This window comes from Myotis myotis, unplaced genomic scaffold (genome assembly GCF_014108235.1).
Source record: "Myotis myotis isolate mMyoMyo1 unplaced genomic scaffold, mMyoMyo1.p scaffold_m19_p_12, whole genome shotgun sequence".
In the NCBI taxonomy this organism is placed as follows: Eukaryota; Metazoa; Chordata; class Mammalia; order Chiroptera; family Vespertilionidae; genus Myotis; species Myotis myotis.
Window position 1 is genome coordinate 34,356,397 of NW_023416316.1, and position 288,358 is coordinate 34,644,754.

The following is a 288,358-nucleotide window of genomic DNA, read 5'->3' on the forward strand; positions in this document are numbered from 1 at the left end:
ATAAGTTATTAGAGGTTTTAAAAAATGTTTCATTCTATTACTCTTCCATATTTTAAATCTAGGAATATAAATGAAAACTAAAAGATGTTAGCCATTTTAGTTCATTTTTTATACATATCAGCTCTGAATTTATATTGAGTGAACAGTAAAGAATCTAAATAAAGAATATAATTTGAAGACATTCAGGTACAAGTAATAAATCTTATTAGAAGATGAGTATCTGCATACTCAGAGGCAGCTATATAATTTACTATAAAGCTACTGCAATTCAAACAATATAGCATTGCTACATGAATGACATACACTGAGTGGCCAGATTATTATGACCACCTGATGTTTGTAGACAAATTAGCTATAATTTCACACTGAAGTTGCTAGAGGGCCAGACCATTATAAATAGGGAAGCAGGTTGTTTACCACGACAGAAGTGATTTTTTTTCTGAAGATATGGGTAAACAATGCAATTTAACAGCCTTTGAATGTGGGAGATATATATATGTATATATATATATATAAATTAAACAGAAAAGAATACCCACAAATAGTTCTAAGTATGTCTGGGACATCTGAACATGATTAAGTAAAATTATAATCTAAAGATTTAAAAATAATCTTTAAAATAGACACTAAGAAAACTGTATACCCATTTAAAAAACTGAATATGTGAGAGGCCAGTAGGACAGATATGTGTGTATGAGTGTGTTTCTTAATATTCTCTATGAGAAAAATAATAATGTTCTTACTGCTCTCAAATTTAATCCATTTAAACACCATGTGTGAATATGTGTTTACATAATGTTAGAATTGTATTATTTGTGCTATGTTTTCTCTTCTATTTACAGGACTATGTTGCCTTAAAAGTTTAACCTTTAATGTCAATTTTAAATAAGGCTGAACTTTCATACTGTAAGGTAAGAAAGTTCAAGAATTTCTCTCTCCAAATAGAATGGATACCCATTCCTACTACTTAATTTCTTTTTTGATGGATTTGCAAATGACAATCCAAGACTGTGGTGCCAGAGAACATGCAGGACAACCAAATCTGAGAAAGACTCTGGGACTCTTACAGTGTGTTTTCATGGTCTGCATCAGAATTCCACACAAGGCTTTTTGTAGAATTGGCAGTGAGTTGAGAATGGGAAGCTAGTGTGTCAGTTAATTGCAGCTTGATATTGTTTTCTTTTCTGTTATGTATTAAAATTGCAATAAAACTCAGAAGAGGAGTAGTTAAGAAAAAAATAACTTGTGTTGCGAAAGCCATTCTGCACATACATAGACTCGAAGGTGTATAAAACGTAAGAGCTGGGTTGTGAGGGCTAACCTGTTCCAACATCTCCATTTTAGGGAAACTTAGGGGCTCTCAAAGAGGCACGTGAATCTCTCAGGATCAGGGAGTAAGTCAGTGGTCAAAGTGAGACCTCTTGGCTTCTGTAGAGTGAGGGCTCTATGAACAAGGTATTAATGAAGCATTAAGTGTCCCTTTACCTAACAGTGTGAAGCTTAATTATTTGGGGTTCTTGCCTCTTCCTTTGTTTTGTTTTCTTTTTTACATCCTCATGGGCCACATTCTTTTAGTTGCTCCCCAGAACTGGATTTCCCGAAATTCACTTTCTTTAGCCTTTTTTTTTTATTTTTTATTTTTGGACTGCAAGTTGAATTTTTAAGAAGTCAGGAAAGAATAATGAACTATAGGAAGTTAACACATTTTTGATAAAAATAAAATTAAAATAATCATGATGCCTATTTTCCTGGATATTTCCTATATACTTCAGGAGTAAAAATAATACTTGTAAAGTGATTTTAAAATGCACAGGTATTACCTACAAAATATAACCTATTGTTTCAGAGCACTGAGTCTGAAATTACTTCGCCTGGGTCTTTTCCCCACCTCCACCACTACGAGACCTCAGGACTGTCACTAACCTCTTGTATCTCATTTCCTCATTTATACAGTAAGGGTAATAACGGCACCCATCTTATAGGGCTGTGGTGTGGGAAGAGTTAATGCGTGTAGCGTGATTAGAACTATGTGCCGTTCTAAGCCTTTCAAAATTAATTTTATGATTATTGTTGTTGTTACTATTATTATTCTCTTAGCTGTCCTTGAAAAAAGTTTCCCCACAGCACTGACTTGCTTTTCTTTCTGTTGTACCTCCTCTAGTGCATCTACTTATGACTTCTACCTAATCCTGTGAGGCTGGTTTTGAATATTGTCTACCTCTGTGTCTGTTTGTCATAAGTGAAAGGAGTTTGGGCTTACCTTGAGTCACCAACCAGGGCTTTGATTTCCCCCCATTCATACTACTGGTAAACTAATTTCTGACAATGACTGCAGGGGGCCTTCCGTGGGGCCCTAGAATCTAGGCTCTGTGTAACTCTGCAGTATCACTCACAGGGGCTGGTCCTTTAAGACCTAAACCATATCAATGAAGCTATCATTATCTTAGGAATATGGAGTATGCTTCTTGTTCACTAGTACTACAACTTTTTTGAGAAATAGTCACGGCTCTACGAAGTGGTTGACACACACTTTCCCCATCTGGGAACTTCTCTGTTAGGTCGGAGGGAAGTCCAGGAGCCGATGCATGCACCAGGTAGATGGTGATGCAGATACTGGTCCCTTCCTGGAACCCGCAACAGACCAGTGCATCAGACAGATGGCGACACAGATACTGATTCTTTCCTGGAACCTGTGACGGACCTGCCTGTGGCAGGAACTCCCACAGCTCATCCTTCCCCACCTTCACTGAAGAGCTGTATAAAAAAGTCCTCCGCTCCCTGTTGGCGTGACTTCACTGGCACTGCCGTTTGGGACCCGTGGAACTCGCCCGGGAGTGCAGATTAAAAGTACCTCCTTTGATTTGCCTGGCTCTTTAACTCTCTGACTTTGTCTCCTGCGCCGTGAACCTTACATTCTCGAGTCACCATAAATACATTTCTGAACAATAGCAATAATGCTGACAATACTGCTCAGTTCTCTATAGCATCAACTCCATTAAAGAGGATAAGTTAAAATATCTGTCTGATTGCTTTTGGCATAACCCCTAGATCTCTTTTCTTTCTATACTCCCTCAAATATGAAACATTATGAAAAATTATTTCTAAATAGTAACAGAAAATGTAGTGGTAAACGGCAGACAATCCAGGTGAATTTTACGGGAGCATTGTGCCAATTTTGTTACAAGCAGGCACACAAACCTAAAGGATGTAATTAGAGGAAACTCTGTCCTATTTTTTAGGAATTTGAACAAGAAACAAAAGGTGAGAGGACTGAGACAAGAAGTTCTGGATAAATCAAGGTTTTCTCCTAATTACAGCTGTAGAACAGGGACTAACTAACTCCCACGGAAGGCTGTGATCTATGTGAACACAGCTAGAAGAGTGACATGGTTAGTGTCTATATATATAATTATTCAAGCACAGACTCGTTGGTCATCTGTCAGGGATGCTACAGAGAGGAAAGTCTTGAACAAGGCCGCTTTCAGCTCTAAAACCTACCATTTTAATTTAATTACTACCTCCAGCCATTCTAATAATCCCAAATCTACGCATTCATTCATATATTCTCTACACACTCTATCAACCCACCTCTGGTGATTACTGTGTGCCGAACACTGTTCCACAGCTGGAACAGAACAGGAAATGAGAAAGGTAACAGGATCCCTGCCATTGTGGAGCTTGAGTTCTTGGGGGAAGAAGTCCATTTAAATACAAATAGACACAAAAGATAATTGTTATTTTTATTGTTATTCTTTTTTTTTTTTTTAAAATATATTTTATTGATTTTTCACAGAGAGGAAGGGAGAGAGATAGAGAGTTAGAGAGTTAGAAACATCGATGAGAGAGAATCATCGATCAGCCGCCTCCCGCACATCTCCCACTGGGGATATGCCCGCAACCCAGGCACATGCCCTTGACCGGAATCGAACCTGGGACCCTTCAGTCTGCAGGCCGACGCTCTATCCACTGAGCCAAACCGGTTTCGGCTATTGTTATTCTGTTACTGTTCTTGGAACACCGGGAAGTAACTGTGAAGGAAATAAGATAATATGATAAATTGTCATTAAGTTAGGCTAGTAGAATAATTGAGAGAAAAAAAATATCAATAAGAGGTGAGTGTCAAAGAATACAAAGGAGCCATTATGGAAAATTTTTCTTTAAATAATATTCCAGAAAAAAATGGGAATAGCAAATGCAAAGTCCTGGAGGCAAGATTAACCTTAACTACAATCAAGGGACAAAAATAAGCTAAAAGGTTAGGTAAGGAGGTAACCATACAAATTTACACCAGCTGGTCCTGAACCTCAATTATACATGGATATTTTCTTGCAATGAGATAGACATGTGTATCATCCAAAAACTACAGTTGACTTGACATTATGTTGTAAATTCTTTCTGAGACACTTGACAAAGCCACGAGCCTATTAGAGATCTCAGCCAACGTTTTCAAAAGCTCCACTCTGGCAATCATTTTCAGACATTTAACAGGGGTGTTTAATATCCTCCCTAAAATATTGGGCAGGGAAGAGAACATTCTAGCATGTCTGCAATGTGAACCTAGTGTTTCACAATTGAAAATTGGCTGGAGCTTACCCTGCCGACTGCTTTGCCAGCAGTCCAGCATTTAAAGCCTTGGATTTCTGTCCATTCATCTGTAGTTGTGTTTATGTCTCTCACTTAAGCAGTTTTCAACACACTTCTGTGGTTCTTTTGATATAGCGAGCGTGCAGGTGTATGTCTGACTATGCCAGGGACTGTGTCCAGATCTGGTCTTTATTGCTAAAACAGACATCTTAGAGTATTTGAATCACTGCATATGCCATATTTACTCTTGTGTAGGTAGGCCAATTTTCCTCCAGCTAAAGATATAATTTTAAATTATTTCTCCAGTGTACTCCTACACTTTTCCCCATTGCTTATGCTAAATAATTCAGTTCACTGCTCCAAAAGTGAATGTGAGTCACCCAACCCATCTACATTCTTTCAGGGTTAGAGAGAAGGTCAAAACATACAGGAAAAGGAGTCTACACCCAACAGACTTAGAGAAAAAAAAACTCTGGCCACATCTATCACAACATATCAAAATAATTACTTCAACTGGACCAAGATTATATTGAATTTCCTGAAAAAGAGACACAAGATAGAGAGAAGAATTAGGGGAGGGAGTGAAAAATTCATTGCAGCCAGCCTGCTTCTAAAGTCTCTGAAGCTCAGGTTTGGAAACTTGCACTTATGAATAGGAAACCCATGTGTTGCATAATGTATTTCTGGAAAGATGCCCAAGTGCTCTATGGAGGTCTAATACTAACATTAATCTAATGAATGATATAGAAAAATGATGTGTGTACATCCTAATGGAAAGCATATTTCCTGAGCAAGCTTGTGGATTAAAATGCAAAAAAATAACCCCATCCCCTAACCATAGCTTCCAGCTACCACCTCAACCAATAAGATGAGTTGGTGCACCCTCACTGAATGCTGAGTGATTGCTCTGCGTTCTGTTGCCCAGGGGGAAGCATTTCCCAAATCTCGCGCAGGTGTTGAAGAGAGACTAGCTAAAAGGAAAGAAATGGAATTCTCCTTTTCCAGCCCCTGGATGACTCTTTTCATATACAAGCTTATTTTTTTAAATACTAGTTTATTTTTCAAATGCAACAGAAACCAAGCCCTGTTTATCCCAGGGACTTAATTTGGTTAAACTTGATATATCACATTGTGACTGGCCTCATTTTTTACTCCAAAAGCTATATCATCTTTTATCTTTTATTTATAGTGATCTTCATATTCATTTCTCAACTGAGGCAGGTATTTCAGGGAGAGCTGGCATTGATCTCTAATCTTTTCTCTTTCTCTTTTTGTAATGCATACTTTTTGACCCTGAAGAAACAGCACTGATGGGAGGCTTTTTAAAAAAAAGGAAAAACAAGAATTTGAGATTTTTTTTTTCTTTTCTTTCTGTTTAACCTGCTGAAAAGAAAATCACCTTTTGTAACCCAGTAGGTGACTGGGCTTTAAATAAAATCAGCATCCCAATTTTTTTTTTAAGTGCATCTGTCTTCAGAAGAGATGGAGACCGAATTGAACGTTTCATGAAGCTGACTTCTGATGATTAACAGGTGAGAGTGAGGAGAGGCCTAAGAGATGCTTATATGTCTTAGGAGATGAGAAATTAAATCCTCTTTGCCAAGTACAAATGAATTCATGAGTAGAACCTAGAGTCAAGGCCAATAGATTCATAATTGCATTTTAAGGAATCTAAATCCCATTTAGCTGTCCTGAGAAGCAGCCAAAAGGAATTGCAAATCAAGGTGTACACAGAGCTCAGCTGTCTGGAAAACACAGCAGCCCCTTTTCTCATGTCAGGAGCTACCAGTGGGCACAGCGGAACTTGAGGGAGCCAGAGCCACTTTGGGTCTGAGCCATTCAGATTAACACACACCCAACATGCACCAGAGCAAGCAGCTGAATTTAGGCTTTTAGATTCAAACAAAATTAACTCATGGCTCTTCAACTTCTGCTCCCATTTCAAGGTCAAATTGCTCTCCTAAGGCCTATTTTCTCTACAAATGGTGCTTCCCCTAATACAACCAGCATTTTTTGCCTTTTCTTTTCCAATCTCCTTCTTGGGATCCGCATATTTTTTTAGTCCGATCACCTATTCCATTTCCTCATCCCCAGGAGAACATGGATAATGCCCCGCGATGCCTCAGAACCAGACGTGCTCTGTAAATGATACCTGTCAAATGTTATTACCATGCTGCACGGAGATCTTTGGCCTTGAGTGCATATGAAGCAATACCATCATCTTTTACCACTTTGGCATGATTCTCAATTAGCACTCTTCTAAGGAAAGCCCCAGAGAGCACAAAAATGAGAGTTTTGTTAAGCAACTTTGTGATAGGAAGTGGCTTGATAGAAAAGGATTGAACATTGGAACTGGGGTCCCTGAGCAGCTCTGTCCCCAGCTACTGCAAATATCTGAGCAAAGCACTTAGCTCTCTGATCCTCAGTTTCCTCATGCAAAATGAGTTGTCCTGGATAAACAATATCTGCAATCTCATCCACTCCTAAAACTCTATCACACGGACGAGAGAAGGAGCACGATTTTATTAGTGCTCCTGACTCTTTATCTCGCAAGAGAGCCCTATCACATACAGCATGAACTCTCCCCCAAACTGGATTTCCACAAGGGCGGCGGAAAGCCCTTACAGGGTTAAATTGCTTAGCTTTGGGTTTAGATTCCTCAGGCACATTGTGTCCAGCCTTAATATTTTACACTGTAAGCCATATCATCTTTTATCTTTTATTTATAGTGATCCTCATATTAATTTCTCAATAGCAGCTGGTGCAGCAGGAGGGACAAGTCATTGATCTTCCAATTTACCCGCTACTCTTACATATCCTTAGGTCGAGGCGGCCTGGAGAGATTGATGGAATGCTGGCACCCGCCCAGCAGCTGTGTGCTCCTCATGCATGAAAATCAACCACAGGAAACCGAAATTCGACAATTGGCAGCAATATCAACCACCTTGGTAATAAATATAACAGGGCGTTCTTTAATAATTGAATGGGTGTCTGGGATTCGGTCATGAAAAAGCTACCCTGTGAGAGTGCCAACACAGCTCTGGACGGATGGGGAGGTTTTGGGATGAGAATGGAGGTGGGGGAAGCTGTTTACAGACATTCTTATTTCTTGATTCTCAAGGAAGTCATAATACAGAGTAAAGTATAATTCCTTCATTTTCTGTAAAGCCAATTATTTTTTATGAAAAAAATTTCAAATATATTTTTATTGATTTCAGAGAGGCAGGGAGAGAGGGATAGAAACATCAATGATGAGAGAGAATCATTGATTGGCTGCCTCCTGCACGGCCCCACCCCCCTGGGGATAAAGCCCACAACCTGGGCATGTGCCTCCACTGGGAATCTAACTGTGACCTTCTGGTTCATAGGTCGATGTTCAACCACTGAGCCATACCACCCAGGCTGAAATTTTTTTTAATTCTGCAAGCAAAACAACAGATCCTCAGATCCTGTCATTGCCCAACAGTGTAAAAGGAATGGTCCTGGAGCTACATACACTGTGTTAGTCACAGATACCAGGCGAGGACAAACCACTAATTGATTCTTAAAGGTCTTCACTCCTTGTCATGGCCGAGCAATGGCCTCCAACAGGCCTAGCTGGAGTCTAAGTTAACTCAAGCCCCCCTGACGCTAGTTTAACCCTGAGCTCCTTGCATTTCTCAGGTGCCTGCTTCTCTGCTAACCGTTCCTGCTTAAGCTCAGGTGCTGCAGATTTATTGGATGGTAAGCTTTGTGTCTTTAAATCCCACCTGCTGAGGTTTAGTTCTCTTATCATCTGTAGCTAAGAAAACAAATGCTAAATGTGGAAGCAGAATTTCCCGTTAGGCCACATACATGATGCTGTGGTGGCAGGACAGCAAGAGAGCCCACAGGTGCAGCTGATGTGGAACTGCATGAAGCAAGGCTTCCCCATTACCAGCCTGTAAAAATATTTTGTCCCCTTGGTTATTACCCAGCATGCATACTCTACAGACACACTTATTATCTCTGCATTTTTTTTTTATAATGGAGTGACTAATAACACCCTCCAGGGATAAACTGGGGTGTCAAGCTGCTCAGAAATTTCAGGCACAGAATTGCCAGGAAACTATTTGCTTCTAACAAAACACGCTACGGAGATTTGGAGTGTACATGGGGTTTGAGCAATGTTATGATTTTCACAGACAGAGCTCACAAAGGGTTCTGCCCAGTGTGCACTCTGTCTTCCTCTGAGGAGCAGAGGCTGAGTCAATCCTTCTGAGTGTTGAAATCACAATACATATATCAAATGACTTAATATCATACAGGACCACTGTCTGATATAAATACACAGACAATAAAAATGTTTAATGCCTCCAACAGGATTGTGCAATTCACACATTTTTTAAATTTTGTTTTTCTCTGCTCCTTCAATTTAAACACTATTTCCCCCTTTTGTTCTCTAATCAGGCTTTATTACATAGTTATTTATAGGTACTAAAAAATAAAAAAAAATCAAGTTGAAATGCTCCTAGACAAAAAGAAAGACATATAAAATGTAATATCTTGTGCTAAGCAGATCAGACTCAGTGAAAATGATGAACGTGTTTTCTGGACAGCACTTTGCCCAGTGTTATTATTAGCAGTGTGGCAGAAATAAGAGTAAAAGTATCAGTAACAAACTACTAGTAACCATACTGTGTGTTTATAGAGCACATAACCAACTGTCTTCAAAATATTTGGAAGTGTATTGTTTCACTTGACCTTCAAAACAACCCTATATGGTAGGCAGGCGAGGTATTCTTATTCCCATTTTATAGATGAGCAAACTGAATTCCAGAGATAGTGATTCACCCAGCTAAGAAGCCAGAAAATCAGGTACTCTCAGCTTCCTCCCTACGAATTGATGAAGCATATTTTAAAGTAGCAATACTAATAACCAAGAAAGAAATCAAGAACATCTTCCCAGAACTCTCCTGGTAAGAGAAATTTGGAAGTAGCTATTGTTGCATGAAGATTATTAAAGACCAAACTAGAATTTTGGGGCTCAGTAAATGTGTCAGTCTGGATGGGAGAGAGGATAAGTATAGGTAATTTTAAAAATGGAATCTGTAAGATATAATACAACTTGACATTTGCCTGAAAATCAGTAAATTTTGGGGAAGTAAATGGCTGATATGTCTTGCAACTGTTTACAAACATATATTTCCTAAAGAAGCGTTCTGCAGTTCCATAACGGCAGAGTATATGTGAACTATTTCTTTCCCTGTTCACAAATAAATTACTACTTCCTATGAGATAGGAATGTTGCAACATATGACTATTTTATGGAAGCAGAGCTCTGGAGAATTTGGGGCCCATCCACAGACAAACCACTTAGCAATAAGCACATGAGGAATGACAATGTAGTACGGAGGGCTGGGATAATTGATGTCTGTTAACTGAATATTAAGGTGGGCTTTACCCCGGAAATGGGAGCTTTCCAGCAGTAACTCTGCCTGTCACCGGATCACTCTCACTGGGAATCTATGTGACTCTCCAGGGGCCTGCTCAACACTGGCTTCATGCAGTAGAAGTCGGGGGCCCTGACCTGCTTGGAGTCCTTAGAGGGCAACGTGGTGCTAAACTTGTGAGAACCTTCTCTCTGCCTTGAACATTGGGATTATCAGATGAATGATTTAGGCAGCCAGGATCCTACTCAGTAAAGTTCAATCATGTTAGCAAATCCTAGAAGAGTCACTAAAAAAACTATATAAAAGGGTTGGATGCAAGTGTCTAAGCAGCCTAAACTACTGCACACACAGTTATCTTTTGTTGAATGACATGCCCTTCCTTAGATGCAGTCTGATATTACCAAATGAACCAACCTTAAATATCCCAAAGTAAACCAAGTGGTTTAGAGGCATCAATAAAGGAGAAAGTGATAGTCTAAATTCAAATGATTAAAAACAAACTTGATATGTTTTTAAAATAGCCAAGAAGTCAAGAAGAAGAAGAAAAATGAAGAATGCTAAGGCAGAACAGCAAGAAAGAGTATTTACCACCACTAAGAATATAAGAACCTGCACCACTAGTTATTTAAGCATTCAGTAAATTTTCTTTGTTTTATCTGCACTAAAAGCCACCTAACATAAATCCCAGAACTGCTGAGAAACATGCTTGTCAAACCTTCGCAACAGCTTGGGACTTTGTTATATAAACTTTGGGAGACTATTAAACTTGAAGTAGAAAGCCCTTTGAAAATAGATGTTCTTATCTGTTTTGGCATATTCATCCCCTGTAGGAGAGTTGTGATTCATAGAACATCGATAATATTTCTTAAGCAGTTGAGAAAACATAGCACTTCCAAAGGCTTAAATCTGGAAGCATTTCAAATACAAGGTTTAGGATTACCAGTATGGTTTCCTAATCTAATTATTTGAGAATGAGGGCACTATTAGGTATATCTCTGTGTTTGGAATCACTAGAAATATCAATTAAACATACAGAATTAAGAGACACTCCCTGAAGATGTGAGAGCTTATATCCGATGGCCTTCTGCTAGTGGTTTACAATTTGTCTTTAATCAATCCAGAGAAGTTTCTTAAATCCAAGAAATTTGATGTCGATAATTGAGGGTTCATTTAAGCATCTGTATCCTACAATCATTAGAGCTGCACTTATCTGAATAATGATGATTTCTGTGTATAAGTCATATTTACCAAAATGATAGCAATGAAATCTCTCAAATTCCATAGAAATCTTCCAATTTTCTTCTCCTGCTCCTCTATGGTTGCCCAGTCTCCACAGTCTCCAACACTTGGTGTGGTCAGACTTTATAATTTTAGCCATTCAGTAGGTGTATGGTGGTATCTCCTGAGGTTTTAATTTTCATTTAGCTAATAACTGATTATTTTGAGCAACTTCATGTGTTCATTTGCCATCTATCTGCCTCCTTGGTAAAATCTCTTTGTAGCTATTTTCTCGTTTTTAATTTTTAAGAAATTTTCTAGTCACTAAGTTTTGAGATTCTTCATGTGTTTTAGGCACAAATCTTTTTCAGATATACAATTTGCAGATATTTTCTTCTGAACTGTGGCTTTCCTTTTATTATCTTAATAATGACTTTCAAAGAGCAGAAGATTTGATGAAACCAGCCTAGTGTATCATTTTTTCTTTTATGAATCTTGTTTATGGTGTCATTTCTAGGAAATTTTTGCCTAACACAAGATCACAAAGGTTTTGTCCCATGTTTTCTTTTTTTTCAATTATTAAATTTATTAGAATGACATTGGTTAACAACATTATATAATTTTCCCATGTTTTCATACAGAAGTTTTATAGATTTATGATGTATTTTTCAGTTCATTCTTTACATGATGTAAGGGTTAAAGTTCAGTCTTTTATATATGGCTATCTATGCATGATACCCATGCACTACAAGTTTCCAGCACAATTTGTCAAAAAGAAACCTAGCCTTTCTCCACTGAATTGGTTTAGCACCTTTGTTGAAAATCACTTGTCTCTGTATGTGTAGATCTAATTCTGGGATCTACCTTCTGTTCGATTAATCTACTATATCTGACTCTTGATTCTAATATATATTTCCCTGATTTTTTTTCAGTTGTTCATGTAAATAGACTTCCAGTAACATAGCTTCACCATTTTACTACACATACCTAGGAATATCTGAAATGTATTTTATAAATCAATGGAACTTAGACTCAAACTAAGGTTACTTCCAAAAGGCACGTTTAAAATGTTGAGATGTAAAACATTATGAGTTCCACATCCTTCTAAACACAATCAAATTCATGTTAATCTGTCCCCAAAGTTTGTTTTGTATGTGCATGGGTTATAGAGTGTGGGCAGTATGTAAGGGATATGTATAGTCTTTCCTAAAGGGTTATTATAGGAGGTAAAGGAAAAATGCAAATACTTAAATGCCAAATCCTATACAATAAAAGCCTAATATGTTATGTGTCTGGTCAACCGGTTGGCCATTCAACCAATCAAGGCAAAATATGCTAATGATATGCTAAGGCTGCTCAACTACTCACTATGATGTGCACTGACCACCAGGGGGCAGATGCTCCAACTGGTAGGTTAGCTTGCTGCTGGGTTCTGGCTGATTGGGACTGAGCGACATGGGCTGGACATGCCCTGGAACCCTCCCGCGGTCCTGCCCCGCTGACCAATCTCCTACATCCCTCCCCAGCCCTGATCATCCACTGGGGCGGGGGGTCCCTCGGCCTGGCCTGCACCCTCTCGCAATCCAGGATCCCTCAGGGGATGTCAGAGAGCCACGTTTAGCCCAATCCCGCAGGCCAGGCTGAGGGACCCCAGTGGTGCATGAATTTGTGCACCGGTCCTCTAGTGTTAAAATAAAAAACATATTTCTACAAATGTTTTTAAAAGTTCACAGTGAGATAAATAATCAAATTATTATAAAACAACATTTAGAGAATATTTAAAAATGCTTTTATTTCAAAACTCTTCTACATTAAATGATCTGAGATATCATAAGAATAATATAGAAGAGTTTTCTGGAACCATCTTGTCTTTTCTTTTTTATCCCCACTGGTTGACTGGTTGTATTTTATTCAGTGTATTGGACATGTGGGTGTGAATAAGATGAAACTTCTCTCAAAAAGAGAAATGAACAAAGAATATATGTTGTCAACTTGTCTAAAACATTTTTCATGTTCTGACTCATTTTTCTTTATATTGACATTTCAAGAAACTTCATGTGTTTTTTAATTTGACTATTATAAAACCCTTGATAACTTCACTAAAATCCCATGAAAATAATATAAACAACTGTAATGGAAAGTGAAAAGATGATAATAGCAATCAGCACTGTGATTGTTCTTGTCAGTGTTCTTATTACTTATAATAGTAAAAAATCCCATGTTAATTTGACTTTTTGACCTTTAGTCTTTACTCTGGTAGAAGAAGATCTTTTGAGAAGCAATTTCTTTTTCTTTGCTTATTATTTCTTTGCACTTAAAATTTTTAATGGCCATATTTTGATAGGCTCATCTTAGAATAGTGCAGAAGAAAGACAGTTATGCAAACAATTCATAGATCTATAGGTTCACCAACATTTAAAGGCTTGATGTTTCAATATTGTGGCATGTAGCTTCATTTCCTAGAGGGAAAGGGAAACATAAATGTACTGCTGTTGTTTAAAATAAATTGACACAGATGCATAGAAGGCATTCTATTCTAGACATGGTTAGATTCGTGGGCGGCAAGAACTGTAAGACAGCTCTTGGCTCTCAGAGGTGCACAATTTAGTTGGGGAGAGGGCACTATCAGTGACTCAGTGAGAATGAGTCTGATGGTCACACTTTGATAAAATTTGCTCTAGGACAGACCAGCCTATTTTCTTCTATTAAAATCCTTAATTCAGGGTCTAATAAATTTAAATATCAGGCTCAAAGTCTACTTTAGAAAACTTCCCTGGAGTGCTAACAACAAACAAACTGATATGATTTCTATACAGTAAACCAGAGTTCTTGAATTTGACAAGCATATTGGTCTCCTTTAAGAAAGTTCACCCTTGAAACCTTGCATGCCAAGTGCCAGAAGAATGAGGTGTAGGTAATAAATAACTATTCAATTTCAGATGTGGGAGAGAAAAGAGGCTCAGCTTAAGTAGAACAGTTTGTTGAATTCTCCAAAGTGGTAAACAGTAAAAAGCACACTACTCAGACTTCAAATGAGTTGAGACTTAAGAGGAAAGCCTAAAGATGAAGGTCAAAATGTCACCTAGATCTAAAGACACTAGGCTGAAAGTAAAATCATTGAAAAATCATATTCCAAAGAAAGAATAGGCAGGAGGGGTGGTGGTGGTGGTGGTGGTATACTTATACCACACAAAATATACTTGGGTAAAAAACTGTCACAAAAAAAAAATAATGGTTAAAGAATCAATTCATCAAGAAGATCTAGCAATAATAAATATACATGCACTCAATATCAGAGTACCCATATATATGAGGTATGCATTGACAGAATTGAGAGAGAAATAGACAGCAACACAATTATAGGAGTTTTTAATACCCCACTTCCAATAATATATTCATATGAACAGAAGATCAATAATGAAACAGACCACTTAAACAACACATGGACTAAATAGACCTAAAAGAACATTCCACCCAAAGCAGCAGAACACACATTCTTCTCAAGTGCGCATGGAACACATTCTCCAGAACAGATCACATGTTAGGTGACAGAACAAGTTCTAACAAATTGAAGAAGATTGAAATTATACCACGTTTCTTTTGCTGACCACAATGGAATGAATGTAGAAATCAATAGCAGAAGGAAAACTGGAAAATTCCTAGTGTGTGGAAATAAAACAGAACACTCTGAAAGAGCCAATAGTTCAAAAGTGTAACTGAAAAGTAAGTAAGGGTGGGCGCTGCCTGACACTTTCCTGCCCTATTCCTACATACTCTACAGTCAAGTGCCAGGTAAAGATCTCTGTAAACTAAAGGTCTTTCTGGTGACTTCTTCATTCAGCTCCAGTCATTTGCTCAGCCACCTGCAACCCCCAGAGGCCCCTTTTCTTTAAGCCAGACCTTAAGTGCATCTACAGAAACAGCTATTCTCCTGTGCTATAACTGCAGCTATCAGCCAAACACAAAGTATCATAGGCTGATGCAGTGGGTTGAATGGTGGCCCTCAAAAGGTTATGTCCAGGAAACTTTGAAAAACAACAACAAACTACACATTTACAATGTAAAACAAATCAGAAACTACTTTAACACTGATTTACTCTTAGCCCACTAATAGCTAAGAGTGATAAAACATCTTGATGAGCTGCTAATAAAACTCTTTGGAAACAGATCCCTACACATGCTTCAAAGGGAGGATGTAGATCCGTATGCTTCAGGATGCTCTCACCAAAAATCCACATAATTTCTTTACTGTTCCAGCCAAGTCTGGCCTGTGGTCCAGTTCTACCCTCATACCTACCTACTTTTCTTGGACTAGTCATAAAGATAGACAAAAATAAAGATGAAATATAAAGTAGGAATGTATAAAATAGTAAAAAAAAAATCATCACTAAAAGTGGAATCAACATTTATTAGAGGCGAACTTTCAGCACCAACAGTGTTTTTTTTCTGTTATATCTTTAAAGTGATAATGGAAATATGTACATAACTATTATAAATTTCTTCAAATCTCATTTGCATAGCTAACCACTGCATGACAAATAAAATGCCATGGAATCATCAAGAGATGAAAAAAGATATCCCAGGCCTCAAGGAATATTATCTGGGAGAAAACAGACATATGAAAAAAAAATACAATAACTCTAAAGTGTAGCAAGTGCAACAATCCAGCTTGCAAAAGTACAAAGTATAGATAATTTGGTATTGAAAACCTGAAATAACTGCTTTTCTATTTTGAGGAAATTTGTCTCATAATGATCATATTTCACCAGGAGCTCAACAGCCCCACCCGGACTCACTGAGCTTCTTTCTTATGTGAGAATATAAAAGCCTGACTGTACTCCTTAGGAAAAGGCTTATCTGGCAAAAATTTCAGATAATAAGGAGAAAACCTCAAAAGGTTCAGAACTTTAGTTCAGAGAAGCACCCAGAAGTTCAGATGATTATCTGGCATTAATACCACTTGCTTGACATGAAAGTAGAGCTGTAAATCTCAAAGATTAGATGATCTTTTAAGAATTTTAAAATCTCCTGCTATTAGTTGGAAATCTTATGAGAATAGCTCCCTTTAAAACATTGATAATATGCTTTAAAGCTTCATAGTCAGCAGCCTATGTTTTGGCTAAGTGATTCAGAAGCAAAGGAATGGAGAGGGGAAGGTGTTTAGTAACATCTAATTTGGAGCCTAACCTTCACAAGCAATGCCATTTCCATTGAGCTATTTAAAAACATAGTCTGGTTTTCAGAACAGTAAGCCAGAAAGCATTTTTTTTCATGTAAGCAATGTCATAAATAACTGTCAGATAAAATTGAAACAATAAATAAAATAATATTTTATAAATTTTAAATTTTACAAAGCATTTTCATATTCATTATCTAATTTAATCTTCAAGTCAACTGTATGAGATAGGTATTATTTTCTTATTAGAAATTGTCGTACCCTAAATCCTTGGTGACTGCTCAAGAAGAGTTGAAATCTTGAGTGTTATATCTGTTAATGCCAAGGTTGGGGTTTTTTTTATAGTAATGTTGGATGCTAAAGCAACAGGTATTTTCAGTTCAAGATGATAGACTAGGAAATATTTACTTTACGTTTCTTCTAAAACAATATTTAAATAAAAGTATAGACATATAAAATTAATAAACCAACAAAAGCCAAGAAAGTGTGGAAGAGATCAATCACATAGAGGTTTTGATACATTGCTAGAAAGATATAGATATACAGATATATAGATATATATATTGAGAGAGAGAGAGGAAAAGGGGGTTTCAAACAAGGAGACAAAATTTTATTAGGAAAAAATATTATTTTATGAGCTCCAGGGGTCACTCATTAACAGCCCTCATTAACTCTGTATAAAATACAATGGATTGATGTTGGTGAGCAAGACAAGACAATTGGAGTGAGTGTTCTACCACAGGTTGTCAGCTATGGTTTATTGTCACTACTAGAAATACCATACAATGATGTCCACTGCGAGGCTCATTTAATATGACTAGAGATTGGTGCTTTACAAATTGTTAAATTAGAAGTAATCTAATCAGGTAACTACAAACTGCTGTTATTATTAAAATACGAATTTGTGCACCAGTGGATTCCCTTGGCCTGGCCTATGGGATCGGGCTGAAACCAATTCTCCAATATCCCCTGATGGGTCCCGGATTGTGAGAGGGTGCAGGCCAGGCTGAGGGACCCCACCAGTGCATGATCAGACGGGGAGGGATGCGGGAGGTTGGCCAGCCGGGGAGGGACCACTGGAGGGCTCCAGGGTGTGTCCAGCCCATCTCACTCAGTCCCGATCAGCCAGACCCCAGCAGCAAGCTAATCTACTGGTTGGAGAGTCCGCCCCCTGGTGGTCAGTGCACATCATAACAAGCAGATGAGCATCTTTAGCATATCATTAGCATATTATGCTTTGATTGGTTGAATGGATGACTGGACACTTAGCATATTAGGCTTTTATTATATAGAATTTTTATTAACTATTAAATTAATTGTTTTAAAATACTTTTGCCTTGACAAATTCTGTCTCAACATGCTTGCTTCTGCCAAGCCAAATTATCTCAGAATAGCCACTGGCTACTAATATTATTTTATGTTATAAGAACAAGTAAGGTAAAAAAATAAACATATTGTTCATCTATTCCCATTTGATAGGAAAATCAAGAAGTGGACTTTTCTGGAACACCCTTGTTCAGATTTCCTAAATTGTTCTGAGGCCCTAAAATGAATCATATGTTTAATGAATTTTTTTCTCTTTGGGAAAAAAAGAGGGGAATAACATGACTGTAATTTATTGTTTTCAAATAAGTCTTACATTTGATCATCTTTTTCAGAGTTCCTATAAGAAATCTTTGTTCCAAATTTGTACCAACTTTCTATTTTTGTTCAAACAAAGAAAATCAAGAGATTGTTCCTTACTGAACTTCCCTCTAATGACATCAAAGAATTATGGTTAAATGTCATAACTGTAAATCATTTCTGCTCTGGAGAAGTTAGAAAGGGCTTATACCATTTCTCCTTTTCTCAAACAGAATTTGTATTCCAGCAAAACTTTTTGTGTCTTACCAACCTCACAGTTTTTAGGGGATGGAAGTCCAAATTTTCTCTGATATACTATCAAAGGAATCTCATGAGCAAAGGACTAAAACTAATTTTGTAATAGATGAATTATCTCCAGTGCTATTCTAAATATATTTTTAACCAAAAAAATTCAAATATTTTTACTGATCTACATGATTTTTAGTCCTGAAACTCCTGCATGTCACATTCATGATACACAATAGCAGTACCATAAAAGAGAAGACACTCCAAAGAAGTGAGCAAAAAAAAAAAAAAAAAAACCCAAAAACTCAACAAGATTCAAATTAGATAAAGGTATGTGCAGGTCAGAATTTTTCAGATTTTTTTTGTCATGCTGGTGCTTCCAGCTTCTGAATAATAATACATGTTTCCCTTATCCTGGACCCCAAAGGGTATGTCTCCTCTCTTGGGCATAAGAATATCTAGAATTACATTTAGGTGCCAATAATGTGTGCTGAAGAGTGGATCCAGCTGGCATGCTCACAATGCTCAAATTGTGTTGATCTTACTTTAATCCAATACATTGCTCCACTGTTAACTTGCAATGAATGAAGTATTTGCTTTCTAGACATGAATGAGATGCTTTACTAGACATATTCAAGGAAGGCCAGAGAAACTGGCTTCTAATCGATATGGAATAACACACTGGTGAATTTATTTCATGAAAAATTACAATTTTTCTAAAATACAACCATCCCATTGGCCCCCAAACCAGACCTCAGCCCACCAATGGTCAGCAGAAGAGAACCCCTCTCTCAGTGCTCCTCTTGCTACCCCTTATGACAGTGGCTCTCAACCTTCCTAATGCCGTGACCCTTTAATACAGTTCCTCATGTTGTGATGACTCCCAATTTCATTGTTACAAATTGAACATAATTAAAGCATAGTGATTAATCACAAAACAATATGTAATTATATATGTGTTTTCCAATGGTCTTAGGAGACCCCTGTGAAAGGGTCATTCGACCCCCAAAGGGGTCGCGACCCACAGGTTGAGAACCGCTGCCTTATGGGCTCTGCAGTCACCTATGCTCCAGTAGATAGCATCACTGCAACTTCAACCCTTCCATTGACACTGAGGCTATGGCCACTCCTCCTACTTCTCAGGCTGCCATTTTCCATCCCCCATCTCCCCCTGTGACCAGGGAGAACGACTCTCCATTGTCCATGCCACTTCCCAATTCTGAGAACACACTACCCAGTGCGAGCATTCCCTCAGTGGATGAATCCACCCATTTACCTAAAAAATTAGTCAGCAAAGGGACCCAAATTTCCAACCCTCCCTTGGACATAGATAGAAACTACCTCTCAGCCTACATCTGGGGCCAGTGATAGGACAGCAGCCTAAAAACTCTTTACTGTTGGAAAAAGTGATAGTAGCCCCAGCACAAGCTGTAGGTTTAACTTCTCCTGCAGCCCAGTCAGCCAGAGGCAGCATGATGCACTCAGGTAGTTCAGATTTGCAATTGCCAGGTTCCGCATTTAACACCACTGTCAACATCCAGCTGGCCTTTGGTGGCAACCCAGGTATTCTCCCCATTGACACGCCCACTATTGCTGGTGTTGGAGGTGCCACCTGGATGTCTAACACTGTATCTCCATTTGTGCTTATGGGATCTACAGCTCCCATGGATGGTGAAAGCTACAAGGTCAGTCTGTTCACCCCAGTCCCCACTCATTTAATCAGGCAGTGTGAACACTAGCACCTCCAATCATGGGAATGGTATTATCCCTTCCCATCACTACAGTATCTGTGATATGGACAGGTGGTCGGATTTAAGGGGGTGTATCCAAGCACCTACTGACTCCTGAAATCTTGTTTTGAGTGTAAGAGATGGTAATCCAGGAGGAAGTTAAGGTCCAGAGGAGGGAGAGATGGGGTGGCTCACTCTTGCCTCTTCGCTCTATACTTCTCTCTTCTCTCCCACCACTCTGACATCAGTGGAGGCTAGATAATCTCTGGTGTGTAATAGGAAACCACACGTAGTTTTAGTTTTTAAAATTTTTGTGTGTCTTTTTATTTAATTTAGACTTAGACCAATCATTCTCACACACTTTCCCTTCACCCAGTAAGGATGAATTTGGCACCTAGGTCTTTGAGTCTGGAGGAAAACAGTAAGAAAGAGCTCATGACTGCTCTGTGATTATTCAACATTTAAGTTGACTTAGAATTTATCATGCTGCTTAAATATATCAGAAAAAATCCTCTTTAATATCTTGCCTGGCTCCTACCTAAACTTCTAAAATATTAATTCATACAAGTTAAAATTGCACCCAGTTCTGGCTGACCCTAGAGTATATGGAGGATGAGATTGTGGAGAGAGCAGGGTTTCAGTTTAAACAGTGGACAGGATAAGCCTCACTGTGAAGGAGGGATCAGAACAGTCGGAGTGGTTCTCAACCTTCCTAATGCCACGACCCTTTAATACAGTTCCACATGTTGTGGTGACCTCCAACCATAAAATTATTTTTGTTGCTACTTCATAACTGTAATTTTGCTACTGTTATGAATCGTAATGTAAATATCTGATATGCAGGATGTATTTTCAGGGGTCTCGACCCACAGGTTGAGAACCGCTGGGAGGGAGGTGATTGAGTTATATATCTTAGGAGTATATAATGGGAATAATCACTGCAAAGACTCAGAGGAAGGGTGCCTGGTGTCCTTGGGGAGCAGTTAATAAACAAATGTGGCTGGAATAGAGTCAAGTAAGAGGGAGAAGAGGACAGAGAAAATGTGGGTGGAATTCTCTGCACCATCATTTATTGGCTGCATAATCACAGATGACTCAACCTCCATGTATCTTAGTGTTTTTTCTGTGGCCTATTTACATGGCAAGATTTTTAAAGGTTAAAATAAAAAAGTGTAGGAAAGTTATTTTTAAGCCATTTTGGTATTGTTCTATACATAAGAATAGATGGATAGATAGACAGATAATAAATAGGAGGTAGGTACATAAGTATATAAGTAGGTAGATAGAATTATACTTTGAATTTTTGTGTCACTCTCCCCCCGTCCCCCATAAAAGATTCAGATGTTGAAACCCTAAACCCCCGAAATTATGGTATTTGGAGATTGGGCCTTTGGGAAGTAATTATTTTAAGAAGAGATCTTGAGGGTGTAGCTGCCATGATGGAGTTAGTGCTGTTGAAAGAAGAAGAGACACAAGAACTTTCTCCCTCTGTCATGTGAGGTCATAGCAAGAAGGTAGCTATCTATAAGTCAGCGGAGGAACCTCACTAGGAGATGAATCTTCCTAAGCCTCTGGAATTGTGAGAAATAAATGTCTATTGTTTAAGCCCCCCAGTCTATGGTCTTATAGTAGTCTGAGCAGACTAAAACAGGTAGGTAGGTAGGTAGGTAGGTAGGTAGGTAGGTAGGTAGATAGATAATAGTACATTGATACCTCAATGATGGATGGAGATAGAGCATATACATGTATGTATGATTACTGAGTTCTCTAAGCACAGTTCTTTGGTTACTTTCACTAGGCAATTCAAATAGGTGATCCCCATTTTAATGGGAGCATAAAAGTGCTTGCTTCTATGAAGTAAATATATGGAAAACTATGATAACTGAGCCTAAGAGTGCACAGCACTGAGCCTAGAGCAACATTTATGAGATTAGCCCTGTAAAAACAAAGCACACCATCCTAGAGAGGATGTGGGCTGCTCCAGGCACCCTGCTGCTGAATCCTTTACTCGAAGTTGTTTATGACAGTGTCAGAGGATCAAAGCCCTGGCCTCCTGAGAATCCAGAATCGCCTGCCCTTTGTAGTCAGAACTGCTCCTCAGAAGCAGGGTTTGCTTCTCATAGTCCCGTACTCTGACTCTGCCATGCCTGACAATATGACCAGGGACACATTCTTTCTTTTCTTTTCTTTTTTTTAGGAAAGAAAGAGAATTTATTAAGGAAGGACAACAAGCATATTAAAAAAAAAAATACACAGTGGGCAACTCAGATGGTCTGAGCGCGCCACCTGGGGTTCGAGGGGTTTTATACCCATCTGTCAGGGACACATCCTTAAAACTCATACTTGACTTTTTTTTTTTTAAAAAAAGGCCTTCAAGCTAAAATAATGATCTTGATAAGGCAAATATTTAACACATGCATCAGATACATAAAGATGATTTTTTCATTTCATGTTCTGATGCACTTACCCACTTGAAGATATCTCTGAATAAATAGAAAGTCTTTTAATTTTATGAAAATAATACGTGCACATGATAGCAACTCAAATAATACTGAAATTCAACTCTTCTCACCCCAATCCCTTCTCAAGAGGACATGTTCACTACTACTGTGTTATGTCCATAATTCAAAACGTTATGCTTACCCTGCTGTGTCATGACACATCCACTTTAGACAACATGTGCCATGGGGAGGAAGATAAACTCACTCCCATTTCTTTTCCTCCCTCTTCCTTTCCAATATGTCACATTCACTTGATTATTTCTGCTGGCTTCATTGAAAGGGAAGTGGGAGCTTAGTGACTAAAAGTGCCGGTTTGCAGATGGACCACCTGGCTGGATCCGTGTTCTTTAGTTTATGAGCTCTGTGACCTTTCTGTGCCTCTGTTTCCTCATCTATAAGCCAGGGAAAAGGATAATGCCTGCCTTATGGCGTTGCTCATGATAATGCAAATAATAATAATAATGCATTTGCAGCTGTTAGTGGCCAACACACAACAGCTCTCAAGAAGTATTAGCTGTTATTATTTCTTTCTTGTTTTATCAAGTTGAACCCCAGTCTCATGATTCAGTCTATGCCCAAGACTGTTTGTGTCCCCACAGTTCCTCTGCCTTTCTGTTCCCCTTGTACAATTCAACTTCTGTCAATATGTGCTTGCTTTTGTTGGCGCTGTTAACATTTATATTTTGTCATGCCATTACAGGGAAGTACCTTCGTTTTAAACCTGTACTAAGTTTGAAATCAAAGCCTCCCATGTTTTAGATACAGGTTGGCACTAGTGTTGAAAACCAATAAATTGCATTGACCTTTTTAAGTATTGCTCGGCTGGGGGAAATAGTGTGAGGATTGCATTTTCTGCTTTGTAGGTTTAGTGCCTCTACTTCTTTCTGTCTTTCACATCAATTGGTTAGAATCATGCTATATTTTTTTTTTTGCTTTTTACTTCAGCTATTATTTTGTCACATAGATTTAATTGCTTTTCCTAAAATTTGAATTGCTTTCTTCCTTTTTTTCCTTGCACTATTTGCCTGGAATAAAGTTTTTGGGGTGTGTGTGTGTGTGTGTGTGTGTGTGTGTGTTTTCTCCAAACATAACATTGTTTACTTGGCTGTGATCCTTCCTCTTTCAGGATGCTTGCCCTTCTCTAGTCAGTTTGGAAGCTGTAAGACCAAATTAAGGATATGGTCTTAGAAGAAAGTGGGCCAAAGAGGCTACCCAAGCTGCGTTTAGACTAGGCCAGAAATGCTTACTAAGTTCCAGGTATAAAAAATGCCTAAGTCTGGCCCCATCATCCTAACTTCCTAGCTTTATGGTAGACATGGGAATCTGGAATCTGGAAATCTGGAACCAGAACCCTAGATAATTATGATACAGATCATCCACGTTCCATGCTGTGCCAAGTACTGGTCTAGACCTTAAGGGAGAGCACACCAGAAACCCATACAACTCACAAGACTAAAAATCCTATATTGGGCTACATCTCAGTTGGAAATAAGGAGGGGATTTTCTCTACCTATATTTCTCCAAATTAGAAGGTAGCTTGTGGAAAATGTGAGAATTTCAGACTCGTGGCTGCATTTTTTTCTTGCTTAACTTAATCCCATCTGCAAAATCCCTTTTGCCATTTAAAGTGACATTCCCAGGTTCTGGGGATTAGGACTTGGACATTTTGGGGCAAAGGTATTATTCAGCCTTCCACAAGATAGATTCTGTATCTTTCTCAGATGCAGGAAGTGAAGTTTAGAAAAGAAATTTGTCCCAGGCCTTACAATGTTTCAGAGTAGTGGTTTAAATTCTGGCAGTCTGACTTTTAGGACACGCTCTGAACCTGTGTTCTTAACCGCTGCACATCCTTGGTTAAGTGTCACACTTAAGTATCATGACCTTATTGGATAAAAGTCTATGTACTGTCTCCTCTTTCAGTTTCTTCAGCTAGTGTATTTATGAACCTTGCTCAGATTTGAAAAGTCCAGAACACTATTATGCAGACTTACTGAGAGAAAACATTTACTGTTTGTTTTGTGATTGGTAACAGAGGATTTTTAATCAACTATGCCACCAAGTAGCGTTATCACCACTTTATACATATTTACATATATAAAAGCCTAATCTGCAAAGTGTCCCCTCGGGAGTTCAACTGACCAGGAGTTTGATCATTCGCTATGATGTGTGCTGACCACCAGGGGGTGGCACGGAATGAAGGGAGGCCCTGACCGGCAGCTGGCAGCTGCTAGGGACCCTACCCGTGCACAGATTTTGTGCACTGGCCTCTAGTATATATTGCCAAACAACAACAAAAAGAAGTTATCAACTCAAAGATGTTGGGGACTTATCTGAAGCCATCCCAGAGGGCAGAAAAAGAGCTGGTGGCAGATGCCAGGTGCTCGGGCCTGAATCCATCCTATCTGCTCCTGATTAAGCACCTGTTCAGAGAGATTACAACTCATTGCCCAGCACCTGAGACTTTCTACCCAGGTTTCAAGATGAAAATTAACTGAGGGATCAAAGATACTTGTACTCATCACTAATCTATAAGCTACTACTCCCTCCCTTTGTGTGAGAGAACTTGGCTCTTTTACAATCCTTTCTGCTTGAGCAAGAGCAGAGCATCCTCTGCTCCTCAGGCTGTGACCTACTGTGCTTTGCAAAGGTGATTTGGCAAGTGCAGGTGCAAACCCATCTCCAATATCACACGTCGATGGAACATTCCAGTCAGGTTTTAGACCCAGTCACAGTACATTTTTCTGAGGATCAGTAATGATTTGCTGAGGATCAGTAATGCTCTCCGTATGCTGGCTGACAAGGGCATGATCTCTGTGCTTAGTATACTCCATTTGTCAGCATGTCTCTGAAACAGTTGTCTTAAGGAATATGTGAGGTATTTAGGCACAATTTCAGGAGCTGCTCCTGCCTGTATCCTCTCATTTCCTAATCAACATTTCCCAGTGAAGACTCTAAATAAGTCAACTTGGTGGGTTATCAGAGGCATTCTCCCTCTTCTGCTTCATTTGACTCTCTAAGTCCTTTAAGGTTCACATACGTGACATCAGATATTTCCCATTATGGTTATTTTCAGGAGTTGGGACTACAAAGGTAATTGGCAAGTTCATTACCCTTTCCATTTCTTTCCCTCTAGATTGTTTAAGAGTGATTTGCTAGCGACTGCGTGTTTCAATGTTTCGCAAAGCTCAGTGGTGCAGAGACAATATTGGAATTCTGCCCTGGAGAAACAGACCTTCTGTTAATTGTTCTCCTTTTCTTACAGACCAGATGATACCCATCTTTCTCACTGTTACCAAAGGTTTCTCTAAGTGCATTGCAAAGGATCTGGATGAGACTGGTAATTCTCCACCTTTTCTGTTGGAAGGTGCTTTGCATTTCATAAAAAGAAGTCCGCACTATAGGAGAAATTTAGCTTAGCCTCTCATTTATCGATTCATGACATTTGTCTCACTATTTCCTTCCTCATACTGTTGTGGGGAAGAAATTGTTGGCTGAATCCTTGGTCAGATGTTTATACTGTATTTCTTAGTTGTTTATCTTTTAATTCTGTTTAGATTTCCTTTTGCCATGTAAGGAATGGCAAAAGACTTGTCAAATCCACTGTCTTGTTCTGTATGATATCTCGGTTTCATATTCTGCTTAGGGAAAGACTTCTTCATAACAAGAATATGATTTATCATTGCATTTTACATTCTTCTAGGTATTTTTTACTTACATTGGAAAATTACCAAATGTAGGCAATCCCCACTCTGTACAGTTCTCCTGTGCATGAATTTCAGTTCCTATGATTTAGTAAATAATTGCAGTCTCCCCTCCCTGACAACACAAGTCAAATTTCAGTTACCATGGTTGACAAAAGGGGCCACATGCTGACCTGACAAGCTCAGGAGAGGCCTGCATGGCAGTTTTGCAAACTCGGAGACCTAAAGTAACCACAAAGGATGGTCTGGAATTAAACTTTAGCTAAAAGCAGTTATGGTGGGCAGTTTTGTCCTAGGCCAGTATCTTTCACTGATAAGGTCAACCTTTACCGTAACTGAGCCTATCTGTCTTTTTGCATCTATGATAACATGTCCTTGGGATGTCTGGGTAACTTGTGACTTCCCTTTTTATGGAGCCCCTGGGGTACAGCCAGGTGTGCTGGGCCCAGGACAGATACCACAGATTCCTTCATTTATCATGTTAACTGTTCCTGTCCATCATTTTACTTTTTGTCCAATCCCGGAGGTTTCCTCGCTTTGCTTTGTCCCTCCTCCTTAATCTATCACCAATGAATTTCATGTAACTCACCTATGTCCCTCCTTTGATTGCAATGTATAAATACAATTGTAACCCCGCCATTCTTCAGAGCACTATCTCAATTCATTGAGGTTCTGCTTCCCGGCATATGTCGACAGTTTGGCTCAAATAAACTCACAAAAATTCTTTACAGGTTTCAATGGGTTTTTTTACGTTAACACCATTCTGTATTAACTGTGAGAAATTGTCCAAACTTCACAATTAGTTCAGTCTACAAATTACCACACAAATAACAGACTTGCATGATAATCAGTGGACAATCAGACCACTTTCAAAGTCTGTTGGTCCTTGGTCACTGTGCATATTATTCAGTTCATGCACAGAGAGCAAAACATGTCATTGTCTGCCTCTTTGTTGCCTGGTGACCATGTTAGTGTATGTAGGTAGCTAGCTAGGCATTAACAAAAGAGAAAGAAACTAAACTAGCCAAGCCTTTTCAAGTCTGGGAACTACAGCTTCACAGGCACCCCAGGAAACAACTGCATCCTCAGGCAAATGGCAGGGAAAACCAGCTTTCCAAAATCTCCTTGGGGAACAACGGGCCCATTCACCTGGATTACCAGGGGGAGAGATGAACTGTGAGAGGGAGATTTCTTTGCTGGTTGCATGTGCAGTATAGGCCAAGATGGTGGTGTGTAGGGGGAGTCTTTCTACTAAGCACATATGCAGTAGAAGCTAGATGAAGAAGCAGAACTTTGGGGCATGTGCAGTTAGAAACAAAAATGGTGACTATTAGAGGTAGGAGTCTAGCCTGGGAAAATTTTGAAAATGGATGGGATAGGATAAGGGCACAAAAACCCCAGAAGATCCAGGAAAGATCCAGGAGTGCCCAGCACAGCCCCGGAAAGAATCAGGAAAGTGGTTGGAGAATTTGAAAGACAGCTTACATGGTTCCCCAAACCAAGAAAATATATGGAGGTAAGCAAGGACCTCAGGACACCTGCTACAAGAGGCTGGCGCCCTCTACATCCCTGAGGCCATATTATTTCTTTTCACCCCAATAAATCTTGCCACTACATTTAAACTTTTCCCACATACATGCCCCTGGAATTTTTTTTCTCATGACTCCACAAGGTCCTATTTCCTCTGGCAACAAATATTCACTACATGTCACAAAACTGGGTAATCGCAAGAGAGAACAAGAAGCAACAAAGATGAAAGTGCAGCAAATAGAAAAGCGTGATTAGGCTCGAAGTGAAACTAACAGAGTGCAAATGAAGTTGTAGGAAAGATAGCTCCCTGTGAGAATATTAAATTCGCAGACAACGGACACTAAATATACAGTCAAGGGAACTTAGTAGAGTCAATATCAACATAGCTGAGGAGAGTGATTGGAACAAAAGGATGAAGATATTCCAGAGTCAGTGACATCAATAAAAGACTTCACATGAAAGAAACTCTCAGATATATTTTGTGACTTCAAACACACACAGGATAAAATCTTGGCAGCGGACACAAACTAAGTAAGAAGTATGAGATTTTGCCAATGTATAAAAAGTTTCTTGGTCCTTCTTGTAAACTAAATGACAAGAGGAGGGCAAGCACTAATGCAAAGTACTCTTGATAAGTATTTTTCTTTTCCCCTTTAAAAATACTTCATTTTAGAGCTGTGGTCGGCAAACTGCGACTCGCAAGCCACATGTGGCTCTTTGGCTCCTTGAGTGTGGCTCTTCCACAAAATACCACGTTTGTTTGCCGACCACTGTTTTAGAGCAATTTTAGGTTCACAGCAAAATTTAGCAGAAAGTACAGAGATTTCCCACATATCCTGCTCCCACACACGTACAACCTCCCTACTGTCAACTTCTCACACTAGAGTTGTATATCTATTACAATTTATGAACCTACATTGACAAGTCATTATCACTCATAGCCAATAGTTCTTCTTAGAGAACACTCTTGGAGTAGTACATTGAATGGATTTTGACAAATTATATAATTACATGCATCTGCTGGTTTAGTATCATATACAGTAGTTTAACTGCCCTAAAATTCTCCTGTGCTCTGCCTATTCATCCCTCCCTTGCTCCTAATCTTTGGCTACCATTTTATAGTCTCCATACTTTTGCCTATTTCAGAATGTCATATAGTTGAAACTATGTAGTAGGTAGTCTTTTCATAGTGAAAGTGGCTACTTTCACTTTGCAATATACATTTAAGTTTATTCCTTTTTTTTTTTTAAGGCTTGACAGCTCATTTGATTTTAACACTGAAAAACATTCCAGTGTCAGATATATCAGTTATTTGTCTATTCACCTACTGAAAGATATATTAGTTACTAAAAAGTGTTAGCAATTAAAGCTGCTATAAAAATTCTTGTGCAGATTTTCATGTGCATAAAAATTTTCAACTCTTTTGAGTAAATACCAAGAAGCACATTGCTAGACTGTATGGGAAAGAGTATGTGAGTGTTATAAAAAGCCACCAAATATCTTCCAAAGTGATTGTACCATTTTGCATTCATATCAGAAATGACTGAGAGTTTGTGTTGCTCCACATTCTCATCAACATCAGTGCTGTCAGTGTTCTGAATACTGGCCATTCTAATAGGTGTGTAGCAATCTTCCTATAATTGTTTATTGGTTCCAGGAGGATTTTTCGTTGTCATTGATTCTTTCAAATTTTCTATATAGACAATTATGTTATCTGCAAATAAAGACAGTTTTATTTTTTCTTTCTAATCTGTACACTTTTATTTCCTTTTTGTTTCTGATTCCATTAGCTAGAATTTCCAGTACAATAGTGAAAGGAAGTGTTAGGAGAGGTTATTCTTGCCTTGTTTTTGATCTTAGCAAGAAATATTCTAGTTTCTCACCATTAAGTATAATATTAGGGTAATGATAGCCATATATATGAATGAGGTAGGGCATATACCCTCTGTGTCTATCCTCTGAAAGAACATTCTCTTATTCCTGACAAGGCCTGCCCTCAAGACAAACTGTTTAGGGCTAACCTATTGGGGTTTTGCCAGAGCTAACTGATTTAGGAGATGGCAAATACCCAACTTCAGTATCTTCCAGACATTATGTCCCACCTAAGGTGGGGAGAGGGGGACTGAGAGGCAATTGTGAAGCTCACCGAGACCTAATCATACATAGGACTATAGAATGCTTCCACTTCTCCTGCACCATAACAATACACACCAAAGGCCTAGTTACTGCAGTTACTTTCACCTAGTATATCATGTCTAGATTTTCAAGGGAGAAGAGATGGACTCATATAAAATGCTTGAGTAAAACCACAAATGGAAGAAAAAGAGTAGAATGTGAAAATAGTAACAAAGAACAATGGCAACAAACATAAGACACTAAGAAATATGGTAATTATTAATCCAACTTTATTAGTACACTCAAAATGTCAACAGTTAAAATATAGAAATTAAAAGGCAGAGATTATCAAAGAGGATCAAAAACAAAACCCAACTATAGGAAATTTACTTTAACTATAAAAACACATATAGATTAAAGTAAAGAAATGGTGAAAGATATACTGTGCTAACACTAATTTAAACAAAAAGACCGAGTAGCTATCTTAATTTCAGACTGTGCAGACTTCAGAGCAAGAAAAATGATCAGGTACGAAGAGGAGCATTACATAATAATAAAGGAGTCAATTCTCCAGGAAGGCATAACAATTCTTAATGTGCATGCTTTATTAGCAAAGCATGAAAATATGAGACAATAACTGATAGAACTTCAAGGAGAAAGAGAGGAATCTACTATCATAGTTGAGATTTCTATAACCCTCTATCATAAGCGGGTAGATCCAATGCTGGGGTCCAACCCCAGCAGGTCCAGGGGTCCCCAAAGGTGTGGACGGAGTTGGCGAAGAAGGAATGACACAGAGGCAGCGTTCAGTTGATCAGCATGGTTGGGTTCTCTTGCCTGGTTCTATTGCCAGTTTCTGTAGGTTCTCCAGCCAGGTTCTCCAGGTTCTCTAGCCAGGTTCTGTAGCCATGTTCCCTTGCTAGGTTTTTCAGCCAGGTTCTGTCCAGGTTCTCCAGGTTCTCTAGGTTCTCCAGCCAGGTTCAGTCTCCAGGTTCTAGTCAGGTTCTCTTGCCATGTTCTATCCAGGTTCTGTAGCCAGGTTCTGTCTCTAGGTTCTGTTGCCAGTTTCTGTCCAGGATCTTTCACCATGTTCTGTCTCTAGGTTCTTCTCTAGGTTCTGTGTCTAGGTTCTGTGTGGGTTCTGTGTCTAGGTTCTGTATCTAGGTGCTGTGGCCAGTTTCTGTCCAGGATCTTTTGCCATGTTCTCTCCAGCCAAGTTCTTCTGTCTCTAGGTTCTGTGTAGGCTCTGTGTCTAGGTTCTGTGTCTAGGTTCTGTGTCTAGGTTCTGTGTAGGTTCTGTGTCTAGGTTCTGTGTCCTGTTGTCTTGTTACATCTGTATTTATACCAGTTGATTCCAATCCTATCAATCTCTATTCCAAAGGTTAGGGCGTTTCTTATCTCCATTCCAGGGAGTAAAGATTATGTAGCGTAAGCATGATTGTTTGTAGTTAAAGTGATTAATTACCCACCTGGCACTTAGTTAAGGGGTTTTATTCCCTCCCTAACTTCAGGGGAAAATCCCTACCTGGGGAAACAACCTTTCTCAGAGAGGTGACCTTGGCTAAAACACATAGTGCCAAGAAGGTGAGCAAACATATTAAGAACAGCATGCCATATATGCCAGGTCCCTTGAAACAGCAAGGATGGACCGGCTCCCGGAAAAGTCCCCCTTTTTTATTTTTTAAAAGCAGGCATTACAAAGAAAAACCCCAAATGCTCTCTTGTATCCATTTTAAGAATAGGATTGGCGCTTTCCGCTATTACCTGAGTCCTGATCTATCACCCCAGGGAGAGCTTGCCAATCCTGCACTTTCCTGGGGTGGAAAGGCTGCAGTGGGGTTAAGGATAAGGCTCCTTGGGCCTACCTCCTCCCATGCCTTTACATTTACCTTTCCTTCCTCAGAAAAGCATGGACATACTTCTTGTATAAAACGTTCTGTCTGACTGGAAGTAACCTTAATTCCTCTGCTAGCAAGCATACGTGTTAAAAGATCAATACAGAGTCTTATTTCTTTAGACTCAGTATGGCACATCTTCTTAATCTAAAGATCAATACAGAGTCTTCTTTCTTTGGACTCAGTATGGCACATCTTCTCATTCTAATTTCTGTACTATCCACCTTCTTACCCTACTTATCCTCTATAGGGGGGTCTGCAGTACTCTGGTGGAGTCCTATCCATCCCGAGTGTGGGGTTCTCAATGGGGGGGCGCTTACCTAGGGGAATCCTGTTCCAGGGGTTCCCAAAGGTGTGGACAGAGTCGGCGAAAACTATCCATCCTCTTCCTATGGTGGAGTCCGATCTGTTCTGAGTGAGGGGCGCTTACCTAGGGGTCCCTGTTCGGGCGCCAGATGTTGGGGTCCAACCCCAGCAGGTCCAGGGGTTCCCAAAGGTGTGGACGGAGTCGGCAAAGAAGGAATGACATGGAGACAGCATTCAGTTGATCAGCAGCCTAGCCAGGATCTCCAGCCAAGTTCTGTTCAGGATCTCCAGCGAAGTTCTGGTTAGGATCTCCAGCCAGGTTCTGTGTCCATGTTAGGACTTAATTCAACGAAACCATCAATTAAATAGATGTAATAAACATCCAAAGGCTACTTCATCCAACAGCAAAAAAGTAGACTTTGTCTCAAGCTCACATGGAATATACACAAAACTAGACCACACTTGGGACTGGAAAACACACCTAAACAGAGGGAAAACAACAGAATTCATAGAATGTCTATTCTCAGAGCACAGTGGAACTAAACCAAAATCAATGACATAAAGCCAGAAAATCCCCCAAACACTTGGAGGGTAAGATACACACTGTAAATAATGTATGGGTCAAAGAAAAAAGTCTCAAGAGAAATATAAACATATTTTGAATCAAATTAGAATGAGCAGTGAGACTTAATGTTCCTTAGGGAACCATGGAGCTACGTTTACATTGTGGATGCTGTTATCTTTCTCTTGAGAAGACTTACTTTTGTGTGTGGCAGACAGTTGTTATAGGGACGGATAGCCGATTCCATTCTCAGTTTGAGCGAATTCAAAGCTGGTCTTCAGACTTTGTGAAGGTTGATCTATTTCTGGCCTATCTTTCTTCTAGGGGTGTGGCTCTTTGGGATTACCATTTGAAAGTCTGGATTCACCCTGTTTCCAAGTACCCTTTTCCTTGTTAGGCTATAAACTTAATGGTTCCCCCAACATGTGAGACTCTCTAGGGATCTGCTTAGCTTCTCAGCCTCCTAGTTGTTGCTTTTTGCTTGAGCTCTTGCCACTTGGCTTCTGTGCTTACAGTCTTTTCAACTCCTTGGCTTCTAAGCCCCTTGGCTGCAAGTTTTGAATCAGCAAATGCCCCAAAGAGAAGAAGTGTGCCAAATAGCCAGCCTGAGTCTGCGTTTCCTTTCTCTTGAAACTTGGCCCACATGTCTTTGCTTCTTTCTAACATTCTGGTGCCTTCAAACAGATGTTTTCTTACTTTATCCAGATTTTCTAATATTGCTCAGCCTTCACCTGATCCTATTTTATTATTGAATTATTATCTCAATTTTCCCTGGGAACAGAATGTGTCTTTTATTTCCAAAGTTATTTTTTATTTTCTGTATTAGCTTACTTTCTATAGGGACCTTTTAACTTGATTGTTCAATTTAGTTCCTGCACCACCAATAGGAGGTAGGTAACCTCCTATCAGTGTGGCTAAGTATATCTGGGAGAAATCACCAATGAATGATATATCTTGTTCTTTTGATTTTTTTCTCTCTTTGTTTGCTCTGGCAGCCTAAGTTAGCTTTTTTTTTTTCTTTAAGTTATTTGAGCCAATTGCCCAAACAAGAAACACACTATGGCAAAACCCTCACTTAACTCTAATGAACATCTGTATGTAAGAAACAGCTAGATGACATTCTCCATCCCCAGTTTTTCATTGTGAGAGTTGCAGCATTTCCCAGGGTCCTTTAATTTACCTCTTGCCAGCACTGCTCAGACTGTGAAGGTTTTCCACAATTCTGTATGTAAGACTTTGCATAACAGACCAGCTCTTCTCTCTTTCTTGAGCTTATTACTGGGATAGTGGCCCTTGGTTTTTCTCTTCCCCTATCTAACCATATTTGTTCATAAGTTCCAAAAGCCTTAAAATACCTTCTCCCTTTCTCTTTTTATCAGCACTGTTAAATATTAGTAATTGTTTTGCATATTTCTTTCTTAATTACAATGTAATATGAAAGGCCAAATCATTAAGTATAAGCCCCATTGACCCATGACTCACACAACACCTCTTCCCTGGGATATCCATTTGGCTTTCTTATGATATTGTCTATGTTTCTAAATGTATAAAGATTTAGCTAATTCCTGAGTTATCTATGTCATCAAAGGCCTGTGGTCATGACGCTGTTACAGTGTCATGACCAAACGAGCAGCCCCTCTCGCAGTGGGGCATGAGTTACTAGCGGTGGAGAGCTACTAGTGGCAGAGAGCTACAGGTGGTGATGTGTGGGGCGGCCAGCTGAGGCAAGAGGAAGCGAGCTACTCACACACAGTTTCATGTGTGCTGGGCCTCTAGTGTGATAATAAGAAAGCAGTCAAGCCCTGACCAGTTTGGCTCAGTGGATAGAGCGTAGGCCTGCGGACTAAAGGGTTTGATTCCGGTCAAGGGCATGTACCTTGGTTGCAGGCACATCCCCAGTAGGGAGTGTGCAGGAGGCAGCTGAATTGATGTTTCTACCTCTCTATCCCTCTCACTTCCTCTCTGTAAAAAATCAATAAAAAATAAATAAATAAATAAATAAATAAATAAATAAGTAAGTAAGTAAGTAAGTAAAAGCAGTCAATTAGCACCAGAGAAGTGCAGCTTAGACCCAGGGAACAGAATCAAGGACAGAAAATCTGTTAATCAATAAGTTTCATTTGTGCTTTATGTTAAATAAGTGATGAGGAGGTAAGAGAAAAGCAGTGTAATTTAATTTAGTATGGTAGATCTTTGCATTGAAATGAAAAAAAAAAATGCCATCATTTCTGGTTCATGTCATTATAATCTGCTTGTGTAAACAATAATAACATAAGGAAAATGAACACTCAGTGATGGAAACATGGATAATTAATTACCAGGTCAAGGAGCACAGATTAGATTTAGTATAGAATTTTATTAAAGAAGTATTCCAACAAGCACTGGCTTCTTCAGAGAAGACTTCTTAGAAGAAGTAGGATTTGAGTAGAGTCTTGAACAGATATGTAGGAAGGAGAACAGGGCACCTTCAAGGCAGGGAATAGGCAGTGTCAGGAAAGAACTCAGAGGGCATATGGAACAGGGAGCAGAACAGAGTGAGTGGTACACATCAGGAAATAGAGGGAGTCTGGCTGGCAGCAGTTGATTAAATAAAATATAATTAAATTGAAGAAAAATGGGTGGAAAGACAGCTGAGAAACCGTGAAAAGCCCCTGAATTTGTAGATCAATGTTATACTATGAAGAAATCACTGCTACTCTGGCACTATATGAATGTCTAGTTTTAAAATATCAGGGGTCATGATATACTTGATACTTGTATATCATGATATACATGATATACTTGAAACTACTGATATACTTGATGTGTGTCATAAGGCCAGACACAAAAGAATATACAATCTGTGCTTCCATGTATATGATATATGGTGATAGAGGTTAGTATAGGGATTGCCGCTAAGGAGTACAGAGTGAGAGAAGGTAACAGAAATATTTTAGGGTGCTAGAATGTTTTATATCTTGATCTAGTAATGAATACATAAATACATGAATACATAAATATCTCTTTATAAAGAGATAAAAAATCATGTCTGATCAGTGCACCTGATGTTTATTGACTATATGTATATCTTTTAAAAAAATCTATTAAGATAATTAAGCTGTCAGTTGTATAAAGAAAATTTTAGTCAAGAAATAGCCAAGGTATTAATGCAGTAATAATTTATAATGTGCTTACTGTGTACTAGAATGTGACTTTTGAAAATAAGGGGCAATATGGGTACATGAAAGAGGAATTTTGATGGTTAGATGAACTGGATAAATTAGATGACTCAATTTTCAACTTAAAAACTTTGGCTGTGTTTTTGAACAAAAAAAAAAGATAATAAATTTGAACAAAGAAAGAAATAATATACAATTTTATTGAGCATATGTTATGTGTCAATCCCTGAGCTATGTTTTTATACATTTAAACTTATTCAATATTGTATCTTGAAATTGAAGATAAGAGAGGTAGCTGGTTTTGACAGTAGAGGTTGAGAACACAATTAGCTCATATTCATAAGAAGTTTGCAGTTACAGAAAAGGAATCCAAAGGAAATAAGTGGTAAGTCCCAGGAGCCATGAAACATACTTGGGTGTTCCCAGCAACCACATGAGTGATGAAGCACCAGAATTGTTGAGCTTCTTAAGGGGCACAATGAATCAAGTAAAAGTAGAAGGTGAAAAACTGAGTCCTGCAAAGTGACAAATATTAGCCCATAAAATAGTGAAAGAGTTATAGGAAAAAATAATCAGATGCCTGTCCCAACATAAAAAATATCTCAAGCCCCCTCTCAGCATTTCTCAAATTGACATTCCACAAAAATACTGTTCCATCAGCCTATTTAAAGTTTGCTCTGATGAAAGGGTTCAGCTGTCAAGTAAAGTTGAATAAGACTGAATTAAACAAAATTAAATCAGTTCGTTTCTCCAAAACTTCCCAGTGTACAGTGCAACAACCAGTGTTCTGCAGGACCGAGATTGTGAAATGCTGCTCTCACTACGTAAAATCACATGCCATTTTCGAAATCCATTCTTTCTCCTTCTGTTTTTGCTCAGGTTGTTCCGGCTACCTGGAACACCTCTCCTAACCTCCACCTGTCAAAACCCTACCATCTTTTCAGATACAAGGGATAAAGAAAGGCTTACCTGACTAAAAAGGAAGGGAAAGAAATCCATTGATTTACTTTCCCTGCCTAGGAAACAAAGAACATCCTAAAACCATGCCCCACAGTGCCCTTAATTCTTTGAGTGTGACTACATTGTGTTACTTTGAGTACCATAATAGTCAAAGTGCTGTGATATATACGAATATGCATCTTTGATCTTCAATAAATTTTGCTGGTAACTTTCACGAATCAGATTAATTATGAAAGAAAACATTGTGTTTGGCTCAGCACTCACACCCAAGGAATATTAAAGTTGGAGGGGCCCCTGACCTAGCTGGTTTGCCTCAGTGGATAGAGCATTGGCCTGTGGACTGAAGGGTCTTGGGTTCAATTCCAGTCAAGGGCACATGCCCTGGTTGTAGGCTTGATCCTCAGTGGGGGGCGTGCAGGAGGCAGCCGACCAGTGATTCTCTCTCATCATTAATGTTTCTATCACTCTCCCCCTCTCTCTTCCTCTCTGAAATCAATAAAAATATTTTTTTTAAAAAAATTGGAGTGGCCCCTAGATATTAGCAGATCTATCACATCAGATCCCAGATGAGGAAACTGAAACCTTTATAGATTAAATAGATTTTATAAAAGACTAGAAAATAAGATAGATGCCGGAAGCCAAGTCCAGCATGTCAGCAGGGCTGAATCATCTGGAAATGGCTGAGGGCATTTCCCAAAACCTGAAAAGGATGCATAAAATGATTGCTTGCTGCTAGACAGCTGAGGGCATCTTAATCTACATGTTATTGCCTCCTACTGGCCAAACACCTGAACAGCCATAGGCAGTTTTTTCCACCAATCTGACAATGGACTCTGTAGACTAAACCCTAGCTTTTGATATGTATATCTACCTTGCCTTAGGACAAATTGGGTTAATAAAAGCAAGAGGATCATGAGACAAAGAGAACTTGGTTTCTTTAGCCAAGCACCTCTGGCTTCCCAAATGCCTTCCAAAATTATGTTTCCTCTCTGGACTCTTGATTAATTTACACACAGTGCTTCTCCAGATTCCTGAACCCTTCTAGATGCTGGATCAAGACCACCAGCAGATAATGGCAGTTATCTTTTAGATTAAGCTGAGAGTTTCTAGAATATCAGGACATTATCTCTGATGAAGTACATTGAGATAATGTGTTTCTTATTCATCCTTTCCTATTGCAGTGACTAGGAGAGGTGGTAGTCGGGAGTTTTTCAAAGGGAAAAGAAAACTTAGAAACCCCAAATTCATATATAAAGAGAAATTCAGTATATTTAATTAGGTTCAGTTTATCAGCTACATTGGAGAATGATGAAGTTAAGTTTACACAGGATCACCATGTAAGTTTGTTCCATGGGCTCCCAAAAATGTCAGGTTCAAGTCAGCTAATGGTTATTATAAAATTGGACTAAATATCTATCTATGGCATCTTTATTCTTCTTTGGTGACCTTGGGCAGAATTATATCTTTTACATTTAAAAAAATCCATATATTTAACTAGGGCAAAGATTTCACAAGTTCATTTGCTTGGATGTGGAAGTGAGGAAGATCAATGAGTTCAACTACTTCTGGATATAAGCATAGTCAGATTGAGGAAGAAAGTCTTATGTTTGAGGTGAAAGAAAGCTAACTGAAATTACCTATTTTTAAAATTCCCAACTACCTTTTATATGCTATGAAATAACCATGAAGTAATGGGTATGCTAGTTGGTGAGGGAGTCAACTAAAAATATTTTGTAAGAATAAGGAGATCAAGAACAGTGGAAACCACAAAGTGCCAAAAGAGGTTTTGCTTGGCCATAAAAATGGAAATAGAAAGAGAATTAAGATGATGAATGGCAGATCCAATGGGGGGAAAAAAGCAAGTATAGAGAAGCAAAAGGAAAAGTGAAAAAATGAGACAAGTTGGAGAAGAAAAGAAGGGAGAAAATTGGATTAAAGGAAGAAACAGAGAAGGGGGGAGAGTAGACCAGATGACACTCAAAAATTAACATGACATACTTTTGAGATGTGCCAACAATGGCCATGTCATTACCTTCAGGTAGTTTGCAGTATGTGTCTCAAAGACAAGTATAAATAGAAATTTTCATTAAAATGAGACATGTATCAGACAAAAGTATTCAGAAAATCATGTGGGAGAATAAAAATGGGGCATTTAGATTAAATCTTGCCTATGAGGATCAGGAAAACCTCCATAGGTGAGATCTTCAAAGCAGATAACTCTTGGGGAAAGAAGAAACACAAAACAATAAAAGTTAGGAAGAGAGAGCAGTAAAGGAAGAAAAGTTTAAAGAAGAGTGGGGAGCACAAAGAAAATATCACAAGATTGGCCTGTTATCACTAACTGAGTATAGAACATTCATATTTTGAGCATTGCTAAATCTATAGATGAAGACAGTAATTATTTTTCATTATAATATGCCAGTACTTCACATGTATTATCCCATTTTAAATCCTCCAAACAGCTCAATGAGGTAGATATGAATATTCTCTTTTTTCAAATGAGTACATTTATCTACAGAAAGACTGAATAACTGCTGGCCAGAGACAGGGCAGGGATTTAAAGGAATTAATTCTGATATTTAATCTATACTTTATTTACTACATTCTAGAGGAGAAAAAAAAACCCACATAAAACAAACAAGGCTGACAATTCATTAAAAAGAGAGCATAAAGAGAAGAAAAATAAAAAGAAAGGAAAACATTTAAAAAAGGACCTCTGGTTAATGCTAGCTGGAAATAATGTACCAACATCACAAGTAGATAAGAGTTGCAGGACTTTTAATCCATATTCCCTGGGATACACAACGAACCTGATCAAATGTGGACAGGTTCTGAGAGCCAGTTTTCTTGTGATTTATCCCTGATTTTTTCTGAACTCTGCTTCTTCTTAATTAGTAATGGCACAGAAACATCATTTCTTTAATGTGACCTATTCTTGTTTCTTTTCTTTTGACTCAAACTGACTTCATCCAGCACCCTGACTCACCTGCCTCCTTCTCCCTTGCACAATCACTGGCCTAATCATTAAACCCTCAGGACAACGAGATTCTGGTCAGCATCAAATAATCTTAGGAACAAAACCTCAGGTCTATTGACCCTAAAGCCAGAGTTTCAATCAAACTAGAGATAACATCTAGACCTCAGTTGTGTTTCAGCTCAAGAACAAACCCACCAACAGACCGAATCATCCCAAAAACAAAGTGATGCCATGTCTGACGTCAGGACCAGATGCACTGATCAACTACCCCCTAGTGCCAACCAATCAGTAGAGACCATGACCCTGACCGTGACCCTAACTCCCTTAGTCACTATGATTGATTATTTTCCCCCTGAATAACCCATCCCCTGGGAGCTATTGGGAAGCCAGGTCTCTGAGCATTAACTTACCTGTGACTCCAGGTATGGGCCACTTTTCTAAAAATTAACCCTTACTTTTTTTGCTGCAAACTCTTGTTTGTGTCTTCTTGGGCTCTGATGTGTGCAAACAGATCCCTTTAGTCTGATATCAATTTCAAAGCAAAATTATGGAGGAAATAAGAATTGACCAGTTGAGAATTGATTCTTTGTTATCTGTGAAGCTCACCATTCCAAAGAGGTGTTAATTAGATTATACTAGTATACTACGAAGGTCAAGTTGGTGTTTCTGTTTTTAAATGCTTGCCACAGTTTTTAAATGCACACACACCTCCCTAATTCTTATAATAATATTATGCATGTTAGTGCTAAAGTCCTGATTTTACAGATAGGGAAGCTAAACTTAGAGAAATTTCACAACTTGCTTACATCACACAACTGATAAGAGATAGTGTCGCTCTAAATATCCAGAACCCCATGGCATTCAGTTAGTTGCTCAATACTTTAGACTCTCCAGGACCTGAAAGTCCAGCAAGATAATACATGAGTCAAGTTTTCAGAGCTACAATTCAAAGTTTAAAATGCAATTATTCTGAGATGTCCCAAATAAGAGAGATTGGTAGGGTCAAGGAGTTTTGGAATAAATTGAAATAATTGGAAATGTTTGTAGGAGTTAGAACTTGACCTCTGTTTAGAGGAAAGACCAGCAAATGTTTTTGCCAAGTGAAGTAAGGCGTTATCTCAGGCAACTGTCAGAAAAAAAACATAAATCATTGGAGAGTCATCCTCACTACTCAGAAATAAAAGGTCTTCTTAGGCCAACCATCCATCCAAATTTCTAAGGTCCCTTTCAAAAGTGTTCATCCATAATTCTGAAATTGATGTTCCAAATCATGACTGACAACTGCTGTGGCCATTGCCCTTTGCCCTTAGGAACCACCACCAAAAGTTATAGAAGAAATGCATTGTTCTTACTGTTTACTATGTAGATTCCTAGCCCCTGGGTTTCAGAGATTTCATGGTTTTTCTCTAAATACAGCATAGGATGTAATGAGAAAAATAAACATACTTTGATTCTTCTTATGACACTGAACCATAAAAACTGAGGTAGCTACTATCAAAACTTGATGAACATCGTAATTGTCCAATCATTCAAACTTTTCCCAGATAATTATAAATGAATACTTGAAGACTAAAATATTATCCTACAGATTTTTTAGATTGGTAGATCAGTATGTATGGTAGATCAGTATGGTTAATTAAAACAATGTGGTTCAATGTTTTATTTTAGAATTTTTTTAAAAAAGTTAGTGTAAAGGTGATAGTGCTAGTAAGTTGCCCAATTATTTAGAATTTTGGACCTCTTTCACTTATAGGTTAGAGATTTTATATTATTAATCAAGGAATTTTCTGTAGGATATTAATTTTGGTCTGTGAAGGAAAAAATGGTGTTAGTACATGGTGGTGACAAGGAGATATCTCCCAAGGACTTGAAATGGAGAGATAATTAAGAGAACTTGTGAAATCAACACATTTTTTAACTAAGTAGAGAAAAACAAGTCACCTCTCTATACATTTTGAATGTACTAGTAATATGATTAATCAATGAAGTTATTTTATTACTATATATAAAAAAGAAGACATCACTCAAACATAGGGAGTTAGTCACCTATAAAAATGTAGGCAAGGTAGAGAACCAGAGGCAAAAGTTGGCAGTGCACATCTAAGCACTGGCTGGGAAGAGATAAATTATCCAGTCGAGTCAAGTTTTCTCATTTCTTTGGCCACACCATTTGGGCTATCATGGCGTAAAAGGTAAGTATTGATGACACTGAAAAATAAAAACTTTGGGGACTGTATTAAAAGTAAAAGATCATTCTGTGATTTCTGAGTTTAGTAACACCATTGAGCTGGTCCACGTCTCTGTGGAATGGATGTTTCTAACTATTAATCATCCTAACAAGAGATTAATTCTAGAATACAAAACTAAGACTTGGGGAAATTAGGCCTTAGGGGTCACTACTTGTGTCTGGAACTAGGAGGGAATTTGGCTTGAAGGTCCTACAGCAGATCTGGTATTAAGGGTTCAATTGTCTGTCCCTGGACAAATGGTGACAAGCTGGGAGCCAGGCCAGTAACTGTCCCGGAAAGAAGTCCTAGGGTAATTGGAGAGCATGTGATAGTTTGAAATATCTTGCATTACCCGTAAGCTTCAGTAAAGCCACGTTCAAATTTCCCAATCTCAGCTGTACTGAGAGAAACTATTATGCCTCTATCCCCATGTGGAACCAAGTGGGGCAGAGAGCATCCTCTCCCTGTGGCCAGGATCTGAGGTTACTAAGGCTGTCACTGGCAAGAGATGGGTGACACCAGAGGATTGATTTCACAAGCCGAGAAAGAACCAATGGCTGTGGTGTGGTGGCAGTGTCAACTGGCTGGGTGAAAGGAAGGAAGAAGAATTGTTCCTGGGCACAATAAGGAGGTACCTTGAGACTGTTTTTGAAATAAATGGGACCTATGTGACAGGCTCATTTCTATGATTGGCAGTAGGGGGTGGGATGGGTCATAGATTTATAAAAAGGAAGTAAAATTTGCTTTGAATCATAGAACACTCTCCTGATCACATACATACTGCAGCCACATAGAACATCTTCCAGGTCTGTTTCCTGGCATAGCCCCGTCACATGACTGGCTACTTTGTATCTTTCTTATCTCAACTGGGTCTGATCTCCTTATTGAAAATTTCCTTGAACTCATAAGCAGGTGCCCAAATGGAGATTATTTTCCATTTTATCATCCAGTTTGCTTTATCTTAATTTCTTTTGCATATGGTCACATTTGCTTTTATTTTGTCTTCATGAAACATATCTAATTCTCTCACTTTACATTACTCTGGGGACTATCATAGAGCCTGGCACCTCGTGTCCACACACAAGAAAATATTTGTTAAAACAATAAATAGGCTACAGTTTATATAGCGTGTCCCAAAAGTCACGCAAGATTTGCAATGGAATTGAATGGCAAATCTTGCTTGAATTTTGGGAGAGCCTATATTAGTCTGCTTTCATTAGACATCAGATTTCTCTTTTCCTGATTTCATGTTTACCTTCTCCCTTGGTTTGGGGAAATTTAATTGAGGCATAATATGAATGCAGAAAAATCACAAACCCTGATTACTTTTGACATCAAGATTAGCCCAGTTTAAAGGGAGAAAATGTACAGTTTAAAGAGAGTATTGTGATTTCTTTATCTTTTATTTATCTTCACACCCATAATGTAATGATATTCTAACATTCTGTTTTCATACATTATTTGTGTTTGCTGGTTTAATTGGGTCTTCTGAGAAAAGAAGTTGTATATAGCATCTTAAAAATTTCATGCTTCCAAGTCCCAAACTGAATGAAAGACCCCGGACCTTGGTAAATCCAGGCAACAGATATCAGCCTTCTTTTGTCCATATGCCCTTACACAACTCATCTGGCATTGATTTCTTATTTTGAACTCCTATAGAGAAGATAAGGTATTAATCAGAATTAACATAGGACAGCTCTGTAATAAATATATGTATTTCATGCCTATTAAATTTATTACATATATTACTAATAGAAAAGTATAATCAATAGGGCTGAAATTTCTCTTCTGTCTGAAAACTATATTTAAAAAGTTTGAGGGCATAAATCAGGTCTCACCATTCAATATGAAAAACTTCATAAACATAGATGATGATATAGTTCTTTCATATCTCTAGTACCTTCTTCATCCTCTGGTTCGTAAAACAATTACTGATAGTAATTCTGACAGCTTTAACTAAAGAGAAGGTACCTTTATTATGGAAACTATATATACCCCCCTGTTTTTCAGATTTATAGTTGTTTTTTATCCTCATGCCCTTATCTATAGAAATTAGAGTTCGTGTATTAGTAGTAATCAACTACATAGAATAGAAATAGAAATGAAAAGCTGAGAAAATACAGCAGGTTCTCATGTTGTAATGAGAACTGGTATTTCAGAACCTTAAGATGTTATACATCATAAGAGACACCTAAAGTCAGTTGAAGTCAAACCAGTCTTTCATCCATAGATAATTAAAATGACCCTATGTTTCAAGACATAAGTCAAGGATTTTCAGGAGTGCAGTAATCTTTAATGGCTAACCTTCAGGAAATTTTCTTCGCAACCTGGGAAAGGTACTGAAAAGAAGCTTATGGACCAAGAAGAGAATTTAATGGGCTCTTAACCCCTTTCAATTGAGGTACAAGATGTGGGATTAGGAAATGGAGCAACTATTTAAGTCTCTTCATTCCATTTTTCACTCGACTCAGAAAGAGTCTGGCTAGCAAAGCATCGTCACTCGAAATTGTATGTGCATCTTCATTCCTTTGAGTACTGAACTTTCACATTTATGAGAATCTTATATAGATATCTCCAGAAACTAAAGTTTCTATTTCCTACCTGTAAATTAGGGCATTATAGTGATAGCAAAAGGGTGGTTTTTAATGTTTTAAGAGTGTCAGAATACTACAGTGAAATGAATGAACATTTCTGCTGGCCTGAGAGTACTATAAAACGAAAATGTCCATTTTAAATTGTAAAAGGGTTAATTTCCTGACCTTGATTATGTTTAATTGTTGCTAATGTGTGTTATGCTAATTAAACATGCCTCCTCAATAATTATATGAAGAAGCTGCAAAGCTTTTAAGACTCTTGCTAATCCAGCACCCTCTGGTTGCTTGTTTCTAATTTGTTCATTTTAATGTACCAATTATACGATTTAGAGCAAATAAACATGTGAAAAATCTCTCTTCTGAGACTCTGACCTCCAAATGTTTTGAATCAGATGGAACAATTCCTGTTCTAGCTCAATTATTTCATTTTTAGAGTAGATTAAAGGATGAAAGGCTGATTTACTTAATTGTGAATAAGCAGATATATCTTGAGGTTTCATAATTTTCATTGTGAATCCTCAAGCACTAAGTATTGTCATCCTGATCAAATCCAAAGAGGATTAAAGTCAGGTAAATGCATAATGAATTACTATTCCAATTCTCATGAAAGCGCAATACAGAATTATATGTTAACCTTAGAAGAAAAAGAGTAGGACTCTTTTGCATGCACTCTTTGTTTATCGCAAGAATTATCATAGTATAGATGAAAGAAATATATTTTACTATATCTTTTTATACTAATAAACTTTTAACACATAGTCCTTTTACTTTTGTTGTTGTTTATTTTCATATGTTGCATAGTTCTCTCTGTTTAGACCTAACCCTTTTTTCAAGGCTGTATTCCCCACTGATGATATGAAGATGAATGTGTTTGAAAGTTTGCATAGTAGAACGGACAAACCCAGAGTTGCTGGATTTCCAGCCTTTACAGACAATGATCATTATGCCCACTTAATGAATTTAATGGTGCACCCCCTTGCCCAGTGCCCATTAACAAAAGGCTGACATGATTTTTTTTTTAACCTATGGGAAAATTAAACCTTTCCAGAGAGTAAAACTTTCTTTGCCCAATTACTGAATCAATATTTATGGGAAACTTATTTAATGTTTTTTTCCCTAAAAACATAGCATGTCCACTTACTCAGTGGTTGAGCATCCAGCAATGAACCAAGAGGTCACTGATTCAATTCCCAGTCAGGTCACATGCCCAGGTTGCAGGCTTGATCCTCAGTAGGGGGCATGCAGGCAGCAGCCTATCAGTGGTTCTCTCTCATCAATGTTTCTATCTCTCTATTCCTCTCCCTTCCTCTTTCTCTAAAATCAATAAATACATAATTTTTTAAAAACCCATAGCATGTCCAATGGAAAATTTATGAACTCCAAAAAGCAATAGTCACTTATAACTCCAACGCCCAAAGGATCCACTATACATATTTTAATGTCATTTCTACTCCCCCTAGCTTCTTTTGATTTTTGTAACATGTTTGAGATTATAATGTATGCAATTTGGTAACTAATTAATTTGTTTCCTTTAATATTATAACAAGCATTTTCTAATGTAACAAATAACATATGCATTATATAATAGCATTTATGATTTTAGAGCTCTACAAGAGTCTACTGTATATGATGATGTATAAATTGTTGTTAATTACACTGAGGCAAACCAGTTAGGGCTTGTTAATTTCTCTAATGCACAGTGAGATTGTTTCCTGTTTTCTGTGGTTGTATATGTCATTACTCTGAATACCAGTATATATAAATCTTTAGTAGAAAACAATGCAGTCTGATATTTTTGAATAGGGAATATCTTTATATGTGCAAATACTAGCCATTTGGTAAGTTTTCAGTAACTGTCTCAGGGGTCATTTTTCTGGAAACAGATAGATATTACTGAATAAAAATGTTATTCAATGTTTACTAGGTATCAGTGTAGTAGGCTTTAATGCCTAAATGAAATGCTAGCCACAATCCTCATGGTTTTCTTCTTGGAGGTACCTCTTATTTCAGAGGCTACTGGCAAAAATTCCTAAATCTCTCTCCCTCACCATGAATTCCTATTATTCTTGTTTCTGTACTGAACTCCTGATTACATGTTTATCTCCTCAGAATATATTTCCCCCTCTTCCTCACCTGTATCATCTAGTAATATGTAGTATTTTCCATAACCATTTAAGAAAAATCAAATTCTCCTCAAGGATTGCCAGAGTGAAGTTAATCTCTATAATAATAAATAATTTAATAATACTAAGTACTATTGACATAGACTGAACAATGGCTCCTGAATAATATCCACATCCTGTCCTAATCCCAGAAACCTATGAAAAGGGACTTTGCAGATGTGGGTCTTTGAGATAGAGAGTTTATCATGGGTTATCTATGGGCCAGATAATCCAGGTCAATCACAACAGTAACCACCAGAGTCCCTATAAAGGCTTGCAAGAGAATCAGAGTCAGAGAAGAAGGTGATAGATGATAGAAGCAGAGACTGAGTAGTGCTCTTCGAAAACAGAGACATACAGGTGGCCACTTGAAGTTAAAAAATTCAAGAAAACAGATTTTTCTTCAGAACCTCCAAAATCCTGAGGATGACATCTTGGTTTTAGCCAATGAAACTGATCCTGAACTTGTGACCTCCAGGACTATAAAATAATACATTTGTGTGTTTTTAAGTTTGTGGAAATTTGTTACAGCAGCAATAGAAACTAATACAAAGCCCATTTATGTTCATGACAGAAAATGCGGTAAAGAAGAAAATAGAAATAAACCACAAGCAAATCATCGTTAACATGTTGGTGTATTTTCTCCTAAATATATATCCTTATCAACATGTAGGTTTATCTGCACACACACACAAGCACAAAATGCACATATACACATAGACACACTCAATCATGCTTTATTATCTTGTATTATTCTCTCTTTATGTAATAAAATAATTTTATCATTTCAAAAAATTAATTGTACTACAGATATTCTGCCTATTTATATAGCACTAGAGGCCCAGTGCATGAAATTTGTGCCTGGGGTGGGGGTAGGGGGTGGTCCATTCAGCCCAGCCTGCACCCTCTCCAATCCAGGACCCCTCAAGGGATGTCCCAGGGATCATGCCTAAAACAGCAGTTGGACATCCCTCTCACAATCCTTGACCACTGGCTCCTAATCGCTCACCTGCCTGCCTGCCTGGTTGCCCCTAACTGTCCCCCCTGCCAGCCTGATCATCCCTTACTGCCTCTGCGTGCCAGCTTGATTGCCCCTAACAGTCCCCCCTTGCCAGCCTGGTTGCCCCTAACTGCCCCCCGCTGCCAGCCAGGTCACCCCCAACTGCCTCCTTTCTGGCAACCTGGTTGCTCCTAACTGCCCCCCCCCCCCAGTCAGCCTGGTCACCCCTAACTGTCCTCACCTGCTGGCCTGGTCACCCCCAACTGTCCCCCCCCCCCCGCTAGTCTAGTTTCCCCTCACTGCCCCTCCTGGCAGCCTAATCGCCCCCAACTACCAACCCCCCCCCCCCCACCACCAGCCTGGTCTCCCCACGCAGCCTGCTTGCTCAGTCATTTGGTTGTCCCTCACTAATTCTCCTGCTGGCTTGGTCATAGGCAGCCATCTTGTGAGGGTGTGAGGGTTAATTTGCACATTACCTCTTTATTATATAGGATAATTCAATTAACCAACTCCTCATTGTAAATCAAGGCTTGTTTTAAAAAAGAATTTCTATATTAAATACAGGGTGGGCAAAAATAGGTTTACAGTTGTGAGTATGAGAAACATTTATTCTTGTATTATTTTCCATACAAACAACTGCAAACTTGCTTTTGCCTTACCCTGTAAATATGTATGTTTATACTAGTATATCATGTAATATATTATTTTATCCCTATATTAAATAAGATTGAAATAAATGCCATCATAAATCTTTGTCCACATCTGATTATTTGCTAAGGTTGATTCCTAGCAGTGGAGATACTAGTTTAAAGACTGTGTATTTTTAATGTATTTGATACTAATTTTCCTTCAAAAATGTTTTCCAATTTACACACTGTCAAGCAGTGCATTAGACTATCTTTATTTTCCAACCATTCTAATTGTTTCTCATTTCAATATGTCATTTTGAAAAGAAAAAGGATTTACAATTACTACTGTTATTTTAATTTTATTGCTAGAAAGGTTGAACATTTCTTTCATCATATTGGTAGTTTGTATTTTTTAATGTGTGTGAAATCTATTCATAACCTATGCTTATTTTTGTATTTTTTATTGATTTGTAAGAGTGCTTCATGTAATTATAATAATGACAATTTTATGCAATATTATTGGAACATATTATGTACAATAAACTCTTGATTTGTAGTTGTCATAATTTTGAATGTATGCTGATTTTACACCTTTAATACCCAAAGGAAAATGTCCACTTTTTAATATAGTATAACATTGTTCACATTAAATTCTTAAAACCATTGAAATGTGTTTTTTATGTGTTCCATTTTCATTTATTTGACTGCCTTTTCAAGAAATATGGTCAGCCCTGGCCAGAGTGGCTCAGTTGGTTGAGCATTGTCCCATGCACCAAAAGGTTGCCTGTTTGACTCCCAACCAGGGCACATGCCCAGGTTGTGGATTATATCCCTGTTCACACTGCATAAAGGAGGCAACCAATTAATGTTTCTCTCTCACATTGATGCTTATCTCTCTCTCTCCCCCCGCCAAATCAATAAAAACATATTTTTAAAAATAAAAATGGTGTCATTTTTCTCTTCATCTTCCCTTTCTGAACAATTTAGGTTTAAAGATATTGATGGGATCAAGAATGGTATCTTCTGTAGAGTGAGGGTGTGGGGTGGAAGTCCCAGTGGCCTAAGCAGGGCGTCTGAGCGCAAGAAAAATGAGAATGGTAAGAGAGCTTCCAAGAACAGGGTGACAGAACCTAAGCAAGGTAAGGAGGCGATCTCTATCCTAGTGCAGAGCACCAGTAAGATGAAGAGAGTCACTGTGAAGATGAGTTACTATGGAGTGTGGAACCTTGTGTGAAGTTTCAGACAGTGAGAAGGGTGGGTAGCCAGGTGCAGAGAGTTAGAACTCTACTGGGTGGAGAGGATCTGCGGAGGAGGGGATGGCAGCAAGAATGGGAGATTTTTAACATTTATAAGAAGTTAAGCACATCAGTAAATTAAGAAAAGTGGAGGAGGTCACCTTCATTATCAATACAGGTGGTGTGCTGAAATTGGCCCCAGGACTACAGTTTGTCAATCCTGGCTTTATTTCAGATATTCTTTTTGTAATTGTTTAAAGAAAACTTTAAATGTAAAAGTTTTGCTCTTTTTCTTTAATCTTTAAAGTATATGGAGGAGGCATTTATTTTCCTCTGAGTGCAATGTTAGAAATATCTCATAAATTTTGACATGTAATCTTCTTACCAGACATTTTTCTACATATTTCGTCTTGCTCTAAGCATTATTTAGGAAAGTTGTCAGTTTAATTTTTAAGTGTTAAAAAATAAAAAATGGCTTTGAAGTAGGGCTATGGATAAAAACAAATAAATATATATATATAATTAAGGGACATTTTAGTACTAGCAATGGCACATGCCATTCAATGAAAGTGTGACAAGCTCAGAAATCCAACAACTTGTCTTGTGCTGCCAGAACTAGACCTATTTGGATACCTAGAAGACAGAAAGAATCACAGTATAGAGATTATTAGCCACATAAAAAATTACTGAATTATGTCAGTGGGATGCCACAGAGAACAGTTTTAGATTAAGAAATTCTCGGAAAGAATATAAAAAAAATACTTGTAAAGAAATAAAAGGGATAGTTATAACACAATCCTACAAAAGTCAGCGGAGGATCAAGTTATTGAGTAGTGTTCACTTTATTTTATTATTATTTCTTTCTTGTTTTATATTATGGTCAGAGAATGTATCCTCTACAATGGCTGTATTTTGCAAGGTTTTGGAGCTTTCATTGTAGCTCGGTGTATAATCATTTTTGACAAGTGTTTTATAAGTGTTGAGAAAAATGTGAAATCTCTGTAGGATTATTAATTAATTTATTCCTGTGTTCTTGATAGCACCAAGGCTGTAAAAATACATATTTTTATTTCATTAGTGCTGTATTCTTTTCAACTTCTCTTGGATTTTTATCAACTGCATATTTTCATGTTGGTTATTCTTATGCAAGGAATACAGGATTTCATATTTCTTTAAATATTGTACCCTTCATCAATAATACAGTATAAAATTTCTGTCTGAGATGATGAGTGGTAGACACTAGCACTCATGCAACCAGGTTACCTTGAAGTTAATTGAGAACCCATTTTTCTGCCATAAATTTGTGCAGGTTTTATGGACTTAATCATTTTTTTTAACTTATGAGTGACATTTCCCAGACAAAAATTTAATCACTGCTGTTTGATGAATCATTCCCAGCAAGATTTACAGATAGAAGCCTAATGGCTGGTCGCCAACGAGCCAGGTTTCTATTTTGTCTAATCGTTAGCATCTTCTTTGGCTAGATCATCAATAAGTAGGGATAGGGGTGAAAATAAGAGCACTGGATATGACTCTGCCCAAGGGCTTGAAAATGCTGGCCTCCTAGAGGCTCCCTTGATTTACATATGTTCCTGCTACATAGACCATGCAATGGGACAAGAAAAAAAATCAGATGTGTAAAGAAAAGCGAAAGATTTTCTTGATGACATACTCTAAAAACAAAAATTATCAAGACCCCAGGAGATAGTACGATAAAAGAAAGAAAACAAATCTATTTCTTTATCATTCAAATCAAACTAAAAAGAAATTGTTGGCGTTTTCCTCTCCACAAAATGTATTTTCACTTACTCAATTACATTCTCTAACAATGATTCAGACTCAGCCATCCTCTGGGGACTGACTACTGTCCTTCTGATTGGAAATTCACAAAGCAATCCCCCAAAAGGTTCGCTGTTATAAGCTTTATGGATGAGAACTGAGATGGGCTGTGGTTGTAAACGCTATAGCCACATCATCGATTTAGTGGCTCTATTCTCAAATTCTGTGCTAGCTGAATTATGGGCACTGAAGTTGTTCTGCCTCTGCCAGACCATATTACTCTAACCTTTCTGAACATGAAGATGTCTAGCTTCTAGATTACAATCTCAAGAGACTGTACTTTTTCCTAAGTGTGTACCTAATTCTTATAGGAGCTTAAAAGATACCAAAAAATGTGAGCAGAAATGGAACAATTTATAGCTATAGCCACAATTCAAAACAGAGAGAATTTGAAGGTTGTAGATTTACTATGTTCTTTTATGACTTTCTGCTATCAGGCTATTTCCATCATAAAAAAGGGTCCCAGATGCCTACAATGAATGTCACTAAGGCATACTCTCTCAAGGTACTATAGCACTGAAGAGCCATGGAATTCCTAAAGAGATAGGCCTTCAACAAAGGAATTGCACTGGGGGACGCAGTAAATTGCAACCTCCTGTTTTCCATTTTGGAAAGGGCATTGCAGTGAATGTTTCCTTGTTTATGAAAGAAAGAGGCAATCAACAGGAAGACTCCCAGACACTGACATTACAATCCTATTGTCATCATTAACCTCCCCAGTCAGTCTGGGGGTCTGGGGGTGGGGGGTGATCCACAAGTCCAATATGTACATAAACAGTAATGCAAGAGCAGTATCAATTTTTTTTGTCAGGCAATTAAACTTTATGCCAAGTTAATTCAATTTTGCTGCTGTTTTATTAAGTCCTATGAAAAAAAAAGAAATCTGTTTTCTCTGGTAAATCACAAGTTTCACAACATATTTCTTAATACAAGCTCCTTGTTCCGCTATTTTGATATATTAAATATCCAGCAATGAGTTTCTGGGGTCATAAATCTACAGTGATAAAATTAATCCTATTGCTGAAGACAAATAAATATTTTATTGCAGTTTTATGAGCTTTTGTTCCCTCTTCACTTGCAAGTAGATGTTGTTTAGTAGTATGGAGACATTGTGCTTCGGTAAAACGCATTAGAAACAATATGGCAGAAAGAGAATTCATATCTACAAAACTGTTGTACACCCTTAAGACTGAAAACTCAAACATATCTACCCACAAAAAATTTACAAAGAACAATTTTTCAACAAAAATACCAGCCATTGTATTCAACTCAACTTATATCCTGAAATCTCTTGCATATCAATTGTGGGCACTATTCTATTATGTGACTGAAAGGGCGAGGGCTACGCCCTCCATCTTGCCCCGGATCCTCCATTTTTGGGCAGCAGCCATTAGCCATGTGCTCAGCAAGGAGCTTCTTCCCGGAAGCCCAAGCCTCTGCTAGCCACACCTAGGATTTCTTTAAACTAACCAATGATAATCAAGGGAAGTGTGCGCCATAGACACAACCACATCCTGTGTAACAAGACTCAGACTTGCGCCTGGCCAATTGGCAGGGCCCACAGTCCTCTCTCCTCCCCTTACTCCAACCCCCCTATAAAACCCCTCTTCCCACAGGGCTCTCTCTCTCTGCCCCCTGCCGCTGCGTCGGCGAGTGTGGTGGACGGAGAGCTTGAGCTAGCTCAAATAAAGCCTCTTTTTGCTTTTGCATCAGACTCAGCTGGCTCCCTGGTGGTCTTTTGGGGACCCGGAAATCTGGGCATAACAGTGACACCCCCGCCCTTTTTTTTTTTTTTTTTTGGTATTAGCAAAAAATTTGAGTTGTAGGAGGGAAGAAAGTACAACACACCAAATACTCACCAAAATGTAATTCTTTTCATTCTCTACAGTGTACAAACCCTGGAGGTTATAGTGGAAGTTTTATATGGAAAATCCATTGTAAGCAGGGGTTGAAAGGATTGGGAGACAAGAAAGATCATGTAAAACGTGGCTCTCTTATGTTAGTAGAAACTTTAATTTGAGTCACCTAAACCAGAAAACTTCTCACTATTTTGTCTTATCATTAGCGTCTTCACACAGAAATTTAGTGTGTAAAAATCAAGTAGTTTATTTCCTCCTGCATATAAGAAAAGAAAACTGAGGTTTAGAGATAGAAGATTAATTACCTTAAAAGTATTTTCTGCCAGAAAATAAAGCCATTTATAACTAAGGCCAGATTGAATTATGTGACCATCACTCCCTTAAATTTAGTTCCTTATCTATCATAATGCATTAATTGCTAAATATTACACAAAATTTTGCTAATTTGGATCAGGCAAAAGTCCATAGGAGTACTCCAATCTAACCTGCTCATCAGGCACCTTTTCCTTGAGTCATTTTACAATACAGTCTTGGTGCGAACATTGCTTAGTGCTTTCCCGAGTCTCCACCTTCACTCCAGATGCATTGTCTTCTTAAACCACTTCCCATCTTCTCCAGGATCAAATTCTGAGGGCAGGGAGGCATAGTTAGACACAGGACTATGGAAAGAACTTTTGTCTCTGGCAGGATGTGTATATGTCAACTTCAGTCAGATCCTAGTAAATTGTAAAGATCTAATTTTTCAGTAAATTAGAAAAGTACCCACCAGGTAGATGAGAGATATGAGTTTAATGATGAATAGGGGGAAAAGTGAACAGGGTATGAAGCTTCCAGTGCCAACAAAGACAAAATACAGGGACCTAATGAACCCTTCCTACCTGGAACACACACACACACACACACACACACACACACACACACACACACACACGGTAAATGTAGGAAACAAATTTTTTGATACACTAGATATCAGTCAATGAAGGAAAATGATCCTTCAAGATGGTAAACAAACAAGGTGAACCTTTACAATTGCCCCAGCTTCCTGATGATATCGAATTTTTGGACTAGAACCCGGATTCTTTGTCAGCCGGAATCAAAGAATGAATCCACGGACAGAAAGTGGTATATGGTATAGCAAAGGTGGAAATTTATTGAAGAATAGATACAGATTCCCATGTGGGGAGAGGGAAGTGTCCCACAGAATGAACTCCCACATAGGGAGGGGAAAAGGGCCCCACTGGGTTCCTTTCCCTAAGGCTTATAAAGGCTGCAGATCCTGGTGCCTGATATCCCCTCTGATTGGTCAATATTCCCTTCAAGTTGGTTACTATAGTAACTCCTGGGCTCAAAGGTTGAACCTTACATGGGACTTATGAGGTTCTCCCCCTCTCCTTTCCCATTGTCCCCCTATTCTCTTTGGGCTTTCTTCTTTTCCATCTGAATGAAGGGCTTCCTTCTCTTTATTTTGTAAATATAGACCTTTCCTGGCTACTTCCAGTTCCCTTGTCTTATGTAAATGCAACTGTTGCTGCTTCCTTGTCTTATGGAGATGTAACTGCATTTGGCTTCCTTGTGTTATGGAAATGTACCTTCTCCCAGTCTGCAAGGCTGTGTTTTTTCCATGGATCCCAATTCTAAAAAATCCCTAAGCCTGCCTATATCCGCCCCCCACTCCCCCCCCCCAAATTCCTGCTTCACTGACTTGCAATGTAAGGAGGGGGAAGCCAGGCAGAGCCCAGGATAGTCCTCAAGTTGACAAGATGATGTTGAGAGTCTGGAGAGAAGATGGCTAGAGATCCCATAAATGAGTACTGGAGAGAAGAGAGTCCCACAAAAAAAGATCTCCTTAATATGAACACTTAATACGAAGGCTAATTTTTCTTTTATTGATTTCAGAGAGGAAGGGAGCGGGAGAGACAGATGGAGACACCACTGATGAGAAAGAATCATTGATCCACTGTCTCCTGCACACTCCCTACTGGGGAACCCACAACTCAGGCATTTGCCCTTAACCTGAATCAAACCCAGGACCCTTCAGTCCGCAGGCTGACTCTCTATCCACTGAGCCAAAGCAGCTAGGGGAAGAACCCTAATTTTTAATGATCAGACATATTGTCACCTGGCTAGAAACTGTGTTTGCTAGCCTCTGTCTTAGCTAAGTATGGTTATGTGGCTGTTTTGGCAAGTAAGATATAAGATATAAGAAAATGCTGTATGAGAAACTTAACAGAAAAAGGTAAAAATTTTTTCCTACTGGCTAGAAAGTAAGTGTGATAATTCTGTTGCTCCTGCAACATAATATTAGGGTATGGAAAATTCGATGAAGAGGTAGACGTGGTAGATAAAACAAAGCATTTTTATTCTTGGAAACGATAATCTCTTTAGAACCTACCTGGGCATCCTCTATGGGGATTTTCTGCCCTCCCATCCCACCTCTCTAGTAATCAGCCATTGAATATGGCACAGGGATCTGCTCTATGGACCCCAATAATGTTGAATTATCCTCTCTCACTTTCCTTTTTCTCAGAGTGGGAAGCAAGATAGTTTTGTTCTTAATAAAGTATGCTCCAAAACATTTTATCTATGCCTGAGCCCTTTCTGTTTTAAGGATCCAGATTTTTGAAAATCAGAAGTCAAAAAGAGACAACCCCACAACCCCAGTTGCTATTGTCTTTTTTTTTTTTTATTGCTTAAATTATTACAAAGGGTATTACATATGTGTCCTTTCCCGCCTCCCCCCCGCCCTTGACAGTCCCCTAGCCTCCCCTATCCCCAAGTCTTATGTCCATTGGTTATGCTTATATGCATCCATACAAGTCCTTTGGTTGATCTCTTGCCCCCCTCCCTCCTGCCCCCCAACCCTCCCCGGCCTTCCCGCTGCAGTTTGACAGTCTGTTTGAGGCAGCTCTGCCTCTGTAACTATTATTGTTCATAAGTTTATAATGGTCTCTATTATCCATGAATGAGTGAGATCATGTGGTATTTTTCCTTCATTGACTGGCTTATTTCACTTAGCATAATACTCTCCAGTTCCATCCATGACGTTGCAAATGGTAAGAGTTCCTTCCTTTTTAGAGCAGCATAGTATTCCATCGTGTAGATGTACCACAGTTTTCTAATCCATTCATCTACTGATGGGCACTTAGGCTGTTTCCAGATCTTAGCTATGGTGAATTGTGCTGCTATGAACATAGGGGTGCATATATCCTTTCTGATTGGTGTTTCTGGTTTCTTGGGATATATTCCTAGAAGTGGGATCACACGGTCAAATGGGAGTTCCATTTTCAGTTTTTTGAGGAAACTCCATACTGTCTTCCATAGTGGCTGCACCAGTCTGCATTTCCACCAGCAGTGCACAAGTGTTCCTTTTTCTCCACATCCTCTCCAGCACTTGTCGTTTGTTGATTTGTTGATGATAGCCAGTCTGACAGGTGTGAGATGGTACCTCATTGTTGTTTTGATTTGCATCTCTCAGATGATTAGTGACTTTGAGCATGTTTTCATATGTCTCTTGGCTTTCTGAATGTCCTCTTTTGAAAGGTGTCTATTTAGGTCCTTTGCCCATTTTTTGAATGGATTGTTTATCTTCCTTTTGCTAAGTTGTATGAGTTCCCTATAAATTTTGGAGATTAGGCCCTTATCAGATATGACATTGGCAAATATGTTTTCCCACACAGTGGGTTTTCTCCCAGTTGCTATTGTTAAATCCCTTCCTTGATTCACTGACCAGAGAAAGGGCTGACTGACTAAGCTTAAAAAAAAAATAAAATTAGAAATTTCAGGAGAAACTAAAAAGTAAAGATATAAAAATAGTACCTTACTATACCAGATTTAATAATCCTCAAGCTTTCCTCTTCATTTTTGAGCTGATGTTGAGAAGAGATGATTAACAATTTTGGTAACTTTCTCATTTCATTTCATATTTTTAAGAAAAGAAAAAAAAATCCCTTTTGTTTCCTAATAAACCAAAATAACTTGAAATTAGTTCATAGCTTCCTTTACAGTGAAGAGCTGCCTTTTTGCTTTGGTGGTGCTGACTTTCAGACAAACTGGAAAATGTGGCACGAAGCAATCAAGTAGAGGTCATGCGAAAAAGCAGAGAAGGGCAGTGCTCAGCTGAAGCCTATCCAACCAGGGTAAAACCACAATGTTCTGTGAATGCACGAAAGAGGAGCATAGCATGCCAAAAGCATTGAGGGAGCTTTGTAGGAATGGAAACTCTGAAAAGAGCTAAGAAAAAGCAGTTTTTACAAATCACTATTGTAAAAGAAAACACATGTAAATAAAGTGGTGCATTCCTTTATTCTTCCTCTTCCAAATTATATTCTGTTTTTATAGAAAAAAGGAACCAACTGAGATTTTACTAGCTGCTACCCTTTCTTCACCCTACCATTCCACAGTCCTCGTGCCCCCAAACAAAAAGACCATGCAATTTGCTGAATTCTAAAGTCTGAGTAGGAGAATATTTTGAAATGTTAATTGACATTTCTTTGTCCAAGTTGCCTGTGGCCCATTGCCTTCCCTGTCTCCAATGTTTGGGTAGTAGTGATAGCTTTCCATATGCCTACCCCTAAAGGGTAGGCAGGACTAAACAGCCACATTATTATTGTTGCATTATTGAAAACTTGCTGAAAAGACAATTTATTGAAAGTACAAATACCTGTGACTTTCTAACAGTTGTGATTTTTGAAAGAGAAAGTAACTGTGAGTTTAGGATTCAGAGCTTCTGGACTTACATAGTTTTCATTTAAAAATGGAATAAAACAAAATAAAAATGTTTAGTATGGAGGGTGCCGGTGGACGAGATAAGAGTTGTTTTCCAACCATAGAGTCAGGAGAGACACTAAAACACTTCTTGGACGGTAGCAATGAGCTTGAAGAAAATTAAAAATAGGGCTAGAAATTAAAAGTCAGTTTTGGGTCTCTAGTCTCTGTCTATGCCCACATTTACTACCTGTCAACACTGGTTGAAACCTCAATTAAGGATGGAAATAAGAAAGCAGGAAAGGCTTATGTCTCAATTCCCAACTGGCACTCTTGGAAGAGATGGCCTCTCAATATGAAGTGGTTATAAATTATGACATATGCTCTGTGATAATTTTTCTTGGTAAAATAACCAGAGATTTTTTTTAAAAAATACTTAACACCAGGTCAAAAGAATTTTTAGATTAGAAATGTGAGAAGCTCTGTGGATGCTCTCCCTAGTAAATAATAACTGGTGAAAAGTATATGGAAAAAAATTTTAAATCTCTGGAAGATGTCCTGAAGTCATACAGCAAATGGAGAAACACATTTTCAAGACAACCTACTAAACCTTGGTAAGAACAGAAAGAATCAGCAACACTTGAGCCATGACTTACTTTCTCCCCTTTCCAGGTCACAGTGATGGAAGCTCTACATAGACATGTTGAGCTAAGAAGATGCAGTTCTCTTCCACCATAACTTCAAGGCCAGGGTTATGGAGTCTCCCCAGGAGGGGCAGGCCACCAGTATTTCCCAGCCCTGCCTCCCCCAGCTCCATGTGGCAGAAGCTCTATTCTATTCAAAATCAGCAGAGAAGTTGCAGACTCTTTTCCCCCACCCACCATCCTGTCATAGGGAAGAAGTTCTATACCTGACATGTTAGACTGGAAATGCTGTGCTCTAATCATTCCTGTCCAAGTTCACGTGTTGAGCAAAGATTTCATGACAGGGGAAGAAAGCTGAGAAGACCAGAGGCTACCTTTTTCTAGAACTCTGCTCTTAGAACATGAGTGTCTCGGTAAGAGAAACAGAGTGCTGTCCTTACACCCAACTCTGGAATAGTAGCATTATGTTCTGCCCAAGGGGAAAGGAAGGCTAGAAGAACACAGGTCCCACAGTTCCCCTAACAGGGGTCTCTTTGTATGGAACATAATACGGAGAAGTTTAGGTTAAGGGCACTGGAGAACACAAAGAAGATTTTGGTGGTGAGCAATTAGGAGGGAGTTGGTAGCTCTGTAATGGCAATAAGAGAAAAGGCAAACCATCTTGAAGGTTAACAGAAATAGCAGAGGAAAGAAGCAGCTAAAAGGAACCTTCTTGGAACTGGAAGAAGCCTTAAGATTTAGCCTCAAATACAGGATTTAGCAAACAGGAGTCAGAATGCATCTGTTCGGTAGCATTAGGTCAGATTTCAGAGTAATTTATTTATGAGGTGTTGTCAAAAACAATTCAGCAAAGAGCTAGAAATGAACAGAAGCTAACTTTTGTGTCTGATACAACACAGGCAGACCAAACCAGCAGTTTAACAGGGAGTTCATGAAAAGAGACAATAAATATAACCTGAGTACCTATCCAATGGGGTAGGACAGTGGTCGGCAAACCGCAGCTCACGAGCCACATGCGGCTCTTTGGCCCCTTGAGTGTGGCTCTTCCACAAAATACCACGTGCGGGCGCGCACGTACAGTGTGATTGAAACTTCGTGGCCCATGCGCAGAAGTCGGTTTTCAGCCTGGGCGAGTATTTTGAAGAAGTGGCGTTAGAAGAAGTGGGGGGTGTCGGTCGGTTGGGCGATGGAGACACGGCGCAGGCGGGCCAAGGGATACGCAGCGCGGGGGAGGCACCAGTTGAGTGAGCCAGTCAGTCAGCAGTCTCATGTGCAGTGGTTAGTGCTAGTCGTGTCTGCAAATCGCGCGCAGGTGACAAAAGTAAAGTTTATTAAGTTAATTTTAGGAACGTTGTGGAGTGAAAGAAGATGTAGTGTCGAGGATTGAGAAAGGTATGTTGAGATGGTTTGGACATATAGAGAGGATGAACGAAAGGAGATAGACGAAACAAGTATACAAGACGAGTGTGGATGGGAGAGTTGGAAGGGGTCGACCTCAGCGAACATACCTCAATCAGACTGAGGGTCGTTTTAGCAAAGACCAGCTTAGGAGTACCCTAATTAAGTTAATAACAATGTACCTACCTATATAGTTTAAGTTTAAAAAATTTGGCTCTCAAAAGAAATTTCAGTCGTTGTACTGTTGATATTTGGCTCTGTTGACTAATGAGTTTGCCGACCACTGGGGTAGGAGAAGTCAGGGTAACTGTGTACATCGTCAAGGCTGAGCTGTCTGAGAAGCAGTATCAGAGGTTGCACATTCTGGGGAAAATAGTCTTCATTGAACTAGTTCAGGCAAGTAACTAAAAAAAAAATTAAAAAGTAGACTAGCAAACAACGACAGACCCTGAAGGCAGGTGATAGTATCAGAGTTGCTACAATATATTATCAAATATTTATTTTTAAATAAGAAGATGACAAATTATGAGACAAGCAAGTAAGAAGGTGCAACCCATATTCAGGATGTAAAAAAAAAAAAAAAAAAACAGGCAACAAAAGGTGCCTTTCAGAGAGCAAATATTGTATTTAGCAAACAAAGTGGCTAAATATGTTCGAATAACTAAATGGAGTGAAGCTTAAAGCATTAGAGGAAGGTATAATGATAATGTCTCATCTATTAGAGAATAGCAATAAAAAATAGAAATTAAAAAATGAACCCAAAGAAAATTCTGGAGTTTAAAAGTACAATAACCAAATTAAAAAATTTACTAGAGGGGCTCAATAATAGATAGAAGTCGGGAGAAGAACAAATCAGAAAACATGAAGATAGATTGACAGAGATCATATAATCTGAGAACAAAATGAAAAAAAGAATGAGGAAATATTTTCACCAGTTTCACTGGCCCAGTTTTCTCTTGAATGCACTGGTAACCTGGAGCCATACTCCTGAGAGTCTTGACCTTGATCACTGCCTGGAATTCCTGGCCACCCTGCCCAATTTACTTGATGAGATCCCCTTATATGTAAACACTTGCCTGAATGAAATTGAATTTATCATGACCTTTTTACAATGAGCAGTAGCAATTGGTTACTGCTCCTCTGTAGCCAGATTTATAACTCTCCCTCCAACTCTGTTTCCTTTGTCCATTGCTATTGCTATTGGGAGGTCATATAGCATACTCTCCAATTCAGCTTGCCAATATCTGATACCTGAAAAGTTTAATTCTATTGCAGCACATCATTTATAGCACTAAACTATCTAAGTAAAGGAAAGAAATATTTTTGAAATATTTTCTATAAGGTAAGTCCTTTCTTAGCAACTTCTACATATGTTATCTGATGGTATCTTCATTGCAGACATATAATGTAGATGTTGTGATATTCATTTTCTGGAGAAAGCACCTTTCTTAAGCTCATGTGTTTAACACTGAGCTGTGATTTCAGCAGGCTCTTTTGCCTTTCTTCCATCCAGTGCCACTTTTAATTAAACATCATGGCCTCTAAACCAACTCTCTTTTAATCAGAAAAGGATACTCAATCAAAAATATATTTCCATTTCAGCAGCTTCAGTGAACATAGAAGAATTAATGTTTTTCCCATCGGACCATTTTATGTCTCCTCAGATATTATATAAATTCATTGTCAAATGATTTTTATCATCTTTTAAATATTCTTTTATATTTGGTTACATTGGCCCTTTCTATTTGTTTGTTTTTCTTTTTATACCATATCAAATCTAGATCAAAGTTATAGGATGACTTTCTTCAAGTATGGAACATCCTAGATTATTTATCTTTGTATTTTAGTTACATGCTGTTTTCCCTAGGTCTGAAGCACAGCCAGCCTCTGCATTTTGGCAGCCAGGTGACCTATGAAGCCCTACAAATGGAACTTGCCATCTGTTTGATAGTGAAGGATTTCAAGCTTTGTTTGTCAAAATAGATATTTAATCTGGATTGATGATTATAGATTTATATGATCAATTTTAACTTTCATGAGTTGAGAGAATATCTCTGAATAGGCCTTTGCTCTCATCTTAGTCTTTTGAATTTAGATTGTTCCTGACTCTGCTAAATACAATTCAATGGGTATGGTGTCCTCCATCTAATATTCAGGGTGTGGCAAATTAGGTTTACAGGTGTTTCTATGGAAAATAATACAATAATTAATAAATAATAATACAAGAACTCTGTGCTGCGTGGACTCGCAACTATAAACCTACTTTTGTCACAACCTGTATGTACCTACTTTGAGGCACTTAGATTTGATGTGCGCTGTTTCTACTTTAAATTTTCTCATTAGTGTAAAAATTACTTTTCAAGTCTTCAGAATGATTTGTAGAATTTCTTTATTTTATTTTATTCTTCAATCTTTCATTCAATAGAAATGCATTAATGCCTAGAACGTGACAAACTGTTGCAGTCAAATGGATCATAGTGTTGAACAAAAGTAGCACGGTCCTTGCCATGTGTTTATGTTTTAGTGGAAGAAACACATCATAGAAGATTCAGGAAAGTGGAAGAAATTAAGCATTGGCCCTGAGTTAGAAAAACAAAAAGATATTTTCATGAACTAAATGGTCAACAATGTAACAGGACTGTAGTAAAATTAGGCATATTGTACTGGGTGATTCTGCTTAATGACGTCATAGACCTTTGTAGAAAATTCTGATTTTACACAAACTACAGAGTAAGTGACAGACTGGTTAATTTTATGGAATTAGTGTTCTCATTACTAAATGGAGAATAGTTTGAGAGTCACAGGGTGGATAAGAAGAGATTTAGGAGATTAGCAGAAAGTCATACTGTGGTCATGGGTGAGCCAGGCCCTGCTGATGATAGGGAGGTTAGTTAGTACCTTGTTTTCAGAATTCTATCATGCTTACTTCAGCTGAGGACTGCTTCTCAGTATACAAATCCCAAGATTCGACGCTCAGCAACAAACTCTGTGGTGTGCTCAGGCCTGGCTATTTTAGGGGAAAACAAATTTCACTTTTCATAGTGGAGGTGGGATTCAGTTATTCCCTAAATTAAACCCCCATTATAATCTAGTGTTTTCAATTTACACAAATCCCACCAGAAAACAGAATTTGAAGGGCACAGGAAATAGGCAAAGTCAAAAGTAGTTAGATAAAAACCATTATGAAGCTGAAAATTCTGTAATTAACAATGGAATGCTTCATCTCTTGCAGAAACACAAATAATTGAAAAGGACCAACCAAGGAGACAAAGATGGCATTGCACTGCCCCCTAGCAAGCATCACAGATTCCTCTCTACAACATGTCTTCTCTGTTATAAGTCTGGTTGAAACTATTTTGAAGCCATAGTCCAGACATTTCTTGTTCCTAATCACTATTGAAACAATTTGGCAAATTATTGAAAAATATGCTCTTGTCCATTTACAATTAGAACAGCAAATCAGGTTAATATTATTTGACTGCAATCTGCAACAATACACTCATGATTTTCCCCCCTTACTTCCATCTCTCCTTCCCTTTTTTTCTTTCTTCATCTAAAAACTAAAAATTACCTAGCCTATAATCTTGAACCTAAAGCACAATTAAAGTAAAAACAAAGCTAATATGATTTCAAAGCTGTTTTTCCTCTCTTTTGGCAATTCGCATGTGTTAACTGAGCTCATCATTCAATTCTGCTAAGCAGACTATTTTTATATAGGTCTAGCTGAATTTTACAGTCTATTTATCTTACACCTTTTAATTAAATGGCCTCTACCCGGCGCCTGGTGCCTGTTCTACTGTCTTACATAATGTATCTGTTCGCATTTTCCTTGTGATTAAGAATAAGAAATGATTACAGGGAGTGAAGTGGAAATATGTGAAAATCACAACAAGGCACGGCAATTTCATATTTCAACTTGGATATGTCCTGAGCTTTTCATTCAGGTCAGCTGAGCTTCTAAATGCTGTGAGTGATTTCTAATTCTCCTTGGTTTTCCCAATGAAGCTGAAGGTGAGGAGGGAGGGAGACATTTTATGACAACCAAAAGATGGATGGAAGCATGGAACAATGGCATTCAATTTTTAGAAAGTCAACAGAAATGTTAAAAAACTAGCTAACTCCTTTGGGTGTTAAGGAAAATTGTGGAAATAATAGGTGGATGACATATGATTAAATATTTAATTAAGCTAAATACACACAAGCCTCTTAATTTTGAATGTGTTCTGTAGAATGATATTCAACCAAAGTGAAGTAGAGGAAACATTTTTAAACAACTCTTTTTTTTTATTACATTTAATTGCTGACTTGATCAGGCCAAGCATGTCGCCCAACATTACTTTCACATTAAGTCACATTTCATATTGCTATTCCTTATTAGAACCAGTTTAGCAGACAGGATGATGCTCAGATTACAAATTTCCCCCTGCTTATTCCCAACTTATTAACATTTTGCCTTCTCGATTAATTGAAAGGGCTTTAGAGAGGTTTACCCTCTATCACCCAGGGACGAATATACTAGTAATTGCACTATAGGATACTCCTGCCAATGCTAAGGGTTTAAGAGTTTTCTTCTTAATGTTTAAGAATAAAATGCAAAAATGATGATGTTTTACTGGACAATGACAACTCAGGAAGAAGAGAGAACATCCATAATTAGAAATTGAAGCTCAGTGTATTGTGGTTATAGGAACTCCTGATTGCAGACCTAGTACCTTATCCCATTAAAAGATGCCTAAGTAGGAAAAACATCTTATAAGGTCTCAAAATAAGAACCTGAAACTTTTGCATATACATTTGTAAGCACATAAATTCAGGTATAGAAAGTTGCCCCATGGTTGTCATAGTGTTTCCTTTCCTATATCTGTCACAACCTGTTATGCTTTAGTAATCATATGTTTATTCCTTCTACTACTCTATGAATCCTTCAGAATGGAATCTGCATTATAGTCAAGTTGTATTGCAAGTGGTGTACTTGGCACAATGTAATTGGTACAAAGTTATTTATTGAATTGGATTGGATTTAATTAATACTAGTAAATGTCACTAACCAATCAGTCAGCAAGGACTGGAGGCTTGTACTAGGCAAAGCTAACACACCGGCTGGCCCTTTGGCTTGGTATTCTCTAAAAATAAGTTGGTTATGTGGTCTTGATTAAAGCTGCTGTTGGATTTTTCTAAGCATAGTAAATGAGTAGTTAACTGATTCCACATTTCCCCTTAACCTCAAAGGGAACTGGGTACCTATTATGCCGTCATTTTCAACATTCCAATACCATAGCATAAAAGAATTTATTCCTACAGAGAACAATTATGAATATACTTTGTTTTAAAATCACATCTATCTTGCAAATCAATGTTACAGGTGCTGTATTTTAGAGAGCCCTTGACCTCTAAATATTTCCAGAGCACTTGACACTCAGCAGCCCCTTCCTTAGTGCCATAGCATGTGGTGCACTAAAAAAAAAATCATAATTGCAAGGTTAAAGCATAATCAAACAAACAAGAATGCTAGCGCAATCAAGATAATGAAATAAAGGCACTTAACAAAAGAATTAGGAAGAAATCTTGTGAGGCAGATGAAGTGGTCTGTGTCGTGATTAAGAGGTGGGCTCAAAGCTGGACCTTGAATCAGGAGACAGGATTGAAATTAGGCCCTTTGTCTACTGATGTGGGGGGACTCACCCCTGTGGCTGTTGCTCTGAGCAATATGCCAGAAGTGGGCTGGAGGGACCTGAGCAAACCATGTGCCACTTAGAATGAGAACAAAGAGGAAGAAAGTAGAAATGCTGCAGATGTGCTGTCAGTGTAAACTAGTAAAACCTCAAAAGACAGGAGCCACTGGACCGGTTTAATGACACAGAGAGAGAGTTTCCTCTGCTAGCCATTGCCCAAAAATAAACAACGCTATGGAGTGGAACATAATTCATCCCTAAGTCCTAGGGATCAGAAGCATCAACAGTAATCCTTGGAGTATAGGAAAGTTGTGTGATTCTTGTCACTTTTCCCCCTTTCCCGTCTTCCACTGCATACAATATACACACAAAATCACACACACACACACACACACACACACACACACACACACACACACACACAGTTTCACTCAAGGCTAGTTTGATATTATGAATTAAAATACATCAGTATTTGGATTTTAATCACCTTAGTCATTATTATTCACTCAATTAACTCTGGCAAATCGCTTAAAATCTGAACAATATACAACCTTCTGGGCAGATGCCATACATTCAAATCCTATAAATTCTTCACTCAATTTCTTGTGATAGAAAAAAATCCTTCCTTTTTAAAAAATGAAATAAAGATACGACCAGGATCATTTTCTTAGGCAAATGAAGGATATTTTGTCTCAAAATCATTAATATGATAGCATAAAAATGATCTCACCTTCATGTTTAAATGACATCAATGTCATGACTGATAGAAGGAGAAGAAATAAAAAGAAATGCAAAGTGTTAGGACAGAGCAGGTTTGAACAAAGTTTGTGTTGTTGAATTATATGTTTATATGAATGTTCAAATTCCCCTCCCCACTGACGGTATTTCATTGGATTGTCAATTGCAGCTTAATTGTAGGAGAGATCCCTACCTGCTATCATTCTTTACATCTATCTCTCAGTCTTCCTCCAGCAATTTTATATTACTCTTGCTCAAAGCAGTATAGAGCAGTATTTTTCAAATCTAGATATCTTGTTAAAAATGCAGATGCTGAGCCAATAAGTCTCAGATGAGACTGAGACCATATTTTTAATAAATTCCCAGGTAAAGCCCTTAGTGTTAGTCTAACGGCCACACTCTGAGTAACTGTAGGAACCACAGCAATAGGTACATATAAGCCGGTGCCAGATTTCTAGGACTTTAGGCAGAAGTAGTTGGGAATTGACTGAAATGTCTGCAGGTTATTTCAGGTCTTTCCTACAATGGGCTTGATCTCTGGCTGGAAGATGTAGATACCAGAGTCTCTGTCTGGTTTACGTAAGATGGAACAGAGAAACGGGCCTTATAGAGTATATCCTATACCACTTTAATGTCCTTGCTGTAAGGTCAAGAACCAGAGCCTTTTTTTAAAAAATTCATCTATAAATCTACACTCTCTGAAACAAAATCTTACTCTAAGTAAGAGTTTAATAAATGTTTGTTGAATTGGATTTCTGGCCTTGTATTTCTAGTTGTTATATTGGTTAAAAGTGATATATGGGCTGCTTCTTTAAGAGTGTAATTGCTGGAATCATGTTTTCAGATTCTTTCTGTTCATACAGATAAGAAGTATCTCAATATTTCTGTCAAGCTGAATTCAGCAGCATTGAAATGAAACTCATTTTCTTATCAAATCTGAAGAGGGGATTGTTGGGAACCTCCAATATTTTGCCAAGTTGGACAGAAGGTGTGGGTCACCTAAGACTCCTACTTGTGATTGATGTCTGAAGTAGGGAGGCAGTCTTGTGGGATGTCACCTGTAACCTGCAGGGTTTGCACTAACTCTGGTTAGTGTCCAAATTCAATTGCAGGACAGCAGCTGGTATTGAAGAATCAGTCAGTGTGGGGAAAATCCCACACATCTAGCGTCAGAAACATGTGAGTGTGAGTAAAGGCAAAACACAGTGAATTTTCCCCTCAACACCCACATATCAAGTAAAAATCATCACAACCTACTTTTAGAATCTTAGGTCAAAAAATAAATAATCTTATGAATCTGTTGTCTGAAGGGTCAACAGATTCATAAATGTAAAAAGTATACCAAACTCTTGGTACAAGAGTCAGGGTTTGTTTTTACTTTTAACTTCTAGAGCACCTTCACATTCCTTATTCTATTTGAATTTCCCTAAGAGCATTTTGTAGTGGCAATGTAAGGGGAGGGGCATTATGTTATATAAGAATATATATATATTAAACTCTAAAAGCTCAAATCTAAGGGCAGAGGAATCTTCTTTGGGAATGATTAACATATCATATTGGTGTCTTTTCAAAGAGGTAATGCCTTGTTGTTGTTTTTTTCACAGCCTAATTATTTTATTTTTTTAAATGCCTTTCTAGTGTGCCTAATGTCTAAGGTTAGTAAATAAAGAAACCACTATGTTCTAAAAAGAAATTCTCATTCAGACAAAAATTGCTTGTCAATGTGTTTTCTGTCATTGCTATCTACTGACAGGCATTATGTCAGTGATTTATTGACACGCGATGTGTCAATGGTTAATGTTGGTGATTTGATGTCATTTCAAACCTGCAGCCTTACAGTCTCACACCCACATAAGTAGACATTATATTCACACAAATGAAATCTGCTTAACTGCTTTCAGATGTGAAATAATAGCACCTGTAATAATGATAACACTACAATTTAATTAATTGCAAAACAATTTATTTAAAACATTTTCTGAAAAGCCCAAATTTTGAAATGTTCATGTAAGAATGAAATCTTTTAGGGACCCCTTCTCCTGTAAAATTTTGGCCTGTAGATTTTACTAATTCTTGCAGAAAATATGCTAAAGTGAAGAAATCATAACCATATTTCATAGAAATGTTTGTATATATGGCATTCTAGCATATCAAATAAAAAAACTATTTTGTAGCAATAAGTAATGGCCTTATAACTCAAGATATGCTGATTGGTCATTTCTGATCAACCATGTAATATTTAATATTTTGATCATATGAATGGTATCAGACCATTGCTATTTCTCTTACAATGGAAAGTAAAACAAGTTATTATGCATGCCTCCTTCCTATTGCTGTGTAATATATCCTTTGCATATATTGTGGAGCAAAAACCTGACATGAAAGTTTATGGCAGAGTGAGATTGTAAAAATGAATTTTTTATTTGAGACAATTTTGCTATAAAAGCATATTTCAGTCCTTTAAAATAACAGTCAACAAGATTTACTGTATCAAATGTAAGTTTCACACCTCATTCGGTGGCAGATTTCAAACAAACCCCAGCAGCTGAGCTGAAATTGGCTTTTAAAATCTTTAAGTTAGTTTGTTCCCAGATGAACATCATTTTTTTTAACTTGAAAAATCACACTTATCATGCAGCCCACAGATTCTTTGGTTTGCATCTATCCAGTTTGTTACCCTTTTCTTATTGACAGAGACAGGAGCCAGCCAAGTCAGCACTACATTAATCCAAAAACTAGAAGTAAGTAGGCAACGTTGTGAATATTAATGCAAGATGGCAGCTCTCATTTTTTGAAGCAATTTGTACCAAATGTATTTAAAAAATCAGAAACTTAAAGACAACCAATTTTCAACTCATTGACCTATACATTTGCCTTTGATTGTAGTGCACTTCTGCTGGAGCAGGGAGAATAGGAGTGGGTGCTTGACATTGCAGATTCCTTGGGGAGGGTGTAATCACATGCTGAAAAATGCACCCGGGTATTTTAATGTCCAGGGTGGAAACTGGAGGACAGATAGCCATTTATGAGTCCCGAGAGAGGGGAGAAATCGATGTCGATAGCCATAACACCTCACTCTGTGGGGAGCCTGTGTAGTTCTTGGCAAGAATTTCAAGCTTAATGTTTCCTGGATAGCTTTCTCTTCTGTGTCTCTTTCACTCTCTTGTCTAAGTAAATAAACATAGACATAAAAGGAGAGAGAAGGGGTGGGGGGAAGAGAGAGAGAGAGAGAGAGAGAGAGAGAGAGAGAGAGAGAGAGAGAGAGAGAGAGAAAGTAAATGAGGAAAACTTTGACAGAATATTTGGCCTTAATATCCATGTACTTTGCAAGTTAATCCCTACTAATGACCAATATTTGTATAATGCTTTTAGAATTCCCAAGGGCTTTCATGTATATAATATTTGCATGTAAAACATTTTTTGAGGCAGGAATATCACTTCTGTAATATAGATTGCAAAGCTGAGCCTTAAAGAAATTATCTAAACAAAATCCTTTGGTAGAAATTAATATCCACTTTTCCAGAACTCAAAATCCAATGATTTTTTATCTATACTAAATTGATATTTTCATCTTTGAAATGTAAAGAAATTTAAAATAAGGCTGTTTTAGGAAATTGAAAAGGTAGATTTAGATAGAGTATCTAAGTAATAAAGTTACTGAAGTAGTTCCCTGTACATGTGAACAAAGCAGACAGCACACTGATGTCAAATGCCTTTTGATAGCCTCCTTTCCCATAAGAATAGGTCTACAGAAATGTGAAGAATTGGGATATAGATGAAGATGACAAGCATGAGACACTTTCTCTTAGGTCTTATTTCTGTGCCCTTTGGTTTTGTCATTTGTGTGCTCTTTTGGCAAAATGTGGGACTCAAACTGCTGCTGCTGATTCCTAATAGACCCAAAGCGGAAAATACCAAATGACTATGAGCAATATAATGGAATAAAATATATTGTGATTTATACAAACAATAACAACATACACGCATAAAAGAACAATCTTCAACTCCATAAGAATATGAATTTCTTAAATAAAATATTTAGTTAAAAAAGCAAGACAGCCCTGGCTGGTGTGGCTCAATGATCAGAGTGTTGGCCTGAGTGCCAGTGGGTAATGAGTTTGATTCCCAGTCAAGGCCATGTATCTGGTTGCATGTTCAGAAGGTCCCTGGTACTGGTCGGGATGCATGTGGGAGGCAACCATTTAATGTCTCTCTCACATTAATCTTTCTCTCTCTCTCTCTCTCTCTCTCTCTCTCTCTCTCTCTCTCTCTCTCTCTCTCTCTCTCTCTCTCTCTCTCTCCCCCCCCTCCCTCCCTCCCTTCTTCCCTTCATCCCTCTTACCCTTCCACTCTCTCTAAATATCAGTGGAAAAAATATTTTCGGGTGAGAATTAACAAACAAACAAAAAGCAAGACATAACTTACAAACTTATTAAATTTATATATTATACAGTGCAGTTAAACTAATCTACAGGTTAAAAGAGGATAGAACTGGACATTCTGGAGTTGAATTAGTAAATGGGAATGTGGAGGAGAATGTCTTTATCTGGGCACTGATTACATATTTGTGCATAATTTGTGAAAACCTTACAAGCCAAACACTTATGATATATGTACTTTTCTGTACATACACTTAAATAAAACTTTAAAGGAAAACTGCGGCTGGACCTTAAGATTTTATTTGCAGCCATCATGGATATATTGGAGTGACTAACTGTAGGCTTTATCACGCACAATAGCATTGGTAAAGCCTACACATTATATTGAGGTGCTTGAGCTGGAAGTCTTCACTGTGATGCTTACTATCAGTGTGACCTAAGGGATGTTTCCTAAGCCTCAGTTTCTCTAGTAAAATTCTTATGAATTTTCCCCCTCAACTGCCTCATAGGCTTTTGTAAAGCACAATTGCAAACACTGGAAATTGAGAGACCATAAACAAATTTACAGCATTACTCTTTAGCAGCCCTTAGATCTCTGAGCCAGTGCTATATCAACAAAAAAAGTCAAATTCTGTATTAGGAAGGTTAAGTAATATTTCAGTATGGCCACCAACCCTCATCATTCAGCAGCTTCACACAATAGATACTATTTCTGACTCATGTGAAGTCCAGTTGGTATTCCTGGTTTAAGGCCTTTAAGGTTGCTGTCCTTGTCTAGGTCTTCGGGTTCCTTACCATTTAATTTGTATTTGGGGTAAAAACAACATATAGGGAAACTACATATGTTTCTTAACTGCTTTGCTTCTGAAGAGGTTTGCAACATCCCCATTTACATTCACTCGGGGGCAGTAGCCACATGGCCCCATCTATTCACAAACAACCTAAGAAAGTAGAAATCGTTACTGGTCCATTACCTGTGTCTGCCACATTGCCCTTTATTTCTTTTCCACAAGCCACAAATCAATTTTTGAGGCTCTTTCAGTTGAGCATTTCACACAGAAATTCATAGAAACACAGAGATCATTTGATCTACAAACACATGTAACCCTCTGGAACATATCTTCTGAGCAGCTGACTTTAAACTCAATCTGAATACCAGGGATTTGCTCACCACTTCTGAGAGATCACTTACATTCATGAACAAACACTAGTTATACGTAAGTCTCAATACCTCGGTGTCAGTTCATATCAATCTGAACTGAACATGCTCTACTTTTTTGAAATTCTAGGTGAGAGACATCTTGGTACAGTAGAAAGTACCCAGTACATGCTAATAAATGGGGTTATGATCTACCTTCTGAATTTATAATCAAAGGTAAATACTTTAAACTAGAGAAAGTTCTTATGTAGGACTGTTTTAACCTTCGTAAATTTAATTTACCAAAAACTCATTGTTAAATTTGTTTTAAAGAACTTTGGAAATGAAAGCTTTACTTTTATCATAGAAGGCTTACATCAATATGTGACCTATCCCAAATCACAAAAGTGGGTAAGGTACCCTAATGATCAAATTTAAGAAAAGATGTAACAGATCTGGTGAACTTGTTTACTGGTTAAATGACTCTGTTCCCTGTTAGTTGACCCAACTTGTAGCAGGAACTGTATCAATCATCACCTTAAATTGTATTTATTCCTCATTCTTCAATTTTTTTGTACTTGCAGACTTAAGATTGCAGAACATAAGGCAAAAGTTATCACTTTGGAGAATTTTCATCATATAGCCTTTTTGCTCCAGGAAGTCATTATTTAATTTTAATAGTCACATACCTGAAATGCATTTTCAAGACTCAATGCCTTTATGCTAAGTATTCAGCACTCCAAAAACTACTGCCTCTGAAAGTGTGTATAGGCCAGGAAAGAAGTGTTCTATTATTACAAAGAGATGCATATTCCCTATTAAAAAGTAAAGCTTTCATTTCCAATGTTGTAAAGGACAGATTTTCAGTTTTGGTGAATTAATTTAGGAAGCTAAAGAAGCCCCCTATAAGAATTTCCTCTAGTCTGTGTTTACATTTGATTATAAATTTGAACATTTTTAAGATCCAATACTTGACTCTGGGTATTTGAGTCAAATAAATATTGGTAGCTGATAGTTAAATGAGCACTTTTTGTTATACTATTTTCGATTAAATTTGATATCATAGCTATTTGTACAATTTCAGGTATTGGCTATTAAAACGTATTGCTGTTCTTTTTCATTTTTCTCTATCTCAATGAAATTGTTTTAGTCTCCTTTCTATCTTAATGTAAAAAGCAGGATGGACACATGATAACAAGAGGAGATATTTTAGGGTAGAAATAAGATGAGAAGAATTGTGCCTGTCTCATCCAGTTTTAAATAGTGTTTCTAAGTCTACTCATCAAGTGAGAATAGATGACTATTATGCAACTTAGGGCCCAGGGTCTTCAGTATTTCTCTGATAAGTCTGTAGACTTCCTGGTGACATTTAAGTATAAAGCTCCATACATCATCTTTATTAACCACTGCACACCTATCAACTAGCACTATGCCTAGCACATAATAGGTAATTAAAAATTAATGAAGTATGAGTGATTTTAACTCCTCTAATTTTTGGCTAGTCCTGACCTGTAACATTGTACACCTCTCTCAATATTATAGTAAAGCCTAGTAGGCAATCACCCTGAAAGTTATTTAAATGTCCAAGAAAACTACTAATGACCCAAACTATACTTTTTCATCTGAAATTTCACTTTTAAATTTCACTTATTTAGCTAAAAATGTTATTCTTTTTAAAGTGCAAAACAAACAAATATAAGCCCAGAGGGTCAATAACATTTAAAGCCATTTTAAATTATTTACACTTATGACAAGTATCAGATTTTTCCCCCCAGTGGAGTTGGTTGGGAGGAGAAAGTTATTCTATGATCTCTGGATATCTGAAATAGGTTGATAAAAACATAAGTCAGTAAAACTGAGTTCAGATGAGTGAGAAACATGAAGACAACCTCTGCCTATCTCATACTGCTGCCTATGGGAGACATAATACTATAAGCATAGAGATGATCTTGTTATTGCCAGCACTTGTGCATAAGGAAATGGAATCCATGGATGTGAACTAGTGAAACAGCTAATCACCAGTAGAGCCAAGGTTAGTTTTTGGGAGATTTCTGATGTGGTGCCTTTCCCTTCAGAACTTTGATTTTTAATTTTTTTTTATTTACAAAGGCTAATCCTACTTCAAAGTAAATTAGATCTTATAAAATATTTTGGAAATTCAAAAGTATCTTTTTGTCTCTGTAATTTTGTACAGCTGATATAAACAACGATGGAGGCTTCCTTAGGGTAATTTAATTTGTCAAACATGTAAACTATAACTGATTAAATGGGAAGGTTAATAATTATACAGTTAGGAGTTGGTTTAAAATATTCTCCATCATTTCCAGGATATGGTATTTTACTAATCAGCTCATTCAAATAATCATTGAGATCTACAATTATGGTGAAAAATGTGTACTGCTATAAATATAAAGAATTTAGGCTTATATAAAAAACTATGCATGCCATGTGCTGTAGTGATGTGTACTAAACTTGATTGGGATAAGATTAAGTGTATCAGGCAGTGTGTTAGAGAAACAGAACCAATAAGACGTATATGTGCATATATAATTTACAAATCATATATATACAAATCCTATATAAGTCATATACATATGTAAATCATTCATATATATGTATATATCTATAATAATAAAAGCATAATATGCTAATTAGACCGGACATCCTTCCAGATGAAGCCGGGCTGTGAGGGAAGCCCGAGTCCCTGCTGCCAGAGGGAAGCCAGTGCCAGCAGCCGGGGAAGGAAGGCCTACTCTTGCATGAATTTCTTGCATTGGGCCTCACGTATATGTACACTGAGTGGCCAGATTATTATGACCACCTGATGTTCGTAGGCAAATTAGCTATGATTTCATGCTGAAGTTGCTAGAGGGCCAGACCATTATAAAGAGGGAAGCAGGTGTTTACCACGACAGTAGAAGTGATTTTTTTCTGAAGATATGGGTAAACAATGAGATTTAATAGCCTTTGAACATGGGATATATATATATTTTAGAGGCTTGGTGCACTACATTTGTGCACTGGGGGTAGTGGGGGTCCCTCAGCCCGACCTGCACCCTCTCCAATCTGGGAGCCCTCAGGAGATCCCTCTCCAATCCAGGAGTTTCTGTCTGTCTTTGCAATCATATGAGCGAATTGTCTGAGACCGCAACTCAGTTTGGTTTGTTGCTCACAGAATAATAGAGGCTTTTTTCTTTTCTTTGCTTCATTGGTGGAGATTTCCTGGAAGTTTTAGGATACCTTCTCTTTAATTTTTCCTAGACACTCTGATTTTACTATGTCTTTCACGTTTGCTTTCCCTCCATCCCCCACCACAACAGTAACTTGCTCCAGGCTCACTTTGCTCTAGTGTCTAGGAGATCCGTCTGTCACCAGAACTATGATTTCCAGCATTCCTGGTGCTCGCCGCACTTTGGGCTCCCACTTCCGGTCCTGGGGCTGCCACCAAAACTACTATTCCCAGAATTCCTGGTGCTCCCTGTGATCTTGGTTTTCCCTTCCTGCTCTGTCTCCGTCCTATGGTCTCCCACTCTGCCAAGTTCTCCAAGCTGCCAGCTCTCCCTATCTGCTCCCCGTCTGGTGGCTTGGGGAGCCAATTTCCCCAAGCCGCTCCACTCTCCACCAGCTCTCCCGCTCTGCTCTACCCCCCCCTCCCATGCCTGCCATCTTTGTTGGGTTAATTTGTATACTCACTCCTGATTGGCTGGTGAGTGTAACAAAGGGAAGTCAATTTGCATGTTTCCCTTTTATTATATATACACTGAGTGGCCAGATTATTATGACCACCTCATCAGTACTTCGTTGTGTCACCTTTTGCCTTCAATACTGCAGCAATCTTTCTTGGCATTGACTCCATGAGATGTTGAAAGGTGATGCGAGGAATCTGATACCATGCCTGATGAATAGCACTGTCCAGTTCTGTGAGATTTGATGGTTGTGGAACCAGCTGCCTGATGGCTCTTTTAACTTTGTCCCACAAATGCTCAATTGGATTGAGATCTGGTAATTGTGGGGGCCACCTAAGCAAGGTAAAGTCTCCCTCATGTTCTTGAAACCACTCCTGCACAATACGAGCACCGTGGCATGGCGCATTGTCCTGCTGGAAGAAGCCATCTCCATTGGGATATGCCAACAACATGATAGGATGAACTTGATCAGCGTCGATACTTAGGTATGTTGTACTATTCAGATGTTGTTCCACATGAATTAAAGGGCCCAAATCATGCCAGGAAAACATGCCCCAAACCATAACATTGCCCCACCAGCTTGAAGGGTTGTACTCATGTATGTGGGGTGCATGCTTTCATGCTGTTTCCACCAAATTTTCACTCTGCCATCTGCATGCTGCAACTGGAAACGTGATTCATCGGACCACATGACTTTTTTCCAATGCTCAACTGTCCAATCCTTGTGTTCCTATGCGAATTGAAGATGTTTTATCTTGGTAACTGCAGGCAGCAAAGGTATTCGAACAGGCCTTTGGCTTCCATATCCCACTGTCATGGTAAACAACCTGCTTCCCTATTTATAATGGTCTGGCCCTCTAGCAACTTCAGTGGGAAATTATAGCTAATTTGTCTACAAATGTCAGGTGGTCATAATAATCTGGCCACTCAATATATATATATATTATATACACTTATACACAGAAAGGAAGAGAGAGAGGAGGGAGAGAGAGAATAAAGAATTGGGTCACACAACTATAGAGGTGAGCAAGTCCCAAGATCTGCAGGGTGATCAGCAAGCTGGAGACCCAGGAGAGCCGATAGTTTAGTTCTAGTCTGGTTCCAAAGGCCCGACACCAGGAAAGCCAATGATGTTCCAGTCTAAAGGTCAGCGGGCTTAAGATCCAGAAAAAGCGAGTGTTTCATTCAAGTCCAAAGGCAAGGAAAAAGTCAATGTCTCCGTTTGAAGGCTATCAGGCAGGGGCAATCCCTTTTACTCAGATTTTCTGTTCTAGTCAGGTCTTCAACTGATTAGATGGGCCTACCCACATTATACTGGGCAATCTAACTTACTTAGTCTACAGATTTAAATTTTAAGTCACTATGGAAAACAGTATAAAGGTTTCTCAAAAAATTAAGACTGGAGCTATCATCTGACCCAGCAATTCCTCTTTTGGGTATCTACCCCCAAAATTTGGAAAAACATATTCATAAAGATATACATATCCTTATTTTCACTGCAGCATTAATCACAATAGCCTAAACATGGAAACAATCTACATGTCCCTTGATGAATGATTCTAAAAAGAAATTGGGGTAAATATATACAATGGAATACTACTCCGCCATGTAAAGTGATGAACTATTGCCACTTGCAACATTATAGATGGATCTTTAGAGTATCATGCTAAGTGAAATAATTCAGACGGAAAGGGATATGTACCATAAGATTTCACTCACATCTGGGATATAAAATAAAAAGCAACAAATGAACAAACAAAACAAACAAACAAGCAAGCTCATAAATACAGACACAGAATGGTGGTTGCTACAAGGAAGTGGGGGAGTAAGATGATGATAAAGGAGGTCAAATTGCATGGTTTTGGGAGGAGACTAGACTTCCGTTGGTGAGCACACAGGGGAGTATATGAATGTCATATTAAGTTGAAAACCTGAAATTTATATAATGTTATTAACCAATGTTACCCCAATAAATTTAATCAAAAGATGTTTAATGTTAATCTCATCCAAAAGTACCCTTAGAGCAATATCTGGTCTCTTAAACCATTCAGGCTGCTATAACAAAATACCACAGACTGGTTTTCCTACAAACAACAGAAATTTCTTTCTCACAGTTCTGGAGGTGGAAAGTCCAAGATCAGGGTGCAACATTGCCCAGTGAAGTTGACACATAAAATTATCCATCATAGGCAGCAAGGTTTACTATGTACAGTGCCCTGCTCTTCTTGAATATCTTATAGTGTCACATGTTTTTAAAATAGAGGCAGGTGAATTTCTTAGAAAAATAAATTAAAACAATTCTACAATTGTGATTAAGACATATATAAACATATGTGGCAACTGAACATTCTGAAGAGATGATAGAAGCAGACTTTCAAGGTGATAGATAGTGCTGCTAAGAAAGACATACCCTAAATGCAGACTAAGCCAAGCAACAAAACCTATATCATTGGAGAGAAGTGTCTTACCAGACACAAAGCTTAATGACCATATCACAAAATGGCCTTTACCCAACCATCCTTGGTCTAGTATGTTCCAGAGAATAGAAGTACTATATATGAAACCAAAGCAGTCGTCCCATTAAATCTGTTCAATTCCAAAACCAAGCAACTTGACTCTAGGACATCTTTAACAGAACACAATAAAGAGGAAAGAACTAACTTTGAAGATGATTCCCAAGGCCCATAAAATTGAGAAAACATAGGACAGCCAGCAGAATCAGAGGGTACCAGAGGACAGTGGGAACAGAAATTCTGAGCATAGGAACGAATCTAAAAGCAGCTATGTCATCGGGAGCTGCCATCCACATTAACTAAGGAATACAATAAGTGAGCCCCTTGGGACATCCTGAAATAGTTGGAGGGAGTGGGAGTATTTCCTCATGGTTCAATTATTTAGTGAATACTTTTATATAGCAAAATAGTATATTAATAAATTTTCTGTTTGTGTTTTACTGCTCTAGACCCATAAAAACATATAAAACAAGCTTCCCTATAATCTTCCATTCCCAGCTCCCTTCTATACAGGGATATAGCCAGACTCATTTCCCCCTCGTTTTTAGCTCTTCATTTAACAAGGGACACAGTAAACAGTCCACTTTTGCATTTTTTCTCTTGTTCACTATGATTTATATTCTCAAACATTCTTGAAAAACATAACAAATGTTTTTCAAATAACAAATCCATATCTACACTAATAAAAGAGAAACATGGTAATTGGCGTACGACTGCTACCCTTCCCATTGGCTAATCAGTGAGATATGCAAATTAACTGTCAGCCAAGATGGCGGCCAGCAGCCAGGCAGCTGAGAACAGGAGGCTTGGTTGCCCCAGCCATGGAGGAAGCCAAGGTTCCCCGTCTGCAGCTGCGGAGCTCTGAGCTCCTGAAGCAACAACTCAAAAAGGTACAATGTTTCAATTATAGAAGCTAAAAGATGGCAGTTAATTTGCATACTCAGGCTCCAAGCAGAGTGAAGCCAAACAGCCCTGAAGCGGCAGGGCAGAGAGGCCTCAGGGACCCGGGATCAGTGGAGCTTCGAGGCCTCCCGGCCCCCGGATCAGTGGAGCCGAGAGACAACCCAGCCCCGTGATCAGCGGAGCCAAGAGGCCTCAGGACCCTGGGATCAGCAGAGCCAAGAGGCCTCAGTACCCTGGGATCAGCGGAGCAGCAAGGCCTCCCAGCACCGGGATCAGCGTGACAGGGGGCAGCGACCAAAACCCTGATCGCCCTGCGGGCTCTGGGTGTGACAGGGTGCGGAGCCCCAACCCTCTGATTGGCCCTGCTCTGTGTGTGACAGGGGGGAGCTCCCCAACCCCCTGATGGGCCTTGCTCTGTGTGTGACAGGGTATGGAGCCCCAACCCCCCTGATGGGCCCTGCTCTGTGCGTGACAGGGGGTGGCGCAGCAACCTCCCTATCGACCCTGCCTTGAGTGTGACAGGGGGCGGTGCCCCAACCCCCCAATCAGCCCTACCCTGAGCGTGACTGAGGGTGGCATCACAACCTCCAGATCCGCCCTGCTCTGTGCATGACAGGGGCCGGTGCCCCAACTCCCCAATCGGCCCTGCTCTGAGCCCAACCAGTGGCTGCACCTAGGGATTGGGCCTGCCCTCTGCCACCCAGGAGCCGGCCTAAGCCAGCAGGTCGTTATCTCCCAAGGGGTCCCAGACTGCGAGAGGGCACAGGCCGGGCTGAGGGACCTCCTCTCCCCACCCCGAGTGCACAAATTTTTGTGCACCGGGCCTCTAGTGTGTATATATATATATATATATACAAATATCCATATATATATATATATATATATATATATATATATATATATATATATATATATATATATATCACAGATCTTCTTCTGAAGGGGCCGGTTGCCATTCAAGAAGATCATACAGAACCAGGAGGGGCACCAGAATCCCTTTTTTTTTTTTTCTGGAAATTGCCAGCCACTGATCACTCCCATAGCTGCTGTCATCTATGCTGCAGACAAAGATGTGGCAATGGCCTTGACTTCCTATAATTCCAGGCCAAAGTCCAGATCCATGAGGTCAGAAACTCTCCTGCAGATCTCAGGGAAGTGCTCCCTGTACCTTTTGTGAACTATCTCCAGCATGTCTGCCTTTTTAATGAGCTCCTTCATTTTATACTTATACAGCAGGAACTCCATCAAATCACCTTCCAAGTTCGGAGATCTTGGCCAGAGCTCTCCATGGAAGCTGAGCCCTGGGAGGAAGTCTTACTTTTCTGAAAGTGGCTTCGGATCTTTTGCATGAAACACCTGCAGCACTGGTGGCGGCTGGGACACACAGAAGCACCTGGTGAGTGCCCAGGGAGCATCCCCCAAAGCACAAGAGGAGGAGGTAGTGGCCTCTTCTTCCTTTGCTGTGGCGGCCTGAGCACTCTTAAGACCTTGAGTCTCAGCTCTGTCAGGTGGTGTATCTCAAGAGCACAAAGCTACTCTTCTGACCATAAGGCACAATGCCTATGGTCCAGGACAGCAGACCAGAGCGTGGGCCAAGGGCCAGGTAGCTTCGGGCACCTTAATTCCAGGCCAGCTCAGGACTGACAAATCCCTAAAATCCAGAATTCCTGCAACTACATCCATATTTATACCTCTATCTCCATCTCTGTCTCTATCTCTATACTGTACCTGTTTCTCTTTATATAGATAAATTGTTAGATTTTCCCCAATGCCCATGAATGTTATGTCAAGAAGAATACCTTTTTTTCTTTCCCAAATATATTATCTGAATGAATACTTAATTATAATCACTGAATTAGACATTTATATACTTCTAATTCTTGATAACTGTTCAAATGTTATTTAGCTTCCTAAATGAGTACAAGATTGCCCAAATATTGAGAGCCTATTACTGATCCAAGAGACTCTTACTTTCCATTATTCTAAAGCTATCTGCCCTCATACTGTGAGAGGTACTACAAAATGGAAAGTTGGATTGATTTGCCTGTTAACCCACTCTTTTCACCTTGCCATCCTTCAGATATGCTGCAAAACATGAAATGGCCAAAAAGGCAAGAAGAAGAAGAAAGCTAAAGAACAAGAATACTCCACGAACTAGTTGAACTGTGCTGAATGATTGAGAGCTGGCTCTCTTTGTAAAGTGCTTTTATCATCCCACATGTTATCCCTGCATTCCACAAAATAGCTTGTAACATGTCAACAGCATTATTGCTACTTCTCTGCCATATCCTCTTTCTACCACCACAAAAATAAGAGCCTATCAGAAAATGCATATTAGCCATGACTTAATTTTATCCTTCTTAAAGTTACTTCCGTTTTATGCAGATCTTCGTCATAAAGCGATTCTTAGAGTCCTCTGGGTTCAGAAACTTGAACTAAGGAAATCAACCTTGTTTCCTTCCTGACACATTATTTCTTCAGGAGCGTGTCCTGCTGCTTACACAGACAAACAGAGTTCTTTCAAAGCAGAAAAGCCAACTATTTTGTTTGCTTTCCATGTGCTGTCTATACACTATAGTTAATCACTTTAAGCCAGCGGTCCTCAACCTGTGGGTCGCAACCCCTTTCACAGAGGTCGCCTAAGACCATATGAAAACACATATATAGTTACATATTGTTTTTGTGATTAATCACTATGCTTTAATTATGTTCAATTTATAACAATGAAAATACATCCTGCATATCAGATATTTACATTATGATTCATAACAGTAGCAAAATTACAGTTATGAAATAGCAATGAAAATAATTTTATGGTTGGGGGTCACCACAACACGAGGAACTGTATTAAAGGGTCGCGGCATTAGGAAGGTTGAGAACCACTGCTTTAAGCAAATGTATTCTAGGTAATTGGAAACTCAAAAATACCAACAAGCCTTATAGTATTCAAATAACCCTTTAACTAATTTCAAAAATAATCTTGCTTTAAAAGTTAAAGTTTAAAAAAATCAAAATAATCAGGCAAACTCTCCCAACAGATTCTCCAGTGTTTATCAGAACAGAATTTTCAAACTAAATCCTGGTTTACAAGTAAAAGACAAGTCAACATTAAAGTCAATGGTAGGTGACAATGTTTCTTCTCAGGGTGCCTGCTTTGGACCCTTATTTCTGCTGACCACTGAATGTTTTCCTCTTTGAGTATTTTATGATATATTAGAGCCAAAAATAAGGGACTTTGTGCTGGAAGGAACTGCCAATGGTCTGTAATTCAATTCACATATTCTTTCTGCACCAGACTCTCTAAGATCATCATTGAGTTAGTCTAAGAATTTTGAAGCTGTAAAATTCAGGCAGTACATTACAATATGCCAATATTACTGTTCTCCTGCTCTGACATTCTCCATTGATTGACAGATGAAGGAGAAGGAAGGGCAGTCACCATTAACTGAGAGTAAATGAAACAGGAATATTAAAATTCAGGATTATTTGAATGACTGAATTGGCTGGCAGAGTGTTCTCTAGTTAAGGGCAGGGAAAGATTAATTCTGCACATGACACCACTAGTACATTTATACCAGTCTACTGGGACAATTGTTTGCCTTGAATTGTTTTCTTCATTCATTTCAAGCAGACAGTGTGTTGACTGATTTTTCTTTTTGATGTATGGAATGACTGTTTGACTGAATTTACCATTTAATTTTCACTAATGCACTGTAAAAACAATACATTAGTCAAATTAGATTGGCAGGTATGAAAAATTTTACCCTACAACTAAAGAGAAATTTAATATTATCTTCTATAGATATATGTCATATGCCCTGAGTTTTGAAGATTGTACCAGTTTCATCCCACATGCCTTGGATTTAGTTGAAAAAAATGTAGGATCACTAATCCTATAGGAAAAATAAGATCTGCCAAGTCCAGATAAAAATAATTTTTTGTGTGTGAATGTGAGAATCATATGACAGAATCAGAAAAAATATTATGAGATAAATTTTATGAGTTTCTTATTTTTCAGGAGTTGTTACTATATTAAAATTTTGAGTATTATTCTAGAAATTATTTAGGGACAAATATTTCAAATATATTCATAGAAAACTCTCTTTATTTACTGTTTTATTCTTCCAATATTTATAGTTACTACGACAGGACATTTCTCCATGCCCCTTCCCATGATTCTGTTCTTACGAGACATTTTATTTATGTATTGAAATGCTAAGTAATTTGAATATATAAATCCACTACAAATTGTTCATAGAGTCAGTACAATCTAAATCAGAATTCTAACCAGGCTTTATTGTGGATATTTGTAATTGATTGCTGGTGACAGAAATCCAAAATGCGTATGGAAGTGTAGACTGGGCAATCTTAAAGAACATTTTTAAAATTATAAGACTTGCATTACTAGGTAACAAAACTTACTATGAGGCTACTGTGTTTAAGACAGTGAGGTTTGGGTTCAATAATAGACAGATCAGGGAAATAAAACAGAGAGAGTTTATCAACACACTAAATACTTGTAGTTATTTGATTTATGACAGGTGGCATGCAGCACAATGGGGAAAAGGTCATTTTTGCTATGAAGCATGCTGGGGCCAATTGTATGTCCACATGGGAAAACAATTAATCTACTTCAATACATAAAAATCAGTCTAGATAAATTATAGGTCTAAATGTAAAAGGTAGAGTAATAAACCTTCTAGAAGATGACCTATGACCTGGAGGTAGGTAACTACTGTACTGTACCCAGTGGTACAAGGCAGATCTAGGAACTGCAGGGGGCCAGCAGCAAGCAAGTACAAAAGAGTAGCTTCCAAACGAGGCCAGCTGAGAGCACTGTGAACATCAAGGCCAGCAGCAGTCTCCAAGGAAGAGCTTATAATGTGTAAAGAAATTGAGAAACCAAATATATACATATATTTTTTCACATCTTTATTTAATTTTATTGATTTCAGAGAGGAAGGGAGAGGGAGATAGAAACATCAATGATGAGAGAGAATCATTGATTGGCTGCCTCCTGCATGCCCCCTACTGGAGATAAAGCCTGAAACCTGGGAATCGAATTATAACCTCCGGGTTCAAAGGTTGGCACTCAACCATTGAGCCACACCAGCCAGGCTATTATTTTATTATTATTTCTTTAATCTTTATTATTGAGAGTATTATATATACACCCCCTCTTCTTCCCCCTTTCCTCCTCACCTGGGTCCCTCCCTGCCCCAGGCCTTCACCACTCTATCATCTGTTTATGGGTAATGCAGAAAACCCAAAATATATTTAAGAGCGTAAGTCTTAAGAATGACTTACATTCCTGGGGAAAAAAATAAGAAATGCTTAATATAGAAGGTGAACCTCTATATAATTCCCAGGAAGGTCTCAGTATGAGGAACATGCAATAAAGAAGAAGCTGAAGTCCTGTGGGTAATCCAGCAAAGATAGGATGAGAAATAGAGATGGGAAGGGAGGGAGGAAGAGAAAAAAAAAAGGAATGTTTATTCAGGGTGGTGCTGCTACAGACCAAAGTCCAGGTCTGCCCTCATTTCTAAATTTTAAGTAAAAGCCACCATGTTCCTAAGTTTTTTCAGTGCTTGGAATTTCTCTTTAGAACCTGAAAATGGGTCAAATTTCCTGCCTGAGTTACTGCAGCACCGAATAGAGGAAGAGTGTTTGCCAGAAGTTCCCCATCTGGCTGAGGAGGCCTTGAAGCTGGGATCCGCCTGCTGGGAACCAGCTGGGCAGGAAGGATTCTTCAGCAGATAGAAGCTACTGGGTGGCCTTTCAGGAGTTAAATCCCATCATGAATATTTATCTTCAAACCCATTTCCCTCTCTGCCCAGCCTTTCCCCACTCCCATTGGGACCTGAAGGGATTAAATGAGCCCTCTTTGACTTGTTCTTGGGATTCCCAGAGACTTGGCTTATACTTGGGGACTGGGATGAATAGTCTGCCTTCCATCTACTGGCTTCAGGATCTTGGTCTTTCTGCTCCAGATTAGTTATCTCAAGCTCTCAAGCTGCATTTTCCATTTCTACCAATAATCCCTTCCCACAACCCCCAAACACACACACCTACTTAATCATTCTCTGGGGCAGGAGAAAGAGAATTATTAGGGCAATTTTTATTTCTAGAAAGAAAGTTGATCACATGACTTCTGGTATTCATCTCTTTTGATTGTTCAATCTTTTTTTAAAAAAAAAAAATTATTTATTTATTTATTTATTTCATAGAGGAAAGGAGAAAGAGAGATAGAAATATCAATGATGAGAGAAAATCATTGATTGGCTGCCTCCTACATACCCCACACTGGGGATTGAGCCCACAACCCAGGCATGTGCCCTGACTGGGAATTGAACCGTGCCCTCCTGGACATTCAACCACTGAGCCTTGCCAGCTGGGCTGATTGTTCGAAACTTTCCCTAGTTTAATCATGGTATTTGTGCACCCCACCCCCAACTCAAGGAGGTTTTAGAAACACTGTTCCTACCTCAGCATCAAGTCTCTCTCCATTCTCCTTCACCCTTTCTCTTTATCCATCTTTATCCACATGACTCACAGGTTTTCTGGACCTATGCGGAAGATAAGCCCTTCACAGTACCTCTGCTACAGGACCAAACATATTAAAATGACTTTTTATGAAGATATTGAAACAACAGAAAAAGAATACATGAGGATTGTTTCTCCTGAGGGTTCAATTATTTTGAGGGCCTATAGCAAACTTTGATTGATAAATCTAACCTTTTCTTCCTTTGCAATAGTTGAGCACACTGTGATGAAAACAAGTTAGAGAATGGAAAAATAATATTTGGATTTCAACGAAATAATGAAAATGCAGAGACTGTCTTTGACTTTTGCAAGGTGAGAAAAGATTTCACATATTGATTGCATAATGGCAGAAATTCCTTTTAAAACTGGACACAGTCTGCATGATGCATTTAAAAATCAACCTTTTCAAATATGGCATCACCCCCACAAGATTCCTTGATTTCCATCACTTTTCTGAGTGGTGCCCTGTATACAAAAGTGATAAACATAATTGGAAGCACAGCAGTGGCTAAAAATATGGAGCTGGCAGCCGCTTGTTGAAATGTTTTCAGCTACTAAATTCATTGCATAAAATTCTAAATGTCCAAATGTAGGCAGGTAGGTGTTGCCAACCATCAGGAGCTTTAACCTTGTTAACAGGCTAAGTGTTTATTATTAAATGCTACTTAGGCAGTTCCAGAAGCTACTGGGTTTCTTTAATGTTTCAGTTATTTCCTTTGTGTCTTTCTGTATTTCTTTAAATATAGTTGCATGATCTTGGGGGAGTTAAATTATGTCCTTGGGCCTAGGTTGCCTTTTCTTCCACTATCTAGTTATATCTTTAGTACTGCCCAACATAACTTTCTGTGATAATGTATATGCTCTATATCTGTATTGTCCAATGAAGTAACCATTACCCACAAATAGCTAATAAACACTTTTGAAATATGGCTAATAAAAGTCAGAAACTAGCCCTGACTGATTTGGCTCAGTGGATAGAGCATCAGCCTGTGGACTGAAGGGGTCCCGGGTTCAATTCCAGTCAAGGGCATGTGCCTTGGTTGCAGGCACATCCCCAGTGGGGGTTGTGCAGGAGGCAGTTGATTGATGTTTCTCTCTCATTGATGTTTCTAACTCTCTATCCCTCTCCCTTCCTCTCTGTAAAAAAATCAATAAAATATATTTTTTAAAAAATCAGAAACTATGCCCTAACCGGTTTGGCTCAGTGGATAGAGCATCAGCCTGTGAACTCAAGGGTCCCAGGTTCAATTCTGGTCAAGGTCATGTACCTTGGTTGCAGGCACATCCCCAGTGGGGAGTGTGCAGGAGGCAGCTGATCAATGTTTCCCTCTCATCGATGTTTCTAACTCTCTATTCCTCTCCCTTCCTCTCTGTAAAAAAATCAATAAAATATATTTTTTAAAAATCAGAGACTAAATTTTTAATTTTAAAAATTTATTTAAATATAAAGAGCCCCATGTAGCTAGTGTCCATCTCATTTGACAGTACAAATCTGGTGAATTTTCAGGATACTCTCAAATATATGACTCAACCTAAATATTTTTGCCCTTTGGCAAGCAGAAAATAATTTAGGCTTTGCTGGAAATTATTTCTCAAGACCTTTATCAGTTTGGGGATATTATACTCTTAAAATTTTCTTTGCTTTATGAAACGTTAATAATATTGGAGTTTCCTGCCCATGGCACCACCTTTGTGATTCTGGGAAATACTGTGGATGAACAGGATCATTTCAAAAGATCATGAAAAGAAACCTCTTTCTGGATTTAATTTCATTATGAGAATGCTCAGAATGTCAGAATGCTAAATTGCCTAAAGTAAAACCCATACTTCTTTTACACTATATTATTTTCTACATGTAGGTGAAAAAAGATAAACTTTAAAATGTGCACATCTATTTTTAAAAAATATATTTTTATTGATTTCAGAGAGGAAGGGAGGAGATAAAAACATCAGTGATGAGAGAGAATCATTGATTGGCTGCCTCCTGCACTCCCCCCACTAGGGATTGAGACTGCAACCCAACTTCTAACATGCATAGAGTAGGGCATGGTGTCAGGTACTAATTTTCTACTGAATTCCTCTCCATTTATAGTAGGTTTTCTTATCTTCCCTACTCTAGAATGTTCCACTCCTCCCATCTTCATCCTCTAACATACATTCATACTCTCTGTGATCTTAGTTATTCATTTATTAAATAATTAAGCATCACACTTGGAATTATGGAGTAAAATAAAAATATTGGAGTCCCTTAGAGGATTTACACAGTACCACCACTAAATACAAGGCAGGATTTAAAGAATCTGCACTGGACACACCTTTGTCCAAACTCTTTCTCCAAAAGTATCTGAGATAAACCTAAATTCAGAATTAGTCAACCGGGCCCACGCTCAGGCTGACTGGCATTTATTGCTCATGCCCCCGAGGGGCCTTTGGCACTTTCCGAAGATGGGCGGCCTTTGCTGGGCTCCACTGGGCCCGCTGTCTGTCTGAATCCCACATTGAGGGCCAGATGCCATACTTCCCAGCCTGTGTTTCAGCGTCTGAATTTCTCAAACTGAGTTCCCACAGACTGTCTTTCAGTTTGAAACCTTATCTTCAACCCCTTTCCCTGACTGGGATGGTCACCTTCCTACTTTAGGCTTCACCTGCTTTAGCTATAAAATTATATATATTCTAAAGTCTTTTTCCTAAAATTGTGAAATGCAATGGCTCCCTGAAAATGTTGTTTTTGCTTGTTTTAACTTTTGAGAGAATTTACGGCACAGTTACTCTAAAAGATATTAAGTTCTATTAGATAAGTAAAGTTTGCTTTTATAGTTAGATTTACAGAAATGAAAGATGATTTATTATGTTTTAAGATACTAATAATACATTCTTGTGAGAGTAATGAGAGGAAAGAGAAGAGAGTTAACAAATTCTAAATTATTCTGAAAAATTAAATTAGGCAAGGTGTAACTGATTAGTCAATATTTGATAAGCTTCACATTTCCTTTCCAAGTTTTCCTTTATTTTTCTAAGAAGTGATCCCAGTGAACTGAGTCCTCTGCTCAGTAACAATACATTCAGTGGTTTAGTCTTTAAAAACAGTTACTGTTACTGGAAGAAGAAATATTCCCTGTCAGTCCTAATTGATGTTGGATATCAAGCACATTTGAAATAAATTTATTACTTTTGCCTGGTCTCAGTTTCATACATTCTAAAGGGGGTGGGGGAACACAAGAATTTATAGAGTCTCAGTTCTCCCACAATAAAGTGTGTGATAAATTACAATATTATTTGCCATGAAATTAACAAGCCATGGAAACCACACCATTAGAAAGGTATACAGTGGTAAACAGCAGGCGATGGTCATGATGTAAAACAAAATAGACTGTGTGTGTTGGTATAGCTGCCAAAATAGGAACAATGAAAAACTTTCATATGCATCTTCGGCAGGTAAGTTCTTTGGGGCAATTGCTATGAATTCTACATGCCTGTCAAGATAGTATAGACAACTTCGTATGGCCTTTATTCAAGGAACCTGAGAAAGGGTAACTGTGGGTAAATTCAGATCTTTCTTCAATATGGAAGTTGGTTAACATGCCTTCTGAACAGTTAAATTTCCAGTTAACTTTTCACACTGCTTTCTATCTTCCCGTTACTAAATGCCACCTCAACAAATGTAGAATGAGGTATGGTGCATTAAAATAAGTCAGGAAAGAAGGGAGGGGAAAGGGAAAGGAAGGAAAAGAGGGAGCAAAGAAGGAAGAAAACAGATTTATATCAAATACTTCAACATTTATATAAAGAGTGGACCTAAAACCAACCAGAGGTTACCCTAAATTATTAGCATATGCCACAGAAGCATAAATGAAAACAGTAAGCTGAACTCAAAAGGATTCTTTGTTTTTTTAACTTTACTGATTATACACATTTATCTTAAATAATCTATATATTTTTAACTAATAGAGGATCATTGTTTTGCAAATCTCCGGGTTCTCTCTACGGGCATGTAAAGGTTGGATGACTCAACTTTAGCGGAAGAATTAGGTCTCAGGTGAATAACTGATTCTTGCAGGTTGTGACCCTTTGAATTTTCCAGAAATGCTCCCCCAAAATGAAAACTACAAGAGTAGTAGGACAGCTGCCTTTAGAAATTTAGTATCACCAAGGGTTTTGTGGGAAGAATATCCTCCTGGATTATCAACACCATAACAAGCAGGTCAGTTTGTGCTGGGGAAATTATACAACAAAAACCACAGTACCACCATTATACGGACAACAGTTTTCCTTGCTTCAGCCTTGTGCTTCTTAGTAAGTTTTACTGTAAAATATTAAGCCAAAAGGCTCAGATGCCAGAGGCTCAGATGTTCCTATAGAAGCCTTCAGACAAAGTCAGCCCCCCAGGCTGAAGTCCTGGTTAAAAACATCCCTATATAAATGAATCTTAAAGACAATACACTGAGCAAATGAAGCCAGATACAAAAAGCCATCTATTGTATTCAATTTACATAAAATTGTAGACTAGGCAAAATTAATCTATAATTATAGAAAATAGATCAGTGGTTGCCTGGGAAAGGAGATGGGACAATTTTTGGAAAAGGCTAGGAGGGGACTTTCTAGGGCTTTAGAATTGATCTCTATTTTTATGGGGGTAATGGCCATATAAATGTACTGTATATATTGGTTAAAACTCACTGACTGCTTACTAAAAATATATGTATTTTATTATATGTAAATGATACTGCAATGAGGTTGATTAAAAACAACAACAACAACTATTAATTAAACTATTGTCTCCATTGAAATTTGGAAAAGAAACATTTTGAAATGAAGAGTTGAGATTTGACATTTTTGTTTTCTGTGGTTCTCTCCTCCCTACGGGAGAAGTGATAGGTGTGAAAGTGAGCAGGAATGAGAAACATATAAAGTAAAAACACCATCTTGTTGCATTGGCAAGCAAATAATTTATATGAGGCCCCTTTCAACAATAATCTATTGTCAGAATCAATAGAATATACTCTCCATGAAAGCCAGGATATTTGTCTCTTTTGTTTTGTTAATGTTATTTTTCATGGATGAATCCTCAGTGCCTGGAACAGTACCTGGTAGGAGAAAGTGATCAATGAATGTCTGTTGAATAACTAAATTAATAATAAATTCTGGTGGTCAGAATGCATGTCAAATTATCATTGAGCTGTGCTTTCTACAACAGAGCTTGGAAGGGAATCTTTAAGGTGTTTGTAGTCAAGGATTATCATAATCAATTGATCATTTCCCTGAAATGTTCCTACAACTCCAAATAGATTGTTTCCCCTAACTTTGTGGATATTTCCAATAGGAAAGCCATTCCTTTCATCAGGTTACAAAAGAAACCATATTGTGGATATACTTCTTAAAGGTCTTTTTAAATATTATAACAGTTGATCTTTCCTCAGGCCTCTTCGCCTTCACTTAAACCTTGTTTTTCACTAAGGATCTCAGATTCCCTGCTTACTCACTCTGCTGTGGGCCAACTCCCACTTCACCCTGGAATGAACAGCACAATCAACACCTTCCTCCTCTTTAATGATACCTCTGGGTCATTACTATACTGTGATTGTCCTGAAGCATGGCCAAACAATTGTTATATCAGAGACATTTGAGAGCTAATTTTTACTGCTCTAAAAGTTAGCTAAGATGCAGCATCTGTTGAAAATATACTGATTTAAGATTATGGTAATACAGCAGCGAAGACTGTAAAGTAATTTGTGAGAATCAGTGGGAAGCACCCTCCTTCTGGCAGATTCAGTGTTAGCTCCATGATATTCTTTCCCCGTGTAATAAGGAAGCGTGGCAATGGACAAGGTTGCCTTTTGTGGAAAGAAATACTTGGTTTCAAGAAGGTTTGAAGCTCATGCGTTTTTCTTGAATTAGAGTCCTCATTAATAACTCTGCCCACAAAGAGGTAGTTATCATCAGAATTGATGTAAACAATTAAGAAGATGCTACTCAATGTTCTTTCTGCTTGTTGACTTTCCTTCTTTTTTGATCCCATTTGGCTATCTGAAACAATTAAAAATATATAGGTCTTTCTATTTTTTTACAGAATTGTGTGCGTTTCCATATGATGAAAACATCATTAAGATAAAATATTATAAATAGATTTTTAGGAAGCAGAGTCTATTTTAAGTCCTAGAAAATGTGAAAGCATTAATATTCATTGACAACTTCACATTCTAAAATTTGCCCCAAATTTGGTCGATCTCTATTTTACTTGGGAAATTTTCAAATTTTATACAATGATCATTTGTTGGTTTTATAATTAGATAATAGATAAAGAGTAAATCATATCATCTTCTATTATCCATTGCAGTTTCTAAACTAATGCTCGCTTTGTCTTGGGCAGACGTTGCATCATATATTAGTACACAAGTAAAGACTTCCAATGAAACAGTACTTAATAGTAACAAGAGCTTTGCTGAACTATCTCTAGTCTAAGACAATGGACTATAAAACCACAGTATATAACTCCTAAGTAATCCAAAGTCACAAACACATATCAAAACTCAAAAAAGGATACCACATAACAATAAACCTATAAAAGTTAATAAGTAAGCCACAACATAACCTGCTGCACATAATGCACTGATTATAATGTCTTGAGTCTCTCCTATCCTTCAGGTAGCCGGAAATTATTACAAAATAATACTTTTCACCTTTGGGAACCATACCATCTCTCATACCAATCACCTCTTTGCTTCTTTAGACAGAACAGGAAATTAACCTGAATATCATGCAAAAAAAAAAAAAAAATAGGATTACTGATGTAGACTATCTGCCTAAAGACAATAGCAGAGGGAATGTTACCATTGCAGGCTTTAGATAACCTCTGTATTTCTCAGATTTTATGCTAAATCATGAAATGTCATGTTGTGTCTGAAGCTATTTTTGTAATAATCCATTTTAAATCAAAGCAATAAATACTGAGGAATATTTTAGTCCCAAGACCCTACAGCCTTCTGATTATGCCTGGATGATCATGGGGACACCCTTGGAGCCACCAAAAGATGGGCCAAACTACCAGTGGCCTGGCCACTTTATAAATTATACAGAATCTACTGGTTTGTTGTTTTTTTTTTTTTTTGCTAATTAATGCCTCTGAGGCCTTTGTGATGTCAATATAAAGTCCTATGATTAGAATCTTCACCTATAAGATGGGAACAATACCAACCAACTTCATAACTACTTTCACAATCACAATCTGATGCCGAAATTCCACTGTGGGGTATAGACTAGAGGATAGGATATCACAGACATCCACTCATTTGGACAATCAACAAATGTTTTTCTTAAGTCTACTCTATGCCAATAATATGCTGCGCCCTAAGAGTACACAACTGAAACAGACATAATCAGCAAGTGACCAATGATGCAGACTGCTTTCTAAACCAGCCTCACGCACGTTGTCACTTTCATTATTTTTGCTTTCCTTCGAGGGGAATAATCCAATGGTCAGTTTCTCTCACTGAGTTGAGGTTTGAGGACAATTGACCTAGTGAACAATTTATTGTGTCCTCAATCTTGTGCCACACTCCCCTCCATGCTTGCAAACTAAGGAGACCTTGATAAAAGTCACTTGCTCTACTCCTGTGATTTTAAAAAAACAGTTGCTTCTGCTTTGAGGATTTCTACTGGACCATAGGGTGGCAAAGCAGCACTAAAGCAGAAGCAGGTCAATTTCAAAATGACAGCTCTAAAAATATCCACGCTCCTTTTGTTCTCCTTCCCTCCCTTGCTCTGAACACCTCTGCCTTGACTCATTGCCATTACCCTTCTATGGTTACAGCTCCAAAAGGTTTTCCAGGAGCTGGGAGTATTTATGGTTTCATTTCCTCCTGAGTCCTTGGTGGGAAAGGATTGTCCCTGATTCTTATTAATTCCACACTCATGTCCTTAACACAAAAATCATATTATTACTTTTATATTTTCCTCAGCTTCATATTTCTTCTCTTTCCTTTTTTCTGGGCCAACACTTAAAGGATATTTTTAAAGAAACAATATTCTTTCCCCGTTGCCCTTCTGAGTTTCATGTTCATATCTGTAATCTCATTTCTAACCCCTATTAAAGGGTGGATCACAAAAATATAAGAAAGTTCTTTGTGCTTTTACTGTGCTGGCCAATTATTCTAATTGGTTCTGTCTCTAAAGAATGAAATGAGAAATCAACACAAAGTCCGATTATGCGATCTGTTCCAAGGAAAAGATCTGAGAGTCATGTATTACTAATGAAACTCAGTGTGTTTTAAGGGATGACAGAAGCAATCGTCAGGAATTTTTATCCCTTAAATTAGTGTTAGCCACCAGGTGCACATCTTTCATTTGGGATAATAGATTCTTTACGTTCAGGATACAGCTATACAAAAAGAAAAGATAACAAAAGTAACCAACAGAACACTTTTAAGTAATAATTCAGTAATAGAACTATCACCCTTCTCTGGGGAATTCAGCCTACATTATGGACATAATTTAGTAGAAACTCGCAAGAAAGCTCACAAAGCCCCAAACCACTTCACAACAGCCTGGAGAGGTAAAGGTCAAAAATGATGATTGCCAGGGCCAGGAGACAGTGATATGTGGAAATTTTGAATCATATTTCTAGTGAAATATAAGATACGTTGGCCACTCTAGAAATAGTTTGACAGTCTCTTTTAAAACTAAAATTGATTCATTTTACAACCCAGCAATTGCACTCTTGAGTATCCAAAGAAATACAAATTTAAGTTCAAGCAGAAACTTATAAATAAGCGCTTATAGTAGTTTTATTTATAATAGCCTAATCCTGGAAACTACCTAAATGTCCTTTAAAGGGTGAATGTTAAACAAATTGTGATACACTTTTACCATAGATTTCTACTTAGCAATAACAAGAGATGAATCATTGATGCATGCAAAATTGAGATGAACTTTTCAAAATGGAGATGAACTTCAAGGGAATGATGTTGAGTTAAAACAAAACAAAAAGCCAATCTCAAAAGATTAAGTAATTCATGATTATGCTTATGTATCATTCTTAAAGTAACAAAATTGGGGAGTTGGAGAACAGATGAGAAGTTGTAATAGGTCAGAGATGAGGGAGAAGGTGGTATGGCTTTACAATGGTTAGCAGAGAGGAACTCTATGGTGATGATACAATTCTACATCTTGATTGTGTTATGGTTCCATGAATTTACACATACAATAAAATTGGGTAAAACTATATATATGCCCACAGAATATGAATGCACATGTAACTAATGAAATGTGTGAAAGCTCTATGGATGGTACTAATGTTAACTTCCCCGCATTACTACCATATTATATTTATGTACGATATCAACTTTGGGGGAGGCTGGATAAAAAGTGCATTTTTCTGTCACCTCTTATAAATCCATAATATTTCAAAATAACTTTTTTTTTTTTAAAGTTTTTTTTTTTTTTTAATATATTTTATTGATTTTTTTACAGAGAGGAAGGGAGAGAGAGATAGAGAGTTAGAAACATCGATGGGAGAGAAACATCGATCAGCCGCCTCCTGCACATCTCCCACTGGGGACGTGCCCGCAACCCAGGTACATGCCCTTGACCGGAATCGAACCCGGGACCTTTCAGTCCGCAGGCCGACGCTCTATCCACTGAGCCAAACCGGTCTCGGCTCAAAATAACTTTTAAAGACGTGCATCCAGCTTAAGATAGTAGAAATGAGTATAGAAAGGTTAAATTCATGTCAGAGAGACTAATTAAACTGCTGAATAATCTGGGGCGAGGGACAGGGTTGGGCTAGAAGGGGTCAATGAGGAATGAAGGGGGACATATATAAAACTTTCAACAATAAAGATTTTTTTTTTAAAAAAAGTGAAGGTTTGACAGCAGGAGGTTTTAATGGTCCTGGCATAAATAATGCAGTAATTTTGATTTCAAGTCCTAAAGATTTTTTAAAACAATTCCTATAAAGAAATGCCCAGATACTTAGCAATGGCAGCAGCTTAGAAGTATGGCTTTCCAAAATGACAAAAGAAACCATACTAATTCAATGTATACATTGAAAGAATTATCACAATACTTAAATGGTACATATCTTAACCAAATTATTTGGATATCCAGTCATAGATATCCAGGTTTTGCTGTGCATTCACTGGCATACTAAGACAAGACACACACACACACACACACACACACACACACACACACACACACACACACACACACCATAAACCTCAGCTATAGCTAAATCTCCTCCTAGGAAGACCAGGTTAAAAGAAATGGCAGCAGTTTAAACGCTTAAGCAGTGTTTCCTGAATCATGCCCAGGATGCAAGCCAGACAGAAAAATCAGAATCTCTGAGAGCAAGTTCAAATATCTGTCATTTTAAAGCTCCTCAGATGATTCCAATACCCAGCCCAAACTGAGAACCAATGGACTAAGTGCAAGGGGATACTACTAAGACAAAGATCTCTTAATAATAAGGCCTTTCACCTAAACAGACTTACCTTTCCCAAAATGGATAAAGAAGGCTAGATTTTGTCCACACTGGCTTAATTTTAATCAGAACTTGTGATTTACCCCAAACCTGAATCATTTCCCCCCTAAATTTCATGTTATTGTCTAAGCTTTTCAAAACCAGGGTTTAGGGATTCCCCAGAACGTGAGATTTGTAAGTGCTCACACAGGGGGAGTCCCTGGCAAACCAGGACAGCTGGCCACTCTGTTGAAATGTAAGACATCCTAAATACTCCTGCCTCTGCCTTCAGATACCAGCCTCTGCCTACCAATGGAGACAGGGCATTCTCCATTACTTACCAGGGGAAATGCTGGGTACTTGTCTTGGTTAGTCCGAATCTTTTCTGAGTGATACTCCTCTTCCCCCAGGAGGGCACTATCCTAAGGACAACATGGCTATCTAGCAGGGCAGATGTTCTCAAACTTTAAATGCATGACACTCAGGTGGAGGAACTATTAACACAGAGATTGCTGGGTCTCACCAGAGTTGCTGATTCCCTAGGTCTGGGGCGCAGCTCAATAACTTGAGCATCTAACACATTATTAGGTGATGCTGATAAAGCCTGTTAGGTGACCATATTTTGAGAACTACTGTTCTAGGGGCTTGAAATGTTAAGGCAGTAACAGAGGAATCCCTTCCCAGATCCAGATTCTAGTATCACCAACTTTTTTTTTTTTGGGGGGGGGAGGGAGGAGGTGAGAGGAAGGGAGAGGTAAGTTTTGTCCATGGTCGTAATTCTTGTTCATTTATATCTCAGTCTATTTGAAACACAACAGAATGAAGAGAAGATTATGTACATATAATCTTGCCATATGAATTTCTCCCACTTCATGTGTGTAAACTAATTTGTTCCCCAATTGGACTGGTTCTCAAACTTTGCTGCTAATTTGAATTTCCTAAAGACCTTTTAAAAAACACTGGTGTGTAGGTCCTACTCCAGAGATTTTGATTTAATTGGTCTAGGGAGGAGCCTGGGCGTAGGGATTTTTTTCTGGGGTTTTTCAGAATTCCCCAGGTAATGCTAATGTGCAGCAAATTTGCGAACTGCCTTTTGGCTTCAATCCAGCTAGTGATTGGACATAAATCTAAGACACATGGGCTATTGTTTGAGCTCCGTTGCTAAGTATATTCCATTTTCTTCCTCCTGGCAGATTTGTACTATGGAAAATGACTGACAGTTGTGTTAATTCTCTGAAATGGATTGAAATATCCAATTAGCTTGAACAAGGGAGGGAGAAGGGGTGAATGCAATAATGTGTATCATTTACTTATTGCCCTATGCATTTAGCTAGAAGCTTTTGCAATCGAGGTCTGCTCTCCTCTTCACCCTAATGGTAATGCTTATCCTAATGGCAACTCTAAACTTTATAAGCCCATAAGCAGACAACATCACAAAGTATTTACCCCCTCCCCATCTGGCCCTCCCGAAAGCCCCACTCCCCTGCTCCAACACACATATGTACATTGATGCACTTGAAAGCAAAATAAACATATTGACCTTCAATTTTTCTCTTTTTCAGCTTCTCTCTTCTCAGGAGATGTCAGCATTTAGTGCAAGGACAAATGCTTGCTTAGGTTAATAATGTAGACAAAGCCTTCAAGAGACAAACAGCCTTTGAGTAAAGGGGTGGGAGGGATGTCTTTCAAAAGGTTGATGCTCAGAGAAGGTATTTTCAGTCACCTCAGCTTAGAGGTCAAATATCCCAAATAAAAAAGTTAAAGAAAAAGGAAGGAAGAAAGGGAGGAAGAAGGGGAAGGAAGGAAGGAAGGAAGGAAGGAAGGAAGGAAGGAAGGAAGGAAGGAAGGAAGGAAGGAAGGAAGGAAGGAGGAAAGAAGGAAGGAAGGAAGGAAGGAAGGAAGGAAGGAAGGAAGGAAGGAAGGAAGGAAGGAAGGAAGGGAGGGAGGGAGGAAGGAAGGGAGGGAGGGAGGGAGGGAGGGAAACTTTTCTCTTATTTAAATAAGGCAATTTTCTTTAAAAAAGAAAAAGAAAAAAAAACAACTGTAAACATTAAATTATCTTCCCTTCTTTAAGCTATTCCTCTTATTTCCTACATTATTCTTAATATTTAATTCTTGAAATAGCACAAGACTGGAAACAGAAGCTAATCTCTGCCCAGTGGAACTAACTCATTTCCCAAGGCCCACCTTCAATGTACAATGTTGGGCTTGCCAACGTCATTATTTTCTGTTTGAAATAAGTCGCAGTGTTTTGCCATTTCCATATAGTTAATACAACTATAGCAAACATGTTGCGAGGCCACTATGGTGATTTTATTTACCCATGTAATTTTGATTTTGACAATATATTTTTTTTAAAATTTTAATGGGATGAATAATACCTTTGCAAAGATAGAAAAAAAACACATCCGTAACATTCATGTGTGTTTTGCCCGTGGGATGGATTGTCATAATGGGGGGGTGGATATTTGAGCTTCTTCCCAAGTCATTAAAAATGCCTCCAGCAAGCAGCCCCTGGTCCTGATCATGGGGCGGGGGGAAAAGATCTTTAATCATAATAATCCTGGGGAGAAAAAAATCTCGGAAGTAAGACATCTGCTTCTGTGCCTTCTTGTTTTGCAGGATAGCGATTGCTTTAGCAGCTTTTATTGCCATATGTGTACAATAAGTAAATGAACATAAAATTGAACGAACACATAAAAGAAGGATAAACCCACTCAGCTTAACAAATCCACTCTCACACATGCTGTGCCCTGAAACATGAAAAAAAAGAAATCATTGGATCATAAGGATTAGTAAAATAGCAGTCCCTGTTAACAACATTGACAAGAAGTGTAAGGATAATTTGTCTGATGTGGGGAATAACTGTCTAACTGCTTAATTCTTAATACTGCCCTCTTTCACCACTTTTCTCCTAAGTTAGATCGGTAAATAGATAGATAACGAATATATTTTCAACAGGAGAAAAATGCGTTATTTTTGACTGAGCATTGATAAGAACTGAAACTTTTACCTACATTTTACATATCTAAGGATTAAAATAATTTTGCACAGAACATCTTCTGGTTTCATACTTTTCAATTTCTTCTTCCTTTTCTAACTATAATGCTTTCAGAGCTGTGAATTATAGGACACGGCCATGTTGTAAAATTGCCTTTGTCCTTATGCCTCTGCGTCACACTGCTAGTTAAGTTAGTAGTCAGTGGGGTGATTTCTGGAAGTCAGCCCCATGATGGGACAGTATACGGTCAATAATACATAGTAGTGTCTGAAAATCATATAGCAGGCTCAGCTCAAATTTCCCCTTAGCCAGATCCTACAAAGCCTGTGGCCATTTTAACATAATGTAATAAAATGGGAACAACACAAGGGGAATACAATGCAGGGAAAATTGGGTGGGGGTGCGGGGGGGAACTGAAGTTACATATCTCACTTTTGAAAATTTTGCAAAAATATATGATTCCATGAAGTAATCTCTAGGGCTCCTCCTAGGACTTAAAAAAGGTATCCATAAAGGTATGGAGCCCTGAACCTTAAGATGCATTAGCTTCTAAGTAAATCTACCTTTGCCTTGTATGTGTGGTGGTTGAGAGGAGGTAAGGAAGAAAAGGTTGTCAAAGGCATGATGAGTCATTAGAAGATAGCTTTTTAACAGAAAACTAAAGAAAGTATAGCTGCATGGAGGGACTTATATGACACTGAAGAAGAAAGATATTAAAGGATATTTTAAAATTGCAAAGGAAAGTCTACTGGGAAAGATATAATTGTGTCAGGTAACGCCTTTTGATTACTTACTAAATGACTGGTCCTATACTAAGTGATTTAAATTATGCTTTCATTTAACCCTTATTATATATGTGAAGCTGGTGATTATTATGCGTATTATTTGATAAAAGAGGAAATGAAGGCCTACATAGGTTAAGTAACTTGCCCAACATCACATAGTTGTTAAGTGGTAGCTTGAACCTGGGTCTGTTGGGGTTCATTGTGCTTATAACCACCATGTTAGAGTAGAAACATGAGAAGCTAATAGCCAGGGAAACTGAGGATATTACTTACATTTTAGAATGACCACCAATATATGAAAATTCTATTTATTTTTCATATTTAATCATCACCGTGCATATAAAAATATTTTACTCCCAGTCTTATTTCGCTGAATCCAAAATGAGACTTATGTTATCAATAGTGTGATTTTTTTGTAGCAGTGAGAATTAATAAACAGTTATTCATTGACAAATATATACTGAGGACTTTTAATAATACCTAGTTTTGAAATAAGAAATGTAATGAGGAGAAATTAGCTAATGTTTTCAGAGATTTTGAAATATTAAAAAGGATCTCTGCCCTATCTTGTTTTGCTCAATGGATAGAGCGTCAGCCTGTGGACTGAAGGGTCCTGGGTTCAATTCCCATCAAGGGCACATGCCCGGGTTGCAGGCTTGATCAACAGTAGGGGGCGTGCAGGAGGCAGCTGATCAATGATTCTCTTTCATCATTGCTGTTTCCATCTCTCTCTACCTCCCTCTCCTCTCTGAAATCAGTAAAAATATATTTTTTAAAAAAGAATCTCTAAGATGTTAGCATTATACATAATATTGGTTAATTGTGTTTTGGGAAGACCAATTTTAAATTTCCTGATATTACTGCATTAAAATTCACAAGCATAATATTTTACACATTGACTATATAATAATAAAGTTGAAAGTACACCAGGAAGATATTAAAATGTTTACTGAATATAGGCACTCAGTAAGTTAGTATCAACATATATAAAGCAAGTATTTACAAAACTAAAACACAAATAGGTGTATCAATAATCTTAATAGAATTTAATACAGTTCTCTCAATAACTGATAAACAGGCAAAAGATAAGTTAATATATCAAAGACCTGAATAAAAAAACTTTAGAAAATTAACCTAATTATCTACATTAATAAAAGAGAAAGATGCAAATTGACTGTACCTTCACAACGCCCACCAGCCAATCAGGAGTGAGTATGCAAATTAACCCAACACAGCTGGCAGGTTAATTTGCATACACAGGCGCCGAGTGGCTGGGGGCGGAGCGGGATGCTTGTGTCATCACCATGGCTACAACACGGGCGTTCCACACTGCCCCAGCCGCTCTGCACCACCCCAGCCGCTCTGGGCCTCTGGGCAGAGTGGGAAGGCAGAAAGGTGGCTCCGGGCCAGAGCGAAGGCAGTACCAACAGCCAGGGGAAGGAAGGCCCATTCTTGCATGAATCTTCGTGCATTGGGCCTCTAGTGTTAATATAAAACAGTGTAGACAACATCTATACAATACACATTCTTTACAAGTGCATATAGACCTTTAACAAATTTATACCACATAGTTTCAGGAATGAATTCTCAAGAAATATTAAATGGTTGAAATCCATCACAGTATAAACTTAAGATAGAAATCAATGAGTCAAAGTAAAGATAACAAAAATAACAGGAAGATTGCGAATCAAATGAAAAAGATAGAACTTATCAAAATTTATATTGATTTCAGTTTGAACTTAGAGACAAATTCACTTGGAAAACATGATGGACTAAAAATCAGGAATCTAAGTTCTCCAGCTAAAGAAGATAGAAAAAGAACAGAAATCAAACCAGAAGAAAGGATCATTAGAGAACCTGTCTGATTTTAAGTCTATGGAAATCTATGAAACAGTTGTCAGTCACTGAAACAATAGATAGCATAAAACCGTCCTCTCAGAGAGAAAGGAAACGAACCAAAAGAATCTTTTGATTGCATGCCTTACTGCCTGGGTTTAGTTTCCAGATTGTTCTACAGAGAGAGGAGACCTAAACAAATTCTGAAGGAATTGCTGAATACAGAGAGATCTTAAATCAGGAAAGCCAGAGTAGACAGAAATTGTGGGGTTAGCTACAGGAAAGGAGGGAGCTGTAGTAACAATGATCTCTGAAGATCTGTAGTAAAGAGAACCTGAAGCATCTGTAAGTAAACAAAAGCACTAACTGTTACTATTAACCCAGTAACTTCTTTAATATTTATAGAGCACTATATCCAATAAATGCAAAGTGCACATTCTTTTCAAATGTAAATAGACTACTGGCCAACATAAATCTTATGCTGACCAATAAGGGATAGGAAGCAGGAAGACTCCTTCAGATAAACTTATGGCCCCTCCTTCTCCCAGGGGACTGTTCCAACATGTTTTGGTTCCATAAGATTCTCCTTTGAAGATATTCCTTGTGACAGAGTACTGGTTGTGTTTCCTTATGAAACTTGCAATGTATCAACTGTTGTTGCTTTCCCTTCATTCCTGCCTCACTTCACTTTCTTGTCACCCTGGGCTTGTATCTCCATGTAAACTTTGCCTCAGGCTCAGAGAACTGGAACAAAGACAGTGTAAAGAGTAGCAGCAGCTGCCATTTCTAAGTATATACTCTATGCCAGACATTGGTTAGTCTATGGCAGCCGTGAGCAAACTATGGCCCGCGGGCCGGATCCAGCCTGTTTGAAATGAATAAAACTAAAAAAAAAAAGACCGTACCCTTTTATGTAATGATGTTTACTTTGAATTTATATTAGTTCACACAAACACTCCATCCGTGCTTTTGTTCCGGCCCTCCAGTCCAGTTTAAGAACCCATTGTGGCCCTCGAGTCAAAAAGTTTGCCCACCCCTGGTCTATGGGGTAAAGAATGAAAAAAACATGGTTATTTACTTTGAAAATTCATAATCTAATAAGACACACCTAAAATCACAAAACTGCCTAACTACTGACTATGGCTACAACCTGAAAATTCATCAATACTGATTTACAAAGATCAATATTTTCACTGTGACATTTTAAGTGCATCAGTAATTTTTATTTCATACTTCTCACTGAGATTCCGATTCTTTTTCCACTAGAGGCCGGATGCATGAAGATTCGTGCAAGAATGGGCCTTCCTTCCCTTAGCTGCCAGCACAGCCTTCACTCCAGCCAGAGCCGCCTTTCTGCCTTTGCTCTGGCCTGGAGCTGCTTTTCTGCCTTCCCATGCTGCCCAGAGGCCTGGAGCAGCTGGGGCGATATGGAACACCTGTGTAGTTTCCATGGTGACAACACAAGCGTCTCGCCCTACCCCGGCTGCTAAGTGCCTGCATATGCAAATTAACCCACCATCTTTGTCAGGTTTATTTGCACACTCACACCTGATTGGCTGGTGAGCATCACAAAGGTATGGTCAATTTGCATCTTTCTCTTTTATTAGTGTAGATACCCAGCTTTGGAAAGCCAAAATGTATTACTGATAATTAGTATTGGAGAGGCTTCCTAGCTGGGAAGCGATTATCTCATCAATATCCTAAGCCAAGACACTGGTCATAGACTGGTAAACATTGGGTTTTTGTGGCATTTGAATAGGGAGCAGGGAGACCTCAGGGCTCTGTGCAGTGTTTCCCTTCTTTATAAAACCTTTTCATTTCTTTGAGTGAGCCAAAGCAGATCAGACTGTAGCTATGCTCTCTGCCAATGTGGTCACTGACCAACAGTATTTAAGTCATTAATCTGTAAAGTGCTTTGGAATACATAGAATACAGAAGTATTTGATTTTACATACTGCCTCTTATATCCTGGGTTTCCCCCAGCACTCTGCAAAGTAACTAATTTAATTAAATTACTGGGCATATAATGACTTTGTAAGAAAATGGACAGCAGCATGCACTTAGTAGTTTACATAAAGATTTATTCCTGGGAACACTATCAGATCCGCATATTTGATAAATATTTGTTGAAATCAAACTATGTTCCAGGCATTATTTTAGGCACTAGAGGCAGAAAATAATTTGTTGGGGGAATCAAGAAAGGGCTCCATGTGAATGTACATTTGCTCTGAGACCTGAATGAGTCTACCCACAAATATCTTGGGGGAGTATTTTAGGCAGAAGGAACTACTGTGGTGTTTCTCAAACTAGCTTCACTGTTTATTGCAACATGGACATCTCCCACGTCTAAAAAGGGAGCAAAGTTTATCTTTACATCAAGTGCCCCTGAGAGGCAGAAACATGGCCATCTATGACTATCAGGCATCCTGAGATCTATCTCTGATTGATTCTGTGTAAGCAAGTTACTGGTTATTTCTCCATTATGGAAAAAAGAAAAGATATCAACTTCCTTTTCACTATTTTGTGTGATCAATAAAATGTAGGTTGAAAATTGTCCTGGACAAGAAGATAACAATTGCCATCCTAGCATACTGATCAAATAAAATATACCATATATTAGTGGACTTGACCCTCAATGAATGAGCTAATAGTAAACTATTGACTTCAGTCAAAAACCATTTTAGTTCTTAGAAATCATAATCTCAAAATACCTGAAAATATTTAGCATATGTTCTTTTCTAGACAATGGACCGGTTGCCAGATGGACTATAAAGGTAAACCATACCTGCTCCTTGCTCTTAAAATTGCTCCAAGTCTAATGGAGGAGACAGGCACAACAAATAAATGATTATAGTGTAATGTTGCCGAGAATGTGCAATGAGAGCACAGAAGGAAAACATACTAATGCGCCCAGCAGGAGAAAGAAAGGCAACATATTTGATGAACATCAAAGGATAAGGACAAGTTAATCAGTTGTGGAGAACAGCTAAAAGATTTATGTGATTTGTTAATGAGTTTGGATTTTTTTGTGGGGAGAAAGGCTATCAGAGACAATAGAATATGTATATACATATGCACACATACATACATACACTGTAAGACAATTCTGGTGGCAGCCTTGGGTATTATATAGAATAAAGGAAAGGACTGAAGACCATCCAGGATACTTAAGGATAAAGCCCTAGTTATGGCAGTGACAGTGACAGTAACAGTGGCTGTGAGAGTGAAGGGAAATAGTCACAATATTTAAGCCATATTTTGTCAGTGCAAGTCTAAGATCTAATTAATGTCTGCTTGCATAGAGGGAATGGATAAAAGGAGAGGGAGAAGTCAAAGTTACCTTGGAGGTTCTAATGCAAAGGAGGGGACTCAAAGAAAAGGTCATGCCCAAAGGAAAAGATAATTGGTGAGAAAATAGCAACTTCCAGTCTCTCATCTCCTTATGCCAGCTTCGTTTTCCTAATTATACACTTAGCAACACTGGCTGTTTGGAAATCTCAGTCATATTTATAAGCAGAAAAGCTTTGACCATTAAAAGTGAAAGATAGCCCTAGCTGATTTGGCTCAGTGGATAGAGCATCAGCCTGTGGACAAAAGGGTTCCAGATTAGATTTTGGTCAAGGGCATGTACTTCAGTTGCAGGATCTCCCCCTAGACCCTCCTCAGAGCTCATGTGGGAAGCAACCAATCACATGGATGTTTCTATCTGTCTCTACCTCTCCCTTCCACTCTCACTAAAAATCAATGGAAAAATATTCTCTGTTGAGGATTAACAACAAGAACAAAATGAAAGATGGATGGAGAAGAAGAGAAGCTTTGCAAATAGATTTATCTGGATTTAATTCTCACTTCTAACACTTATTAGCTTGATAACCTTGGGCAAGTCCACACCTCCCTGAAATTTACTTATTTCAGTATATAAAATGGGCATAATAACATATCACAGCATTCTTTTAGGAATTTTAAATGTTATTAAAATGAAAGTACACAATGTGTAGGAAATGATGGGCTCCTCAATAGGTGTTTGAACTTTCATTTTCTCTACTACCCCCATCCCCCATCAAAGAAAGAAAAATTATTTTTTGTCTTTTTCTTCACAACAAATATTTTATTGTCTAAAGTTAAAGCTAATAATTTGATTGGTCAAATTAAAAAACATAGTGCAAGCTACATTTACAGTGGGTAGTTCTTCCACATTGTAGAATAGCATGCTTACAATCTCCCTCCTCATACACCTCTGAAAGCACTGGCCATTCCTCCTAAGTTTCTTGTTGCAAAAGCATTTATCTATTATTATTTTACTATTTTTATTAGAAATGAATAGTGAATTGTATTTGTTTTGAAGATGTTTCAAATGATTGTATAGCTTTTCTCTCTTTTGACTTTGTTATATGGTAAATTATATTTTGTTACATTACATTGTTATTTATTATATATTATACCATGTTAACTATATTATACTTATAATTAGAGTGGCATTTTGGTTCAGAAGTAGACAAGCCAATCAGTGGAACAGGAAACATCTTAAATTAAAATTAGACTCAAGAGCATAGGGATTTTAAATTATAATAAAATTGACATTTTGGAACAGTAGCAAAAATTAGTCAACAAAAGTGGGAATACATGGCTAATCATTAATACATTCTACATATGTAAACAATTTGAAAATAAAAAATAAAAATATAAAAGTATCAGGGGAAACCAGGGAGACTTGAAAAAATTATTCATGAGAAATAGTTAAGTTCAAAAGGAAAAAATGATACATTTAATTATATAAGAATTAAAATGTTCTCCATGGCAAAACATACTAAAAAGGTCAGAAAAAGAGGCAAAATAAGTTGGGAAATGATTTTAGAAATATATGTGCTTTCTCTCTCTACATCTTTTGAGAGAAGCACATGGACCGTTTCCTTTAATCTATAATATGAGTGTCAATCTATATTGTAAGTGTAGGTTCTTTTTCTTTCATCTAGAATGTTAAGTGTCAATTTGGGGCACTGGTTCTGAGCACAGACTCCAGAGTTCTTCCCCTCATTTCACCACTGACCATACACACAATCTTGTGAATATTACTTCACCATTCTAGAGGTTGGAGTCTCAATTGAAAAATGAAAGCAAAAGTAGGACCTTCTCCCAGGAACAGTAGGAGGTTTAAAAGAGTAAATATGCCCTAACCGGTTTGGCTCAGTGGATAGAGCGTGGGCCTGCAGACTGAAGGGTCCCTGGTTTGATTCTGGTCAAGGGCATGTACCTTGGTTGCGGGCGCATCCCCAGTAGGGGGTGTACAGGAGGCAGCTGATGGATGTTTCTCTCTCATCGATGTTCCTAATTCTCTATCCCTCTCCATTCCTCTCTTTAAAAAATCAATAAAATATATTTTTTAAAAAAGAATAAATATATAAACCACTTAGGACAGTGCCTAGGAAAAGAGAGCTCAATAGAGTGTTAAGTAAATTAAAAAACAAACGAATGGAAGAAATAAATGTGGTGAATTAAATTTACATATTCCTGACATTAAATCACCTTTTATATCTACAGGATGACCCAGGTTGGCCATGCTTTTGCTCATTCTGGTGAACTTAGGTAGCTAATATAATAGTTTAAAATTTTTAGTTTTATGTTCACAACTAAATTTGACCAGTAAATTACTTTTTCCTCGTGATCCTTATTTATTTTCAGGATCAATAGTACATACACTTTATAAGATGAATAAAAGAGCATTTTTCCCATACTCTCTAGAATTTTTCTTTATTAAGATTGGTATTATCTATTTATAGAAGTTTGGTAGAATTAACCTACTAAATAATATGTCTATTATTTTCTTGGTAGAAGATTGTAAACTATTGATTTAATTTATTTACTGGTTAAAGAGCTCTTCTACATATATATTTTCTTTTGTGTCATTTTTGAGAAACTTTAGTTGCTAGAAAATTGTCCATTTTACATTCATGTTCAGATTTACTGGCAATTCAAATGTTTACAATCTTTGCTATAACACTGGTCCCATTCTTTCAGTGTACTATTTTTTTATATCTTCATTTTTCTTAATCAAAGTGCTTGTCTGTCTTTTTAAAATATATTCTTATTGATTTCAGAAAGAAAGGGAGAGGGAGAGAGAGAGAGAGAGAAACATCAATGATGAGACAAAATCATTGATCAGCTGCATGCTCCCTACTAGGGATTGAGCCTGCAACCCGGGCATGTGCCCTTGACCAGAATTGAATCTGGGACCCTTCTGTCCTCAGACCCTGACTGGGAATTGAACAGTGACCTCCTGGTTCATAGGAAGAGGTATACTCAACCACTGAGCCACATCAGCCAGCCTGTCTTCAAGTCTTTTAAAAGAATACCATTCTGACCAAACGGATCACCTGAGTTTTATACTTTTTCTTTTTTTATTAATTTCTACTTATATTTTTATTATCTATTTCCTTCTATGCTCTCTGGGTTTATTGCTTTGCTTTTCTAATGTCAGTTCAAACAGTTGGTCATTAATTTTAATAAATCTTTTTAGTTATAAATGTTTAAATCCTTTTGAAGATTTAGGGTTAATGTAAACATGTAAGGGTCGGCTCCTCCACGGTGTTGCTGGCCCAAGGCTTAATTCACTCCATAGCAATAAATATTTTGGCAGACTACCCTGTCTTTTCTACCTCTCACTTTTCTTTGGAGAGATGCTCTTTTAAACATCCTCTACTTACTGTAGGACCAATAACTCAATTAAAAAAAAAAATGTGTAATTTTTTTTTCAGAATCAATCTACTTATATAATTAGGCAGAAAACCTGATCTGCCATGTTGCTAACAGCAGCATTACTTCACTCTTTCCCTTCATGTCTAATCTGCTGTTTTACACAACCATTACGTGTTCAACTTTATGAATGAAATGTATTTTTTAGATTTAAAAAAGATTTTGCCCAGCCTTCTAAAATATTCTGATTCCTTGCGCAAGTTCTAATTTATATATTTACTTTCTATCTTGCCCTGATATTTTCAAGGTCTTATGGCCTTGGGAATCTAATCATGATAATGATTGTTTTTTGCGGATTTCCTCATTATTGTGTAAATTTAGATCATGGGCTCAAGTTTAGCTAAACTTTATCTGTGAGAATCCTATAAGCCAAAGTTGCAAAAATTTATTTTAAAGCCTTTTAAACAAAGATTCAGGAGATTTTTTTTTTTTTGTAGCATAAATGAGTCAGAAAAAAAAAACTGTCTAAAGCACATTTGAAATGATTCCAATTATTCTTAATAAGAGAATGAGAGTATAGGTTACTCATTTCTAATGTGGATTGCCTCTCAAAATACTGTTTATGATTCCATACACCACTATCAAATTATATTTCTTGAGAGTCAGGCAGCTTAATTCCTGCATATTTCTTTTTAAAATTCTTCTACTGAATTTATTGATACAATCTAAGCAAGAGATGTTGATGTTTAAGTGCAGTTCAAATATCAGATCAAAGTAAGGAAAAATGTCCCATATCTCTCGCCAAAACATTGTCAGTCCTGGGGTGGTTTATGAACTGAAAGGCATTTTTATTAAGTGGATGAAGGTTGTTTAAAAAGAATAAGAGTGAAGCAATTTTAGTACTTGTATGTGTTAAGAACAATGCTAGGCTATCTTATACTCTATGTTAACCTAGCATCACCATTTTACCTATGTGAAAAGCAAGGTTCGAAGTGTTTTTAGTAATTTACTAAGCAGTAAACTCAAGCAACAATTCAATGTCAAACCTGTCACACCAAAGTTTGAGCTTGAGGTTGATAGAAATAGCACTAAATGAAAAGTGTAGAGACACTTTTTAAATTTCATATACTTTCACTGACTCTCTTTGACTGGAGATCAATCATTTCATCTATATTGGCCTAATTTTCAGAATTACGAAATTGGAAACTTGAGTAGAAGATCTCTCTACATGGTTGGTCTTCCTATTCTAAAATATTTTCTTAAATTGGCTTCATACAAGAACTGTCCTTGCAATATATGTATACTGCCACCAAGTGACAGTAGAGAGTACTAGTTCCTTTTTTCCCCCCTTTTGAGTGGGGAATATAGTTGACATAAGACTTATCCATCAAAAGTACAGCCTAGTAATGTAACAGTAAAATGATAATATGATCAATTAGTATATACTTTAAAGCAGAGGCTTTACACTGTGGTATCACATTAGAAGCACCTGTGGACATTTTTAAACATAGGGGAAATCCAGAACCCGTTGAGAATCTTCAGAGATGGGACTCAGGCATCTGGATTTTGTTTTTTCTTTTATAGGTGATTCTGATATGTAGTCAGTTTTAGGATAAATGAAAAGAAAGCATAATAGCTCCTCCCACTAACTGTTGAAATTTTATATCTAATCTTTAGTCAATTACATATATCTACCAAAAATGTCTACCTTCAGACTACTGATGAGTAAGAAAGGGCTAAAAGGGAAAGGAACTATTGATTGACCAATCTTTCTCTTTCCTCCCATGTTAACACTTTCAGTCTAAATTGTTGGCTAATAAAGAGAAGTAACATGAATAAGAAAAGAATCTGATAGTGTTTCTCGGTCAATCATGTTTCTTAGAACATTAATGCTTCCTTTCTGTGTTTAAAGTAAGCTCTGGTTCAAATGGAAAGGATGGCCTCTCAGGGCTATCAGTACCCCCACTTAGTCACAGACCTAACATGCATACCTGTATTTGCGTTGAGTCTCACTGAATTCCCATGCATCATGGATCCACTGAATTCTGTGCTCATGGGCACTATGAATGCTGGCGTGCAAACAGGGTGGCGAGGCACAGTGATAAGCCTGCATACTGCATGTATGTCCTTTGCTTACATGTATGCTCCACTGTCGTATTAAATTTCACTTTTGAAACACACATTCAAAGATGTAATTATTAAGACTATTCACACATCAATAGCAGAACATTCAACTAAGTGCAGGTCCCTGTGACTGCACAATTACATGACAAAGAAGCCTATCCTTAGCCCACCTCACTTCTCTTCCCTGCCCTGACTCCATCCTGTATTCCTTCATGAATACTTCAGCCCAGACATGCAAACTACACCCATCCCCTGCAAACAGCTATGTGCTGGCCATCTACGCTCATGAGTACAGGCCAAGGGAAGAGGTCTCCGCAGGCAATGAGAGCAGGCTTGAGGCTTCAGAGTGCGAAACTACCAGCATCAAGGGATCTGATCCATTTGGGCACATCCCCTGAATCCCATAATCTCTTCACTCCAAGAGGTAGATCAGAGTGGGACCTGCTAAAAGCACAAGGTCCATGGTAGGGACTACATTTGTGTGGGTCTTAAAAATTTTAATCATCAAATGCCATCTTTGTGTGTGTTTTTCTTCATTTTCATCATAACTCATATTATTGTAAATTTATCATAAGTCCCATCTGATGCTGAGTTTTAGCTTTATTAGTATAATTTCCCTGTGGTCACATGCCTCTCTTTTCATCTTTTACATATGTCCTTTCTTAAATCAATCTTATTGGAGAGATACTTGAACAGCCACAAAAGGCTCTGTAGACAACGCCTCAGTTTCTCCCACACTTACAGCATTAATGACAGTATTGTCAGAATTTCATTTTCCGACATTACTGTGAATTGATACAGCTAAGTGAAAGATCTAGAATAAGAAAATTGTAGAAATTTTTAGTCTTATGAGATCTGGGGCTGAAGTAGTTATTAAGAGGTTTTTTGATTTTTTTTCCTAAGTGGAACAGGTAATTGGATGCATAACAAATCACAAGTCTCGGACCTACCCACTCTCAGTAAAATGCTCTGTACTATATTGCTGCAAAAGAGAATTAGCCTGTAATATCTCAATACTTTGACCTGTGAGTAATGCCAAGAAATAAAAATATAAGAAAAAAATAGCATGCCTTGCCCTAACTGGTTTGGCTCAGTGGATAGAGCATCGGCCTGCAGGCTAGAAGGTCCCAGGTTCGATTCCGGTCAAGGGCATATACCTTGGTTAAGGGCACATCCTCAATAGGAGGTGTGCAGGAGGCAGCTGATTGATATTTCTCTCCCATCAATGTTTCTCTCTATCCCTCTCCCTTCCTCTCTGTAAAAAATCAATAAAATATATTTAAAAAATAGCATGCCTTTAAAAATTGCTAAATAAAACCAAATGTTACAGTTTCTCACTTTATCGTGAATATTAGCATTTTTTATTTAATATTTATTTATGTAAGAAAGTTTCTGTACATAAAAAATCCTAATAAGATTTATTGGTTTGGGACAGTTCATTTTTCTTTAACTAAAGAACTCCTAACTTTTATATTTTAAACAACTGATGAAACACAACTCTGGATTGGAGGATCTAAAAGAAAAATCAGACCCAGTATTAGAACTCAGATAGGTAGATGAAAATATGGAGTATGTATGCCTACGGGAGCCTTGGTTAATCAAAGTCCTCTTGGAGCTTCATTATTTTATCTTATTTGGAAACATTAATTACTAAAATAGGTTTATGTATGCCCTGTTTATTATAAATAAACTAAAGATATTGGTTCCATTAGTAAACAAGTCTTATGCCACATTAAACAAAATGTACAATGAAGAAATATATTTTTAAAAGCTATTAAATGTGTTCATAAGTATATCAATCCAAAGAACACTAACTGCTTACTTTTTAGTTGTCATTAGAAATTGAGGCTCCTAAGAGTTAAAATTTCTAATTAAGATAGAAAGGAACTGTATGTTTTTTAGTAACAGAAGATATAAGGTATGGGAATACATTTTTGAAGGTATTAAAAGAACAAGGTTTATCTTAAAATAAGGTTGGTCATTTCTGAATGAGTAAGAAGAGGCAAACTAAGAGGGACTAAGAAAGTTGTAGAAGGTCTATGAAGAAAAATCTTGAGAAAATTGTGTATATAGTTAAGCTGAATAAGATTGAAATGTAATTAAGTAAATGAATTTAAATATCAAAAGTAAGTTAATGCAGAGTAAGAGTTTGATTCTTTTTCAAGTTGTTAAAAGTCTTTTTTTGAAATAAGTCAGGCAGAAAAAGCTAAGAACCATATGATTTTACTCAGATGTGGGATATAAACTGAAACCAATGGACACAAATAGCAGTGTGGTAGTTGCCTGAGGGAAGGGGAGGGCAGTTAGGGGATGAAGAGGGCCTAATAGGAAGATGATATGACTTTGGGTGGGCACATGGTGCAATATACAAATCTTATAACATAGAAATCCATACCTGAAACCTATATATGATCCTATTAACCAATATCAACCTAATAAACTCAAAGAAAAACAAAAAATAAAACAAAACAAAAAAACTCTAAGTAGTGGTTTCCCCTGTGGAGGGAGGCAGGGCACAGGGTGGGGAGGGGCCCAGAGGGCTAAGAGACTTGCTAGCAATGTCGTTCTCTGGTTGGGTAGGGGGTTCGTAAACATTTGTTTATTTATTATGTGTGATACTAGAATAAACAAAAAAATAAAAAGTCAAAGAAAATTGATACAAAAATTAAAAATAAAAGACCTTTTTATTGTAACTATGGGTAAATGAATAATTAAATAGTTTCATAATGATATATAATCTTTTTGGTCAAGTGTGTTTGACAAACTTCCCAATGTTTAAATTTTTTTAAATATATTTTTATTGATTTCAGAGAGGAAGGGAGAAGGAGAGGGAGAGGGAGAGGGAGAGGGAGAGGGAGAGGGAGAGGGAGAGGGAGAGGGAGAGGGAGAGGGAGAGGGAGAGGGAGGGAGGGAGAGAGAGAGAGAGAGAGAGAGAGAGAGAGAGAGAGAGAGAGAAACATCAATAATGAAAATGAATCTATAGATTGCTTTGGGTAGTATGGACATTTTGATGATGTTGATTCTACCAATCCATAAACATGGTATGTGCTTCCATCTCTTTATGTCTTCCTCTATCTCTTTTTTCAGTGTCCTGTAGTTTTTCGCATATAAGTCTTTTACCTCCTTAGTTAAGTTTATTCCTAGGTATCTTAATTTTTTTGGTGCAATGGTAAATAGGATTGCTTTTTTAGTCTCTCTTTCTGTAAGTTCACTATTGGTGTAAAGAAATGACATAGATTTCTTGGCATTAATTTTGTATCCTGCTACATTTCCGAATTCATTTATTAAGTGACAACAAGCTCTCAAGTCTAATAATTTTTAATGGAATCTTTAGCGTTTTCTATATACAGTATCATGTCATCTGTGAATAAGGACAGTTTTACTTCTTCTTTTCCAATTTGGATGCCTTTTATTTCTTCTTCTTGTCTGATCGCAATGGCTAGTACTTCCAGAACTATGTCGAACAGGAGTGGTGAGAGAGGGCATGGATTGGTAGAATCAACATCATCAAGATGTCCATACTACCCAAAGCAATCTATAGATTCAATGCACTCCCCATTAAAATACCAATGGCATATTTCACAGACCTAGAATGAACTCTCCAAAAATTCATCTGGAATAAAAAAAGACCCCGAATAGCGGCAACAATCCTGAGAAAAAAGAACAAAGTATGTGGGATCTCAATACCAGATATCAAACTGTATTACAAAGCCACTGTTCTTAAAACAGCCTGGTACTGGCATAAGAACAGACATATAGACCAATGGAATAGAATAGAGAACCCAGAAATTGACCCAAACCACTATGCCCAATTAATATTCGACAAAGGAGGCATGAATATACAATGGAGTCAAGAGAGTCTCTTCAATAAATGGTGTTAGGAAAATTGAACAGATACATGCAAAAAAAATGAAACTAGACCACCAACTTACACCATACACAAAAATAAACTCAAAATGGATAAAGGACTTAAACATAAGATGGGAAAACCATAAAAATACTAGAGGAATCCACAAGCAGTGAAATCTCAGACATATGCCAAAGCAATTGTTTCACTTATACTGCTCCTAGGGCAATGGAAACTAAAGAGAAAATAAACAAATGGGACTACATCAAAATAAAAAGCTTCTGCACAGCAAAAGAAACCATCAACAAAACAACAAGAAAGCCCACTGCATGGGAGAACATATTTGCCAATGTTATCACCAATAAGGGTTTACTCTCCAACATTTACAGGAAACTCATACAACTTAACAAAAGGAAGATAAACAATCCAATTAAAAAAATGGACAACAAACCTAAATAGACACTTTTCAAAAGAAGACAGAAAGAAGGCCAAGAGACATATGAAAACATGGTCAAAGTCACTAATTATCTGAGAGATGCAAATCAAAACGACAATGCGGTACCATCTCACACCTGTCAGAATGGCTATCATCAACAAATCAACAAATGACAAGTGTTAGCGAGGATGTGGAGAAAAAGGAAACCTTTTGCACTGTTGGTGGGAATGCAGACTGGTGCAGCCACTGTGGAGAACAGTATGAAATTTCCTAAAAAAACTAAAAATGGAACTCCCATTTGACCCTGTGATCCAACTTCTAGGAATATATCCCAAGAAGCCAGAAACACCTATCAGAAAGGATATATGCACCCCTATGTTCATAGCAGCACAATTCACCATAGCTAAGATTTGGAAACAGCCTAAGTCAGGGGTAGGCAACCTTTTTGTGAGTGCGTACCAAAACCAGCAAAATCTCTGACTCAAAATTCTTCTGTGTGCCAACCCTAATTTTTTGAGAACATGTTACGCCTACTTGATATCTCTTAAGGTGTACGTGTGTGAAGAACCTTGAAGAAATAATAAAATTCATTCGAGCGACAAAAACACAGTATATGATGATGAAAAATACATTTATTTTTTAATGTATACATGTACACTGATAGTCCGACAGAAAACTTTATGACTCCGCTTGATATTATCAGGGGGGCTTTTGCTGCTGCATCACTGATGACAGAGATTTTACATCAGGTTTATATTTCGTGACCTTCAGAGATATGCACGAGCTACTACTTTCATCCGTCAGGCTGCTCCTATTACGAGACTTAACAAAATTCATCACTGAGAACAAAGATTCACAAGCGTATGTGGATGAAACCAAAACACTGGTCGTATCTAGGAAGGCAGGGAGAGTTAAGGCAGAGGCATAGATATTGCTCTTCCCCTCTCTCATCAATCCATGTCTATGGTCTTTAAGATAACTTGTTATGTAAAATTATTTATTTATCTAAGATGCACCTACACTGAATTTATCTGAAAAATAAAAAAGTCAATATAAGGAAAAAATTGTAAATGGAAGATTATAAGAGAGGGTTTCATGTGCCAGCAAAAGTCACTGGCATGCCATGTTTGGCACACGTGCCAGGGGTTGCCCACCCCTGCTCTAAGGAATTAACATGGACTTTAGAGTCTAAAGAATCCCCTTGGGGCCCTGGCCAAGTAGCTCAGTTGGTTGGAGCAAGCATGGTCTCCACGCATGAAGGTTGGAGGTTTTATCCCAGTCAGGGCACATGTGGGAGTCAACCAATGAATGCATGGGTGGGTGGAGCAGCAAATCTCTCTCTCTCTCTCTCTCTCTCTCTCTTTTTCTCTCTCTCTCTCATTAAAATCTGTTTTTTAAGCCCCTTGGAAGAACAGCCTGGTACCTTGCTTAGGTGGCTCATGGCAAGGAATGAAAGTAAGGAATGAAGGTTGCTTTCAGGGGAGATGGTAAAAGAACCTCAAGACATTTGGGGGAACCTAAAAACCCTAGGAATTCACCCACATTGTTAGGTATTATAGGTATTCAATATCACTAATCGTCATGGAAATGCAAATCAAAACCACATTGAGATATCGCCTCATAGTGCTTAGGACGGCTATTATAAAAAACCTAAAGATAACAAGTAGTAGTGAGAATGTGGAAAAATTGGAACCCTTATACACTGTAGATGGGAATGTAAAATGGCACAGAAGCTATGGAAAATAGTATGGAGGCTCCCAACAAATTTAAAATAGAACTACCTTATGATCCAAACATCTCGCTCTAGATATAGAGCCAAAAGAATTGGAATCAGGATCTCAAAGAGATACCTGCATTTCCATGTTCATCTCAGCATGATTCACAATTGCCAAGAGATGGAAACAACCTAAATGTCCATCACAGATAAATGGATAAAGAAAATGTGATATATACATAACATGGAATATTATTCAGCCTTAAAAAGGGAAATCCTGCCATCTGCAACATGAATGTGCCTGGAAAACATTATGCTAAGTGATATTAGCCAGTCACAGAAGGACAAATACTGTATGATATATGAGGTATCTAAAATGGTGAAACCCTTAGAGAGTAGAATGGTGGTTACCAGGGTTGAGGGAGGGGAGATGTTTAACAGGCACAAAGTTTCAGTTATGCAAAATGAATAAGTTCTAGAAATCTTCTGTACAACATAGCGCCCACAGTTCAGTATTATACACTTACAAATGAAGAGGATAGATCTCATGTGCAGTGTTCTTATCACAAAAAACAAATACACGAACAACACGGCAGGAGGAGACTTTTGGAGGTGAAGGATTTGTTTCTTACCTTGATGCTGGTGCTGGCTTCATGGACAGAGGCATATCTCTAAACTTACTAAGTTGTATTCATTAAATATGCCCATTTTTGTGTATCAATTACACCTCAATAAAACTGTCTAAAAATATTACGTGTATTGCTTTAATTAGACAGATGTAAGATGCTGATAAATTTGAAGTTTGGTTAGTATGTAGTTTTTGGTACCTACTTTAAAATATTGCTTATATTAAATTGAATGAAATCAATAAAAGGAAAAAAGTTCCACGCCTTTTATGTAATAGGGTTTCCAGTTCAAGCCCAGGCCAATTACCCCTCTGACACCTGCAACTGGCATTTTAAATGATCAGAAAAAATAGCTGCTAGCAATGGTTTTTCAAAGCCAGCGTGGCTGCACACCATGTCATGATTTCTCTAGAAAAGCATCTCAGGGAGAATTAGATTAATTTTTAAAGGCTCTTTACCCTTGGGTTTACTGTAAGAATTCATCACTTTAACGCCTCATGTTTATTAAATAACGCCATGTTTTATATATGATGTTTATAGAATCTGGTTGTGTGAGGGGTTTATCTTTGACTCACTCCATGGTTCCATGAGATAATCAGGTGCAAGAAGACGTTAACAAGTTAATAAATAGAGCCCTGATCTTAATGGCTTAAGAGAGACTTAGCTCTATGCTATATATAATTGTGTCCAAATATTTTAAAAAATTAATGAAAGTAAGGCATTTAATTTTAGAATCTGTAATTACAGGGAGTTTTTACATCAACATGAGATACACCTCCAGAGAGTGGGCATTACAGCTTAATATCTCACCTTACAAAAAAAAAGTCTTTCTTGATTTTTCCAGTTGAATGTATCAACAGCCTTACTCTTTGTGAAACCATGACTATTCATATTTCTATTGGTGCTGCTCCTGATGTCTATCTTATATCAGAGAATAATGTACAATTTCTATACCATGTAACTTTCCAGCAACCCTAAAAGAGTTATAAAGCAGGTGGCCCTGTACTCATTCTACGGAAAAGGAAACTGAGGCTCAGAACATAACTGTCTGATGAAAGCAATACACATAGTATTTTTAGACAGTTTGAAACTTCGCTGAGGAACATACAGAGTGAACAGAAGAGGTGGGATTTGAGTGGAAGCTTGTGACTGAGGCCCAGGGCTTCTGCAGCCACATCACTTCCATATTCTCACAGACTGTGCTGTCAGTCGCGTTCCCCGAGACGGTACTAGAAGATGCTACCGAACTGAACAGGACCACAGGTGGCCAGCACGACAGAACCGTGGCCACATTTTTCCATGTTAGAGGTATAACCGTGGGCAATGCAAGAACAATCCAGCAGGACGCACAAGTATATCCTCCAAAATACACAGTCTCATTGTTTTTGACCTTCACCTTCTCAATGGCTCCAGTTCTTTGGCTTCAGCAATGAGCTGCTTTCCCTGTCAGTGAGCCAAGGGCCAGAGACAATGCAGCAGGAGGTCTCTTCCCTCTCTCCCTGCTCCACAGAGAGCTCTTTGCTTGGGAGGTGAACGATAACAATAACGCTGAGTGAGGGGAGGGGACAACAGAGAGACTTGTAAAAAACAAGGTATTTTCTGGCTTGAAATTGGCTTGTGTGTGTGTGTGTGTGTGTGTGTGTGTGTGTGGCGGGGGGGGGGGGGGGGGTAATTGACCTTAAAGGGTCCAACAAAGAAAAGCAGTTATAAATTGACATTAACGATTAGGCATCAAAATTGTTTCTCAGTTAATTCTCAATGATAAAGATTAAGAGCCGATAACTTACCTATAACCCCCTATTAATTTGGCAGATGGCAAGCTGTATTAGACTTTCCAATTTTTCCATGATTAATATCTAATGGGGCTATTTTCTACCCATTAGGACATTTCTCCTTGTTACATAAAGTTAATTAATTATGAATCCTTACAATTAAAATTTTAATGTTTAGTTATTTGACACACTAGTGATGAGATTAAACATTTAAGAAGAATGAAAGCCTCGTGTGGATTGCATTATGGAGAGCAAGTCTTGCATCGGCCAAATGTTTCTAATAAGGGAAGGCTTTCCATTTCATTGACAGGAAGTAGAGGACACCTCAGCGACCTCCAGATGAGAAACACTCAGAGGTACATCAGAGAACAAATTGCCTCCTTTGCTGCTGCCTAATTTTAGTTTTCCAAATGAGATGTCATTTATTACTTTTCAAGAAATTATTTTCCAAGAAAAAGATTGTCTTGTTTATTTTGTTTTACACAATTAAAAAAAGAAAGAAAGGAAGAAAGAAAAGGAAGGAAAGAAAAGGAAGAAAAGAAAGAAAGAAAGAAAGAAAGAAAGAAAGAAAGAAAGAAAGAAAGAAAGAAAGAAAGAAAGAAAGAAAAAAAGAAAAACACTAGACCTACAAGAGAGTGAAATCCAATTAGTAAGAATAATACAAAGTTGGAGCTGGAGCATAACCTTGCAGAAGACATGAGAAAAAATTCTGGTACATTCATTTTTTAAATCTTCACCTGAAGATATTTTTTCTATTAATTTTTTAAGAGAGAGTGGAAGATAAGGGGAGAGACAAAAAGACAGAGAGAGAGAGAGATATAGAAAGAGAGAGAGAGAGAGAGAGAGAGAGAGAGAGAATGAATATGAGAGAGCAATTTGTTGCCTCCCAGAGATCAAAACTGCAACCCAGGTACTTGCCCTTGACTGGGAATCAAACCCATGACCCTTTGGTCTGCAGGCTGACACTCTAACCACTGAGCAAACCAGCCAGGGCCAGGTACATTCTACAAATGCTAATCCAGAGTGTGGTACATAATGCCTTTTATGTTTGTTAAACATGTATATATGCATAGTGGGAAATATAATGATTCTTTGGTATTCAGAGACAGAAATCAAAGGAGGGCAATCATCCATCCGTCCCTTCATTCAATAATATTTGAGTGAGCACATACTATGTGCTGAGTGAGCACTGACAGATATGACACGGAGAAGCTACAACTTCGATAACACTAACAAACCCATTTCCTCTTTCAAACTAAGTAATTTTAAACAATGCAAACAGCTGATAGATTGAAGGGTTATGTTGTTTATTTCCTTAATAGAAGCAAGTGTGAGATTCTGCCTTCTCCCAAGTTTCAGGAATTGAAATTTGTTGTTCACGGTATAAAATAAAAACAACAGTATTTGCATCCTGTTACCACTGGGGGACTGAAACACAGTGGCCTTTAGCTGTGGCTCGGGCCACAATGTTGCTTTGTCTTTCAGCCATTTATAATAATGAGCAGTACCGCTTTGGAATTCGGAGCTGTAAGAGCAGGAAGACCATGTTAGAGTTAGTACATTAAAGCAAATTTCTAATTCTACGTAACTAGCATGCATTTACTTCATTAACTAGCAGTTACATTTTCCACGCCTTCAATTAACACTGGCTTCATTTTACATGCTATCAGTTCAGACAAGATGTGATAAGAAAACATCATTGCCAGGCAAGCGTTCCTCAAACACAGCTGATTTATCTCTTTGGCAATTCATTAAAATGCAAACTATATTGAAATTGATTTTCAGCACTTTCAGGCAGGAATGTTTCTAATAATGTCAATTTGCAAATTTCCTCTGCTGCTGCTGCTGCTGCTTCTTTTTTTTTTTAATTCTCTGTGCTGCAGTCGCCATGTTCAGCCGGAGGCTATTTGTATTGTGCAGACAGAAAATGAACAGCGAACATTTATTTCTCATATCTTTCTGAGGAACCTGAGGCGCATGAAGATATTTGTGCTGTAACAGGCATAGTCAATCCCCTGCACTCCCTTTAGTCGCTATATATCACCCACAAACTCCCAGCTAGTCCTGCTGTAGCAATTAACCTGCCAGAGCTCTCTCCTGTCAAGCTCAGTCATAATAAACTCCTCCCCCCACCACTCCCCAGAGAGACAGAGCTATAGATTCTGGCTCTGCAGCCTCCATAGCGGCTGAATTATTCAGAATCAGCATGATTAAGAAGATGACATGGTATTAGTTAAAAAGACATACGCACCTCTTTTTTTTTCTTTTCTTTTTTTCTCCCTGACTGAGGTTTAAACCTATTAAGGTGGAGGCAACTAATCTTTCCCCCTTTGGTGCACAGTTCCTAAAATAGGGCTTCCTGAAAGACTATTTACAATACCCTGTCAATTTCCAAGTTTATGAATAAAAGTGTAAATACCAGGAGGGATGTGTCAGCCTCAAAATGTACAGCTCACGGAAACCTAGGAACTGGCTAAAAATAGTTTTACCCCAAAGAGACAAAGGGAGCTGGTTCCTTTTGAGTAATTGGTCATGTTTCAATTGTTATTCTTAAAAGCACAGAAAAAAATCCCCATGTTTGCGGGTTTTGTGTTTTTTTGGGGGTCAGTTTCAAGTGGACCAAATTGTGATGAATTATAAATGAAAAATCCGGATATACACTCTGTCAGATAGCAAGTTGTTAGACGCTGGAAATAGCATATCCCTAGCAATAAACCTTGTCTTTATGAGGATGGCAGTATTATAAATGTCATAATGGATTGCAAATGAACCAGCTGTTTATATTCTACTCTAGTATATGAATGAGAGAAGAGCAAGCCAGAAAATAAAAGGAGATTGAGGAAAATTTACTAGGACCACGTCACGGGGAAAGGAGCCCAAGGAACTCAATTTTTACGCATTCCCATCCAATTTACCCTTGCTGGTGACTTTTGGAGGCGGGGCGGGGGGGGGGGTGTAGCTTTTGAAACCAATTGTATTATTCCACTTTAAGGTGCCTTCTAGTATATTCAATAGACCCATCACAGTTCTATGTTCCTGTTTCAGTCTCAAGCTGCCCTCACCATATGAGATTGGTTACTGTCAGAGGACTTTCTGAGAAGGATTTGAATGCAATTTCAAAGGCCAGACAGAGCAGCTTTCAAAACACTGCCAGCTTAGGAAAGCAGGGTTAGGAGCCCAGGAGGGGCGAGAGTCTGGCTTTCTGTTTCTCATTTCATTCATTTCACTTCAAGCCAAGCACCTTTTGATCCCAGCCCGGTGAAATTGAGGCAGCATGGCCATGCTAAGTGAGCGACCCCACCCACCTAAAGCTCTGCAAAATGGCAATTATCCGTCCCTGCATTATCGCCAGCATCATCCCCAGTAGCCCGTGGCGACAGGCGATTCCCTTATGAGAACAGAAACACTTTGCTCTTCTATGTAAGATTAAATCTAGGTCCACCCATGAGATTGCAACAAATGGCCAGGCCACTCATGGAGGCTTGTTAGCAGATGGCCATTTTCTGCACATCAGGTATGAATCCTATGTGTTCGTTATGCAAAGATCTCATTTCAAATCTCTTGTCCTCTTTTCTCAGCCAGACCTGAAATTCGGCAAAGGGATCAGAGGAGAGGCACAAGCCGACTTTACAAACTGAGTGTTGCTTTATGGGGCATTCCAGCTCCTCTATTTACAAAGCCAATCCCAGAAGATAACCTTACCCCTTGTTATGTTTGCATTTTCACATAAGATACCTCACCCTTGGCTGCAGGTCTCTTATCTCTATAATATTCATGGAGTGCTAGCTTTTAATTAAATCATCCACAACTCTATGTATGTATTTTTACTGCTGCAGGAACCAGTAGTTAAGGAAAAGTCTATATTTTAAACATAGTTTTAAAGCCTGAAGAGTTTTATTGCCAATGATGTCATCATGAACAGTGCTGTCCTACCAAGATGAGTCGGTTTTGTGTTTCAACAGACACGCTGATCATATCAGGGGCCCCAAAAGTTCAGAGGCTCTTGACTTTCGCAAATATAATGTTCAGGGACTTGACTGTCAGAAACCCTTGGAGGTCTGTGATATGTAATCAGCTGTCATTTTCCTAAAGCACAATTTCATTCCCATGCATGGTGGATCCGGAATGCAGAGGCCAGTCACGAAGTCCCTGATGCCACCAAAATGACCATCTATCTTTTTCAAGTATAATACACCATAACTTCCCTGACATTTTCTCAGACCCTTTTCTGGGGTTCTGTTTGTTCCCATCCTTTAAATGTTGAGGTCCAAGTCTACTAATTTATTCCTCACACTCTCCTTAGGCCATCCCATTCCATCTAGAACCTCAAGTTCTACGTGTGTGGTGAGGACTCCCAAATAAAAGTCATTCGCCCAGATCTTGCTCCTGAAATTCAAAAGCACATATGCAAACTGCTTTCTAGCACACTGGCTATCCCAGTGGCACTGAAATTCAACATATCCAAAAATGCCGGCATTATTATAGATTCCTTTGCATCGGGACTTAAAGTTTACACTCATCATCTTTACAGAAAGTCTGTCAGTAGGAGACTATCATAATCCCAAATTTTCCAGTAAGAAAAGTGGCGTTTGAAGAGGTTAATTGTCAAGGTCATATACTGGTAGTTATAAGGAACTATGATTTAGATCTAAGTCCATCTGACCAGAGCCTATGGTTTTAATCCCCATCCCATGCTTCCCAGCTTGGGTTTCTTATTTCATTTACATATTTCATCCTAATGGTCCTTTCCTGTTCCAGCGGTACAATTACTTTTTCGGAGATGCTTTTTCTGATCCTACAAAGTAATTTGGGTTCCAGAACTAGAATTCTACAAATATAAAATACCTTCTTTTAATCCTAACCTAAGGATATTTTTTCCATTGAAACTTAAACATAAAGCCACTAGTTACAAAATGATTAATATTGAATTTATAAACTCTTCCCAATACTTCACAACGGTTTTGCTCCCTCTTAATGCCATAACAACAGTTTTGTTTTGTTTTAAGCAGCTCAAATGTATGAAGTCTGTTCTGAGTGTTTAACTCAGCTTTCATAGAAACAAAAACTCCTGTCTCTTCACATTCACAAGGGGCCTGGGATTTTTATAATATATAATTAAATTTCATAATGACAGGTGTAATTATACCTGGGATAAATACATGGGGAGAAAGGCAGCTGATGTTGGTAAATATAACTCGGTTGGAGAAGCAGAAGTGATTGTACTCAACAGAGGGACGCCTATTGGTGACAGGCAGGCAGCATGCAGTGCACATCCATCCCTGGGTTTTGCAGAGGGAATGAAGATTGTCCATTAATCTGAGAAACCAGTTGAGTGGAAGTTTTTAAAGAAAATTTCTCCTCTCCTACAAACAATAGAGTAGTAAGTACTGAAGTGGGTCTTGCAGGTAAAGGTCTTCATTGGGTAACTATTCTGTCAATCACAAATATTTGCATACTAATATTTGCATACTATTTCCCTTACTTCTTTTAATAAATTCCTAGACATGAATTGTTGAATTAATTGTGTACAAATTTCTCAATTTTTATATATAACTATACCAAAATAGCCTCCTGAAATATAGTTACCAATTTCACTCCTAACTACAATATATGATGATACCCATTTTCTTAACAAACTTTCTAAGACTCCTTACCATTTTGATACTGCCAATTAAGTTACCTAAACAAAAATAGAGTATCTGAGGCCTGACTGGGTAGGTCAGTTGTTTAAAGCATCATCCTGACACCCCCAGGTTGCAGGTTTAATCTACAGTCAGGGTACATACAAGAAGCAACCAATGAATGCACAATAAGTGGAACAACAAATCTCTCTCTTCTCACTTTCTCTCTCTCTCTCACATCAATAAATAAAAATAAATTTTAAAAAAGTATCTGAAATTATTCTTTTTGTTTGAATTTTTGTAATTTCTTTTGAGAATGTTTTCATGTGGCATTATATTAACCATTTGAGTTCCTCTGTATGACAATTGCTTACCCCATTTTCATTGACACATTTATAGTTTTCTCATTGATTTACAAGAATTTGAAATATTAAGGCCTTTGTCTTTTATGTCCTTAATTTTTGTGATTCAACTTTTTCTTTCTATGTTATATATGAGTCCTAAAGATAACCTTGAAAGACAATTCCCAAATTTCCTCTGTCCTCTGTGGGGGGAAAAAATCAGTTTTAAAACACCATCTACATGAGACTTCCTGTGGCTAGTAAATTTCCTAATAACATTAGCATGTGCATTTCAGTATTCACCAACTGAATCCCTAAAAATTACTTGACTTTTTAGGAAACTATATTTTCAGAAAAGTTGTCCCTTCTTTACATTCTTCTCACATCTTAGGTACCAAACCAACTTGCACTTGTCCTCGCTGACTTGTTTTCACCAATCAATTGCTATTCTTTTTTAAAAAAGTTTGCATATTTCACTAGGCTCGTCTTTATTTAGCAACGGTTACCTTAAAACTTATTATTATAGCACCTCAGTCTGGTAAATAACATCAACATCCTTCCTGTCACCTCAGCACTTCTGATCCCCCTCCTCACAGCCCCCTCCCCGAATGAAAAGCAACGCGTTTTTCAAAAAAACATTGGAAGCTTTGAATGTATAATTCATTTGGAAAAAACGCCCGTGTTGTGCATGTTCAGGAGATGGAGCACTTCTCTTGTCAGTCACAATGGCTTGGGTAGAGCTAAGTGCTGTTCAGTGTGCGCTTGGAGTGCGCTGCTGACGGCGGGCTGCTGAGATTGCCCACTGTGTTAATCCCGGCCATCCTTCTTTGTCTCCTGTGAAAGGAAGATTAAGATGCAGGGCTGTGTTCCGTTGGTGCAGTTAGACTGTATTTCACTTGGTTGTTTCAAGCCTTCTTTTAAATTACCGACACAGTCTCATCGGTCCCCCAAGCCCCGTGAAACTCTGACCCAGAGTGATGGTCTCCTGGGCAGTGGTAGAGAGGAGAGAGAATGCCTTTCTTTCACCCCAGAGACGCTTGGGTTTGAGTTCTACATCAGCCACTTATAAACTTGGTAGTTTGGGCAAGTTACATGACCCTGATGAACCTGAATTGGCTTAGTTGGAATATAGGAGTATTGCTGCAACCCAGATAATGTGCATGTGTGGATGTGTTCATTCTATAAGGAACTACTTTATGGAAGCGCCCAAGTGAGCCTTATGCCTGGAGGATGACAGGTTTCTGGTTATTGTTCATTCCTTTTAATTAATTCTGTTTAACCACTGCCTCTATCGTCTTCTTAACTTTCTCTACTCTGCTAAACTACAAAACACTGCATGAGTTTATCATGGTTCTGCCTAACAACATTCAATTCTTCTCTATTTTCATGAGATAAAGTCCACTCTCCCCAGCATGATCCCCATGGCTACCCCCTCCCCATCTACCTGATGTGCCCAGTGGACTCTCTGCCTGGAAATATTCTTCACTTTCCCCAAATAATTTCATGTTACTTCAGTCTCTAGGCCCAGCAGCTCCTGCTCCTTGCTTGGGTACCAAACCATTTTGCTGTAGCAAAAATCACAGTCCTCCTTTAAGATACAGCAACATATAATACACTAGAGGCCCAGTGCACAAATTAGTGCAGCAGTGGGGTCCCTCGGCCTGTCCTGCAGGATGGAGACAAAATCGGCTCTCCAACATCCCCCGAGGGGTCCCGGATTGGGAGAGGGTGCAGGCCAGGCCAAGGGACTCCACTGGTGCATGATCAGGACCAGGGAGGGACACAGGAGGTTAGCCAGCTGGGGAGGGTCTGCGTGAGGGACTACTGGGAGGAGCATTTGCCCCCTGGTGGTCAATGCACGTCAAAGCAACTGGTCGACTGGTCAACTGTCTGCACCCTGGTAGTCAGTGCACATCATAGGGAGTGGTTGAGCTGCCTTAGCATATCATTAGCATATTATGCTTTGATTGGTTGAACGGACAACTGGACAGCTGGACACTTAGCATATTAGGCTTTTATTATATAGGATGTCCTCTAAATTCTTCCCAGACCTCCATTAGAGTCTTTGGCCCCACCTTCACCTCCATGCTCCCAAAAACCATGCACCCACCTTCACTCTCCTCCTTATCTCATCATTGGATAATTATGTGGCCATGTCTCACCTCCCAATTAGACTGTAAGCTCTAAGGGGCATCAATATGCCTTAATGACTCTTTGTTTGGCTTATAGAAAGTGCCTCAAGGAATTTTGGTAAATGAATGAATGAATGAAGTACTGAATATTTGGGGTACAATACCAGAGACATTAGAAAATAAAGAAAATCATTATGTCTCAATGACATGGTAACAGGAACACCAGAAAATACCTGTTGCATACCTTTAATCTAACATCTGTAGAACTAGCTTTCAAAACATGTTGATAAATGAAAAGTACATTGTTCTTATTATTTACATGCACATCTTCCCTCCCCACCCCACCTCCCTGATTGCTTTCTCCACTCTTCCTCTCTTCCTTCTGCCTTTTGAAGAAAGTAGAATTAAGAGGGATTATTTGGTGATCTCTCCAGAGGCTGGTAACCTCAGCTGTGAAATCTGGAATCTGGCCTGTTTTATTTGCTGGGTCTATAAGACATCCTCACAAATGTTAACTGGTAACTAATCTCAGCTCTGTTAACACTCTCCTTCCTGACTTAATGGTGGTGGCTGTGTTCTGCATCTTGTGTTGGAACTTGCATTCATTTTCTTTCCTAAAGGGCATGTTTTGCCTTAATTGGTGCTGGCTAAAACTGCTAGGCAGCAAGCCACATATCATAAAGGCCTTAAGGGATTTTTCTCCTGCAGCTTCTACATGATGCCCATTGATTTTTTCAGGAAGTGCCCCAGCACTATTTCTGTCTCCCTTGAGAAAAAATCCAAAGTACTAGCACAGAATATATGGTCTGATCAACCATTTCATGCCAATTCTGAACATATGGATGGAGTCTGACACAAGAAAGCCTATGCCCTCACCAGAAGAACTCAAAACTAATGATGCCAATATCTGCTTAGAGGAAAATAACCTAGGAACCCACTTAAGAAAAACATTGTTTCATTTTATGTTGTTCTTTTTAAAAAATTAGGTTAATACTAAAGGGAAATGCTATCCCTGGCTGGGTAGTTCAGTTGGTTAGAGCCATGGTCCGGCAAACTGTGGCTCGCGAGCCACATGCGGCTCTTTGGCCCTTTGAGTGTGGCTCTTCCTAAGCCTTAGGAGTACCCTAATTAAGTTAATAACAATGTACCTACCTATATAGTTTAAGTTTAAAAAATTTGGCTCTCAAAAGAAATTTCAATTGTTGTACTGTCGATATTTGGCTCTGTTGACTAATGAGTTTGCTGACCACCGGGTTAGAGCAACCTCTGGAAATGCCAAGGTTGCAGGTTCAATCCCTGGTTAAGGCACATTAAAGAATCAATCAATTAATGCATAAATAAGTGGAACAACAAGTTAATGTTTCACACTCTCTCTCCCTCTCTTTCTCTCTCTCCCTCCCTCCCTCCTTTCCTAAAATCAATTTATAAAAAGGCTAAAGGGAAATGCTATTTGAAATTAATTACATTGGTCGCACCTTTCACTTATGGTCACTATGCATACAACTATGAGTTTGAGTGTGTGTGTGTGTGTGTGTGTGTGTGTGTGTGTGTGTTTCATATTTGTCACTACAAAACTTATGAAAGGGAGGCTCAGTATTCTAATGAAGGGGATGAATATAGATTGTTTGATTTTATTTTTAGTTTTACCAGTGATGATAGCAACAATGACAACTACCACTACATATTTTTCACACTTTGCATGCAATATCTTATTTAATCAGCAAAATAACCTGCAAAATAGGAACCATTATCTCTATTTGACACATGCTAAAGCTACATGCAGCTTGTTGATGCCACACAGTAAGAGGAAAAGGAGAGAATCAAACCATCTGACTCCAAACTCCAACCTTCACCACTGTACAATACTGCCTTTCATCAGTTCCACAATATTCTACTTCTACAGCTTACTTTCCCAAGATTACTTAAAATATAATGCTATTATAGCATAACTAATCAATGAGAATAATGACTCACGGCTTTCATAGCTCAGGAAAATCACTCTTTTTAGTCAAACTGGATTTTATTGAAAAAGCAGAACCCTGAAACCCACCAGAGACCTATGGGGTCAGGGTGCCTAGAGGCGGGACTCTATAATCTCTGTTAAAACATCTCCCAGTCAATTCTCATGCAGCCTGCCTGGCACTGCTTTGCTAGCAGGTGGCTGTGAACCATGTCTTAGAGTCTAAACATTTGGCCAAGGACCATGTCTATCACAAAAGGCCTGGCACAGAATAGCCATTCAACAAATTGTTGAACTGAGTTGTTGAACATCAATCTCTAGAGTAATATTCCCCACATTAGAATAATGATGAGCACCATTTTTCCTCTATATTTTAGAAGGGGAAATCCACTCAGCCTCACATTATAGCTCAACTTTTAAGGGTTGGGGGAGGCAGTCAGGCAGTGGCCACTGAGTGTCTCTCAGCAGAATTCTGCATTAAGCAGAAAGGTGACACTCAAGGAAGACATTTCCTTCCTTGGACAATATGGGCATCTATCACGAAGGTTTATAGTAGTTGTATATGTCATTACTCTTACTGGTTTTCTTCTGCGTCCTCGGGAGAATCAAGCAGAATGCCTTTAAAATACAATTAGCTCCTAAGAGAAAGATGTTCTCTAAAGGTACAGTATTACATACTATAAATTTCAACCACTTCCCCCTGCCTGAAAATACTCTCCTGGTGAGAATGAGCACTTAGCAGTCCTTGGTTCATTTCCTAAGCTGGTAGGAAACTTTACCCCCAGGCCTGGTGAAAGTGGAAGAATGGGGTTGCTGAGGCATAGGGAGGGAAAATAGCTAACAAAGTAACAATAATCTATTTTCCAAATCAACCTTTGGAAATGGCACAATTTGATCATAAGACATATATGTTTCATGGATTTACATTATATTTATGTACATATTTACATAAATATTATAAATAATATAAACTATTTAAAATGCTCAAATATGCCTGATGCATTTATATTCTTTATGTTTTTCTGACTTTGTCCTATTCCATAAATTCTGTGCTGACAGCTTCCAGACCACCCTCCTGTCTCCTCATTACAATAAAAATCTTCCTTCTCTACATTTCTTACATGACTAATGGACATTTCAAAACTAAATTCTTCATGCTCCTTGCTAAACCTGCCCCTCCTACAGTTTTCCCCATTTCAAATGAGAATCCCATTCAACCATTTGCCCAAGTCAAAAATCCAGCATTATGGTTTACTCTTCCCTTTTTCTCACAGCAACAGACATTCCGTTATCTGTATCTTCAACATAGAACAGGAATCTTCTAGACACACCTGATCACTTCCATCAACCCCATTCCTCAAAGCCACTGAGGGTAGAAGAAAGGGCTGACTGGAGTTACCTATTATGCATCCACCTTCAGGTGCATGTATCTGAAAGCCTTGGGAAAGGATGAGATCACCTACAGAGGGAGTGAGGAGAGAGAAAAAAACAAAAACCAAGAAAAAGCTGAGAGGAACTTTAACATGTAGAGTTCAGATACAGAGGGAGAAAGACTAAAAAGAGAAAGCAGAGACCAAAAAGAGTTAGAAGGACATCCCAGGTCCATGTTTTGTTAGAGGTGAGACCATTTGAGATTAGTATTGGAGACAAAGCTGGGTATGTCCTGGGAGAGGGGAGAGCATCTGCATAACCCGTAGGCTGTTCCAAACTTTCCTGTCATACAATGGATGGTTGAGACTAGGATCACTGTGAGAGAAGACTTGAGCCTCACCCACAGAAAGCAGTTCAGCCCTATTATTACCCTAGATTCACTAGGGCCACCTCATGTCTCATGTTTTTTGTTTGGTTTGGTGTGTGTGTGTGTGAGAGAGAGAGAGAGAGAGAATAACAAAAGGAAAAGAAAGAGGCCCTCACCAAGCTGGCTCCAGTCTCAGAAGGCTGTGGAGAAACTTCAAACCATGAGCTGCACAGCCTTTTCAGTCCTATGGCAGGGGAGCAGCCCCCTGGGCCACCACATGACCAGGTTCCTGTTGATTGGGCCAGACTGCCACCCAAGAAGCTGCATTGAAAGGAAATACAATGGAGTTCCTGGGAGAAAAACACTGTGAGTGATGTCACAGGATGAGGCTGGGCTAGACTTGGAGCTACCATCCCCCAAGCCTCAATCCTGTAACACCTGGATGCTCTAGGACAGTAGTCAACAGAGCCAAATATCAACAGTACAACGATTGAAATTTCTTTTGAGAGCCAAATTTTTTAAACTTAAACTATATAGGTAGGTACATCGTTATTAACTTAATGAGGGTACTCCTCAGCTGGCCTTTGCTAAAAACATCCTCAATCTGATTGAGATACGTTTGCTGAGGTCCACCCCTTCCAACTCTCCCATCCACACTCGTCTTGTATACTTGTTTCATCTATCTCCTTTCGTTCATCCTCTCTATATGTCCATGCCCCCCCACTTCTAACACCACTTCTTCAAAATAGACTTGCCCAGGCCAAAAACTGACTTCTGCGCATGGGCCACGAAGTTTCAATCACACTTTACGTGTATGCCCGCACGTAGTATTTTGTGGAAGAGCCACACTCAAGGGGCCAAAGAGCCGCACGTGGCTCGCAAGCCACGGTTTGCCAACTACTGCTCTAAGACATCCTCTAGGAAGGAAAATCTGCAACATTAATTTAAAAGCTCCTGAGAAAACTCCTTCTGAAGGTACTGATGGATGAAGGAGGAAGAGGACCACAAAGGGACACGGCCTATAAGCAGCTGCGTGAAGGCAGCCAATGAACAGGAAGGGAGCACAAGGGTTGGTCACCAGCCCCCCAGAGCAGAGGGAATGGGAGCGATAGAAAACAATCCTTTCTACTCTTCCATCTCCCACCCCTGTCACATCAGCGATCCCTAGAGGGAATAATTTAAGAAAAGAGTCCTAAAAAAACTGGATTTCCTCTCATCAAAAGGGTAAAAGGCTCTGAGGCCCATTTAGACTTGAAATATTCTTATAAGTCCTGGTATCTATCTATCACATTTATTATCTACATTGTCTTAAATAAGCATGAACCTCTTTTATTATTTTTTAAATCACCAACAATAAGTTAAAAATAAATGACCATTTCTTTTGCAATTATGTTTTTTCTCTATGTTTCTGAAAGATTTACTTATGTTCTTATTACAAGTCTCAGGTAGGCAGCTGGCAAACATCCCATTTCATTGAAAAAATGGAGCACTGGAGAGATTAATGAACTCCCTAAAGCTTAAAACTCTAAATACTAAGTCCTGTGGGTGACTTTTCTCTAAACACAAATTCCCTGTCTCAACATGCTCAAGCAGTTGCCAAATTATAATTTTTGCATTTGTCCTGGATTCTAAATTGGTAAGAGCTGTGCCAGCTGATTTCAGACTAATTATTCAGATATTTAAAATGACATCTGGCTTTCTTTCAGTGAAAATGTAGTTGAGTGTGATTATTTTTCTTTATTTTGCCTAAAGGCTTCTCTCTACCTCATGTTCAGTTAGTTTTTTCTTGATAACAGAAAGAACTTGAAATCTCTGTTTTCCTAATTTCTTTGAGTGGGAACATTTTTGTTTGTCAACAAATATTTTATAGGCCTAAAAGTAAATACTTTAAATATATAGGTGGAAGATCACCCATATATTATTGAATGCCTGGCTCAAGGGTAAAGATTATACTGCTCTGTACAGTAAATTTGTAAATTTCTATACACTGTGTTGTGAAAAATCCAATGATGACTTTAATTTAAAAAACTAGAAAATTTTACTAATATAAAGATTCATCTACTTTATCTTTAGTTGAATATTTTATTTTGGTGAGGTTATATATTTTAAAATACTGTTTAGCATCTATGACCATATATAATATTAGCTTTGAAAAGATATAGCTTCTGAAATACCACAGCAATCGCTTTCCTTCTTAAACAGAATAATAAATGCTTAGTTGTGATATGTTAAAAAACATATTTCATAACATCGATGACACATTTTATAAAAAAAATCACAGATGCTAGTGCCACTGGGGTTTCATTTACATAAATAACATATATCCATTTTGCTTAAATTTCATGTTTGACATGAAACTTATATTAGTAAATATTGCTAAAATATCAATGTTTTTGTTTTTAATTGACTTTCTATTTTCCTGCCAAGTCTAATGAAGGGGGTAGGGTCAGGCAGGTAGAAAACAAAAGGAAAAACGGATCTCAAACATCAAATATCAAACTGTCAGTTGCTTCAGAGTTTTATGATAGTACCAGAAAAAAGTATGTAATTTTACAATTTTTTTCTTTCTTCTCCTTTTTTTTTTTTTAAGGTAAATCCACCATATGCCAGTAATTTCTCTTGTAGGATAAATCTGAGAAACGAAATTGTGCTATTAAGAGCCAGGAAGCAAGAAATGAAGAAATGTTTTTAAGAAAACATTTAAGTGAATACGGTTTCTTATTGAGTTATGGGTTTGCCAGGTAAATGACTCTTTTGACCAATTTTCCCGTGTAAGCCTGAACAAGTGAAAAGCTCTGGCTTAGAAAAAAATACAGACAATCTCCTGTCTATTGTTCCATGATGAGTACATGCACAAATGGTCTTCACTTAATTAGTCTGGGGGAGAGGCCGAGGAAGGAAGGGCCAGTCACTAGTATGGAAGAGCAAGTAGATAGTAACTTGATAGGAGAGGAAAGGCCTGCTTTGTTGTTTTATAGCGAGAGGGGTCAATGAGGCTAGGGCGGCAGGTCTGCCAAAAACAGAAGAATCAAAGTCTAATAAGCTTTTCATATTGAAGGAAGACGTGGTGGCTGTTTAACCTATGTCAGCAGTTAAGAATTTCATGTCTGGAAAAGTGATGAGACTTGCCAAAGATCAGACGATCTTTGGTACGTGGGAAAGCCTGGCTTTGTACCAAGAGACTTTACTCTCCATTTAAGAGTTCTTCCTACTGTTCTCCCAACTGCGTCTTTTCAAGGTGAAACCAGATGGCAATGACATCTATCTGGGGTCTAGTTTATTTTGCTTTAACATGGGAATTAATACAAATATTTCGGAAGGATGGTGGAGACACTGATGACAAGAAGGGAATAAAACTGTGGCTTAGGCAGAAATAGGTTTGATGATATGATATGCTCCATTACCAGATCAAACTAAGGTGGGTGGGGAGCGTGGGAAAGGCAGGAGCTGGACACTCATACAGAAACAAAGCGAAGGGTTGAACATCCCTTTGTGATGGTTATTTGTGGACAAAGTCTAAAAGAAGGTCTAGAGTCAATAGCTTTGCATGTCAGGCGCATCTATGTATGGTCCGTAGGTTGTGAGGGAGAGGGTGGGTTTCATTACCAAGGTTCACTGGTCTCTGTCATGTGGGCATGTGGGGACTTCCCCAGCACATTTACCTGGGAAGTTTCCCACCTCTACTGGGTCTTAAAAGTACCCTGTGTTCTGAACAGGGCTTTCCACTGCGGCCCAACATTTTTGTTTCGTTATCAGAAGGCGACAGTCAACACATTCAAACCACCATAGAGGAAAGCAGGTTTAATTACAACTGTCTGGACATATGAGGGCTTCTCCTTTCTCCTATCCTTAGCAGCAAACCATTTCTACCTATAACTTTTATTAGGTTCTAAGTTTCTTCAGCCAGCGTCTCTTTTTAAAATGTTTTGGTCAATTAATAATGAGTTTCTGTCATGTAGCTGATTTGATTTAATCAACGAGGACACCAGAAACAATGGATCCAACATTGTTCATTAAAATTGCCACCATTTAAACCTCTAATAGTTTCTAAAAATGCCAGATGGCAGCAACCAAAGTAATGCTCACTAGTGGCAACATGACCCCATGTGGCTTGGCCACACTTTGGCCTTCAAGGTGAAGTTCAATGACATCAATTAAAGCTCACAATTTCTTTCTTTTTTTTCTTTATTGATTAAGGTTTTACATATGTGTCCTTATCCCCCCCATTGCCCCTCCCAACCCCCACTCATGCCCTCCCCCCCTGGTGTCTGTGTCCATTGGTTAGACTTATATGTATGCATATAAGTCCTTTGGTAGATCTCTCCCCTTTACCCCCCCACCTCCCCTACCTTCCCTCTGAGGTTTGATGGTCTGATCGATACTTCTCTGTCTCCGGATCTGTTTTTGTTCATCAATTTATGTTGTTCATTATATTCCACAAATGAGTGACATCATGTGATATTTATCTTTCTCTGACTATAAAGCTCACAGTTTCAATGAGAAGCATGGGCATAACATTTTCACAGAAACAGAACCCAGTTCGAATCAGACAATGTGGCCTTCCAACCCCATGTGTTTTCCCAGCTTCTAGAAAAGAGAATCCCACTTGAGTGATGTGCTTAAATCTTTGGTGCCAATGGCCCTGATTCATTGGGTTCTTCCTAAACTGTAACTCATTACAATTGTGTTTTTCTACAGGAAAAGAAGACTAGATATTTAATTTTGTTAGTGAATTGGAAAAGGCTTTTACATAATCTTGCATGCTGTGAAGTGTCACTTTAGTACAATTCCATTACTTTTACCCACCATTATTAAATACAGAAACCCCAAATATCAATTTTTTTTAATTAGCAGCATATTTCTTCAATGGTGATCCTAACTTGAACTGATATGATACTACTTGGAATCTATTTATCTCACTTAATGTGAATATCTATGCCTTTCATTGTGAAAACCTTAATGTGTCTGATTAGGGATTGCTGCTCTAGACCCCATCAAGGGTCATTATATAATATATGTGTGTATGCACTGTATTACTTTTATAAAACCTGAAAACAAAATCTGAATTCCAGAATTCTTTTCTTTTTCTTCACAGCTATTTTTTTTAAACCTCACCCATGGATGTTTGTTTGTTTTCTTAATTGATTTTTTTTTTTGAGAGAGAGAGGGGAAGGCAGAGTAAAAAACAACAACAACCCATCAATATGAGAGATAAATATCAATCAGTTGCCTCCCATACTCACCCTGACCAGGGATCAAACCCACAACCTAGGTATGTGTCCTGGCTGGGAATCAATCCCACCATCTTTTGGTGTATTGGACAATGCTCCAACCAACTGAGCCACCCAGCCAGAGCTACATCTTTTTTTGTTAGTGCCTGTTTTTTATTTTATTTTTCAATTGCACTTTGCATTCAAAATTATTTTGTATTGCCCTAACCGGTTTGGCTCAGTGGATAGAGCGTCGGCCTGTGGACTGAAAGGTCCCAAGTTCGATTCCAGTCAAGGGCATGTACCTTGGTTGCGAACACATCTCCAATAGGAGGTGTGCAGGAAGCAGCTGATCGATGTTTCTCTCTTGTCAATGTTTCTAACTCTCTATCCCTCTCTCTTCCTCTCTGTAAAAAAATCAATAAAATATATTTTTTTAAAAATCTCAGTTCTTTAAAAAAATTATTTTGTATTAGTTTCAGTTGTACAAATGTCAGGCAATTGTATACTTTACAAAATGTTCCCCTCAAGGCATGAGCAGGGGGGGTAGGGGGTAATGTGGGGATAAGAACACATATGTAATATCTCAATCAATATATATATAATGTTCCCCTCAATATTAGAAGTACCCACCTGAGTTCAGTTGACAAATTAGTTTCAAATAAGGGATTATGAAGCTGTAAATATAAAATCCTGGCATTTTCTAAGGCTATAGAAAGTTATTTGAAAATTGCTTCTGTTTAAATAAGCAAATCTTATAGTGTGGCCCATATAGTCATTTTCCCCACTAGTAGATTTTGATTTGTATTCATGTTACTTTTATATTTTACTTTATTTTGCTTTTTAATTTGTGTACTCATGAATAACCAGCCGAGAACCCTAGAGACATTCACACAACAAATCCACAGTGAACACTGACCATGCAGCCTTTCTGATGCTGTTAGCACAGTGCCTCGCTGTCTGCCTGGCTACTTTTTGTGATGAGAGATATTTATTCAAAGAATATTGAGTATTTGGCCTCTTTGCTGAGACTTTCAGCAAAGGACCTAGTTATAAAATGAAATGCTGTTGGCCCTAGCCACGTAGCTCAATTGGTTAGAGAGTCATCCTGATATGCCAAGATTTTGAGTTCTATCCCTGGTCCGGGGCACATACAAGAATCAATGTAAAACAACCAATTTCTCTCTCTCTCTCTCTCTCTCTCTCTCTCTCTCTCTCTCTCTCTCTCTCTCTCTCCATTAAATAAATAAAGAAATGTTATTTATTTGACCCATGATCAATGCACAACCCACCTTGTTTCTCATTCATTCCCACTGCAATCACAAAATTATGCATAAATCTTACCCACTCTTAAACACTTAAAGAAAAAGGGGGGAAAGCAGTCTCATATCTCCCAAAGTGTGTTCTAACAATTCAGTCTTTTTTACTTTCAGTGTACTGCTTTACTTTTCACAGTTTAGGTTTAAACCAGAACTCTATTTAAAATCTACACATTAGTTTTTGGTTGCCTTTCACAAGAACAATGGTTTCATTTTTGTGGAAATCGATATCAAATTTTATATGTTAGGTTTCTGGACAAAGAAAGTTAAGTAGATATGATCCCTTATTGATTCTGAATTCCAAAAGGGAGAGAGAACAGGAGCACACCTATAACATCAAAAGGCCCTGTTTTGGCAAGAGAGTTTTTAAAATATTCATTATGTACATGATTTCCTGTTCATGGAGCTTATCCTTTCATGTATAACTTTCAGTTAGAATGAGGAACAGAATGAGAGGTAGTTCTGTGGCCTAAGAATATTCAACTCAACTTTTATTCAACAAGACTAGAGGGCCTTGGAATATAAAATCCGAACCCACTGGCTTCTATTGTCCTTCCTGAAAACAGAAAAGAAAGCAGAATTTGGATTCAGTATAATTTTAGGTTATAGACTGGAAACCAACTGAAGTTAATTTATAAGTCGACACTGAAAGGAAAACAAGTAGGAGGCATGCAACCCACATATGTGCATCTGGGTGCACTTGAAGTGCATCTCATTCAAAAGAGCACTCTTTAGAAATCCACCAGCAATGAATATTTCTTGCATATAGTCATGAGCTTTCCACAAACCACTGGTTCTTATGAGCTCAGTGGAAACCTCAGTGGGGAGGAAAGCAGAAACCACGAAGCCACAGGGATGTTACAACTCCCACGAGTGAGTGCTACTTCAGAAAAACAACCACCAGCCTTTAAACAGCTTAAGTAAAATGTCAAGTAAATCAAGTACCTACCATATGCCAAGTGTAAGTTATTAAAATGTTAACAAATAGCTATGTGTTATTACAGTGAAGAAAAGAAAACATACTGTAACTGATGGCAGCTGGGAAAATTATTAAACACCTGTATAAACCAAACATAAAAACAATTTGGCAATATGGGAGAGAATTTCATAAATCTTCCTTTTAGAGTCCCCCAATTTTTAGGAGTATTTCTATTAGTCCTTTAGTGATAATTGTGTTTTTTTAACCCAATGTATGCAATTGGCATGAATCACAAGAAAAGTGGGCTGGCTAGGAAGATATATTAAACATATTGACTGCTCAAAGATATTTGTGAAACATCCTATGTCTGAATTTGAAAATGACATGCATCTTGGATTCTCATCTGTCTATTCATTTTTTGTGTAATTTCCTTTTCACATATTTAACCTAAGTGGGGTTTTTTCCTACTTGTCTTAGAGAGATATCAACTTAAAGGCCTATAGAACTCAAATATCCATGCTGGCATGATATACTTTACTCATACTTAAATAGATTTTCGTAAGATAATTAAAGTAGGAAACATACATGCAAAATAACAGAACAGGTAAAGAGTAAAAATAATTATCTTGCCCATCCCCTTGTCCACGGGAAATTCTGTTTAAAGGTTTTTATGTGTAGCCTTGGCCAGTTGGTTGGAGCATTGTCCCAATATATCATGGTTGCAGGTTTGATCCCTAGTCAGGGCACATACAAGAATCAACCAATCAAAGCATGAATGGATAGAACAACAAATAAATTTCTCTCTCTTCCTTTCTCTCTCTTTAAAATCACACTTTAAAAGGGTTCTTGTGTATATTCTCTGTCATTTCCTATGCAGATTACTGTGTACTATGTTACCCTCTTCTACAGTTTTTTGCTCTCTTAGTATAGCTCAGAAAGAGTTCTATAGCAGTATATTAGTATATAGGGAGGTGGCTTATTTTTAAATAGCTGCAAGGTAATCCATTATATGAACATACAATAATTTAGTCAATCAGCTTCCTATTAGTAGGCATTTTAGAGTATTTCTAGACTCGTATTATTGGTAATAATGGACACATATCTTCCATACAAGTGTTGGGAATAACCATAGTATAGCTCCTTAGAAATGGAATTGCCAGGTCAAATAGTATCTGAATTAAAAAATTTGAAAGATATTTTTAACTTTTGCTTCCAAGAGATTCTACCAGCATACATTCTTATTAACATCACTTGAGATTGTTAATTTCCCCACATTTTCATTGCTGATGTATGTTGTCAATTTTTTTTTCTAATATGAAAGTAAAGGAGGCATTTGTTTTAACTGTTAATATTAAATGATGCAGGAAATATGTTCCTATATTATTAGAATTTTTTTCTTCATCTGAGGATGTGCTTTTTACTGCTTTTTAAAGAAATGAAAGAAGAGGGAGGAAGAAGAGGGAGGAGAGAGAAACATTGATCAGTTGCCTTCCCCACGCACCCTGAACAGGGACTGAACCCCAACCTGGGTATGTGCCCTGACCAGGACTTGAATCTGAGACCTTTTGGTGTGCGGGAGGACACTCCAGCCAACTGAGCCACACTGGCCAGGACTGTATTTTCTTTTTTAAATCAAGCTATTTATTCATGTCCTTTACCTTTTTTCCTATGGCTATCCTTTCCTTTCCTCATTGATTTAAATTATACAAATGTTAAACCTAAATACAATCATATGTGTTCTAATCATTTTTTCTTTTGTTTTTTAAATGACTGTTTTCACCCTAAGATATTTTTAGATAGTGAGGTTTATAGAATTTCCACCTGCATCAGTGTTTAATTGCTTTTTATAAAAGATTAATTTTTGCAAAGAAACAAATTACTATGTTATTTTAAATAACAATAAAATCAGAACAAAATTTTATCTTTCTTTTAATAATAAATACTTTTAGGAGGTTTTTCATTTTAAAATACTGAATTATAATTATTTCCATTTATAATATGTAAGTAACCCGTAGTTTTTATTTTTGAGAGGATTAATATAAGACTTTGCAGTGGGGAATTGGTTTCTACTGGTTTCCTTCTAGACTGAAATGCAGCAGTCACCTCAAGAATCTTTAGGGTCCCTGGTATTTGGGAAGATTAAGTAACACACAGAGTCTTTTATCTAAGAGCCCTATGGATTCTAGTTTGCCCAGCAATGGGGATCTAGTAGAATCAATAAAGCCAATATACTAAGTCATGAGGCAGCCTCTCTCATAGCTCTGAACTTGCCCTTTGCATCTTAACAAGTTGTCTTACAGCTTCCTACTCCCCTCTGACAACTTGATTGCCTGGGCCACCCTGGGAGGTTCCTGGCTTCGTTCTGATATGGACTACTTAGGCAAAACCCCTGCTGGTGCTAGGATTTAACTTCTTAAAAGTGTCTAAATAGAAAACACAAAATTGTAAAATAGTAATATGAGGATATTCCAACAACAAAAGAAAACATGACTTAAGCCAATGTAATGCTAGTAAGTTATAGCTGACAACATTAGTAGTGGAAGACATAGAAACTTTCATTGTCATTTGAAGAAAAATATATGTGGATTCATGACTATAATAACAGATATCCCACCTCCACTTGGCAAATTTGATATAGATTCCTGTTCCAAGTTGCCTTTTATCCATAAATGTTTGCTGTTTAAAATTAAAACCTCTGTGAACATTAAAAAGTAAATTTCTATTGCCTAAATGTTTCCCTAAACTCATCCTGCCATTTGGCATCACTCCCATTTGCACCGACAGTGCTCTGCTCATATTATAGGTGCTACTTTAGGGCCAACGATGTTCACGAGAGCCTTAAAGGGTGGGCCATGTTATGTAGTTCATCTTCCCATTGTGCCCCATGAACTGCTGGTAAACAGACCTCATCATCATTGATCAGTTTGCACTTGAACTAAACACACACTCACATGACTGGGATCTAGAAAGCCAGCATCTCAACAAAAGCTTTTAAAGGTGTATCAGCGTGACACGATGCAAATATGGCATAAGTTCAGAAAATTAATCACCTTTATTTTCAGGTCCAAAGAAATCCGTTACCAGGGTTTTTTGGGTCCTGGCAAGGTAAACTGCTAGCAAGTGCTGGTGGCATTTCTCAGCAGCATGTGGGATAAGCCTATGTACAAATTACCATCAAAGGCACAACAGGGAAGCAGACACAGGAAGATTCATTTTCCTCTATTTGACTAGTTCAAATGAGTTTCTCTGCACAAAGAAATATGTGTGGTTCTCCGGCAAAAATGAAAAAGTGTGAATGCCACCATCTTCATCACAGTTCAAGGGAGGTAGCAGACCCTGTACTGCTTTCTGCGTGTATGTGTGTATGCTTCTATGCATACACACACAGGTGTGTATATGTGTGTACCCCAATTCAGAGAAATAACTCTATTTATATTCTGCAAGCTCCGGGCTACAAGCTACTTATTCTTAGAGATTTTTCCTGAAAGCATATAAAAATTTCCCTGGCCGAGGCTAAATGTTGCCTCCATTTTTCAGGCCTTCTTGGCATTGCCGCTTTAATCTGCGATCTGGGTGTCTGGAGTTCTGGGTACATGAGGATTTAACCCCCTAGGGGCCAGACTCCTCATCTGTATTACCGAGCTCTTACTACTCTTCCTGTTCTATTCTGTTCCTGAGATCATGCAGAGATCCTGGTCCGGGGACCTGTGTCTAGAATGTGGCTGTGAGCTCTCAGAGTGAGATGAAAAGCAAGGGCCCCATTTTCCCTGCTGGACTCAGGCCTCTAATCAGCAGGGAAATCCTGGACGAAGTATTCTATCTCTGAGCCTCAAACTCCTAATTTACAAAATGAGGGCTAATATAAGTGGGGATTAAATGAGATAATCAATTTGCTGTGTTTAGAGTAATGCCTGGCACATAGTAAGTCCTCCATAATTGTAGATATTGTTCTCTATTTCCCTCCTTTAGTGTGCAGATGCGCATCAGGTCAAAAGTGACATGGCATGGTTCTGGTGATTCCCTCCAGGGAACTGGTCCGTCAACTAGGTAGGGGCTGGGTGACACCTGGGACCAATCTCTAGTTGACAAAGCCTAAAATTGCAGCATCACAGTTATAAACATCAACAGTGAAGTCATGAAGTGCGTCTTTTTTTTTAACCAAGAATGAAGGAGTTAATAAGATAAGAGGCTTCCCTAAGAAACTCTCATTGAGGTAGACTAGAAAAGAGAGGAAAGATGTTGGCAGCTAGTTGGGAATACAGGGTAGATTCATTTTTAGAAAGTAGAATAAGGACTTAGAATAGCTAAGGAGAGTTACTACAATGTCATCAGGAAACTATTAAAGGAACCCATGATGGGTAAGGTCCATGAGGAAGTAGTGCTAAGCCCTCTAAAACCAGGGTTGGCAAACTTATTCGGAAAAGAGCCAGATAGGAAATATTTTCAGTTTTGTAGGCCGTGCAGTCTATGTTCCAACTATTGAACTGCCAGTGTGATGTGAAATCATGCATGCAAGCAGATGGGCATGGCTATGTTCCAATACAAATTTATTTACAAGACCAGGCAGCCACCAAATTTGACTGACAATAATTTGCTGGCTCCTCCTCTAGAACAACAGCAGTAATCATAATAGTCATTGTTAATGTTACTAAATCTTTACTCTGTGCCAAGAACTGTGCTAACCTCTTCCTATTTTTAACTTATTTTCTAACACCACTATGAAGACTAGGCCATTACTACCTATATTTTTCAGATGGAAAAGAGGCTCAGAGAGTTTACCTACCACGTGGTCACACAGGCCAGCCAGAATTTACACCCAGGAATTTGGCTCCAGAAACTGAATACTCTTAATCATGGCACTGTATCACCTCTTGGCTAAGTGTGGGGTGGGATGGGGGAGAGGTTATTCTAATTACCTATTCATTCCCATCTTGTCCTAACAAGGGCCACCATTCTAACAGTGGCAAGGTTTTGCTGGATCCTGACTTAACTTTTTCTGATAAGTGTCCACGTGGCTCTTATTTGCTTGTGCTGCTGGGTGTGTGCTCAAAGAGACAACTCCTTAATGGCCCTTACTTCCCCACTGGATCGGGACCTGGCCTAGCAAGTGGGTTGTGTACTCTCTCTGAAGTCCAGCTCACCCATCTTCCTTTACATGGAAGAGTCAATTCTGCTTATTGCCTTAGGTATTTGCACACGATGTTTCCTCTGGCCAGATTATTCTTCCTCTCCTCTTCCTTAATTGACTTACCTCTGATCAAACCAAAGTTTAATCACCCTATCTTCACAGAAGCCTTCTCTGACTCTGTGTTCTTATAGCAGTGTTTGGTTTTCTTTTATAGGCTACTGCAAAGTTCATAATTGTATATTCACTTTTGGGACCATTTGACAAATATTTTTTTTCTTACACTAAAACAGTTTCTCAACCCCATCACAATGGGCATTTCAGGCTAACCAATTCTGTGTGTGTGTGTGTGTGTGTGTGTGTGTGTGTGTGTGTGTAGTCTTGCACATCATATGATGTTTACCAGCATCCCTGGCCTCTACCCACAAGATACTAATAACGCCTGTCCCCTCTGTCATGATAATTTTTAAAGTGCCACCAAACTAAATGTCTTCTGAGGGAGCAAAATCTGCCCTGTTGAAAGCCACTGCCCTAAAATGAAGAGGAGAAGAACTCTGCTGGGTTGTCTTCCACATGCCGTTCACCCCATCCCCCATCCAACCTTCAACCTTCTTCTCTCTGCCCCAAAGACTGACCCATGTAGACTGTATCAGCAGGCACCTTTGTCTTCTCATTTCCAGTTGGGTATGGCCAATGGAAAGAATTCTCAAGGGACAGAAGGACAGGAAGGGAGTGAGATGGAGTTTTTATCCTGTTTATACCAGGTCATCAAAGTTTGACTGCATACTCATACCATTGTTCCTATCAAATAGCCCTCTCAGGGTAGCCACCCCCTCCCCTTGAGGTACTAACAGTTTTCCCAGTGTTACCAGCCTTGAAGTCCAGTGTTGTCACTTGTTGATTTTCGTAAACACTGCTCAAATTATGTAAATAATTCATTTAGTAAGCTCTCTTCAAATTTTGCTGAGACTCTGACTGCTACAAAGCCTATGCAGATATTTCTTACTGTTGAATATGCAGTGCCAATTGCAAATAGCCTCCAGTAAAAATGTGTAATATTAGCAAATGAAGTAGCTTCTGTTGTTCCTCCTTTCTTTGACCTTCTACATTTATCGGTTTCAATATTCACTGGACCCAAATGCAAGAGTCCTCACTTGCTTTAATACATGGGTTCCAAATCAACAGAGGGCTTGTAAGACATTCTCAGAAATCCTACTCCTAACCTCATCACTATCTCTAATTCCTGGTATAACACATTACCTGTACTCTTTTTTTTTGTTTGGAATCTTTCCTGCTGGTAGGCAAAATCCTTTGCTGAGTTTTGCTACTCATCTAGCCTAATGCCAACCATGTAAATGCCTTGAGAATGTTCCGTATTGAAATAAAAATATTTAATTACTATATCTATAAATTAATAATAAAAAACCTGCTTTCAGACTATTTTCCCTCCAGAAATTATGAAGACAAAGCCATTCATAACTCTTGCTCCATTTCAGAGTACAACTGGTTCAACAGATATTGTGACAATATTATTTGATCTGAAATATTTCCAACCCAAGCAACACTTCACACATATTCCACAAACCCAGCTGTCCATCTCTGGAATAAATAACATTTGTTTTTGAGAAAAAAAGCAAATACAGACAAGAAGCTAAGTAATTAAGAATTTATCATAAGGGTTTAGATCTCTCCAAGACAAACGCTCAATCCCCAAGCCTTTTTTGTGCCCTCTCAACTGAAAAATTCTGATCAGCACCTTCAACTCTCCTTCTCTTGGAAAATCAACAACACAAATCATCACAACATTTTATTAAAGAGGATATACAGTTTTTTTATGTTACAATGGGAGGCTATTTTATTCATTCTCTTTAGATTCAATGGCTGAAAAACTGTTAATTTTATCAAAACATTTAAAACAAACCTTACATTTGCTACATAGTCACAGGCTTACAATTACAAACTCTTTTATTTCTGTAGCCTTTCTAGGAACTGTAGAAAAGTGAGAGTAAGAAAGACAAGTACTCCTAGATCTCCCACAGGGAAGGGGAAAGAAGCTGTCAGTTCCTGGAAAGTGAAGTCTGCACAACACATTGCTTGATTTTCCTGTTTCCTAGCCTCTCTTACCCTACAAATCAAGAGGTCACTCCAGTGTGATATACATAAGTAAATATTATGTATAGCAAGTCAAGTTCTAAATCAGAAATTATGTAAAAATTAATAAAATAATGAAATGAACCAATTGGAATGTGAAAAAAATGAACACAACTAACAGCATGAAAGTTTTATGGGTAATAGCTTTCATTTGAAGATTTAACATTTTAACAATAAGTTAAAGGGAAGAGTATAAGAAATCTCATCTGTAGATTTTAAATTCATTGTGGATTCAATTGATCCTGTAGCCCTTGAAACTGGCTTATGGCAAGCTCTCAAAAGCCATTTTGTGAATGATGACATGGGGAGTAGAATCATTTGAACCATCAGAAACAAAGTCAACAAAAACAATAACTTCAACTCCTTTGGATTACTGGATATTTTTGTGTGTTCTACAAGATAACTCAATAACTAGCCAAAATTTTTAAAATGAAAACATTAACTTCCTTAAAAAATGTTTTTGAATAAATTAACTGAGATACTCTTTGAAACCTTCCGGATATTGTGATTAAATAAAGGAGCTGCCCTAAAGAGATGCATTAACTTGGATAAAATGTGGACTAAAAGTTCATAACCTCTCATCATGCAATCATGGAAACATCAATAAATGTCTGAGGAAGAAGAAGGGTCCTCTCTAGGGCATGACTTAAAGTGAGTCCACGATTTCTCCCTTTGTTCTATGGCAGTGAAAAAGGAGTTCCGGGTTTGAGGAAACAGTGTAATGCAAGACTTTAATGCCAAATATATTATTACTAGGGGCCCGGTGCACGAAATTCGTGCACTGGGTGGGGTGGGGGGAGTGTCCCTCAGCCCAGCCTGCCCCCTCTCACATACTGGGAGCCCTCAGGCGTTGACCCCCTTCACCCTCCAATAGCAGGATCGGCCCCTTGCCCAGGCCTGAGGCCTCCGACAGAGGTGTCAGGCCTGGGCAGGGGACCCCCAGCTCCCCACAGTTGCAGGCTCCACCCCTGCCCAGGCCTAATACCTCTGGCCAAGGCATTAGGCCTGGGCAGGGAACTCCCAGCTCCCCAAGATCTCCCGCTCTGCCCCGCACATGCTTCATCGCACATTTAATGGCACATGCAGCACGGAACATGGATAAACACGCGGGTACATGTCACAGTCACCCACGCCATGGCCACACGCTGGCACCCAGACGGGCTCACGGCACTATTTCCACTGTTTCCGGGGCCACCAGAAGCTGCCAAGCGGCCTGCAGTGGCTGAGCCCTCCTGGCCTAGCTCGGGGTGTTGCTGGATTGAAAATGCATCGATGGGGGGTGTCCGAGCCGGTGATTGGGGGTGTGGGGCCCGGGGCCTGAGCTTAGGTGGTGGACTGTGCAGGGCGAGGCCCCCGCCGCCAGGACGTGGTCCTGACAACTTTATCCAAAGTCGTCTGGGACCCCTCCCCACTCAGGGCCCAGGAGCGGCTCTGCAAACAGGACGCAGACCTGGCTCGGCCCCGGCTCCGAGAACAGCGCTCACCCGCCTCGGCAAGTCCTAAACTCACTCATGAGGTCTCCTCCGTCCTGGGCACCTCAGCCTGGCCCGGGTGACAGTGGGACCAACCGGCACCTGGCGAGTGCCCCAGACCCGACAAAGGCTTTCCAAGACAGGTGAGCGCCTGCCACTCCTGTAGGTGGGGGTCACCTGCAGGCGGCTCCTCCTTCCTGGGAGGCCCTGACCTGGAGCATCTCCCACAGGACCCCCTGGGGGCGGGGCCCTTTCTTCCCTCAGCTCTCACGGGTTGAGGGCGTGAGTGCGGTCAGATGCCACAGCCGCCCCGCCGGCCTGCGTCCGGGTCTGCCAGCGGGATCGGGTCTCGGGCGACTGCTGGCACTCACACCCCAACCCGCTCTCGGATGGCGCTGTACCATCCTGCCTGCAATATGCAAATTAGCCGCCATCTTTGTTGGCGGTTAACTGCCATCTTAGTTGGCAGTTAATTTGCATATCTCGCTGATTAGCCAATGAAAAGGGTATCGGTCGTACGCCAATTACCATTTTTCTCTTTTATTAGTATAGATATAAATCTTCAAATGTACAGCAAAGTTAAAAATTTTACAGAGACTATCCATATACCTTCCACCTAGATTCTATCATTAACTTTTTCACTACACTTACTCTACTAAATATTTGTCTATCCAACAATGCCTCTACCAATCCAACAATTCAAATTAGAGCTTAATGCAAGTCAAAGGTCAGCATGCATAGCTTCAACAAGAGTTCAATTAATCTTTCAATAGTATTCTCCCTTTTGAGGTAAAATTTACACAGTGTAATGCAAAGACCTTAAGTGTATATCCACTGAGTTTTGACAAATGCATGTATACTTGACAAATGCATATATAAAATGCGTAAGGTATTTTAAACCCCAACAAAATATAAAACATTAACGCATTCCAGGAAGTTTTCTCACCCTTTTTCTAAATAAGTACTCACCCCCTCTAACCCGAAGACAAACACTACTCTAATTTTCTCTCATCATAAATTTGCACTTTTTCTACAAATTTTGGCTTTTCTAAATATTTGTATTAATGGAATCATAAAATAGGCTCTTGGCTCTGTATGATCTCTTGCATTCACCATGATGTTTTTGAAATTCTCCATGTAGATGTATATTTTTCCCTTTTTATTGTTGAGTACTATATTCCATTAGATGAATGCACAGTTTATTTACCCATTCTTCTATTGACAAACATCCTAGCCATTCCTAGTTTGGGGCTATTATGAATAATAATGCTATGAACAATCATGTATAACTCATTTGTGAACATAGGTCTCATCTGTCTTGGGTAAAAATGGAATTGCTTGGACACTGGATGGATGGCTCAGTTGGTTGCAGTTTCATCCTGTACACCAAAAGGTTGGCCATTTGAATCCCAGTCAGGGCATATAGCTAGGTTGTGGGTTCTATCACAGGGCAGAGTATGTGCAGGAGACAACTGGTTGATGTTTCATCTATTTCTCTCTCTCTCTCTCTCTCTCTCTCTCTCTCTCTCTCTCTCTCTCTCCCTTTCTCTTTCTAAAATCAATTTAAAAATACCCTCAGCTGGAGATTTTAAAAAATCAAATTACTTGGTAAAATGTTAAATTTTATGGGAAACTGCTAGATATTTAATTGATTCTCCCACTTTGTATTCTCACCAATAATGTATAGAAGTTCCATTTGTTTCATATTCTCACCTACATTTGGTGTTGCTAATCTTTTTAATTTTAAATTAAACATCTCCATACATAAAAAGATTAGATTAAATCAACTATTTTCAACCAGTGCTCCGAGGCAAGCACACTGGTGTGCCACAAGAATTTTTAGATCATGCAATACCTGACTATTTAGTTAGGAGCACTGACCTCTTTTACCTTAGATCATCAAATAAAAAATCACAACAACCAACACAACAATAGCTGTTTGGTGTGAATGAATCAAAATAATACCTCTTTTTTGTCAAATCAACAAAAAATATAATATATTGTTTGGTGTGCCACAGAATTTTAGTAATTAGTTTATGTGTGCCATGAGGTGAAAAAGATTGAAAATTGCTGATTTAGACCCTTATTTCACACTAGATGCAATTCGCTCAAAATAGACTACAAACCTACATCTTAGAACTAATATTATAAGACTTATAAAAGAAAACATGGGAAAACACTTAGAGTTAGGCAAAGATGTCTTACATACAACATCAAAAACATGATTTTAAAATAATAATAATTAATTGGACTACATCAAAAACACTCATGTTTCAATAGATATCATTAAGTAAATGAATGGGTAAGATTTAGAGAAAATATTTGCAAAGCATATGTCTGATAAAGGACTTGTATCCAGAATATATAAAGAGCACTGACATCTCAATAAGGCAAGTGGCTCAATTTAAAAATGAACAATGGGCTTGAATAGATATTGCTCCAAAGAAGATAAACAAAGGGCCAACAAGCACATGAAAAGATGCTCAATGCCATGAGTCAGGAGGTAAAAACAAATAAAAAGCAACCAGATACCACTTCAAACCCACTATACGGCAATAATAAAAAAGACATATAATAATTATTGTTGAAGATGTGGAGAAACTAGAATATTTTTTGTATGAATGTCAAATGGTGCAACCACTTTAGAAAAAACAGTTTGGTGATTTCTTAAAATATATTAAACATAATTTTACCATACAAACAAGAAATCCAACTCCTAGAAATGAAAACATATGTGTACACAGACTTGCATGTAAATGTTTAAAACTGCATTATTAGAAATAGCCAAAATGTAGAAATACCCAATGTTCATCAGCTGGTGAGTAGATAAACATGTAAGGTATATCCTCATTAAGGATTACTACTCAGAAAATTACAGACATAGCAACAACATAGATGAGCCTCAAAAAATATTATGTTAAGTAAAAGAAAGAAGCTAACCACAGAAGGCCATATATTGTATGATTCCATTTACAACAAATGACCAGAAAAGGCAACTCTATAGAGACAGAAAGATTACTGGTTGCCTGAAACTAAAGGGTGAGAATAAAAATGACTACAAATTGGCAAGAGGGATATTTTTAAAGTGATTAAAATATTCTAAAACTGGGTTTTTATGATGGCTGTAAAACTCTGTAAATTTACTGAAGTTTACACTTAAAATGAGTGAATGTTATGGTATGTAAATTATACTTCAATAAAGCTGTTTTAAAAATGTTTCTACAAAGAAAACTGCAGGCCCAGATGGCTTCCCTGTGAATTCTACCAGATTTTGGGGGGGGGGGGGGGGGGAATTACCAAATATTATAAAAACTCTTTCAAAGAATAGAAACATAGGAAATACTTCTCAAAAATTTTTTGTAGATCTTCAGAACTTTTACACAAAACCTGAAAATGGTTTGTTATAAAATAAACATAGGAAAATTATAGGCTGATTTTTTTCATAAACATGGATACAAAATTCCTAAACCAAATATCAGCAAACTGATTCTAACATTATGTAAAAATTAAAATATATCACAATCTAGATGGGTTCAGGTTGGATGATAACTGAAAATCATTTTGTATTTCTAAGGATGCAAAAAATAATAATAAAATTTGACCTTTTTTACATGATAAAGCAAGAAAGATCTCTTAGCAAACTGGTAATAAAACAAAGTTTTCTTAATCCATTAAAGGGTATCTATAAATATCTTACAGCAAACATGATATTTTATATTGAAATATTGAAAGCTAAGCACCTGAAATAAGGAATGAAATAAAGACGATCGGTATAACCATTTCTATTACTGTTGCTCTAGAGGTTGTAGCTGATGATATTAAGCAAGAAAAGAAATTAAAGATATAACTAAAGATATAAACAAAGAAATATTAGAAAGCTGTCATTATTTACAAGTGACTGTATATGTAGAAAACCCAAGAATGTATAATTAGAGAATTAGAATTAACTCATTACTTTAGCAAAAACACTGGATAAAAATATGTTTTATAAAAAGCATCAGTTATATTTCTATACACTAGTAACTAACAATTAGAAAAAATAATGTATAAAAGATACCATTTCTAATAGCAATAGGAAGCAATCAAGTATGAAAATGAGAATAAATGGCAGAGAGCAGGATCAAATTTAGAATTTCAGATATCATCATTATCAAATAGAACTATAAAATAATTGCATTTCTATATTTTAAAAATACAAAATGACTTTAGATATAAGCAAGAAAAAAGGACTGCAAAAAAATGACTAAGGAGATATGAAAAAGAAACATGGTAGTCATTTCTTAACCACAATTTTATTTTCAGTTACCTGCTATCAACCATGGTCTGGATATATTAAATGGAAAATTCCAGAATTAAACCTTTCATACATTTAAATTGCATGCCATTCTGAATAGAGTGATGAAATCTTATGCTATTTGTTCTGCTTGGGATGTGAATCATCCCTTTAGCATATCTATGCTAACTCACATAACTTTTAGTATAGTGCTATAATTGTTCAATTTTTATTATTAGCTATCATTGTCAATCTCTTAGTGTGCCCAAGTTAAAAATTAAACTTTATCATAGTGTAATAGTTTTTAGTAGCTTAATAGCTTTACCCTATTTATAGTTTCCATATGTACAGAAAACACAGAGTATATGTAGGGTTTGGTTCTATTCGCAGTTTCAGGTGTGCACTCGGGTCTTGGAATGTTGTCCCTGCAGATACGGGGACTACTGTATTATTCTAGAAATTTGAAAATGAATATAAAACTTTAAAAGGATAAATTAACAAGAAGATTGAATAGCTGAAGAGAGATTTCGTGTGTTAGAAAATTAATATATTGTGTGTTTTTAATGTAACATAAAGAAATAAAATGATGAAAATGTATTAAAAAGAAATGAAAAGACATGGAGACAGGATGATGAAGAATTGAAGAATGGGTAATGTAACTTATGAAAAGATAATACCACAAGAATTTTTCGGAACACTGGAAAGACACCAATATTCAGATATGAACATGGATTAAATATAAAAATACTAGAGGCCCAATGCATGAAATTCGTGCAAGGGGCTTGGCCCTCGCAGCCCCTCACAGCCCTGGTTTCATCCGGAAGGTTCTCTGGACAGTTGTTCTGCTGTTCAGTCTAATTAGCATATTAGCTCATTATTATATAGGTTTTAAGTGAAAGAAAAAAGATCAAATCATAAACTTCAAAAACATACAAAATTGAGTTTAGGGACTCTGTCAGAAATTATAAAACTATTATGAAAAACAAAAGAATAGTGGGCTCCATTCAGGGTGGTCATTGCCTTTGAGTGATGAGAAGGAGGGGGGACCCATTCACAAGGATATTTTGGGGCATCAATATTATTTATCATTATTATTATCATTGTGAAGCTAAGTTGTGTTTACATGGGTATTTGCATTGTTATTTATTCTTATATTCTTCCCAAATATAAGAGGAGATTCAGGCAGTTCACAATAAAATAAATTAAATTGCTTTTTAAAAATATGAATGCATAACCAATATAATTCAATGTATACAATTTTAAATTTTTAAAAAATGAGCAAGCACTTTTTAACTTATTGCATTTTGATAAAAAAAATTTAAATGTGATCATGTAGAGTTAAACAAAGTTTAGGGGAACAGATATATACATTGTTGTCCAAAGTGCAAGTTGGTTCAAGCACTTCATAAAATATGTGATAGTATCCTATATAACAAAAGGCTAATATGCAAATCGACCAAATGGAGGGACAACTGGTTGTTATGATGTGCACTGACCAGCAGGGGGCAGACGCTCAACACAGGAGCTGCCCCCTGGTGGTCAGTGTGCTCCCACAGGGGAGCGCCACTCAGCCACAAACCAAGCTCATGGCTGGCGAGCGCAGCAGTGGTGGCGGGCAGTAAGTAGTGAGGGGTCCCAGACTGTGAGAGGGTGCACAAATCTCATGCACCAGGCCTCTAGTTATTTATAATTCCACAAAGCTTGCAACTCATAAATGTCCCTCGGTAGGTACTGACTAAGGCACATCCAAATAATCCAACACTATATCATCACTAAAAATCATTAAGTAGTTCCATATGTGCTGTTAGAGTGACCTCCAAGAAATACTGTTTAATGAAAATGGCAAGATACAGAATAGTATGAATTTTTAGAATGCTGTTACTCATGTAAAAAGATAAGGATATGTGTTGTATATTCAGAGAGGCTTGAAGTATTGCTAGGAGAGCTACTCAAACAAAAGAAAAACCTGGCAAAAACGGTTAATCTGAGGAGTAGTGAAACAATGGTACTAGGTTGTCAGGTGTACTTTCTTTCAACTATCAGCTCTTGTTTTACCTTCTGCATTTTTATCAGATGCAAAAATTACTTTTTAATGGAAATAAATGTCATTTGTAAGCAAAGATTCACATGTGCAGGGATGTGACATGGTCATAATATGGGAAACAGAGGCGTTATTGAAGTCACTATAATAATACCCTCTACATACGTAATTTCTTTGTAACCAAAGCAATAATGCAAATCTCTTAACAAAAGTGATTTTTTGTTTTATTTTCCAGAACTTGAATGTTATCATCAGGAAGAAAAACCAACTGCAGGAAATTTCTAGTGCTGCCTGGGTTTATCTTGCTCAGAAATAATGGGGTGGGGGGTGGGGAATGCTGTTTCAAACATTAAAAAAGAAAGGTTTGCTGAATCTCTCCTTTGAAATGTATAAATATAAAAGCAAACAATAGAAATAATTGTAAGATAGCTATTTTGGGATCCCTACTCCAAAATCAGGTATGTTATTTAATTTCCCTTTTTATCCGTTGTTCATTCGGGGTCAAACTCTGCAGTTCCATAATAGAACTTGCCACTCTATTTTCAGAGGCGCAGATGGCCGAAAACCGTTTCACAAGTAAGCCATTTTATTTGAGTGGAACTGAATTAGCTTTCCCAACCCACAATTTCCAAATACGATCTCAGAAATGAAATACACCCTTCGACATCCTAGTGGTGTGGCTCTGGGAAAATCACGGCATCTCTCAGACATGCGATTGCCTTCTGTGCGGAGTGAGACTCCCCAAGGCCTTTGTTGTAGTGTCATGAGATTAAATCCCATGACACAGACCTTTGAATGTACCCCCAGCCCGAGCTGCAGTCCCCATCACTGAACAGTGAAAATACTGAAAATACTAATCCCTGGCCCCACCGGAAGCTAATTAAGTCAACTTCTCTGGCGGTGGGCCCAAGCATCTGCATTTTGCAAAGCTCCCTGGATGATTCTCCTGCGCAGTTAGAGTTGAGAACCCCAGACTAATTCTGGACCAGTGCCTATCGTGTCTTCCAGCTGTTAAAAACACCGACGCTTTTATTGATAAAACACCAATGAAGTTGTGAGGCTCCACAAGCAAACAAGCCGCGCAGTAATTCGCTTGTGGTGGCATATGTGATCCTCATGCATTTTGATTCAAGAAACAAGAACTGCCTACGCTAACCTGCTCGGATGTCGCCAGCCACTTTATCAGCTTCTAGCTGTGTGGCAGGTAGAAGTGACATTTTCGGAGAAGAGTAGGAAGAGGAGTAGGAGGGAAGGAACTTGTGTCTTAAAAGCAGAAAATCTTCTGTTGTTTTGATATAGCAAAGAAAGACACGTAACAAAGGAGTCTGCCACAGGTATCCAGGTCAGAATCCAGCCTACCCTGATATATTTCCTTCCAAGTCAGTGATGGTCACTTTTTAGAATTACTATTTGTCCTCTCTCCCATCCTCACTTAGAACTCTCAAAGCCCGCTTTACTGGCTATTTTTTACACAATACTTTACTACATTGTTTTTATTTGACTGCATATTTGCATTAGAACATGAGCTCCATGAGAGATGTCCTAATATCCCAGTTAGTTCTTACACAATTGAATTTTCGTCCTGAATTTCTCCCAAACAAGAGACCTACCCCTAAGGCAATACCCTTTTTTTCTATAAAAAGATATTAAGGTATGTATCAAAGTTCAGCACAGTAGCAAAAAGCACAAACTAGAGGGAAGTGAAGTGTTTTGAATCAATAACTTAAAAAAGAAAAAAAAGTGCTCTCCTCAATAAAAGCGTTCTCTGCGCATGAGGCATTCTTTCCCATGTGTTGTCTTCGTTTGATTAAAAAGCTTGTTTCCAATTCTGCTGGATCTTCCAAAACCTTTCCTCTGGCCGTTCCTTGGAGATCACTGTTACTCTAACTGGTCTCTAATTCTCTGGTCGGGCTCCCGGCCCTTTCTTTAATAATTGGATTCTGCCGTCTGTTTGCTGGCCTTTGGCGCTTCCTCCAAAACTAAGTGAACTTGTAACAATATAAGATAAAGCTTTTCCTTCTTTTATCTTTAGTTTCTTTAGAGTGTTACCAAAAATCTTGTTTACTCCTGGGGGCTACAATAAATTGTTCTTTCCCCGTTGTTTACAGGATAAATCACATATGTGTGTTGTGTAACTTTAAACAGTTCAACATGGCATTCAGTTAGTAAAGGGAGAGTCTGTCCTTCCTCCAAAAACCCTTGTGTTCATTTCAGTGTTTTCATGAGTGTTTCACCTGCTAAACTGTGTGTACAACTTTGCCCCCCCCCCAAAATTTCACCCGCATGGACCTTCTAAATCTCGTTATAAAATGCTAGTCAAAATCCTGTCACATTTTCCCCCTATAGTTCATGATCGATATATATAAAAGCCTAAGAATCATCCAACAGTTCAACCATCTGATCAGTAGCTATGGTGTTCAATGACCACCAGGGGGCAGACACTCAATGCAGGAGCTGCAGTGACTTGGCAGCTGCGCTTCTTGGGTGATGCACCCGGAACCAGAGAAGAGGGAGCCCGATTCTGGGTTGTGTCACCCGAGAACCACCCTTTCACAATCTGGGACCCATCAGGGGATGTTGGAGAGCTGGTTTCAGCCTGAGCCCTGCAGGCCAGGCCGAGCCCCACTGGTGCATGAATCCGTGCACCAGGCCTCTAGTTGTTATATAACAATACATTTTAAAATGTAAATTATTTAGTAAGCATCCTGAACTTGGTAGGGTACAATCAGCAATAACTTTAATTTTTTCCCCACCGATGCTATGAAACACTTGGTAGGAATTTTCCCTTCTCCAGACATTTCCAACAAGCCCAATAGATTTTAAAAGGCTTGTTTTCTGTACTAAAAAGTCTACCTCAGTCTACACCTAAACTTTAATATCATAGCTAGTAGAGAGCTCCTTCCCTGATCCCCAAGTTCAAGTCTGATCTGGGGTTGGAGAGTAATCCTGAGAAAGGAGAAACCAAACCTACTTTTTACCGGATCCCAGACAGGAATCCTTTCTGGTTGGTCAGTCCACACACCCCACCAATCGTAAAATATTTTGAATATCACCCCTGGCTTTTTCACTCGGCTTTGCCTCCCACCTCCTCTGCTGCTTCTGGCCAGAGCTCTCTGTACTTTCTCGAACAGCAAATGTCTTCTGTCTCTCGCAGTAAATATCCAAATGATGGCTCTGCTGCGCAGCACAGAAATTGGTTTTTGGAGATGTCCATGCACTCTTCTTAGTCAAGGTCCTATCCAGACGTTTGAATCCTGGCTACCTCTCACCGTGTCCTCAGGGAGGGAAACATATATACTCGCTCTTCCAACTTGGGGGAGTGCAGCTGCACCCACCTCTCCTTTCTGAAGTCACCTCATGCAGCCTGAATCCTTCAGACTTTTCCAAGTGAGAGGCAGACACTGGGCTCTATGCCCTTCTAAGATGTCAGGGGACACATTTCCAACTCTCTCAAGAACTATTGGCTTCCATTCCAGAAGCAGCTTTGGGGAGCCTAAGTGTCTCAGGACTCCTTAAGCCAGTGTGAGTCACCAGTCTCCCTCTTGCAGACATCATCATATTGAACCCCACTCACTTGGCAAAGAAGGAAGAAATACCCCCTCATCTCCCTAAAGGAGAGAAGAGAGAGCTGTAGGTTTCCTCCATGAGAAATTTCCTTCACCTAATCTACCCTTGAATGGGTGATCTTCTCTTACCTGGGCTGTTGGAATGATGGTAGTTGATTAGGGTTTCCCCCTCCAAAAACCCTGTGGGGTTACATTTAGTCCTTTTCTTTAGTGTGTTAGAAAACATCTTCACCCTTTATATCTCCTCATTACTTTAGAACTTTACTGAAATCCCAAGTTAACAGAAAAGTGTCATTCCCATTCTATTTCATAATCTTTTCTCTTGCATGTAATTTTTTTAATCCTTAAAGGATACTTAGGACCTTAGAATTGCTAATTTTATCATTGAGCAAATTCAGGAAAATGCTTATTCTAAGTCTCAGTATATTATATGCAAAATGAGCTACTAAGAAATTACCTGACATGATAATTATGAGATCAAATGAGATAATCTGTGGGAATTCTAGGCAAACTTTTTAGTGCTATCCAAAGATTAGTTACCATGTTAAATATAACCAGCATAAAGTAGAAATTAAAGGCAGTTATTAAAGTAGTTTGGGCTTAAAAAATGTCTACCCGTAGGTAATGTAGCTAAAGATACACACCCGAATGCAGTGTGAGGCATATTAATAGCACTATATAGTTCAACCCAAATTTTTACATGAATCCAAAAATATTTTTAAATGATACATAGCATATTCTCAAGAAGAAGGAGAAGGAAGTGGGAGAGCGAGGGAAGGGAAGGAGGAAAATAATTATTAAACAAATGAAAAAAATACTATAAAATGCTCATTAGAACTACACACACACACACACACACACACACACACACACACACACACACACCTTCTCTTGGTATATGATAACAGCGCCAGTCAACATTTCTTAAACATCTTTCAAATCTTATCATCTAGCTTCCTTCCTACCCTAGCATATCTAAATATTTCTTTCCAAAATGCTAAAACTGCCATACATGTAACTTGCAGTTTTTCAGCTATTTCATGCATGTGGGGGTTTTCTGTCTCTCCAATTACAAATAAAATTTTGAGATGGAAACTGGTCTTTATATATTGCAATGTATGATAGATGGTTAAGTCGATTGGTGGCAATGAATATTTGCTTTCATTCAATAAAAATGTGACACAAACCTTTCTGTAGCAAATTTGATCAATTCTATAAGACATGTTAAGATGCTCAAAAACAAAACTCTACAGATTGAATAAATATCTATATATATAAAAAGCCAGTGACTGGACCGCCAGAATGACTGTATGCTATGATGTCCACTGTGGCCAGTGAACCAGCCAGATCAGGGGGGTGGGGCCGACCAGCTGACCTCCTGAGGCCCCTCAACCCAGCCAGCCCACCCCACCCCAATCAGCCACAGCCCCTCCCCCCAGCCAGCCCCGCCCCTGATCACCCCACCCATCCCAATAGGGGGCAGGGCCAGCTGGCCAATCGCCTGCGGCCCTCCCCTGATGAGCCCCCACCACCCCATTGGCTTGAGGCCACCCAGCCAGCTCTGCCCCTGATCAGCAACCCATTCCGATCAGGGGCAGGGCCGGCTGGCCAACTGCCCACAGCCCCTCCCCCTGGTTGGCCCCAATGCCATCAGCCCCCCCACACCAATTGGGGGTAGGGCCAGCTGGCCAACCATCCATGACCCCATCCCCCAGCCACTGGCCCCTGATCAGCCACTCCCCACCCCATTTGGGGGCTGGGCCCACCGGCCCACGTCCACAGCCCCTTCCCACAGACAACCCCACTCCTGATCAGCCCCCACCACCCTGATCAGCCTGCAGCCCCTTCCCCCAGCCAGCTCCAACCTCGATCGCCCCCCTCCCCACACCAATCAGGGATGGGCCAGCTGGCCCACCACCCACAGGCCCTCCCCATGGCTGGCCCCACCCCCAATTGGCTCCCCAACCCCAATTGGGGGTGGGGTCCACCAGCCAATCATCTACAGCCCCTCCCCACAGCCAGCCCAGCACTGATCAGGCCCCAGACCAGGCTGGCCGCACCCCACCCATGCACAAATTCATACACTGGGCCTCTAGTCTAATATAAATAGGCACAGCCAAGTAGAAGATTCTTGGTGCTTCCAGTAAGAGTGAAAATACCGTTTGATATTTTTGTACTTCTGTTTTTGTATCAGCACTTCTTAGGAAATAAAGTATATTATTTATACACACACAAATATCTACCAAATGCAGGTAGCTATGTTACTATTTATATTAAGAATTATCTTTTAAAACCAGAAAAACTTGCTTTCAGGTGTAATCTTGATTTGTATCACTCACTTCATTCTTGCCTACTTTAAATCACAGATTATATTATTTCTGTTGGTTAAGTGTGAATTCCTTAATGCACAGAGGGATAAACCAGTTGTTGTTTTTTTTTTAAAAAAAAAGGAAGTTAAACCAAAATAAGCGCATAAGAAATAACGGTGAATCAAGGACTATGTTATCAGTTTAAAATCACAATAGCACTGCAAAATAGCCACAATCGATCTTGAGAAAATAGGTTCAGAGAAAGTAAAGAATTTGCTTTAGAAGGTAAATAATTTGCACAGATCTGATTGCCGAGTCTATTTTTTAGATCACTATTCCATTTTGCATCCCCAAACTCGCTTCGCCAGGGCAGGTGAGTGTTGGCCATTAATATTCTGCTTCTGAGTGAGAGAGAAAAAATCAGAGTGGGATAGTGAATAAAGCTAAGAAATAATGAATTCCCAACTAGACTGAATCTGCCTCTTAGTTTCATTTGATCTGCCCTCCCACATACTATTCAGATTATTTGTTTTTATTTTTCCCAGACCATGTGGCGATTCCATCCTCAGAGCCTATCAAATTGCCAGCTCAAAAATCTAGCCTCTATCCCAGGAAGAGAATCACATCATAGAGAAAGTACTTGGTATCTCAGGTTGAGTGAAATGGGGATGTAAGGAGAGAAGGATGAAAAAACAGAGTTCTAAAGAATAAAGAAGAGTTGAAAGGTGGCAAACCAACTAATTCACACTTTCTAATCAGTGATGAGACTTAGATACCCACATACGACACGCTTTCCTCATTCCCCACCCCTCAGAAAGATGTTCACCCACTGACCTTGTTCCCAGTTCTCCCATCTCACTCCTCATCTCTGTCCTCTCCAAATGTCCATGTGACTTTTCCTTTTCTCCTCCTCATTCTCTATGGCTGTCTTTTTCTTTGTCTCTTTATCTGTAACCTCCTCAATCCTAACTTTTCTTCATTTTCTGCTTTCTCTACACCTGGTCATCTTCTCCTGGCCACAAAATGGAATTCAATATTAATTATAACTGCTGCTCCTATCACCAACATTTATCAGGAAGCTACCAAGCCCCAAACATTTTCCAAGCATATCTTTACCTTCCATAACTCTGAATTAGAGATATGACTATTCATGTTTTTCAAATCAGGGAGCTCATCCCACCAAAGTCATCCATCTAAAATGTTGATTGTCACAATGTGCACCTACTTTTGTGTTTTTTTAAACATTTTTTTGAGATGTAATTCACCCACCACACAATTCATTCATTTAACCTGTACAGTCCATGGCTTTTAGTATATCCCTAGAGTTAGGCAGCCATCATCATAATCACTTTTAGAACATTTTCAGCACCACAAAAGAAACCCTGTACCTCTTAGTCACCACCTCCCAATTCCCCCATCCCTCCAGCTCTAGGCAATCACTAATCTGCTGTCTCCATATATTTGCTTATTCCAGACATTTCATATAACAGAATCAGACAGTATGTTGCCTTTGTGACTTCTTTCAATTGGTGTAATGTTGTCAAGGTTCATCCATGTGACCTATATCAGTACCTCATTTCTTTCCCTGGCAGAGTAATATTTGATTGTACAGATATGCCCCATTTTGCTTATTCCTTTATCAGTTGGTGGATGTTTGAGTTGTTTTCAAATTTGGGGTATTATGAAGAATGCTGCTATGAATATTCATGTACAAGTTTTTGTGTAGACATATGTTTTCATTTCTCTTGGGTCTGTACCCAGGAGTGAGATTTCTGGGTCATATGGTAACTCTATTTTTAACATTTTGAGAACTGCCAGACTATTTTCTAAAGTGGCTGTATAATTTTATATTCCCACCAACAATTTGTAGGAGGCTTCCAATTTCCCCACATCCTCACCTACACTTGTTATTGTCTGACTTTTTTATTTCAGTCATCGTAGTAAAGTAAGCAGTAGTATCACATTTTGGTCTTTACTTGCATTTTCCTGGTAGTTAATCCTAGGCTTTTCTTTAATTGCATCTTAAAATATTTGTTACAGTTACTCAATTGAAAGTTAAAATCCTTGCTCTGGAAATAGTTTAAAATCAGTGAAAAAAGGGATGGACATATCCAATTAAGCTGTTATGAATGAGTGTGCATGTGTGAGTGTGCATGCATATTTGCTTGCCTTGCATACATGTGTGCATGTACATGTAAACATGTATGTCTCAGAACTGTTGAAAACATGGGCTCTCAAGTTGAACCACTTGAGGTCATATTCAGGCACTACCACATAGTACCTGAGCAAGTCTATTAATTTCTCCAAGTTCATTTTCTCTACCTAAAAGTAGGGAAAATAAAAATAGTATATGCAACTTGTACTATATAGCATAGTGCCTCCTAGAGAGTTTATTCATAAAGATTAGCTCAACACTTCAGTATGCATTGACTCTTTTACAATTAGGAGGTGTTTTGTGTTCTGTGCAATTAAAAAAATTGAGTTGTACATTTTATATTTGCACACTTTTTTCTAAACATTTCCAGCCAATATTCTAGTTTTAGCCTTTAATGGATTTCTGGCCATGGATCAGTGTCCCTCCATACCTAATTTCTCACCCTATCCTCAGAATACAACTAAAAATTCTTTATACAAAATGAAAATAATAAGTTTATTTATTGCAAAACAGCACCATTAGGTCTCATAGAAAAGTGTTTCCCATTTTGAAACAGCTCCAAAAGATGTGCCAGTGCCACCAAAAGACGAGGAAGCCACTCAGGGCCCGTGACAGCACATGCCCTTGAAGGCAGTGAAACTCTCCTTCCAGAGCCATCCGATTTAGCCCTTACATTCCCCACTCGTCAAACCCGGGGAGCAGTAGCAACAAGCAGCACAAATTGGCGGATAATGCACCTTATTTCCATGTAGAAGCAGGTGCATTTTCCTCGGGATAAGCGGTGCTCTGACACTGATCCGCTCTGACAGGCCAGCTGATCTGAAATTACTCAGCACACATTGCCACTGGCTTGGGAAGCTGCTCCCAAGAGCTTGTTCTGAAACTCTTCAATCCCCCGGGTGCTAATTAAAATTTACTGGGTAATATTTGCAAAGCTCAATGGCCCTAGTTACAGCAATTATCAGTTACTAAATGTTAGTGCAGGAGATGTCACCTGATGATTGGCTTTTTTATTCAAGAGGATTGTCCCTCTTCCCCCACCCTTCATTCTCTCCTTTCACTTCTTCAAGAAACCAAATGAGCTAAATGTCTCAATTGGCTTTAGAGAGGGAAAAACATCACCATCCTACACTTACAGTAAGTCTTTTCTCATTGGGCCACTAATTACTGGGGGTTCCGGATTTTAAATATAAGCTCCTCATCCCACTATGGAAGTGAGGGGCCAAACTGGAGATCCACCTCTGAGCCCCCACCGAGGGAAAAGGGCCCCCACCTTGCTCATCCATTTGCCACAGTGGCTGCCTCAGCAAGTAGACCAAAGGCCCTGGCAAAGGCCTGCTAATCTTATCGTGCTATTGCACATGATTGCTCTTGAAATAGGAGGTGGTATTTCAAAACACAAAAACATCCAACCAATTTATGGATTTGGCCACCAAACAAGCCATAGGCAAAGGACTCACCTGCTTGATAGCATGTTCTGACCCTATTACCATAGGCCACAGAAGGAGAGAATTACTGCATCTGTTGTGTTTCAGTTCATAACAGACTTGATGGCCTTCATTAAGCCAATGATCTGTGGCAAGAAATAAGATATTCAGGATTCTCTTTAAGTAAATGATCTTAAAATTAATAGTCAAACTCCTTTAAGTTCTATATCAGGAAAGACATCGGATACAAGAGCGGTAGAACTAAACCCCTTTTGTGGGTCAGTAGCAGTTTTTGCTCTTTGCTCATATACCACTGGCAGATTTTTAATAAGACACAATCTTCTCAATTGTTTGTTTGCTTTTAGAAAAGAAAAACTTTTTACAGAGTTCTCATCCAAGAGAACTAATATTTACAGGATACCTACTATTTGTCAGACATTAATGTTTGGCACTTTAAACAAAGAGATTTATCTTTCTCTGTTATGGCCCAACTTTAATGTCCACTCTTCATTTTCCTTTTTAAATAAATCTATTTTCAGAAGCAGAGGAAAAGATGACAGTCCAATTTTTGGTAATCAATAATATGTGCAGCAGCAACATAAAACATGGAAGAAAGGCCAAACTTCTGACAAAACCGAGGTTATTTTAAGACTCTTCCCCTTTCAATCTCCGTGGCCTTCCGCAAGGCATTTAACATTCTGAGTCTCTGTGTATGTGCCTCGCTGGGTCAAGATTACATAATGTATGTAAAGGAGCTCAGAGAGAAGTGAGACACTGTACAAGGGAAATGGAGAAGGACTTTTACTCCAATCAGGATGTCAGCAGAAGTAAAATATTCAAGAGCCTCACAAACACAGGTAATGCTCATTGAGATCAAATGGAAAGGTTACCAAGTTACAAAGGTATAGCTGTGTACATCCTGTGGCAAATAATGATCATCAATAGTTTAGATGTTGGGGGGCAGGCTAGCAGGGGGTCAATGGGGGGGGGAAGGGGGACATATGTAATATTTTCAACATAAAGATTTTTTTTAAATAAAAAATAAAATGATTTAAATGTTTTCTGCTCCTGATTTCATAAAGTTTTCTTCAGAACTAGGCAGGTTAAAGTCAACTTGCAACAACAATTAATACTCTAACCCTTCAATTTCTTTCACTTCTTACTTTACTTGCATATGCTGTACAATATTACATTGCTACAAACTCTGAATCTTTCAAAATTTTGTAGGAAATATATTGGGGGCTTAATAAGGAAAATGTAAATGTTTGTACATATATATAGGCAATTTCCTCTTTAAGACCCCAATATAGCTCCTATAAATTTCAAAAGAATGCAATATATCCTTTAAGTGCTAATAAGGGCTTGAGGTCAAACTTACTTGATATTCCATTAGGTTAAGATAATTTTTGCAAGTCTGTCCAATCTAATAACCCAAATAATGAAAAACACACATGTGTACAAGGCAGCAAATCATCTGTACATTCAATAGCTCTTGCCTTGGGCTAAATTGCTGACGAAGCAATTTGCATGGTGTCACTCTCCTCAGCCACAAAACCTTTACTTAATGTCAACTATTTGTTGGTAACTTCTTGGTACTGATCCACAAATCATTTCAAATACATGGCAACTTGAGGGATGGTAAGGAGGAACTTAGCCAGATGAAGAGGGTGAGGAAGAACAGCTCAGGCAAAGGAAACATCACCCCACACTCCCACACCCACACCCCTGTCATGGCTGGAAGACACAGTGTAATGTGGTCAAGGAAGGCAAAAGAGAGGTTAGGTCATGCAGGACCTGTCCATCAAGGTCCTAGTAGAAAACAAAACTCTCTCAGATGGTTTAATAAAGAGATTTCAATAAAAGAGGTACTTACAGATGTGTTGGCCATACTCAGGGAACAAACAAGGGTCAGGCAGAAGCTGTCACCATGCAAGGAGTCAGGCAGGAAATACTGGAGGCTTGTGTGAGCTGAAGCTGAGGAGGTGAGGCGATTCATACCTGCAGACAGAGAAGTAAATACTAGTTGAAAGTGGGAGGCTGCAGGAAAGACATACTGCTGACTCCTGAACAACACTAGAATTAGGGGTCTCCACTTGCGAACAGTTGAAAACCCACATATAACTTTGGACTCCACCGTGAGCACTTTGCATCCCTTGATTCAACCAACCCCATAGAAAACAGTATATATTCCATCGTGGCTGGGCATCTGTGGTTGGGAATGCAAAAATACTGTTTCCATGGAGGTTGGTTGAACCCACAAATGAGAAACTCCTGGATATGAAGGAAAAAATGGCAAACAGAGAATAGGCAGCATATTGGAGTTTTTATTCCATCCAAAGGAAAATGGGAAGCCTTTCAATTATTTTAAAGGTCTTTTCTGTTACAGGTTTTGTGAAAATGACCACAGCATTTAAATGCACATTTTCTTTCCTATTGCCATTCATTGGGGGATGGGGGCGAGGGGGTGGAGAAAGAGAGAGAAGGAAAGAAGAAAAAGGAAAAAAGTGTGAGATGTTTCATTTTTGTTAAGAATATCAAGACTAAAGGCAAAGGCAAATTTGGATACCCCAAGGATAACAACATGGGCATTGTGAAAATCTGTGGGTGATTCCTAGGGCTTAGTTAAAGAATGACAAGGAGCTCAGTGAATGAATAATCATGTTGAAGATGATTTAGTTTTATGTTCCCTTTTTGAGGAGTTAGTTTTGCAAATTTTCATCAAAGGATTTGCTAGAGCTCAGATGTTTCCTGTTTTTGTAAACTTGCAATGACAGTTTCAAAACTGGTCTTTTTTGAGGGTTTTATTTTTCTTTGGCAGTATTTCTAACATTTGTTGAAAGGGGCGGGGGTGGCGGGAGGAAAGAGACCCTTGGGCCATTTAGGTTCCATGGAGATAGGTTTATTTCTGCTGTAATTTTTGTGCCCAGTTTTTAAAATTATTTTATTGATTGATTTTTAGAGAGAGAGGAAGAGAGAGAGAGAGAAACATCGATTTTGTTGTTCCACTTATTTATGCAGTCATTGGTTGATACTTCTATGTGCCCTGACCAGAGATCAAACCTGTAACCTTGGTCTATAAGGACAGTGCTCTAATCAACTGAGCTACTTGGCCAGGGTCTGTGCCCCATTTTCTTAAAATTGGGATCTGGATGCATTTTGAGGGAAATTCTAGGCCTCTCTAATAATAAAAAGAATACATATGCTGCATATTCTATAAATGAAGGGACTGTGAAGAATCCGGAGAATTTTCTAAATCTGTGATTCTGATCAATCTCTATAGGCCATGTATCATCTAAGGAGATTTTTAACACCCTATATTCCCAAGGCCTCTGAAAACCAACTGAAATGAAATATCTGAAACCCAGGACTTCTTATTATTTAAAACTAGAGGCCCGGTGCACAAAACTCTTGCATTTTTTTTTTTTTTTGGTGGGAGGTCTCCTCAGCCCAGCCTGTACCCTCTCCAGGGATTGGGACAAAACCGGCAGCTGGACATCCCCCTCACAATCCTGGACTGCTGGCTCCTAATCACCTGCATGCATGCCTGGTCTCATCTAACTGCCCCCCCCCCCCCCCGCTGCCAACCTGATCGCCCCTCACTGCCTCTGTGTGCCAGCCTGATCGCCCCTAACTGCCTCCCCCCACTGGCCTGGTCGCCCCTAACTGCCCCCTGCTGTTGGCCAGGTTGCCCCCAACTGCCCACCCCCCCCCCCGCCGGCCTGGTCGCCCTCAACTGTTCCCCCCTGCCAGTCTGGTCACCCCTCATGCCCCCCCCCCCCGCCCTGCCAGCCTAGTTGCCCCACGCAGCCTGCTGTTCAGTTGTTTGGTCGTCCCTCACTAACCCCCCTGCTGGCCTGGCTGTAGGCAGCCATCTTGTGAGGGCAGGTAAATTTGCATATTACCTCTTTATTATATAGGATGCCCCCTGGGTGATTCTGACCTGCAGCCAACTTTGTCATCACAATAGATGTAATTTAAGCCCCAAACCATGCTTATTCAAAAATTCCAAATAATTAAAATGCTGGTGATAGTAAACTAAGAAGTTTCTAGGTCCTTCCACTTACAACATTATATCATTTTTTATATCAGTTTCAAAATTAAGTGCATAAGAATGATTCAAACTTTTAAAATTCCTCAAATTGAATTGACCTCATTGCATTCCCTTCACATTGTACAATGCGAGTGTGCACTTTTGGTAATGAGCTTTTTTTTTTTTTTTTTTAAAATATATTTTTATTGATTTTTTACAGAGAGGAAGGGAGAGAGACAGAGAGTCAGAAACATCGATGAGAGAGAAACATTGATCAGCCGCCTTCTGCACATCCCCCACCGGGGATGTGCCCGCAACCCAGGCACTTGCCCTTGACCGGAATCGAACCCGGGACCCTTGAGTCTGCAGGCCAACGCTCTATCCACTGAGCGAAACCAGTTCTGGCGGTAATGAGCTTTTTAAAGTAGCATTAATCTCTGATTTTACATGTGTTGGAATTTTGTCTTTTTTTATGAATATATTTTTAATGGCTTCTGAAGTTCTCCAAATCTGAGGCTGGAGGTGGATCCATTGAGGGAGTTCAAAAAACAAAATGATTATTATTTACATACTAGAGGCCTGGTGCACAAAAATTTGTGCACTCGCAGGGAAGAGGGGGTCCCTCAGCCCGGCCTGTGCCCTCTCGCAGTCTGGGGCCCCTCGGGAGATAACGACCTGCTGGCTTAGGCCTGCTCCCAGGTGGCAGAGGGCAGGCCCAAACCCTAGGTGCAGCCCCCTGTCATGCACAGAGCAGGGCAGATTGGGAGGTTGCGATGCCATCCCTAGTCACGCTCAGGGTGCGGCTGATTGGGGGGTTGGGGCACTGTCCTCTGTCACACTTGAGGCAGGGTCGATAGGGAAGTTGCGGCGCCACCCCCTGTCACGCACAGAGAAGGGCGGATCAGGGGGTTGGGGCGCTGCCCCCTGTCACACACAGAGCAGGGCCGATCAGGGGATTGAGGAGCTCCCCACTGTCACTCACAGAGCAGGGCCCATCAGGGGGTTTGGGGCACCACCCCCCGTCACACACAGAGCAGGGCGGATCAGGGGGTTGGGGCGCCACCCTCTATCACCCACAGAGCAGGGCCGATCAGGGTGTTGGGGCGCTGCACCCTGTCACACACAGAGCAGGGCCAATCAGAGGGTTAGGGCACTGCACCCTGTCACACACAGAGCCGCAGGGTGATCAGGGGGTTTGGGCGCTGCCCCGTCACGCTGATCCCGGTGCCGGGAGGCATATTACCCTTTTACTATATAGAATAGAGGCCTGGTGCATGGGTGGGGGCTGTCTGGTTTGCCCTGAAGGGTGTCCTGGATCAGGGTGGGAGTCCCCACTGGGGTGCCTGGCCAGTCTGGCTGAGGGGCTGAGGGCCGTTTTCAGGCTGACGGGTGACTGAAGCTCCCAACCGCTCCTTTTTTTCTTTTTTTTTTTATTCTGGGCCAGCTTTAGCTCTGAGGCCTCAGCTGCTAAAAACAGGTTTCTGGCCGTTGTTTACCGTCTGTATTTGATACAATGTTGCGGTCCGGCTGGCTGAAGCCCGGCTGAGTAAAGCAGGTTTCTGGGGTTTTGTTTAGCTTCTATATTTGCAACATAGTTGCTTAGAGTTGCAGCTGAGAGGCCGGCAAATCAGGCGGGGAACGTTGGAGTCCTCAGTCACTGAAGCAAGCAAGCCTCCCTGTTCGCATCAGCTGCCTGGCTGCCGGCCGCCATCTTGGCTGGCAGTTAATTTGCATATCTCCCTGATTAGCCAATGGGAAGGGTAGCGGAGTGACACCAATTTGCATGTTTCTCTTTTATTAGTGTAGATAATAGAAAAGTTTTGGCCTAGTGCTTTAGTTCTGTTGTAATTGCAATCTCTTCCTACGAAAGCTGCAATGAAATGTCAATCATTTCTAATAAACAATATCTTGAAATCAACACAAATCCTGATTATCAATGTGGTTACTATTTTCAAAACTCTTTACTATCAACAAATATTATCTGTGTGCTGTGCTTTGGGAAGAGGTTTTGTCTTAAGACTTCCTTGACTCATTCTGAAACATTCCTCTAATTTGGATTCTAGCTCATTTTTTATTGGCTCTCTCCTTATTTGGCTAGCCAAGGTATAAAGATGCAATACCCAATTTGGAATGCAAATCAATCTCTGGAAATCTCCTGCATATCTTCTTACACCCACACTCTCACTACAATAGCAACCCCAAAAGTAGACATGAACCATCACCCTGTGTTTCTCTGTGAACTTCCTCTGGAGTTTTTGCTCTACAATTTATGCCCCTGCAACATTATACTTTGCATTGCAAAGCTATTAAAGCAGAATGGACTGAGCTTCAGCAACCACTTTCATTTCAAGACCCCAAATCCTTTTAAACAAGCAGTCTATTTAAAATATTTTATAATGTATCAGTAAACAAAAGTGATTACATTAGGTGAACAAAAATTTTGATGCATTTCTGAAGAACAGAAAGCCAATAGAAATGAAAGAGTAACTGAAGTGTATATAAAATTGTAATAAAATGCACAAATACAGAGTAAATAAATGGTGTTGAGATCAGAGTGGTTTTGAGTGATGATAATCTGGGTCAAAGGATACAAGAGGTGATAATAAAACTTCATGTCATTAACTATCACTTTGTGCAAATATCTTGAGAGGAAATATCTTGAGAGTAGATCACTAAAGCCAGAAGATTGCAGGTAACTGGAGGCACAGAAGAAGATGGAGGGAGTAACTTCAACACAAAAACACAGGCTGCCAGCATATTATGTTCTGACATATCACTCCATAGACTAGCTTCTATAGTCAAAACATGCATCCACAAACAGGCAAGCAGGAAACGTTTCTGAGAAATATGAGCAGATAAACTAAGGATCAGCAAATATCTGAGGAAAACCAAAACTGCAAAAGAAGGAGCCTCAATTCTGTATGTAGAAAATGAACAGATGGCAAAATATTTAATGGAGCAAGCAGACTAAGTCCATAATGCTATAATATGGATATGTTTTATCATTTCTATAAAACTAGGAAAGTATTTTATGAAAAATAATCTGGAGAATATAAAAATAAAAATGAATTTAAAAGGTGAGATGAACAGCAAAATGAATCAGGCTGAAGAGTAAATAGTGAGCTAGGCCATCACACCAAAGGATTTCATAGAATATGGCATATATATATATATATATATATATATATATATATATATATGACGGTATATGAAATTAAGAGGTGCAGAGAATAGATCCATTAGACCCAAAATCTATTTAATAAGAGCATCAGGAAAAAAAACCAAAGATGATAAAGAAATATATATAATCAATGAAATAACAGAAAAATTTTACAGAGCAAAGGACATAAAGGTGTCCACCTGGAGAATGAGTACAAATCCATCACTAAATGTATCAAATTGTCATTCTACAAGCCAAGACTAAAAAAATAACACTTCTAAACTATTCCAAAGAGAAAAAACAGCTTCCCTACAAAAGAAAAATAATCATATTAGCATCAGACTTCTCCTTAATAGGAATGCATACTGAAAGATAATAAAGCAAAAAATGACAAATTTCTAAGAAAACCATCCATCTCAAATGTGTTTGGTTTTTATCTATTTTAAAAAATGATAGGTAAAATAAAAGTAACCTCAACATTAATAAGTAGTAGAGAATCAATGTTATGAAATATTACTTTATGACTTGATAAGGAGACAACAATAAGCATTTGGGCCACCATCACGTCTCCCTTGAAGTATTGCAATGGTTTGTCTCCCTGTTCCCTCCTCCACCTGCTCTCTATTGCTAGCACAGGACCCAGAGTGATCATGTTGTTATCTGCTCAAATTGTTTAGTTTGCATAAAAGGCAAAATTTTACAATAATCTATAACGCCCTACACAATTGAGTCTTCTATCTTCCTACTGGCCATCACCTGTCTCTGCCCTTGGGACTTTATTTCTAAATTTCCCTGTCTTTACTCCACTCTAAGCCACTAGACTGCTTTACTGTTCTTTGAACATAATAGTCATGATCCCAATGTAGGGCCTTTGCACCTGCACCTGCTGTTTCCTGTGTCTAGAAGTCTCTCCCCTAGATGTCTACGTGCTGGCACCTGTGACACCTTTAAGTCATTGCTCAGATGTTGCCTTCTCATTGACATCTTCTTTGACAAATTCATATAAAATTATGTAATGCCCACCTCTCAATATTCTCTATACTTGACTTATTCTTTTTTTCAAATTTGCCATATAACTTATTTTAAAGTTCTTTATTGTCTGTTTCCCTTCCAAAAAGTATTCAGGATCTATGAAAGCGGGTATTTCGGCTTGACATGTAGTAAATGCTCAATAAATATTTGTGGAATGAAAAAAGAATCAGAAGACTTCTCTACTCAAATTGATGGAAAACTAGCTGTGTGACCCTATGCATATTTGATCACTCTGGGCCTCAGGCTGTCCGGCTGTAGAAATGAGATTAGATGAGTACTACTCAAATTTCAGTGTGCATAGAATGAAATTTACCTGGGGATACTTCTGAAAAGTCTGTTAGAATTCAGCTGGTCTGATGTGCTGTCTGAGATTCTGCATTTCTAATACTCTCCAGATGATGTCAATGCTGAGCACCCATGAACCATACTTTGAGTAACAAGGAGTGTTAATGAAGATTTCTTTCTTCTCTTTAACTCTATAGCAGAGGGTGGCAAACCGCAACTGGGTATCTGCTTTCTGTTTTTGTAAACAAAGTCTTCTTGGAACACAGCCATGCTCAATCATTTACATATTATCTATGATTATTCACACTGCAACAGCAGAGTAGAGAAGTTGTGACAGAGGCCATATGTGCCTATAAAATAAAAGATATGCGCTATTTGTCCTTTTACAGAAAAAGTTTGCTGACCCCTGCTCTATATCAATGGAGTTGCTTCTGGCAATTATTTTGGAATTTGAAGTCATTGTGGTTTGTTCTACTTTTTCTTCATTTTTTTTCTTGCTTACTTTTGTGTCTTTAACCAAGTTTTAATGTCCTCTAAGCCATTTGCTTCTTTGATGTCTATGAGAGCATATTATTGAAAAAAATTTTTAAACTGAAAACAGTTAGGGACAGCTAATCTAACTCCACACTTCACAGATGGAGCCTAGGAAGGGAAGTGATTTTCAATCTCATCTAACTAAGAGTTAAAACAGGCCGAGGGGAACCCAGGGCTTTAGACTCAGACCTCACATTCTTTTTTGTTTTGTTTTGTTCATCCTCACCTGAGGATATTTTTTCCCAGTGATTTTTAGAGAGAGTGGAAAGGAGGGGGAGAGACACAGAGAGAGAAACATTGATGTGAGAGAGACACATGAATTGGTTGCCTCTGCCATGCGCCCTGACCGGGATTGGGGATTGAGCCTGCAGTCAAGGTACTTGCCCTTGACTGGGATTGAAACCCCTACCATTCAGTCTGTGTGCCAATGCTCTAACCTCTGAGTCAACCTGGCTAGGGCAGGCCTCATTTTCTTTGTGTCATACAAACTTCTTACCTTACTTTCCAGGACTTAAATGAAACATATTCTCATTTTGCTTAAATCAGTGTTCCCAGGATGAGTATTAGCAATCCTTTAACTAAGGACTCAAAGGAGACTAAAGAGAAAGCTTGGTAGGAGTTTAAGGATCTTCTCAGTATATAATTCAGCCTAAGGAACAGTGTAGGGCCAAGATCAACAAAGTCTCTAGGGGAAGGGAGAGGCAGAGAGATTAAATGTGCACTGGCCAGATCTTCCTTTAAGACCAAGGTACTTATTCCCCCAGTGGCACATTGTTGGCTGCAGACCACCCAGCTGAATCTTTGGGATGAGCGCTTGGCTGAATAGGACCACCTTATTCAGGTTATGTCCCCTCTTTGGCATATCTCACATCCAATATCTGAATTATATAGAGGTACAAATCCTGGCCCCTTGCCTCAATTATGGGCAACACTGAAGGGCTGGCCCAGCTCCAGATGTGCCCATGGAGGAGGCCTCTGCTGTAACTACAGGACAGTTTTCTCTCTCCCTTTGCCCAATCCTGCTGCCTCACTTCCTCACAGGTGTTTACTGTACTTCTGCCCCTCTTGGTAGAAATCCAATCTGGCTTCCTTATCTCCCCTCCATAAGCAATATTCCTGCCTGTACTCCCCATGCACAGCCTGCACACAAATCCCCTTCTGAGTCTGTTTCTGGAGAACCTGAGCCAGGGCAGGAAGAGTTACTCAGACTTTCCTCTGACTCAGTCACTGTGGATTCATGAGAACAGCTTCAATGTGGGGAGTAGCAGTAACGAGGGAGTAGAAACCAAAAGATCAGTTCCATCAATGTCACCATGGCATTGAATTTGCTTTGAGTTCAAGAAGGAACCAATTGGATTAAGAGCACTGGTGCCAGGCATTTGAGCAGTAACGAGAGACTCTCTGTGGCATTGCAGGCAACAGGGCCAGCGCCAGCGGCATCATAGTGGCAATGATGCTCTTAATATTTGACCTCAGGGACTGGCTCGGTAGCTGACAGCCTCTCCTGATAGACTTCCCCACAGTGAGCAGAAGGGGAGGAGGAGAACCCCAGATTTGGTGGCCAAGGGGACGGTGTTCAAAACTATAGAAGGCATCCCTGAGGTCTCCTAGAAACAGTTGGTCAGGGGAGGGGAGGGGGGAGGAGAAAAAAGAGGATATAGTTTCTGCAGTTTTAGATCAGACTGAGCCAGAGAAATATGATTTGGGTAAGTGCATGATCTTATTTATATTCCTCGAATGGTGTGGCCTGGGGAGACATTGGCTAAGACTCATGGCTTCTTTCATTATACCCCATTGCTCTATTAAATTCTATTCCCTGCACCTTCAGAGCAAATAATTCCACATAACACTGTCTGCTTTCTTTGATCCATGTGACTGGAAGGATGAATGTCAGCTCCCCTCCCCCACCAACCCTGCCATAGCCCAAGGCACAATCAATTTCAATATGCAGGGGAAATAGACCACACAGGATCTACGGCCTCCCAACAGGGACCTGACATATTAACTGTTGTAATGCCTCTAATTCAGTCTATTTACTTGGGGATAGGCCTGTCTCTCCTGCTCATCACTTTAACCCATACATTGGTTGTGTCTCGACTATTTAGAGTGATGGGGGTGATCCTCAGGGCACAGTCATGAGAAGCCTGATGAGGGAACAGCTACAGGGAGCCCATCTCCCTTCAGGGTAATGATGACTAATTCCATTCACAGCCCTCACCCCTGCCTGGAAATCTTCTCTTGCCTTTTAAATTGACGTCTGTCAGAGGGAATGAGACTCTGCCCGTGTCACCGCTTGATGCATTGGCCCGGTGGAGGCACTCCTTCTTGTCATGAAGGGAGACGAGTGAGAGAAGTGAAGAATCGCAGAGGAGCAGAGACTGGGTTGGGGGGAGGAGGCTCCAGGGAGATGAAAAATGAGCAGGGAGAGACGGGGAAACATCTTCAACCAAATGCCATTATTTTGATTTGAACAGTTTTGCAGCTTATGTGACAGAGAAGCAGACTATTGAGATGATCTCACCCCGTGTATGTCACAGCCCTAAATAGCTCAAGTTGGTGTGTTTTTCGGAAAGTATCTCTATGAGAAGCAAGTAAACAGGGGCTACACTGAGGCAGGTGATTCCATACAGGCAAATCCTTCTCTTTAAACTGCTTAAATGTGCAACAGGATATTGACCCTTGATGCATTCTTAATTAGCTAGGGCGGACGACAACCCTTCAAATCAATATATCTCTAGATCATCAATGTGGAGTTGATAGTGACGGATGTAGTGCACTGACTTTTGTAATAAATGAACGGGGCAGGCTTGAGGTCAGGCTTCAAAACAGAAAAAACAAACCAAAAAGGGGTCTGCCATGTGACATTGTGTCTCAATTATTCTCTATTATTAGAGAGCGTTTCTTTACTTTCCCTTTTGTTTTTGTTTAAGCTGTGCACGCTTGTAGGTTTTAGAAGACAAGCAGATTCAAGCTCTAGTTGGGCAGAATCTTCTGCCCTCAGATAACATGGTAAAATGCCATTAATTATTTTCGCTAATCTAGGAAAGTTTATGTTCTCCTTTTAAAATGAATGTTCAAACATTATAATTTTCTTATTACATGGACAAATCTCTCTATGATGTAAAAACATCATTCTATTACTTTTGATATAATAAGCCCACAAAAGAAAGCCATGGTTGAGAGAGCTGGCTAATGTTTGGGTGAGTCTCTATTCACATCTCCTCTTGGAACAGGTTCTGGCTCAAAACTGACTCCCCAGCAGGACCAGAAAAGGCCTGAGGGAGTCTGGCCCAGAGCCCAGGCATTTCGGTTGGGCGATTCTCAAAAGGCCAGGGTGTTCTTGAGGATAACCCAGGCAGCTCACAGCTGGCCAGGATGAGTTCTGAAATCGTGATCTGGAATCGTGCCCTGTCAGTCCTGGAGAAAACCCAAAGCCATAGATCTGCTTCAGAATGAGTCTGATCTCAGGCCAGAGGGACAGCTGAGGTCAAGGGCAAGCTTTTCAAGGTCTTTTTGTACTCAGAGATGCTCCCTCATTTCCTTCATCCCAGGCAGAGCTTATAAGCCAGTGGCAGGAAGGTGTAGATAAGCAACATTCCACCACTGCCTGACCTGCTTAGGTGGAGGCCTTGGGTTCATGCACCTGGCTTGTGCCTTTGGCACATCCAAGACAACAAATAATGACAGTAGTTATTACCATTTACTGAACAGCTTCTCTGCCAGGCACTGATTTAGCTTAATATAATACAGCTGAAGGTAAAAATTAGTGTACCTTTTCTTGTTGCTCTTTCCCGTCTGGACTGCAAACTCTTTGAGGAAGGGGCATTTTTTTTTTAATATATTTTATTGATTTTTTACAGAGAGGAGGGGAGAGGGATAGAGAGTTAGAAACATTGATGAGAGAGAAACATCGATCAGCTGCCTCCTGCACACCCCCTACTGGGGATGTGCCCGCAACCAAGGTACATGACCTTGACCGGAATCAAACCTGGGACCCTTCAGTCCGCAGGCCGACGCTCTATCCACTGAGCCAAACCGGTCAGGGCAGAAGGGGCATTTTTTAATACCGCTCTTCTCTAATCAGAGTGCCTGGTAGTAGCAGGAACTTAATGAAGATTTCATAGACTCATGCATAACCCATGGACACAGACAATAGTGCGGTGAAAGCCTGGGAAGTGGTGGGAGTGGGGTAGAGGGGGCCAATGGAGGGGAGGGGACATCTGAAATACTTTCAACAATAAAGACACAATTTTCTTACAAAAATGAATTACATCCTTCATAAAAAAGATTTAATAAGCTCAAAAGGGTCACATAAGATACCCAAATTCACACAACCTTCAGAGCAGGGTCAAGGTTCAAAGCTAATGGGATGGAAAGTAGGAGGCAGCCCCATACTACACTCCTATCCTGCCTCTGCCCTCTATGGAGTTGAACAGACCATTCTGATTTAGGTGCACCATCCTTGAGGCAGTAACAACCTTGAGAAAGGTAAAAAGGAGTGAGCTCACAATGATAACAATTCTGATGTCATTGGTACTTCTACCAGGCGGAATGGAGCTGCAGAATTGTAATTCATCAAAACGTTGTGACGCTGCTTCTTTCTACAAATATGGGCATCAGAGTGGAAGAGATAAGTTGTCTGCCAGCAAAGTCATTCCACTTGGATTTTTGGTTCCTCTTGAACACTAATAGTCAGGGGGATAATTTATTAACATAGTCACTTCGTACTTATTTCTTACTACTTCAATAAAATGATAAGAAGTGAGACTGAGTCATTTCCATGAGCCTATAATAATAACAATGATGAAAATATTATGGTTTTACTCTTCATAATTTATCAAATAATTCTACATATGGGTTATTTTTTAGAATCAAAACTATACACAACCCGATCTTCATAGCTCAGTGGTTGAGCATCAACCTATGAACCAGGAAGTCATGGTTCAATTCCCAGTCAGGGCATATGCCTGGCTTGTGGGCTCTGTCCCCAGTAAGGGGTGTGCAGGAGGCAGCCGATCAATGATTCTCTCTCATCATTGATGTTTCTATTTCTCTCTCCCTCTCCCTTTCTCTCTGAAATCAATAAAAAATATATTAAAAAAATACTATGCACAGATCTAGGCTGGGAGAGTATTATTATTTCTATCTTCTGAATAAGAAAACCAAACTCTAGAGAGAGAGTGTATATGATTTGTTTAAAGTCACATAGCTAATAAAAAGATATAGGATCAAAATTCAGATTCTGCTGCTAATTTACTATTCTTGTTCATTTCGCCAGTGGTTCCCAACCCTGGCTGAATATTAGAATGATTCAGAAATTCTTATTTAATTGGCCTTGGATCAGGCTCATTCAACAGTATTTTTAAAATGAACCCAGTTACTTGTGCAGCCAGGACTGGGAAGAGACCACATTTCCGTCTGTTAATGATCAGCACACTTGGCCAGGTATAAAATGATACCTACTATTTTGTCACTCAATCAGAAGCACCTTGATGGTGACCTAATATTTGCAGAATTATTGATGTACGATACTAGTTCACAAGGGCTATTGATTTTTATAAGATACCTTATAGGCAGATTGCCATTCCTTGGCATTTGTAGAAAATTTAATTACCAAGTTCATGATCATTCTCTCCATTACTAACCACACACAGAAAAATTTCCTGAGGCTAGAAACCATGTCTAATTAACCTAAGGGTTATTTAGACTGAAAAAAAAAAGAGGACTGAAAGCAACTTAATGAGTCCAATTATTTCCTTCAAGACCAGAAAGGGCATTAGTAACATATTTCCCTTGAACATGAAGCAGACAGACCTCCCCCTCAGCCTCCTTGCAGTCTCTTCCCCAACAAACTGAGACTTAGCTCCAGAGAGAGTGATGTGATAACTACTAATGGTGGTGGTGGTTGTTTTTTACATAATTTCTAAAAAAGTAAAAAGGATATGCAGGGTTAGTGTCATTTAATGCAGAGAAGAGTCAAGGTTAGTCAAGATGAGTCTTACAGTATTGTTGGTTGAATTAGTCAAGGTAACTAGGCTATGCTACAGTAGCAACAACATAAACTCCTAAATGCTTTAATTATATATCTCAGGCTACACTCTATAACCCGTGTTGGTGAAGGAGTAGAGGGGCTCTGCCTCAGTCACGCTGTCACACAGAGGGCCACCTTCTTATGATCGGCCATCAGGAACATGCAGCCTTCTTAGTTGCCATGGAACGGGAAGAAAGAGAGTAGAAATTATTCATGGACTTTACACTCCTCTCTGCAATTGACATACATGTATTCACATTTTCCTGCTACAAACTAGGCAAAGTACTCTTTCCTAACTGCAAACAGACTAGGAAATAGAAGGCAAGTATGCAGAATTTAGTGGGCAGTACTCTCTAGGCCACACGCCTCTAAGAACCATTTATGCCTCTTCCCCATATTTTGATCTAGGCTCCCTAGGAACCCCAGAAGTGGATTTTTCTGCCTTTTTGAGAAACAAGGGAAAGTTCCTCACCAATTATTTATCCTGAAGGTAGAAATCATAGAAGAGTTGTTAATAAGCTATTTGTTTCTACAAATAATAAGGTAAGTAATGAAATACTTGTGCTATTGGAAAAGGTGACTTAGTGGTCCTGGTGCCTTTCACATCTATTCATTCATTTCTTTCCTCATTTGTCATGGATTATTTCCTAGAATTTAAAAAATAGAGTAGGCTTGCATTGCATGACTTAGGCACAGTCATGCCTGGATTTGGTAGTCTCTTGATTACCCTTCCAAATCCACTAAAGCAGCAATTTTTAACCAGTGCTGCACACTGAGGCACAAAGAGACAAAACAAGAGGGACCTACAGAGGTCCATACAAAGACACATCATAATTAAAATGCCAAGGGTTAAAGACAAAGAGAGAATCTTAAAAGCAGCAGAGAAAAGCAGTACCTACAGAAGAGCACCCTTATAACTGTCAGTTGATTTTTCAACAGAAACTCTACAGGACAGAAGGAAGTGGCAAGAAATATTCAAAGTGATGAATAGCAAGGACCAACAATCAAGGTCACTCTACCCAACAAAGCTATCATTTAGAATGGAAGGTCAGATAAAGAGTTTCACAGATAAGAAAAAGTTGAAGGAGTTCATCACCACCAAACCAGTACTACATGAAATGTTGAAGGGTATTCTTTATGAGGAAGAAGAACAAGAAGAAGGAGTGGAATAATAATAATAATAAAATAATAATAATAATAAGAAGAAGAAGAAGAAGAAGAAGAAGAAGAAGAAGAAGAAACAATAACTACATATCTATCAACAATTAAATCTAAAAATCAAAATAAATGAACAAGGAATCTAATGAACAAAATAAACACATGAATAAAATGGAACCAGAGGCATGGAAACATGGCACAGACTGACAAATCTCAGAGGGAAGAGGAAAGGGGGAAGGGGGGCAGGAAGAGATTTATAAAGATCTTATATGCATACTAGAGGCCCAGTGCATGAATTTGTGCACAGGTGGGGTCTGGCTGGCCTGGCTCCAATCAGGGTGGATTGGGGCCAGGCCTGTCAGGAGGAGGAGATAGCAGGAGGTTGGCTGGCTGGCCCGCCCAAATCAGGGCCCGATCAAGACCGAACTGGCTGAGGGGAGGGGCCATGGTTGATTGGCCGGCGGGCTCTGCCCCTGATTGGGGGGGAGGGGCCAATCCGGGGCCAGTGGCCTGGGGGAGGGGCCATGAGTGGTTTGCCAACGGGCCCTTCCCCTGATCAGAGTTGGGGGGGGGGGGGGCGCGATCAGTGGCGGAGCTGGCTGGGAGGAAGGGCTGTGGGCCAATTGGGGTGGGGGTGGGCCAGTCAGGAGTGGGGCTGGCTGGGGGGAAGGGCCACCAGGGGGTTGGCCGGCCACCCTGGCCCCGATCAGGCAGGTTTGCTGGCCACAGTGGGCATCATAGTGACTGGTCGTTCTGGTCGTTATGGCATTCAGGTCGCTGGCTTTTTATATATAGACTAGAGGCCCGGTGCACAAAAATTTGTGCACTCGGGGGAGGGGGGTCCCTCAGCCCCGCCTGTGCCCTCTCGCAGTCTGGGACCCCTCGGGAGATAACGACCTGCTGGCTTAGGCCTGCTCCCGGGTGGCAGAGGGCAGGCCTAATCCCTAGGTGCAGCCCCTGGTCGGGTTCAGAGCAGGGCTGATTGGGGGGTTGGGGCACCGCCCCCGTCACACTCAAGGCAGGGTCAATGGGGAGGTTGCAGCGCCACCCCCTGTCACGCACAGAGCAGGGCCAATCAGGGGGTTGGGGCGCTTCCCCCTGTCACGCACAGAGCAGGGCCAATCAGGGGGTTGGGGAGCTCCCTCCTGTCATGCACAGAGCAGGGCCAATCAGGGGGTTGGGGAGCTCCCCCCTGTCATGCACAGAGCAGGGTCAATCAGGGGGTTGGGGAGCTCCCTCCTGTCATGCACAGAGCAGGGCCCATCAGGGGGTTGGGGAGCTCCCCCATGTCATGCACAGAGCAGGGCCCATCAGGGGGTTGGGGAGCTCCCCCCTGTCACTCACAGAGCAGGGCGGATCAGGGGGTTGGGGCACCACCCTCTATCACCCACAGAGCAGGGCCGATCAGAGGGTTGGGGCGCCGCCACTGTCACACTCAGGGCAGGGCCGATGGGGAGGTTATGGCTCTACCCCATCACACACAGAGCAGGGACCATGGCGGGAGGGGGTTGGGGCGCCGCCCTCTATCACCCACAGAGCAGGGCCAAACAGGGGGTTGGGGCGCCGCCCCTCTCACACTCAGGGCAGGGCCGATGGGGAGGTTATGGCTCTACCCCGTCACACACAGAGCAGGCCCCGTGGGGTGGGGGGGTTGGGGCGCCGCACCCTGTCACACACAGAGCAGGGCCCATGGGGGGGAGGGGGGGGGTTGGGGCGCGGCACCCTGTCACACACAGAGCCGCAGGGCGATCAGGGGGTTGGGGAGCTCCCCCCTATCAGGCACAGAGCAGGGCTGATCAGGGGGTTGGGGCACCTTCCCCTGTCAGGAACAGAGCAGGGCTGATAGGGAGGTTGTGGCCCCACCCCCTGTCACACACAGAGCTCCAGGGCGATCAGGGGGTTTGGGCGCTGCCCCCTGTCATGCTGATCCCGGTGCTGGGAGGCATATTACCCTTTTACTATATAGGATAGAGGCCTGGTGCACATGTGGGGGCCGGCTGGTTTGCCCTGAAGGGTGTCCTGGATCAGGGTGGGGGTCCCCACTGGGGTGCCTGGCCAGTCTGGGTGAGGGGCTGAGGGCTGTTTTCAGGCTGGGACTGAAGCTCCCAACTGCTCCTTTTTTTCTTTTTCTTTTTTTTATTCTGGGCCAGCTTTAGCTCTGAGGCTCCAGCTCTTAGGCCTCTGCTGCTGAAAGCAGGTATCTGGTTTGTTTGGGTTCTATAATCGAAACTCTGTATCAATTCCAGCTCTGAGATCCCGGCTCGCTGAAAGCAGGTTTCTGGGGTTTTGTTTAGCTTCTATATTTGTTACAATGTTTTTTATACTGCAGGCTCAGAGGCCGGCAAGGCAAGCGGGGAACGTTGGTTTCCTCCGTCACTGAAGCAAGCAAGCCTCATGTTAGTTTCAAGCTGCCTGGCTGCCAGCCTCCATCTTGGCTGGCAGTTAATTTGCATATCTTGCTGATTAGCCAATGGGAAGGGTAGCGGTCGTATGCCAATTACCATGTTTCTCTTTTATTAGATAGGACATGCATGATCCATGGACACAGATAATAGGGTGGTGAAGGCCTGGGGTGGGGCAGGAACCAGGTGGAGGGGGGCTACAGAGGGTGGGGGGGAAAGGGGGACTTCTGTAATACTCTCAACAATAAAGATTTTTTTTAAAATAAAATAAAAAGAATTTTTAAAACATGAAATGCCTGACCATTGAGTCTGGGGCACTGACCTCTTTTCCCTTTAGATTGTGAAATAAAAAAATGACAACAGCCAATATAATAACTGTCCTGTATGAATGGATCAAAATTACACCAATTTTTTGTTAGATCTGCAAAAAATATATATTTTGGTGTGCCACAAAATTTTAGTAATTAGTTTATGTGTGCCATGAGATTTAACAAAAAAAGTTGAAAATCACTGCACTACAGAATTGGAATTAGAAGATTTTTTAAAATGAGCCAGGTTTTGCACAGTTGAAGAAAATCCATAACAAGGAATAAATTCAACAATTTAAAAAAGAGCATTACATTAGTTTCTTCAGAAAGCTGAAGGCTGCATTCTCGGGAAGCTCTCTGCTTAATGAGGTGCCCTTAGGAGAAAATAAGAATCTTTTTCATAGTGTCTCCATTTGGAAACGCTGCTTCCAGCACCCAAGTTTCTCTTCATAGGAGTAATCGGGCCAACAGAAAGCAAGCAAGCCAATTTGATAACTCCAAGAGGTTTTTTAAAACATCCTACCACTACAATGAGCAAGCTCCAGACAGCTCTTCTTCCAAAGCCATTTATGGCAGCTCTTCCACTGTGACTATTAGGCCTAAAGCTCTTTCTTAAGGATAGAGAATTCCATACAAAGGGAAAAATAGAGTTGAAAAATTCAAATGACGTCAATCAATTTTTAGTTTTGAAGGAATATTACAACTTTTGTGTGTGTTTTTTAATCAATTCACCTTGAAAGATAGACAAAATCTGTACCTGTTGTAAATAGATGTTTTTGCTTTTAATTCTATCAATGTACTAATGAATGCTGTTGCATGTAGTACCTACAGGGACTGTCTTTGATTACAATCATTTATTTAAAACTAGTGGCCGGGTGCATGAAAATTGTGCATGGGGGGGGGGGGGATCCCTCAGCCCAGCCTTCACCCTTTCCAATCAGGGACCCCTTGGGGATGTCCGACTGCAATCTGGGACTGCTGGCTCCTAACCACTCACCTGCCTGCCTGATCACCCCTAACTGCCTCTGCCTGTCTGCCTAATTGCCCCTAACCCCTCTGCCTACCTGCCTGACTGCCCCTAACCCCTAACTGCCTCTGCCTGCCTGATCACTCCTAACTGCCCTCCCCTGCCAGCCTGATCTCACCCCCAATGGCCCTCCCCTGCCGGCCTGATCTCACCCCAACTGCCCTCCCTTGCTGGCTTGATCTCGCCTCTAACTGCTCTCCCCTGCCGGCCTGATCACCCCTCACGGCCTCTGCCTGCCTGATCACCCCCAACTTCCCTCCCCTTAGGCCTGATCTCACCCTTAATGGCCCCCCCTGCCGGCCTGGTCTCACTCCCAACTGCTTTCCCCTGCTGGCCTGATCACCCCTAACCACCTCTGCCTCGACCCCCACCACCGTGGCTTTGTCCAGAAGGATAACCGGAAGGATGTCTGGAAGATGTTTAGTCTAATTAGCATATTACCCTTTTATTAGTATAGATATTATTTGAAACAATCTTTCCAATGAAAACACTTGTTTGATTAAATATTTTAAATAAGTTGATCCATATCAATACTGAGAATACAGAAAATCTATGTAAGCCATTCCATCAAGCCATTTTTCTTTTAATCAGAAATAGGATGTTTTATACTTAAAAATCTCACCCACTCCCTCCCTGCCCCCGCCCCCTTCTGAGTTCTTATTGATAAGTAGTTAGAACAATGATTGTCATCCCTGGCTGCATATTAAAATCACTTAGGGAGCTTTTAAAAACTAGTGATGATTGAGCCCCACCCTGACCACGTGATTCAGAGTCTTTGGGAGTGAGGCCCAGACACTGATATTTTTTCAGTGCTCCCCTGATGAAGCTAATGTGCAATCAGGGTTGGCAACTGCTGATATAGAACGCTTTATCTCTCCAGCTGGCAGCAATAATATGTTCTCTAAACTTCCTGTTATTAGAAGTAGATGTGTACTTCCCACCTCTCATCCTTTAAAGAGGAAGTTCCTGGAAGGTAGATCCTACTAGTATGTCCAATTCACCTTCATGTACCCAGTGTAGCTAGCAAGGCACTGGCAAGCACCATACTGACTACATTTTATTGAGTGGCATACTGTCTGGTCATCTGAATAAATCTAATTGCAGATTTTTAATTTCATAAACTCTAAGGAGCTCCTTTCAATAGAAGAGCAAAGTAAGGATATATAAAGAAATAAAAAGTGATCATTTATAATTAGTTGCTTGGTGATTCTTATCCAGATAACACCTTGAATCTAATTTCAGGTGATTTTTCCTGACATGTATTTGGAGAGGAAGAAATGAATGCTATTATGGTTTTCTCGAAATACATTATGTATAGTGTGTTCTGCTATAACTACAGTTGTTCTAGCAATAATATCAATGAGTAGAAAGGAGGTATCTAGGAACTAGACAAAAACATTTTTTTCCCTTCAGGAGCTATAATAAAAGGTATTTAACATGTAGTTTTATTTTGCTATCATAATCAAAAGTAACAAATGAATTGACCAAAATGAATATAAATGTTAATATAAATGTTACCCTTCAATTTATACATCCAAGAAAGTGCTCTTTGTCATTACCACCTTTTATCTTGTCTCAGCAACTTGCAATGAAGCTCACAACTGGTGACTCTATTCAAATAGCACCTGGTGAGTCAGCTTCTTAACCAAGTCAGCTGTATATTCCTGCAGCAGGTGAGACTGCTCTTTCCTGCACAGTTACAGATGGACAGTCAGCAATATTCACTGCATTATAAATGCCAGTAGTTTTGTTGTGTAGTTGTTCACATTAAGTCATCCAAGCACCATAGTCAAGATTTTTGCCATATACTCACAACTCCCATCTATACTAATAAAAGGGTAATATGCTAATTAGAGAAGACATCTTCTGGACATCCTTCCAGACAAAGCCGCAGTGGCTGCCTGAGGCTCAGGCAAGCTGCTGATGGCGGCTGCCACTGCCAGGGCCTGCCCGAGGCTCAGGCAACGAGGGCCTGGCCGAGACTCAGGCAGCCGTGGCGGCCGGCAGTGGCTGCAGCAGAGGCGTGATAGAGGTGGTGCCTTCCCCTGATTGGCCAGTCGCCTCCCGCAGAGGGAGGCCAGACCGTGGGGATCAGGCATAAGCCATCAGCAGGACATCCCCTGAGGGCTCTTGGACTGTGTGAGGGGCAGGCCAGGCTGAGGGACTCCTGCATCTCCTGCATCTCCAGCATCTCCTGCCCTATGGCTGAGCCTACAGAGGGCGTGGCAGGCAGGACTGTACTGAGGCCGCCTTGTTAATTGATGGCCATGATAGAGGATCACCTCCACTCTGCTGTCTCCGCTGGATACCTGGGTGTGACCTGAAGCCCATGCAGGGCCTCAGATCCGCCTGTCCCCCCGGAGCTTGAACTAGTTTCACTGAAAGCTATTTAAAATACCAGGTGCTGCCCTGGCCGATTTTGCTCAGTGGATATAGCATCAGCCTGCGGACTGAAGGGTCCCGGGTTCGATTCCAGTCAAGGCCACATACCTCGGTTGCAGGCTCCTCTCTGGCCCAGGCCCTGGTCAAGGCACGTGCAGGAGGCAGCCAATTGATGTGTTTCTCTCACATCCATGTCTCTCTCTGTCTTTCCTTCTCTCTGTCACTCTTACTGAAAATCAATGGAAAAATATCCTCCAGTGAGGAGCAAAAAAAATAATAATAAAATAAAATACCCCGTAAAAAAAAAAAAAAAAAAAAATTTTCATGCACCGGGCCTCTAGTGATATTTATAATTCACTTAACATTTTTAAGACAAATCTACTGTCTTTTAGTTAAATGAATTGCAAAAAGAAATTTCAAATCACTATTATAAATAGAGGGTGCCTCTAATATGACATACTATTATATAAATATTAAAATAAAACATATCTGTTCATCCCACATACCACCACTAGTGTGAGAACCACCACACAATGGGAAACACCAGCATAAGCAGAATTACATTCTTTGATTATCTATTTTATTATATTTACATCATGTTACCGAAATCCATACCATTGTGAAAATGCTAAATTTGGAAACACCTTTAAATTTTAATACAGAGTAAACTTAAATGAATCAAGAAAAAGCATAACCCCCTGGCTACTTCCAGGCTCTGAGAAAGTGAGTATTAAATTTTAATAAATTTTATAAAAAGAAGGACCATAGAACTCCCAACATGCCCCTTTGGAGGCATTTTACTGATGACCAAGCTGGATTCATTATATTCAGACAGATAGATATCAGACTACAGAGCACCTTAACATGCATCAATTTGTAATCATTTATTTATGTGCCCATTTTTCTTTGTCCACTGGCTTACTAAGAGTTCCTAGACCACCACTCTAAGTTCTTTGAGAGCAGGGACCACAATCACTATTGGAGTCCCAGTGATAGGCACATAGTAATTACTAAATTAATGTTTGTTACATAAATAACTAAATATTCTCTTTCACCTTCTAAAAACCTCCACTGCCAAAGTGAAGGTGCTTTACTCACATTCTACTCTGACTTGACATATACAGCTTTAAACTGTACAAGGGACATTTTTATAAACCACCTGTAGGCCCAGTGCACAAAATTTGTGCATGGGTAGGGTCTCTAAGCCTGGCAGCAGATCAGGTTCCCCCACCTCCACTCCTCCTTGCTTCCCGCCTCCTCCTTCCCTCCCTCAGTGCCCTGCCGCTACTGCTGGTCACTCGCCATGTTCAACGCTGCCCCCTGGTGGTCAGTGCACATCATAGCGAGCGATCAAACTCCTGTTCTCCCAGTCGAATTCCTGAGGGGACACTTTGCATATTAGCCTTTTATATATATAGATAGATTACAGCAATCTCTAAACCTACACATTATTGCTCCCAACTCCCCATGGTCATCTTCTTCTCCACCTAAAAAATCCTCACCACCTAGCCCTCCATGGCTACTGACTTCTTTATTCAGGCAAGTATCTGTCAGAGCCTGGGGACCCAGACATCAGACTCTCAGGAGGTCATGCCATGGAAGGGATTGGCAACTATAAGACACATTTCGTCCTCTTACATTATAATCCAGAGCAGCACAAAGCACAGGATTGGTTTGACTTCCTGACGTCAAGAAATAAAAATGACAGAAGACTTGGCAGGTATTCTAAGGGACTTAGCAAGGAGCTTCCACTGCTGAAATAGTATCTTAAATATTTCTTCCCCTCCCTCCTTTCCATTCACTCTTGTTCTGTCATCACTAGCATCACCCTAACAAATAATCTAGGAAAACTAGGGCAAGGGAGAAGGAGAGAGAGAGAGAGAGAGAGAGAGAGAGAGAGAGAGAGAGAGAGAGAGAGAGAGAGAACAAAACAGAAGACAGAGATGGGGCAGGGGGGGGAGGGTGAGGAACACCCTGGTATCCAATACCCATAAAAATTTGTTTTTAATTCCCTGGCTATCACAGATAGAGGCTGCTGCTAGCATTTAAGATAAGATTAGTTGGTGTTGTGCTATCAGCACCTCCACATTTTCCCTGCAGGGATTCCTTCTGACAGGCTGAAGCCGGAGGCATGTCTCAGGATTAACACGAGCTAATGATTATACACTAAAGCTTTGGGACTGTTGGACTAATAGGATTAAGCAATAGCAGATGCAGGTCCCCGTTCAGGTTAAAAATGCACTTTTTACATTACAAAGTCAGACAGATCCCTTTGAACATGCAATGAATATGGATGTTTTCAATTATCACAGTCTTCCAGGGCTATACGACATGGTAAATTAATCCCTTTAGAACATCGGAAACAGGACAAAATAGGCTTCTTGAAGCTGAAATCCTTCGTTTTAGATTTTCTTTCATAGGGATAAGCAGCGGTGCACCTCACATAATTAATCTTATTACAAACAGAGAGAATGAGGAAAATATTTTAAAATGTGTAAAAATTGTTTAAATATTTGAGAAACTTAGAAAAAAGCACTTGAAAATCAACATCTCTTAATTAATTTCCAAACAGTCAAAAATACAAACATAAGTAATGACAAGCAAGTATCTGGGTGTGTGCTGTGGGTGTGGTTTGCATTTCTCTATGCCTCAGGCTGTTAGTGCAACAAGGAGGAAGAGGGGGAAAAATAAGGTCACCTAAAAAAATGAACAAAATAATAACTGCCAGGAGAAAGCACTATTTCTAAGATATTTGAGTTGATCTGATCTTACACTCTAGGTCCTGGGAGGAAAGGAGAAGGAAAAGGGCATAGTGAGATATTTGTATTTGGCTGCTGCATGAAACGAATTCTGCTTCCCAGTAGATAACACCAACCCTCAGAATGGCTCAAAAGTAAATCCCCATTATTGCAATTAAATAGGGCTTGATGTGGACATTAGAAGGGAGGGCGGTGAGCTTTAGGAGTTTCATGTGTTTGATTGACTGAAAGGGAAGGGAAGGAAAAAAAAGTATTTATTGGGATGACTTCTCAGAGAAAGCTATTTAGCTGCTAGCAGGGAATGGATATAGTTTTACAACAACCAGAATAAAGCAGACTTACCATCATGGGTTTGACTCTTTGAAAATTCTAAAGCCAATAATAAAAGCCTAATATGCTAAGTCTCTGGTCGGCCATTCAGCCGTTCAACCAAAGTGTAATATGCTAATGATATGCTAAGGCTGCTCAACTACTAGCTATGATGTGCACTAACCACTAGGGGGCAGACACTCTGATCCGTAGGTTAGCTTGCTGCTGGGGTCCCGCCAATCAAGACTGAGTGAGATGGGTTGAACATGCCTGGGAGCTCTCCCATGGTCCCTTCCAGGCTGGCCAATCTCCTGCATCCCTCCCCGGTCCCAATCATCCATCCATGGGGTCCTTTGGCCTGTCCTGTGTCCTCTTGCAATCCAGGACCCCTCGGGAGATGTTGGAGAGTTGGTTTCGGCCCAATGGTGGAACGACCAATCGCTATGACGCGTACTGACCCTAAAAATTAAGGTCAGATGCTCAACACAGGAGCTGCCCCCTGGTGGTCAGTGCGCTCCCACAGGGGAAGTGCTGCTCAGCCAGAAGGTGAGCGCAGCAGCAGTGGCAGGAGCCGCTCCCTCCTCAGCGGCAGCACTAAGGATGTCCGACTGATGGCTTAGGCCCAGGAAGCAGGCCTAAGCTTTCAGTCAGACCTCCCTTAAGAGCCCCCGGACTGCAAGAGGGCTCAGGCTGGGCTGAGGGACCCTCCCCCCCCCCCCCCCCCAGTGCACAAATTTCATGAACCAGGCCTCTAATATCTTTATATTGGGACTGAGCAATTGGTATTAATGCACATTAACAGGCCCAAGAACCATACTACCTAACATCACTCCCTACTTTACAGGGTGGACAAACTAATCACATGGGTAGTTTCTCCAACAAACAAAGAATCCCATCCTCCCCTTTTTTGAAAGCACAAAACGAAAGAGAAAAAGGAAAAAATTTTCTTCATTGAGTCTGTTCTCTGGTGTTGTTTGGTTTTTATTATGCATAAGATGGTTTGTTTCTAGGAAACTACATGGATACTTCTACCCAGGATGCAAATGAAATCTGAATGAAGCTGCCAATCATGACAACAGAAGAAAAACATGATAAACTATGGACCCATTCACTTGGGTTCCAGCATTACCAGTCAATCAAAAACATCCAGGTGTCAAACTACTTCAGTTTCCCAGATGACCCAATACAACTGGAGAACCCCTGACCAGGATTTTCTATGCCTCACAAGTCTAATTGTGGCTGCTCTATAAATACTGCTTGAACAGACTAAAATACATTAAAGATGCTAGCAAACTTCCATAAATATTCCTATTTTTTAAACTTTAAAAAAATATGTTTTTATTGATTTCAGAGAGGAAGGGAAAGGGAGAGACAGAAACATCAGTGACAAGAGAGAATCATCTATGGGCTGCCTCTTCACACCCCCTACTGGGGATTGAGCCCACAACCTAGGCATGTGCTCTGGCCAGGAATGGAACGGTGACCTCCTGGTTCTTGGGTTGATGTTCAACCACTGAGCACACTGGCCAGGCTTAAATTTATGATTGAAAAAGTCACTTCTTGACAGGATGAAATGAAAGAAATTACTTTAACTGGACTACTTGGTATTTTTTTTTTGTTTCTCTGTCAGTTGTACAATAAAGTCAAAAGATATAAACTGATTTCCAGATAAAAACTGCTGTCCCAGTAAAAGACATCAAGAAAGATGTGTTAAATATGTATTTATTTTCTTGAAAGAAAATGGCAATTTATTATTTTTCAAATGGGCATAATCTTCTATAATCATCATGCATATTTCAATGACATACATTAAGACAAGTGCTACTCAGGTTAATGTGCATGTGAGCCATCTGGGATTGTTGCTAAAATGAACCTCCTGATGCAAAGGTAGACCCATAGAGTTTGCATTTCCAACAAGTTCCCAGGTAATACATATGCTGATCATCCAGGAGACACACACAGATTCGTTGTGAAGGAAAGACACAAATATATGAGAGAGGACCTAGGATAACATATTTGACCATTATAATTTGCGAAGATTAGAAATTAGCGACACAGACAAAAGTCTGCATACTTTTTACTAACGTCGCACAAAGTTTAATATAAAATCAGAAATTAGTTATTACATTTCTTACAATAAACATGTAGCTATAATGACAATCAATGAACAGTGCACAAAAAAAAGGTTATGTCACAGAAAGTATTACTAGAGTCTTAATGTGAGTCCAGGCAACACAATTAGAAGAGCAACATTCAGCAACTTGAGACCCTGCAATTAGAATATGTTGCCTTGTCACAACCACTTGAAACACATGTGTTTTTTTAAACAAAGTTTTATTACTAACCAACGTGTCATATTCCATTTCCCTAATTGCCATTCCATTCAACTCTCACCCTTTCCTTCGCAATCTACTTTGGTTGTTGTCTTTTAACTACATTCCCTTTTGACATAAATTTTGTGAAGCTGGAAATGACCGAATCCTCTGTGATTTAAACCTTCTGAACCCTATCTTCTTTAGTGCCTAAATCACCCCTTAAGTGGCTGGCAGACATTTCTTTCCAATCCGAGGTGTCCATTAAACAAGCGATTAGAAATCATGGTAGATGTCACTAATTGTTGAAGGGCCAGGAAAGGGACATTAAATGCAACTTATCTCGGGCTCCCATTGATTGTTAGTAATGTGTTCAATGTTGCCCTGGTGTCTTGAACTAGTTCATGGTACTCAACTTGTGAGTGACTTTGACTCTGGGGAGAAACTAACTCGATATTGTTTTTCCACGAGGCTCAAAACCTTTACACAAAAGCCAGCCAAATGTTCCTAATTCTAGAGAACATGTTATTTTAGCCTTCGCGCTGATGACTCAACACCGAGCCTTGCTGCTTATGTAGGATTCCAGCGGAGATGACATTTTGCAATCCTAGCAGTAACATGTTCCCTGTCTGGAGGCAAACTGAGAAATAGTTCACTTCAAATGGGCCTCTAAACAGCTGTCAGGTCAGCATAACTTTAAGTCGTTACCTATCTGAGCCATGTTGAACCAGCGACTTTTAAGTGGTGAAAATCTCTGTATCATGTTACTCAGCTCACTGGCCAGCAGTGGCTGTGTCAACAACCAATATTCCCTCTTAGTAAGCAGGCAAAAATAATACACTGCCCATGATGTGGAAGTTAAAGGAACAGTTGAGAGGTTGAAAAGTTCAGGAAGTGAGGAAGTTGAAAATATGCCTCCTCAGAGCTCTGCCCCTGGAATGACTCATGACAGCCCTTAAATCACAATGTGCCACAAAAGAATTCACTCCAGCTTCTGGTCCGCTAATGTTTCTCCAGGCAGACCTTCCCCCACAAAGAGGCATAAGCTGCCTTCCTCTAGTCATCATTAGTTCTAGAGCTTGGACCCAATTTGTTGACCAAGCTGCAGCTCAAGGGGCTAGAATGAAAGAAATCAGGAGGAGCTGTAAGTCTCTAAGTATGATTACTTCTAAACCCTTCAAATCTAGATCCAAATAGCTTCCCCATAGTTTTGCTCAATTGATTATCTCTGACTGGTTTATCACTACACCATTCATTTACTTTAACAATCCACTAAAGCCTTAGATAAAATGCATTTCATGTCCCTTCTTGGGCTTTTCATAATTAGCTGTGTCTACCATGTCTTTTACTCTCTCACTTAATGAGTGCCTCCAATCTTTAATAATTTAAAAGGATATCAAGCCAAGTATCAATTAAAAAGAACTGTTTTAGGCAGCATGAACAGTAAGTGTTAAGTTGTTGGAGAAAAGCTCAGAGAGCTCTGTTGCTTTTCTACTTCAAGAACACTTGAAAACTATGGGATTATTTCAAAACATTATACTTCACTGCTATTTGTTTTAGTTAGCTTACAGGCAAAATTAAATATAAAAAATAAGCATGAAGCATTTTGTACAGATTCAACAGGGAATCATGCATGGCAATATCTAGGCTCTTATCTTTGAGTATATTACAACTGGCCCAGCTCGCCTCCACTGGCCAAGAACACTAGCTGTCTTCAGCTACAATTTCACTACTCTTTTTGATCTTTCCAATTTCCCGATCCATTTTAAAACCCTTTATTGTTCCACATAGCTAAGTCATGGAACTGGTTCATATTACCTCAAAGGACAAGGCTTCTACACTCATTAGTGAGTTTTATAAGAAATCAATATTGGGCCATTGGTATTTCCTTATTCTTGGAAGAGGATTAGAAGAAAGCTCCAAAGGATAGTTGTTGTTTATACTAGCCCTGAAAAGAACCGAGAATCACCAAACTAAACTGCAGTCACCTGAAGGACTCTTTGGTAGACTATTTACCAAAATAGAAACGATATTCCTCTTCTTATATCATAGTCTTTACAATGTGACTTTGCACTGTCTCCCATCTTGTGGTGGAGTCTCGACTCACGTCCCTTGAACTTGTGATTTTCTTTGGGGAATAACATATGGCAGAGGTACAGTCATGCCAGTTCTGAGCCCAGGCCTGAAGATGCCTCGCTCTTTCTGCTTGCTCTCTCAGAAACCTGCCCATCCACCCGTGAACCAGCCTGACCTCCTCTGCAAGAGAATGAGAAACTGTGGAGGACTTGACGGTGGCAGCTAAAGGCCCTCGCAGGCAGCCAACCTCAGCTCACCCAGCAGCTGATGATGAGAGCCCCAGCCCCAAGAGCAGAAGGAAGTAGGCCCAGTGGGGCCTACCATAAATTGCTGACCCACAAATCATGGGCCAAAAAAGTGGATGCTATCGTCTTAACTGTTTACATTTTAGAGTGGGCTGTTATCCAGTGAAAGCTGGTTGACTTAATGTCACAGATTTTTCTAGGTGGCCTGCTGGGAGTTTTCAAAGCCCCAAACCACACAGCACTAACAAAAACCAAACAGATTTTCAAAGCTAAACCCCAAATTGCCAACTTACTTCCCACTTAGGTAGGGGTCAGTCACTGTATCATTCACTTCCTTCAATAGTTTCTCAACTACCTGTGCATGTGATTACCATAGACATCTCTATATATCCCAAGATAGTCAGAATAATGATCCTGATAGCTATAATATCTGAAATGTTAACACTTCCCACTCATGACATTTCTTATATTAATCACAAGAATGTGTGTTAAGCATATATTTTTGATTAAAAAAATACCATCCTTATCAATCATGTTAATATTCCACACATGTTCAATTGGATATCTCTGTAGCAGTCAGAGGATGTTTCTGGTGCTCTCAAAACAACAGCCTTATTTGGGTACACAGGTGAATCACACCATCAATGTCTTTATAAGCAATCAATTTGCAAGATAATCAGAGAAGTAACTCATAAGCTTCTTCCTTAATATACCTAAGGAAGGAATAATTACCTTTGAGTTGGGACACATGCTGATGACATCAGGAGATAAGGCTGAACTGCTCAGGATGCAGCCACACCAGTGATGCCATCTGGCTTTTGATTGCTGGTGGAGATAACAATATGGAGATGCCAGTCTTGCTGTCTGTATCTCAGTTTGCTTAAGTACTGATATCCTTACACCTGAGTCAGAAAAGAAAAACGTGAAACAGGAGGTGGAGTTGAAAAAAAATCTGTTTCTTTGTTCCACACATTCCTATGAGTTCTGCTGAAGAAAGACTTGCTTCCCTTATCTCTGAGCCCATGAACTGGTCATGCTGCTGCTGCTGGTGGCTGAGGCAACCTGCCCCACAGGCCCTGGGACTCCTCTGCCTGTATCTTTTACTTTATCTGCATATCATGCAATCACTCCCAAAAGACGAATTCACACCTGCATTCATAAATTTTACTATAAGCCGTTTAGAATACAAATTTCTGATTCTGTCAAGAGTCTCTAAATACTGTTTTGCTTGGAAGACTTGTTGCTATTTAGAGAATCCAAACTATCAACCGCCTTTGAACACATTAAATTGCACAGTCCAACTTTGATTTGATTCTTTGTTATACAACATACATTCTAAGAAACAAATGCCAATGTTCTATATGTTTAGAAAATCAGGAACTCTTAACAGCTTGTTTTTTCTAAAACAGAATTAGTTGTCTTGATATTTCCACAGATTTTTTTAAAAAATAGCCATTGTTAATCACATTGTAAAGATAAGAACATAGAATGATGACCGCGTGTAAATGAGATAAGCTGTAATGCAGGTTTATTCTGAAATTCAGACCTAAAATAATCATCTATTCAAGATGAAACAGACATTATGGAGGGATAAGGCTGAAGCAGAATAGGGGAGAGGGTTATGGGAGAAATCAAGGAGCTGGAATCATTTAGGTGGAATAGGAAAATCAGCAGGATTTATGACAAAGGTAGTGTTAGGGAGACTGATAGTGAGCCAGGAGCTAAAAGATTTTTTGGGAAGGAAAATAATGTATTGATCTTCACATGGAGTGATAGATTCAAATTATTTTAAAGTTTGGGGGTCTTAGAATTCATTCTTGCACTTCCTTCTCACACCAAAGGTGAGTTCTAGTAAAATTAAAGTACTTCCACTACTAGTAATGTTGTACATTTTGATACCATTACTTTTTCACATGGAATTAAATCTATTATAAACCTTAGATCTGCTCCAAAATCACTTACATTGAAAATCTTAAAGCAACCACAGACAACATTTATTCTGAACTATAACCTAGACCGCTGCGGTTTGAAGTGTGGTCCAAAGACCAGCAGCACTGATATCACCTAGGAGCTTGCTAGAAATACAGAATCGAAGGCCCCACCCAGATATCCTGAATGAAAGTCTCCACAGGAACAGGATCCTTAGGTGATTCACTTGCAAATTAAAGGTTAACAAACATTACTCCAGAACAGAGTTGCAGAGCACGTCAGCAGCCATCTGCAATATTTTTCTGGCCACATCGGTAGGAGGGAGAGTATTTCTGTCAGAGAGTGTTTCCCTTCCACATTGGAACCAACCGAAGTGACACGATGTAAATAACTGCGAGGAGTGAAAACATACGAGTTTAATATTCGCCTGAGGTCAAATTTCAATAGTAAAACTAGAGCGCAGATACCAACGGGTTAAGTAGTCTTAAAGGGAAAGACTGCAGAGTCCCCCTGTCACTGAGTTTTCTGAGATCTCTAACACAAGGAGCCGGCCCTGTGTCAGTATATCCCCCCACACATACGTGCACACACAACTATGAAGTGGCATGTTCTTTCTCACACGAGTCATTCATTTTCCAGTTTTCTATAATTCATTCCTCTGCCCATGAACTTGGACATTTGCTGTTTATTTCTTGTTGTTGTGTGGTACCAGTAGATTTACAAGTTTCCAACCATGTGTACTGGAGAAATAAAATAGATCATGTACAAAGTTGAGGGAAAAAAAGTTGTTACATTGTACAGTTAGAGTGTTTGCCAAACAGGACATAGTGGTGGTACATGCAAAATATATTATGATAGTATAAGGACTACACATTTTCAAAAGGCATTCTTAGATAAGCAAACATTCAAGATCACTGAAACTTGAGCTCCTAAGGTCCAATCTTTCTCTATAGCTTAAAGTCTTAAAATACTTTACTTATGTATTGCTTAGCACACACATTTATTCCAAAAGTGAAGACCTGGATTTCTTTCATCTGTCATTCTAAACTGCTATATCACAGGTCTAATATGAACATTATCATTTAATGCATATATAGTTGTGTTTTAATGTCATAAAATTTGGAAGCACGTGTCTCAATAAATTTGGCTGAGAGCTTTTAAAATACAAAAAGAAAAAAAGAGAAATTACTCCCAAAAACTTGCTCCTTTAGTGTTCTCTTCATCAGCATGAATTTCATAGAGTACCTGATGACTGACTCTGCTAAGACAAGTTATTTATGGTTTACAGCCAGTCTGTTATAAAAAATGATATGAGGTAATAATGACAAATAATACATACATAGAAATATCATTAAAAGTGGGGCAGAATATCAAAAGACAGAAAACCTTGAGAAAGTTGGTATCTATATATATATAAAACCTTAATATGCAAATAGACCAAACAGCGGAACAACTGAACAACCGAACAACTGGTCGCTATGACATGTGCTGACCACCAGGGGGCGCACGCAGAACATGGTGGACATGAGCCACAGTGGGATGGTGGAACAGATGAGTGTGGGCACCAGACCAAGGTGAGGCACCAGTCGCTGTCAACAGGGTGAGCCTCTGGAGGTTACCGAAAATTCTATGCTCCTGCACACCACGATCCCACCCGGCACTCACACCTGCTGCCGGTGCTGGCCCCACTCACACCCACTGCCAGCGCTGGAGCTGCCACTCACACCCCCGATCACTTTACGCTGTCAGCAGGTGTGAGTAGCGGCTGCCGGCCCTGATCGCCCCCTCAGGGCTTCTCCACCTCCCCCTGTTCCTGAGGGGCGATCGGGGCCGGCAGCCTCCACTCGCACCCACTGCCGGCAACGGCCCTACTTGCACCCACAGCCGGCGCCACTTGTACCCGCTGCCTGCACCTGGCGCTGGCCCTGATCACCCCTGAGGGCTTCTCCATCTTCCCCTACTCTTGAGGGGCAATTGGGGCAGCAGCTGCTGCTCGCTCCTCCCGCTGCTGGCACCAGCTGCCAGCAAACAGGGGACTGGGGGCTGCGGCAGAAGGGGCTGGGCAGGGGGTGGGGAGGATGAGCCAAGACCCATCCCTGTGCCCACCACAGCCTCATGGCCCACAGTTCCTTTCAAGGTGCACAAATTCATGAACTGGTCCCCTAGTGTTAAAAATATAAACTCACATATTATTTAAGAGAGAATTAAATCTCATTTAGGGCATTCTGGCAACTGAAACATAATGGGAAACACAATGGACCAAATAGTGTTGTTGTGGTGTTGTTTTTAAATTTTCTTATACATGATCATTAAATCTTGCAATTTATTAATATTGTATATTATTTTTAAAATTTCTCTTATAATGAATACAAAGGGTGTGAAAAACTTTTTCATAGACTAGTGTTAAGATGGCATGCATGTTGGACTATTCATCCATCATTGTTAAAAGCAGACTATACCCCTAAGGCTTAATACACTTCAGGGTCATGCCTGCTCCTGGAAGGGTTCTTTGGAAAGAACATGTTTTGAGATAAAGTAAATAACATGCCAATATCAGTGAATAAGTTGGAGGACAACAATTTGAACAATGTATACAGAATAATGGCTGAGGCACAGTTGAAGTCTCTTGATGATGCTTTTCAGTTCATATAATAACATATATTTTGCATTTCAAAATGAATTTAATTTGGATCCTTGCCTTCATAATCATGGCAACAAAGGCACACCAATCTTTTATAGGCAGCTAAGACATATTGTCCCCTTTAATAGTCTTTTGGGAACTTGTATTTGTCTTACCCTCTACCTCCTGCCCAATTCTCTCCTGAAAACTAGCTCACGTACAGCTCCAGATGAAAAATATTAACTAATGTTAGACTAAACATCTAAACAGGTGATCCGATGCATAGCCAGGCTAGATTCCACTTCTCCACTTAAAACAAATAACCAAATGAGAGTAAGTAATTTTTCAATATTTAATCATTTGCTATTTTATGATTACATAAAATCCCTCAGGTGTGAGTACTGGGAGACATTTATTCCCATGGAGGCCCAATTAAGTTCTGGCTGGAAAGTCATGGAGACCACAAGAGGCAGTCTGTCTGCTTCTTGGCCTTTTTAGCAGCAAAAATGGATGCATTGCCCCACAGAGGAGAGAAATCATGCCCCCCCCCCCCCCCCCCGCCCCTCCTCAATCCTTTAGCTTCTCTAGGATGAGGGTGATCAGCATATATTCCTGGACCACAGGTGGACAGAAGCCACCATCATTCTCCACGTGACAACCACAGCCCAGAGCTCTTTGCTAGCCTCCAGGCTGACCACTATTCCAGAGGGGAATAGAATTCTGTGGGCCCATTCTCTCCCTTTTTGGCCTTCTCCCTCACTCACATGAGAGCTGAGGCATTCTCACAAACCTCAATTCTCCGCAAGCTGCTCAGATCAAGATTAGTTGTGGATTGGATTGGAGCTGGGACGGGAAGACTACACTGATTATGAATGAATTATCATCTCCCCACAATCACCCTCCAGCCATTGCCCCCAAAGCCAAATTTCCTCCAGAGAGCATGCTTTCCGATTCCCCAGCAATTGGTATGGATTTCAACTTACAGCTTCCTATATTTTGGTCAATTTTGCAACATTCTCCTCTCTGCAAAGTGTTATGTAGCACCTAGTGTGCTTTAAGGGACTTGGATTCCAGTGCAGCATATTGGAATGTAAAATAATCAGGATAGGGAATGAAAGGGTCAAAGAAGTAGACTTCAGCCCCCTGCTATCTTCTCAAACAAACAAAATGCCCACAATGTGAGGGTCCTAGACAGAGCTTCCCAGGGGTTAGAGAATCTAACTGATACCTCCCTATGACTTCTAACTGACTAGAATTACATTGGAGCTTCAATCACCATTTGGCAAATGGCTGTTTATTTCGGAATCTGATTTATTACACTCATTCCATATAGAAACCAGGAATTAACTACCTCATCCAAAAACTCCTCCACTCCCTCAACCCAACACTCACCGCAGGTAAGACCGCAAAGGCAGGAAGATAGAGATCACAATTACCTTCAACACTTTGAAAAATCTGTGGAAATTCAGAGTCAGTTTGCAGATCAGATTTTTCATCTGATTTTGAGAATCTTAAGTCACTCTTATTCAGAATTGATGTGGGAACAAAAACACTTTTTAACTTTCTAAACTTGAAAAAGCTTCCTCTGTTTTTTATAATCCCACCTGCTTGCAAGGGCCTAATTTACATAAATTCCCTCACCCCCACCTTTAATTCTAAACAAAGCAATCAGGCAGATGAGTCAGATGTGCTTATTGCATTGTTCTCAGGCGCGTTGAAGAAAGCTACTAGATCTCTCGTTATTTATTGGTGTCAAGAGGTACAATTTAACAATCCTGCTCTTTAATTTCTTTACGGTGACAGGCAGATTGCTTTCCTCTGCACCTCCTTGGAGCTTACTAAATATTTGAGCATTGAGAAACCCTAATTTTTCCTCCTAAAACTAACTAAAAAGATTTATTTTGATTTAACTTTTTAGACAAAGAGAAAGCTTTGAATAATTTTAGGTAAATTAGCTACTAAAATTACTGTTATTATGCTCATAAAAGCTTCTAAAAATAATTAGTTCATAGGGCAAAAGATTAACTACAGCATTTTCTTCCTCGCACAGATTTCAGAAATTTGGCCTAGAATAAAAATGAGAATTTTTTTAAAATATTGTAATATAATTAAATTACCAAGAAAATGACTATTATATCTGTAAATCTTTAACAGCACTGATATTTACATAAACTGGGCTTTCCAAACACTGAAAATGATTAATGCCCAAAGACATGTGAGCCATAGCGGTCTTTGTTTCCGATCCAACTCAAGAAATATTGGTAAGTAATAACAAATGCCAATTACAAGTTGCTTTCATTTTACTCTTACACATTGTTGCCTTCTTGAGCAGATGTGTCCCTCTCTGGATTGGATAGTGGCCATCCCCAATTCTTCGCTATCTTCTTTAGGGCAGCAGCTATTCAAACACGAGAAATAGAGCTCTTCCAAAAGACAAATCTTTGCTCATGTTTTCGAGCATGGAGGCAAACATTGGCAGCAAACATGAACAGCAATGAAAAAAAGTCATTTGGAATTTATTTTTTCCCCACTTACAATCAGCAAGATGCTGATTGGTGTAGTCACTACAGAGTTGCAACCACAGCAAGGAAGTGCTCCCTGATGGCACAAGCACAAGATCAGAGGTTGTCCTGGTCCATCCACATGCCCTGGGCTAGGGGTGGCCTATCGACTTTTCATTTACAAAACATCAGCTCTCTGCCTTTTCTTTTTAAATATGCAAAAAAATGAGAATATAAAATCTTGCTTTATAATTTATTCCAACATTTCCCAATCCAGAGATGGAAAAAACTCTAATTTTTAAAAAATATATATATTTGTATTAATTTCAGAGAGGAAGAGAGAGAGAGAGAGAGAGAGAGAGAGAGAGAGAGAGAGAGAGAGAGAGAGAGAAACATCAATGATGAGGGAGAATTATTGATTGGCTGCATCCTGCATGCCCCCTGTCCAGAATTGAGCCCAAAACCTGGGCGTGTGTCCTAACTGGGAATCAAACCATGACCTCCTGGTTCATAGGTCCACACTCAGCCATGACCACACCATCCGGGCAGAAACTCTTAATTTATTACCTAAATTCCATTTTTGTCTTTTCCTTCTGTCTACTGAATAAAAACATAAACTTGGTGATCTCTAACACTCTTAAATTATTTTAAAAGAACCACTCAACAGTATACTTACTTAAATGTGGTTTCTTTGAATTATTTTGCCTTATATTTGTATAACACTTTATAGCTTATATTATTTCATATACAATCTCATTTGACTCCACTAACAGCCTCCCATATAAGGCAGAAGATATATTGGCCCCAGGTGCAAATAAAAAACCTGAGTCTCTGAAAAGTTTAATAACTTGCCTCAAGAAAGTAACCATGTAAGTTCAGCATCAAGACTAGGATCGACTCATCTGAATCCTAGTGCAATGCTGTCCACTTCAGCAAATTGTCTTTCCTCCTAAGTCTCATTTGGTATTTATTTCCTTCGAACCTTGTCAACTATCTTTCACTTCAACTAGAAAAACTGGAGCAGAATATGGTGGTTTCATATCATGGCTTTATATAGAAGAATGTACATACTACTAAACAATGGCTTTATATTTTAGCACTGCAATGGTGAAGTGAATGCAGGTTGAAAACCACAATGCTTAAAGATATTTTTCTAACTTATCTACATAGTATTAGTCCTTGAGTGATCAAACATCCTCAAATTGTATTTGTTTTCTTCTCTTTACAATAAATAGCGTTGGTGTGAGTGTGAATGGCAGTTTCGGGAGGAGAATGAAAGAGCAGCTGCTTCGAGGACTAGTTTTGGTTCCGTTTTATCCTGTATGATCAGAAAGCATATATGTGAATAGAGATACCTTTCTTAAGGTATATGTTTTTACATACTCCCCTTGCAATGTCCTACACAGAGAAGGGATCCTTTAATGAAATGGAGATTCATCCTGTGCCTTCGTAGCTGCCTTTCCATTTGGTGTGCAGTCAACTGTGGATTTAATACAAATATTGCTTCAGGATTTCCAGAGCAGATAAGAAGGCTGCTGATGTTAGAATGCAGTGCAGAGAGAATCTGCACGCAGGTAGCCCACTGAAATTCAGCTTAGTGAATAATTACCATGATGATAATAATTAATAATTATCTTGTGCCAGTGGAGAATTGTACTAATTGGTAATCTCTTCTCTTAAAAGTCCTAATATTTTATTTCTGCTTATTGCTAACTATCAAGTGGAATGCTAATGGAAATTTGGATGACTGGTATTGTAATAATTATAACTATAACCATATTCAGCAGCTAACCTTTAATTAAAATAAATCAGATGATGTAGTGAATTGGCTACATACAGTTGTGTTTCCAATAATATATCTTATTGGGGAAAAATTATTTTCTCCCACAGAAAGCCTTTGAAGATCAGATTAAAAATTATGTGGATGTGTTATATTTCTAAGGAGATGTTTTCTGTGGTAATAAGTAGGTTAATTGCATATTCATCAGGTGATGGGATTTCAGGATAAACACAAGTTAGCATGCAATAAGTACCACTGTTTCTAATGGAATTATAATATTGTTATGTTGTAATTATATGCAGTTCATTCTTGGATATTCAGCTAGTAATGAATATATGTATATAAACCTGAAATTTCTTGAATGAACTCTGAAAATCAATCAGATAAAATTATCCGTGTTATTTTTTTAACATTGGGTTGTGTTATTAGATCATGGTAATTTTTATTTATAATTCTGAGCATTTTCCAAAATGATGTCTACAATTAACAAATATAAACACTTTATACATATGTAGGCATATGTGTGCATGTGTGTGTGTGTGTCATTCCACATATCATTCTGAGCAATCTTTAATCTCTAACCATCAAATAATGGCAAGAAAGCTGACAATAAAGGTATTTATTCCTATCTTTATGTGGATGGAAATAGAGGGCAAGGCAATCTCTTGAAATGACAAATCAGAGTAATAACTAAATTTAATATTTTAGAAACATTTTGTGCTGCTCCCTGATCTTGCATCTCCCTGCTTCACAGCCCACTTTTTATTTTTTATTATTTTTGGTCATCAAACTTCTTCTGTAAAGGGCCAGATCATAATATACATTTTAGGTTTTGTGGGCAACACCATCTCTATTGCAACTACTCAACTCTGCTGTTTTAGAGAAAGTATCCATTAATAATATGTAAAAAGTGGGTGTGGCTGTGTTCCAATAAATCTTTATAAAAACAGGTATTGAGTTAGATATGGCCCACAGGCCATAATTCACCAACCCTTGATATATTACAAAATATTTATGAGCATTTATATGTCAAGTGCTGTTCTAAGTACAGGAGATTGAGGGATGAATAAGAGAGATAAGACTCCCTTTCTCATCCAAATTCTTCTCTATTAAATGAGTACCTACTACATGCATGGCAGTATTCTAAGGGGATCTGATATTTTCCTTGCCTTCCAGAAGTTTAGAGTTTTGTGAAGGAGTTAGATTCATGCATCAATAATTGTGTGGTAATAGCATATGAGTTATAAAAGTGTCTAAAACGGCAAGATTTTATAAAGGTAGTATTCATTAGAAGATTTTTCAGCAGTAGTTATATCAAAGACAAAGAGCTGTAAAAGATCAGGGCATGGTTGAGTGTTCAAGAAGAACACAAATTATAGAAGAACTAATGGATGACTATGAGCCTGAAAGGAGTTTGGACTGGACTGTGGAGTTCCTCAAGTGTCATACCAAGGACTTCGGACTTTATCTGTGGTGACCGGTTGGGAGAAAGTGGAGGAGCACAGAATGTTTTAAAGGATTAAATGGCATGGAAAGATCTCAGTATCTGAAGAATGAGCGTGGGAACAGTAGATATAGAAAGTCGATTAGGGGAGGAGTGCTTTTTGGGACTCTAGGCTAAGACCACATATAGGATATGAGGGTCTGTGCCAGCTCTCTTTCCAGGGTTATGAAGAAAGAGATGGATTTTAGGGGCTCCTAGAAGTTGGCCTAAAGCAACTCATCATGATCTGATCATAGTCTATCTAATGCTCACATGTGAGTTCAGCTGTCATATCATACTTATTGTTAGATTTCAATGATAGAAAATTAGAAAAGAGGCAAACAGCCCTTAAAAGCAGGTGCAAAAACTTAACACACCTTTTTTCAAGTCTGATTGGGAACAGGTGAGAGGGTTACAAAAGCAGGTATATGCCATCCATTTTTAATATGTTTGCTTCCTTCCTAAATGTGCCTGAGTGCCTCTTTACTCCCTTCCCCTTTAAACACACACACACACACACACACCCTATTGATTCTTGCCAGTTGAGGAGAAAGGAAAGTTGCATGGTTTAGGGCTTTTGGATCTGAAAGTTGGCTTCATAAAGGACCCTGGCACCTGGACGTATAGACAGTCTGACTTTTAAATTTCTTTAGGCTATTAGTGGCTATTTAACTTTGGAAATATGATAATAATTAACTGACAAAATGTATCACTTCATAAAAGTAACCTAACTGCAATAATAAACCATGGAAAACTAGTTAAGAAAGTTACACAATATTTAATTTCAACAGATTTGAATTTGGATATTGTCCATGGATTGCATCTATTAACATCATCAGATTATTTTTATTTCCTCTCTTTGTTCTCTGGGAGCCAAAAAGCCCAAAATATTACATCAACATGCAAAATCAACCAAAATAAGTATAATCCATAATCTAAAAATATATGGGGGAAACTCCCATGTAGACACACATACATGAATGCTTAAACAAAACTTGTGTGTTTCTTTAAGAGAAAAACTGGAAACTACCTGAATTTTAATCAACAAGGGTCATCATTATATCTTACAGGGTTTTTATATTATGCTCTAAATTGCAGTCATAACCTACCATTCCACAAAGCCCTTCTTCCTCTCCAATCTACTTTCCATACTGTCCCTGCACTTATCTTCTGATACTCAGATCTCTTCATGCCACTTAATGCTTAGAAACATTCTATGGCCCCCCTCCACTTTCTCCCAACCAGTCACCACAGATGAAGTTCAAAGTCTTTAATATAGCACTGAAGACCTCCACCATGAAGTCCAAACTACCTATGCAGGCTTAATGCTATTAATTAAAAAATGGAATAATATACAGTAGTTAAAATAAATGAATCAAATATACTAGTATATCAACATGGAGAGACCTCAAAAACATAGCATTAAATATAAAAAGACAAATTACCCAATGGCATGTTTTATTTGCTACTATTTGAATAACTCTTTCAAAGCACAATAACAATATTCTATTATTGTCCAGAAATGTAGATAAAAATGTATGTAAATTATTTGAAATTTTTGAAAGTAATTGTCTTTGGAAGAAGGAAAGGGAACAAGATTGATGAGGACTTCAACTTTTTCAGTATTTTGTAACTTTAACAAGATTTGATGGAAATTTTTAAAAAATTAGAAGGTTTGTGTAAGGTGTTTTTTTTTTTATCACAGTCACAGTTTTGAGGCATTAAATAAATTCTCAACCATTTAAAAAGCTAGTGTCTCAGTGCATGGATTTGTGCACATTGAAAGGAAATTAATTAGAAGAAATATTTTAATATCACTATTCGTCCTTTCTCTATAATAGAAGTGTCAACCAAATTCATGATCAACAATGACAGATCAAAACACACATGTGCGATTGGCACCAGCAAGAGCTTTATATCCTGTCTAATAAAGAGGTAATATGCAAATTGACCATCACTCCAACACACAAGATAGCTGCCCCCATGTGGACACAAGATGGCCGCCACGAGATGGCCGGCAGGGGAGAGCAGTTGTGGGTGATCAGGCCAGCAGGGGAGAGCAGTTGTGGGTGATCAAGCCAGCAGGGGGGGGGCCAAGCCTGCAGGGGAGGGCAGTTGGGGGGGACCAGGCTGGCAGAGGAGGAAAGTTGGGGGCGACCGGGCCTGCAGGGGAGGGCAGTTAAGGCATTGATCAGGCTGGCAGGCAGAAGTGGTTAGGGGCAATCAGGCAGGCAGGCAGGCTAGCGGTTGGGAGCCAGCATTCCTGGATTGTGAGAGGGATGTCCGACTGCCACTTTAGGCCCAATCCCTGTGGCAGTTGGTCATCTCCCCAGGGGTCCCAGATTGGAGAGGTTGCAGGCTGGGCTGAGGGACACCCCCTAGTGCACTAATTTCATGCACCAGACCTCTAGTATATACATAAACTTGCTTAATTAGACTTGCTTTCTGATTTAGCTAAACTTTTTCCAGCCCAGTGAAGCACCCTAACTTCTCTTTTAGATAATTGTCAGTAATGCAGCAGTAAATATCAACATGAAGCAGATTATTATTGTAGATCATGCAGTGAGAAAAAAAAGGTAAAATATTTAACTGTAGCAGTGTTTAACTATATTCTGTGCAGTGAGAAAACCTGAAGTCATTTTCAAGTTCCACCATTTCTTACTTCTTTTCAGTCAGGTCAAGTTTCTAAACTTTCTAAATCTCCATTTTCCAGCTAATGAAAAGAAAATAGGATTCTACCAAGTCTCCTAGCTACCTACTCCAGGACTTCTGTGAGGATCAATTAGATGAGTCTCGTGAAAACATTTCACAAACATTTGGTTAAACTGTAAAATGTTTGCACCTGGCTATAAAGCAAGTTGGGTCCCTGGGCTGAAGAAACTCCAAGGAGGCTAGTCGCTAGGGAGAGAAAGCTGGGCATTGTTACATGACATCATTACCTGGCACCCACAGTGACCTCCTCCGGGCTGGGCTGGGCTGTGGGCCGCATTTTGCGCCATGGGGTCTTGGCAGCATTGGCTGCAATTTGGTGGGGTGTAGCTCTGGGGTGGTGGCGGGACCTGTGTCCCACTTGGGGGAAGCTGAGTGTTGGTTTGTCTGCACCAGATCCATGGTACAGTTTATTTTTAAATGGCCAGTGTGCATCATAGCAGCTCCTGCATTGAGCATCTACCCCCTGGTGGTCAGTGTGCATCATAGGTATGGGGTCGGACAGACTGATACTTAGCTAGCTAGCTAGATATGTTTTAAAGGCATGAAGGCTGATTTCAATCCAACTTTGAGCAACGTGTCCTCTAATTTCATATGTATTCAATTTGTCATTATATTTTACTTAAATATTATTGATTAAAATGCAATCCTCAACTAAATTACATTTCATTTTAACCTTTATCATCCCTTCTAAATTTCACATTTTCTGTTAAGTTACTGCTTCTGTATAATAAGAATCTTGTAAAGTCAATTTTTTGACCCAGAGTATTTACCTAGAAATTTACAGTTTGGCTCACTCATATGGATAGTGCTCTGCAACATATAGAGGTGGTGTTTTGCCAGTAGAATCAGGGTATATTTTGCTCTGAACTGAAAAACCCACCAAGAGAGCAAAATGGGCTGGGTGTACCTAAAGCATCAGCCAAATGAAAGCACTAGAGCAGTGACATCTGTGAAGAATTTTCTTTGTGTTTTTTAAATCATTATAATGAGGAGAATCAGAACAGTGTTGTGCTTCCAAATTCATATTTTACAATTAGCAGTTTGTTTGTTATTTAATTCCGAACCTTACATGGTTGGTTGTCCCTCAAATCTTTTCAGATTTGGGGCAGCTTAATCCTGTCCTGTGATGCCTTTTGTTTTTTCGGCTCCACTTGGGGAGAGACTCCCCTGGCCTTTTCCAGAGTTCTTTGAAAAATGTCCTCTTATCAGGGAACAACTAGCTCTGCCTTTTATCAGTTTGAATGTTCTGGAGTTCAAAGTCAGCACAGGATTGTGGAGCAGGCTGTGTCCACTGGCACTGCAGAAATGACCTCTACTTCACAGAGCTGAAGGCAGGTCTGCAGCCCAAAGCCAAGAGGACTTTGGGAATGACGCACACAGGCCAAATATCCAAGCAGATGCCAATCAAAGACTAAAAAGCTCTTCACCAAAAGATGCAACCTGAGAAAACAGAGAGACCCTTGAAAGGTCTGACTCCAGAACGTCTATTCACCACTTTGCCTGATGTCTCCTGGAGGCTGCTCTTTGTTTTTCCGTTGGAGATCATGCAGGAATCAACTGCCAAACATGCCTCACACCTCCATGCCATCTAATTATAGCCTGTAACACGCCAGAGTGCTGACAGTGCTGAGCTATTGACTCTTGACACTCTCTAAAGCTCTTAATTATCTTTTCACATAAGCCCCTTTCAGACCTGTCAACTTCTTTGTATTGTTTATGGAGGGGAAAAAAGTAGCATATTAAGATTTCAGGACTGTGCACTCAGAGGCAACTCGCAGTCACACTTGTTAATTCTTTTGAATGTCTGTGCACTCAGACACACCCAGACAACGAAGAGGGTTTCAGATTGTGGAATACAGCTGCAGGATGACAGCTCTGTGGCCAACTTGTAATAAGGGCAACTGAAGTGACCAGGCAAAATGAAATAACCCAAACTTGAATCAATCTGTCACTAAAGTCATTTTTAACCTTTCTCTCCCTTAGACTTCACATGTGTATGTTTATACTTGCACATATGACTAATCTTATAAATGATATTTAAACAAACTTTTACAAAATTCATTCAAATCCTTATTAATTTTAACACATTGTGTGATTTAGTAATTTCAAAGAGCTATCTATGCTTTACATTATTTTAAAAATCATTTTTATATCATTTAAATGTGTAAGTAGTAAAATCTACTGGGTACATCAGATTTGTGTAAGTACATTCTATGTTGTCCCCATAGATTGTTAATCAGCGCATAACTGTACTTAGCTCACAAGCTTGCTGCAAATGTGCAAATGTGCAGAAAGCGCCTGTAACACAAGGTTGGGCTGTGTTTATTATCATCTGTTTTCACCAAAAGCTGGGTTAAAAGGGAACAGGAATTCACAATAAAATGACCAAACTATTAAATGTATTAACTGCAATCTTATAATATAATTGCATTTAATATGCATTGAGAATAAAGATAATTCCATTGACATGATATAAACCACTATCATTCACACTATGCTATAATGTGATTAAGTTGTAAGAATTAGAAGAATAGAATCTATTTTTTAAAAAGGAAAAAAAGAATAGAATATAAAATTATAAGGTCATTTGTGTTGCTCACATATGAAAGGTGTCTTCTACGGAAAGAACAATCATATTTCAAGTCCAGTATCAGACTGAATAATCAATTTTCTCATTTGAAAAATGTTAGAGAATCAATTTTCAGACAATGCTTTATTTCTTGTTTGTCTTAAGAAACACAATGTCTTAGTATTAAAAGACCTTTCGGTTTATTAAAATTTTTCTTTTCTATTAAATTTATTGGGTTGCAACTGGTTGATAAGATTATATAGGGTTCAAGTGTACATTTCTATGACACATCATCTGTATATTGCATTGTGTGCCCACCACCCAAAATCAAATCATCTTCCATCATTGTGTATTTGAAACTTGACTTTAGTACCCTCCCTCACCCCCTTTTCTCTGGAATTTTAATTATAATACTAATTTTAAAATAATAATTATTTAATTTTAATCTTAAATCAAGCGAGTGACAGTTCTACCATATAAAGGCAAAAAGAGCCCAGGGGCGGGAATTCATGTTCATGTGCCTGAGCACCCGTGTGTGTATTTCTTAATCTCACCTTTCCTTCCTCGCAGGTTTCTCCTTCCTCTCAATACAGAGTGGACTTCAAAGCGGAGAGCCCTGCTCTAGCTCTACCTAGAAAACTTAACTCTGAGGTACAGTGTTTGATTCTGAGCGTGAAAGAAGAGGATGACTCCAGGTGGGAGTTAGTAGTGGAGGAGCAGCAAAGACCAAAGGAACAAATGGTTGGGTGGAGACCAAATGTATCAGTTAGGATAACGGTCAACATAGGCAAATGGTAGATACTTACTATTTATCTCACAAACAAGATGTGCTAAATAATATTTATGTAAATCAATGTTTCAAATTTAAAATTATTTTTCATGTAGAAACAAGATCATCAATAATGCTAATTTTTGAGACTCATCTCCACATATCTATTTTACCCACAGTCTGACATTATTTTGCAATGTACACAGAAGAGGATGCAGTATAGGAGAATAGGCTATGAGGATAGGTTTGGCTTACTACAAATGTTTTGTTAGAAATCACTACAGGAAAGCTAAGACTTGTTAAAATTTACATTTATACTTGTATAATTCATTGTATGTCAATTAAATTTCAATTATGCTATTTTTTTAGAGTTCCAAAACAGTAAAAGCAGCCCCATTTCTCCCCTACCTCCTCCAGTCTTAGATATCACATCATAGAAGGAAAGATAATAAATTTCAATTGGCCTTATTGGTGCCGAAGCTCAACTAACTCAGTAAAAGTTACAAAGGTCACTGTAAGCTGACCTCAGACCGAGTTAGAATTTAAATTGTCATCTTCATCTAAAAATTTGGTCTAATATACAAACAACATATTTGCCAATGAATCAGTCTTGCTCAGAATATGAAAATTGGCTGGAATTTTTTAGCAACAATAATCTCCTTTAATTTGTTTACTAATCTGTGTTCATTGTAGAACAATCAAAAAACAAAGGTGATGCAAGAAAAAATCACATTTAATCCTTCCTCTGGAGATCCTCTTATAATCGACTTTTGATGTTTTAAATTCCATTTAGAGAAGTCATATGAAAGCCAAAATAATCTATATTTGGTTTTGGAAATTCCCTCAGATTTGATTTTTTGAATATCAGAAAATCATTCACACATCAAATTACTGTTATCTTCCTGCCTTCAGAAAGTAGTTATTTCATAATGAAGGACTTCTTTTCTAGCTCCTTATGAACTAGAATAAATATAACTTTATGTCACCAATATTAATGCACATAAATAAAATACAATTTCAATATGATAATTTTCTCAAGTCAGAGTTTACGTACTATATGTATACTGATAGGCAACCCCACAATGTGCCTGGTGCAGTGCCTGGAACACAGTAGGCAACAAATAGTTGGGGTTCTGTCAGATTATCTCCTACAATGCCCACAAGTTATCTCACCTTTGTCATCTAAATATATTGTGCTCTTGCTGACTTACTGAACTAAAAGGGAAAAATGTTCATCTTCTTGACAATGATAATCAGGTAATAGTTTATGATGTTAAGAGTCACAGAAAGCTCTCTGTGCATACTTTTTCATAAACATGAGCAAGTCGTATTAAATAACTAAACCTATATTTCCTAAAGTGTGAGGACTAGGTACATCAGCATTATTGAGTGTTAGGTTCACATTAAAATTCAGAGTTCCAGGCCTTAATTGAGACGGACTCAGAATTTCTTGAAGAATGTGGTAAATCAGAAATTTGGAACTTGAACACACATTTCCACAGACTTTAATTTCCACTAAAGTTTATGAACTGCTGTCTATGAAGGTCACTCACTAAGAGTGGGTAATGAATTTAATTTGAAAGTTTCTCAGTGCACAAAGATTATCACTAAAAAAGGAGTTCAGCTTTAACATAAAGATAATCCTTGGCAAGAGTTCACAGAAGATCTTTTCATTATCCTCAGGTAGAATACAATGTTTTGATTTTCCAGGTAAAAGCAAACTAAGGCTAAAAGCAGTGAAGTAACATTTCCAAAACAGCAAAATGATATCCAAAATTATAAGGGAAAGAATTGGTATTCAGACCTTGGTCTTTAGACTTTAGATTTAGTGCACTTTCTCCCAAACCAATGTTCCCTTTGCACTCTTGACAGAAGCTCTTATAGCCACTTCTCCTGGACAGCAAAATCTACTCCACTTTGTTTGCCATCATGCAGATACAGTAGAGAGCACCCTATTTCTTGGTCTATTTGTAATTTGAGTAGAGAAACTAGGAAGTCGAGAGTTTCCCACTTCTGCTTCTGATGTACTCTTTCAAGTTTCCAATGTTGCCTTCAAAATCACTTGCTTTAATTTGAAGCCCCAGATCCCAAATTCTGACTCTCAAATTATATTAAACTTGCTTCTAACATTCTGATTCAAAACCTAGTTCATTTTACTTAACCAGGTTTCCCAAGCTAAAAGTACCAGTTTTTGAACCACTTTTCTCATGTAAAAGTTCAGAACAAATGTAAGCAACCAAGTTTGTTTTGCTGGGAACCAATAGAGTGACTATGGCTGCATTTGTTTCTTGATTCCTAGACTCAGAACATCTCTCAGTTTGTCACTAAATTTGCTCCTTCAATAAAACTTCTGCTGGCAAAGGATTAGATATGAGTTGGTTTGGTTCCACAGGCCTTTTCCTCTTAAGTCCAACAGACTTTCTCTGTAGGAGCTGCACTGACTTCTCAGCTGGCTCTAAGGCAATCCATCCCACTAGAACACCCAGTCTGCTTCTCAGTGTGACAGAGGCCCTGGCATGCCAGCACTGTCATGATAATCATTTACAGCCGAGGTTGCTGCATTCTCAGCCCTTTTAATTTGACTGTGTATACAAGTATAAATATGCCCAGAGGCAAGGGAAATATGTTCAATTATCTTATTGCATTATTTTACAATGTACATCATGTCTCCCCAGGCACTGGAAATAGACCACGTAAAACACACATAAAGATAACTCATGTGAACATCAAACAAAGACCAAACCAGAAATATGCCTTTGGTCTGTGGTTAAATAGGTTTGGGTAGAAGTTTATTGTCTTTTGCATCTTAAGCCTGTTTCTTTTGTATTTAAATTAATTACACATGGAAATATTTCTATAATGAGATATGGCAATGATTTCCTAAAAAGAAAGCTCAGTGGAAAAAACTACATTTATTAGGGTAGATATCTGATGCAAAATTGTGACACCTTTCATTTAGTTCTTACCCTGAAATCTAACAACAACAAAACATTGCATGTGGTAATTCTCACTGTCTTGTTTTCTCTTGTGGAAGAAAAGGAAGGAAGGAAGGAAGAAGGAAGGAAGGAAGGAAGGAAGGAAGGAAGGAAGGAAGGAAGGAAGGAAGGAAGGAAGGAAAGGAGGTCATTATAATCTATCTATATAAAAGGCTAATATGCTAAGTGTCCCTCTGCCCGTCTGACTGGTCGCTATGATGCACTCTGACCACCCGGGGGCAGATGCTAAACACAGGAGTTGCTGAGCTGCATTGACTTGGCAGCGGCAGTTCTCAGGTGACGCACTCTGAAACCAGAGAGGAGGGAGCCCAATTCTGTCACCAATGGATTCCATGTAACCCACTTATATCTCCTCCTTTGATGGTAATGTATAAAACAAGATGAACAACTGCCATTCTCCAGAGCACTATCTCAGTGCATTGAGATTCTGCTTCCTGGCAATTATCAACAGTTTGGCTCAAATAAACTCACAAAGATTCTTTACAGGTTTGAATGTTTTCTTTACATTAATATTATGAACAAAGATGCAGAGAAAAATGCAAGCTGTAGTTAGAGAACAGCAAATAAAGATCTTAACCCTATAGATTCAAGAATGAATTAGTAGAGATCAATCAAAGCACTTGCGTGCATATAAGCATAACCAATGGACACAGACAATGGGGAGGATGTGTAGGCCGGGACTGGGGGGGTTGGGGGGCGGGGCTGGGGATGGGAGCAGGCTGGGAGATGACAATGGGGAGGAAAGGGGTCATATGTAACACTTTCAACAATAAAAATTTTTTTAAAAAAGAATGAATTAGTGAAGGTCCTTTTGGAGTTTGAGGGAAATTATAAAAGTCAGATTATAAGCCTGAGGAACTGCATATTATTTTCCATATAATAAGAGATCATTGAAGGCTTTTGAGTCAAAAATAGACTTGGTTAATTTTAAGTTTGGAGAGGATAATCCTGGAAGCAATGTGGATTTTGAATTTGAAAGAGGGAAGAACTGGAGTGAGAGAGAATAAAAAGAAGGATATTTCAAGCATCTAGGAAAAATACCATGAAGAACTCAACTAGGGTAGTGGCAAAGAAAATGGGGATGTATGTGAGAGACTCCCACAATTATGTCTTCTCATTGGTTTTATAACTTGGGGAAATAGAAATATATTGAGCATGACCGTTGGCAAGATGGCATATAAAGTACACAAGGGGAAAAGTGTGAAATAATACTTTTTTATTCTGTAACCACTCCATCCTCAGGAAATCACCTTAGCAAGCCCCACTGTGGTCTTCTGTTAGTTCCTGTAATCCTGAGAATATAAACATCATCATGAACAGGGGCAGTGTCTGGGATGCTAAGAGGACTCTGCACAGGACTGAAGAAAATGGCAACAGTTTAACTAGAAAAGGTGGGAGGCTTGGAGAAAAGAGTTCAAATAATTGGGCTAGAAGAATCCTGGTTTTAGATCCTTTAATCCTTGCTAAGCCTCATTTTCCTCATCTGTAAACACTCTCTTCACCTCAGAGGCTATTTTAAACAAGATATTTTTTTAGAAAGTGCTCCATAAAGTAAAAATTAAACAGACTCATAAGTGGTTAGTTTCACTGCTGTAACAAGGGGTCATGAAGGTTTCTGAAAGATCTTGGTGTGGAAGAGATGTAGATATTTTCAGATCCTCTTAGAAGGCATAGGTGAAACCAGAAGTTCAAGCCCTACATTGGAACAACTATAGTGTGCCAAGACTTCTCAGAAGATGGCGTGGTTTGTTTCAGGTGATGGTTAGTGTCAGGTGTGGAGAGAGTAAAGCATGACAGTCTCTTGGCTGGAGGGATTGAAACCTCAGATGGGGAATTGGACTATGTATCTCTTAGACTCCACATTCCATAATTCTAAGAAATGTCTCTCTCTCATTATGACTAAGCAATGCTAGATGTCACTTTAAAATAAGATGGTCCATAGGTTTCAAACAAACTAAAAATTAATGCCAAACAGCTATTTTCTTAATAGTAAAACAAAATGAAACTTTATCTGTGAGAAGCTATAAGAAGAAGAAAGAAGTCTAGTTTCAATTCAAAGAACCTGAATGCCAGTCACTTCCTGATGAATGAGAGAGTAAATGAAAATAATGTCTCCCACCTTCTTCTAGGATAGTTTTCTCTAGAAAATACTATGATAAACATGCCACATCCCAGTTTCAAAGGCATCGTGAGATGCAGTAGATAGGGCCTGGCATCAGAATCTGCAAAGCTTCTCACTGGGTATGAGGCGCTAAACTAGTTTCTTAAACTCTTTAAGGCCAAGCTTCCTCAACTAAAACAACAACAACAAAAACCCAGGCAATAATGAATAATCTGTAGGCCTAGTGTGGCAAAGGGAGAAGTGTCCAGATTTGAGTCTTGGTGGTATTCAGCTTACCTGTCTAACAAAGAGTTGACTAAGCCTTTCCTAAGTACACTGGGGTAGAGGCTGAGGAGCTTCCTATGGAAGAACCCAAGCTCAGTTCATCACTCAGATACGCAGGGACATATGCAGTGAGCTGGAGATGCTTGGATAATCTAAATCTTTTTTGCAGAGAAACCAACTCTATTTCTTGGGAATAAAAAACTCATGCTAAATGAGAATGAAGCCAATAATCAAAATGGCCAAAAAAATAATGGCAAAAATAAATAGACAAGGTTTGTTAATACATCCATCATCTCACATAACTACCATTGTCTTTTATGAATGAAGAGAACATTTTAGATCTACTCTCTTAGCAACTTTCAAGTATATAATACAATACTGTTGACTAGAGTCACCATGTTGGATACTTGATCTCCAGAACTTAATCACCTTATCACTGGGAGTTTATGCCTTGTGACCAGCATTTCCTCATCCCTATTCCCTCCATCTTCTATACCCTAGCAACCACCCAACTTATACAATGTTATATGTCAATTATATCTCACAAAACAAACAAACAAACAAATAAATAAAATGCAACAAAACCTAAACCTCAGTTTATAGAATGTAAGAATGCGATAAGGACCCCAAAAACCTATCTGTAGCAGCAATTAAGAGCCTCTTGAGGGAAAAGTCACTTTAAGTGTCAATGGAACAAAGGATTATGAACTGACCCCTAGCCAAGCTTTAGTCTTCTGAATGATGTCTGATATCCAGAATGCCTCCTGACTCAACAAGAGAAGTAGTGGGAGGATTGAAAACTGAAATAACAATTTATTTTAAAACTCCATCGTATATCTGGCAAAGCAACCATGCTTTGTGCAGTTTTCAACACCATACAACCAAGAAAGAAGAAATACTTTGTTCTGCTTTGCTATGGATTGTCATGTAGCTTTATCTTCACAAGGATTCCGAGAATCAGCTTGGAGACTCCTACAGGAAGAGTGCTTGAGAGCACATTCAGTAGGGCAGGAAGATTCCTTAGCAGGTGCCCAGAAGTTGGAGAGTACAGTACTAAGAGGGCAGTGCCTAGCAGGGCCCAGGAGAGGAATGGAGTGCCAGGAAATGTACTTGACAGTGGCAGAATAGGGCAATGTCCTATAAGAAGTCTCTGTTTAAGGAAATGTTCTCTCAAATGCTTCATACATAATGGAGTCAGTATTTAGAAACCAAAATTAAAAAGTCACATATTGGAGATGAAAAACTACAAAATGTTCACCCATCATTTCTTAAAGAAATTTGAGATTTTACTAATGTACGTAGGAGGTGACTGACAGAACCAGATGTCCTCTCATAATTCAATGTTCCAAAGGAAGTTGGCCTGGTCACACAGAACCGACAGAACCAGAATAACTAACATGCTATGAAACCCCAGGGTTTCTGGTTCTTGTGTTTCATGTGACCTTCAAGTTTAACTTCAAGTTTCAGATTTATATGAACTTTAAAACAGGTTCATGAGTTTCATTTTTAAGTCACTGTGATTTTCATGGGTTTCTTAAAAAGATATTAACAAATCACCCAGGGCTCATTTTAATCACACCCCAGTCTTTTGATACCTCTGAAACCTAGAGAAGCAAGGGAAGTTTGGGGAATTGTGTTTTACTGTCTTTATATTTTTGTCTGAGACATAAAATGGACTGGGAGAAAGTAGTCAAGTTCATGATTATGCGACAACCATTTTAAAGGACTTTAGCTCTTATTACAGTCATGCAGGAGATTTATGGGTTGATAAGACTTCATTGATCAAAAGCATACTTTACTTTTAGTATTTAGTGTGAGAATTTTCAAATGAGCTCCAGATGTGTTAATGTGAGCCAGACACCATGGTAACCAGACTGTGAAATAAACTTGCTTAGGCAATGTCTAGGTGAGGCCACAACAATTGGTTGATTCAACAATTTCAATTATCAAAAAAAGACTTTTAAAAAAGCTATCAATTCGTTGCTAAATTTAGCTGGCCAATTTGGTAAAAAATATATATATATATATATATATTTTTTTACGCACAGCCTTTGAATTATAAAATTTCTAATAAGAAAAATAGTGGTATAATAGAATATTAAATTTCTTGGGTAGCCAGAGAATTGCCTACAATGCAGACACAGTTTTGAAGCAGAAAAATGTAAAATGCATAGCAATTTTCAGGAATGGCACCAACAATTTCAATCACTTCCAGAGAAGCAAACTAAATAAAAAGACATGAAAATGATGTAGGTAAAATCTGAAAACTACATGGAGCAGTCCTTGACTAAAATAGCCTTCCAGAGCACAGGGCCAACAAGAAAACGCATTGTTCTAACACCAGATATCTCTCCCAGTCCTAACTCTGGAGATTTAATAGATGGAAGAAGATATTCACCGTAGAAGAAGAAAATTTCCTTCAGCGGACTCTCCATTCATTTATAGGAGATTCTTCACTCCTTTGATAATGTGTTTCATGGTGTGCTTGATCTTGGTAGCCAGAGGAGCTCTTTAGCACATCTATACACATCTGCTGTGACCTTTGACCTGCATGCTGAATAAGAACCAGGTGTGTGTGTCCCCAGACCTATTTCAGATAGTTGTTTTTTGTTTTGTTTTTTTTTAAAAAAAGTGAAATATGAGGACAATAAAAGAATTGTCATTTCAAAGAAAAGTTGACTTCTTAGCCAAAAAAAGTCAATAAAAGTTAAGTTACTAAAAAAAGTTATCACATTAAATGTGAGGAATAAAATAGTAAGGATTCCTCTTTTAAATTGCTTTGCAAGTATTTTACAATCTCATTAATCTTTAAATAAGCTCAATATGGAGAATGTATCTACTGGATTATGAGTCTGGTTTCCAAAACACACAGAAAATTCTAACTGATGATGGCAAATTCCAATCATTGCAATAAAAGAAGTTTGATTGATGTCAAATAAGAACTTCCAAAACTCTCTTTATAGATATTTTACATTAAATAAAATATGTTAAATATGTGTGTACAATGCAAGATAAGATATATGTAAACATATAAATCATAGTGCTTGAATACTCACTTGATTGAAACTTCGGCTTAGCTGGTTAAATAGTGAGGGCAATAATTTATAATAAGAGGACTCCTACAGGATAATTAGGCACCCTATTAAACTATCAGCCTAAAATTGATAGAAATTAAACAAACTCTTCAGTGATTCAAGTGATTTTTTTTTTCCATTTAAACAAAAAAGTTGCATAGGAAAGTACAGCTTTATCCAGCCTTGTACTAACACATTGTAGAGTAGAACTGTCTACAAAAGTTAAAAAGAATGTATTTGGTTTTGAGAAAATTGAAAGATCAAAAAGAAAATGTGAACATAATAATACTAAAGGAATTGAAGTACAGTTAACTGAATGCATAGGCAAAATCTCAGAGTCCAAGAACAGAATTTGAGTATCAAATCTCATATATCTAATATTTATCTTCATATAGTGTTTCTGTGTGTGTATGTATATGTACATTATAGTAAAGATGATGTAGAATTCTAATTTGTTATAAATGTATATTATATAACTTGTATTATATGATACAATAGGCCTGGTGCACCAATTCATGCACCTGTGGGGTCCCTCAGCCTGGCCTGCACCCTCTCCCAATCTGGGACCCCTCAGGAGTTATTGGACTGCCGGTTTTAGCCCGTTCCCCACAGGCCAGGCCAAGGGACCCACCGCGATTCTAGTATGCATATAAGATCTTTGGCTAATCTCTTCCCGCCCTACCCTCAACCCCCTTCCCTATGAGATTCATCAGTCTGTTCCATGTTTCCATGCCTGTGCATTGAGCATCTGCCCCCTGGTGGTCATTGTGTGTCATAGCTACCGGTCAAATGGTCAAACAGTCGAATGGTCAGTCGGTCACTTAGGCTTTTATATAAGTAGATGGTATATATTATCAGTATTAAATAAACATATGTTAATATTAATATTAAATATATAATATAAGTATATAAAATATGTAATATGTCTGTGTGTTAAGTTTCTTCTACAATCCTAAAGCCCCAGGCCCACAAAGATATATTGTCCAAGATGATGCAGTCTTTAAAGAGCACTGTGTATTACTTACTTGAAGAAGCTTTACCTTAGAGTGGGATACTTAAAGAGCTTAGAAGTCACCCACATCAGAGTCTCATAAAGATTTTATCCTTCTACAATGAATAGGAGCACTAAAACACATTTTGTGTCCAAAAGGGGAAAACCTTGAATTTCGCTTATTTTATTGAATTACTATTTACCAAAAATTGATAATGCTTTGTACATAATTTTTAAATGCCTGTTAGATAATTTATTTGGAAAGTTATTAAAATAAATTAGCACAGTAAGATCTTTCATTATTTTTTAAAAATGCATGTATGTATGTAACTTTGTAAAAATATATGTAAATGTAAAGATACACATGCTGAACATTGCTATTTTAAGGAGCAGAGATTGGTCAAGGATGTGAGGAAGTAAAGAGGGAAATTATTAGCTTTTATTAATTTATTTCTGCATTACTTAAGATATTAGAGTAAACATATTTACTAGTATAATTTCTTAAATTCAAAATAATGAAATGAATAGAATACAACCCAGATAGTTCTCTACAGTGATTGAGTTGAATAAAATCTAGTTCTGTTTTTGGGTGGCAGGAGAAAAATAACTTTTATTCAAATGATTCATATGTAAATAATTCTTAGGGTGGTCTACTGCAGTCATGATACGTCAAATATTTCATATCAAATATTTCATTGAGAACAACTTAAAAATTTGGACAAAATATATTTTTTAAACTATGAGTGGCCTGGCTAGCATGGCTCAGTAGTTGATTATCTATCTATGAACAAGGAGGTCATGGTTCAGTTCCCAATCAGGGCACATACCCAGGTTGCAGGCTCAATCCCTAGTGTGGGGCATGCAGAAGGCAGCCAATCAATGATTCTCATCATTGATGTTTCTAGCACTCTCTCACTCTCCCTTCCTCTCTGAAAACAATAAAATATATATTTTTAAAAGAAACTATTTGAGTGCAATGTAAAATTAACATTTCAGTAGATAATTATGGTGTCAAGAGCCAAGAAAAGAAGAAAATCTTGAAAGTTGAACACAGCATTTGAGATTGCTTTTCTTCAGGATCTTCCAATGTCAAGAAAGATGTCAAAAAGTTCAGCTTGTTGAACTGAGTGACCAAACCCTCAGAGGTCTAGGAAGATACAAATTAGAATTAGGGTCTTGGCAATGGGAAAAGTAGGTCCCTGGGAAATCCCCCCAGATTTCAATTAAAATTCTGAAGGCCACACACTCCCCAGGGACAAAAGTAAAACAAAAATAAACAAATCTTGTCAAGGTCTGAACTTAACTTGAGATTATCTCAATTGAATAAATATAACTTGGGGTGGCTAATGCCTTCCAGATTCAAATGTAATTCTTCTCAGAAGGAAGATACCATCAACTACACTTCAATTTATCTGTTCAGTTTTTCATAAAAAAATGTCTAGCACTCAATCAAAACTAACCACTATATGAGAAGATGAGACAGTGTGATTGACAATTGAAATAGATACAGAAGCTGACCTACAGATATCCTAATCAAACAGAGATATTAAACACAAGTTTCAAAATAATTGTGTTTAATATGTCCAAGAATATCAAAAGACTTAAAATTCAAAGTGACAAAAGACCCAAAATTTTCTCTAAAATAAATTGCCTTCTTCTGTGTTCCATAATCTTACATGAATTACATGAATCCTTTGAAATAGTCATGTAACTAAGAAACCAATTAACCACAATTTAATTACCTGACTTTTTAAACATTGATTTTTAGAGAGTGAGAGAAACATAGATTTGTTCCACTTATTTATGCATTAATTGGTTGATTCCTTGTTGTTAATCCTCACCTGAAGATATTTTTACATTGATTTTTACAGAGAGTAGAAGAGAAGGGAGAGAGGGAGAGAGAGAGAGAGAGAGACCGACACCAATGTGAAAGAGACACATTGATTGGTTGCCTCCTGTACATGCCCAGCCCTGGGGCTGAGATCTAGCCTGCAACCAAGGTACATGCCCTTAACCAGAATCAAACATGTCACCCTTCAGTCTGTGGGTCTACTGAGCCAAACTGGCTAGGGCTCATTAGTTGATTCTTGTATTGCCCTGAGGGAGGATCAAACCTGCAATCTTTGCATATTGGGATGACCCTCTAACCAACTGAGCTACTTAACCAGGGCTTCTCAGACTTTTTTAAATTTGAGAGCCCAGAATTTTCTTAACAATTTCATACCTTCCTAACATGATGGCTCTTTTTGATCACTTTATATTTTGAAAAAGTGGTTTCACTTCTTTAATAAGTGACCCATTTCACTCAATTGTCACTATCTCCCTTATTTACACATATTTTTAAAATTGGTCCTATTTATATTGAAAAAGCCTTCTAGAATTTTCCTAATTATAAGTATTATGAATTCAAATTAGTAGCTACAGAAGAGCAATATAATATGTGTACTATAGGGAATATACTGTTAAACTATCAAAACTGAGAATTTAATGACAGAATAAGCAGGTGTTGAATAGGCATACAATTACATGAATATAAATTTATTTATTTATTTTTTAATTAAATCTTTATTGTTCAGATTATTACATTTGTTCCTCTTCCCCCCCACTCCCATAACTCTCCTCCTCCCAGTTCCCGCCCCACCCTCCGCCCTCACTCCCCACCCACTGTCCTCATCCATAGGTGCACGACTTTTGTCCAGTCTCTTCCCGCATCTCCCACACCCCTTTCCCCCCAAGAATGGTCAGTCCATTCCCTTTCTATGTCCCTGATTCTATTATAATCACCAGTTCATTCTGTTCATCAGATTATTTATTCACTTGATTCTTAGATTCACTTGTTGATAGATGCATATTTGTTGTTCATAATTTGTATCTTTACCTTTTTCTTCCTCTTCCTCTTCTTAAAGGATACCTTTCAGCATTTCATATAATCCTGGTTTGGTGGTGATGAACTCCTTTAGCTTTTCCTTATCTGTGAAGCTCTTTATCTGACCTTCAATTCTGAATGATAGCTTTGCTGGATAAAGTAATCTTGGTTGTAGGTTCTTGGCATTCATCACTTTGAATATTTCTTGCCACTCCCTTCTGGCCTGCAAAGTTTCTGTTGAGAAATCAGCTGACAGTCGTATGGGTATTCCCTTGTAGGTAACTGAGTTTCTTTCTCTTGCTGCTTTTAAGATTCTCTCTTTATCTTTTGCTCTTGGCATTTTAATTATGATGTGTCTTGGTGTGGTCCTCTTTGGATTCCTTTTGTTTGGGGTTCTCTGCGCTTCTTGGACCTGTAAGTCCATTTCTTTCACCAGGTGGGGGAAGTTTTCTGTCATTATTTCTTCAAATAGGTTTTCAATATCTTGCTCTCTCTCATCTTCTGGCACCCCTATAATTCTGATGTTGGTACGCTTGAAGCTGTCCCAGAGGCTCCTTACACTATCCTCGCATTTTTGGATTCTTTTTTCATTTTGCTTTTCCGGTTGGGTGTTTTTTGCTTCCTCGCATTTCAAATCATTGACTTGATTCTTGGACTCCTCTGGTCTGCTGTCGGAAGTCTGTATAATATTCGTTATTTCAGTCCGTGTATGCTTAATTTCTAGTTGGTTCCCCAACATAACATCGAGGGTCTCATTAGTTTTCTTGTAGATCTCATTAAGTTTATCGGCGGCTTCTAAACAGGTCTTGAGAGACCTTAAGAGTGTGGTTCTGAACTCTATATCTTCCATTGACAATTTTGTCCTGTTTCTTTGTCTCCGCATTTTGTTATGCTTCCTTGGTGCACTCCCTAGTGGTCTTTGTGCGCAGTCTTATAGTTAAACCTTGATTGTTGTAGCTAATACCAGGGAGGGTTTGACCTCCAGGCCAAGTGGCTATGAGAATCAGCTGTGTCTGCGGTGAGAGAACTTCTGTCCTCTAGGGAGGTGCTAATCTAGCCTTTGCCTGAGGCTATCCGGCAAATGCCTCTGTGCAGGGCTTGGGCGGGGCGGGTCGCACAGGATCAACAGGGTGGGCCGGAGAGAGCAGTTATGGCGGCTCTCAGTCCTGTCCCCAGGGGCTCTGCCTCTCTGAGTCCCAGCACCCGCTGCAAAGCTGGGAGAGAAAGCTGCACTCGCTCTGACCAAAGCCAGACAGTCCCGCTTCTCCCGTTTGAGTCTGGGTCCCTAAAGACTCGCCTGTATCTGGAGCTCAGAGTCTGCGACTCCCTCCCGATTGAAAACGCCAACCGCGCCCTCCGCCGCCAGCCTGCTCCGCGCACTCCGCACCTCAGAATTTGACTTCAGCACTGCGCCTCCTCTGAGTGTCCGTATGCGTTTTTCTTTCCTCCTAGTTGTAGGACTTCCACTCAGCCAGTGTTCCTGTGGTTCTGGGTGATGTCCGTTCTGTTTTTTAGTTTCACTTTTGAAGTAGTTGTTCAAGGCAGCAAACTCCGGTGTTAACCTATGCCGCCATCTTGGTTCTCATAAATTTAAAATTAAAGTCAAACTTATTGTTTTTTTCTATTTAGAGAATAGCAGCTGCTTCTGTATCATCTTTATTGAAAAAATAATTCTGTATTGATATCTCAGCTTTATATATATATATACTCATCATACTTCTAAACCAAGAAACACAAAAAAACAAGATAAATTGACATAATTTATTTTTTCTTCTGAAACACCCCACTTTTAGCCTGAAATATAAGATGTAGAATGTCATCCAAATAAAACAAATTCTAAAACGATGACTTTGTGACATATTTGGAAGTACAGATTTCTTAAGAATTTTTCCACTTTGCAAACAACCTAAATGGATAAATTTTAGAAACAGTCATATTTGAAAGATACCAAAATGGAAATAAATATTATCAAAACAATCTTTAATAATAAATTATATCGTAAAACATTGATCAGAATATTTCTATTCTTTGCTTGATGCTTTAGCTTATAGCATACCAATGCTCCCAGAGAAAACATTTTAAAGTCCCATAAAATATAAGACACATGCTTGTGGGCCTCAGAGTGTGATTGTGACAGAAAGAATTAAAAGGCCAAGATTATTGACAGAAGGAAAGATCATTGAAGTTAACTCAAATTTCTACCTGCTGATTGATATATCCTAGGATATTTGCTGAGCCCTAGTATGGGAAGATGGGCTAGATAGGAAGGCAAAGGGTAGTTGACAAGAGCTGAAGAGTAATTTAGACAATTTTATAAGCCTCAGGAAAACAAAACTTGGAGTTCAAGGCTGCCAAGGAAGGGAGGTATTGAGGCAACAAAGTCCAGAAGAGATTTTGAGATACAGAGTAATAAGCTAACACTTGGAACTCATTTTCTTTTGAGTCATTTGATGTTTAATCTGAGAAACGCAAAAAGCTAAGAAATATAAAATGACAATGGTTGAAAGGCACAAGAGAATTTTAGTTATCCCTTTGTACTAGGAAACAAAAATGGAGTTCATGACCTGGCCTTAGGAAGCTCCAGGATGTGAGTTAAAACCACTGAAGATGGATGAATAGAAGAAAACCAGAAGTTGAATGAGCCTTATGAGTACTTCAAACCAAGCTGAGTCAGCACGGCCTGAACTAGACTGTGTTGATGCCACCATTTGCTATGTGCCAGAGAGTAGGTTGAATCCTCTCTGGAAGAAGATAACATTATTTAAAGTCTGTACAATTTTTATCACAATGTCTAACTTTTAATTAAAATTATTAAGCACACCAAGAAATAAGACTAAGAAAAAAAAAAGAGACCAAGGAGACCTACATATTGGTATATTTTCCAAAATAATTCATCTGTTTCAGGAAATAGAAAATAATGTAGAGAACTCAAAAGAGAACTTTAATATATAAAAAAAGAACTGAGTGGATATTAAAGAAATAAAAAATACTAAACAGCAACTAGGAACTCAATGCATGGCTATAAAAGCAAATGTATCACAGTTAAGGAGAGGTTTAATGAGCTCAAGACACTCCGAAAATATCTAGACTGAAGCAAGGAAATGAAATGTGTGAGAAGTACAGAATTAATTTTGTGAAAATTACTGTAATAATAGAACATCATACAACTTATTCTCACTGTTACCTGCCATCACTCTCTACCAACCCGCTCTTCTGTCTATTGTGCCAAAGCCAACAAGCCACCACCTAAATCACTTTGCTTATTTGTATCATTATTTACACTGTGCTTGTCAGTGACAGTAACTAAACACATCATCAGCTTAGAAGAGCAAGAAAAGAAGAAATTAAAGAGATTATTGACTAGCCAGAGACAAAATGAAAATTGGTCAGAACCGATAAAGACTTAAAGGTTAAGTGTTTTCTAAATAAGTTTTGGCTGCCACACTGCAAAGTTAATAAGAATCATTTTACACTTCGCAATTAATAGCTCTTCCTAGTTAGACGGAGTACTTTTAAAAAGGGGGGGAAAGTCTTTTAAATAGGTCTAGGTGAAATAAAACAAACTTTAAAATACTGAGAGGACTTAGGCTGTTTCCAGATCTTAGCTATGGTGAATTGTGCTGCTATGAACATATGGGTGGAATACTATGCTGCTGTAAAAAGGAAGGAACTCTTACCATTTGCAACGGCATGGATGGAACTGGAGAGCATTATGCTAAGTGAAATAAGCCAGTCAATGAAGGAAAAATACCACATGATCTCACTCATTCATGGATAATAGAGACCATTATAAACTTTTGAACAATAATAGATACAGAGGCAGAGCTGCCTCAAACAGATTGTCAAACTGCAGCGGGAAGGCCGGGGAGGGTTGGGGGGCAGGTGGGAGGGGGGTAAGAGATCAACCGAAGGACTTGTATGCATGCATATAAGCATAACCAATGGACATAAGACACTGGGGGGTAGGGGAGGCCAGGGGATTTTCAAGGGCGGGGGGGAAAAAAAGGACACATATGTAATACCCTTTGTAATACTTTAAGCAATAAAAAAATAATAATAATAAAATAAAATAAAATACTGAGAGGAATCTCTTCTATTGAAGTGGAATAGCATCACATTATAAAAGGCTTTTGCTTCTCACCTGACATTCTACTTGTTAATAATTAAAATAAGCATTAAATAAAAATTTTCATCCCAGCAGTTGTGGCTCACTGGTTGAGTGTCAAACTATGAATCAGAAGGTCACAGTTCAGGGCACATGTCTGGGTTGCGGGCTCGATCCCCAGTAGGGGGCATGTAGGAGTCAGCCAATCAATGATTCTCTCTCATCATTGATGTTTCTATCCCTCTCTCTTCCTCTCTGAGATCAATAAAAATAGTTTTTTTAAATTAAAAAAATTTATAAAATTTTCAAGTAGGCACAGCAAACTTCTTCCTCAGACCATAATCAATAAAGAAATTTAAAAAAAAAAAAAACAATCTTCTTCCTCAGATTTCTTTTTCCATGGTATTCCCTTTCATATCAGACAAATAGAGTCTTCCTTCCTCTTCTCTGTCTCCATGCTCTTTGGAAATGATCCAAAATTCAACATTTATACTTTAGAAAGAACATGTTTATGATATTGAAGTTAGGGACTCTGAGATATACCTTTTTTTTTCTACACTGAAAATACCTGCCAGTGGCTTTTTGTGTAGACAGGCACACAAGGTCACCTTGGAGTATGTCACAGGAGAACCGTTTGATAAGGAGGGGGGCGTACATACAACAGGCCCTGGCCTGGGAAAGAACAACATTACACAGTTTGGATTAACAAACCAAAGTATTCACTGGAATACTTTCATGGAATGAAGGCCTCTGGGGAAGTGAAGAAAAATGTTATCAAGGGAACTCAGGAGTGTTTCCCGGAGAGAAGAAGTTACATGCAGTAAATCTCTTCTCTCTAAGGTTTAGAAATAAGGAGACAGGCAAGGATTGCCACAGTTCAGCAAATATCCAGTGCAAAGAAAGAAAGACGTCAAAATAGAGCCACTGTGTAAACTACGGGTTTTGAGAGACATGGTACCAGTGTCTTCTCTCTGATCACTGTTGACACCAGAACAGTCCACATCTGCAAGAAGCTTCTCATGGCATTGACTGGAAGAGAGGGTCAAGTCCAGGCACTGCATACAGACACAGTGTACCTTCAGAAGCCAACTCCACCATGGAGGGCAGTGCTGACTCACCACGCCTCTGCTTCATGATCCAGAAAGTGCAGCTGCCCATTCTACTTGCTGCATAGCTTCACCCTGCCAGCAGAGGCCCTGCCACCTGCCGAAGATGGCACAGGCTTCCCGAGCTGCTTCTTCCCAAGGCAGGAACACACACACTGTGTTTGCTGAACATCAAAGAGGCCAAGTAGTGACGAGGGACACTAAGAGTTGAGAGAGAGAGAGAGAGAGAGAGAGAGAGAGAGAGAGAAACATAAGAGTCAGATCATATGCAGCCTTACAGTTACTATATAGTATAGCCACTTTGGAAGATAGTAGTTTGGCAGTTTCTTACAAAACTAAACATTACTCTTATGATATAATTATGTTCTTTGGATTTATCCAAATGAGTTTAAAGCTTATGCTCATACAAAAAATCTGCACACAGATGTTTAGAGAAACTTTATTCACAATTGCCAAAACTTGAAAGCAACCAAGATGTTTTTCAGTAAATGAATGAATAAATAAAATGTGATACTTCCAAGAAATGGGATATTTAAAGCTAAAAAAAAAAAAAAAAAAAAAAGAGCTATCAAGCCAAGAGAAGACATAGAGGTAACTTAAAATCACATAACTAAGTGAAGGAAGCCAATTGAAAGGCTATCTTCTATACTGATAAAAGCATAATATGCTAATTAAACCAGATGTCCTTCCAGACGAAGCTGGGGCTGTGGGGGAAGCCCGGGTCCTTGGTGGCAGAGGGAAGCCGGTGCCGGCAGTGGGGGGAAGGAAGGCCCACTCTTGTACGAATTTTGTGCATTGGGCCGCTAGTATACTATATAAGTCTACATGACACCCTGTAAAATAAAAATCTATGGAGATAACTAAAGGATCAGTGATTGCTAGGTATTTGGGGTGGAAGAAATGAATAGACAGAGAACAGAGAATTTTTAGGGCAGTGAAACTGTTCTGAATGATACCATAATGGTTAAAACAGGTCACTATACATTTTTCAAAACCCATAGAAGACACAACACCGAGAGTAAGTTCTAATGTAAAATATGGACTGTGGAAGACAAGGTGTCAATGTAGGTTCATTGATTCTAATAAATGTAAAAACATCTGGGCCTGGTGCCTTTTGAAAATAATTTCTTTCTGCTTTTTCTATTTATTTTACAGTTGTTCTATACAGGTGTTCTACTTATTGTTGAACTAATTATACACATTTAAATTTACATTTGTATAATTAGTTAAATATATAATTGTATGTGTAATTATACCTCTGATTCATAATATTGTTTTTGTATCTCCTGTTTTCATACTTGTTAATGTTTTCTATATTTTAGTCATCTTTTAAAATAGCTTTCAGTTCTATTTATTAAATTTTATTTATTTTAAATTTTACTAATTTCTTATTTTTGTTTAGCAATTGTTTCCTTATGCTTTAGGTTTATTTTCCCCTAATTTCTTGAGTTGAAACATTTTCTCCCAGATTTCTCATTTTCTAACACAATAATTTTATGTTTTCTAATAAAAGAATTTCCTTGAAAAAACTTTGGTCACAACACATAGCTTTTATTATATAGCACCCTTTCTAACCCAATAGTTATTTGGAAGGCTGGTTTTTAATTTCCATGTGGACAGATCTCATTTTGCTATTTTATAAAAAAAATTATTAATTCTAGATCCATTTTCTCTGCCTTTTAGCTATTTCCCCCAAAGTTTTTATTCTTTTAACCCTTTGTGCTAAATTCTGGGGTAATTCTGTGGCTCAATCCTTATGTTCAACAATGCACTCTTCTGCTGTGGCTATTCTGCTACTGAATGCATCAGTTTTAGCTAACATTGTTTAGATTTTACTTGCTCCCTTTTCATACAAAAACCATTCTTTTACTGAATTAAATATTTTCTAACATATATTTTTATTGATTTCAGAGAGGAAGGGAGAGGGAGAGAGAGATAGAAACATCAATGATGAGAGAGAATCATTGATCTGCTACCTCCTGCATGTTCCCTACTGGGGACTGAGCCCACAACCTGGGCATGTACTCTTGATGGGAATCAAGCCTGGGATCCTTCAGTCCAAAGGCTGACACTCTGTCTACTGAGCCAAACTGGCTAGGGCCAGAATGAAATATTTTTTTCTCTTTTATCTGAGTATATTAGTTCTGTTTCTGTTATGTTTCCTGTACTACCTTCATTGTCTTGCTCATTAATACTTCTGAGTTCAGTGCTTCTAAAACAATATCCATTTATCTTAAATAGTAGTAATGTGTGTGTGTGTGTGTGTGTGTGTGTGTGTGTGTCTTTGCTCACTTTGAATCTGTTATTCCATGTTCACCTATTGATAGGGCACTGTGTGTGTCTATGTTTGTATTAATGTACTTAATGTGTTCTCTAGTCAGTGTTAGAGAAGTGGTTTATTAAAATAGTCACATCTGTTTGACCTCTTCATTCCATTTTTCTCTAAACTACCTAATCTAGCCTAGCTGGTGTGGCTCAGTGATTGAGTATTAACCTATAAACCAAGAGGTCACTGATTTTATTCCCGGTCAGGGCACATGCCCAGGCTGCGGGCTTGATCCCCTGTACAAGAGGCAGCCGCTGAATGATGCTTCTTTCTCATTGATGTTTCTACCTCTCCATTCCTCTCCCTTCCTCTCTCTCTAAAAATCAATAAAAATGTATTTTAAATGACCTTATCCACTAATGGCATCTCCTTCATTTCAATAGTTACTTATTATTGCACTGGAGGCTCAGTGCACAAAATTCGTGCACTTGGGGGGGGTCCCTCAGCCCGGCCTGCGCCCTCTCGCAGTTCAGTACCCCTTGCTCCTTACTGCCCACCTGCTCGCTGCTCCTTAGTGCTGCCGGAGGCAGGAGAGGCTTCCACCACCATTGCTGCGCTCACCAACTGTGAGCCCGGCTTCTGGCTGAGTGGAGCTCCCCCTGTGGGGAGCATCTGCCCCTGGTGGTCAGTGTGCATCATAGCTACTGGTCGTTCCACCATTCAGTCAATTTGCATATTAGCCTTTTATTATACAGGATTTATGGGATATCTCTCAGAGTTCCTAGAGATTTTTGTGGGAATGAGTATGCAGATTTGCATACCTTGTCTCCCAGTTTGATTCTTGCCTTGCACATAATATTGTTATAATCCATTTATTCCAGTATGCAAAATTTGCATTTAGTAAGCATCCATAATACATAAGGAGTCTTTTGCTAGTTTCTGGGGGATAGAAAATAGATATAGAGCTCAGAGTTTAAGGGGATGAAAAAAATGTGTAAACAGACAATTATAATGTTAAGTGGCATGTATGGATATATTAAAAAATATGTACAAAGTATATGTGGTCCAATAGTTTGCCATGGAGATTGGTGGGAACAGTCCAGCAGCAAGGAGTATTTTATTACTAACACTGTTTAATGGTGACAATTAAAGCAGACCAATAGCTTTGTCATTGTTTTTTAATTCTCTACACACAATAACAACAACGATGACTTCTGGCCTGCACCCAAGGCAGACCATTCCCACTCTTCCCCCTCGGTGCACCACTTGTAGGGACCCCAGAAGGGAGGTGATACACTCTGCTTGGTCACTTTGCTTTACAGATGAAAAGTCACTGCCCGTTGGCATGTCAGAAAAGGTAGAAATGGAGAGTTGGTAATAGACATAAGCATCTTAAGGAGGTAGACATGAGAATACTTAGTGAAGAATTGGGTGTTGAGGATACAGGAGTGAGCAGAGTCTCAAATGACTGCTAGGCTTTTTACTAGTACTGGCAAGACAAGGAAAAGAAGACAGGTTTAGTGAGTAGAACATGTAAAGAATACAAGATGCCTACAGAACATTCAAGTGAAAGAACTAATAGCTGGTTCTATAAACAGATTCCAAAGTTCAACAAGGAGATCTGGGTCAGAATACAAATCTTGCTTTATTAGTGTGCTGTAAATCAGTGATTCTCGAGCATTTTAAATGTGAGCAGAATAACCACATTTACTTATTCAAAGGCGGGTTCCACAGCCCCTCCTTTGGAACCCCTGGGGCTACTAGCCTCAGGTGGAAACTGGGGACCTAGCATTTCAAACAGCCTAGATGGTTTTGCTGAAGCTGGTCCTCTGAACACACTTTAGGAAAAATACACCATGAACACATCAAATTAACAGCCCAGACGAAAAGGATTCTCCCCTACATGACACTAACAATGTCATAAAGCTCGTCAACTCCATGAGTAATAATCAATTGAATTTCGCTCTCTCAAATTGTTACAAGTCAATTGACATTAACTGTCCTTCCCCATTGTTTTACACTAGTATTTACAGCTTATTTTGCTACTGTTTTAGAAATAAGCAGCAATAAATAGGCATATTTCATCGTACCTTTTTAGAAGGATAGAATCAGCAAAAAAAAAAAAAAAAAAAAAAAAAAAAAAACCCACAAAAAAATCCCAGTTACATTATTCATATTATTCACAAACTAAATATTTGCACACTTTAAATAAGGTCGAAGTGCACGTTACTGAGAGTCCAGGAAACTAGCACAGTTACCTTACTTTTATTTAGACAGAAAAGAGCTGAGTTTACAAGAATATATTGGAAAGAGTAAAGGAAGCATTTTGGGGGGAGTGTGGGGAGGACATGAGGATTTTAGGGATGATGACTTGACAGAATGTGCAAGATTGGAAGTGAGAATGCCAGTATTTTAGCTTTTTTATGTGATACTATACATTCTTCACAGGAAGAATTTGAACTATTTAGAAATAAAATACTGTTCGCCCTCTCATCTCCCTTTGCAAATAGCTGTAATGTCTCCATGATGAGAAATCCCCAAGAATGGCTGCTACACAGAAGAGATGAATATTGCCAGTGACAGGAATTTGATGCACTGTTTTTATTTTCTCAGACACCTATTAAAATTATCAATGGATCAATTTCTTCACTGCAGATTCAAAAATAATAAGTAGCGGGCTTTGTAAAGTGTGGGAACCTTCTTCGTTTATTATTTCTGTACTACCTGGGAAATGTGTTTCTTTGTCCCCAAAATTGTGGTGCTGGAGTCAGTCTTTAAATGGAAAAGAAAACAACAGTGCTGGGGAGGAGTTTGAAAACGGATTTCAAGAAGTTACTTACATAGTCTCCAAAGCAATTGCCTGTGTCTGGCAAGGGAGGAAGAAGCATTTGTATTCATTCCGGGAGGATTAATGGGAGGCTCTGTATGCTGAATATCAAACTGCCCTAAAATAAACGTATAATACTTTTAAGGCGTTCAAAAGAGTTCTTTCTGGCTACACAAGTAAGGCCAGAACTTGTAAGAAATACGAAACACTCTTCATTATTTGAATAGTTCCTTTTCTTTTAAACAAGAGAACTGTATCTGGTTATTGCCTTTTCAATTAAAATAGGCTAGGTAGGAACTGAAGCTGGACCAGTAAATAGATACCACTGACATTGGTATATATAACATCCATGAGGAAAACTTTACAGAACTGTAAAATTTAGATTTGAGAATAAAAAACTAAGAAGGGGTTCTCACCCAATTGCCTTTAGGGAGAGAAACAGGGCTTAATGGTGATCTATTTTCAATTTATATTAATGGATATGGAACAAATAGAAAAGAGGCGTTATGCATGTGGAATAATTTACTAGCAAAATGAACATTAGATATTCAAATGAACATTTGATATTTTATCAAGGGAAGGTATTAAAAACATGACAAAACCATAAACTGTATTATCCATTGTTAAAGTCTCAGGGGAATTATTTTAGAGGAGGAAAAAAACTTATCATCTCCCCATATTCATTCCTTCAAGACTTGAAGTTGTAGAATTAGTCAGAGCAGTTTGTTTATATAATGACAATTAATGTTTGGTCCAAAGGTCTGCCCTGACTTCTATTGCAATAACAGGCCCCTCCCTCACCATCACCATAATCCCTAAATTCACTTTGCCTCCTTCATTCATCATACAGTCTACACATCCATTCTCCCTTCAGAGAATCCCTCTCGTCCATCTCTCCTTCTCTACAAACACATTCTAGCCCTTACAGACATCAGCATTGCTTCCCTGCCTCCACAGGCCACCTGCATCTGGCAATGACATCAACATTCTTTTAGTCACTTGAAAATGAAATATTGAATTAGTTTTGATGTCTTCCTTCCTTTCTACCCACCACCTCCATATATCATGTGAGGCCAAGTAACTTTTCCCTTCTTCCTGTGCCTTGAATTACCTGCCACTTTCTCTGAATCCAAGTCAAACTCCTGATCCTCTAATATGAATATTCTTTAAATTGCCATGTAGTGGTTTCTCATTAAAATAAACATCACTGCACTTTGTAAGTTACTTAAATATCTAATCACTGGGTTGTACACCTAAATAAAATAAAATAAACATCACTGAAACCTATTTATAGCCACAAACAATAGTCAACTTACTTCAAACCATGTATGATAGTAAAAAAAAAATTAATTAAAAAGGAAAAAGAAAGAGAAACAAACAAAAAAAAGCAGCCCAGTTGGCAGTGGCTCAGTGGTTGAGTGTCGAGTGTTGACCTTTGAATCAAGAGGTCACAGTTCAATTCCTGGTCAGGGCCTAAGTGTAATTGTCTGTACAATGATTAGTTAATAACCTTCAAGGACCCCTTATCTCTTAAACTCTGATATCCTCTGATGCAGCTTTTTGAAATTGGATCTATTTACTACTGAGATTTGTTTTTCTGGCTTTTTTTTCTACAGCAACTATGTCCCATATCTTCTGGGCCCATTGCCGTCCAATGCCAAAGTTTTCTGCTCTTACTTCAGGGTTTTTCCTGAGTTTACTTTGGTTTTCTTCTTGTAATACATTTCTCTTCTATTTTCTCCTCTCAGACAGTGTACATGCTGACTGAGTTTGGGACTGTATAACATCCTGCACATTTGTCTATCATAATATTTATCATTGGGTGCAGGGACCTTGTCTTACTCACATCCACATTTCTAGTGCCTGAACTACCACCGGAAGCATAGAGATGACTCACTAATTTCTTGTTGAAGGAAACTAATCCAGGAAGGTAAACATTATGGCACCACAAATGATTGAGTCTATTAGGCATTGTCCATTCAAATGGAGCCATGACAATTCTACTGTAACAAAAACAGAAAGACACTGCAAAACCCGTTCTCTTCAAGAAGCTTTCTCTTACATTTGCTTTTGGGTGATCATTTTTCTCTTCTCTCCAAAGCAGCATCATAAAGAATGCATCTTTGCAGTACCCAAGGAAGAAATCACATCTAGCAGCAGGAAAAAAGTTGCACATTCTCTCCCAGCCAGTGTTGATTGTCGACCTATGAACCAGGAGGTCATGGTTCAATTCCTGGTCAGGGCACATGCCCGGGTTGTGGGCTTGATCCCCGTGTGGAGTGGGTAGAAGGTGGCCGATCAATGATTCTCTCTCATCATTGATGCTTCTATCTCTCGCTCCCACTCCCTCCCTTCCTTTCTGAAACCAATAAAACTATATTAAACAAAAGAAAGTTCTCAGACTAGTCATTTATTCCTATATGTCTGCATGTTTTATATAAGTAGGACTTTTAAGTAAACCTCAAACATGACTTCTTGATCTTGAGAAATTTGATTGAGATGGGTTATAAGAAAAAGTCCTACATTTTATTGTCTGGTTACATTATATTATGAAAATAAATTTAGGTTAATCTTGAAAGTTCAGTCTTATGTTTTATTCAGAGCCATTATTTTTATAATCCTATATAATAAAGAGGTAATATGCAAATTGACTGTCATGCCCTCGCACAAGATGGCTGCCCCCATGTGGTCACAAGATGGCTGCCAAAGATGGCCGGCAGGGGAGGGCAGTTGGGGGGACCAGGCCTGTAGGGGAGGGCAGTTGGGGGCAATTGAGCTGGCAGGGGAGCAGTTAGGCGTTGATCAGGCTGGCAGGGGAGTGTTTAGGGGGTGATCAGGCTGGCAGGCAGAAGCAGTTAGGGGAAATCAGGCAGGCAGGCAGGTGAGCGGTTGGGAGCCAGCAGTCCTGGATTGTGAGATGGATGTCTGAGGGATCCCAGATTGGAGAGGGTGCAGGCTGGGCTGAGGGACACCTGCCCCCCCAGTGCAAAAATTTCGTGTGCTGGGTCTCTAGTTTTGATATAAAGACACATGGACTTTTAGGATTTAAAAGGACCATTAGGAGTCCTGAGTATGACATTGCTTAAGCTTTACTTATAATTATTTGAAAAAGAAAGGAATTAAGGTTTTTTGAGCAAAAATATTTGGGAAATGCTGAGTTTTAAAAAAATCAGTTTTGTTTTTCTTAGGATTCTTCTCAGAGCCTTTAATATGATAATATTCCTATAGTGAAGTACCTAATTTCTGTGTTGTTGTTTTTTTAATTTTCAATACACATATCTGTTACTTCTCTATCTATAAGATTTCATGCAATCCAACTAAGATGTGATTTAAGTAGCAAGCATCCAAACAAGAAGGTATGGCTTTCTAGTGTTCTCAGCTATGACATTTAAGGAAGATTTTTGCAGTTAGAACCTTATGACCATACCCATGCCAGATTCTCTACAACTGTTTATTAAATGTTTATAAAAATGATCCATTAGCTTTGACTACCTCCCTTTTCTTTAAGGTTCTTCTAGGGGCTGTCATAAATATTAATACTTGTGGTTACCACTTAATTCTGTGTCCTATATCATTTCTTTCTCGGCAGCACACTTTTATTATTTATTTGTGGTTTTTTTTGAGAGAGAGAAAGGAAGAGAGAGAGAGAAATATCGATTTGTTGTTCCACTTATTTCTGCATTCATTGGTTGAGTCTTGTATATCCCCTGACACGGGATTGACCCACAACTTTGGCGATCAGGACAGTGCTCTACACAACTGAGCTACCTGGCCAGGGCCTGCAGCATCCTTTCTGAAATGCACAGGGCAGTCCCTTGTTACCAAGTTTACCTAGAGGAATTGTGATTCTCGGGGCAACTGAGATGTTCTGTTTAATTACATTTTCTTATTAACAAGGAGTTAACCCAAAATAAAGCAAAGACTATGGTGAAATGCCCTCTCACTTAATCCGACAGTGAGATTCCTGGCTGCCTCAGGAAAGCTTTTGTGTTAGATACTAACTACACAGGGGACAGAGGGGGAAAGGCTCAATCCCCAGATAAGCCAGCCTTCAGTGTTGTAGCCGAAAGGAATTACTCATCCACAGTACAGAATGCCCCACCAGAGTAGTTCAAACATTTAGGAGTTTATTTTTCTCACATAACAAGAAGTCAGGAGGTAGGTAATTGCTGCTGTTGATTTTGGGCCTACACCTTAAGAGATCTTGAAACTTCCGTTTGGCCCTCTTAGAAGCTTGTCATCATGTAAATAAAGCCCTGCCTCTGGCTGGAGAAGAGGCCCCATGCAGAGAGGCTCCCCGGAGGATGGAAAACTACATGGAGAAAAAAGCCGTGTAGAGGAGACTGAAGAGCCCCAGCCAGCAGCCAGCACCAAATCCCAGGCATGTGAGTAAAGCCATCTTGGATCCTCAAGCTCAGCTGAGCTGCCCCCGTTGACACTCTGTGAAGCAGAAATGAGCCATCCTGCACTGAACTCTGCCATAGTTGCTCCCTCACAGAAACATAGCAATAAAATGGTTATTGTTCTAGGCTACTCAATTTGGGGGTGGTTCATTATGCCAGTAATATAAAACAGAAACAAAGTTTGAGTAAGTTCTCATCATGATACAATTCTCCTAGTAGGGCTCCATCTTTCACAGAACTTTCTCTGTTTCTGTTTACATCAACGATGCCATTTACACTGTGTTTGGTGATATTGGACTCCGGCAGTTGCTAGAGATCCAGTGTGTGTGCGCGTGTGTGTATGCTTGTGCATGGGGCATATATGTGCTTTGAATAAAGACTAAATTTGTTGATCTACCAGTGAATGCCAATGGCAAGGAAAAAATGATGATAAAATGTGTTTATTTTACTTTTGTCTAACTTCCTCGTCTCAGGAACAAATGAATTACTTAAGGATCACAATCTTGTTTATACTAGTGGTGCTATCTGGCATGTTTCTTTGAAACCCCGCTCCTGACGGCTCTGCTCTGCATGAAGTAGGCACTCTATAAATAACACTTAATGTCGACAATCAGGCCTTCATACTCTACTTGAACTTTTTCAGCATGTTTTCAATCCACTAGCTAATGTCATCTAATTTTTAAAACAATCTTATCAGGTGGAAAGTAGAGATTTTACTATCCTCACTTCACATATAAAGCTAGTGAGATATTGGACATTGCACGATGAATCTAAGTATATTTAGCTCCTTACCAGGCTTTGCTAGAGGAATGTGTAGTAAAACTTTCATCCAGATTCCCCCTTTTTAGTCTGGTGTCCTTTGCACCATTGTTAGGAAATCGAGGCATTGAAGTACACTGATATCTCATGATTCTCTTTGTGTTTTCAAGAGAATTGAATGCTTTCAAGACCAACTGTTGAAAATACATGATAACTATAACTCTTTTTTCTCAATGGGAAATACCTATAAAACAATTATGATCTATGTCTCGACATTCAAGATCTTAAACACAGTTTTAGTAACAAAATAAGCTCAGCCTTACAAAAGCTTTCCAAACTATTAAGCCTTCCAGACCAGCCCTCTATCAGCAAATTCCTATTTTACTTAATTCTCTTCACCTAATTTTCTACTCTTCCATTCTGTCCCACTACATAACCATAAATCGACAGGGAAAACTCTGACCCCAGGACAAACACAGCTCTGACACAGATTCCCAAAATGGAAAGGAGAAAGCGGATCTCTATTACATTCTCTTTTGGCCCAATGCCTAATTCTCATTAAGCGCCCCCGTCTCCCATGGTCACATGATACAGAGCGAGGAATATATAAAAGTTCACATTTTATTTTCCAGCTATGGAGAAAAAACATGGCATTGCATGTGGTAACCCAGATTTAATTATGAAGATTACCACTTAAATGTAAAACTGAAGCTTGGTTTCACATCTTTACTAGTCACATGAAGAAAAATGATTAAGCCTGCCTTCCATTAGGTTTGCTTTGATTTCTGTTAGGCCCTGGGAACACGAACCAGTGTTTGTTTTCATGGCTGCCAACATTTAAACCTTCCAAGCAATTTTGGATTCAACAACTGAACACATTAAACAGCTAATGTATAACACACACTATGTTCTCAATCAGAAACCCGCAGCAACTCCTAAAACATTTTAAACCTTAGCTTTTGTCATGAAACTATTGTAAATCTATGTTTGAAGTCTTGTTTAAATTTTGTTTAAACCTTCTTGCAGGACGCTCTTTTAGAAATGGTTTCTGGAAGTGTTTATACCATAGGCACTTATTAAAGCCTGAACCATGGCCATTGCTGGAAATTTAGGAAGGCTAATCACTTTATTTCAATTTTGGAGTCAATATTACTCTACAGACTAACTAGAGTGCTAGTGGAATATACATCTTCTGATTAAAGAGAATGGAAATAGGATGTGAATAGGATTATCAAGTTTTCAACAGTATACACCTTTCTCTTCCTTTCCTATTTTTTTTATCTGCTTCTCTTCCTTACTCTCTTCTAATTTCTACCACAAGGTTCAGATAAAAGTGCCCAGAGGAAAATCTGCTTGTGAGAATGAATGGTCATAAGATTGATTCTTTGGAAGAAAATGGTGATATTTATTGAAATTGACTGATACACGGGAGCTGTGTTACCTCAATGTCCTACTTTTGTATATTTTTGAGAATTTCTGCAATAAAAAGTAAAAAACATTTCCTCAGGCAAAAAGCTGTAACCAATTTACCAAAGCAGTTAATACTGGTAATGATAGCTGAACAATAGAATTCAAGCTATGTTTCCTACTTTCTACTTGAAAAAAAAACAGGCAGTAAATTCTGATGTCCCTTGGACTGTACTCAAAAGCCACAAGAGATTTTAATGTGACAAAGGGACTTGGAGATCTGGTCATCATGAGTTATTTGGAGGGTCATTTGACTCCAAAAGTCTGAGTTAAAATTATTTCATGTGGGTAACAAATAACATTTGTGTTTTTTATTTTTTTGATGATGACCTTTTTAGTTTTGTTGGTAAATAAAATGCTCTTACTATATGTTCCAGTTATTGCTGCATAACAAACTCGCCCAAAATTTAGTGACTAAAAAGGTTACAACTATTTTATTTGCTCGAGAAACTATAGGTCAGAAATTTGGACAGCAAGAGAGTTTCTGACCCTAGCCAGTTTGGCTCAGTGGAGAGAGCATCGACTCACAGACTGAAGGGTTCTGGGTTCAATTCTGGTCAAGGGCACATACCTCACTTGTAGGCTCGATCCAGGCCCCAGATCTGGGCCCATGCAGGAGGCATTCAATTGATATGTCTCTCTCACATTGATTTTTCTCTCTCTGTCTCTCCCCTTCCCTTCCACTCTCTCTAAAAATCAATAGAAAAATATCCTAGGGTGAGGATTAACCAAAAAAAATGAGTGTCTCTGCTTCATGGTATCTGGGGTCTTAGCTAGGATGAGATAAATGGCTGGGACTGAGCTGGACACTTCCACTATGGGTATAGGTTTGGGGCCTCTTTTCTTACTGGTGATTGGGCTTCTCAGTGCTCCTCCCTGTGGCCTCTCCACATACCTAGCTGGACATATTCACGGCATAGAAGGCCAGGAAAGTTGTGTTTCTTACATGGTAGCAGGCTTCTCTAGAGAAAAAAAAAAGGAAAGACATCAGTCTTCATAAAGGCTAGACCCAGAACTGGGATAGTGTGATTTGGACTGTGTCCTATTGATGGAGCCAAATCAGAGGGGCCAGCCCAGTTTTAAGGAGAGAGGCGTCTCCTGTTAATGAATGAATCAGCTTGCCCACATAAGAAAACAAGTGATTGTTTGTGGCCATCTTGGAAGACTATCTATCACATACGGTTCACTTTAGCCGGCCTGAAAAGAGCTTTCTATTTCTAATACATTTTGGATTTTGAGTCTTGAGCACATTGAAAAACACCATCATCTAGTAACAACATATTCTCATTTTTAGAAGGTACCTAAAAGGAGAAAAAAGCTTTGGGGTAGTAAAATTGTAAACATTTTTAGAAAATAAAATAATACTTTCTCATAAATTAAATTTGTTATTGTAGTAAAAACACACAGTTTAACTCATACTATAATGAAGATGTGGGGGGAAACGTAATTTCATTACTCAGTATCCGCTTGCTCCCAAATGCCTACCCACTGGTGAGCAGAGAAAAAAAAAATGTATTCAATATGCATTCTGGCTTAAAGCAATGATCCATGACCTAAACAGTCCACTAGGCAATGTTCAGTCTCCCCTCCCTCCTCTGTTTATCTTCCAAAGAGCAGCCGAGTGCATGGGAGAGAGGGCGCCTGGCATGGAGGGAAAGGGGCCTCTGGACTTGTGCTGGTCCTTGGATATGTGCCTGCTGGAAGGATTTTCCTTCTCTTTGTGGTCATCGTGGCTCCTGCTGGCCTCTAGTGTTGTCTGTGGCTGATGAACTTGTGGTCCATTCTTTTGCCTTGAAAATATGCTGTGGACAGGATTCCCTGGACAACTTGGCCTCCCCTTACTCCTGCTTCTGCAGACTGTGATTCTGCCGCAATTGGACTAGTCACCCCAGGCTCTTCTGCAGAATCATTTCCTTGCACAGCAGAGCCCGTGGCAGCCCCATGTTATTTTAACGTAGCACTCATGCCGCCCGAGAACGGAAGGCTGCCAGGAAGTTTATCTTCAGAGCCTCTGCCTGATCGCCCTCTGCAGCACGCCTGAAGCTTTATCTTCAGATGTGCTTGCAAGGATGGTCCTTGGCTGGTGTCTGGGAACTTTGATTTTGGAAGGATTCCTAGCATACTCACTGATAAGAGAGAATCAGTGTCCCTAAACGGATTGTACAAACAACAGGGTTTATGCTGAACCCCTGCTTTCCTTCTGGGAGTCTGGATTTGGGCACGTGCCAGGAAGAGGATGCCTTCATGACCAGTTCCCAGTAAACACCCAGGGCACGGAGTCTCTAACGAGCTCCCGGGAAGACAACATCCTACATGTGTTGTCACAATCTTCGCTGAGGGAATCAAGTGCCTCGCGTGTGACCTGCTGGCTGAGGACTTTTGGAAACTTGCATCTGGTTTCCTCCAGAGTTTCCCCCAGACACCTTTTCTCCTTGCTAACATATATATTTTTTTGTATCTTTTCGCTGTAATAAATCTGAACTATTCCAGGCAAATCATCAAACCTGGGGTGGTCTCGGGCACCCTGCTACATCCTCTGCCACCATGATTGCTTAGACAAGGTGGCACCTCGGAATGCATGGGGCAGCCTGCAAGAGGGCTTTCCCCAGAACTGGGGACTTGGAAGAACTGGAAAAGGTAGAAATCGGGATCCACTTATTTTTACCTCTTTCTCTCTCTCTCTCTCTCTCTCTCTCTCTCTCTCTCTCTCTCTCTCTCTCTCTCTCTCTCTCTCTCTCTCTTCTACTTCCTACCATTCCCTGAGTCTGGAAAGGGGAACACATTATTTACACAACCACCAGATCAAAAGCTCTGTGCTTTAGGCAGGTCAGGCTGACATGGACTAAAGTAGCAGCTTCCCTCCTCTGGATTGGGAAATCCTCCTTCAGGCCAATAGCCTGGCTTATAAGTTTTTGTCTCACTGCATAGTCCCGGTTGGCATGTTGAGTATCATCCGTCTCCTTGTCTACAGAGCCTCTGTGCAGACAGCTGCCTTGGGTGGGAGAGGATGAAGAGCACGTGCTTGCAAAGGTAGAGGACCCAAGCACAAATATAAATTTAAAAAGCACTCCATGCATTATATTAGCTTAAACTCTGTTGTACTGAGTAAATTTTAATATAAACAAAAAACTAAACGTCTGTTCTTGTGTGTGTATATATACATATGTGCACACGCATACACACATACAAGCACACGCCCATTTCCCCTCGGCCGATAAGATCACATGAATTTCTTCACATTTTATGTGTTAATCATTTTACTTCACACTTTTCCTCTTTGGTGTTGCCATTTGGAAAAATAGATAACTTCACCTGTTTTGAAGCAAACCCACTAGCAAATTTCCCTTTATAAAGCACTTTTCAATAAAATACTGGAAAACATCAGTAAAAGGGGATATTTCATGATTCAATAAAAATGTTTTCAATATATTGTCCCCAAAGTAAATTTTCTAGACGATGCTGGAAATACCAGCCAGGCTGAGTCATCAGTGTCACCTGGCCCTGGGGGTGTGAAGGCTGTGGGTGGCATAAATACTAAGAAAAGGGCACAAAAGTAAAACAACTAATGATGAGCACATTCCCATGACAGCGAGGGCCTCATCCCTAGGAGAGCATGTAGCCCTGTGATAATCCCTTCTTTTTTAAACCAGCTTTATTGATGCATAATGAACACATAACATTGTGTAGGTTTACGGTGTACTATGTATTGATTTGATGCACTTATGTATTGCAAAATGATGATCACCATAGCGTTAGCTGGCACCTGTATCACATGACATAATTATTATTTTTGTGTGTGCTGAGAACATTTGAGATCTATTCCCTTAGCAATCCTTTCTTCTAACTCACTCTCTCCTCACCTTCCCTTCCAAAATAATTGTCTCCCCTACTTACTTACTAAAATAAGTAAATAAATAGCACTCAGGCAAGCAGGCATTGGCTGATTTTCCACTAGAATTATTCAACCCTAAATTTCAATAACACATGAGGTAAAAACAAAACAACAACAACTCTGTGAGGGTCTTTCAGGGGAAGGTAGCTGTTTCCTTGCTGCACAGTCTGATTTTGTTACTATACTGCTTTTGTTTGGAAGAGATTGCGAAACTAAATTAAATGACTCAGAAATCCTCCATGACAATAGCGTTGAAAGGCCTTGTCTACTGGGCTGCCAGCCACCATGCTGCAGAGCTCCTCCTGGCGTCTCCATTGCCTCCTGGATGCGCCTCCTACGTGAGAGCGGCTATGTCTGCAGCCCCATGCATATTGCACGTGGAATTCTTCAAATACCGCTGCAAAGCATCCAGAAAACACCAAATCTAAACTTAGTCTTACATGTGTAGCCAGAGACATGGATAAATATAGAGTCCTAGAAATACATACAGAACTCCAGAAAAAAAATAAGATGCTCTCTAGGCCAGAAACATATTGTGAATATGCAAATATCGCAGTGTCTGCTACCCAAGCTTTGCCCTTTAGCACTTGCCTAACTCCATCTTTCTCTCTTTTTCTCTCTTCACCATGCCCCCCTATCACCAGTATCTTCCCATCTGCTTATTTTTTCCAAACTTCCATTTTTAAAAATATGGTATCACCTCTTAAAAATAAGAAAAATACGGTGCCACAAATATCACTGCCAGGTGTAACATATGATGCTGCTTCTGAGAGTTGGGGAACAAAATGTATAAAAGAGGCTGCATTCAAATTTTCTTACAAAGGTTATCGGAAATGGATTTTATCCATTTTGTCTTGAACTCTGTTCGTTCCTGGTTAGATTTCAGGTCTGCTTTGCACTTTAAAGAAATTGTATAATCCAAGCCTTGTCATCAGCTTTCTTAATTTATTTCCCTGAAATGACAGGCCTGGCAGAGGCAGACCTGCCTCTCAAATGTCTGGATTACAGTGTAGCTATGGAAACAGGTGTTAAAGTGCCTTGAATGTCAAGTTAAACTGGTGCTTTGCACATCGCGTTCTATAAGGACAGCATGTTATTTTACATGCTGACCAACACAGCTGCATCCTTCCCCCAATTTACAGATCAGCATAGGTCTTCTCTAGGGTAGGGAATGAAGATGCCAAATTCATTGTGTCCTCAAAACTCTGATTCAAGTTCCCCATTCTGCCAGGAAGGAAGGAAGGAAGGAAGGAAGGAAGGAAGGAAGGAAGGAAGGAAGGAAGGAAGGAAGGAAGGAAGGAAGGAAGGAAGGAAGGAAGGAAGGAAGGAAGGAAGGAAGGAAGGAAGGAAGGAAGGAAGGAAGGAAGGAAGGAAGGAAGGAGAAAGAAGAGAGGGGGAGAATCAGAACAAATTTCTTTTCCATGGGCTAATATTTTCCGCTTTTGCCCAAAATGAGAAAAAAAATAAATGTTATAGAGAAGGACTGTGCTCTACATTCTATGACTTTCATGAGCATGTCTATTCCCAGCATTAAAGACCTAGTGAATTTCAGCATCGTTATATAGAAGTAGCTGTTTTCAACAACTTGCTGAAAACATTGTCTGCCATTAATTTGACATACGCAGAAAGAAAAGAGAGCCAAGAAATGATGAGTTCTAGAGTAGCCACTCTGTGATGGTCTGATGATCAAACACGAGTTATTGTTTTTCATTTCATTTTTACAAACAGAGCTGCAGGGGAGATACAATCCCTGTTTTATGGAAAAGCAAACTGAGACTCAGAGAGGTTAAGTAATATGCTCAAGGCGTCAAGGTTATAAGTGCAACAGCCAGAATTCAATCTGAGGTTTGTCTACAAAACCCATGTTCTTTCCACTGAATCAACCTAGACAGCAAGTTCAGGGCATGTAAGGCCAGACTGGCATGCCCTCTCCTTGGCACGCTTCCCTGTCAGTTCAGCTGGCTCGAAAAGACAAGGCATCACATCTCTGGTTGGGTCATAATAATTAAGTATGGTCCCCTGATACTCAAATCCTGTTGGCCTAGTTCCAACTTCTATATTAGCATTACTCAATTGAAATGCTATCTAACCCTTGATGAGTTATTAAATCAGAGTCTAATTTAAATGGATGTTGAGAAACTCTACACTTTTCAGACAGTGGCATAAAATCTAATAGATCCTATTTGTTCCCTTTATAAATACTGATATATTGTGATTTTTGACTCATCACCGGCCTTATGATAGGCAGAAACAGGGATCAGAGCACAGATATTCCTAAATTCACATGTATGTCAAATAAGAAGAAAAAATTATTTTACGTTTATGCTTCTGAAGGTGAGATACGTTTGTATTTGATGTCATGTGATCTCTACATATAGATGTACACAAGCTAAATGATTACAGGAAGGTGTCCATCATTGTGATCTCATGAGCAGGTGAGAAAAGAGACCCCCAAATAAAAGAACCCTAAAGAACAGGGAAGGATGTCATGAATCAGCTCCTGGAACTAGCAGCAATTAGAGAAGTTGTAGCGAATTCTGTTTTACTACTATGGGCATTATAATAGTTAATTTTCAAAATCTGTACTAATTTGTAGGAAAGATGTGCAGCAATATTACCATTGGTGATTTTGGTTTCAAATTATTTGAACTGTGCATCTTTCAATCCTGAGGAGTCATTGCCATAATCCAGGTAATGTGAACGCAGTCCCAAGATGCAATGGTAGATCCACTGTCCCCTTCCCTGGAGTAGGAGTGGTTCCGGAGAGGCTGACCAGCAAGGCTGAAGGAATGGTGCTGATCAAAGGAAGAGAACGTGCATCTCATTTCTTGAAACAGGGAGCTGCCTGAAGTGTATTATTTTGGAGTCAATGTATATTGATTGAGAGGTGGGAGGCACTGAAGAAGCACGTGTTGTGTGTTAAAGGAGAGACGGAAATTCATTAGTTGTATTGACATGGTTGGTGCGGATTCTCTGAAAAATTCACACAGTCTGCTTTGTGGACTCAGATCCTGGTGGAATATTTGCTGCAATCAGAGCACCTGACACATTCGGAACCATTTTCTGAGACACAGAATATGGACCTAGAATATTCTAATAAACATTAGCCTTCTGAACATTTATATTGTCATGGAGGATTGGACTTAATATGGCCATTATGCAAGATCACAGAATTAATAAGTGGCGATGACAGGATTTGAACTCAAGGATGCCTGCTGCCTCCATGACTCCTGCTTTGCTGTAAGACCATGGAGAGTGTCCATTCTGTCTTGTCTGAATGACGTCATTCCAACTTTTTTGAGTGTTGGATTGGTCAAATGCATAAATGAGCCCAGATCCTAAATCAACAGCACTCAGATTTAGCAGAATTCTATAGTTAGTGACTCTCCTTAAATAGCCTCACTATTTTCTGTCCCACACCAACTAGAACTATATATCATCATGATAAACATATCTCCTTTTCCACTTTGCATTGGAATAACCCTTTTACATTTATTTAGAAACATCAAGCTTGGGGAGAGGGCAGGAAACAACAAGCTTTCCATATTAGGCTTCAGAAGCATTTATTAGTAAACATCCATTCATTCACAATTAATTAAACACCTACTATGTGCTTAATAGGTTTGATCCTGTAAAAGGCAAAGGCTTACAAGTACTTCACAGTCTAGTTGGAAAGACAAGTAATTATGTGAATAGTACAATATGCACAGAAAATTTTAAGAAAAATGGGCAGATAATTCAACATGTGAAGTAGTGAAAGGTAGTTGAAGGTAGAAGGTTTATTATGGAAGGTTCCCTGTGATTCATAATGAATTCATAATTCATAATTCACTGTCTCTTTAGGTTAATGATCACATGGACCATATTCATAATTCAATGCTTATTTTGTGTGCATATGTTTTTAAATTTTTGTGCCAGGTTATACTATACCATCATCTCAGGGAGGAAAAAGTATTCTAAGGTTGTATTATTTTTTACCAGTCTCAAATTTATGGAAAATAGTCATACTTATATGAAATTTCCAGCACATGCATGAGTCTGCTTGCACCTCCTCCTGCTGGGTGGAGTAGGAAATTGCTTCATTTGCTCCATTCTGACACCAAATCATATAGGACACCAGAAGGATGAGGTCCTGGTTCCTGCCAGTTTCCTTCAAGTAGCGATCAAGTATGCTTTAATTGGGCAAGGCCACAGGGATCTACGACTGGCCAAAGTCAGCCAGAGAAACAGGAGAGCTTCTTACCTACAGTGGGAGCGTTCTCAGATTCAGGGACTGAACTCTCATATATAACTGCACCTCTTTCCCCTAAGACAGTGGTTCTCAACCTTGGCTGCACATTAGACTCACCTGGGAATCTTTTTAAAATCCTGATTTCTGGGCCTCATCCTCTGGAAATTTTGTTTCTTTGTTACTAATGTTGTGGCCCCAACCCCATAACAAAGAAACAGAATTTCCAGAGGATGAGGCCCAGAAATCAGGATTTTAAAAAGATTCCCAGGTGATTCTAACGTGCAGCCAAGGTTGAGAACCACTGCCCTAAGGCCTAAGCCTGTGGCACGCCCTTTCCAGACCCCTGGAATGTGGAGCTAGGTGAACCCCTTTGGGATCCACCCACAATTAGCATGTACTCAGATGGCATTGTTTTGTCCCATCATAATAGCTGTCTCACAAAGTATAACCCCAAGGTCCAGGCAGGCAGAAGACATACAGCGTGGCACACATGGACCCTCTGCTTAATTTGGTTAAATCCCAAGTGTGTTCTTGGCTCACCTCACTTCTGTGCTAACAAGAATGCAAAGGGTCTTCCCTCTTTATGTTGTCTGTTTCCCCAAAAGTCTTGGTGAACACATGCTCCCCAGGAAGGCACCGATTTCACGCATTCCATTCCCCTGAAACACGCCCCCTCTTTCCATCAACAGATACTCCACCCCACCAGTTCAGCCTTTTAACAAATGTAGGTGTCCTTATCCCAGAAAGTGATGCACACAGGCTATGTACATGCCTCTGTGTATATGACAAAGCTATTTACAATTATAATCCCCTTGCCATTTGGTATCTGAAAATCAGTTGGTATCTACAATACATTTGTATTCAATCCACTGATACACATAATTGCCCAAAATCTGTACCTTTTTCATATTTCTTACAAAAAAAAGGACATGTCTTATGATACTCTGGATAATATTTAAAAGCATGTGCCACCCTTTGTTTATCCTTAAAGATAATGTGCCCTAGAATGATTATAACTGACTGAGGATGTGAGTGCTGAGGTAGAAATGATTTTGAAGTCAGCCTGGACATAGACTATTAGGTTTTGTTCCCTGGATTCTTTATCATATTTTGAATGGACCACACTTGATTTACTAGCCTGACTTACAGAGTGTTTTCTATTTATCCCTTACCCTCCAGTCCCCCTAAGGAGCTACTGTGCAAACCTTGTCCTTTAAACAGAAAAACATTTTGCTGCCCTGGTCAAATGGAAGGCTGCAGTGCATTCTTTGGATGGCTGAAGTTTTCTTTGAAATGAAATATAGGAGCCATAACTCAGTTTATCTGGCAATGAACCATGGAGGCCATTTATCAGGATGTGGCAGACATTTATCTCTTCAAATACTCTGAGGCAGATGGAAATAGCATCTAGCCTCCTCTCAGAATAAATAACCCAAATACTGCCCCCACCTATGAAAAGGCCCAAACAGTTCAGTGGCCATAGATCAGCTAGAGGCGAACCAAACCAGTCAGCTGTAAAATTTTGCTCCCACCGCCTTCATGGGCAGCAACAGTCTCCGTTCCCAATGGGCAGCATTCCAGAGCCAAGACCTGCTGGGTGCTGGGCCTCTGTTCTGGCGCCCTTAGTAAGAAATCCAAAGATAAGGTGTTCCTTTTTTTACTGTAAAGTTCCGATCTTGCCATCTTTTGACGCCATTGAAAAAAGAACAGTTTCCATTTTCCAACCTAAATATCAACATTTAGAAATTAACTCCTCCGAAACAATTTGAGACAAGCTTTTTGCTTCATCTAATACCAAATTGGTCTTATACATGTACAAATAATTAAGATGATTATGTGTATTTCACTACATTTTGAAACAGTTGTTTAAATTAAAAAAAAAATCAGCCTTAAAGAAACTTAGGAATAGATAAAATTAACAAAAATGCCAAGTTTTAACATCTTGACCTTTCTTGATTTTTATCATATTTGAAATACATTTAAGTTCTCTAAAACACAGACATAGTAGTAAACTACCTTTGTTTCCCTATAAGGCTGGCCTTATGTTAAAACTGTTTATTAAATTTCAGAGTTACTCAAAGCCACATAAGGATACGTGAACTTATAAAATGTATAACATGGCCAATTCCAGACCTTGAAGGTAACCTAAAGTTTAAACAGACCCACCTAAGAAGTCTACCCAGTTCTTCAATACCCCATTCCCAAAGAGACTTCTAATCACATTTCTGCTCCAAATTTGCATTCTCTTGCTGCTTTTCTTTATGAGAAAGCATGTGCTGTTGGACCCATTGAGTCTTAGTTATGAAAAAAATCTTTGACTTTAAAATACAAAAATCACAACAAACATGCATTTCCGTTGTTTTGTATAAAAATATGGTGTTCTCCCAAAAGTTATCCCTATCTTTAAAATAAATAGCCCATTACTGTTCCTGAGAGATTAGCACCTCTTTAAAAATAGAAGGTGACACAGCCTTTGCTACTCCGCCTTCCACAGCACATGGCTCTATCCTCTGTAGGTGTTCAAAGGCTATTGGATTGATTTGCGTAGGGAGGACATGTAAACACTCCTGAAAAAATGTCAACCACTGAGCCATACCAGCCGGGCAGCATTTTTACTTTTAATATGGAATTTGGAAACTGCTCTCTTCAGATGGGACATTACTCCCACTCCTTAATACTTCATCTACCTAGATTCATTCAGTTATATTACCAATCTAGATCCTATAGGTGTTTGGGTTTTGGACCTATGACCCAAGGGGCCATTTAACAAATTCTTTGGAATTCATTGGATCCACTGGTGTGGGTGCCAAGAATTTAGACACTTCTAAAAGAAAAATAGCTTATTACTGACAATGTTTTTAAACCACGAAGCCATAAAGCCTTGGGTAATATCTCTAGCTTCATTTATCAAACCAGGCATTCTAATAGTCACTTGAGGGCAAGGAGCACTTGATGACAAATGACTAGCAAAATATATAAACACACAGACACATGCATGACCACCAGCACCCTCACCACCATCACCACAAGAACAAGAGCAAAATATACAGGCCTTTCCCCCTCATGACACTGATTTCCTTCATTCTACTCCCTCCAAAGAAAACTTTTTAATTTTGTACATGGCAGGAGCTCCTGTACAATCCTAGAAATGGCCCTTCTTACTTCTCTCCTGATAAGAATTATGATCCCATCTTTCAACACAAAAGTACAGCTGCCGTCGCAGGAGGGTTGTTCATTTTCAAGCAAAGCTGCACACTAGTTGTGTTTAGTTCATAATGCGCACTTTTAATGAGGTGGTATCTATTTTTGCCTCCTTGAGAGGCAGGGCTGGAAGAGATGGCAGAGAGCAGGAAGCCCTTGAAGTCAATTGGCTCTATGAAAACCAAGGATCGAAGACATCCTTTATTGCCTTTATCATAATCCACTAGATTTGCATTTTGTGCTCTATCAAAATCAAACGTTCCCTCAGAAGAACCGGATTCTTTTAGGCCCAGTCTGTGCTCTGAGAGCACAAGCTACATGGCTCCCTTCAAGAAGTCCCCATTACTGCCAACGGCCCTGGTTTCAGAGCCAAGTCAGTCCCAAGGGCTCCGCAGATGGATCACTCAATCTTCTGAGTAATCAATCCCAAGAGCTTGCCGATCGGCCCCGCTTGGCTGAGCCTGGGGAGCAGCTTGCCTAGTGGCCAGGGCAGGTTTCGGACCAGGGAAACCGCAGCCACACACAACCTTCTTTTTCAAAAGCCTCTCTCCAGATCCTTGGAAAGGGCGAAAAGGAAAGAGTAAAAACCGAAGCAGAGGCCGGGGTAGGAGGCTGGGAGATTCGATCCTAAACAGGTTTCACTTTAAAAAAGAAAATGGTTACTTGACCCTTTGCAAAAACCTCACGCCCCGAAATCCACTTTGGGAAACTGGAAACTCCCAACTATGTTGTCACACACACTGAACCCACACCCAGAGTGTTAAGTATCACTGGCTCTGAGACAGAAAAATGTCATCATCCCCTCCTCCTGGCTGGCGGCTTTAAATAGCTCCTCTTATTTACGGGTGTACATAGTGTTAATGTCCTTCAGTTGCTCTATTTTCAAGGATGGAAAAGCAGTTGCTAAGCATTTCTAAATGACAGCCCCAGGCTTCATTAAAAATATGGCAAACATTTGCTAAGCTCATTAAGTGCAATTTTTGTGTGTGTGTATCAGATGCCTCCTCTGCATGTTCTGCGTGACCAAACATCTATTAACCCTAATCCCATTGATGAGTCTGATACATTCAAACCGGCAATTAGACAAAACAAAGGGGATATTTATGGAGAGACTCCTAAATGGGCTTGCATATTGGTCTAAGCTGTTTCTAAACAACAGTTTAATTCCCCTCTGTTAATCCCTCGCTTCCAGAGCACTCACTCCCTTTGTCTGATTATAGGCTGTCAGATTTAGGAATTCTGATTGAATCAAAATTTGAGGCAAACTAGAAACACATAATAATTACACCATTTAGGCGCTGTTGCCTACTGTATAAGCAAATGAAGCACTCCACAAATGAAGACTCCGTGGTACAAAAGGTTTTGAAAATGTGCTGCTCTGTACAATTAGAAGCCATAGAAGATGAATTAAGTGGTTGTTCCCCAATCCTTTGCAAATCCTCCAGTTGATGAATTCGTGGTCAAATATCACACATTAAATCTGTTGACTAGGCAAAAATATTTTAAGACAGGCTCCTGCTGCTCTTTCTCCCCCCCCCCCCCCCCGCCACCCCCCCGCCTCCCACCGCTCTGGCCTCCCACCCCAACCACAGCTGTGGACTTGTCTGACCCACAGTGGTTAATCTGAGCGCAGCTCTCATTGGGCCATTCTGGCTTTCCATTAACTCACAACCACGGTGGTGTTATTATTAGAGGCGGAAAGGATTCCGCATCACTTACATGGTGTAAAGCTGGGCAAATAAACAAGTACTGACTATGGATGTCTCCCAATCGCACTGGGCCTCAATTTTTGAATGCGCTCTTTCAAATAGCAAAATGACCCTTCTCTAGCTTGTAAAACCTCTCTTTGTTTTCCCTCAAAGAGAAGGAAACTAACCAAGAAGAGTGGACTTTTGACAGAGTTTCCCAGCAGTAACATCATTTTCAAGTGGCTCTTGACCAGCTGAGCTTTTTCAAAGTGTAACTTTTATAGCCACAAAGGGTCATGTCTTATTTGGGTTCATTAAATTTCCTCTTACTTTGCAAAGGGCTGACCAAACTCGCAGCTGCCGAGAGAGAGAAGCCAACCCTTCATCATTCTTCAAGTCAATTCAGCACTGCTTAGGGCTCTACTTGAAAGCCCTACCCAGATTTATACCTCATAATTTAGTTTCTGTTAAAAAAATATTTTTTATTCTCATAAGAAATAGATTTCCCTTTGCTATGGGCAAAAGTTCTGGTGTTGCCCATGTTAGTATGACAACGAGATGCAAGGTGACTAATGAGAGTGGAGCATGAGTGAGGAAAAGGTCAAGGGGCTCACAGTGAGGAATATTATCTAAGAAGCAAGAAAGAACACAAGTTCCGCAAGAGCCAGATATCAAGGCAAAGCATCCTCTTTTCTCCCCCTTGGGAACTACATTTCCCAGAATTCCCTACCAGGATTCTGGGTTAGGTGCCTCTAAGGAAAGCTTCTCTCTCAGAGTTTGGAAAGCAAAGAGAAGAAGCCACTCCTCTGTAGCAGCAGCCACCAAGGTTCGGTGACCTGCAGATCCAGTGTCTTATCAAAAGTCACTTTCATGGAGGCTGGCTGGCTTCCCTCTGCTTCTGGCACTTTCAGATCCCTAGAGCAGTTTCTTCCTGACCTTGGCTCCCAGAACTTGTCAAGGATGTGCAGTTCTCAGTGTTCAAATACTTCTCTCTTCAAATACCTGGCCAAACCCTGACTGATACAGGTAACAGATGCCCAGGGCTGAGAAAGAGCTGCTGTGACTGAGACCAGGCCACTTTGAAGGAGAGATCTAAGGCTTAGTGTGGGAGCCTTCTATCTCATTTATGCATGCAAACATCCTTTCCAAGCCATTCCTGAGCACCTATCCTACAGCCTCTGGTAGAAACCAGCGATAAAGGTATATGCGCCTAATCCATAGATCTTATAATAATAAGGGGGCGCAGAGGGCTGAAGCTGTCATTTATGGGGAGATTGACAAGCAAACAAAGAATAACAAGAAGAATATAATTTAGAAAAGGAAAAGGAAAGTTTAATTGGGAACCAAACAGACCTGAGTTGTAATCTCAGCTTTATTGTGTCCTAACCATGTGGCTTTCAGACAATCAAATCAGTTTCTCTCTGAGTGACTGCTTCCAAGTTCTCATCTTACAGAATTGTTAGGAAATTCGAAATAATGCAGGTAAAGCACCCATCACACAGTAGCCACTCAACAAATGGTATTTGTAACTTTTTGTTTCTGCTAGGACCTAAACTTTCTAAAGGGTGCTGCCATGTTTTACTGTCTTGTTGACCTAAGGATTTACCTTCCCAAGTGCTCATATTTAAAAGATGTTCAATAACTCATGAATGAATGATGGGATACATGGATATATGAATAAAATGTGTTATACATAATGTATGCTTGATAACTGAGCTCTCTGTACTATCATTAAAAAGAATTAATAAATTGTAGATTCGTATAAAGCCAATGGGAACAAAGGGAAAGAAATTCTTGGGGGAATCAGAAAGAGGAGGCGTCATGTGAGCTGAGACTTAAAGGATGCAAGGGAACAAGTTTCCGTCATTTGGACATGATAGCAGCACATCAATACAATCCATTGAAAAGTGTGCCCTGGGCATCTTCAGGCCTCTCATTCTGGGTGATGACTGAGCCTTCCTACTTGGGCCATGGTGAGCCTCCTGTGACTTGTGATTCTATGAGCTCTCAGGTGGGGAAACACACACATCACACAAGAATGCCCTGTGAGTGACGCAGGCTCTCATTTCTGCTGAAGGAAATGAATTCAGAAAGAAAATGATAATCTACAAGGAGTAACACCCACACAGTTATCACTCAAATGATCCCTAAAGGCTCTGAACCTGATTGAAGTGGTGCTTCATAAACTTCCTTTCAAGGGGTTTCTTTGTCATCTTAGTAATTATGAAAGACTTTTATAGTCTGATTAAATATGTTCAATCCCTGTACAACTTATTTTTAAACTATTGTTTCTAATTCTATCTCTCTCTCTCCCTGCCTATGTATCTTTAATTTCATAGATTTTCCCCTTTTTCCTCCTTCCCAACTCCTCCTCTTCATACCCCCTCCTCAAATGTCAATAATGTTCTGATTGTTTCTAGGCGACCTCTTCATTCATGGCATATTTCCCTGGCGGAATCTCAGATCAGTACAATGGTTACAGGCCCAGCTACTTCCCATGCTCATTCCATCATTCAAGCATTCATTTATTTACTTTATAAATAGCTACTGGCATCTACTACGTGCATGGCAGAGCTCTGTGCACTGAGCATATAGCAGTGAACAAGTCAGGTAAGGTCTCTGATTATGGAACTTTCTCTGATGGGAGCACACAAGTGCCCTCTGGATATATTGTAAAATAAATGAGGGAGGTAAGTTAAGTTTGCCATTGGAAACCTTTCACTTCCCTCTTTCAACACTTTTTTGTTTTTTATTATTTCCTTTACTCTGCTTACTGGCAAAATCTCTTTCTACTAGTACCTGGCTTCTTCACCTGCTCCTCAGTGGAGGCCCCCAGTCAAGCATGCCCACATCATGTTGGATCTAACCCAGTGGTTCTCAACCTGTGGGTCGCAACCCCTTTGGCGGTCAAACGACCCTTTCACAGGGGTCACCTAAGACCATCCTGCATATCAGATATTTACGTTATGATTCATAACAGTAGCAACATTACAGTTATGAAGTAGCAACGAAAATAATTTTATGGTTGGGTTACAACATGAGGAACTGTATTTAAAGGGCCAGAAGGTTGAGAACCACTGATAACCCATCTCACTCAAATAAGTCAATCTATTCTCTATTTCAATGCCGCTCAAATTATGATATGTATAGGCTACACTGGGAATTTGCAAAGCCATAGGAAAAATTCATTGCATTGTCTTAGAGCATAAAGTCCATTGGATAATAGAGATACAATGGAACATAGACCATAAAATTTACATAAAAATTTTAGATATAACAAAGAAAAATAGATATCATGTGGTTGATTGCTTTAGATCAGTGGTTCTCAACCTTCTGGCCCTTTAAATACAGTTCCTCATGTTGTGACCCAACCATAAAATTATTTTCATTGCTACTTCATAACTGTAATGTTGCTACTGTTATGAATCATAATGTAAATATCTAATATGCAGGATGGTCTTAGGCGACCCCTGTGAAAGGGTCGTTCGACTGCCAAAGGGGTCGCGACCCACAGGTTGAGAACCACTGCTTTAGAATATGCCCCAGAGTCCTCAAGAGCAGTAAGAGAGAGACAAATGGGAATGGAAAGAAATCAAGACAGAGACAGAGGGGCTCTGGGGAGCAGGGAGGTGCACATTCACTTTCAGGGAGGATTATATTAGGAAACCCTTGAGAACTGTGCTATATGCCGGTTCCATAGGGCCTCCAGCCTTGTGGCCGTGCAGCTTTCCTGCCGAAAGTCCTCCAAAGACTTCCCAGGGTGATCAGAAAACCATCCCAGCTCTCTTTACCATCTGCCCCTTCCCACCTCTCAAAACTCATCTACTACCCTCTTCCCCTCTGTGCCTTTCTTCAGCCACTGGGGCCCTCTGTTCTTTCTAAATGTAACTATCTTGTTCCCTCCTTTGGGTTTTGCACCAGCTGTCACTGTGTTTGCTCACAACCCTCCCCACCCTACCCAACTTCACCCACATCATGTCTTCACAGGATTAGGACCTTCTTTCCTTATTGTCATTCACTTTTTACTTAGATGGCACCTTCTCAGAGGCAAGTGATAATGATTATCTGAAACATCCTTCTAGTCAATTGCTCCAAATGTATCCTTGCTTTAATTCCCTGTATACCACTTATCACTATCCAAAAGGGTCTTATTTTCATATTTGTTAAATTAATGTCTATCTTGCCCAACCTAGATGATAAGTCCCATGAAAGCAGGGACCTTACCTGTCTTATGTCCTGAAACACAGACTCCTCAAAGTGTCTAAGATGAAGTTGGCACCCCATTAATAATAGGTTTTTTGCCATTAGAGATTGATGTAACACATTGCAGAAGTCTTTTCTGAGAGAAAATGAGGGCAATCGTGTGAATAAAAGAAGAGAAAATGTTGTACAGATTAAGTTTCATTTCTCTCACTTGATAGTTTGCCACAGCTGTTTATATGGGCAGCTGATCATACCTACTAATTCCCAAGAATGGTTCATTTATCGTCAGTCAGCTTTTTAATTTAGATTTATCATGCTAGACATTGTGCCAGGCACTGAAGACCTAGAGATGAATGCTACATTACTTACATCTTTGAGAAAGTTACTAACCGTCTGGAAAGTGCTTTGAAGGAGGTGAGTACAAATTAGTTTGAGCAGAAGGAGGGCTGGCTACGCTTTGATAGGAGAGTTGCAGAAACAGCACTAACATATGTTCTGTATTTGGGGAGATAAGAAGAAATTTTGCAAACAGAGATAAAGGGGAAGTTCGGTCTAGGTGGTGGGGCAAGAACTTGTGCAATAAAGGAAAATTGAAAATGGTGTTCCTTTTACAATCAGGGAAAGGTAAATATTTCCCATGTGGCAGCAAGCCAGGGATTAAGAGAGAAAGATGGTGGAAGAGGGATCTGTGAAGGGCCTTTGCTGTCACACTGCAAGATTTGGACACTCCTGTGGCCACTAGAGAGTAAAGGAGAGGTTTTAAGAGGAAAGGGGAGAAGGTCAGACACGTATTTTAAAAAGGCAAGTGGAGGCAGTGTGAAGAATGCTTGTCCAGTAGCCAGGGCAAAAGCCTATTGCATTGATACAGGCAAGAGATGGTCAAGACAATCCCCTGGGATGGAGGGAAATCAACCCAGAGGTAGAAGTGACAAGACTCACTTACTGATTAGAGTGTGTGGTGCAGAGTGGGAGAAATCATGGACGAGTGGGGAAATTGTCATGATGGTCTTGGCAGGAACAAACTAGGAACATAAGAGAGAGATAGGTTTAAAGGAAGTTCTCTCACGTGCTAAAATGGTTGAATGCATGACCCATTCCAGCAGCTCTGGCATTTTATTGGTTGCTAAAGACCTCTCAGCCTTAGCCAGTTGGGTATTTCAAGGCTGAGATAGAACAGCAACAACAACATGATGGCAGGCGAGCAGGGGAGGTATTTTTAAGACACAATGTCTGTTCTAGAATCACCATCAGCCACCCACAAAGACGGCTGCCTTTATTAACTGAACACGGGCCAAGCTTGCAGCCAGCCACCACCACTAACAACGCGGCCCCCCCCACCACCACCACCCCACATCCCCACTGTCATACATTATATGTTTTTTCAATCCATCTAACATAATGAGACCACTTTGCAATTCCATTATGATTCACTCTTAAGTTTAAAAGCTCTAGTCAAACCACGTGAAGGAAAGGCATTAGGGAAGTGCAGTGACATCCTGTGGAATTCCACAGGCTTCTCTGGCAGCCACGCCAACCTTCTGAGCATTCCTCTTAGAGGGTCTTGGCCGATCTTTCTCAGAGAGTATTAGTAAAAATCTATAGCTCCCGGTTGGATACCAAATGCAGCTGCCACATTCCGTGTTGGTGCCAGCAAAGTACTCCACACAGACAGACAGCCTTCTGAGGCTGCTTTATTTCTTGTCAGCCTTTCAAACCTCACTCCAACAGAAATCTTTTGTATTTAAGCTAGTGGCCACAAAACCAGAATGTGTCCTCTGGTCAAATGTACCTTTCATATGTCATGCCCCATTTCTTTCCCTCCTCCCTGGTGTTGTTTTTTTTTTAAGATGTAAAAAATGCAGTTGGCTTTTCCTGATACCACTTTCATTACAGCCACAAACATCCTAACAGAGACGTATCTGTTCACATTGAGTTTTCTTGTGCCCAGAGAAACGCCATTCACAATTCAATAACTGTAGCTGCCTTATCACCTTGGAATACAGGCCTCCTTAGTTTAAATTTTCTGTGAGGCCACTGACACTCTGTCAGAATTTGGTGAGTAAAATGAACCAATAAATCTCTTCTTTTTTTTTTTTTTTTTTAATCCAGGCTTTGTGTAGTTCAGTTCGCAGCCTGTCCTGGGTAATGTTTGTACAGTTTTGAAAGAAGAGCCTAGTGCATTCTTCTTTAGCCCAGCACCTTCTCTACCACCATATTGAAACAGAAAGTTATGGGTTTCCAGATCAAAGCTCCTAATTGGCACCAAGCCTAGCTAATTACTCTGCTGGCACTGAGCCCCTTAGGAGATCAGATAGGCCTTCCTCACCTTCAATACAGATCAGAAACGGGGAATTAAATACTGGGTAAGGAACTGAGAGGCATCTTTCACTGAAGACAGAGTTGAACAGAAGTACCTGTTGGAGGACAAGGGCCCCTTGGCACCATATCTGAGGCGCACAAATGACAAAGCAGAGGTGAAATGCTTCTGGGGAAAATGGATTGGGAAAGACCTGAGGGACCTTTCCCATAATGCAACACCTCCCTGAGAGAGGGGGTAGTGCAGCAAATGGAGACAATGTGTTTCAGCCAGACAACTTACAAATTAAAATACGGCCCTGGCCAGTATGACTTAGTTGGTTGGGTATCGGCCTGTGCACTGAAAGGTTCCCAGTTTGATTCCCAGTCAGGGCATATGCCTCCGTTGCAGGCTAGGTCCCCACTGGGGGTGTTCGGGAGGGAGCCGATCAATGTTTCTCTCTCCCTCTCCTCTCCTCTCTTTAAAAATCAATAGAAGCATATTAAAAATAGAAATGAAAATTTTAAGAAACAGAAGAAAACAAAAGTATGCACAGCTTTTGTGTTTGAGTCAAAACACTCATTTAAAAATAATTTTTAACAGCATATGTATAAAGCCTTTGGCTATTCCTTAGACTCTCAATAGTTAATAAAACAAATAGCTGTTCACACAGTGAGCAACACATTGTGTTAAGTGATATAAGGTCTCAACAATCAACAAGGCGGGGCCTCTGCCCATTAGCGCTTCACAGTCTGGGGAGACAGAGCCACATCGTTATAAAAATGCATGCAGAGGTCATTGGAAGGAAAATAGTTGGTAGATATATGTAAAGAATGAACAGATCTAGGTGTCACGGGAGAGGGGAGGTTGGAGAACTTGGACCTGGATCTCTTCAAATGGAGTGAGGTTATCAGCCCTCCCCGCCTTTAGAATCCTGTGCCTTTAAATTCCCTGTTTTGTCTGGTATTCTAAGTTTCTCCCCCAGATCCCTATTCCAGCATCGTGTCCCAAATGGAATTGAGAAGCTGGAATATTCAACCAGCTATTGCTGATGACAATTGACACTTGAACAGGCTGCCTCTGCCCCTAGAATAACCAGCCTTCAATCACCATCATAGTAACCCATCTCCAATATCTAGAGTAATATCTAGGGTTAAGCTTTCCACTAAAAACTCTGGGGAAACGCCTGTTCTTTAAACACAGACACACACACACACACACACACACACACACACACACACACACACACAGAGGAGAGGAGAGAAGGAGGAGGAGGATGAAAGGAGGAGGAGGAGGAGGAGGAGGAGGAGGAGGAAGAGGAGGAGGAGGAGGAGGAGGAGGAGGAGAGACAGAATTCAGTAAGTCTACACACTCACTCCATCACTTGGCCTTCTGGAGACTATAATCACTAAATTATCCTAATTATTTTAAAACTTTCTGTTGGCTAAGAGCTCACAGGAGAGTGAAATGTAAATGAACCCATTAAATTCCCAGTTATAAACCTAGTTGGACTTTTATACAGCACACTAAAGCCATGAAAATGAACAGCGTAGATTTTTCAACAATTCCTTACATATCCAAGAGCCTCCATATCTAAAACACTAAATATACTGCTTGCTCCCATTCAGGGCATTCCAGTATCTAGAAACGCATTTTATCTGGGGTTTATTGGTATGCATTTCAGCCTTCCTGAAACAGCCTTAGTTTTTGTGCTGCTTTTATTTTGCTGGCCAGTCTTCCTCAAGCACTTGGCAGAGGCAATGCTGCATCACAGCCTCCTGGGATCCTCCACCTGGATGTGAGGTTTTCCAGTCACTCTTTTGTACTGGCTTCTGTTAAGTGGCTGGCATGTCTTCTTATAACCCCATCTCTTTTCTCTCTCCTTCCAGATATCTATTTCTCAACATCAAATACAGCAGACCCTTTTCCCTCCTACATCAATCTTCATTTTCATAACCTACTCTGCATTCCTGGGACTGTTAGCAAATGCCTATTCTTATCAGAGGGTTAGTATTACATTCAGGATCTTGCCAGGCTCTTAAAATGCAGATTGCTTGTTCACTAATTCAGTAGTGGAGCACCTACTACCCTGGATCAAGGAGTTACCATCCAATTCTCTCCTGGACTTTCAGACTTTAAAAATGGAGTTGGACTTCAGATATCATCATTCATATGCAGAATTCCTAAGCTAGAAACATTAAGCTGACAGCGGCATGGAAAAAACATTGTTCTCCCATTCCCCCTTCTTCTCTTCACCTCTCTTTGGTCTCTATCCAAAGTACAGAGGGAAAGAAAAAGGAAAAAACAGCATTGGGAATCTTCCAGGGCCATTTATGAACAAGTAGGCAAATGCCAAACAGCTGTTACATTCAACTCACTCATTTAAGAGCAGGCAATTCATAAATCAGGTACAAGTGTATGCATGAAGCAAAGGAGTGGCATACTAGTGAGCATTTTATCATAAACCAGGCAATTACCAGCAGGTCTAGAAATGGCCTCCTGTGTCCTCTCCCTTTATGTGGCCAGGACTGCTGTGGCAGCACCACTTCCTACTTACATAATCTTGGTGAACCACAGGAGATGGTAATTACTTAGATGTCTTATTCTTCCAATGCTATTGATATAGAAGCGTGTCTGAAGCTTGAGTAATGTTTTCTTGAGAATTCCATATCCTCTATCCTCTATGCCTTGTGGTCTTATCTTTTCTTTAAATATTTGAAAGCTGTGAGTCCACATTTTAAAAGCAATCTATTCATCCCTATAGGGCTTTGCAGAAGGGAGATTAATGAAAGTGAATGGATAATATAAAATATGCTACTAATTTTATGCAGCATTATATTTAGAAATATGGGTGGGCTCTCCAAACTATACTGATTTGCATTAAAATGCTAAATGGGCCTTTGTTTAAAGAGTTTTTGTGCTCTTCCCACAGAAAATCTTTAGCGCTTATTAAAATAGTTAAATTAGAAAAATCTTTAGAGATTCCTCCTAATATTGCCAAAAGATTTTAACATTTTAAATAAAAGCATCCTAAAATCTTTCCCAAACACTCAAGGCAGTTCCCAAGGCCTAACCCAATATTGTACTTTTACTCATTTTACTCATTATCAAAGGATAAAAAGAAAAGAAGGTTCATTTAGGAACTGAATTATACAATGAAGCATGATGTTTTAAAGTTCTGAATTCCAGGGTAAAGGAACTCTTTCTTTATGAGGAAATAAAAATACAACACCATGGCAGGTGCCATGGAGGAAATTTTCCCTTTACACCCAAAGCTTGGAAATAACATTTTTCTAAAGTCATAAGTGTGGAAATAACATGTTAGAAGGGAAAAGAACAAATAATGGGATTTCTTTGCAATGTTTTACTGCCAGTGGTGGAGCAGAAATAAAATATCTACATTAAAAGTGGGCAGCCGTGCTGCCAGCCCTAAGGCCTTCAGGCTCAGTGATTCCAGAGGACTTGGGAGATTTTCCCATTGGCTTGCTGGATCTGATGCTAGCAGGAGTATCCTTCAACTTGTATAGCTCTCATTGAAATGCATATCCTATTACAATGGAACAGCAAGTTTCTAGATCATGACCAGGCTAGCATTTTGCTGCTAAGAAAAACAGTACAAAATGGTCTACAAAGGGACCATTGATGTGCAACTGGGTCTAGCTAAATCACTATTGGCTTGTTATGAGCAGGTGATCAGCCGTTGCTTCCGGAGCACGCACCAGCATCAATCTGTGAAGGAAGGGGCTTGAAAGGGAGGGGGGGTTGAATGCCAGGCCCTTCCTCACGAGCATTTCTACAAAAAAAGGGCACTGTGTCAACCCTGCTCTTTCCTTGAGAAATAGTTAAACTATCCCAGGGAGTTAAAAAGAATAGTTTGCAACATTTCAGCCTCCCTGCTAACATCAAATAATGTTTTCCATAGCATTTTGTTTTTTGCTATTTGTCATGCAAGTATTTGGGTTGTACTTACTTTTATTGAGCACTGTGATGGGCTAGGCAGCTTTGCAAATATTATCTTGTCATCAGCCAATTAAACCATAAGATAGGCACTCATCTTCCTCTGTGTAGATGAAATATAGAATTTCAAAACGATGAAATGACCTTCCCCAAGTCCACGACTAGTAAGTCATGGGATCAGGGTGAAAATGTGTCCTTAAAACCAACTCCCATGTCCTTTCATCTGTAACCCAACTAACTACCCTGGGCTCAGTGAATCAGAACAGATTAAGCTGTGTCAGCAATATTTGAGTCCCATCAATCGTGTGGGTTGTAAACTGTCCAGAATTTTTACAAGAATTATTTCCCTACAGCTTCCATGGATCTCTCATGCTGTCACAGAAAACATGGAAAAGCCTCAAATTAGAGTTCTTTAGTTTTGTTACCTTCAAATAGGGGATAATAATTGTGGCTAGGTGAGTTTCTCTCTGTCCCTCTGCCCTTTTTCACTCTCATGCTTGGCGCAGAGAGGGTTCGCAATACACACATCCATGTTAGGCTGTGTAAGGCAGCAAATATTAGTAAGAGAGAGATTTGTTTGTTTTACTCTTAAGAATGAAAGGATCCTCCTGATTATAATAAACAATGAAAATATTATGAGACAATGCAGAAATTTAAATACTACCTTTATGTGTAATGATATTAAAGAATTATTATTAAAAGTTTTTGATGTGCAGTGGATTGTATCAAAGTAATTTCCTGATTGTGATAATTATGCAAAGACTGGAAAAAAATGGGTAAAGGATATACAAAATTCCTTTGCATAATTACATATTAATTTATAAGTATCTCAAATTAAAATTTTTGAAAATTTAGATATGATAATGTTGTTTTGATTATGCTAAAAATCTTAAACTTTTAGAGATAAGTAATGAGGTTTTTATAGATTAAACTAGTGGCCCAGTGCATGAAAATCATGCACAATAAAAGGGAATTAGAGGAAATATTTTAATATTGCTATTTGCCCTTTCTCTATAATAGAAGTGTCAGAGATGAAAGAAAATTAGTAAAATGTATATGAAAATCTCCCTCCTGTCAGAGTTGGGGCACACTGTGGGACCCAGAGTCAAGTCCCCGCCCACCCATGTACACCTCAAAATCACATGAGACCCAGACACGGCCAGCCTCACCCCCGTCAAGCCCTGCAGGGAAGAGAGCACAGCCTCAGGTCCCCCAGCCCCAACGCAAGGGCGCAAGGGCACGAGGGCATGACAACCATTTGCATATTAGCTCTTTCTTATGTAGGATAATTTTGAAATATATATTTAGCAAATAAATACATTTTAAGTCCTGTTTTCACATGATATATACAAAAATAAGGCCCAATTTTTAAAGAAGAAATTTTAAAAAGTTACTCATATAAACATCTACCAAACTACTAAAAGCTGTATCATAGTCATAAAAATAATTCATGCCACCCTGGCCTGTGTGACTCAGTTTGTTGGAGCATCAATCCATATACTGAAATATTGTGGATTCAATTCCTGGTCAGGACACATACCTGGGTTGCAGGTTTCATCCCTGGTTAGGGCACATACAGAAGGCAACCAATCAATGTTCTTTCTCACACTGATGTTTCTCTCTCTGTCTCTCTCTCCTTCCCCCCTTTCTAAAACCAATAAGCATATCCTGGGGTGAGGATTAAAAAAAGTAAAATAAAAAATAAACCATGCCTTTGATTTCAGTGTTCCCATTTTTGTGAATTAATTACACACAAACATATATACAGGGTATCCCAAAAAATGTATACATACTTCAACAGCTGATAGCTCAATTTTGAAAATGAAATGTATTTTAATAAACACTGCCTTTATAATCATTCAAAGTGTGTGTGTGTGTACATTTTTGGGATACCCTACATATGTGTGTGCATATATTTGAATACATATATGCAAGAGAAGTGTATATAGCACAAATATAGACTCAATCTATCAGTCACTTGCAAATATGTCAAAATGAAAAGAAAAATAAGTGATATGTGAAAAAGCATATACTTTTTTATCAACAGTATTAGAAATGTTGAAAGGTGGACATATAAAAATGGATTTCAACATTTTTTTAAAGAATTCAGGAAAAATGAGATAAGACTTGCTGGCTTATCCATGGAGTGGTGGCAACTTGCATGTTGACCCAAAGGGAGAGTAATAAAAAATCTAACAGTCAGGCTCAAAACGAAATGCTTTACATAAATCATCCTCACTTAATCTTCAACTCCATGCTGTAAATAGCACATCACCCATTTCACGGATGAAGAAGCTGAGGCAGTAAGAGGTGACGTAGCTCACCCAAGGTTATGAAGGTAATAAATGAGAGAGCTGGGATTCAAACCTGAGCAGTCTGGCTTTCGAGCCTGCACCAGCAGTCAAGACAGCTAATACTGGCAAGAGAAAAGTTCACTTGTCCTTTAGATTCTCTTCTCAAGTATTTGCAAGACTTAAAGCCTCTTCCTACAGTGGACATAAAGATATCCACCGTAATTTAAACTAGAATCTATTTATCAGATGAAGCTGAAATTTCCAATGGGAAGATGAAGCACACATACAATTAAGGACCCTGTGTCTCCCAAATCAATAAGAATTGATTGAAAAATAAGCAATTGCCCTTTATCCGTTACAGTCAACTGCAGTCTCTCGGTTACTAAATGGTAATGAGAAATGTAGATTGAGCTCAATGTTTCTCAGAAAATAGACACATTTCCAATGTGGTCTGGGATAATGGAAACACAGGCAACCCACTTTATTTGAATGCTGACTGTGTCTAAATTTCCACCGCAGAGAAAGTCAGATAAAGCCTTTCCAGAAGGAAGGGTGGGGCAAGTTCCTGGTTTCCTACATTCACTCACCCTGCTCCTCTGCCTTAATATTTTCTAAAAAATATTTTTATTGATTTCAGAGAGGAAGGGAGAGGGGGAGAGAGATAGAAACATCAGTGAATCATTGATCGGCTGCCTCCTGCATGCCCCACAATGGGGACTGAGACTGCAGCCTGGGCATTTGCACTGACTGGGAGTCTCCACGCCTCTCGTCCTTACATCCACTCCTCATCATTATTCCTTATTCCTACCCCATCATCATTCTAAAATGTCAGAAACTCACTATAAAAAATGTTTTGGGCAAACAGTATTGATTAAAATTAAGAAAAGTGTCTTCACTCCACATGTAGGTCAGTGTGGAGCAGAAAGAAAAGGGACAAAGGGACAGCTAGGGGAAAGATTGTGGTGCATTGGGAATGACTTTTTCTGCATCACAGCCTCAAAAAGTTCTTCTCCACTATGCTGCTCTGGTTAACACTTCTCCCCAGTTCTCTGTTTTCACTGAATTCCATCCCTAATATAGAGCAGCAGCTCTAAAAGTGATGTTGCCAGATCTTCAGCCTCAGCGTCATCTTGGAAACTGCAGAAAATGCAAATCTCGGGCCCCACCTCAGACCCACTGAGTCCAAAACTCTGGATGCAGGGCTCCGCAGTTGTGTTTTAGCAAGCCCTCCCGATGATGCAAAGGCACGCGACAGTGTGTGAAGTTGTGATGACCTTTGGATTTTTTCATTAACTTCACTAATTGCAGGTGGCAAAAATACCACACTCTCTCCAGTGTCAGAGTCAACATGCCCTCCCTGGGGTATTTTGCAAGTGTAGAGTCATTAATTTAAACTGATTTGTCTCTTAATGTCATTTGTCACCATTAGCAAACCAAATTGTGTGCCCCAATGGGAGATTTAAAAAATCAATCAGCACTGCTTGGTCTTAAGCTGAGTACGCATTGTAATAAACCATAATCTAGACACCCATCTGATCCCTGCAGTTCAACAACATATCAACATCCAGCTAGAAGATAAAAATGAGGAGGGGCTAGTTTTGAGAGGCTGTGAAGTGTACCGAAAAGACTACTGAACAAAAAAATATCCAGAGATGTGGATCCATTTTACTTTATCTCTTTTGGCTTCAGCACCTTCACTTACTTAACATAATAAGTCAAGCAGTAAATTAATCTGAAAATAACACTTCTTTTAAAAAAATATATCATGGAAAGGCTCTTGGTTTCTAAGTATCTTTTACTTGTGATATCGGTCAAATGCACTTTCAATAAGTGGTTCAGTGCCTTAACTATTATGTGCTGCTGGTGGGCATCGGAGGCAGGAAAGAGGAATGAAGAAACGCCATGTAGGGAGTATAGATCTAGCTTTTTTCTCTACACTTGACTAAAGTGCTGTGACCAAGAGTCAGTGTCAACTCCCATGGATCTTTGTCACTTCATATTTATGGACAGAACTCTTTCAGTTGCATATAAACAGAAACTTGAGTCATGTACTGGCATGGAGGAAAAAAGTGTGTGTGTGTGTGTGTGTGTGTGTGTAGAGTTATTTATTGACTCTGTACCTGAAGATTTTAAAATAAATCAGGATAGCTGGATCCAGGAGCTTAAACAATATGTTAGGAGATAGCCCTTCTGGGCCTGCGGCTTTCTGCAGTGATTTCATGCTCCAGCAGCCTGCTCCATAGGGTGGACCCAGCATTTCAAGTCTTTTATCCCCACTGTTACAACTGCATCAGAGAGATTATTTTCCCAAGAATTCCAATAAAAGTCCCAGAATAGACTCTTATTGGCTCTGATCATGTCACATGACTGCCTCTCAGTAGGAGGAAAGCTCTTGAGCCAGCCTTGCGTCAAATGTTCCTCCCTAGAGATAGAGATTGGATCAGCCCCATTGTTTCTGAGCTAGGCTGGGAGTAGGTACTGAGCCAAGCAGACATCTATTGAAGGCATATTATTGAAGAATCATCTCTTATTGTCAAAGCTGTTCTTGTACAACCCTGAGAGTGAGTGCCTCCTTAAATGCTGCACTCTACCTAGTTACCTTATTGGCCCCACACTAGTCACAGTGGCCCTGCTACTGAAATATAGGTGGAGATAGTTTCCCTAAAATAAAACCAGTGTGCCACTACCTAGAGAAGAGAAAGAACTGATGCAGGGACTAAATGTAACAGATGTCCACTATAAGGTTATTTACATGAATAAAGTCAGGAGACTTGACCAGATAAGCATGTGAGGTCCTTTCTTGCTAGAAGACACATAGTTACATGATCTGTTTTTTATTGCCATTAACTAAATGCAAGAAAGTACCTAAGTCAATTTCTCCAAAAGAGAGAAAAGAACAGCAAACACCTCAAGATAAGAGTCACTTACCCTCTGAGCTACTTATAAAACACAGCAACTTCAACCCTTTCTATTCCTATGGAAATTAGATAAAATCCACCAATTCCCTTAACTGGTAGTCATAAATGTAACAAAAATAGATAGCCTAGCCATTGCAGGATATAAGGATGATCCTAGGTCCACTGAGGACATGAACACATCTCATTCCCAACAGTAGGCAGGAATGCAACTAAATATTATAAGTAGCAGGACCATTATCTATATATATAAAAGGCTAAGTGTCTGTCCAACCACCAGGGATCAGACACTCAACACATGAGTGCTGTGACACCCACTGGCCTTTTAAAAATAAATGGCTCCATGGACCTAGCGCAGACAAACTAACACTCGGCTGCCCCCAAATGGGACACAGGCCCCGCCACCACCCCGGAGCAACACCCCACCAAATCGCAGCCAAAGCTGCCAATACTCCATGGCGCAAAATGCAGCCCACAGCCCAGCCCTAAAAGGGTTGCTATGGGTGCCGGGTAATGACGTCACATAGCAATGCCCAGCTTCCTCTCCCTAGCAACTAGCCTCTTTGGAGTTTCTTCAGTCCAGGAACACGACTTGCTTTACAGCCAGGTGCAACATTTCACAGTTTAACCAAATGTTTGTGAAGTGTTTTCACATACCTCATCTAATTTGATCCTCACAGAAGTCTGGCATAGGTAGCTAGGAGACTTGGTAGAATCCTATTTTCTTTTCATTAGCTGGAAAATGGAGATTTAGAAAGTTTAGAAACTTGACCCAACTGAAAAGAAGTAAGAAATGGCAGAACTTGAAAATTACTTCATGCTTTCTCATTGCACAGAATATAGTCAGACACTGCTACAGTTAAATATTTTACCCTTTTTTCTCCCTGCATGATCTACAATAATAATCTGCTTCGTGTTGATATTTATTGCTGTGTTGCTGACAATTACTTGAAAGAGAAGTTGGGGTGCTTCACTGGGCTGGAAAAAGCTTAGCTAAATTAGAAAGCCCATCTAATTAAGCAAATTTATTCTATATAAAAGGCTAAGTTGACTCACACATGCAAACAATACATATAAAACTCTCACTGGTGCCAATCACAGGTGTGTATTTTGATCTGTCATTGTTGATCGTGAATTTGGTTAACACTTCTATTATAGAGAAAGGGCAAATAGTGATGTTAAAATATTTCTTCTAATTAATTTCCTTTCAATGTGTACGAGTCCATGCACCAGGACACTAGTTAAGTAATAATTAAGTTGAGACCACAGGCATAAGCAGAGACTGCCCAGGACAAACCAAGATATGTGCCACCCTAGTTTAACATAGATTTATGAGAGCACAGAGCATAAGATAACTATGCATAACATAACTTTCTGGGTTTGTTTTTTTATTGATTTTAGGGAGAGGGAGAGAGAGATATAGAAACATCAATCATGAGAAAGAATCATCAATCTGCTGCCTTCTGCATGCTCCTCCTGGGGATCCAGCTGCAGCCCGGTCATGTGCCCTAACTGGGAATCAAACCATGACCTCCTGATTCATGGGTGGATGCTCAGCCACTGAGCTACACTGGCTGGGCCATAACATCATTTTAAATGTAGACTCTAAAACTCAGTGAATGCAGTTTGAACCAAGGCTTTGACCAATGAGTAAAATGTCTACAAAGATGGAAAAAAGATTTGATAACAACAAAACACATGGGTGGACATCAATAAAATAATAGTATGTGTTAAAGAAAAATATGAGTAGATCAGGTTGGCAGAAATTTAAGTAGGATACAAAAAAAGATATAGATATAAAACCAGGTTGGGGTTACATCAGGGAGAATATTAAATTACATAAAAATGTTCATTTTATTCTAAAAGCAATGAGAAAGAGGAGTGACATGACTAGCACTGTAGCGAGGGACACCATAATCTTAAATAAGTTATCTAAGGACAAGCATCACTTTCACCAGAGAAATAAAATAAAAGAGAGATCATGATTACCTAAAGTAATGGCTACAATCTTACTGCCCTGGCATTCAGGTGGGCCCACAAACTTATTTTGAATGGCTGATGTGAAGGTTAAAAAAACACATACACACATATGTAAAAACTGAATGTGAAAATTTTAAGCATGACACTCTAGTTCAACCACAGGCTCCACCATTCCCAGTTGCCTCACAAATAAAGACATTTACCTGATGAACCTTGAAGGCATTAGCATTTTAGAGAACACCTCAAAAAGTATATTTCTTGTTTTACCCTCGGTGTTTTGTTGGTTTTTTTTTTTTTTAGTTATCTTTAAGATTAAATATAGTTTCTTTTAATCTTCCACAGGTGACAAAATTTCACAATGCTATTTTTATGAGAAAGTTTTTTAAAAATATAAGATAATAACAATAAAGAAATATACTTTTGTGAAATTTATTCCTACCAATGTATTTACTGTACTCTATGATCGCAGAGTATGATACAGAAGAAAGCATTTCAATGGAAGAAAGAATAAAAATAGGTAGAGGGAAGAAATGGGGAGAGGAAAAAGAGGGGAAAAAAAAGAAGGGAGAAAGGAATCTGAAAGTAAAATCAGTACCTGGGGAGTCCAAATTAGCTAGATTGTATTTGCCAAGATAGACTCTACACAGATGGAGTTTGGATAGCCACAAGTACACAATATTTGTATCACTAGATCTCTATAAAACATATAAAATAGATGCAAGTATGAGCATAAATAAAGAAGGGAGTAGAAAGCAATCCTGTCTCCCTGATTGAGAAATAGAGTGAAAATAAGTTGTTTATCTCAGATTTTCAATCTAGGAAAAATAAAAAGATGTCAACCCCACAGTGTGGTGGATAGATACAGAGAGTAATTGGTTAAGGAAACAAACATATGTCACCAAAAAGGCCTTGTGAGCTTGGGAAACACATTTCTGCTTTCCAAGATAAATATGAGTGCAGCTCCATGAACTGACTGTGTGGATAGCAAGAGTTTCAGGAAGCATCCCCGAGGCGCTGAGAGATTTGCAGAGATTCCTCATTAGCAGCTGGAATCCTACCCTCACCGGTGGTGGTCCCAAGGGCCTCAGCTACAAAGTCATGAGGGCAGATGGTTGAGGGAACACCCCCCAGGCCTCTGTAGACCAGGCATTTGGGGTCAGGAAGGGGCAGATCCTCTGGTTCAGGCACGCTCTGATGCTCCAGTCAAAATGGCCATAAAGGAAGTCTTCTACTGTCCTGAAATAGCTATTGAGTCCTCGACTCTGCTCCGCATTTATTTTTCTTTCGCCGGCCATCTGACAATTGTTTGGTTTGGGATGCTGGCTGCCTGCCATTTTCCTTGTCAAAGCTCTGCTGAGAAAAGTCTCCACACTATAAATCTTCTTGGGTGGGCCCCAGGACTGTGCTTACCCAGGCTGAGACATCTCACAAAGGGTGGCCATTCTTACGTCCTGTGAGGATGCTCAATGGATGTGGGTGCTGAAAGGAAAGGTTTAGAAAGGGAACTTATAGCTGGGTCACTGAATGTTAAGGAGCAAAGAAACTTTAGAAACCTAATCTCTATGCAGCTGGATAAAGTGATTTGCTCAATGTGGCACAACCACTCATCGACAGGCCTGATACTGAAACTGAAGACCATTGTCTCTCAATTTAATGGAGCAGTGCATTTGGGGAAAGGGCATCATTCTGGGCATTATGGTGGCTGCTTGAAGCGCTGTGAGTTTGACCCAGTGCCCCAGTGTTTCACTGCTCCCCACAACTTTGCTCCAGGCCCGACCACAGACATACACATACTTTCGTCGGGCTATTTTCAAAGAGAGCCCCTTGCTTGGTTATTCGTTGGGCTGTGAGTTGTATCAGAGGCAGGTGACATTTGCTCAATGGATCATGGGGAACCATGAACTTTGTACACTTTTAAAGGGAGGTCAACAGGGACCTACTTCCCGAGGATATGGCCTTCTGTGAGCCTCATCAGTTTATTCTAAAGCTAAAGGGCTTGAATTATCTCAAGCCTCTTGTGGGTTGAGTTGTTGTAGAGTTTGCCCAATGGCATTAAACTCCCCTATTATATTTCTGAGTAGGTAAACTCAGTGCCCGCCCTTATTAAAAAGATGGGAATGGGATGTTTGCCTTAAATCCTAAGTGTACATTTGCTAGCTTTGGCTTCCTTTATCTCCACCCCCTCTTCCTTATCCACCTGCCTCGGAATATACAAGCTGTAGTAGTAATGAGATAACTGTAACACTATTGGTAATTAGTGTTACTAAATTTATACATGTAAAGAGCTGAGACAATGCTCTGTCCTGAGTGAGCGTGCAATCAATGTTATCTACGTGTTTATCATGCCACATGGCTAGAGGGGCACCTACATTCTAAAAAGAAGCAAATATTATGTGTTCTTAAAGAGAAATGGACTACTTGACCACAGAAATTCTCGTAGGCATTTAGGAAAGCAGACGGGGCTGTGACACTGAATCACAGGCTTTTATAGGAAAATGTGAATTACTTCTTCCTGTCAAGAAAATGCCAAAAGGGCACCAACCAGATCACTGAGAGTCAAGTGTGCAGACAGATTAAATGAGCCAGAAAGGGAGGACCAGGACAGCCCAGGGAATTTAGAAAGAGAAAATTGGGCCATGTCCTAGATGAAGTCAGGGAGCTAACACACAATGAATGAGAGCTAGAGAGGTCGAGATGACATCAGTTATGTTGGCTGAGACCCAGGAGCTAAGCTTGAGTGTTAGCAGGGCTTTCCCACACCAATGTGCAGGTTGTGCACTGTACAACTCTGTAGGGCACCATCAACCATCCGTACAGTCGGCATCGTGGATCTATTTATTTATAATGGCAATTCTCTAGTAGATGGCAATACAGTGTCATAAGGAAAGAACACCCTTTTGCTTTTTCTAATCTACTCAAGATGTGATATGTTCTGGTGGAAGCCCTTGGCATTAGGCAGGTAACAGGTGAGGATTTCTGTCCTCAATTACAATTAGCCCCCTTGCCTTAGTCAATGGCCAAGAACCATAGAAGGAAATATTCAATCTTGCTAAAATGAAAAGAAATGCAAATTATAATAATAAGGAAATATAATTTTTATTTGTCAACTAGCAAAGATGTAAATGACTGTTAATGCTTTAATGCTAGTGAGAGTATCAGAAAACAGGAACTCTCATAAAGTGTGGCGGTAATATAAATTAGCATAACCTTTTTGTAGGGCACTTAATCAATGGATATTATAATTAGGAAAGTGCATACAATTTGACCTATAATTCAGACTCAAGGATTAGCAAGAAATACTTACACTGGTATACACACATACACACACACACACACAGACACACACAATGTATATAAGGATGGTCACCACAGCATTATTTTAATAGTAAGAAAAAAATAGAAAATGCAAAGTTCATTTACCAATAACTGGTTGAATCAATTTTGATATATCCATACTATTGATCACATACCATAAAACAAAGGAGGAGGTGACTCTGCAAGTGTGTAAAATGAAAGATACTGGAGAAATACTAATAAGAAGTGTGTAAAGTGTTTTTAAGAAATGTGTGTGGTAGGGTCATTTTGAGAGATGGATGGTTCTCTTGTCAGCTGTCTTCCAGTTGTTTTAGGCTAATAGAAGCACTGGCAAGAAATTGGAAAGAGAGAGACTGGGGTATTCCTTCCCCGTTCTTCCTGCTTTGGGACTGTTCAATATCAGCAGTGGTGTTTGATGGTGACTACACCTATGAGGGCCTCTCTTCTTGATGGCAGCTGTCGTTGGATTTTACCCTTCAATGCTGCTGCTTTCTGGGTGCCTCAGCATCATTCACAGTGAGTTCTAAGCCCTTCCCACACCTCTGCAAGTGGTCCCATTTTTCAAGGTTCCTTGTTGAAATCCATCTGAGTGGATTCTGTGTCCTGCTGAGATCCTGGCAAATAGATTATATTCAGCTCTTGAATAAGGTGGGCTTGAATTACATGGTTCCACTTATATACAGATTTTTTTCAATAAATACTTGCACTATCTTCAACCCATGGGTCAATGGATGTGGAGGACCAACTATATGCATTCACCTATACATTTTTACAGTCTAATTGAGCACAGTGGATTTTGGTATCCACAGGGGTCCTGGAACCAGTCCCCCGTGGACACTGAGGGACAACGTAGGTTTTGGGGAAGTCAAAGTTATAGGTGGATTTTCAATTGTGTGTTGTTCAAGGGTCAACTGCATATGATAAATTGCTTTTAAAAGTTTGAATAAATACAAAATCTATAATAATAAAAGGGTAATATGCTAGTTAGACTGGATTGACCGGACATCTGACTTCCTTCTGGACAGTTAGGGGATGACCAGGCCAGCAAGCAGAGGCAGTCAGCGGCAGTCAGTCAGGCAGGCAGAGTGTTTAGGGGGGATAAGGCAGGCTGGCAGGGGCAGTTAGGGTGCAGCCAGGCCAGTAGGGAAGCAGGTAGGGGAGAACCAGGCCAGCGGGGGGGCAGTGAGGGGGTGACCAGGCCGGCAGGGGGGAAGTTAGGGGTGATCAGGCAGGTAGGCGAGTGGTTAGGGGCGATCAGGCAAGCAGGTAGAGTGGTTAGGGATGATCAGGCAGGCAGGCAGGTGAGCAGTTAGGAGCCAGTGGTCCCATTTTGTGAGAGGGATGTCCGACTGCCACAGGGATGGGGCCTAAACCAGCATTGGACATCCCCTGAAAGGTCCTGGATTGGAGAGGGTGCAGGCTGGGCTGAAGGACCCCTCCCCCCACACGAATTTCATGCACCAGGCCTCTAGTCTAAGAGAATGGTTAAAATAAATAACAACACCAGTGAGTTAGGTTTATAGAGAAAGTATGATGTAAATACCTGTCACAACAGAGAATTGCCTTTGAGCCCTTTCTCTCCCTGTTCCACATCCAAGCCAACATTCCACATGTGAAGGCCCTTCCTTAGCTGCAACCGTCTTTTCATTGTGATTTTGAGCATTTGAACATTCACTGTGGGCTATAATCTGGTCATGCAAAATCTACATTTATTCCTCATTTAATTACTCTTCAGAAAATATTGAAAAGAATTATTTTAGGAAGTTTTAAAATATATACTAAACTAATAGATGTGTACCAATTTGAATGCTATTAAGCCAGGTTTAATTGGTACATTAAACACCTTAATGATCTCCTGTAATATGTGTGAGGAGAAATATTTACAATTTGTGAAACTTGATTAAATCAAATATTTAATATTTACAATTGACCTGTCTAAAAAATGTTGAAAATATTTTCCTATCTTATCATTAGCTCACAATATTAACCAACTCAACAAGACAGCAAAAACCCTAAACAAAAAACCCTTTCTTCAGTTTAACAAGGTAGAATTATCTGAATTCTTAAATTAAAAAACAAACAATTTTCATTTTTGTGCTTACTTTTGAATCAGAATTCATTACTTGATAAGAATGTCATTCTTTGGGATATTAATATTTCTCTATTTTATTTTTTTATTGTTTTATTGCTTAAAGTATTACAAAGGGTATTACATATGTGTCCTTTTTTTTCCCCCACCCTTGACAATCCCTTGGTCTCCCCTACCCGCCAGTGTCTTATGTCCATTGGTTATGCTTATATGCATGCTTACAAGTCCTTCGGTTGATCTCTTAACCCCCTCCCTCCTTCCCCCCCCAACCCTCCCTGGCCTTCCCGCTGCAGTTTGATATTTCTCTATTTTAATGAAGTCTGTAGTATTGCTATGAATTTGCCTTCAAGGATTTGAGCAACTTTCCTTCATCTGTAAGTATGGGCTATAAATAGTCTCATATATGTATTATATTTAAATATTAAAAATTATGTAAATGAAATTATACATGGGGAAACCTCCATTTTCCACCTGTCTGGCTGCTGGGTCCAGACAATAAAAATGTATTGCCGAGAGGTTAAGTTAGTGCGTGGAAGCGCTTGCAACTGTGCTCTGTGCCAAGTTAGTGCTCAACAGTGTCAGTTATTATTGTTTTCTGTTGGCAAAATTCATTCATTCACAGGCCCAGGGGCCAATTTACTCTGAGGCTAATGAGTTTAAGCTTAAGGGCAACCCTCACTCAAATTGGAGAGTGCCAATAGTCACTGGGACTTGTAGGATGTTCTAGGTGGCAGGGGGAGCATTTGTAAAAAGTCATTTCTGGTCAACTGCTTAAAAGGATGTCAGAAGAAAAGAACCTGAATCTCCTAGGTTCCATTAATTTGTTGTGATTTCTTTTCTTACTCTAAATATTTATTTTCTTACCTACTTTTATCTGAAATTCTGCATTATTTTTCTCAAGAGAGTCCACCAAATTGTGTAAAGTTCAGATTGGGCATTACCCAATTCACATTTTCCACATAATCTAGAACAAAAATTTGGGTCTTACAAATTACTTGTATGTTGCCAAGTAATGACTTTAAGACTTCATTAGCATCCAAAAAAATGAAACACATTTGACAGAAAAAGAAACATCAATTAGAAGGCTTCAACTTTTCAACAAAGTAGTGTTGGTGGTACTTATCAATAAACATCAACTAAAGCCACAGTGTCATGAGAATCGGTCCGGGAGGAGGTGATAGGTGACTACAGTGACCACCAAAAGAAAATGAGAATTTTTATTGCTATATAAATCCCTCTTATGTTAAAAACCTGTTTTAAAGGAAGATAAAGCCCCCTGTGGGTAGCCTAAATGTGCTTTGAGAAGCTTAAGTCTTGCCAGGCTAATTTCTGAAAACAACCAAATATTCATAAGAAATATACTTGTCCATTTCTTAATGTGACTTTTTATCACATTAAGATCATGGTAGTGCTGAAAGTTAATGTCATTTTACAATCTCTAATTTTACAAGTGGATCTGAGGCAAGAAAAGGTAACCTGATTTTCATAAAGACTGAAAAAAAATACAGTGAAAATTTAAACTCATTTTTCTCCTCTACTTCATTATTTCAGATTCCCATTAAATAATGAAAGGCAACCATTCATTTTGTAAAATATCATAAACCTGTCAAAACTTTCAATTAGGCATTTATTCTGTGTACATATTCTGCAATATTGATTTTTTTTGTGTGTTACTTTATCCTTAGATTTTAAAAAATAATTGTGGTGAAAATGGTTTTGTTTATTTCCAAATAAATATTCAAGCATATGCATGTACTTCAAAAATAATGAACATATGTGTTTAAATTAAAATAGGATATGGGGGAGTCCAAGAAAATACATACACTAGCAGCCATTGTAGGTCTATCTCATTATGTTTGCCAAACTTTGAAGTCTGGGCAAGCTTCCCATTTCTGTGCCCGCTGGAAATCCTGCAAGTAGCTGATTTGTGAGACAATGCCAAGCTATCCAAAAATGGAGGGATGGGGTTAGGTTCTGTGTAACACAAATACCATGATTCTATCAATATGATCTAGCTGCAATCCCTTTGTTTGTATGTCTAGCATATGATTAATATTGCATTTCAAATCCGAAAGAGGGGGAGATAACAGTTACACACAAATAAAGAAGCTGTTACAAAGAGCAGAAGGAAATCCAAGATTTGTTAATTAATCATCTGGACAAACAAGACGTTGTCTCCTTATAGTTGAGCTAGTTTTCCCATTCAGATGTGTATTTTCAAACAATTATCTATTGATGAGACAGGAATATACACAGAAGATTCAGAAGGCATCCTCTCTGACGTTTTTAAAAATATGGCTCCTTTCTTAAGTTAGGAGAATGAGAAGGAAGACTGTTTTAACTATACCGAAATTGCAAGGAATATAAACTAAAGCATATACAGTTGCCTTTATTTTTTACAAATAGAATGCAATTGAAAAGAGATAGAAATACATTCATCTATGTTTTATTTCCAACTTGATCTGCAATGGGCTACTGGTTTAGCACCACACTTTTCTGCCTTATACCTGACACTAGCAATGGTTAATAACCTATTGCTTTAGGCCAGCTGGTGTGGCTCAGTGGTTGAGTATCAACCTATGAACCAGGTGGTCACTGTTAAATGCCTGGTCATGGCACATGCCCAGATTTTGGGCTCGATTTCCATTGTGGGGTGTGCAGGAGGCAACTCATCAATGATTCTCTCTCATCATTGATATCTCTATCTCTCTCTCTCTCCCTCTCCCTTCCTCTCTGAAATAAAAAAATATTTTTTAAAAAAGAAAGAAATGTATTGCTCCCGTATCCTACTGCAGTATAACAAATCATTACCAACTTGGTGACATAAAGCAACAGCCACTGTGGGTCAGGAATTTGGCACAGTAGGATAATTTCTTTGTTCTGTGATGTCTGGTGCCTCTTCTGGCAAGACTCGAGTGCCTTTGGGATGGAATCAGTGGAGGCTTCCTCACTTACATGTCTGGTGCCTGAAATGGGATGATTCAAAGTCTGGGCAAAGATGGGACTTTCAAGGGAAGTGTTTACATGAGGGTTGGGCTTCTACAGAACATGGAAGCATCATGGTACTGCTTTTAACCTGGTGATTCAGGGCCCCAAGAGTGAATGTTTCAGCAAACAAGGCCTTTTATGACCTAGTATTGAAAGCCACAAAGTGCCATTTCTGCTGTATTCCAGTGGTTGAAGCATTTCAAGCCCACCTAGATTCAGGAAGAGTAGACGTAGACATCACCTTTTGATGATATGTGTCCAAGATTTATAGACATGTTTTAAAATTGTCACATCTATATGCGCCAATGTAGAAAAAGTAATGGAAGAAACTGCTTATTAAATGCCTGTTACATGTCACATTAGTATTAGTTTTAAATACATACTTATTTCTTCTTTACAACAGCTCCATGAAGAAGTTATTTTCTCCACTTGACAAGTAAGGCATCTAAAGCTCAGGGGTTATAAAATTTACCCAAGAACACATAGCATTGCATAGAACCTTAGTCTATTTAATTCCAAAGCCTGATACTTTCCCACAATGCTTCACTATTGCTCTATGTTTACTTATTTTTTTTTAACAAAAATTCATTTCCAAATAAAAAAAAGTCTTTTTTTTCATTGCTTTGTATGGAAAGTACAGTATTTTAACCATCTTGCAACAAAAACTCATCAAACACCAAAAACTAAATAATTTCAATGCATTTACAGTACTCATAAATAAAAAGACTCTTTGTTTCCCATTACTGCTATAACAAGTTGCCTCAAATTTAATCACTTAAAACAACACAGATTCAGTATCTTACAGTGCTGGAGGTCATTAGTCCATAATGAGCCTCACGGAGCTGAAACCAAGGTGTCAGCAGGCTTTGGGGGAGAATCTGTTTCCTCACCTTTTCCAGCTCCTAGATGTTGCACACATTCCTTGGCTCATGGCCCCTTCCTCCATCTTTAAGGCCAGCAGTCACATCATTTGAACGTTTTAGGGTGGGGGAATCCCATCTCCTTCTCTGACTCTGACCCTCCTGCCTCCTTCTTTCATTCATAAGGACCCTTGTGGTTACATTGGGCCCATATAGATAATCCAAGCTGTTCTCTCCATCTCAAGACTCTGTAATTAATCACATATGCAAAATCTCATTGGCCATATAAGGTAACAATCCCAGATTCTGGGGATTAGGATATGGACATCTTGAGGGGTATTATTCTGCCTAACACAAAGCTATTACACAAATATAGCATAAGTGCACACATCATCTTATTCTCCAATTAAACAGCTGCTAGATTCTGTCATCCACTCACATGAATGTGTTGTGTTTACCAATTACCGGGCTGTTAATTACTACATTTCCTCTCTTACGTCCAAATTAACGATCTCATCAAGCTCACTGAAGACCTTCGCTCGGCTATCCTGGAGCTGCAGACAGCCTCGCTCAGCCTCACGCTTTCAGCACCACTGAGGGGAACAGTGCCCTGTGCTCTGCAGAAGTGGCCTATTTCCACCGCCCCTCCTCAAATCCCTTGACAGACAGGCACACCTGTCCGGCCAAACAAACCTACCAACTCCTGGAGTTCACGCCAGTTTTTCAGAGGCACATTAACACCTCCTTCTGCAGCGTAGAGCATGACTGATGATGCCCAAGAGGCAGCGAGGAAACGTGAGATTTCAAGCAGGGTGTCATGTCTAAACATGACAGGTAAGTTTTGCCCTTTCTCCACACTCACCACCATCTCTCGTCAGGTGTTGTTTTTCACCCTCCAACCCCCAGCTCCAACAAGAATAAAAATGTGATAAAAAGTTACAAGGTGGAATCACAAAGTCCCAATTTTCATGCCGACACTCTCATTTGTTCAAGCTTCCCATTTAACCACAGGCCATGACAGGAATTTATTAACTTGCTAAAACTGATGCTATGAGGTCTTCAGCCATTGTATGGTGACTGTTGGCTTAATTATCCATATCTAAAGACTGGTCCTGGCTGATTTGTGACTCTTTCAGCTTTTCTCTTTCAGCCTGCGCAGCCCTCTGTTCAGCCACAGCACAGGCCATTGAGTGCCTACTGAGAAGTGTCCTCAGAAAAACCTGAAGGACCCACACGCTGTGCGTCCTACATTCAAGCACGTGTGGCTGCTGGTGCAAAACCAAGAAGCCACTCTGTGGGCAGTGAAGGGCTCCGGAACACTGGCAAATGCCAGAGAGAAGCTGGGTAATTTTATTCCAATTATACTCTTAGTGCCATGATGTCACAGCATAAATTTGTACTTCTGCATGCAGCTCATGCTGGTGTGATGACAGCTCTTAAAATATTGAGTGATTGTGGGCCCGTCAGCATAAAATTATTCTAACATGGTGCCTTTATTAGTGCTTCAATAAATGCCATTCTTCTTGTGTTCTGAGGTGGCATTTGCAAATGAGCTAATTTCTCTGCAGTAAAATAATTGTGTTGCATTTATTTTGCGGGGGGGAAAACAGTGCTATTACATAAAGGGGGCTCTTTTTCCATCAAAACCACATATGCTGTACTTAGTCGAGTTTAAAAAAGAATGCATTAACTAAATGACTAGGTAATTATTTAAATGAACTTACTGCTTTAAAAAGCTGTAGGTAGGATAAACACCTTTAAAAAATCCCTTGTTGTCACAAGAAGATGTGGCAAATTAGTCACGGGAGTATCCATGCTTCAAGTTGGTGGGGGGAGGTGTTTGCTGATCGGTGACAGGAATTTTAAGGCTTCGGTATGGGTCTTTTGACTTCATGCCACACTGGCTTTATTTTCCAGAAATAGTGGAATGGGGAGGGGAGAGGAGAATGTTATAATTTGAATTGTAACCCATACATGCTGCCTGCCTCCTCTGGCTTGCAACCCTAGAATTCTACAGTCTCACTAGTGCAGGGACCCTTCCCTGATCAGTGCTGCCCAGGACAAGCGCACAGCGAGCTCCGCATGCAGGGACATCTCCTGTGCATCTGCACCAACCCCTTTCCCATAATTTAAGAGTCTGTGCATCAAGATGAAGAAATAATCGACTGCCTGCCTAGAGTTTTGAAACCCAGCAGTCAGAAGCTCTGATGCTACTTTCCATTTAACTTGCAAAAGTAAAAAGAAGGGAGGGAAGGAAAGAAAGGAGAGATATGATCAAGAGCAAGAATAAGAAAGAGATTTAGAGAGAGAGAGAGAGAGAGAGAGAGAGAGAGAGAGAGAGAGAGAGAGAGAGAGAGAGAGAGAGAGAGAAAGAGAGAGAGAGAGAAATACAGGAAAAAATCCTGAGAAAAATTTTTCAGAGAAACTGCCAGGACTGAGAAATAGGAAGTTGTGTTTTCAGATAAAGCCCAAGTAAATCCCATGGTAAGGATAAACGGTGAAGTTTGTTCAGATTAATACTGCCCACATGAAATAATGAGGCTCCTCACTTCCATCCTGCTGTGAAGATCTCTGAGTTCTTTCCTCCCTTGGATGTTGTCTTCCTTTGACATGGCTTGTGAACGAAACCAAAGGAAAAGGGCATTTAACCTTAAGCAGAATTTAACTTTTTAAAGGAAAGCAATAAATCATAAAAACTGTAAAACAGGAATTAACTAATACTGGATATCTGCCATGTAACCAGGCACCAGGTTAGGCGATTTGCACTGGTCCATTCATTTACGTATCACCACCACCTTGTGCAATAGATCTAAGTCTCTCTGCTGTGATTTGTGGAGCTCTGAAGAATATCTTCCTTACAACCTGAATTTGGAACCAGCCAAGGGGTCAGACTCAACCAAAATGCCAGCTTTTTAACTGGTTTGAAGAGCATAGTTTACCTGTGAGCCTTCACCAGGTTTCCTAATTCCTCACCCCGAGTCAGACCTGGCCACCTGCAGGAAAACCACAAGGCAGGGCAGCTGAGGGCAGAGAGACTGGCAAGTAGGCAGGTGTGAAGAAGGAAAGAGCTTGAACTAGACATGCTCAGTTCCCTCGCCCAGTTCACCAAGCAGTTAAGCCTCTCTTTCAACCCTGAGAGTCAGGAGTGATGAGTGGGGAGAAGCAGAAAATGCCCATTCCAAAATCTGAAAATGTTCCCTCTCTGGGAAGCTGAATAGAAAGCATATCCTTTTTACAGAGCATGAGAGGTAGAGAAAGTGTTGGACCATAAAAACAAAACAAAACACCACATGCTTATTTTACAAACATGAAAAGGAGGTTCTTTAAAAGTAAATTTTGCTCAAGCTTGTATGCCCACTAAATAGAGAATAGAAATTCAATTTCTGATCTGTTTCTGACACTGAGGACTATGCTATTACCTACTACAGTGTGTTATATTTTTAAAAGCAGAAATAATATTTAGAGGGAAATGAGAATAAGTCAAACCTCTTAACAACTGAGAAAAAAAATTATTTTCTTTTCAACATCTACATTTCAGGCCATCAAAGGCCTAACAAACTATAAGTGAAAAGCGTAAAGAGTTCTAGAAATGAGTTTTCATTCCTAGGAAGAGGCAAAAGGCTGCTTATATAATCACTTTCAGCAGAATTTAACTTTCATGTAGACCAGTGGTTCTCAACTGGGGTCAGGTTCATCCTCCCAGGGGACATTTAGCAATGCCTAGAGACAGACCTCCCCACAACAAAGAATTATCAGGCCCAAAATACCGATAGTGTTGAGACTGAGAAACTCTGATATAGAAAAAGTAGGTGGATGGCCACCAAGTATGATTGGGAGGGGCAGGAAAGCCTTTAAGTCAATCATCTCCAATGACTGCCCAAAATTACACAATTAGTCAATCTTTGGGGTTGCATTCTAATATCTTCAAAAGGCTTTCCTTAAAATAAAAATCATTTGGGGAATAAATATAAGCAGATAGCTAGCTCTCACATGAAAAGCAGTAAGAGAAAATGAGATACCAAAAATGTTAAGGGAAGGAGGAAGTGGCTGGGGCAGATCCAGATGGCAGCTGCTGTGGGTCTTCCGAGAAATAGCACAGGACTGTGTGATCCTGGAGGAACAGGAAGAACAGTGAGAGGGATGGGAGAAAGCGTCCTATTTCATTATTTTGCTCAGGGCTGATCTTAAGTCCAACAACAAAAATGACAACCCTCCCCCTAACCCAGGCCCCCAAAAATTTTTATCTAAGAGGTTTCCAAAGGACTAAGCTGCATTTAGCCAAGAGTTGAGAAGCAGGGTATAATGATTTGAAATGTGGCCAATCTGAGTTTGAATCTGAATATTGCCATTTTATTTACTATTTGACCCTAGGAATGTTACTTAAACTTCCTGGGCCCTACATTTCTCATCTTCATATTTATAGTCTCAATACTAACTGAATCAAATTATTGTACATATTCTACCAGCTACATGGAGTCCCTGGCCCATAGCAGAGGCTCAGCAATTATTGTTTTAGCTTCTATTACTCTGACAGGAAAATCAAATTCTAAAGCAACTGACTAAGACTCCTGCTAAAATAATTTTAAATGGCCTTAATTCCTCTGTGGTTTCTGAGGAGGTATAAATAAGTAAATAGGCAAAATAAACCTATCCCTGAACAAGTAAAGGACATAAAACACAAAAACATGGTTTTGTCAGTGGTTTTCCTCAAAGATCCTTGAGACATGAAAGTAGCTCTGCAAATAGTCTCAATGGAAAAGATAGCGTGACTTCCAAAGTTGAAACTGTTCTTAATAACTTGAGTTGTTAGACTGGTGGGAGGAAAAATAATCTCAAAATAAAAGGCAATTTTAATGGATTCTAGACTGATACGCCTGAACCCAAACCCAAGTTCATAACATACACATTAACCCTGAGAGCATGGATTTCCCTAGTCATCTGCTTACATAACACTTTTCAGAGGTGATCAATGCCAGAGGGGTACAGGACTTAAGACAACTTACTTTACACACCTGGTGTAGCACAATTGATAGAATGGGCTTAAATTCAGTCATTTTCCTTCCTTATGTGTTATGTTACGTTATTGTAGGTAGAAGAGTAAAATCCCATGAAGATGGCATGGATTAATAATTAATTAATTACATCAATATTTTGAGTGGTGTTGAAGTCATAATATATATATATATATATATATATATATATATTTTTTTTTTTTTTTTTTTTTTTTTACATATCTCACTATAGGCATGGGACCATAGGAAACTTTTGGACCTTCCTCAGCCTCATTGTTTTCATTTGTAAAATACAGGAATTGACACAAAGAACTCCAAGGCCTGTGATCCAGAAACCTGACAATAAACTCATTGTGATATTCCTAGAAACTTTTCCCTTCAGATATAAAAATATATTATATATAAATAATGCAAATCATTTATGATAATATGTGCTATATGTTCACTTACTTAATAAACACAATGATCTTAGGAGATAGATATGAGTAGCATCCCCATGTTATGATGAAAACACTGGGACTTACATAAGGCGCTACAGCTGCATGGAGAGTGGGAATTCGAATCAGCAGTCTGGCTTCAGAATCTGTGCTCCTAAATACTATACTACAGCTGTAGTATACTATAAGCAATATATACTAAGTACTACACTATATGTGAAAACTATATGGTAGCATGCTGTACTATGCTATACACTGCTGCCTTTCTCAGAGGGATTTCATCCTTTCTGGTCTTAATATTTATGTCAGTGGTATTTATCATAAATTCATCTTAAATAGTGCATCCCTTAGGGCAGTGGTTCTCAACCTTCCTAATGCGGTGACACTTTAATACAGTTCCTCATGTTGTGGTGACCCCCAACCATAAAATTATTTTCGTTGCTACTTCATAACTGTAATTTTGCTACTGTTATGAATCGTAATGTAAATATCTGATATGCAGGATGTATTTTCATTGTTACAAATTGAACATAATTAAAGCATAGTGATTAATCACAAAAACAATATGCAATTATATATGTGTTTACAGATGGTCTTAGGCGACCCCTGTGAAAGGGTCGTTCGACCCCCAAAGGGATTTCGACCCACAGGTTGAGAACCGCTGCCTTAGGGGCAGAGACTGTTCCTGACTGTTCCTCTACCTTTCTCTGTGTAAAGCCAAACAGAACACCTTGTGCACTTAATCACTTAGTAAACTCCTAGAGATAACAGTGACATAACATAGAACCAAATTCTAATGACATCATAGAAAATAAACCAACACTGACAACATTTCTTCCCTCTTGAATTATCTTGAATGTGACAGTTGCATTTACACTCCAGTTTCTACAAAATGTTTGAATTTTCCATTAGGTTTGTACAAAAGATTTGAATTTTCACTTGGATAAATCACCCCTAAAGCTAGAAATGACCTTTTTATGCTTCTTTGAAAAGATCAGAACCAGTAGCCAATCTTTACTATCCTAGAGAGAAAAGGAAAAGCAACAAAATGACGCTGAAACAGCACACAGGGCCTCTAAAGTTATACTAGAGATGTTTCTGATCTTGTTATTCATACTCTGTCATAGGCAAACGGCTTAAAAACAGGCAAGGGAGCATTCAGGCTTCTTGCAAACACAGGTGGGTAGAGCTGCCATCAACGAAGGCTGCAAAATGGGAAACTTGGGAGAAGGGCCTCTGATGGTGAGGGCGCATGCGTAACGGGGCGTGTCTGCAGCCTAATGCAATGGTGAGGAGAACCTGACTTTGCTGAGACTCACTGTACCCCTCCCCCTGCTGTCCTCACACCCCAAGTCCCAGTCCCTGTCACCTTCCCTGGTGCATCGCCTCTCTGAACACCCAGCATTTAAAGCCTGAACTTCCATTTGGCCAAACCACAAACAAAGGACATGCAGCCTGGAGACAAACTTTGCATGTTCAGATTCCACCCCTGCCACTTGCTACCTGTGTGAGGCTGACAAGCACCTGAATCCTTTTTAGTTCTCTGTTTCCCTATTGGTCGAAGAAGGAAACTAATAGTTTCCAAATCCTAGGGTTACTGTGAGTATCGTTCCCGCTAATGTACGTAGAGTGCTAAGTGAAGTTCCTGGGGTGTGGTGCGCACTGGATAAATGTGAACTATTTCTGTCTAATTAGGTAGTACATACCTCCCCCTTGTATTTCTTTCTATCCTGCCTAGCAGCACAGTCATAGCAGAGCAATTTGCATAAAGCAGGTGCTCTAAAAATGTTAGAAAGACACTTTGGCAGGGGAAAGAGAACTAGGGAGGAGGGGAGCAGGAAGGAGAAACCTGCACCCCACCAGTGCGCCAAATGCATTTCTCACACTGGAGGCCAGGCCACACGGAGACCTTGTGGTGGCAGTTATCCTGGCTAAAACTGGTCCTGATGGCCACACTTAGTGAAGAGTAGGGGCAATGATACCGTCAGATCTTAAAGAGTGTAGCTTTGCCAGACAACAGCAGAGGCCCTGCCCCAGAAAAATCCTGACTGCATGCCAACAAAAAATGGAAATTCCAGGCAAAGTTCCCAAGTGTAACTGGCTCTGTCTTCTCCAGTTCTGGCTCTATCCCCACTCCCCACAGGCTGAAGGATCTTTCAACTGGCGAAATGAAACCAAATACTGTCCTTTACCCTTCGTCTGGCATAAAAAATTCAAACAGTGCTTCGTGCCCACGTCTGATAGAACTCTTTTCAACTCCCAGTCCCTGACAAGCCCAAGTATTCCTTTGCAAGAGGGAACAACTAAGAAAAAAAAAAAGTACAAGGCATATAAAAAAGAGACAGTAGTTTAAAGAAAAAGGTATCATCATGAGAATTCAGAGCAAATGTCTTCTATGAAATAAAAATTACCGCAAGGAACTAGAAAGTGCTTTAGAACTCCTATATTATGTGTTTACAATAGGAGTCAAAGGATCTGTTCTTTAAAACTATACCAGGTGTGGAGGTAAAAAGCACAAATAACAAGCTTAATAAAATTAATGGAGGCTGACTAACAAGTTAATTTATTTAGAAATTCAAACTTGTAAAGTAGTAAACTCCAGAAATTCCCCCTAAACTTAGGGAAAGCAGATAGAAAGATTTAAATAGTTAGAGAGAGCTACGAGACATGGAAGACAAATGTACAGGATTCTATAAAGTTGCAAAGGAAGTCTAAGAAATAAAATAAGAATACAGCACTGAAGCAACAATGAAAAGATAATAGAAGAAAACATTTTTACATGAATAAATTGATTTTTAAGATTGAATCTTTTGCTCAAAAAAGGAAAATTGAATGAAAAGAAACCAACACATAGACATATGCCACAATGTTTCTCCATTTACATTGCTCCTCAAAAATTTGCTCACATGTGCACATACATATAACTGGCCACCATGTATAAACACACACACACACACACACACACACACGTTAAGATTGGGCAGAAATTTGCATTCTCTGTAATACTAAAGGAGAAAAAGATAAAGAAAACACTACTAAACTTTAAAAGACAGTGACTTCAACTCAAGACCAGTTTTTGATCAAGTCTAAAGAAAAAAGAAAAATATATAAATGGGCTAGAGTACAGACAATATGCCGCTATATATGGTTAAAAATTACTCAAAGACATATTCTAGCTGCCAATAGATGAGTGAAAATAAGTCTACTTGACTCATAATTTCACTAGACTAAATTTAGTAATAATTCCAGATATCTTGAGTTTTTCTGAGTACCAAGTTTCCATGAACCCTAACCTCATTTCAAGACCCCAAATGTCTGTATTTTAATAATAACAAAAATATACTAATTAAAATAAGTATTCACTATTAGTTAGATACATTATATTCCACAGTTCTTCCCTCACCTTTTGCCTTGTGACCAAGCCCAGTAATTTCCCCATGAGGCCCTCAGTGATGATTAATTTTATGTGTCAACTTGACTGAGCTACAGGGTGCCCAGATATTTGGTCAAACATTATTCTGGGTGTGCTTGTGAGGGTTTGGGGATGAGATTAACATTTGAATCAGTACACTGAGTAAAGCAGATGGCCCTTTCTAATGTTGGTGGGTCTCATCCAATCAAAGACCTGAATAGAACAAAAGGAACAACCCCCACTCTACCACCACCCCACCACCCCACACACAAGTAAAGAGGAATTTCTCCTGTCTGACCATACTGGTCTTTTCCTATTTTTGGACTTGAACTGAATCAACTCTTCTTGGCTTTTGGACAGGAACTACATGAGCTCTCCTGGTTCTCCAGTTTGCCAACTGCAGATCTTTGGACTTCTCAACCTTCATAATCATGTGAGCCAATTCCTTATAATAGATCTTATATAAAATTTCCTTTTGGTTCTGTTTCTCTGGAGAATGGTGACTAATGCAAAACTCTTCATGAGTCTGGCAAACCCTCTCCTCTTGAGAATTGCGAGTAATAAACTATCTTTTCAAAGGCAGTCATTTCCTGATTGCTTTACTATACCTCATGTTTTCTATTAATACGCCATATTTTAAAACAGGAGGTGAGATGGCAGGAGCTACTATTTGTCTATAATAATCTTCACAGTTAAATTTTAATAAACTAGACTTAGTACATGATCCACACCTGCTGGCTCTATCATGTCTAGGGCATTTAATCAGAAGTGAGGTGATTTCTCTTTACAGTTTCACATGCACAATCAGATCTATGGACTCAATATTAATGAGCAATTACTGTATATGGCCTTGCTTTCCCAATTTTAACTTGGCACAACCTACCTATCAGAGGCACTAACGTTAAAAGACACTAAATCAGCAGCAATTCTTCAAAATGATTGGGAAATCATTTAATCTGTGAAAGGTCCTGCAACTGGTAGTCCTTACTCAGGGAATAGTAAAACAGAAGGGAAAACTCAAATGACCAAAACCAAAACACATAGCTGTGGCACTCTACTCCATCAAATTGGTAGTCTTAGAAACCTAGATTGCTAAGTGAAATAAGCCAGAGATGTCAGAGAAAGACAAATACCATACGATCTCACTCATATGTGGAATCTAATGAGCAGAATAGAAACAAAGGCACGGCTATATGGAAGAGACTGACAGCTATCAGAGGGAAGGTGGGCAGGGAGGGAGGAAGTAGATGAAAGAAGGTGAAGAGATTAGCCAAAGAACACATAGATATAGTACCAACAGCAGTGTGGTGATGGCCAGAAGGAAGA